This window comes from Sus scrofa, chromosome 8 (assembly GCF_000003025.6).
Source record: "Sus scrofa isolate TJ Tabasco breed Duroc chromosome 8, Sscrofa11.1, whole genome shotgun sequence".
Classification (NCBI taxonomy): domain Eukaryota; kingdom Metazoa; phylum Chordata; class Mammalia; order Artiodactyla; family Suidae; genus Sus; species Sus scrofa.
The window spans coordinates 121,656,760-121,858,939 of record NC_010450.4 but is presented as its reverse complement, the minus strand read 5'-3'; the positions used below and the strand labels follow the sequence as shown (position 1 = coordinate 121,858,939).

The 202,180-nt window shown below is 45.8% G+C and overlaps 1 protein-coding gene and 1 long non-coding RNA gene across 6 annotated transcripts; both read right to left on the bottom strand.

Annotated features, from left to right (window-relative positions):
* TSPAN5 (tetraspanin 5) lies at positions 15,644 to 201,620 on the bottom strand. 5 transcript variants are annotated; one of them, XM_003357070.4, is made up of 8 exons: positions 201,127 to 201,620; positions 47,309 to 47,359; positions 27,783 to 27,929; positions 24,877 to 25,047; positions 21,446 to 21,571; positions 19,048 to 19,095; positions 18,834 to 18,950; positions 15,644 to 16,051 (listed from the first exon to the last, which is right to left on the bottom strand). In XM_003357070.4, exons 1-8 carry the CDS (start codon positions 201,205 to 201,207, stop codon positions 15,986 to 15,988), a joined length of 807 nt encoding a protein of 268 aa, XP_003357118.1. In that variant the 5' UTR covers positions 201,208 to 201,620; the 3' UTR covers positions 15,644 to 15,985. The 5 variants fall into 5 exon arrangements, with proteins under 5 accessions (XP_003357118.1, XP_020957397.1, XP_020957396.1 ...); XM_021101738.1 differs by lacking the exon at positions 201,127 to 201,620 and adding an exon at positions 154,467 to 159,267 and having other exon boundaries at positions 21,446 to 21,507; XM_021101737.1 differs by lacking the exon at positions 201,127 to 201,620 and adding an exon at positions 154,467 to 159,263.
* On the bottom strand, positions 180,733 to 187,672 carry LOC110262186. The gene is made up of 2 exons (XR_002346862.1): positions 183,396 to 187,672; positions 180,733 to 182,812 (listed from the first exon to the last, which is right to left on the bottom strand). It is a non-coding gene; the product is annotated as an uncharacterized LOC110262186 (long non-coding RNA).

Genomic DNA, 202,180 nt, shown 5'->3' with positions numbered 1-202,180 from the left:
GATTCAGGAGCCCTTCTGGAACAGGGGACCCTGCTAACCCCGGCAGTTATGCTCTGCTTTCTGAGAACACCTGCCAAACTCCCAGGATAATCTCATCCACCACCACTTCCTCTGTAGCCATGCTTTCGGAAATGAGTCTCCAAATTTTATTTTTTATTTTCTGTCTTTTTAGGGCCATACCCGCAGCATGTGGACGTTTCTAGGCTAGGGAACAAATCAGAGCTGTAGCTGCCAGCCTGCTCCATAGCCACAGCAACATGGGATCAGAGCCACATCTGTGATCTCTACACCTCAGCTCACAGCACCACCGGATCTTTAAACCCCTGAGTGAGGCCAGGGATTGAACCTGCATCCTTATGGATATTAGTCGGGTTACCACGAAGCCACAAGGGGACCTCCGATGTCTCCTCATTTTAAAAGGTTCATACCATTGGAAGTTTCAATCCACGCTCAGCTGAGACGCCTCTGAAGAGAAACAGCCTGCTTCTAAGTGTTTCACTGACATCATGTATCAAAGGAGAGCATGTGCCCCCTAAGCCCCAGCGTCAGCTAGGTCTCCACACCTCACCCATCAGGGATGGCGTGGACCAGGAGCTAAAGCATGGCAATAGTGCAGGAACAGGTGCCCAACCGTCTTTTCTCTAGAGGCAACTAACCCGGGATCAAAAGATGCAGGAGCTCCCCACATCCCTGCCACAGGTGAAAAGGAAGGTGATGTCAATAGGAGACCCAGACAAACAAACAAAAATGCCTTCAGTTTCTGAGAAGATGAGGCAGATCATGGAAAAAGAAGAGGACGGAGAAATCAGGTGGGACTTGCGACACGAATGTCCACAAAGTCAGCAAACACCGTAACAGGGGGCCTGGGCAAAGCTCCCATGGGGAGGACCAATGAATAAAGAATAGGAGTTCCCACTGTGGCTCAGCAGATTCTTAGTGTCTGTGAGGATGCAGGTTGGATCCCTGGCCTCTCTCAGTGGGTTAAGGATCCGGTGTTGCCATGAGCTGTGGTGTAGGTCGCAGACACGGCTCGGATCCTGCATTGCTGTGGCTGTGGCGTAGGCCAGCAGTTGCAGCTCTGCTCTGGCCCCTGGCCTGGAAACTTCCATATGCTGCTGGTGCAGCTGTAACAAGAAAAAATAATAATAAAACAAAGACAAAAAAAAAAAAAAAAAGGACATTGGGTCTTTGGGGCAGATATTGCAAGGTGTTGACCTAATATCCAGCTACCTTTTCTGCCTTATTTTCAGAGCCCCAATTTTGTTCAGAGGGACAATATACCAAGGTTAAAACACTCCAGTTCCCTGACTTTCCAAGTTATCATTCTGTACAAGTTCACGGGAAGGGCATCCCTTAGTGAACAAAGAGGCAAACACCTGCTCGGTGGCCTTTGGCCCATCACCTTTTTCTTTTCTTCCTTTTCCCTGCCTCGGAAGTACAGCAGCCTTGGGTCCCTAAAGTGCAGCACCCCTCTTGCATCCGTAAGATACAAACCTGAGGATGAAAGCCTCCACGTTAAGGATGGTTGAGCAGAAAGTTGAAAAGAGCCTGGATCCCCAGTAGCATCAATGACCCAAAGGACCAATCCCGTCCCATGAGGAGGAGCCTCAGACAATGCAGGAGACACACACCTCCCTGTTTAAACCCCTAGAGCAAGCTTTTCTGTTGTTTGGAGGGAAATGAAATCCTGGTTCATGGGGCTAGTCACTAAAGCATCAAGACCTGCCCCTAAGACAACTTGTGTTTATAGGCGATGCCCACACAGCTCAAGAAAACAAAGCCCAGAGAATACCAGCTTTAACCCTTGAAGTTCAGAAAAAACCCAAACTTGCTGCCCTAGCCGTCTTCCACACCACACAAAGATTTACTGAGCACGTACTGTGGACATCAGGCATCATGTGTGACTACAGACAGAACAAGGAGAAAGAGATATCCATTTCAGAAGATGAGAACCAGGTTTATCCGACTGTTAAGAGTAAAACAAACAAGGATATTCACTGTCGTATAAACAGAGTCACAGGGGTTCCGTAGAGAGGTGACCCTGAGCTCTGGACATCCTGGTGCAGAAGGCCCCTGTGAAAACCGAGCAGAAGCAAAAGATGAAGCAGGAAAAATGGAGCACGCCAGACAGGAAGGGGGCCTTAGACATCTTGCTATTACGTGGTGGAAAAACCAAAGTTTAAACAAGATTGGCATATTTGCTTTTTTTGGCTGTGCCCATGGCATGTGGAAGTTCCTGGGCCAGGGGTCAAACCCACACCACAGCAGTGACCCCAGCCACTGCAGTGACAAGGCCAGGTCCTGAACCCAGGGCACCACAAGGGAACTCCTGCTTTATGTTTTGATTTAGAAGCAGAACTATTGCTAATGGGAGAGAGAAAGACTAGTAGCAAAGGAGATTCACAGGGAACCGTGATGAGTTCCTAGTGTTGGGACACAACTCTCCATGGGGACCTGGGGTTTCTACGCTTCTGTGAAGACACTTTCACATAGTCTCAAACTCTCTCCTGGAGGATGAGTCTATTTATGAAATAGACTTTAAGACAGAGATAGGGTCACCCCGGGGGCCAGGGGCAGATTTTCATACTGCACGAGATAATAAAAAGAACGCTTCCCTCCAGGCAAAGGTTGGTCCAGATTGCTTGCAAACCCCTTACAAAGTTGGGGGATTCCTAAGCTCTGTGCCCTTTGAGCCACAACCCCACTGTGCAAGCAGTTCCCACCTGGGGCACTGTCCCTGGGGAAGGAGGGGCTGGAGGAACTGTCATAGACATGAAACTCACACCACCTGCAGGGGCCTCGGACCCAAGAGTCCCAGGCCTCCTGCGGGCCTTGGTGACGCTGAGACGAGCTACCTAGTTAGCCTGTGAGAAGGGTAAAGCCTCTGAGCTTTCACGGTTCTTGGCACTTAGATCAGGACTTGAAAGGCAGAAAAGGGCTAAGATATGGGGGGGGGGAGAGATTGGAATCAAAGATGATTCCTGAATGTCTGCGTTGGGTGACAGGGCAGAAGACAGGGGTGACACAAACTGAGAGGAGGAACAAAGGAGGAGAAACAGGCTCTGGTAGAGGAACAATGAGTGGCCTTGAGGCGCTCGGGGATCTTGAGGGGGAGCCATCCAGGGTGCAGGTCCTCATTCCAGCTGAGGTTTCCCTGCAGGGGCTGCTCCACAAATTGAGCCCCCCAACCCCCCCACAGCGCCCCCTTCCGTCCTTCCTAACTCATACATCATTGTGTCGCATCGGAGTCCCCAGGAGAGCCAACAGCCCCCTTTAAAAAAGAAAAAGGTGTGATGTACCCAAAACTCAGGGAATCACATCTCTGGAGCTGGAGCCTGGGTGTCTGAAGTTTTTGGCGCTCCGAAGGTGATTTCTGATCTGCAACCAGAATGGAAATACAGTGTCCCATTAGAGCCAAGGGCAATCAAACTTTCAGTCCTTGGAGAGAGGCTGACCTAAGGGCCATCACCCTCTTTGGTCAAGCAGGTGGCCATTGGCTGCATCAAGAACCCAGGATTACTTCTCAATGTCCCTCCTTTTGGGGGATGCTGCGTTCTGACCCAGGGCCCCATTATCACTTGCCCAGGAAACTGCTGGCTCTTCAAGCAAGGCAGCTTCCTGGGCTGCTCAGCTCCACACGTGGTCCAAGATAGACATCTCCCGGAATGGTCCAGACCTTTCCGCCATCCTCAACTGCCTGGAATAGAGTCTGTCTGACACACATCCTCTGGCGAAATCAGCTGGATAACCCTCACGCCTGCTGAGTCTTTCTGGGCACGGCCCAGAAACAAGCATCTCTCCCACATCCCATTGTCCATCACCTTGATGGAAGTTCCAGGCGTTAGGAGCCTCTTGCTGATAGCCTGGGGCCCTGAGCATCTACAGAAGGCCATGGGAATGGCTGTGCTCCTGGGGGGCCCAGAGCCGCCTTCTTTAGCTTTCCATATGCCCACGTGGGCCCGACAGCCTGACAAGCAGAGATGACTAGTGGCTTCCTCCTGTCCTAGAAAGGTTGGTCTCTCTTTCCCCTGCAGGACATGGAAGGGGGCCATCTAGTCCAGCACAGCTTACTACTACTTACTATTGCTTCTTGGTGTTTTGTTTTTGTTTTTTTTTGTTTTTTTTCATTTTTTAAAGGTTTTATGGAAGTATAGCTGATTCATAATGTTGTGATAATACTACCGTTTGAACCTAGAAGCATGATATCTGCGAGGGTCCCCATTCACTCTGGCAATTCTGCAAGAGTTCTTCTCAACTTCACAGCTATTTCCAAAAATGCTTGGTTCGGAAATCCTGCAAGCCTGGGACCTCAGAATTCTTTAGCAAAATAACTTCTTCCCAGGTTGAATCCTCTCCCACCTTTGCCTTTCCTGTTGGATGCTTCAATAGGATTGGCGGGCAGGGGAGGTGCCCTAGAAGGGTTAGGCACCTGCTGTGCTCAGGACACAGGCCTGAGCCCGTCCAGGATTGGCTGACCGATGCCAGGCTCAGTTCCTCTTTGAAAAAGGCATATTACAGGAAAGTAGAAATACTTTTATTTTTCAGGATAGAAGTCCATCCATTAGGTGAGCATAGACCCAAAGACATGTTCATCTTTTTTTTTTTTTTTTTTTTGCTTTTTAGGGCCGCACCTGCAGCATGTGAAGGTTCCCAGGCTAGGGGTCCAACCAGAACTGTAGCCACCAGCCTATGCCACAGCAGCGCCAGATCCCAGCCATGTCTGTGACCTACACCACAGCTCACGGCAATGCCGGATCCCTAACCCACTGAGGGAGGCCAGGGATCGAACCTGCATCCTCATGGAAGCCAGTCAGATTCATTTCTGCCGAGCCACAATGGGAACTCCAAGTTCATCCTTTTTGCCATGATCAAAGCAGCAGATGAGGCTGAGTGCTAGAGACAAAGAGGCTCCCAAGTCCATGGAAAAGAGATGCTATCAAGTAGTTCAAGGGGGATGAGCTCTTCCAGAGAGGACACTGCAGGGGTGCATCTTGGGTCCCGAGAAAGCTGTTGTAGGTGAGCGCTGAAGCCTGAATGGGGTTTCGGGAAGAAGAGCAGTGCGACTGTTTTCACCTTTGCAGCATCCCCGTGGTGTGGGTATGGCCCTCCCCCTCTCATGAGGGAGGCGCTGAGCATGGGAGAGAGGAAGTCACGTGGCCAGGGTCACACCCACACTGTACACAGCCAAGCCCCCAGGGGCACTGAGTCCAAGCTCAGAAAGTGACATGCACAATCTATGACTTTCTTATTAGACCCCACATGCATTTCCTATATTAAAGCAACGTGAGGGGCATGCGCACTGCGTACGGATTGCGCCACATCCTTCAGCCTTAGCGAGGGACCAGCCTCCCAGCAGCTCCATAGCGATGGGGTCATTAAGGCCAAAGTCCAGTTTGTCTCCTGTTCTTTCCAGGACAGAGTCAATGACGGAATCAACATCCCAGCCAGGCTTTGCTCTGCCCCGCGGTCTCACTCATCATACTTGTCTTATTTTTTTATTTTTTTTTTTCATAGAAAAAAATTTTATTAACTACAGAAAGTTTATCATGTTTTTTCATTTGATTTTGCCTCTTTTTAAAACAAACAAGAAAGAGTCAAGTATTCATAGAGAAAACATGACTCGGTCTCAGGCAGAGGTGTTTCCTAGACATTTTTGATCGGTTTCCCTTTCTCGGAACCAGACTATTGGTACCATTTACACACAGCATGATGATAGCAGAGGAGGCAGTTTCTAAAGAATATAGCCCAATGATTTCACTCCCTAACATCTCAAAAAGTGCAAAAAGACTCATCCTGTGAACCATCTAACACATGTTTGCACGGAAAATAGTTCAGCTTGGGAGGCGTAACATTCACTGGCTATTTTTTTTTTTCTTTCTTTTTTTTTTTTTTTTTTCTTTTTTGCTATTTCTTTGGGCCGCTCCTGCGGCATATGGAGGTTCCCAGGCTAGGGGTCTAATCGGAGCTGTAGCCACTGGCCTACGCCAGGGCCACAGCAACGTGGGATCCGAGCCGCGTCTGCAACCTACACCACAGCTCACGGCAACGCCGGATCGTTAACCCACTGAGCAGGGGCAGGGACCGAACCCGCAACCTCATGGTTCCTAGTCAGATTCGTTAACCACTGCGCCACGACGGGAACTCCTCACTGGCTATTTTTTTCAAATAGTTTCTAAGTGGAGACTATTACTGTCTTCATTTTTTTTTTTCATACTTGTTTTAATACCTCTCTCTCTTCCCTCTATTTCTAGAACTTAGTAGAATGTTAGAGATACATGAAGCTCAGACAAATGTGTGCTAAGCTTGAGAAACAGCAGATACAGGAAGGGCTCTGTGATGCCCCCTTTCTACCTAAAATCAGGACATGCATGTTCCCCTGAGAAAGGTGCCCTCCCTGGACCAGAAAGAGAATGTTCGTATCACCAGGGACTGGGAGTCAAGGCCAAAACGGACCAGTACAAACACACCTACCACAAGGGTCTCCCATCAGTTTCCCCCCATTTCCTTGCTAATCGCTGTGTCACAATACACTGCCCCCAGCCCAAGCCCCTCTGTCTTGTCACATTCCCACACCTTAGTATCCTTTGTGTAAAAAGGTATTTAAGCTTTGGGGCCTAATGATTTCTGGTCTTCATTTTCCTTTTGAAGACTCCCACGTACATGTCAAAAAGTTAATTTGTATGCTTAAAAAAAAAGTATGGAGTTCCCGTTGTAGTGCAGTAGAAATGAATCCAACTAGTGTCTATGAGGATGCAGGTTCAATCCCTGGCCTCGCTCAGTGGGTTAAGGATCCGGTGTTGCCATGATCTGTGGTGTTGCTCATAGACACGGCTCAGATCCTGTGTGGCTGTGGCTGTGGTGTAAACTGGAGGCTACAGCTCTGATTCGACCCCTGGCCTGGGTACCTCCATATGCCACAGGTGTGGCCCTGAAAAAAAAAAAATAGTATGCTCAGAGTCCTCGTGACCAGTTGTTCTAGGAATTAGCCTAACGAAAACATGGGGAGAAATTAAATTACAACGTGAATCCAGAGTCCTGAAATGATTGATCTTTTTTTTTTCTTTTGGTCTTTTGTCTTTTTAGGGCCACACACACAGCATATGGAGGTTCCCAGGCTAGGGGTCTAATCAGAGCTGAAGCTGCGGCCACAGCCCCAGCCTCAGCCACCCCAGATCCGAGCCGCATCTGCAACATACACCACAGCTCACAGCAATGCCAGATCCTTCACCCACGGAGCAAGGCCAGAGATCCAACCCAAAGCTTCATTGTTCCTAGTCGGATTCGTTTCCACTGCGCCCCTCTGAAATGATCTTTCTTACAGGAGCCTGATAGGCCTGTGAGAGCGAGCCGTTTTCTCATTCAAGCTCTCTTGAAGGAAGTGCCAGGGAGGGCGCAGCTCTGCACTCCCATCCCTCTCGAAAGATCTGGGTTCGTGCTGTAACTGGCATTCTATTTAGTTAGGGAAACAAAATGGCTAATCTGCAGATCAAAGACATTAATTTTTCTTCTTTTGAGGTGAATGGACACACACCTCCATGGAGAACAATTTTCACTTTTCGTTTTAAATGTCTGCAGGAAGGTATTTACTAGGTACCACAAACTGGATGTTTTTATTTTTTATTTTTTGTCTTTTTGCTATTTCTTTGGGCCGCTCTCGCGGCATATGGAGGTTCCCAGGCTAGGGGTTGAATCGGAGCTGGAGCCACCGGCCTACGCCAGGGCCACAGCAACATGGAATCCGAGCCGCGTCTGCAACCTACACCACAGCTCACGGCAACGCCGGATCGTTAACCCACTGAGCAAGGGCAGGGACCGAACCCGCAACCTCATGGTTCCTAGTCGGATTCGTTAACCACTGCGCCACGACGGGAACTCCTGGATGTTTTTAAACCTTTGATCCAGTCATTCCACTCCTAGGGTTCTAGTTATATGCAAAGTAAAAGAAATGCATAAGAAAGTTCACGGCCACGGTATTTACGTGGGAACAGCCTCAATTCCTAACAGTGATGGGTGGGTTAAATAAATTACAGTTTATCGACACCAGGAGTTCCTAAACTTTGGGGGCTCAGGACCACTTTGCACTTTTAAAGATGGCTGAAGCCCCTGAAGAGCTTTGTGTGGGTGGGTTATGGCTGTGAACATTTACTACATGAGAAGTTAAAAGGGAGAATATTTGCCCCCCTTTTCAGGCACCCCTTCCTGCCACCACCCCCCTCGTGGCATATGGAAGTTCCCAGGCCAGGGATCAAATCCAAGCTGGAGCTGTGACCTACATCACAGTTGCAGCAATGCAGGATCCTTAACCCACTTTGGTGGGCTGGGGATCGAACCCTCACCTCCATAGAGACAAGCTGGATCCTTAACCCACTGTGCCACAGCAGGAACTCCAAAAGAGAGGATTATGTAAACACAGAAATGCACACATTCCATTAGCTGTCGGAATGATGGCATCACATAACCACAGAGCCTCTGAAAAACGCCACTGTACATTCAGAATGATGACAACAGGAACTGGAGAGAGGAAAAAGGTAGGCTCTAGAACAAGAATAAAACATGACATTTCCTAAGGTCCCACAGAGCTCTAAGGCCCTTTGATGTGCAGGTTTGTAAAATTATGGTGACTTCTTGGGAATGCATAGGGGTTGCAGCTCTCACTTTATTTGCCCCCCACAAAATGCTTTGAGAGGCAATTCTGGCAAACTTTTTGGACTAATTTTTAAAAATATTCCCAATCAAATGGCAGGGGTTTTGAACCTCCAGACATGGTCCAGCTTAACCAAAAATCCTACTGTAGTCACTGCTTCATTCATATCCTTCACCTCAACGACCAACCCCTGGTGGTCATTCGGCAAGTTTTCATTTGTTTGTTTTTACTGGTTTGTTTTTGCTTTTTAGCACTGCAGATGCGGCGTATGGACGTTCCCAGACTAGGGGTCCAATCGGAGCTGCAGCTGCCAGCCTACACCACAGGCACAGCAAGGCGGTGTCTGAGCCACATCTGCAACTACATCACAGCTCACAGCAACGCCGGATCCCCAACCCACTGAGCGAGGCCAGGGATCGAGCCTGCATCCTCATGGATCCTAGTCAGATTGGTTTCCACTGCACCACACCAGGAACTCCCTCATTCCGCAATTTCTGAGTGCCCGGTATAGGCCAGGGACTGGTCACAATTCCAGAACTATCTGTACCTGACCTTCTCGTGGCTCATCCACACTTCTCCCTGCTCCTCTGATCTAGAAGCTCTGGGCCTCCCCCTCCCCCAGCAGCACTCACCTCCTCATTCCTGCCCAGAGTGGCTTCCTCTGCTCTCCCTTGGGGCCCAGGTCAGGGTCTCTCGCCTTCTTCCAGGCCTTCTTCCACTAGCCCGCGTTCCTCCCATTTCAGCCAGCACCACCTTGCGGGAGGTCAGGTGAGCTCTTGGCGAGGTCTCTATTTTCCAGGAGGGTGTTTTTGTTTTGTTTTGTTTTTTTGTTTTCTCTCCTTCAGCTTACATTTCCTCAAAAAAGTATTGAGAGTGCTTATGGCACAGTGCCTGGAACATAATAAAACGTTTAGTAAATGTGACCTGTGATTTTGGGAGATGGATGATGCCCTCACCCCTGAGAGCTGGCTGGCAGCAGGGGCTGGTAAACTACTGAGCTGACTCAGTCAGAAAGTGACAAGACTAAAGAACACAGAGTTAGAGCTCCCCTTGTGGCTCAGTGGGTTAAGAACCTGACATAGTATCTGTGAGCATGCAGGTTCCATCCCTGGCCTTGTTCAGTGGGTTAAGGATCTGGTGTTGCCATGAGCTTTAGTGTAGGTCCCAGAGGCCATTCAAATCCCGTGTTGCTGTGGCTGTGGTGTAGGCTGGCAGCTGCTGCTCCCATCGGACCCCTAGCCTGGGAACGTCCATACCACTGCAGGTGCAGCCCTAAAAAGAGAAAAAAGAAAAACGAAAAACAAAAAGAATGCCCAGTCATGGAAATCAGCTATTTTATTTATGACTTTAATCACTCGAACCAGTTGCATTTAAGATGGTTTACTTGAAAGAAATACAGATTGCAGCGTGACCATCTTTAATCGAAATGTAATAAAGCATTCCTTATGTTTTAAGTGCTCCACAAAATTTATCAAGGCTGTTTTCAAAGAGGGTAAAGCAGATACAGAGAGCAAACCCCCTGCCACATTCAAGTGCATCCGCTCGAATAATAAAGGCCAATAATAAAGGCATTTTATGACCTGTGCAAACAGTGATCACTCGACCCACCAAAAGGAGCACATGGTCCTGGCATTTCCAGCCTTGAAACCAGCAAGAGGCACTCAAACTCAGTGCGTTTCCAGGGCTGCTGTAACAACACGCCACAGAGTGGGTGGCTGGAACCATAGAAATCTGTTCTCTGGCATTTCTGGAGGCTAAATGTCCAAAATCAAGGTGTTGGCAGGGTTGGTTCCTTTTGGAGCCTCTGGAGGCGAGTTGGTTTTGTGCCTCCCTCGGAGCTTTTGGTGACTTGCTGACAGACCCTGGCCTTCCTTGGCTTACAGATGCGTCACCCGACCTCCGCCTTCGTGTCCACAGGGCATCCTCGCTGCGTGACTCACTGCGGCCACCTTTCTCCTTTTGGTAAGGACATCAGTCTCCTGGACTAGGAACCCGCCCGGTACCACCTCTTCTCAATCACATCTGCAAAGACCGTGCTTCCACATGAGGTTGAATTCTGAGGTCCGAGAGGTCAGGATTTCACACACATATGGGGGAGACGCAGTTCAGTCGACAACAACCCCCTAACACACAAGTTATTGTCGGGAACACTCTAGGAGTCCCCAGAGCCTTTAAAACCAAAGTTGCAGATTCTCAGATCAAGGCAAACGCCGCCTGGTGATCCACTCGGGGGCTTTTAGAGGAAATACAGGCAGTGTCTAATCGTTTCAGGAGAGCTGCTAGCTTTAAAGTGGAATTGAGGACGTAAATCAGGACTCTGGGGCCTTGGGTCACACAAGCGTCTGGAGTTCCCTTGGAGAGTGGGGATGAGCAGGGGGGGAATGTGTAAAAGGTCAGTGCCGCCCCCACCGTCCACAATGCGGTCTGGGCCTAGAGGAGGCTGGGCCCAGCTTCAAACTGCACGCCCCACCTCATCCGCTGGAAAGGACCCAACAGCAAGATCGGGTCTTAGACAGCAAAGGGCGCTTAACGTCAGCTCCCTAACTTCCCAAAAGAAGCTCTATCATTTTCGGGAGCGTCCAAGGAATAAAAGCACCTACCCACCCAAAGCAAGCCACATCCAGCTTTACACGCTCCAGTTTCTCCAAAGCCACAGGGACCCAGGCAGTCACTCTTCCAGCTCCAGGCCGGAGCGGTTCCACACGATCGCCGCTAGAGGGCAGGCCATTAAAACGTTCCTTTCAAACCAGTCGTTCTGCAAAAGCCAAAGCTATTCCATGCGGACAAGCTCCAGATTAAAGGGTGGCTTTCTAGTCCGCTCCTCCCACAATGTCACAGACCGTGTCGCAGACCACAGTGTCACAACCACACAGCCCATGAAAGCAAGAGCACGAGAAGTGCCACCTTCTTTGCATGCTACCATTTTCTTTTCAGAGTAAATTTACACGGTGGAGAAAGCCCAAGAATGAACCTGCTCCTCCAGGAGCGGGAGTTTCTAGAAGAGAAGGAATGAATAAATGCACTGGCCAGTGCGGGTCCTGAGGAGTTTGGTTTGGGTTAAAGGATAGGAGGACGACCTCGTTCAGCCAGCCATCCTCTCACTGGTGCCAAGTTTATGAAAGAAGTACTCAGCACAAGCACCCCAAAGGGAAGCTGTATTTAATCCCTCAAATAGCCTTAAAAACTGTCATTTCCTCAACTCTCCCTTTGTCACAAACCCTTCCCCCCAAAAAGAGAGAAAGGCTTGAGTCTACAGTTGGCTCTAGTTCCCGTTCAGAGACTGGCTTCGCTCCTCTGGCCCCCATTCCCCACCCAGATCCATCTGCCTTGCTGTTGTCACATGGAGATTTTATCATGTCAACATGCTCAGGCCAAAGCTAGAGTATTTCCAGGCAAACCTCGCATTTTCCTTCTCATTTAAAGACCAGGCTCCCCACGCCCAGGAGGGCAGCCCTTAGTATCAGCTCTCTTGCCTCCCTGGAGAGTGTTGGCCACGAACCCCACTGGCCAGGGTTTATGGAGAGGTTCCCAGTTCTTCCTTGGAGGTCTCCACAGGATTTCCCGCGAGAAGGAGGGCTTCATGGAATAAATGACAAAGAGCCCGAGAGGGCTTGCCAGGTCACTGGGCTCGGGTTCCTCATTGTCCAGCCCACCAGCTTCCCAGGGCTCCCGTCCAAGCCCGCTGCAAACTGGCACTGAGAGGAGCCCCATGAAACTGCAGAATGAGCGCATCCCTCCCTGCACCCCCCCCAACACACACAGGGCACGGGGAGGACACTTTCTGCACAATAAGAAAAAGCCCCCAGAGACTCTTTTCAGCAACAACCCCCTGGGGAAAAGGATGACAGGGACGGAGCAGGAAAAAAGCTGCAAGAGACGCAGACGTTTGTTCTTTGGGAGAAGGAAGAGGAGGAAGAACAAGGCAAGGCACTTCTTTTTCAAGTGCCTTGTGACGCGAAATTCAACGTCTGAATTGCTGCGTCCATTTTTCGAAACCGTATTAGATAACTTTTAAATCATGGAAGCAAATGTTGTTTGTGGGAACCGGTCAAACAAGAGAGATAAAGAGAAATTTAATAATCATGCTCCAAAGTCTACCTTCCCAGCAAGGAGGAAACTTCCTGTAAGTTCTGAGTGTTGCAGACAAAGCATCTTTTTACTTCTGAGCTGCAACATTTGTCCTTGGTCGCCCAGTTGCTCTGAACTGGGGGTGGGGGGCGGGGGGACGGGACGACTGATTAACTCATGTGCACAGATAATCTCTACTGCACAGCTAGAAAATTCAAGAAAGCAGCACTGGTTCTCTCCAGGGACCCCTGCCAAATTTATCATCAAAATAACACTTTTGTCTCAAATGTCCAGGCAAGTGAGGCAAACTATTTTCTAAGTACATAATATCAGGGTCTGAGAATACTGCGTGAACCTTTCACCTTTTTTCTTTTGCTCCTTGAAAAAACTCTTTGTGTGAAAGACAAGAAGCCTTCTGCCATGATAATTCACAACGAAGGGACATTTGTGTTGGTATTTTATTTGTGTGTATGTGTTGGTATTTTAATCTTAAAAACTCAGGCGGATTTTTAAGATTCCTGCTCTAAGAGGCTGCTAGAAATCATTTTCTCATAAAAAGCTTCCAAATATTATTGACGTACATAGCTCCATGGGTCCTAAGTCTTGCTGTGCATTAAATTTTCACAGAGCTTCTTAAAAATCCAGGTCCTGGCTCTTGCCCTCTAGCATCGCTAGGGGCAAGGCCTGATGTGTCCTCTCCATGGCTCCCAGTTGATCGTGACCAGCAGTCCGTGATTTCAGGGACAGAGATTTCCTACCACCCCAGCACTGACCCTGTCTCTCATTAGTCTGCGTCCAGCAACACAAAGGGACCTTGCCATCCCCGGCCCCAAAATATTCCCTCTCCCTTTCCCCTGGGAGAGAACCTGGGGCCTCTCCCAGGGTCCTTCCCTGACAAGCAGAAACAGCATCATCCAGGAACTTGTCAGAAATGCATATTCTCCAGCTCCACCCAAAACCTCCTGCATGAGAAATTCTGTGCGGGGGAGGGGTGGGGGGTGCAAACCCAGTTAGCTGTGTTTTAATACACTTTCCAGGTGATTCCAACGCGTGCTCAACGTTGATTACCACGGGCTTAGACAATTTCACATTTTCCAGAGAGAAGTAACGAAGCCAGAGGGAATGCCATGAAGGTAGAGCCAAGTTTATTCATGCCAGCCTTTATTACAGGTGCTCTCAGGTGTAAAAAATAAAGGGTGATGAATTAAAATTTAGAACTCACTTGGACTGGCTGTTTGCCCTTCCCCTCGGTGTGCCACAGGCTGGGAGTCTGGCCTGATTCTGAATCAACTGGTCAGGGGGCGTTCACTGGAGGACGAGGTGATGAACAAGACAAAAGTGCCCACCGGAGAACCCGAGAACACGCATCTTCTCCGTGTTGGGATGACATTGCAGGATGACAGTGGAGACGGAGGGTCGGGGGAGATGAAATAAAATAACCTTACAAGCCAGGATGTGGAATGAACACCTTGAACGACACAGAGACACAAAAGCACACGCAGGTGGAGTCAAAGACACCCTAACCCAAGAATTATGGCCTTTTTCTGAGCAGACTGACCCCTTGGTCAGCCATCGCCCTGCAACATGGGGCTGAAACAGAAAACCTGATGAAGTTTCTGCACACGCTGCTGGCTGGCTGCCCACGCAGGCGTGGGGCAAATGTGTCATTGCCGCGAAAGATGCCTGTGCTTTTCCCAGCATCCCACAGACGAATGTCTGCTCCCCAGGAAAGCGACATCCTGGGAGGCACCTATTAGATAAACATCTGGGGGCAAAACGCGTCCCTCCCACCTTGAGCGGGGACAAGGGCAGGCGGCAGTACCTGAGAGGGTCATGGAACATGCCCTCTTGCAGGCTGCCCCCTCTGAAGCATCTGAGCTCTGTTACCAGCCTGATGGTGCATCTAGCGTGAAGAGACCAGTAAGAGCTCTGGCCATGCACTCCAGCTCTTGGTTTTGTCTTCTAAATACACACAAACTAAAACCAGAAGGAGAAACAAAACCATCAGAAGCTTGGTGATTGTGTCAACACCACTTTGGAACCGGGTTTAATGCCGGCGGGGGGGGGGAGGGGGGGATGCTGCGGAAGAAGCCGAGATTATCCCTCAACACGGCTCAGAGATTGTTGCATCCACAGGAGTATTTGCGATGGCCCAGCTGGTCCCTTCCCAGGGAGGCCACACCTCTCCAGGCTGCGAACCCACAAATAAACGCTGACCACATACCACTGATACAAGATTGCAGGAAAGACCATGAGGAGAGGAGGCGGTGGATTTAGAGTCATAGGTCATGCAGGGAGATTATACACAAAATTAATGTTCAAGCTGAGTAAGAAAAAAATGTGAAAAGAAACTGGATCATAGCTTTCACTTTTGGAAGACACACAGGCACACACACACACAAACCCACAACCAAACCAAACCCCAGAGTGTTCCAGAGATTCCAAAGAATCCACCAACGAACTCAAGGGGCTACAGTATTTAATACCTCTTCGTGAACCTCATTTGCTCCCAGGAGTTCATGGATAAATAAAGCTCAGGCCTACTTAGAAAAAAAAGATCTGTCCTGCTAAAATTCAGCATTGTGAAGTGTTCCAGACACAAGGAAAACACAACTTGTCTTAAAAGAAGACAGTCCAGGAGAGACCAGAGGTGCCCACCCAAGCGCCATGTTGAATGTGGTCACCAGCTCTGACCCCAAAGGCAAGCTGGTTTCTTCTTGGGATGAACAGGTCCTTGAAATGCACAGTGAAGAGATGCCACAAAACCCTGGCCCTCTCAGGGAAGGGTGTGACTTTTAGGAAAGATGCACTTCCTCGGGCCCTTGGACAGAAGGCGGTCCTTGCAGGGCGTGATGAGGAGCAAGCCTGCCTCTCCCAGCCCTTCAGTCACCAAAGCCGAGAACAAGACTTTTCCACAGATTTCATTCCATCTGGGTCCCCCGGGGTCCCCAGCCTCCCTTCTTTTCTTTTTTTTTTTTTTTTGGTAAGTATGCAACCATCCAGAAATTCATGGCTACGAGTAGAGATTCACGGCGCAAGGACTTTCATACGGGTTATTTTGTTGATCTGTTTAATTCTGTCAGTGAGCAGCATTTCCCAGCTTCCCCCGCCCCCCAAACCTCCCCCCCGCCCCAGTTCTTGGCAGCTCCATCAGGTGGGATTGAAGGATGCCTGTGTGATTAGGCTCTGTGCAGCATGGGTATCAGTTGGGCACACTGGAGGGTCAGGAAGGCTGGGTCTGTCCAGTGTCTTGAAGCAGCTGTTGCAGGCGCTCTACCAGCTAGCCCTGACAGCTTCAATATCACTCACCAGATTCTGGGCCAGGCATATCCCAAAAATCTGAGAAAGGAAGGAAAAGGCCGTCAAATCGTGGAACATTTAACCTGACATCCGTCTCTTCCTTGGCTACCAAATCCCATTGTTAAAACAATCTTTGGGAGTTCCCATTGTGGCTCAGTGGGTTAAGACCCGATGTTGTCTCTGTGAAGATGTGGGTTCAATCCCTGGCCTCGCTCAGGGGGTTGAGGATCCAGCAGTGCTGGAAGCTGCTGGCGTTAGTTGCAGATGTAGCTCAGATCTGGTGGGGCTGTGGTGTAGGCCTGCAGCTGTAGCTCTGATTCCACCCCTGGCTTGGGAACTTCCATATGCCACAGGTGTGGCTGTAAAAACAGAAAATAAATAAGTAATTCTTGATTTTAAAAATTGAAATACAATGCAGATTTAGTAAGATTCATCCTTTCAGAGTATATAATTTAGCAATTTTCAGTATATTCACAAGGATGTACAACTCTTGCCACTATCTAATTCCGGAACATTTTCATTACTGCAAAAGAAACTCTTTGCTCATGAGCAATCACCCCCATCCCTGCTTTCCTACAGTCCTGGCAACCATAAATCTACTCTCTCTATGGATCTGCCTATTCTGGACATTTAATCTAAAGAGAATCATGTAATATACAGCCTTTGTGTTGTTCAAATGTTTTCAAGGTTCATCCACATTGCAGCATGTACCGATAGTTCAGTCCTTTTCATGGCCAAGTAATATTCCAGTGTATGCATACACCACATTTTGTTTATCTACCCATCGGATGATGGACATCTGGATGGTTTCCACATTTTAGCTATGGTGAATAATGCTGCTATGAACATCTGTGTACCAGTTTTGGGGTGAACATGTTTTTAGGACTTTGGGGCACATACCTAGGACCAGAACTGCTGTGTCATATGGTTAATTTTCTCAAGAACTGCCAAATTGTATTCAGAGATGTTGCATCATTTTCATTTCCTTTAGCAAGAAGGATCCAATTTCTCTGCATCCTAACGAGCTTGTTACTGTCTTTTTTTTAATGATAACCATCCTAGTATGTATGCAGTGCTATCTCCTTGTGGTTTTGGTTTTGACTTCCTAACAATTAATAGCTATGAATAGCTAATGTGTATCTTCTTTGGAGAAGTGTCTATTCCAATCCTTTGCCTACCTTTAAACTGGGTTTGCCTTTTTTTTACTGTTGAGTTGTTCTCTGCATCGTCTATACACAAGATCCTCATCAGATGTAATGATTTGCAAATATTTTCTCCCATTTCGTGGGCTGTCTTTTCCCTTTCTTGATTGTATCAATTTTGGCACAGAAGGTTTTGATTTTGATGAAACCCCATTCATCCACTTTCTTTGGTTGCATGTGCTTTTGGTTATCATATCGGAGAAAACACTGCCTAATTCAAGGTCACAAAGATTTACATCTATACTTTTTCCTAAAACTTTTACAGCTTTACCTTTTCCATTTAGGTCTTCAATCTATTTTGAGTTACTTTTTACATGTGCTGTGAGTGAGAGGTCCAAATACAAGTCTCTCACACATAGATATCTAGTTGGTCCAGCACCATTTGTTGAAAAGACTATTTTTTCCCTATTGAATGGTCTTGGTTCCTTCATCAAAAAAACATCAACTGACCATAGATATAGAGGTTTTCTCCGAATGTTCGTTTCTAGTCCTCTAATCTGTATGTCCAACCTCACGCCAGTACAAACTATCTTGATTACTCTCACTTTGTAGCAAGTTTTGAATCGGGAAGTGTAAATTCTCCAACTTTGTGCTTTTTTTGAGTTTATTTTGCCACTTTGGGTCCCCTGAATGTCCGTATGAACTTTAGGATCAGCTTGTCTATTTCTGCAAAAACAAGCGGGGGTGGGGGGGGGTGGGATTTTGAGAGTGGATGCGCTGAATCTGTAGACTGACTTAGGGAGCAGTGTCGTCTTCACAACAATAAGTTGTCTAATCTGGGGACACATACGGCTTCCCATTGATTTCGGTCTTCTTCAATTTCTTTCAACTCGTTTGTGAGCCTCTAAGTGAAAAGTATCACATGTCCACAGGATGAAACGCCCAGCTCTCGGGACCTCTTTTCAGGAGGATAAGCGGATGCTCCCTTCCCTTCCTTCCACCTTGGCAGGGTGGCCCGGAGAGAGAGGAGGGCACGGCATGTCTGTGTAACTCCAAAAAGCCTTAGCCTCGTCATTGGGCAAGGCGCTCCATCTGATCATTCCTGTCGACCCAGCTGTCACAACACCGCACCCCTGAGCCCTTGGAACTGCTGGAATGCCAGCAGACAAACACTGACCCAAGCAAGTTCCCCACCTTGAAAAGCGAAAGAAGGGTTCCTAAAGTATTTCGGGATACTGGCATCTCATATCGGCGTTTAAGGACTGCCCATCGTGGCACAGCGGAAACGAATCTGAGCAGGAGCCATGAGGTTGCGGGTTCGATCCCTGGCCTCATTCAGTGGGTTAAGGATCTGGCGTTGCTGTGAGCTGTGGTGTAGACTGCAGACGTGGCTCGGATCCTGCATTGCTGTGGCTGTGGAATAGGCCAGCAGCTATAGCTCCGATTTGACTCCTGGCCTGGAAACCTCCATATGCCGTGCTGGTGCAGCCCTAAAAAAAAAAAAAGCAAATCAGCGCTTTAATAAAAGCCAAACCAAATATAGTTGAGGTCAGCTTCGTAGCCCTCCAACATGTCTTAAAAAAACTGTGACAGGAAGGTGACTAAACAGAGCTCCTGTCCCAGTGAGGGCCTTCCCAGAGCATCATGGCTTGCAACATCCATCACGGAGCCCGTCTTACCTGTAGCAGGGCAATGCCTATGAAAATACCAGCCACGATGGTTAAGTTGTCCTGCAACCACTTCTCAAACTGGGGCACACAGCCTTTCGTGTAGATGACAATCTGCTGGTCAACTTCCTTCACAAGGGAAGAGGAGAGCACAGCGTCACAAAGGCAAGTTCAAGAGCTCCTCCTACACCCTTGGTGCTAAGCCACGAGACGAGATGCCACTTACTGGTTTTTGCCTGGCATCATAGCCACACTGAGTGTTGATGACATCTTCCTGGTGGAGAAAGGAGACAGAAACGTGAACTTCACCCTTGTCAGACAGAAAGCCACCTAGGGATGAGCAGATGGCCCCTGTGAAGTGTTGGTCATAAAATGCGTATGTGGGCACACAGACGTCCCAGGCCCCATGTTAAAGACATTGAGATGTAATCCCATGAAATTATTATAACAACCCTCAGGAGGAGGTATTTGATAGGCCTTCCTTTCCAAATGAGGCAAACTGAGGCTTAGGAGATACTCAAAAGACTAGCAGTTCCATTATGTGGAAGGCTCCAGATTCAAAGCTGACAGCCTTCTGGAGCTTATGGGCTAAGGGAACTGGAGACAGATTTAAAACTACACTTAAAGGTTTTCTAATAATAATTTTTATGATGACTGTCTTTGCTTATGCTCTTTGGGGGGGGGGTGGAACTATACTTTTGAATCTACATACTTGTGCATTATTGAAATGGTTTTTCAGTAAGAATGAAGCACTTCAATCGTGAAAAACAGAATGACACCCTGACCACACAAGCATGTGGGCAAGTGCCCTGACATCGCACGGGCCTGATCAGAAAGACGCGCTCCGCTGGTGCAGGTGGAAGTTTCCCCTCTGCAGGGTACGGGGTGGTTGTTAGCAGCTGAGGGTTTGTGAAATGAGATCTCTCTAGACATTCGGAGATCTGTCCATGCAAGATCTACATACACCAGGGGGTCTGTCGGAAGGGGGCATGCTATCTTCCGAGACGCTTCCGAATTCTGATGGGACGTAACTCAGGGCAGGACCTAGCGATGCAGAGCGCACAGCTTGTATTGGCTGCTCTGTGCCCGGCCCCCTCCTGCCTTCCGGCCTCCTCAGGGGAACGGGAGACGCGAGCTGGGAGGAAAGGTTGACTCGCCGAGTCTCAGACTCCTTCAGACTTAGGGGAACAGCTGGGCTGACCTCTGCTGGGCAGCCTGTAGGAAGTTCTGCTTTTCCACCTGAGACCACAGCCCCCTTTTCTCTCTCTCCACTCCCCCTACCCCTTTTCTTTTCATTTTTAAAACTGCAGTATAATTTGCAATATCACATTAGTTTTGGGGAACGGCATCATGACTCAGTATTTTTACAGATTAACCACGGCCTCCCCTTTTAAAAAGTATTTTATGTATTTATTTATCTTTTTTTTTGTTTGTTTGTTTTCAGGGCCACACCCAGGGCATTTCCCAGGCTAGGGGTCTAATCAGAGCTACAGCTGCCAGTCTATGCCACAGCCACAGCAACACAGGATCCCAGCTGCATCTGCCACCTACACCACAGCACACGGCAATGCTAGATCCTTAACCCACCAAGTGAGGCCAGGGATCGAACCTGCATCCTCATGGTTCCTAGTCAGGTTCTTAACCCCATGAGCCACAACAGGAACTCCACCCACAGCCCCTTTTAAAGAGCTCAGCACCCATATTGTGCAGGGGAAAACCGGCCGCTGAACTTATCAGCGTCCACTCAGCTCTGCTCCGTGTGGGGAGGGTGGGGCTGGGGGCATCTGGGGACTAATGGCCAGAGCGAGGCTGAAGCATGTGCAAGGGCCAAGGGCAGGGGCACCTTCTCTCTCACACTTACTGTTCTACCCCCTCAGTCCTGGCTTTACAGCATGGGTGCTGCATGTTAAGCCGTTCTAGATACCAGGCTTATGATTTAACTTGAAATACAGTCAACTCATGGCAAAGAGAGTGGCTTATGAACAGGTTTTATATTGTGTCTTTTTTTTTTTTTTTAATTCAACTGCAAACTGCAATTACTGCAGTCATTCTGCCCGAGAGTCTGGGCAGCTGCCGTCTTCCTGCAAGTGGCCCAGCCCTAGCTTGTCTCAACCCTTTCTCCTGTCCCTCATGTTCCGCCAGGACGAAGTCAGCAAGCAAAGGGTTACTAGCCCCAAACAGTGCCGAGAGCTTCCATCTAAGCCCATCCTTCTCGCAAGGAAGGAGTGACAGGCAGGATGGGGAGGCTGCCTGTGTCTGAAGCTCAGCTCCATCGCCTGCGAGCCATGTGAGCTTGGGAAAGGTCCTTAAAACTCCACGGGCCTTGATTTCGCCTGAAAAGGGAAGATAACGGGGGATATCTGCCAGTAGGAAGGTTCTGACCTCAAATGAGCCAACGCACAGAAAGGCCTGGAAGAGGAAGCAGCACATGCTGCTACATTCATGTCAGTGCTTATTAGTCGTCCCGGGAAGATGTGAACAGTAAACCCCCTCCAGGGGCTACAATGAGGGAAAAGTGGGTAACAAGAGATTTCTGGAAAAAAAAAAAAAAGGGCTCTGCCCGAACCCCACGCACTCTCGGAGGGATGTGTGGAGGGGCCAGCGGGGCTCTGGCAGTCACTTACTGCGGGGTCTTTAGTACAGCAGGAGAAGGGCACGCCGCATCGCTCTCGGCTTGCATTGGAATCTGTGCAATTGAAGTAAATATTTAGGTTCCAATCATCAGCTCCAAAAGCCCCACAGCACTGCCACTAGAGCAAACAGGAGAGAGTTAGAACATCTCGACTTGGCGGCGCCCAGGTGCCTGCGCTCATGCCCGCTAGCACGACCCCCACGCCCAGTTTCTGCCAGTCTTAACGCTCTCGCAGCCTCGGGATCTATTGTTCAACCCAAAGGACCCTGAAAGCTTTCAAGCCAAGGCTGAAGGTTGGGAAGGACGTTCTGGCCCCTGGCAGGCCACTGCCGAGACCTGTGGTCTTAGGTGGAGAATGGGCAGAGCAGGAGCTGTACAGCAGGGGTCAGCATGAGACACATGCAAGAACATTCCAGAAGGACAAACAAGACGGCGAACAGGGGTCGTGGCTGAAGAGGCAACTGGGGTTGTGGGTGGCAGATCGAAAGGCTTGCTTTTTAAAACTGTCGATCTCTCCACCCGCATAGCTTTTTAAAAATCCACTTTATTAAGGTATAATGGACGCACAATGAACTGCATACATTTAAAGTGTACAATTTCATGATTTTGGATATATTCACACGCGGTAAAACCATCACCGCAAGCGAGACAGTGAACATACCCCTTAACCCCCTCAGTCTGAGAGGCTCCCTTTTCATTCTATCTGTTTCTATGCCGAATTTTTAAAAACAACAGTGCGCATGTAGATTTTTGACCTAAAAATTCCAATTGTCTCATGAAAATGATTAGAAATTGGGAAAAAAAAAAAAAGTGGATCCTAAAAGAAGCTGTTCAAGTCAACAAGTCTTAAACGAGGCTGATTCAAGGACGGCTCCATCGTGAGCCCCCCGACACTCCCCCCGCTGGGCTGGCTCTGCTTCTCGGAGCTAGAGACACCTTACACTCTGACCATCCTAAGGGGCTCAGGACCAAGCGCTACTTCAGCCTATTAAAGGTCATGACAGAAAAGTGAAATCACGTGAAACAACAGAACGTCCACATAAAGCAGACAGCATCGCAAGAGAACGTGCGTCGTTGGCATGTTCTTCCGACTCATCAGGTCCTCCGAGGGCTCGCGTCGTGTGTCTCCAGTTTGCCCACAAAGCCCCATCAGACCTGTCAGGCAAACTGGTCAGCAATAATGCTTGGCAAGGTGTGAGCGTGCACCCATTATGACCTAACAGAACGGTGAAGTTGACTAAGGAGATGAATCAGGCTTTAATTTCACACCCGAGGGACAGCAGGCCCCAGGACAGTCGTTGGGGTCACTGAACAAAACCAACATGAGACAGCCGACTTCTGAGTGCCTGAACGGGGGTGGGGGGGCCTCATGGCGAGAGCTGACACAGCCCTCTCCTCCCTTTAGCAAAGGGACCTGAGCTCACTCTAGAAAACGGTCCCATCAAGAGACAGCCGTTCCATCTACTGAGTTCTGTCTGCCCCATTCATCGATGTCAGAGACTCCGCTGTCCAGAACTGCTCATCTCATCCAGTTTCTCAGTACCTGCAACTCAAGGCCTGTGAATCTGGAGAATACCACCTACTATATAACCACGTACATCTTATTAGAATGTCATAATGTTCCCATGAGTTCAACAGTGGCTACTGTTACTTCCGTTTTACTCTTGGAGAAAGAGCGCAGGGTCCTATGAGCCCAAGGTCAACTGAGCTAGTCAGATTTTGGCACGAGCTCTGTGGTCCCTGGATGCCTTGTTTATACCACTTTGCATCTTGACTAGAATAGGGCACCTGCTACTCTGTTGGCATCCCGGAGGCCATCACATGGTAATGGGCAGACACCTGGGTGGGGTCCGGCTCTACTCCACAGATTCTTCCCTTGTGATGTAACAGGGGTAGGGTGGGTGCATAGCCATCAGCGTGCTGTTAGCTCAGGACCATTAGCTTGGGAGCATCAGCAGGTGGCCATTAGTGGGTGACCATTAGCACAGGACCATTAGAGGTCCCGGTTCAGCAACAAGGAGTTTCATCGGAGTGGTCCTTGGGGTGGTGAGAAGCAGATCGTGGCCTTCTTCCTGGGGCTCTCCGCCCTCAGGGGGCAGGTCCACTGGGGACTTGGGACAGGCTGAGGGCTGTGTCCTGCAGAGCCCCAGAGCCCAGGCCCCAGGGCCAAGACGTAAAGGCGCAGGGAGTCTCCCTGGGGTGCAGTCAGGCCTCAGGACCAGCCATGTGCAAGGCCCGTGGAGCTGAGGGCTAACTGGGTCCTGGGCGCCTTGCTCTCTCAAGTGACAGCAGCTGGGCGGGGTCTGGGGCTCTGGCCTGAGGGTGCTGTCAGCTGCCATCTGCCTCATCAGCCAGGCATGGACATGTGATGCAGAACCCAGACTGGGTGCAGGACACATGCTCCCGGGAAGGGTAAACGGCCTGCAAAGGGACCCCCCGCTCCTCTTAGCCGGGCCTAGGACCTCAGAGGGCTTTTAAAAAGCCATCCTTGGAAACCTGATCAAGTAAAATGAGGGGTGATGATGCCGCTTTGTTTATGGGATTTGTTCCGTGTTCAGAACAGAGGATGACGTCAGTGTCGATGGAGTTTTACGGGGACACTGTGATGGGACTGTGACTTGGCCCATGTGGACAGCGGCGAGAGCAAAGGATGTGACAAGTGTGCCACGACTAACCATGCCCTCCTCTCACCTTTTCTCTAAAGGGCTTTGCTGAAACCCTTCAAGGAGTTCTGGCGTTTTAAGGCAAGAGCCACCTGTCTCGTTGCCTGGCCCGGCAATAAACCTCTCTCTGCTTCAAACACTGATGTTTCGGTCTTGTTCGGCCTCCCTGTGCATCAGGCACATCACCCTGTATTCAGTAACAGTGAGAAACTCCCAAGGTTTCGAACTTTCTCGATTTTCCATTTTAACTTCTGGTGCTATATACTAATATTTGGATAAGCATCATTTCAGGAACTTTGTGGATAAATATTCTATCGAGAAGTACATTACTATGAGCCATGAAGTATGGAGGATGACCAAAAGGGGGCAGAGAACAGGAAAAAATCCGCATACATTTAACTTCAAATAAAATGGGAAACCTATAGCAAAACAATAGTCTTCGAATGGTGATAGGAATGGGTGGATTTCATGGTGACCTTCTCGCCTAAGAGTGGTCTTCTTTGTTCTTCGTGGTAGAAATTGAGATAAGTGAAAAGAGGACATTTCCAATGAGGGTACACACTGTGTAAATCACAGAGCAAGGCAGAAGAGAATACATATGCAAGCAAGCAAAAAACAAAACAAAACAAAACAAAACAAAAAAACCATGCAGAAAAGTCAGAGGTAGTTTCCAGCAGATGCAGAAGCCAGGAGGAGTGTTCATTGGGGTCATCTTTCCAAGAAGGCTTTCAACTTGAACATAAACCAAATTTAAACTTACATATTCCTGGGTGAAGTCTATGAGGTTTTGCAAATCAATGTCATCCCTGTATGCTCTGATGTTGTTGTTTATAAAGAAATACAGCTGGTCTTTGATCCAGTCTTTGAAAACAAATGCCAGAACCCCAGCAGTGAGCTCCAGGAAGAAAATAATTCCCAGGAACACAGAAAACTAAGACAAAAGACACACACACAGAGAACAGTTATAAGGGCTATTTTGATCATATATCGTTAAGTGGTTCCTTCTAAAAAGGTTGTAATTACACTGGGTTGTTACACACGTCCAGAGTCGATAACCTTCAGTTTTTTAAGATTCATTAATAGCACATTTCACTCCAAGCAAGAATTTTAAAAAAAATCACTTCATAACCACATTTTAGGGGCTCTGGTGTTCCATTTGGTAATTAACCAACAAAGCCCATAAGCAAACACGGGTAATAGGAATTTCTCATTAGACCCCCATTAAGACTTAATGAATTTCCGCTGATTAATGCACTTGTCAGATGCTTGAACAACGACCTGCCCCTACCTCTGGAAAGCTTTCGTAACACTGAAAGATTCATTATCCCAATATGTTAAGATCGTAGCATTGGTGGTATAGCGGTGAGCATAGCTGCCTTTCAATATTTTAAGATCACCTGTCGTTTGTGACCGTGGCCTTGATTCTGTTTGCAATATATTCCTTTTCTGGGCTGAGCCCCTGTTTTCATTCCCCTTTGCACCTGCTACGCAGAGTAAAACAGCAGATGTGTTCATTTAGGTGAAGGGGTCAAAGAAGAAGGGGGCGGGTAGCTGTGGCATGAAAATAATTTCCCATCATGAAAACAAAATGAAACCACTGGGCTGAGGGCTTTCTCAGAAACGGGAGCTGTGCCACCCTTCCTCTGTGAAGCGCCAGGCTCGGAATATCTTAACTAACATGGACATGCAGCCAGAGGAAGACTTCTGGCTGACGTAGACAATAAGAATTTAAAAGCAAGGCTCGAGAGAGCATGGGTTACGTGGTAATTGCCCATAAATCTGGAGAAATTTCCCTTTTGTCTGGAAGACCCAGAAGTGCCTCATCTGAGTCATATCAACATCCTGCTCACGCCCATGGTTCTTTCCACTTCCTCCCACCCCCTACATTCTCGCCCTTTTCAAACTTTTCTGCACACACAGATTATGAGAAATGAGGCTGCGAAGGACCAGAGGTGAGGCGCAGGCAAACTTCTGGCAGCAAGGAAAGAATGGGTGACAATGGGGCCACCTGCTCCGCCGAGCTCCTGAAGGCTGCCACACAGCGAGCCGCTGAGGAGGCAGAGGGGCCAGAGCTGTCTGCTGTTTTTACATTCAGCGAGCAGACAGCAAGCAGCCAACCGAGAGAAAAATATGTTGGCAAGAGGCGCACAGGAAACTATAGTCACTCATGAAAATTAAAAAAGGCAAGGAAGGTCTATTCATTCAGCAAACATCTACGGAACGGCTCACAAAAGATGAGGCTGCCCACTGGCTACACCTGCCAAACTGATTTCAGACACACACCCCCCCCAAGCGCAGGCTATTTTGATCTCCTTTGGAAGGAACCTCCAAAAAAAAGGGCTTTTACTTTTCATTCTCAACTTTTACTCCAAAAATGTTTTATTATAGTTGATTTACAATGTGCTGTCAATTTCTGCTGTACAACAAAGGGGCCAAGGGACACATTTATACACATTCTTTTTTTTTTTTTTCACATTATCCCCCATCATGTCCATCACAAGTGATCAGATATAGTTCCTTGGGCTATACAGCAGGATCTCACTGCTTATCCACTCCAAATGCAAGAGTTTGCATCTACTAACCCCAGCCTCTCAGTCCCTCCCACTCCTGCCCCCTCCCTTTTGGCAACCACAAGTCTGTTCTCCACATCCATGAGTTTGTTTCTTTTCTGTAGGTAGGTTCATTGGTGCCATATATTAGATTTCAGATATAAGTGACATCATACTAAATAGAGAACTACTAAATATAGAAAACTAAATATAGAACTACCATATGATCCAGCAATCCCACTCCTGGGGAAACATCTGGACACAACTTTCACTGAAAAAGATAGACACACCCCCTATGTTCACTGCAGCACTATTCATGATAGCCAAGACATGGAAACAACCTAAATGTCCAACGGACAGATGAATGGATGAAGAAGATGGGGGAATATCACTCGGCCATAAAAAAGAACTAAAATAATGCCATTTGCAGCAACATGGATGCAACTAGAGATTCTCATGCTCAGGGAAGTAAGTCAGAAGGAGAAAGACAAACACCATATGAAAGTGACTTTTAATACTTAACTACCCCCTAGTCAAACTCCTTCTCCAAAAATATTCATGCTACAGTGATCACACCTAAACGTTATGCTGGTCACACAAAGGAGCCCTTAGCAAGGGCAGCAAACACAGCAGAGGGCACTTACTCTTTCGCTCTATTCGCCAAACCAACCGCTTAACAGATTTAATCTGGACAGGCCACAGCCACAAGCGCTTATGTTTGGGGTTTCCTGAAACCAGCTCCCTGAACAGCTTTCTACTGACTCTGTGCCTAAAACAGGGGGCAACAATCACTCACTCAAAAGAAGACAACTAGATACATAGAGAGACTTACCTTCGTCCTAAAGCTATTCTGGGGATTGGAATGCAAACTCACAGTACACCTGCACATACCCTCCACGGATGGCGAGGGGTGGGTGGTACCTACATTGCCAAGGAGGTGTGGGCAGAGGAGGATGGCGGGTGGGTTTCTAGTGAGCTCTCCTGGAAGAAAAGCAGTCCCCAGGCCACATGCTTGCCAGTGCCTTCGCTATGGCTCACTCTTGCCTGAAGATGGGGTGTCCTCCCGACGTGAGATGAGAGTCGGGCTCTCAGCCTGAGCGCGGAGTGTGGTACTTACAAACTTGAGAAGGAAGGTGTTCTCCCGCAGAGCTCCGATGCACCCTGCGAATCCCAGAATGAACATCACTCCTCCCACCACGAGGAAGAGCCAAACCGGGTCAAAGCCGCCGAGGTCAGTGATGGACGAGATGTTGGACAGGACTCCCTGGGAGCAGAAGAGAACACACAACAGGGTGCCAGGAGGCAGGGTCAGTTTCCCAGCACGAAAGGGTGACTGCCCGTGTCTTTCCCCGCCCCACCCCCAAGGAGAACGTCAGAGGTCATCCGATTACGATGTGTGATTAATACTCAAGAAACACTGCAAAAGAAAGAAAGAAAGGAAAGGAAAGGAAAGGAAACTACTTTCTTCCCAAAGTCAAGATGGGTTCATATTTCTGGTAAAACTTTAACACAAAGCAAAGAAATGACTCCACAAAATCATCATCAGACCCTGTATGGAGAAGACGTGGACATTAACTTTGCCTTCTATGTCTCCAAATGTAAGTGGGGCTTGAGCGGAGAACAGATGCATTAAAAACAAACAAACAAACAAACAAAAAAACCCACCCAAGAGAGGTCATCCTTCTATCACCAGGGCAGGCAGATGTCAGACAGCTTCCAGCCCTTGGTATCTCCCAGGAGACAGAAGGAGAGCTGGAATTTTTAAAGCTAGCATGGCAGGAGTTCCCTCTGTGGCACAGCAGAAACGAACTCCACTAGTATCCATGAAGATGTAGGTTTGATTCCTGGCCTCGCTCAGTGGGTTGAGGATCCAGGGATGCCACGAGCTGTGGTGTAGGTTGCAGACATGGCTGGGATCCCGAGTTGCTGTGGCTGTGGGTGGTAGCTGTAGCTCCGATATGATCCCCTAGCCTGGGAACTTCCATTTGCTGCATGTGCAGCCCTAAAAAGCCAAAAACAAAAACAAAAACAAAAAACGACAGCTAACAGAGCAGCCAGTCCTAACCACAAGTGCCTAAAAGTCTTCCAGGGAAAAACTTACCTTGGAGTCTGCAGGGAAGCTCCAGGGTGGACCTGTCAGGCTCAGGTCCCCAAGTGGGCTTGTACTGATGGCTCTCCCACATTGAGTTATTGTCTTACCATTTTTTTAAAACAAATTAGACTTTAAATGACTTACAAATCCAAGGGAGCCCTGGCTTACAACCTGTTTATTTTCTTGCTAAAGAATCCATAGCAATTTCTTTTCCACAAACAATTCCTCTTTTTTGTTTGTTTTGTTTTTTTTCTTTTTAGGGCCATACCCATAGCATATGGGAGTTCCCAGGCCAGGGGTCAAATTGGAGCTGCAGCTGCCGGTCTACACTACAGCCACAGCAACACGGGATCCAAGCCATGTCTGTAACCTATGCCGCAGCTTGTGGCAATGTTGGATCCTTAACCCACTGAGCGAGGCCAAGGATCAAACCGGCATCCTCAAGGATACTAGTCAGGTTCTTAGCCCACTGAGCTACAACGGAACTCCAAAAATGCCTCTTCTTGACTGAAATCTTCTCTCCCACTAGTGTGATACCACATCAAATACCACCTAGAACCTATGTTAGAAATTATGAGACATTTTTCTCTAGAATGGAAGGTATATATTTACTATTCATTCTTACAGAGGCCAGCTACAGTCACTGTGAAACCATGGATGTGTATGAGTCTTAATACCCACTATCAGCGATATTTCATTATCTTAATAAATTTGTTTTGAGGAGTTCCCATTGTGGCTCAGTGGTTCACGAATCCGACTAGGAACCATGAGGTTGCAGGTTCAATCCCTGGCCTTGCTCAGTGGGTTATGGATCCGGTGTTGCCGTGAGCTGTGGTGTAGGTTGCAGACGCAGCTCGGATCCCGCGTTGCTGTGGCCCTGGTGTAGGCCAGTGGCTACAGCTCCGATTCGACCCCTAGCCTGGGAACCTCCATATGCCGTGGGTGCAGTCCTGGAAAAGACAAAAGACAAAAAAAAAAAAAAATGTGGTTTGAACTCTCAAAATGCCCCCCGAGTTTGCTGTAAAGACTTAATATTAAACAATTTATTTTCAAAGCATTCCCATCAACCTGTAAGCATAGGAAGCAGAACGTCTGATTTTATACTTGAGGAAAATGAAACCCAGAAAGTTTTGGTGACTTGCTGGCGGTCACACAGCTATTGATTTTTGGGAACCAATACAGAATGTCTACTTCTCTACCAAGGACAAGCTATGTTCTTGCTTCTCAATGCTCCCCCATCTGCACTAACCAACACCGGAACTTAGGGTTTTATGTTTTAACCTATTGTGAGGTTGTAGGAACACAGCAGAGAGTAATTTGTAAGGTTTCTGTTTCCTGGGGGGAAGGGAGGGGACCACCTTAAGAACAGTAATAGGGAGTTCCTACTTTGGTGCAGTGGGTTAAGAATGCAACTGAAGCAGCTCGCGTCACTGCAGAGGTGCAGGTTCCATCCCCAGCCCCGCGCAGTGAGATAAAGGATCTGGCTTTAGCACAGCTGTGATGTAGGTCACAACTGTGGCTTGGATTCAAGCCCTGGCCCAGGAACGTCCACATGCAGCAGGTGTGGCCGTTAAAAAAAGAAAGAAAAGAACAGTAATAGGACATTAATAACAGACCACATACGAGGAATAAAGGACTCTTAAAATGTACAACTGAAACCTTATGAAAAAGGCCCAGGTTGAAATAAAGTCACCGATGAAGGGGGTGAGAAATTAGCAAATACTTCGGAATGCAGGGTGTATTCACGAATGTCTGGCTGACATCATCCAGGCAACCACACCCTCCAGAGACCAACCTTGTGTCTCTTAGATTTCCAAGCTCTGGACCGTGACTCCTCCAGGAGGAGAAAGGAAAACAGAGAAAACAGAACCAGCTCTCCACTTACACTAATGACACTGAGAAAAAAAAAAAAAAAATTGCCAGAGAAATCAGACAAAATCTGTGACAGTGGTGAGGGTCCCACGTTGGAAGGGGCTCGCCCCTCGGAATGCCTTTGAACTCAGGTCTTAATATATAAAATCTTGATGTTCTGGCCCCACGCAGCCAGGGGAGGAGAGGACGTTGGGGGAATGCGAAAACAGCTAACAGACGGCAGCTTAATTATGGGTCAACTTAATTATGGGAGGAGTCGATTCAATTTCCTTGGCCCCAGAAAGAGTCAGCAGGGCCGGAAGTGATGGGAAGAGATGTCCGTTTCAGCATAAACAGGCCCTTCTTTTTGTTGGAGGTGAGAACCCATAGCAATGGAAGTTCCCTGGCCGGGGATCGAACCTGAGCCACAGCAGCGACAACCCAGATCCTTAACCCGCTGAGCCTCCAGGGACTCTTACAGAGGCCTTTCTAATACCTGCAGGTCTCCAGTGACGCGCAGAGAAGGCTGCCAGAGAAACACGCCACCCCTCCCATGGGGTTAGGGGAGGGCAGACCTCTGTCAGCAGTGCTCCAGGAGGGATCCCAGAGGGACAGGAATTGGGACGGAATGACCTTTAAGTTCCTTCCAACTTTAAGACCATTCCATGATTTCATCCATTTTTAATGGGCTTGTTATTTGCGATGCACACTAAAGTCTGAGCAAAGATCAGACTGTTCGCGAACACGCTTCTGTGATCTGTGGCTATACACAAAGAGCTCCATGGCTAACACGGACCATTATCTGGGGAATTCAGGCAAAATAAGCAAACCAACCAGCACACACACCTGTGCCTGAAATACCACGCTACTCTCTCCCCAAAAGGCCAAAAAAAAAAAAAAAAAGCATGATCTCGAGTGTCAGTAGATTCCTGGATCATTGCCCTCTCTGGGTTTAATTTGGAGGAGGAGAATCTGGCTTCTCAGACAAACTCATTTTCATACTTTCAGCCTCCCCAGCCTGCAGGGGCAGTTTTAATTGAGAGGCCTTCCACTGTTGCCATGGAAACACCCATCATTTGGGGGCCTGAGCAGGATGGCAGAGTCTACTCATTTGATCCTAAGTTCTGGCAAAAGATAGGAAAGGACTGGAGACAGAGACTGAGGGCTTGGAGGAAATAATATTCCGCAAAGCATGGAAAAGACTACCAAGAACTTGATTTTTAATGGATTCCACACCTACCCAGGTCGTTATCAGTTGGAAACTGACTTGAATCTTAAGGCACAAAGCGTGACGGTCAGTGCCCCCCCCCTTTTTTTCCCCTTAGGATTAGGGATAACTTACCCGGATGGAGACGGAAAAAAAGACTTACTCTTTCACCTAGAAGAGGAAGAATATTCCTCCAAATATTCACTGCAGAGCAGTCTTACTAACTACCCAGAAAACTAAAGAGGAACGGAACAGCATGATCCTAATAAAGGTTTGGGATTGCACAACTGATGGGGAGTGCAGTTTAGCCTTCTGCTGGCTCAAAGATGGGGTCCTTTACTTTGGTTAAGCTCCATTTGACAAATGAGTAAGAAGTGCTAGAACAGGCCAGCTGATGAATAATTATAATTAAAGCTTGTAGTTGACACGAAGCCAGAAGAAAAGCAAAATCTAAGATTACAGTTAAGTCTGCCAAGTGATTGAAAATAGACATTCAAGGAGTTCCCGTTGTGCCTCAGCGGTAACGAACCCGACTAGCATCCACGAGGATGCAGGCTCACTCTCTGGCCTCGCTCTGTGGGTTAAGGACCCGGCATGGCTGTGAGCGGTGGTGTAGGTCACAGACGCAGCTTGGATCTGGGGTGGCTGTGGCTGTGGTGCAGGCTGGTGGCAATAGCTCTGATTGGACCCCTGGCCTGGGAACCTCCACATGCCACAGGTGCAGCTCTGAAAAGACAAATAGAATAGTCATTCAGATTCATGGTAAATCCTCAGGAATGGGCAAGAACACCAGCAGCAGACACCCCGTCTTTGGGGAACCTGTGGGCACCCCCTTCTTCTTCAGGGAACAGCATCTCCCCCTTCTCGTAAGGATTCTTTCTCCCCAAATCTGCTGCACAAGCTCTCGCGGGACCCCATCACCCCAGTGAGAGTCGGGTAGCCTGAAACTCCCTTCCTGGACACCAGGTTCAGATTAAGCATCTCTTTCTAGTGGCGGGACCTGTAAAAGGCCCAACTCTAGAGCCACATGTGTTTTTCACCTCGTGGAGGAAGTTGGTCTGCAGCAAGGGGACAGCCACTACTTCGGCAGAGACAGAGGATAAGGGCAGGGAGAGAAAATCCTGATGGCACAATCCCTGGCCTGACCATGAGTTCTGTGAGTCACTCCAGAGCCTTAGACCCTTGACGGCATGAACTGGTTCTATCTGGATCTGCATTTGGACCCGAGGCATCACATACCACACAACAATGGCTTTGACGGGTTCCCTGTTGGCTCAGAGCATTAAGGATCTGGCAATGTTACTGCTGCGGTGCAAACTGGATCCCTGGCCTGGGACGTTCAGCATGCCTTGGATGTGGCAGGAAAAAAAAAGGCTTTGAATAAATCGTGCTTTAGTGCTGCAGTGTTTGGTGGGAGCAGCAGCGAGCATGCACCTGTGCCCGCACGCATACACATACACCCCCGAGCATGTGACCAAACCATAGTTCACGATGTACGCTGGGAAAAAATGTCAGGGATGGGGTAGGAAGCAGACCTCATGGGGTCGAGGGAAGTGTTGGATGTAAAGTGATACCTTTACTCAGCTGGCTGATTATTTCCAGTCAACACGGCAGCTGAGCCAGTGTCAATAATTTCCTTCACGTGACTCGCTATCAGTTCAGCATCATTAATGAATCAGTTCTGGATGGAACATTTAGGTTTGTCTTATGTCACCGACAGTACATACATTATTTCAGCTCTAGTTCTCCACGCCAACTTGAATGTTCAGTCCTTGGGTTTGAATAACTTTTTATAACTCAAACTTATTGAAAAAAATAAAACAAAATGTGATTTGGCTACTATCCTTTTATTATTATTATATTTAAATTCTGTGGCCACATCTGTGGCATACGGAAGGTTCCCGGGCCAGGGACTGAATCCGAGCTGCAGCTGTGGCAACGCTGGACCCTTAACCCACTGAACCAGCCTAGGGATTGAACCCGAACTCTGCAGTGTCCCAAGCCACAGCAGTCAGATCTTTTTTCTTTCACTTTTCCTTTTTTTTTTCTCTTCCTTTTCTCTTTTTTTTCTTTTTACAGCTGTACCTCCAGCAGATGGAACCGAAGCTGCAGCTGCTGGCTTACACCACAGTCACAGCAACACTGAATCTGAGCCGCATCTGTGGACTTACATGGCAGCTTGCCACAATGCCAGATTCTTAACCCACTGAGCAAGACCAGGGAGTGAACCTGCATCCTCACAGAGACAACATCAAGTCCTTAACCCGCCAAGCTACAATGGGAGCTCACCGCAGTGAATTCTTAAACCACTGCGCCTCAGCGGGAACTCCTGGCTAGTCTTCTATTTGCTGCTGCTGTGAGAGGTGCAGTAGGCTGTCCTCCTCTTCCTGCCTGGATCCCACAGCCAAGACCTGGGAGCTAAAGACATCGAGGGTACTGAACCTGTGCTTAAGATCAGAAAATATCCTATGAAGCCAGATCCAATGGGAACAAGGACAAGTGGGTGAGAAGCAGAACACCGTCACATGTCTTTCTTCCTTGAGCCATTTGTTCTGGTCGACATGAAGGAAGGATTCTGAAGAAGAGCAGCAGAGACAGAAAGGGAAAGAGTCAGAGATCAAGACGGCAGGTCCCAAGAAGAACATCGTCAAACACTACAAACTCAAGAATACAGGAGGATTTCCTATACACATGTTCTTTATTAATACATTAAGATGACATTAAAGAAAACCCATACAAGTGAACATTCGTAAGAACTCTTCATACTCATACTACATATTCCTCTATGTTCTTGTGACCCTCAGTTATCACTAAGTCTCCAGCTGCTACCGCTGCAGCAGGCAGCCGAGGCAAAAACAAATTGACCATGACAAAGTGCTGCTAGAAAGACAAAGTGGAGAGACAAAATGAAGAGCAGTCAATTTAAAAAGTCTGAAAGGAATATTTGCAGCAAATTAGCCATTCCACAAATTGGCTATTAGACAACTAGCTCTTGGCTAGGTGGAACCTTTAAGAGATGATCTGCCAGTGAAAATAGGAGATATACATTATCCCCTAGGTCCTAAGATGGTATCTCTCAGAACTTAGCAAGGAGAACAATACATGTCTAAGAAATAAGACACAACAGAACATGTCTGAGGCAACATCACTGTAAGAGAAGTTGTAACAGAGCCAACAAACCAAAAAATCTATCAATGTGTCGGGAGACTGATATTCCGGCCCGTCAAACAAGTCTGCTCTAGGGTGTGGCTGAGAGCATTCTAGAGTCAGCCTCCTCCTCCTGCACAAACCATCCTGTACCCAAGTGAACTGGCTCACCTGCCATTTCTAATGGAATCTAGGAAAATGGTAGCCTGGACAAAGGCTAGATGTGGGGCAGACAGACAGACAGGACACTGCATTACAGACTTGAACCTCAGTTCCACTACTTACTACCTATATGATCTGGGGCAAGTGACCAAACCTGCCTAAGCCTCCATCTGCACATCTGTGAAATGGTACCGTATAGCATAAGGTTATCAGGGTGTCGGAAACAATCCAGGTAAATCCAAACACTATGCTGAGTCTTGGGCACATAACAAGAAGTCAAAGTTTGACAGCATTGTCATGATCATCACTGCTATACTGGACCAAGAGGAAGACATCAGATCCTATCAAAGCACACTGGAAGGCTTCGAACCCCAGAGCGTTGGAGAGGAATCTATTTTCCTCTGGCTCTTGCCATGCCTGACCTCCTTCTGAGAAAGCCGTGACCACATCCGATGATCAGGTCTAGAGGAGGTGGCAGTAATCGATTTGCCAATGAATCTGCTTTCCAGGGAACCTGGAAGTCGTGTAAATGCACTCAGAGTAAAGGCAGGAGAGGCCATGAGCAGGTCAAAGCCAGGAGCAGGCAGAAGCCATGGTGAGTGGACGCAAAGAGCACACAGAGGTGCGGAGGAAAAAAGAGCCATGAGGGGTCGGTCGGGAGCGGGGAGTGCCCGGCAGCGGGCACCGCCTGGCCAGGATGGCGCAGCCCGAACCAGCCAGCGAGACACCGCTGCTGCGGAGAAGCTGACCGGGCACTCGGGTCAGTGAAGACTCATGGCTCCCGAGGCCTTCCAGTCACTAAACCACACCCAATTCCCGCGAGAGCTCGTCCTTGCTAAACCACACCCAATTCCCGCGAGAGATCGCGCCCTTCAAGGGTCTGAGGAACATTGTATGTTTCAGCAAGCACGTGAAAGCCCAGCCCACCTCCCCTCCCTCCTCCATCGCCTCATCAGCACCTCGTTCATTCAGCCGTCTCTGGAATACAAGCAGCTTCTCCCCATGCTCCTGCAATAAAGGACTCCGTTCTGAGGGTAACTATTTCTGCTTGGAAGAGGTTCCTAGACACGTGCAGAAACGAAAAGGCAAACAAAGCTCCACAAGGGTTTCAAACCAATAAACCTCAGGAGTGTCTGTGGGTTTTTTTTTTTTTTTTCCCCACCAGCACAGAGCGGCCTCTGTGTGCCACCTGGCAAGCTTCAGTCTCTTCTCCTCTCAGCTCGCACAGTAAAGAAATGCAAAAATAGCATTAATAAGCCCCCGAGGTCTGGGACTCTTCTGCTTTGGCACAGACAAGCACATTCCTTCCAGCCGCTGGATGAGAAACAGAGAGACAGGCATATGGAATGTGTGCCCAAAGCCAGGCCAGATGGACCCCTTTGAGATTTATGAGCCTGGGTCCTGATTCACCCACCCTCCCTAAACTAGACCCGATTGGGTGAAACTGGCAACAGTTTTCCTAAAGTAAGAGGGACAGACGCCCTTCTTTACTGGAGAAAGAAGGACAAGATAGAACGTTTTAAGGCATATGAGCTATGCAGAGGGGGTGGTCCTATAGAGTGGTGATGTCATTTTTAAGCAATGCCTGCAGGAAGACCAAGCTGGGACACGGGGACATAGGGACACCTGCCCCTTAACAGTTCATCGGAGATGCTCAAAGAATGTCACAGGGCCAAGCCACTCTGCAGACCTCAAAACACCCCTCTCTCTTAAGGAATGGCTGCAGAATCCAGAGAGGCTCTGGAGAAATGGGAGCTCGCTGGGACCTGGGCAGTTCAGGGAGGCATGAGGACACGTTAACTCACGGCCTGGCAGAGACGCAAGGTTAAAGGAAGACCAGATGCCTTCAAGGTATGTGGTTTCCCATGTTTTTTCCTTGTCAAAAAAGATCCCTGGTGAGATTCAAGTCATCCTTCCTCACAGATAAAAAATGGCCACAATCTGCTCTTGTGGTGAGGAAGAGGAGGAAGCACAGTCATCTTTCAAGGCTCTGTAAAATACTGCAAACAAGCACCAAGTCCCCTAGCTGGTACTCTCAGGTCCAGAATCCGCCATCACCATCCTTGTAGGAGTGGCAGGACCGGGCCCACCATGGAGGGATCTATGTGACAAGGGGTGAGAGGAAGCGGAGAGGCTGGAGGGGCTGCGTGTGAATCTGAAGGCGTTTGGAGCAGGGGAAGGTCCCTTGTGCATTTAGAAAATTCAGTCCTTGAGCAGCAGGCAGGCATCAAGGGAACCACCAGGAAGCTCCGTGGTGATGCAGGTGGGTGATGCTGAATGCCGGAATGAAAGCCACGGAGGAGCCACATTGCTGAGCACTGACTCTGCCAGGCACAGGGCTGCCTGGGTTATTTCCCCCTCACGTCAGACCTTCCAGGCAGGACTGTTATCCATAGCAGGACACAGACCCGGGGAGGGAGGAACTTGCCAGGTGACCCAGGAGAGAAAGTGGCAGGGCAGAGATTTGAGCCCAGCTGCCGGACCCCAGAGCAATGTTTTATGTTTTATTTTTCTTTAGGGCTGCACCTGAGGCATGTGGAGGTTCCCAGGCTAAGGGTCAAATAGGATCTATAGCCTACACCACAGCCACAGCCACGCCAGATCCAAGCGTCATTTGTGTCTCACACCACAGCTCATGGCAACGTCGGATCCTTAACCCACTGAGCAAGGCCAGGGATCAAACCTGCGTCCTCATGGATACTAGTCGGGTTCATTACCACTGAGCCACGATGGGAACTCCCCAGAGCGCAGAGCAATGTTTTAAGCACCAAGCTCCGCCGTGGGGAGGGGATTCTTGTTCCCAGCCTAACATTGTATACCTGTTTCTAAAATGTTAAGAAAACCATGAAATGTGATGATAGAATGAAAGTCTCATCTCAGACTTCACTGATCACGATCTGAAAACCAAAGTGAGCAGGACACAAGACCTCTCCCTACACACACACACACACACACACACACACACACACAGCTTTCTCCTCTTGCACACCTCATTGAAATCAGGTGGATAAAAAGTGGGTGAGGGAACTGAGATTTCTCTGGACAAAGCAGTTGCTGGGCTGTGTGACTCCACTTCCTAGGCAGAGAAGCAGATTTCTTTTTATCCAAAACCCCATGAGAAAATGTCAAGGGGGCCGCTGAGGAAGCTCTAGACATCACGATGGGGGCCCTGGGTCTGCCCAGGAAGGAGCCAGTGGGCTGGAGTCTGCCCCCTGCCCGGGAAATCTCGGGGGTCAGGAGGGCTCTGGGGCAGAGGAGGGCTGTTCTGCTGGGGGTGGCTCAACCCCCGGAGGAACATTCCCAGGAGACAACGTGAGGGCAGCACAGGAGAGGCAGCTGGGGGTGAGACAAGACCTGAGAAGGCAGCAGGTCGGGGCAGGGGTACCAGGCGGCCCCCTGAAACAGGGATGCCCAGCAAGCTGAAGGAAACTGCAAGGCAGAGGACTCACGGGGAAGCTTCACAAGGACCCCGGCATCCTCCCTTTTACCATCTGCCAGGCCCAGAGGGCAAAGCCCCACCTCCACTCCTGCCCCCCCTCCCCCCTGCAGGAAGTGGGCAGAGGAACCCCTGGGGCCTTGGGGAGGGGTGACAGAAGGAAGCAGCCGCCAAGGCCTCACTCGTTCCTCTCTTCAGGGGCCCAAGGCTGATGGAGCACAAGGGAGAACATTTCGATGCAAATTTAAGTTTGGGGTTTGGATAATTATCCAGCCTGGACTTGCAGCTCAAAATGGGAGCAGCACAGTGCTATCTCAGGGTGAATGACAAAGCCACTCAATTTTTGACCCCTCTGAATGCTCAGTCCTGAGAAGTCCCTTTGCAAAAGGTTTACAGGCACGTGCAAAAAGAGAAAAAATAAGGTTTGCTTTTTTTTTTTTCCCCTCTACATATTTCATGTGTCTGCTGGACACACTGGTTACAGCACCTCTGAGCACATGCAGACTTTTCAGGTACTGCACCAGAAGCTGTTTGATCCTCAGCTGCTCAGCTGCAACAGAGAACTTAAGGGGATTACCAGGACAGTTGAGTAAGAGAAATGCAAACTCGCTACATTTTGGTCAATAAAATGAAATCTTCAGAAGTATTTCACCATCTCAGAAATGTTTTCTGAAAGCAGTTCCTCAGACGAGGCGTGCGTTTTTCCACTGCAATTCTTGGGGAACCACTCCCACCTCCCACCACCTCCCTCCGGCTGCAGAAACTTGACGGCTTCTGCCAGGAATCGCCTGAATCACCGAATCTCACCTTCCCCCCCACCCCTGGAAAAATAGGGGAGGCTTTTCCAAGGTGAGTCTACGGTGTGATCACGACAGGAAGCGAGTGGAGGGCTCTGAAAAGTGAGACCAACAATTACAGACCGTGGTCAGGGGGACAAGAGTCCAGGAAAACGGCTCATCCTTGTCCCCCAAGACAGCCAGGGAGGAAAGAGGGGCTAAAGTGCTTCACCTTCCCAACCCGCCTGCTGGGCTCAGGGCTGCACACCAGCTCTCTACTTCCAGCCGCTCCTACAGAGCCCTGTGGGTCAGGGCGGTGGAGGACAACGGCGAACCAGAGAGGGGACTCCAGGAGGGAGGCCCCCCTCCCCAACCTGGGATTTTTCATAATGTACAGAGCTCTCCTGCATATTCTCATCCATTTAAAAAAAAATTTTTTTTTAAATTATAGTTGATTTACACTGTCCTGTCAATTTCTGCTGTACAGCAAAGTGACCCAGTCACACATAGATATATACATTCTTGTTCTCACATTATCCTCCATCATGTTCCATCACAAGCGATTGGGGACAGTTCCCGGTGCTGTACAGTAGGATCTCATTGCTCAGTCTAAGGCGCTGGATTCTCATTCATTTAGTCACAGGCACCAGGGTGTCCGAGATGCAGGAGGCACGGTGCTAGAACTGAGCATCAAGGGGTGAGGTAGATAAGTTTCCTGCCCTCCAGGAGTTTCCGGGTCAGACAAGCGGGGCCAGGTACCCCCTACCGCCCAGGGGGCTGGTGCCCTGGGAGCAGGTGGCAGGAGGCGAGGTGGGAACCAGGGACCCACACTGGGAACCAGGGAAGGGCCCTTCCCCCTCAGAAAAGCCGAGTCTCTCCTCTGCCCTGGACAGCTCTGCAGGCAGCGCCTCACTTGTGATGGTTAGTCATCTATTCTTCCGCCTCTGACCTCCAGCTACGAATTAAGTAAAAAGCATAAACCCTGGGCAAAAGGGAAAAGGACAGATACCCCTAATTTTTCCATGAATCAAGATAATCCCATATAGATTCTCACTTTCCCCCCCATACCCAGAATTAATGGGCAGTAGAAATGTGCTGTTTCTAACACTGCATTCCTATCGTATCACACATTAGAAACCACATTTTACTTCCTTTTAGGCTGTAGGAAGTCATAAAATGCTTATTAGAGACCTCAGGTGACAACTGACTTCTCTACACAATGCTCTCCTCTTTCTTTTGCTCATCCTCTCTTACACGGGCAATATTCCTTGAACATCGACTAGGTGCTAGATAATGTTCTAAGTACATAGTGTAGTAAATAAAGGTCCTTATTTAGAGGGAAAAAAAAAAGTCTTGTTAGCACAGAAGTGACAAATCCTATGACAACACAAAGGGGAAGGGAAAAAAGGGCTGGGAGTGGAGTGACAGTGGCACCTTCGAACAGGCCAGGAAGGCCTACAAAGGTGACATTTGAACAGAGACAAGGAAATAAAGGACAGCACCCCCCGTGGACCTCTGAGGGGAGGGTACCAGCCAGGGGAAGAGCCGTGCAAAGGCCCTGGGGCAGTGAGTGCACCTGAGGTGTCGTGGGAAGAGCAGGCAGCAAGTGGTAGCTTAGACCAAGGCACAGCAGTGGAGGTGATGTGGAGAAACCAGATCACAATGCAGTTTCACGGTAGAACCGATGGCATTTGCTGAGAGACTGAATGTGGTATGAGAAGAAGAGAGAAGGGTGCCAGCCACACCCAAGCGAGTCAAGGGAGGGAGTTGCCTTTTCCGGCAATTGGGAAAAGCAGGTTTGAAGGGAGAATTCAGGAGTGTTGTTTGGGATTCTTAAGCTCCAGCAGCCCAGTGGGCATTTAAGCAGAGACGCCAGGTAGGCCTCTGGCTATGATGAGTCCAAGTTCAGAAGAGGTCAGGACCAAAGGCCTGAACTTGGAAGTCATCAGTGACAGATGGTGCTTAAAGCCCAAGTCTGGATGACAGCTCCTGGAGCTTGAGTGAAGAGAGAGGGGGGTGGGGGGAGGCAGGTGTCTCAGGACCAAGCCAGGGGCACTCCAAAATCCAAAGGTCCAAGAGGCACGCTGGACCCTGCAAAGGGGCATAAGAAGGCAGCGCTCATGAGGTAGGAAACCCAGGAGGATGTGTTATCTTAGAAGCCCACTGAGGAAAGTGCTCCTAGAAGACAGGAATGATAAACCACACCTTAAAGGAACCACACAGTCAAGTCCATGCTTTACTGATAAAGGTTACTGGGTAAACTGGCTAAGAAAATGATGCGCTCCAGGACCCAGCATGGGTTCAATAGGAGTGAACAGGAATAGTGCCAGGTTCAGGTGAGGCCTAGACTGGTTTATCCAGAGACAAAGATGAGATGCGGAGAGAGAGTCCAATGTAATGACAAGTAGATGGATTAGAAATTCTGTGACTGACGACACCCAAGGGCACACATAAGTGAATGAGTGTCCACCCCAAAGGAAATTTCTAGCGACGTGTCATTGGGCTCTGTCCTTGGCCTGCTCACCATGTCAGTGGCTTCGATCAGTGGTACCTACACCTGACTGCAATCAAAACAATGTAAGAAGCTTGCTAAAATCGAGCCTCCCAGGGTCCACCCCAGACCTACCGAATCAGAGCTTCCCTGGTGGCAGGGGGGCAAGAGCTAAAGGAAGGTCCGAGCTAGAGTAGGAACTGAGAAAAGAGGCTGATCAAAAGTACAGTTAAAATCCAGCTGAGTGGAATGGGGAGTGGGCTGGCTAACAGCTGCGGGCTCCAAAGCAATGTCAGCAGGTGGAGAGGCAGGTGGAATAGACCTGGGTCCATGCGGACTCTTGCACTTGACTCTGAAAATCAGCCAGATGTGAGGTGGAGGAAGTGAACTGTGCTGGATCTGAGACCAATTTGGGACTCTCGGCAATTAACTGTGTCATCTCAAGCTGCAGGATCAGCAGGCAGGAGAGAAGGGAAATGGTCCAGCCATACCCTCTACGGCCCCTAAAGCACCCTCTCCCTGGTACAGCAGACACACTAGAAGGAGGGGAGAGGAGCAAGACTAAGGCAGAGAAGGGACCCAGGGAGGATCCAATGTTTAGCCTGGAAACTCAGAAGGAATCAAACCCTGGATACCCCCAGGACTATTATGGAGAAGGGCTTGCTGTGATATCCAACAGGGTAGACCCACCATCAGTGAATGAAATTAAGTAGGACATGATTCTAATTTGATAGTGCAACATCTTTCTAACAGTAAGAGAGACTCAGAGACAGCCAAGTGGTGAGTACATTGCCAAAGGAATTGTTTTTTAAAAAAACCTTACATATGCTCCAAATTAGCATATTACAATGTATTATGTGTATATACATGTATATTTTATGTATATAGGCACACCTTTCCTGGAATATAAATTCCCTGAAGAATTACATGCCCAGAGTCCCACGTTATGTGCCCAATACAAGTTCTTTGAATGAATGAGTTGATTATGGCTAGACATTGCCCAGCCTGCAGGAGAGGGGATTCATGCTGACTGTCAATGTTCCTTTTGAAACAGCAGATCCTATGATTTCTGGAAACCCGCACACAAACCAGTTTCCCCCGGAGACACTCATCATTTGTATCTTGACAGTTGGTTTGGAATTTAGAGAAAATAAGTTATTTAATTATTATGTCAAATATTCAACTGTCAAATCAGTCTAGGTTTAAAGCTCAACCTGCGTGAAATAAGTATGAGGGTAATAATTTCTGCCTCCAGTGTTTCTGGGCTCACACATAAAAACGTGTAAAGTCCCCATCTATTAAGGAAATCAGATCCTTTCAGCTGTGACCCAGTTTGGGGATTTACCCTCCAGGCTTCTTTTCAAGGAAATGTCACATCTCTGTTGGGGGGATTTACTGATCCGTGGTGGGCTGATGGTAAGGCCCCAGCAGGTGCGTGTGACCCATCACCCTTGTCTGGCTATGGTTCACCTCAGAACGTCAGCCTGGTCCAGACGAGAAGTTAACCCAGAGGGCTTCAACAGAGCAGCCTATGCAGTTACCAGGTCAATCAACAACACATCACAGCCTCCTTAAGAGACGCCTAGAGTTCCCGTTGTGGTGCAGCAGAAACAAATCCAACTGGTATCCGTGAGGATGCAGGTTTGATCCCCGGCCTTACTCAGTAGACTAAGGATCCGGTGTCCGCCATGAGCTGTGGTGTAGGTCACAGACTCAGCTCGGATCCCGAGTTGCTGTGGCTGTGGCGCAGGCTAGCAGCTATAGCTCCGACTCAATCCTTGTCCTGGGAATTTTCACATGCCGCAGGTGCAATCCTAAAAAGCAAAAACAAACAAACAAAACAAAACAAAACAAAAAACCCAACAAACAAACAAACAACAAATAATGAAGCCAATTCTTGGGTCCATGGATCAGAGCCTGGAACTCTCCTGAAATTTGAGGCAGCTTTCGAAGCCACCATTCCGCTCTCATCCCCAGACTACAGTAGTGCAGCATGTACCTTACACCAGGCCCTGCGCTGGAAGCCCTCTCATTTCATCCACGCAGCAAGCCCATGAGATGGCATTTGTGTGCCCAATGCATCAACGAAGAAAGGGTATCTCAGAGAAGGTAACGGGGCTGCACAAAGTCACACTGATCATAAATGGAGGAGTCAGTGTTTGAACTCAGATCTTTTCAGCCCCAGAGCTGTGAGGGTTTTTTTGTTGTTTGTTTTTTTTTTTTCCCCACACAGCAACCAGAGTGATTTTTTTAAAAAAAATGCCAGATCAGGAGGCTCCCGTTCAAAATGCCCTGGTGACCTCCTCCTACCCAACTTCTGCAGGACCCTGCCTGCCTCTCTTGCCACAGTCCCTACTTCCTGCTCTGGTATCCATCCCTCCAGTCCTACAGGCTTTCTTCCTGTTCCTCGCAATTGCTTGGTCCCGGACTGAGGGCCATCGTGCTCACTGTTCCCTCTGCCTGGAACGCCACTCCCCGGCTGCTCTGCAGAACCCTCCCACTTTATCCAGGTCTCTGGCCCAGGGCCCCTCCTCAGGGAGGCTGTCCTCAACTACTCAATCTACAAGAGACCTTTCCTGGGGGGTTCCCGTCCTGGCGCAGTGGTTCACGAATCCAACTAGGAACAATGAGGTTGAGGGTTCGATCCCTGGCCTCGCTCAGTGGGTTAAGGATCCGGCGTTGCCGTGAGCTGGGGTATAGGTTACAGACGCAGCTCGGATCCCGCATTGCTGTGGCATAGACTGGCAGCTACAGCTCCGATGAGACCCCTCGCCTGGGAACCTCCTTATGCCGCAGGAGCGGCCCTAGAAATGGCAAAAAGACACACACGCAAAAATGAAAAATAAAAGAAACCTTTCCCCCCCTTCCTAGCCCTTACCCTACACTCTCCCAGCAGCACCCACCCACACTTGCATATGTAGTCCTGGCTAGTGCATTGCTTACTGCCAAAGTCCTCATGAGAACGCAGGCCCGGGGGGCAGGGTCTCTGCAGCATCCACTGCTACCTCCTCATCCCCAGGCCCAGGGCCCAGACACACAGCTGGGTGCACCACACTGGGTGGCTGTGTATCCTTTACCCCTACTTCCTCTGCTGGGTCCCAGCTCGCAGAGCTGTGCTGCACAGTAGCTGGGTAACCTTAGCCAAGTGACTTCAGCTCTCCGGAGAAAACTTTCCATTTGCTGATCCTGGCCCTGACAAAGGAGGGAAGTCCCTCTCTTTTTTTTTTTTTTTTTTTTTCCTTTTAATCTGTCCCTAAAGACCGCATCAACCCCTCGCTCTGATACTTGGATGACACTGCTGGGTTTAGAATTTGGTGATTTTTATCAGAGAAGAGACATCTGGGGCAACTGATGAAACAAAAGGATAATTATACTTTGCAGAGGGGAAAAAAAAAAAAAAAACCTTCCAAACAATGAATTGTCTATTTATTGCTAGAACAGACAATTAGTTCATATAATGCCTTCCAGCATCTGCTTTCAAAGCAGAGAGAAACGGACTGATTAAAAGAGGGTTATAAAAAGCTGTATAATCTGGCACTGAGCCAAACAGAAGGCTTCGGAAAGCGGAATTTCTGAGATTTCACCAATACAAATCTCCAGGCTTACAAGGGGACTGAGGCAGAAGCTAAGCATCACCCCAAAGAAGACCAGCAGATTCAACAGAAAAATGCCCAGAGATAAAATTGTCTCTGTTTGGGGAACTTCGTTGTCCCCCTTTATGTATAATCACTGCCCGTCCTCATAAGGTTGCTGGAAGATGGTTTATTTTCTGCAAAACATTTCACATTCTGTAGAAGCATTCTGTGAAGAAACAGAGGGGGGTTCGATTTCAAAACTCTGGATTTACTTTAAGTTTTATTTGAGGCAGTCTAGCTAAACATTGTTTTATCTGTGGCAATTTGTTCCTGCGTCTGAGGGGCTTTTGCTTGCTGGACTTTCTTAGTTTCTCTCTCCTTTCCTAATGCACCTAACAGTTCAGGCCCTGGTCAAGCTCAGAGGGTAAAATATCAACACTGAGAAGAGAACAGTCTTCTGGGAGAACTTCAGCTAAGCTTAGATGACAACTTTTAAGCAATCCATCCATCCCCTCGCTGTCACAGGTGGGAGGTAATAAAGCTTTAGTGGGTAGCCAAATGCCAGAACAGATGAAATGCTGCCAATAATTTCACTTCCAAAGAAGAGAAAGGGAGTTCATGTTTATTTCTGAATTCCAGTGCTTGGCCTCAGTAGAAGTTGCAGAGAAAAAATTGAAAGCATGGCGGGGGGAGTTCCTGTCATAGCTCAGCAGAAACAAATCTGACTAGTATCCATGAGGATGCAGGTTCGATACCTGGCCTTGCTCAGTGGGTTAAGGATCCAGTATTGCCATGAGCTGTGGTGTAGATCAAAGACACAACTTGGATCCCGTGTTGTTCTGGCTGTGGGGTGGGCCAGCAGCTATGGCTCCGATTTGACCCCTAGCCTAGGAACTTCCATGTGCCTCGGGTGCAGCCCTAAAACCACCAAAAAACAACAACAACAAAAAGCATGGAGGCAAAGACACAGGGTGATGCTGTCCTCAGTATGTTACTCACAGAATAAACTACCCGGAACACTCCCTCTTCACTGTAGCCTTCTCCATAATTCCAGATTTTTCCTTGTACAATGATCTATTTGCTTTTTGTTTTTGTCTTTTTAGGGCTGCACCCGCGGCATATGGAGGTTCCCAGGCTAGGGGTCTAATTGAAGCTGCACCTGCCGGCCTACGCCACAGCAACACCAGATCCGAGACGCATCTGCAACCTACACCACAGCTCACGGCAACACTGGATCCTTAACCCACTGAGTGAGGCCAGGGATCGAACCTGCAACCTCATGGTTCCCAGTCAGATTCGTTTCCACTGCACCACGAAGGGAACTCCCAATGATGTATTTAATAACAAATTCTGATTATTCCTTCACACTTTCGACTGGCAGACCAGTGTGCACCTTCTTGGGCATTCATGAGGAGTTTATCTAATGTTTGAACATGAATCATAACTAGCTTCTTTCATACATACCACATGCTAACCATTTAGCACACAATGCTCACATGAAAATAGCATTTCTAATGGCCTGAGTAATCGTCTAAAGGACTATTTTTAAAAAGTAAAAGAGAAAAAAGGCTACAGGTACTTTAGTGTTATTTATAAATTACTAAAATTCTTGTGCCCGAGTGAGGAAATGTCTATGGGAACATGTCTTTCCAGCCAACTGATAAAATTCCAACCCACAGTCTCTCGTTATACACACGTTTTGTTCTTTCCGTAATTATTTTGGTGCAGTGGCCAATTTAGGCTCCATTCCTCAAGAATCCTTCAACGGTGACACGCTCTTCCAAGAATATGTTTTCATTCAAGCGCCATGCTTTCATACACTCGGCAGTTGTCAATGGGAAAAAGAGACAGTGGATAATGTGGGCAACCAACTGAAATGTGTGCATTTTAATGATGTTGAACTTACTTTTTCATTCCACGCCCACAGTCCGATTCCAAGAAATGCTATTCCCAAAAACTGCAAGAAAGGGAGAAAGCAGTGTAAGTATGAGGGTAAATGCCATGTTTTCGCTGGTCCAAAAAAAAAAAAAACAAAACTCTCCATCAATGCCCTCATTGCTTTACCTGATGAGAAACAGTTTTCTCTCAAATCTGACTCGCGGTCCTTAACAGGCAAAGAAATACCATCGCCCCTTGATGAAAGTCATTGCAGCATTAAGAAGCGTTGGGGACACCTGCTTAGAAGTCATCCAGCTTATGAAGCATAATAATTACGGAGAATCTCGAGTGAAATTAAAGTCATCAATAATGTTTAATGCTGTCTTTTCGGATAGGAGAGGAAACAGTAAGTGTCCCCATAAATCTGAGCATGGCGTTCATTAGAAAATGGATAACTCGGGGCATCAATTTAGAAGAGCTGGTGACAGTCCCCTCACCATCATGCCATCAGGAATGGGCTGGGGCAGGGAGGGCGTGCAGAAGCCCCTGAAGCCTCAGCAAGCTCTTTATCACACCTTCAAAAGGGAACATGAATCTTATCAAGTTCAAGGTCATCCTAAGATGAAAATGTCTAAATTCTTCTGTTTGCCAGAAACTTCCATGTCTTAAGATTATAGTTGGGAGGGCTCCACAACTTGGCCTGGTCTCAACTCAGCACCGTCACTTCATGCATCCCTCAGAGAGCACACAGCTGACACCCGCGATGGGGTGGAAGCACACACAGACCCCCTCAGTCATCCGTCAGCTGCATTGAGTGGGGGTGGGGGGGAGCAGTCGGTAACCAGGTGGACGGTCCACTTTGATGAGATCTCACTGTATTCCATGTGTGTTAGGATACACATTTCCCACCATATTTTAACATTTCTGAAATTGGGATGGGTCTTAAAAGTGATGGCATCTCATCGTTCAATTGCTTTTTTTCCTGGATTGTACCTACAAAAGCGTGTTGTATAACCAGAGTATCCCGGGTCTTGTGACCCATTGCACAGGGCTGTCCACTCATTAAGAGTTCAGGGATCAGGACTGGGTGTAACTGGCCGTGAGGAAAGACACACCTTAGTTAAGAGCAACCCTGAGTTTCCCCTCCAAACGCCAAAGTGAAGAGAGCCCGGGCGGGTGGCAGCACGTTCCCTCCGGGGGCAGCGGCGCACGCTGTTTATTTGACTAACATCTTGATTAAGTTAAATGTCAGGGAAGCTGGCTGCTGAGAAGCGGGGCACCGAGCAAACAAGGGTGAGGGTGGTTATTCTCTCCAGTTTCAGGGACATCTGAGAAGGGTCCACCTGGCGAGGTCTCTGCCATCCTCGGCAGGGAGTTACGGACGCTTGTAGGCAACTGCTAATAAATCTGAAATGGGCTGGGAAACAGCAGGAGCAGAGGGGAACGAAGGAACTGAAAAACACACAAAGGGCTGATGGCCCTGAGAAGCTGGTGGTGTTTTTTGAGAGCACAACTTCCCAAATCCTCCGATGATTTTCTGATGCTGGGGAGAGACTGCACGCAATGCATTCTGAGCCCCTACACGGAAAAGGTTCCGTGCGTCCTTGATGTAATGAAAACCGAGAACTCCTTTCTTCTTACCCTTGCTCGGAGGTCTGGAAAGTGCTTCGAGAAATTTGTTTTCAACATCCCAACGCAAACCCACCACGGTCAGTCCCTCCACTGCCCTGGCCAGAATGCTATCTCGCTCTCCAATTCTGATGCAAAACCAATGCACAAATGCACCAGTCCCCCAAAGGAGTCAAAAGGTTTGGGGGACTGTGTAATCCAAAAATAAGGCTATCCGGCCTGTCACCCTCATACACATAGGTCCCAGGCACGGTAGGGTGACAGGGGACACACACACACACAGGAGCCCATCAGACCTAGAACTCACAGAATGCCTGACGTCATCCACACGGACATCAAACTCGGCCCCGTGAAATGCATGGTTTTCTGAGGCTAAAGCTCTTTGTGGACATGTGTCTGGTCATGTCCCCAAAGCAGTATTTAATCACGGGGTCACCCCAAGCAAAGCGTAAGATGTGGTGACACATTGTGGTCCCCGTCCCTCTTGCTGCTGAAGAGGGGGCACAGGTGACTGCCTCGTCATTAACATTTATGGCTCTTCACTGCCGGCCAGGCACCAGGCTCAGTGCTTTGTATGCAGTGTCTCTCTTAAGCGTTCTGAAAATTTCACTCTGAAAGAGACACTATTATTAACTCCAGTTTAAGAATGAGCAAAAATGAGGCTGAGAGAGTTTGACTTGCTCAGAGGCACACCGTGTCCAAATGGAGAGGCAGAGAAGTGAGGCAAGATGCATCTAACATCAACATGCATGTTTTTTTTTTCTTTTGAGGGCCACACCCGCAGCATATGGAGGCTCCCAGGCCAGGGGCTGAGTCAGAGCTACAGCTGCCGGCCTTCGCCAGAGCCACAGCAACGCCGGATCTGAGCCGTGTCTGCGACCCACACCACAGCTCCGGGCAGGGCCAGATCTTTAACCCACCGAGCGAGGCCAGGGATCAAACCTGCGTCCTCATGGATACTAGCTGGGTTTGTTAATCCCTGTGCCATGAAGGGAACAGCGTACGGTTCTTACCAGTCTGATGAAGCCCTCTTTCTGCCGTGGGACAGAAAAGTTGAGGCACCCAGGTTGCGATGATATGGCATCTGACAAAGACATCCTACACTCCCGCCCCGGGAAGCAAAGGCAAGATGAGGAGGTAAAAAAGCCATGAAAACCTTGCCTGCATATTAAGAACTGGCAGTAAGGCAGACATGTTCCGTGCTGGGGTGGGTCAGCAATGGATTAAAGTAGAAAACAGAGAAATTCAGTGGTGGGTCAGCTTTCTAGGGAGAAAGTTCTCCTCACTCTTCCTGGCACTTTGAAAAAGCGTTTTCTTTCCTGAGTCATATAAACTGACTGGAGACCAAGGAGAGAGAGAGAGGAAAAAAAAAAATCAGGACCCGAAGACAACTCCAGATTCCCTTTATAATCTTGCTCCAATATTTTCTGCCTTAACTGTGACTTTCCAAACAAAAGTTTGGGAGTTTGGAGGAAGCATGCTGAATGCCAAGTCAAGGAAAGCAATCGATCACCAAGCTAGGGGTGCGGGGCCGGGGGCCCCCGCTTGCACATGCCTTTGGCACTCCATCACCAGCAAACGTCCTCCCCATTACTCGCAGCCCATATGTTTTGTTTTAAAATCAAGTTGTTCCAGCTCCAGATAATTAAACAGAGAAAAGCCAAGAAACAGAGACAGGCACGCAGCACTTGAAGCACGCTGAGTTTCCCCTCTCCCACCTCCCTAAGAGGAGGCCATTATAAACCTCCTCAACTAAACTTATTTTGAAACCCAGAGGCCACCTTACAGGGAACCACCAAGCCCATTCAAGTCAGTTCCCTACTCCTTTGAAACAGAAATGAAACCAGATCTGAGGCATCTTCCCATGTGGCGATATATGCCAACAGGCAGACAAATGTTTGTCCACCCGCTTTTTGATGTTTTAAAATGAATGGTAATTTTGCCAACATTTATCGAATGCTATCTATGAACCAAGTACCGTGCTAGGTACTGTGTTTTGTGTGAATGAGCTAAAACGGCACTGCCTAATATAGTAGCCCCGAACTATTAGGCACTTGAAACGTGGTTAGTTCCAATGGAGACGTGCTAGTAGGTGTAAAATACACAGTGGATTTTAAAGACTTAATATAAAGAAAGTAAAAGATCTCCTTCAGAGTTGTTGATTTTTTAACAGGTGCTTATTTTTAATTGAAGTATAATTGACAATGTTGTGTAGCAAAGTGATTTAGTTATACACACACACACACGAATACATATTCTTTTCCATTATAGGTTATTGCAAGATACTGGGTATAGTGCCCTTTGCTATACAGTAGGTGCCTGTGGCTTATCTATTTTGTATACAGTGATATGCATCTGTTAATCCCAAAGTCCTAATTTATCCCTCTCACCCCCCCTTTCCCCTTGGGTAACCCTAAGTTTGTTTTCTATGTCTGAGAGTCTATTTCTGTTTCATAAACAAGTTCACTTGTCATTTTTTTTAGATTCTACATATGAGTGATATCGTATATTTATCTTTCTCTGACTTATTTCACTCAGATGATAATCTCTAGGTCCATTCATGTTGCTGCAAATAGCATTACTTCATTCTTTTTTTATGGCTGAGTAATATCTGTTTCACAGTTGTTTTGTTTTTTATTTTTGGCTTTTTAGGGCCGCACCTGCGGCCCAAGGAGGTTCCCAGGCTAGGGGTCCAATGGGAGCTGCAGCTGCCAGTTTACAAGCACAGCCACTGCAATGCAGGATTCAAGCTGTGTCTGTGACCTACACCACAGCTCATGGCAACGCTGGATCCTAACCCACTTACCAAGGCCAGGGATTGAACCCGATTCCTCATGGATACTAGTCGGGTTTGTTACCGCTGATTCACAACGGGAATTCCTAGTTGCTTTATTTTTGATCACATGTTGAAATAATATTTTGGCTACACTGGGTTAAATACATTAAAATTAATTCACTTACTTCACATATTTATAGAATTATAGTTGGTTTACAATATTAGTTTCAAGTGTACAATATAATGATTCAATTTTTTTTATAGATTATACTCCATCTAAAGCTACAAAATAATGGCTATATGTCCCTGTGTTGAAGGCATTAGGCATTTTATGCATATTTTAAGATATACAGGTCCTGGGGAGTTCCTGTCGTGGCTCAGTGGAAACAAATCTGACTAGTATCCATGAGGACAGGGGTACGATCCCTGACCTCACTCAGTGGGTTAAGACTCGAGCGCTGCTGTGAGCTGCGGTGTAGATCAGACACAGCTCAGATCTGGCATTGCTGTGGCTGTGGTGTAGGCCGGCAGCTGCAGCTCAAATTCAACCCCTAGCCTGGGAACCTCCATATGCCTTGGGTGTGGCCCTAAAAAAAAAGACAAAAAATATATATGTATATAAATAAATACACACACACACACAGGTCCTGGAACATTTAAATGATATAAGTGGACAGCACTATATCATTATTGGACACTGTTGGTCTAAGTCTCCCATAGCAATCCCTTGCAGTAGCAGTATTATCCCCATTCCATTGATAAGGAAACTGAGACTTAGAATTAAGTCTCCCAAGATTCTGTAGGTGTCTGGGCTGCTCAGGAAACCTGACGCCTCAGTCCAAGGTCAAAACTATTATAGCACTTGGCTAATGCGTATAAATTGTTTGTCCAGCCAAATAAGATATGGAGATTCATACTGAAACTTATATCCTAAGACTAAACCTTGCTCCTTTCATTTCTAGGCATTCAAGGTCAAGGTACGTTTTCCTGACTGAGAGAGAGAATGGCCTTAGGGAGTGAGTGGTGAGATTATGGAAGCCTGCCACGCATGGCAGGACAAGAGCCATCAGAGCTGAGCCTGAGGTAAAGCTAGAGAGGAAAATGGCCCTAGGATGTGACCAAGCCAGGAGACACACATCTGCCCCCTTTCCTTGGAGACCCACGAGTAGAAAATCTCTTCCTCCCTCTGTTGTTTTTGTCCTAGCTGCGTCTCCAACACATTAGAAATGGACCAGTGCTCCATTCTAACTGGTGCAAAAACGGATGCTTCAAGAAGCCATTCATCCATCTACCCACCACCTTCAATAAATACTCTTGAGTTCCTACTTCGCGCCAGGCACTGTTTTTGTCTTGGGATAAACGGAGGTAAGAAAACAGATACAGTTTCTGTGCTCAGTGAAAAGTCCAGGGAGGCTCTCCCTGCGCTGAGAGAAGCACAGCAAGTAAAAGGAATCGCTGGTGCACAGACAATGGGGCAGGTTTGCAGTGAGAGGTGCAAGCAGGAACGGCCCTGCAAGAGCCTCGTAAGCCTCATCAAGGAATTCAGTCATCACCCCAAGAGAGGCCCTACGCCACTTCAAGGGCGTCTGTAGGTAGTAGGCTGGGGCGGGGTGAGAAGGCAGGTCTTTTTCATTCTTGGGCTTTGGAAAAACGATCTGTGTGGCAGAAAAGACTCCAGAGAGGTCAGAGTAGATCCACAGCAGCTCAGAGGAAGGAGCTTTGGTCATGCGGACAAGATCTGTGTCTCAAACTGAAACATCGCCTAGAAGCAGATGGACTTGAGAGTATTTAGAAGTAAAACTGACATTTTCCGTGATGCCTGGATATGGTGAAGGGGTGGAGGCAGGGGTGAAGGAGAGGGAGGTGTTAAGGATAATGCCTGTGTTTCTGGCATCTTCTACATGGAGACTATGGCTCTTCAAAATCCATCTTCCATCCCCTCGGACAGAAATAATTCTCAGTGTCAATTTCATAACTAGCTTGAGATCTAGCAGCATTTCTGAAGGACCGTTTTCTTTCATAGGTATTTTGGCCGTTACCAGACTTCTCTCTGCAGCAAATTTCAGCTTGCATATACATGAAAACGTTAATGATTGAAAACCTATACACATGTCCACCACCTCCTACCACTCTTACTCATAAAAGGAAGGGGTAAGGTGTAGATGTATATTACAGTCCACAGGCAACTCTCACATGCGTATTTTCAACCCTCTTTGCTGAAAAAATAACAAGGACATCAATGGCATCTGCCCAGCATCCTGTGAACAGACTCAAGATAACAAGGCAGCCAAGTAAACACGACAGAGGAGAATGAACATCAGGTCCATCTCACCTCAAGGGGTGCCTCGAAAATAGTATTGTCATTTAATAACAATGGAAAGAACTGTTCTTCCTTCATTGTCCTGATGAAGTTGTTATTAAAATGTGTAAGCTCTGCCTGAATAAACAGGATAGATTCACTTGAAACATTTGGCACAGAAAAGAGGAAAGAGAAGGCAGGCCATCACGGAAGATGTACTTCCCTGCAACCGCCGTGTGTACCTTTTATCGGCTGGTTTCTGACGCGTGAGCGTGATCCACACCCCAGGTCAGGCAGGGGTGGGTGAGGTCCAAGAGGCCACACAAGTGTGCTGCACACTTACGTGAACAAAATCCGTGTTGTCTTCAAAACGCGGGGGCTGAACACAGGAATAAAAACGCCTGTGGGCGTGATTCTCGCTGTGTCAGAGGACTAAACACGGGCCGGTGGAAAATTCAATACACAGAAAGGCCATCCCAATTTTGCCACGGGGTCCCCACGTCCCAGTTTGTTTATTCAGACGGTCTGGAGTCCTCACGACGCGATGGCATGGCAGATAAAGCCCACACTGGCACCCAGGACACTCCCCAACTGAGCCAGGTCAACCTCTCTCACTTCATTTCGCCCGGACGGCCTCTGCCCCGAGGCCGGAATGCAGTTCTGTGATTTCAGCAAAGGCCCTTCACTCATTCCCCTCGTGTTCCCTGTGCATCTATTATGAGCCTTCCGGGGTTCCTGGATAAATCAGGATGCAAAACAGACAAATGTGCCTGCTCTTGGGGCTGCCGTTCCAGCTGGGGTGTGTGGGGAGGGAAAGACGATAAAAAGCAGCATCAGTGAGTTAGGTAACATACAATTGTAGACGATGAGAAGCACTGTGGGAAAACGGAACAACGAGAACAGCAGAAGGGAAATCAGTGTGGCCCAGGGCCAAAGGAGGTGCTGGGACACGGAGGGGACAAAGCAAGTCTCCACTAAGAAAGCCGCCTAAGTGAAAACATGAAGGACAGGAGGAGCTGACTGGCAGATGCTGGGGAGCTGGGTTCCAGGCACACCGGGGGCCTGGCCAAGGCCCTAAGGCCAAGGTGTCCACGCTCGCTGGAGGGACGGCGGAGCGCAAAGGACAGTGGCTAACAGGAGCCATGCTGGTAGGGCTTTGAAGGCTGTGATGGCGACTGTGGTTTCTGCTGGGGAGACAAAGAACTAACGGAGGGTTTCCTGATTTCCTAGAGCCCCTCGGTCCTCATCTGTCTAAGGGAGCTACTATGGGCCCCCAAGGAAATGCACACAACAACTGTAGGAGGAGTCCCCATCATGGCACAGTGGAAACGAAACTGACTAGGATCCACAAGGATGCAGGTTCGATCCCTGGCCTCACTCAGTGGGTTAAGGATCCGGCGTTGCTATGAGGTGTGCTGAGGGTCCCAGATGCAGCTCGGATCTGGCACTGCTGTGACGATAGCATAGGCCGGCAGCTGCAGCTCCAATTAGACCCCTAGCCTGGGAGCCTCCATATGCTGTGGGTGTGGCCCTAAAAAGACCGGGGGGAAAAAAAAAAAAAAAAGCCAAAACCAAAAACATCCACAACTGTAGGGGTCAAAGTGACTATGTGAGGACCTGGTAGCAATATGAATGGCTCTAGAGAGCATCACACGGTGTGAAATAAGTCAGACAGAGAAAGACACCGTATGCTACCATTTATTTGCGGAATCTAATTAGAAAAATGATACAAATGAACTTACTTTAAAAAAAAAAAAAAGACAATCTTATGGTTACCCTGTTGAGGGGAAGGGAAGAATTGGGAGAGTGGGAATAATATACACGCTACTACATAAAACAGAATTAATGAGAACCTACCATCTAACACAGGAAAATCTACTCAGTTTGTAATAACTTATATGGGGAAAAAAAGGTATGTTTATATGTATGACTGATCCACGCTGCTGTACACCTAAACCTAACACAACACTGTCAATCAACTCTACGCCAATAAAAGTCCATTTAAAAAGTGCTGAGTCGTCGGTACTTCCTACACAGTAGGTCCCACCCCGTCCTCAGGCCTTTCTCAGCCTCCTCCTGCCCTCAGACCCGCCGTGGTCGGGGTGGAAATCCTGCTCCCAGCCCCACCTCCCTGAAGATGAGAAGGCAGCCACGTTCACCAGTGACCGGAGGCCCCTCTCAACTCCTGCACCTCTTGCCGCATGTACCCTTAACTGACGTGTATACACACAGGACTGGAAAGCAGTGACAGGTCTGTGTTGAGCCAAGAGCGTGTGCCTATTTAAGGGGCAGCAGCACCTGCCCTGCGATGAATCACCTGCCTCTCCCGACGCAGGCTGGAGGCTCCATCCAGGAACAGTGTATACAAGAGTCCCTGAGCCCTTCGAAGACACAAACTCTCGTCTGACTACCGAGATCACATTTAACTTCAAATTATTTCTTAGCAGTCTGGCCCTGGATTCTGGGTGCAACCAGCCCTGCAATTTAAAAACCTCCTGATCCTGTAATCTCCCATTATAGGAAGTCTGTCTCCAGCAGGGCTTCTTGATGCATCATCCATCTCCCTAACCCTCCCGAACATCCTTTCTCGTTTTTATATTTTATCCTCTGTGATGTGTTTTGGCTTCATTATATCTATTTTTAAAAAACACAGCCATTCTGGAAGAACGTGGGGTATAAATTATAAGTACTACTGATTGGGGCAATTTCTCAATTTACATCCCCTTTTTGAAAATTGGCCCCCACCCCCAAAGGTGGGCCCTTGCAGTCACATATGCCAAGGAGGACCCTCTCAATCCCTTCCAGACTGAGGGGGATCAAGGTGGGGGCTGAGACTCAGGAAGAGCCGTTTATCAAATACAAGGCTGAGCCTGAGTCTCTCTTCCCCAGACATCAGGTATGGACACGGTGATTTTTGTCAGCGTCGGTCTCCCTCCTGCTGGAACAGACTGGGGTGCTGGAGAGAGCCTGCAGATGGAGAAGCAGACAGAGACCAAGGTGGACTTCTATTCCTGAGCACGCTCTGCTCCTCACCCCCCACGACCCCTGGCCACACTGGGCCCCTGGGTCCCCCCTCCCGTCTTAGCTCAAGCTACTTAGGGGGCTTTCTGTCATGTGCACCCAAGAGGGTCCTAAGACAGAAATAAGAGACCACGAAGACTTTGCAAAACTTACGGTTACCAAAGAAGACAGGTTCAGGGGGCGCAGGGATGGGCTGGGGGTTTGGGATGGAAATGCTCTAAAACTGGGTTGGGATGATGGTTGGCCAACGACAACTATCATACAATTCATTGAGTTAAAAAAAGAACTATACCTAGGAACAACGAAAAAGAAATGAGACCAGATTAATTTCCTTCAGCCTTAGTCCTGTAACAAGCTCCCTGTAAACAATTAAATACGCAGAACAGCCGTGAGCATCATGGGGGTCTCGAGACGAAGAGCAATCTGGTGTAGGATGCTGCACCTTCCAGAGAGCTGAATAGAGGCTTGGTGGTTCCAAATGACCCAGTAAGCTGCTGGGACTTGGGGTGAGAAGTTACACATAATTCAGCCACACTCTGACCTGACTTAGGACTGTCTTCTGCTTGCTGGCTGAACTGCGGAAGCAGCACGATACAGCGAGAACTCAAGAAACGCTTCCCAAAGCAGAGCGGTGTCCTCTCAAGCACTGTGGGCCCATGATCTCCCTCCTGTTCTCCCAGAGAGGATGGAAGGGCCTCTGCCTTTGAGCCCGAGCTGCCCCAGAAGAAGCCGGAACACCCCTCAAAGAAATGCCTAAGATCCAGGGACCATCTTGTTCAGAGATCTCTTTGTTAGAGTTTGGAGTTTAACATTCTGGCAAGAAGGAGTAATCTGAGATGGGAAGGGAGAGAAAAGGGGAGGGCTGGGCAGGCAGTAAAAACTATATTCCTCTTGGAAATCATTCTGCCAGCGCAGGCACATGAAAGGCACGTGGGGGATTGTGCAATCGGGAGGCTGCAAGTTCACAGCCCACTGATTTTCGTCTCCGTAAAAGCCAGGCTTACACAGCCTGGGCTAGTCCATCTGTCATTCTCTGATTAGATAAAACCAAGGCTAAGAACAGACCAGAGAGAGGTTCTGAAGGCTGAGGAGGACAGAGGGATAACTCAAGTCTTTCAAAACATGGGTACGAAAAGTGAGTTACTGTAGACAAACAGCCTCAGTGGGATTAAGCTCCTGCTGTTTGCATTAAACAGCCAAGCAGTGCCGCTCCAGCTAAGGGCAGCTTGGAAAATTTAATACTCTCAGATGTATGCTGTTTGGGGATCGAAACAGCTGAAAGTTCTAAAGAAACATCTTAGGCAAGACTTCAAGGTGAATGCAAAAATTAAAATAGGATTACTCTTTTTTAAAGCACAAGTAGGATTATACATTTCAATTCGTTTCATAAGTACATACCTTCAATATATACTGGGCACTATGCTAGGTGCCAGGGACAGAAAGGTGAAAAATCTCTTTTCCTTTCTTTTTTAGGGCCTCGTCTGTGGCATATATGGAAACTTCCAGGCTAGGGGTCGCATTGGAGCTGAAGCTCCCAGCCTACACCTACATCCGACCACAGTAACACCAGAGCAGGGTCCCTTCTGTGACCTATACCACAGCTCCCAGCAACACCAGATCCTCAACCCACTGAGCAAGGCTAGGGATCAAACCCACAACCTCATGGATACTAGTTGGGTTCTTTTTTTTTTGTCTTTTTGTCTTTTTGCAATTCCTTGGGCCGCTCCCTCTGCCTATGGAGGTTCCCAGGCGAGGGGTCGAATCGGAGCTGTAGCCACCAGCCTACACCAGAGCCACAGCAACGCGGGATCCAAGCCGTGTCTGCGACCTACACCACAGCTCACAGCAACACTGGATCCCTAACCCACTGAGCAAGGGCAGGGATCGAACCCGCAACCTCATGGTTCCTAGTCAGATTCGTTAACCACTGAGCCATGACGGGAACTCCATGGATACTAGTTGGGTTCTTAACCCATTGAGCCACAACGGGAACTCTTTTCTTAAAGATCTAACCATGGAGGGAGGGGCAGTGGGTGGAAAAAGAGAATCAGACCGAGACTCCAGCACAGGGAAAGGAATGGCACCATGCCAGAGACACGTTGCCATAGAAACACAGAGGCAGGGCTCTGGGATCCCCACAGGGGTCAGAGGAAGCTTCCCAGGAAGTGACACTTGAACTGCTGCAAAGAGGAGAGGGAAGACCTTTTCCTGCAGAGGAAGCAGCCCGTGCAAAAGGTGCAAAGCCTGAAGTAGCATGTCCCTTGGAAATCCAAGCATGTTCCCAGGCCTGGAACAGCACCGTCTGGCCAGGCTCAGGGCTCACGATGCTTCTCACAGTGTGGGTCCCACTCCAGCTGTGGCTCCCAGGCCCTTGTTAGAAATGCATGTTCTCAGGCGGGCCCCAGACCCGCCTCCTCAGTAACTCTGGGGATGGGGCCCAGCAAGCTGGGTCTCACCAAGCCCTCCAGCTGACTGGGCTAGACAGTGAGGTCTGAGAATCTCTGGGCTGGAGACTGCTTAGCAGGGACCTTAGCAAGGCAGGCTGTGTGTGCCCTGGGGACCACCAAGCTACTGGAAGCCAACCAAGGATTTTTCACATGACGCTCACCGGATCCGACTGCCGTTTAGAAAAGTCATTCTGGTACAGTGCAGAGAATGAACTGAAGAGAGACGAGATTACAGGCCATGCGATGAGTTGGGGAGCTCCTGCAGTAACCCTGGTGACAGTGACACCAGCCCAGAAAAGCAGAGGCAGTAGGAGTGGGATGGAGACTCCGGACCACAGAGGGGACTGTCGGGAACTTGGTGACAGGAAGCACAGAGTACAAGGTTAAGACCATGGTTTTCTGGAACCAGGATGCCTAGTTCCTGAATATGTGGCTTTGGGCCAGTCGCTCAATCTCCCTATTCCTCAGTTTCCAAATCTGTAAAATGGGAATATCAATGTTCAGGAAAACAAGCTCCATGGAAGCAGGGATTCTTGCCTGTCAAGTTCATTCCGTATCCCTCAAACTTAGTACGATATGCACTTCACAGTAGGCCTTAAACAATTATCTGCTGAACGAATGAGTGAATCTGTTGTAGGAGATGAGCAAGAAAGAGGAATCTAAGAGGATTCCCAGGCTTTTAGCTGAAGCAACTTGAGAGGCTGCAGCATCATTTCTGAAGTTAGGAATGTGGATCTGGGAGCATATTTTAGGAGACAGATCAATTTTCGGGTGCAGTTTTAGACATGTCACCACTTGGATGAACATTGGGCCTGCAAGGGGACAATCGCATGAAGGCCAGGAGGCCGGACAGCCAGGTGTCTCCAGAGCCACACCTGGGTTAGAAACCCAGCTCCACCACTTATGAGCTGTGTGACCTCAGGCCAATCGTTTACCCTCTCAGTTCTCTATTTCTTTCTCTGTAAACCGTGGAGATGGCAAAGTCCATTTCGTAGGGTCCCTGGGAAGATAGAGCACATAATGTGCTTTGCCAAGCGCTGGGCACACGGGACACGCTCAGTGAATAATCATTTCTGTGGTTATCCTTCAGGCCACATAAAGAGTTCTTAGAGGACCAAGGCATTGCCCCGGGAGAAAAGTTAAGATTCCTGGTGAAACACGCTGAGGAACTTGAGGGGAGACTCCAAAGAAGTAGACAGAGGAGCAGCAGGAAACCAGGACAGGCAGGGCCCCCCTGCCACAGAGGAGAATCTGCCCCCTTAAGTATACATAAATCCAGGAGAGACAGGGGCTCTCCTACCAAGGGGCTGAAACAGTGGAAACAGCTTGTGTTCAATGAAACTGACAATAACGTAAAGCAACAAGAAAAATTAGACAGTCGTTACCCCTCTTTCAAACTAGTCTCTGACTCCGGATACCACTGGCACCACCACCAGACAACCCCCCAGGAGGACTGGGCAGGAACCAACACTAGTTGAGAGAGATGGCAACTACCAAACAGCAACTTGGGACTGGCCTGGGGTCACCTCTAGAGTGGCTGGTAATGATTTCCTCTGCCTTGTGGGGGAGTCAAAAGGGAAACAGAGTTAGGCCACGTGTTTTAAAGACTCACGGACCAGGCGTCAAGAAATCCCAGGTGTAGTGCCAACCAGAACTTTAACTAGCATGTGAATTTGGTCAAGTCACTGAACAACAGTCTCCTCCAGTGTAAACGGAGAATAACAACCGCCAGTGAAGAGAAAGCGTTTTGAAAAGGATGCATGATAGAGCTCCTGCATGTATTTAATATCACATTTTATCCATCTGATCCAAGAACGGTGAGATACATCTTGTCGCTCCTGGCTATGTCATCTGAACACACGGAGCCCTTAAAAATCAGTGCACAGTAATTGTTCATGGAATCTCTACATATTTGGGGTCTGTTTCCAGGGTATTCTATACTGAGAGAGAATGTTCTTGAGTTTTTGCACTCTTATGAATTGGCTGGCGCTACATGTGAGTCATTTGTGACAGCCTATCTTTAAAAAAAAGAAAAAAAGCGTATTGCAGGCAGCCTTGGAAGATAGAAATAGTGCTTGCTGGGACCCTGCAAAAGATCCATCAGGCTTGCTGCCCATTATAAACGTTTGGGGTTCCCTAAAAGCAGGGTTGCCCTCCTACAGCACAACTCACTAAGTGCACAGGCCCTCTCTGCATCACCCCATGGAAACTGAGGCTCAGGGTAAAGATGTGAAAAATATTGATACACTGGCTACCAGAATTGCTGTGATAAATAAAGTCCCACATCTCTGACCCTGGAGCCTGGCATCCCTGCCAGCATCCATGACACTGTGGCAGCGTAATTTGTTAGTTGGCAGGTAGGGTAAAATCTCAGATCCTTCACAGCTTTTGACATTTAGTGTTACTGTTTTACAGGAGAAGGGTTGGTATTTCCTTCTCACCCCATACATTGTTCTCTGGCACCCACGCTTGCTCTGGTCCGCCGGGTGGGACGTCAGCTTAGAGCTGAGAAGGCAGAGGAGCTGTTAAGTCTAAGAGCTATTTCTGGTCCTTTTTTTTTTTTTTTTTTTTTTTTTAATCCTAATGCAAATACTCTCTATGCCTGCGTATCTGGGTGTGTTAAATTTTTGTGATTTTTTTAAAAAAGTGTGCTTAGCCGATAAAAATCTACTTTCTTTTTTCTAAGAAACACAGCGACATTTACATTTCTGGGGCAAAAAGGGCCTCTGTTACTCAACTGACCGCTTTGCTATAGTCAGATACGATATATATATATACGCAATTCTTTCATTTACAAATGTTCTCATTTGACTCGTAAAAACACTGCTAAGAAATAACTGCATATTCCTAGTGACTTCAGTCAACATTGTGCCTAAGCTAGGAATGACTGTCAAAGAATGGTTACAGAACGCCAGGTGGATGTAACTTCGATTTTTGCAACACTTCAAATGAGCTCCACCCCCACCAGCCACTCATCACTCACCTGCACCCCCTCCTCCCACCCCATGCAGGCAAAGCGACTACAGGAAACTGTATTCAGAGCACACTGCCTTCTTGCTAGCATTCGGCATGTTTAAAATGAAACCTTATTGATAACATGAGTAACAAAAGCATCCAGGAAATCATCTTTGAGAACCACAAGTTCATATTAAAACAGGAACTGAATTTTCTCCCACTGGGCCTTTTGAAATGCTAAGTTCGAAGAGACACATGCTTTACCCCAGAAATGCCACGTAGCCTTCTTAATAGCTATCACAGACATTCTAATTCGGATCAAATTAAATAAGTGGAGTGGGATGGACTGGGAGTCTGGGGTTCACAGATGCAAACTATGGCATTTGGCGTGGATAAGCACTGAGATCCTGCTGTACAGCACAGGGAAGTGTGTCTAGTCACTCGTGATGGAGAATAATGTGAGGAAAACACATTATGTACACACATATATTTATGTGACTGGGTCACTTTGCTGCACCGCAGAAAATTGACAGAACACTGTAAACCAGCTACTATGGAAAAAATAAAAATCATTATTACAAAAAGCACAAAAAGAATAATAGTAGGTACCTTCACTTCAAGCTCTTTTTTTTTTTTTTTTTTTTTTTTTAACATTTCCACCCTTGTGTTCTCTTTAGTGGATTGACGTCATCTTTCTGAAGCTTTCTATTTCATCACAACCTAAAACATCTCGAGAGAGGAAAGCAGGATACATGGAGCACACCCAGGAGATCCAAGTCCATTGATTATCATGTGAAAGGAGGCCCAGGGGCAATTATTCCCTTTCTGTGGCTGACAAATAAACTTCTACATCGAATGTTCTCTACACCGAGGCGTCTTTGATCCGTCTTACTGGCTCAGTGACTCACAAAGGATGAGGAGGGGGAACGTCTGACAACAAAAGGGCAGACTGCCGGCACCATTTAGTTATTTATTCTGTATGTTCAGCTCAGTTTTTCTTCTTTCCAACTTTTCATGACACCATAAAAAGAAAAGGAATGGATTCTTTTCAACCAAGAACATGAGCACTGCATACTAAGGAGGCAAGCGCTGGCTTAACACAGAACCCATATAAGCCACAAATATCACCCTGCTCTCTCGAGTTAGGTACTTTTAACAGGGGTAATGGGTTTGGACAAATCACTCTTTTGCACATTCCTTTATATAAGAGTTTATTACCCAGACTCTTGGAAATTAATTTACTTACTGGACAAGCTGCAGCCAAAGCCTTCACAGCTTCAGGATGGAAGGCTCTGCTTTGCAAACTATCCATGTACGTACACTCTGGAATTTTCCTTTTCTATTGCAATTGTTTGGAAGCATCTCAAGACGAACAACAGCCTGAGTGATGTGTGAATAAGCGGCACCTATTTCCTCTAGTTTCAAGATGCCCACTTTTTGTTCTCTGAACAAAAGGCTGCATGACATTCAAATGATTTGACATCATCAAATGATATGCTAGAGACCAATGTGCTTCTAAAATGATGAAGCCAGATGAATGTTAAAAGCGAACATGGAAATGGGAATTTTTTTGTGTCTTTTTTTTTTTTTTTAAGGGCTGCCCTTGCAGCATATGGAGGTTCCCAGGCTAGGGGTCCAATCAGCGCCTACACTACAGCCACAGCAATGCCAGATCCAAGCCGCATCTGTGACCTACTCCACAGCTCACGGTCAATGCCGGATCCTTAATCCACTGAGCAAGGCCAGGGATCGAACCTGTGTCCTCATGGATACTAGTCAGACTCGTTTACGATGAGCCACAACAAGAACTCTGGGAATATTTTTAAAGACAAAGACCATTCAGATTGTCCTCATTTAAAAGGGACAATATCAAGGGATAGGGTGAGTCATGAACAGTAACACAATCAAAGGAGCCTGGCCTTTGGTGACAAACCATGGTTCAAATCTGGGCCCCAGCATTTACTACATGTGACTGCAGGCAAGGTGGCAGTCTCCCAATTTTCTCACCTGTAAATAGAGGCAGTAATAGCATCCTCACTGGACTGAGTTAAGGTATGAGTTTTGTGTGTAGTATGCATTCAGTAAACACTATCATCACAATTAAAAACATCATGAAAAAAATCTCTTCCTTTAGCATCATCTAGGCTCACTTTTCAGATGACAAAAGGCAGTATCATGTCATCTGTGCATTATTCAATTGATCTAGCAGATCTTTTAAAAACTGAGACCTAAATATCATATTGTGGGAAAAAACATTATGAAGATTTTAAATCTTTTTTTTTTTTTCTTTTGCAAGGAACTTCCTTTCATTCTCAATATAAGATTTCATTTAAAGCTGTTTAACCAGAGAGGGTCGCCATGGCAAAGTAAACCGCTGACAGTATACAGCAGGTTCATGTTAATTTTTATAGCGGTAGCATAATGTTTATGAAAAATAAGCTGGCCAAGAGCCCATGCTTTGCCCTTGAGCCTCAGCCAGCGGGGAAGGTTCATGCAATGTGATTAGTTAATGAAGAGACCCTGGCTGATTAATTCGTGCTCCGTGTCAATCCCATCAGACGGGCTTTCAGCCACTAATGTAAAATAAGCCACCTGATTTTAACTTCGTCTTCCCCAAACTGACTTCCAAGTGAACAGGGCTTTGTCAAATACTTTCGATATTGAAGGAAGATTTTCTCCAAATCTCTTTTAAGACAAATCCTTTGCTCCCTTTGACACACATTTTAGCTCTGGCGACCGGCAGACTGGATGGAGAAGAATCAACATAAGGAAGCAGATGTTGTGAGCGCCAAGTTGAACTCAACTCACTTCCTAAGTCTCTAGCAAGGTCTGAGGCTCCAAAGAGAAAAAAACGTGCCTATGGAGGAACAGAGTTACTATAAAGACCTGAGGGTCCATCAGCCTCTTAAAAAAGAAAGTCATTATAAAAAACTGCATCAGTAACTCCTCTTAGATTTTACTGTGCAGTGATGAGCGTGTTATCTTCTCACTGTTTGCTGCAATAGAGCAGTTTGCTTTCAATCCACAGTTCCCTAGACAGTTCTGCTATGTATTTTACCCACGTATGTCACTGTGGAAAGATGTCGTGATTTTGAGATCGGCGGGTTTGTACTGCTCCACGGACAGCTCTCAGCTATCTGTTACCATTTCAAGTCAAGTTTCTGCTATTAGATTTAAGAGAGAAAGTAATCACTCTCCTAAATTAAATCAGTCCCTTTAAATGAGGTCAACCTTTAGGTAGATAATTTGCGTAAACATAAAATGCGTCCTGCGCTTCTCTAAATATCCTTGGTCTGGAGCCCCAAACTGGCCTCCAAACATGCCATAGGGTGGGGAGTAAAGCTATAAATATCCTCTTCTGGCTTATATAATATTTTTCCATTTTAAATGAAAGCCTCCACAAGAATAACACCGTGTATAAACACCCTCGCATATAGGCGCTACAGAACAGTGTACACACACATAGCTAAAAACATCTTGTGCTGTAAAATGCAGGTGTCCTAGGCTAAGATCATTATCGGTTCCATGCTGCAAAGGCCTGAGGTTTAAAGATATCAGGCTGTGCTTAATCACAGAGGAGGCTGTTCCTAACTTTTGCTCCTACGCTGCTGGAGCTGAAAGGAGCCTCAGATCCAACAGAGGTGTGTCACAACACAGGAAACTGAGAATCCTCATTTAGAAGTTGGACTCCCAGTACCAACCTAGTATCATTCTTTTTTTTTTTTTTTTCTTTTTAGGGCCACACCTGTGGGCGTATAGAAAAGTTCCCAGGCTAGGGGTCCAATCAGAGCTGCAGCTGCCGGTCAATGCTACAGCCACAGCAATGCCAGATCCAAGATGCATCTGCGATCTGAGGCCAGCAATTGAACCCCTATCCTCATGGACACTAGGTTGGGTTCTTAACCCACTGAGCCACAACGGGAACTCCTCATTCTTTTCCAGATACACAGGAATCCAAGGCAGCCCAACGGATGAAGGCCTCTGCTCTAGACAGCAGTCATGGCAAGACGCTCCCACTCCCAAGAGTCCGCACATAAACATAAATCTTATGGCTTTCAAATGCAGCACAAAGGCAGCGAAGCATCTAAGACACCAAGCAGTTTCCTAACAAACACCTTGGAGTCTGGACCTCAGAGCAATGGGCAGGACTCCCTGCCAGAGGCACAGACTGACAGATGACCACAGGGACCGGGTCCTGACAGCACCTGCCATCTCATCACAGAGATGTTATAAATCATTAATTAACATAGGAGTTCCTGTTGTGGCTCAGTAGGTTATGACCCGACTGGTATCCAAGAGGACGTGAGTTCAAACTATGGCCTTGCTCAGTGGGTTAAGGATCTGGTGTTGCCACAAGCTGTGGCATAGGCTGCAAATGCAGCTTGGATCCTGCCTTGCTGCAGCTGTGGTGTAGGCCAGCAGCTGCAGCTCCGACTGGACCCCTAGCCTGGGAACCTCCATATGCCAAAGTTTCGGCCCTAAAAAGAAACAAAAATTAACATAAAAGACAATTTGCAGTAAATGCCATAAATAAGACTGAGAAAAGGTAAGTTCAGAGGTGGCCACCAGATGCCAAAGTGAGGGAAGATTCCATGGGGGTGTCTTGAGGGAGCGTGAGAACTGCAAGAAACAGAGTCTTGTAGGTCAGTGGGTTTTCAGCTGGCAGGTTTGAAAACCTGCTGATTTCAGTTTAATGGGTTAGACCAGTATTTTCCCCACGGAAGAGAATGTATTACCATGTGACAAGATGAAGTACTGCTTCATGAAGCTTGTTTCATTAAGTAAAATTATTTTCTTTTTTTTTTTTTTTTTTGGTCTTTTTGTTTTTTCTATGGCTGCACACACAGCACATGGAGATTCCCAGGCTAGGAGTCCAATTGGAGCCGCAGCTGCTGACCTACACCAGAGCCACAGCAACATGGGATCCGAGCCACGTCTGCGACCTACACCAAAGCCCACGGCAACGCCGGATCCTCAACCCACGGAGCAAGGCCAGGGATCGAACCCACAACCTCATGCTTCCTTAGTGGGATTCATTAATCACTGAGCCACGACGGGAACGCAGGTAAAATATATTTCTTATTGAAGGTCTTGTCCAAAAAGCTTGAAGTTTTATGGAAAATGAAGAGTGAGGTTGTTGTCTGGCTGAAAAGTAACAACTTGCTCATGAGGTCACTCTAGGCCAGACGCTGGAGGGTCTAGAATATGGCAGCAAAGAATATGCATTTTATATTGTTTCTGTTGTTGTTGTTTTTGCTTGTTAGGGCCTCACCCTCGGCATATGGAGGTTCCCAGGCTAGGGGCTGAATCAGAACCACGTCTGCAACCTACACCACGGCTCACGGCAACGCTGGATCCTTAACCCACCGAACAAGGCCAGGGGTTGAACCCGCAACCTCATGGTTCCTAGTCGGATTCGTTAACCACTGAGCCATGACGGGAACTCCACCTTTTTTAAGTTTTACTGACACCTACTGTGCTCCATATCTCACACACATGATGTCATTTAATTGTAACAGCCAACCCTTTGAAGTGGGTATTAGCATCTCCATTTTAGAGGAGGAAAGTGAGAATCAGACAGATTATATAACCGGCCCATAAAATGAAGCCAGGTCTTTCGACTTCAAAGCTCATAATGCTTAAAAAGAAACAAAACAAAATTATGAAATGATCAGAGCTAGGCTTTAGGCATATTAATCTTGCACCTTCAAACAGCTAAAATGAATAGACTTTAGACAACTATATTATTAGAGGGGTTTCTTTTGATCATTCAGTTTCGGAATTTAAGATCAATTTAAATACACGCCAAGTCTCGGAGGGAAAAAAACATCACACCAAAATCAACAGTTAAAACACCTCTTTCTTAATGACCCTAAAAAGATCTGAGTGAAGGTTCTTACTTCTCAGCAGCTACACTGGTATCCCTTTTATTTCCTTCTGCAGCAACGAAGTTAATGACTGTTGCCACTTGAAAAAATCTTTCGAAAAAATGTGAAAATAGGTGCAAAAGCAGAAGTCTCCCTAAAGCAGACATGCTAACATAAAAGAAAAGGAACCCACTGCCTTCCTCAGGCTGGCTCACTCCGGCCCTCTGTTCTCACACCCGGTTGCTCAATCTGGTCCCACCCACCTCCGGGGACAACCATGAGGACCAGTGGCATCACCTGGGCTGCGTACAGAGCTCCCAGGGCAAGAAAGACGGCAGCAAGCTCCGATGTGATCAGTGGGGGCTCTGAGAACCGGGCCCCAGATAACTTCCCAATGTAAAAACACGAACCGTAACAGGAGGCAGAATAACCGTGTGTCTGATTAATGGGGGAAAAAGTAAGAATTGCAAAATGATGACTATCTGATGAACAGAACAGGGAAGGCAGGAGGATGGATAGAAAAAAGAGAGAAGACAATGCTTTCCCCCTTTCTGCTACATACATGCAACAGCAAGAATCAAAGAAGTTCGCCGCGTAGCCAGAACGCCTGGTTGCCTAACGCTCAGAAAAGCAAGGACAGTGCATGTGTCCCTCTGGTGAATGTGTGAGGTGGCCGAGAAATGGGTACGGAGTGGTCAGCCAATCCGAAAGGCAGCTGAGCACAGCACTCTGCCCTGTACACTCTGACCTAAGTTGATGACTCTTAACCATGGACCCTCTTTGGCAAACAAAAACAGAACCAAAACTGGCTCCCACTGTTGACTTAACTTGCCTGTGTTAAAGTGCAGAAACAGAAATTTGGTATAAAATCCCCCGTACATTTATGAGCCAACTCCAAACTATCACAACCAGCAGAACTCAAACTGGCCACAAAAAAAAAAAAAAAACAACAAAAAACAGATGACAGGTTTTTTTGTTTTATTTTGTTTTGAGGGGGTGGGGGTGGCTGCCACTAAAATACTGATGTAGCATCCAGGCTGGTTCTATCTTTAATATGTTTGGGTAATTTGATTTTCATATACGTTTCCCTAGAGAATACCTGTTTACCTAGGTGTGTTAAACAAAACAGCAAAAACCTAGAGGCCAGACTGGATTAAGCATGAGGTCTGATCATCCCAAAGAGGGGTCACTGATAACGTGCAAAGCTCTCTTATTATTCACTTCAGCGGGAGCACTGCAGCATCACTGAAATTTGCATTTTTTCCAGCTTTACTGATGTATATTGCACACATTAGAGAGAATTTTTATCCGTGTGATGTTTTGATGTGCATTGTGAAATGATGACCACAAACAAGCTAATTAACACAGCCATCACCTCAAAGGGTTGCCTCTGTGTATGTGTGTTGAAAATACAAATAATCTGGAGTTCCCATCATGGCTCGGTGGTTAACGAATCCGACTGGGAACCATGAGGTTGCGGGTTTGATCCCTGGCCTTGCTCAGTGGGTTAAGGATCTGACATTGCCGTGCGCGCTGTGGTGTAGATCGCAGATGAGGCTCGGATCCTGCTTTGCTGTGGCTCTGGCGCAGGCCAGCGTCTACAGCTCTGATGAGACCCCTAGCCTGGGAACTTCCATGTGCTGCGGGAGCAGCCCTAGAAAAGGCAAAAAGACACACACAAAAATAAAAAAAATACAAACAATCTACTTTCTTAGCAACCCTCATACACACTATAGTCGCATTAACCACAGTCGCACTGCTGTACATTCGATCTGCAAGACTCCACTCATCCTGCATAATGACAACTTTGTACTCCTTATACGCGTCTCTCCATTTCCTCTACTCCTTGAGCCCCTGGCAACCACCATTCCACTCCCTGCTTTTAGGAGTCTGTGCTGTTCAGATTCCGTATCGAAGTGAGCTCGTTCATTACATGGGTATCTAGTCCAGTCACTGCTCAAGGGAGAAACTGACATTTTTTTTTCAAGGGGTACCTATCAGCTATGCTCACGTCCAATGAACTACACTGCAAGGTGCATATACTCGGATTGCGGGGCAGGAGGGACATGCTGCTGACTGCTCCCAGCGCAGGATGACTGTAGTGCAAATAGCTTCTCATTGACCTTATTCAGTCTCTGCAATTACCCTGGGGGGTAATGTACTTTATCCACACGTAACAGATGAGGAAACAGTTGAACTAAGTGACTCACCCACAGTCACGCTGATAGTGGTGAAGCCAGGAAGCCAAACCAGGAAGCTTTACTCCAGACCCCAAGCTCTAAACCACAAACGCTGCCTGACCACGGCAATCGCCACGTGGCCCAGAGCCAGACCCTGAGAACACACACACCCAGCGGCAGGCCCTGCCCTTACATCCATTATCTTCTAATGTGGTTGAGCACATGCTCCGGAAGATGCTCGTATCTTTAACCACTCATTGCCCTCTCCATATGGTTGTTCCGCATTCAACCTGGACAGGGGCCCTCAAAGATCAGAGACTCGCCCTGCAAACCGGTAGGGTCTCTTTGAGGATTACGAGCATAATTCCTTCAAAAGCGTGACAAACGGCCAGATGCAGGCAGGAGGTTTAAAAATGACATGCCCGCCATAAATAAAAACAAGAGCTGACATTTATTGGAGTCCTTGAAATGGACCTGGTGCGGTAAAGCACATTACCCGTATCATCCCACTGATGCTTCCCAACAACCTTCTGGGGTGAACACTATGACCAGCTTCATCCTGCAAGCGTGGCCACTGAGCTTAACAGACCCAAGTGACCTGGCCTCGAGCGGGCAGCCAGGCATCCGGCTCCTGAACCTGAACCCCATCTGTATCACAGCTGGAGAACTTGGAACTGGTGCAACCAGCTTCATCTGAAACCGCCTGTCCTAACTGGTTGGTCAAGAGAGATTATTCTGCCTGAATAACACAAATCTGTGATAATACAGAACCTTTTGGCTTTGAGACCAAAAACCAGTGTGACCTTAAGAAGACCTGCTACCGAAGAGGAAGAATTTGAGAATGTGTAAGCCAAGAGAGCCGCGCTCTCCTGAGAACACACAGCTTTGGTCAGAAAGCTGGACTCCTGTTAGTTCCTCCACGTAGGTACTACTTTGCACATGTACCATCCAGCAAGAAAAGGACGGCTGAAGACTCCTGCAGGCCTTGGGCACAGCCACTCTGCTCTGGGCCACCAGTGCCTCCTTGCTCTTTAGGCAGACAGGATGGATGTGTGCTGCTAGAGCTCAGGAGGCCGCTGGGACCACAGCAGAAGACAAGCCAAGGCAGGCAGGGCTCATGAACGATCCTGTGCAACAGCCCGAGATGCCCAGGGATTAAAGTCCCCTCGACATCGCAACACAGTGATAACAGCTAACGGGTGTTGGTCACCAGCCTGTGCCAGGAACTGCCCGTCAGGCAGACAGTGCTCTGCCCATCAGACAGATGAGGCGGCGGAGGCTCAGAAGCAGAGCAGCTCCTGGAAGCAGCTTGAGGCCAGAGCGCCCCAAACCCGCAGGTCTTTCCCTTCCCAGCCGCGTGTGCCTCTCCACCCGCGTTCCTGCTCCAGGAGCAGGAGCAAGGAGACAGGGTGGAGGTGGACTCGGGAAGAAAGAAACGGGGGCTCATCTCAGGAAGAGATATTTGGAACCAGCAAAGATTCTAGTCTTTTTGTTGATGGATTAAACTAGAGAGGTTATTAGATTCACACAGGATTACACAGCTTTTATATTTTTAACTAGGATTACTGAATCTGTACTACACACTGGAAGCGATCCTAGTACCTTTAAAAACATTATCTAATTTAATCCTCACCATGACCCCATTAGGCAGGTGCCCCATTTTGCAGAGGGGGAAGCTCAAGTGTAAAGGAGGTTATGTAATCGATTTTATATATGTGTGTGTGTGTGTGTGTACATATATATAAATATACATATATATATACACACACACACACACACGTATCTTTTTTTATGGCCACACCTGTGGCATATGGAAGTTCCCAAGCTAGGGGTCAAATCAGAGCTGCCACTGCTGGCCTACACCACAGCCCCAGCAACACCAGATCCAAGCTGCATCTGTTACCTACATGGCAGCTCACAGCAATGCCAGGTCCTTAACCCACTGAGTGAGGCCAGGGATGGAACCCACATCCTCATGAACACTAATCAGGTTCTTAACCCTCTGAGTCACAACGGGAACTCCCCGTGATGATTTTAGATCTTCCTGCTGCCAAGCCCTGTACTCCCCACCCTCCTGGTGCTCTAATGGATGAGCCATTGTTCAGGTCTCCAAGGCCGTCTCTTCCAGTGGGGAGGCGGTAAGGACCCCATGGGTGACCAGCCTAGCTACAGTGTCTGTCCACCGCCACATCCCTCTGCATCCTGCCACCTGGCTCTTGCTCCATTTTCTCAGTGGCCCTTTTATTTAGGCACAGCACTGCTCCCCAGAGAGAGATGCCGGGAGGTACCTTCTCCCAGGCTCTGGAGCCGGGTTAGCTGGGTTCCAGCTGACTGCAGGACAAAGCAGGCTGCATGGCCACCAATCATGGGCTCAGCTCAATGCCTGGCATAGATTTTTCTAAAGCATGAGCAGCAACAGGGGGAAAAGCACATTCACGGGAAGGCTCAGGTTCCTCACACTCTCACAGGGGACCCCATCTGGATCCAGCAGAGGACACAGATGGTCTCAAGGCCACAGAGCGCCAGGTCTGAAAGGGAGGCTGCAGAGCCAGCTGCGGGTTATGCGGTTGCTGCATTTTCAACACAATGACCCTGAGCACTTCATCTCTCAGGGTCCAGCCGAAGAGCAGGAGCAGATACTTTGTGGCTGTCCTGCCTGCTGTCACCTGTGGCCACCAATAGGTCTGGCTTGGGATGGACGAATCCCTGGGTCGCCTCTGGCTGAGGGAGGCAGAGCGGGGCGGACACTCCAGTGTGTGGGGTTAGCTCCTGAGTCTGCCAGAGGGTCCCCACATGGGTGGGGAGGGGGCCCAAGGACCACTCTGCTGACCACAGCCAGGTCAGGGCTTTCCCCAACATCAAGCATTCATAGCCGGCTGATTACGGCAACCTGCAGCTCAAAAGCAGCAGCCCCCCAAGGTTCAAACCACCCTGAGAAAACGGATTCCGCTCCCACCACCCCTCCCATCCCGCTGCTTCATACACACACACTACCGTTCAGTGAAATATTAGCGTCTATTGAACATACAACACAGGAATTCCTTCCAAGTTAATATTTGCTATACTTTGTACCAGTTTATGTTGAAATATTTATCAACATGTCCTGTGACTGCCTATGCAGAAATTTATTCAGATTTATTCCACTGTGCTGTTGGTTTTGTGCTGACTTTTACTGATAAATTTCCTCTGACGATAAACGAATTCATTCAAAGTTATTTGGTATTACCGTTTGCTTTTGCATTCTCATTATTCACCAAAATACTATACAGGTTTGGGCTTTTATTTAAAGCTCTGCATGTGTGATCTTGAAATGTCACATATCTATAAATGTGTATTACCTAATGTATAACCCATGAGTGTCCTATATTAGCTGTATGACTTCAGAGCTAGTGGGAAGGGTTCTAGAATATTATTGTTTCTCCAGATGTTAAGATTTCCTATTAGCTCTCAGTACACCGTCTTTGCATAAACAAAATTCCCCTCCCCCCGACTCCGCAAACCACTTCAATACGTTTATGATTCAAGTTCTTACACGGTTTTCTTCGGATAATTATTTGTAAAAATCAGAATATCTCTCATGGGATTTCCCATTGTGGCATAGCAGAAACAAATCTGACTAGTAACCACAAGGGTGCAGGTTCGATCCCTGGCCTCGCTCAGTGGGTTAAGGATCTGGCGTTGCTGTGAGCTGTGGTATAGATCACAGAGGCAGCTCAGATCTGGCGTTGCTGTGGCTGTGGCGAAGGCCGGCAGCTATAGCTCTGATTAGACCCCTAGCCTGGGAACCTCCATACGCTGCAGGTGTGGCCTTTAAAAAAAAAAAAAAAAGCAGACTATCTCTGACAAATCTTTGCTTCTCATATTGCATCCAAAACAGCACAGTGAGGGGGTCCAGGGGCCAAGAGTCTCCCCAGGTTGCAGCCTCAACAGATAAGGTCCTCATCCCATCTCAGAGGCAGCAGGACACGAGGGTCCCCCAAACACAAACGTCCTTGGGATCGAGGCACATCCAGACCCTGCCATTTGTGCTACTGCCATCACTCTCCTCCTCCCCAAACCACACACACCTCAACACAGCAGACCTGGAATAAAACCAGTAAGTTCCGGAGTTCCCATCGTGGCACAGTGGTTAACAAATCCAACTGGAACCATGAGGTTGCGGGTTCCATCCCTGGCCTTGCTCAGTGGATTGAGGATCTGGCGTTGCCATGAGCTGTGGTGTGAGTCACAGACGCGGCTCAGATCCTGCGTTGCTGTGGCTCTGGCGTAGGCCGGTGGCTGTGGCTCCGATTGGACCCTCTGGCCTGGGAATCTCCATGTGCCGGAGCCGCCCTAGAAAAAGGCAAAAAAAAAAAAAAAAAAAAAAAAAAAAAAAAAAAAAAAAAAAAAAAAATCACCAGCAAGTTCCTCTAGGAGGGGAGAGAGCAATGAACGGTTTACTGGGGCATCCATCCCGCAGTGTCGTGTTCCCTTTGCATTTCTTTTTCCTGATGATCTTTTGTATTTTCTAACACTCGCCGGGGGGAAAGAACAGTGTGTAAAAACGGACATGATGCACTCTAAGAAAATGCTACCTGCCAGGCTAGGATAGGCAGCCCCACCAAGGCCTCCAAAGATCCCCACCTCCCTGTATTCTCGACCTTGACATCTACCTGGACTGGTAATGATGTGGACCGAGAGGAGTCAGCAGAGGTGATGGGAGGTCATGTCCGAGATGAGCTTATAAAGGGTTCTGGCCTCTACCTCAGTCATCCTCTGGTGCCAGCTGTCTCTCTGAGATCAACACGGTGGGCAGGGAAGTGGCACGGGGACCAGACCTCTGGAGAGGCCAGGATGCAGGAACCGAGGCCTCCTGCCAACACACATGTGACTTAGTTTGAAAGCAAAGCCTCCAGCCCCGGTCAAAGCTCCAGATGACGACGGCCTCAGCTCCCAGCTTGGCTGCACCTCCATGAGAGAGAGAGCACTAAGCCACTACACCAGCTAAGCCACTCCCAGACTCCTGACGCACCAATCACACGAAATAATAAAAGTGTGTCACTTTAAGCTGCCGAGTTTGGGGGTAATGTGTTATATAGCCATAGATAAGGAACACACATCGGGTTTCATGTTCTTCCTCAAGCTTTTTTCAGTTACCCAAGTTTCCAGGATAAACGGGAATCACTTTTGTAAACCGAAGAGACGGCTAAAGTGATGTTTTGCAAAGCTTCATCATCTAAAAGCCTATAAGGAGTGTAACTTCCTGGCTGAAGATGGAATCGGCTGTCTAAGGCGGCGAGTTCCCTCTGTCTTAGGTCTCTCAATTCTGGCTGAAAACCATCCAGCACAGGCTTGATGGAAACGCTACACAGCAGATGTCCATCACATGGGTGATTTCAAACAGTCCTTCTACCTTAAGATTCTAACACCCAGACACTCCCAGTCGGCCTTCTTCCCCCCCCCCCCATCAGGCTGGCTCAAAAATATCCACCCAAGATGCAATTTCATTCACCAAATATAACCAAAATCACAATAAGATACCACCTCACACCCACTGGAATGGCTACTATCAAAAAAAAACAACACCTAACAGGTGCTGGAAAGGATGTGGAGAAAAGGGAACCCTCCTACAATGTTGGGAGGATATAAACTGGTGCCGTCACTATGGAAAACAGTAGGGAGCATCCTCGGAAAACTAAAAATAGAAACATCATATGATCCAGCAATTCCACGTCTGGGTATTTTTCTGAAGAAGAGAAAAGCATTAATTCAAAAAGATATATGCACCCCAATAGCTACGATATGGAGGCAACATAAGTGCCATCCGTAGGTGAAGTTAAAGAGCGTATGTGTGTGTGTGTGTCTACTGGAATATGACTCAGCCATAGAAAGAAAGGCATCTTGCCATTTGCAACAATAGGGATGGACTGCAAGGCTATTATGCTAAATGAAATAAGTCAGAGAAAGACAAATAGCTTGTGATCTCACTTACGTGTGGGATCTAAAAACAAAAACACATGAACAGATTAGCAAAACTGCAACAGCGTCACAGATACGGAGGACAACCAGGTGGTGGCCACTGGGGAGGAAGGGGAGGGGACGGGTGAAACGGGTGAGCCTATGAGGTGCAAATGTCCAGGGACAGAGCAAATGAGTCAGGGGGACACAATGCAGAGCATGGGGCCCAAGTCCGTAACACGGCAATAACTTCGTGTGCTGACGGATAACGAGATTAGATCGTGGTGATGGTTTTGTAACGTACAGAAATATCACATCATTATCACGTACGCCAGGACCGGACCTAGTGCCTCAGGTCAATTACACTTCAATTTCCGAAAGTATAGTAATAGGAAAATAAACTTTTAAAAACATTTCACAATGCACGCATATATCAGAGCATCACATGGCACACCTTAAATATACACTACGGCTATTTGTCAATTATACCCCCCCCAAAATATAAAGAGTACTACCCCAAAAAGTATGACCAACTGCTTTCACTGTTGACTGAGGACCTCAGAAGGGTATCGATTGAAGTGGAAGAGATACCTAGCTAGGACCAGCTCTTGCAAGAATTTCTTGCCCAGAAAACCTGCTGGTGCACAACTGTACAGGAGGAGCAAGTACCCCGGCTCAGGACAGCAAAAGACCAGCAGCCTCAGCTTCAGCAACAGGAGCTTCACACCCAGCTTCCATTCCCTCCTGGCTATGTGATTTTTGTCTTTTTTTTTTTTTTTTTTTTTTTTTTTTTAGCGCTGCACTCCATCATATGGAGGTTCCCAGACTAGGGGTCAAAATGAAGCTACAGCTGCGGGCCTACACTGCAGCCACAGCAATGTGGGATCCGAGCTGCATCTGTGATCCACACCACAGCGCAAGGCAACGCCGGGTCCTTAACCCACTGCGCGAGGCCAGGGGTTGAACCTGCGTCCTCATGGATGCTCGTCAGTTTCCGCTGGGCCAGGTTGGGAACTCCCTGGCGATGTGATTTTGGAGAATCACTGTGACTCTCTCAAATTCAACTTCCTCACCTGTAAAATGATAGCATCGCCTGTCTTGGAGGTGTTCAGCGGGCCCTGTTCCTTCCTTTTCTAGACAGGAGGGATGAAATCACATCACGACACCCTTTCCAGCCCCAAACAGCTCTGTACAAGCTTCGCACTAGCCTGGATCAGATAGATGTGGATTCCATTAACACCAAGCTGTTCATATCTACCGAGCGTCCTCTCTCTCGGCAGATTCTGACTCATTTCCTGAATGGTTCCTTCAGGAAGTCACACGTCCCTTCCTCCTGGAAGGAAGTGTGGAGTAAGCCAGGAAGCTAAAGCTCACAAAGAACATGCCGCTGACATGTTGGGTCCCTGCAAAGCAAGGGACCTCATCCCTTTGGCCTCAGGTATCCCGTGTGGATGTGTGGGGGATGGGATTCATGATGATGCAGGTCATTCTGCCCTCTGCCCTCTCGATTCTATTTTTTTATTTATTTTTTATTTTTAAATTTTTTGTCTTTTCGCCATTTCTTGGACCACTCCCTCTGCATATGGAGGTTCCCAGGCTAGGGGTCGAATCGGAGCTGCAGCCACCGGCCTATGCCAGAGCCACAGCAACACGGGATCCAAGCCACGTCTGCGACTTATGCCACAGCTCATGGCAATGCTGGATCCTTAACCCACTGAGCAAGGCCAGGGATCGAACCCACAACCTCATGGTTCCTAGTCGGATTCGTTAACCATTGAGCCACAACGGGAACTCCTCTCTATTCTAATTTGAGGGAACTGAGGAGACGATGTCAGAAGGCCTTCTGTGTTAGGACAGGGGTTCTGTCTGAAGGATACATACGTCTACAGTTTCGCTCTCACTTACGCCCCTGATCTCAAGTTACCTCCATGTAAAATGCTCTCAGCCCCCTTTTGTTTTTTGCAAAACCAAGTAACTAGGGCGGGCTGAATGCTGGCAGCTAGCAGGCTACTCTCAGGCCAATCTCTGAACCTCTCTGAGAACCATCTCCCTCATCTGGGAAGAAGAGCAAACAGGGCCTTACCTGCTAGGGCTCCTGCGAAGGTTAAATGAGTCGACCTATGGTGAAGAGCTTAGAACACAGGGGCTCCCGTGTGACTGTCCCACATGGGGTCAGGCACCAACACACCTGCTCACACCTGCTCCCACAAGGGAGCTGCGTGCTAACGGCAGGGGCGCGGTGTTTCCATTCTGTGCCAGTGGCATTTGCTTTGCGTTCATACTCCAGAGCACCATGTAAAAGCCATTAACTAGGAGTGGCAGAAAGGGGCCAATCCTCAATGCGTTGTAAAGGCTCAGTGAACGCCAATCCTGGCAAAAGTCACCTGGGGATTTAGGTGTGCGAGAGACAACTCTGAAAGACGGGAAAACTTCTGGAAGGATCCTGAATGCAGACTGCCTCTGTGAGGACTGCTAAATGCTAAGACTACCTTCAAGAAACAGAGAGGGGAGTTGGAGGCAATAAATGACGGCTGAGTTTACAGAAGAGAGATACTTAATCAGAGGACCCTTCCTCAAAGCAAAGGCCTTGGGCCAACATCAGGACATTTTTGGTCCTCAAAATTTTACAGCAAGCAACAGACCACTGGGAGAAAAAGATCAGGATTCCCATGTATACACTACTAGCTGGAGAAAATCAAAATGCTCACCCACATGCTGCTTAGAAATTATAGTGGGGGAGTTTCCGTCGAGGCTCAGTGGTTAACGAATCCGACTAGGAACCATGAGGCTGCGAGTTCGATCACTGGCCTCACGCAGTGGGTTAAGGATCTGGCGTTGCTATGGGCTGTGGTGTGGGCTGCAGATGCAGCTCGGATCCCGTGTTGCTGTGACTAGCCTGGGAACCTCCATATGCCATGGGTGTGGCTCTAAAAGGACAAAAGACCCAAAAAAAAAAAAAAAAAAAAAGGAAAAAAGAAATTATAGTGGGGTTTTTTTGGCTGCATCTGTGGTATATGGAAGTTCCCAAGCCAGGGACTGCATCTGAGCCACAGCTTCGACCTACACCACAACTGCTGCAATCTTGGATCCTTTAACCCACTAAGACTGGCCAGGGATCAAATCCACACCTCCACAGCAACCCAAGTCACTGCAATCGGGTTTTTAACCCACTGTGCCAGAGCAGGAATTCCAGAAATTATGTTTTCACTTAAAATGTTTCGGGAGTTCCCACTATGGCTCATCGGGGTAAGGACCCAACACACTGTCTCAGTGAGGATGAGGGCTTGATCCCTGGTCTTGTTCAGTGGGTTAAGAACCCATTGTTGCTGCAAGCCGCAATGTAGGTCACAGACATGGCTCAGATCCTGGGTTGCCGTGTCTATGGTGTAGGCCTCAGCAGCAGCTCTGATTCAACCCCTAGAGCAGAAATTTCCATATGCTACAGGTACAGCTGAAAAACGAAAAGCAGAATGTTTAAAGCATGTGTCAATTTTCAGCTAACCTTATCATCCTAAGTGATTCTTCAGGTTAACAGGTGACAATAGGGCTGCAACTCTGGGTATGCATGTGTTTTTCCACACACTTGATGGAGTTACAAAGCTCCCAGTAGATCATCTATGCAAATCACATCTGTTTCTTGCCTGTATTTAATATACTTACATTTTATACAAACACACGTATAATTTTACATATAAAAACTTTGTGACTTTAGAGTTTTTCAATGTCTTTAGGGACTTTTGGGAGTTCTCACTGTGGTTCAACGGTAACAAACCTGACTAGTATCCATGAGGATGTGGGTTCAATCCCTGGCCCCACTCAGTGGTTTAAGGATCCAGCATTACCATGAGCTGTGGTATAGGTTGCAAGTGCAGCTTGGATCTGGCATTGCTGTGGCTGTGGGATAGGCCGACAGCTGCAGCTCCAATTTGACACCTAGCCTGGGAACTTCCATATGTCACAAGTGTGGCCCTAAAAAGACAAAAAAAAAAGTCTTTAGGGACTTTTCTAATTTCCCCCCCAAAACAATACTTGGGGAATAATGCACTTTGTACCTTTGTGTATACATGGACTTTACAACATTTGGTTTATCTATCCTATATCATCATAAAAGATTAGAGCACAATATTGGGCTTTAAAAATAAAGGAGTACAAATAATTGCAAAAGGACCTGAAAGAAGAAAAGGACCTCTTCAAAGAAGATATACAAATAGCTAATAAGCACATGGAATGGAAAGAAGCTCACATCACTAATTTTTAGGGAAATGTAAATCAAAACTACAATGAGATTCTAACTCACACCCAGTAGGATGGCTACTATCAAAAAAACCAGACAACAACAAGTGTTGGCAAGGATGTGGCGAAATTGGAACCCTTTTACATTCTTGGTGGAAATGTCAAATGGTAAAGTTTCTGTGAAAAACAGGATGGAGGGTCCGCAAAAAAACTAAAAATAGAATTGCCATATGGTCCAGGAATTGCATTTCTGGGTATATACCCAAAAGGACTGAAAGCAGGGTCTTGAAGAGCTATTTGTACCGTCATATTCACTGCAACATTATTCACAGTAATGAATATATAGAAGCAACCCAGGTATCAATGGATGAATGGATAAGCAAAATATAGTACATGCATATGATAGCATATTTTATAACCTTTTAAGAGGAAGACATTCTGTAATATGCCACAACATGGATGAATCTTGAGGACATGACACTAAGTGAAGCAAGCCAGTCAGACAAAGAGAAATACTGTATGGCTCCATTTATATCCGGTGCTTAGAATAATCACAGTCATTGAAGACAAAGTACCATGGTGGTTGTTGGGAGCTGAAGGGAGGGGGGAATGGGGAGTTACTGTTTAACAGGCACAACATTTCAGCTGCACAAGATGCAAAGGGTGAAGGGGATGGATGGTGGTGATGGTTACACAACAATGTAAATATATTTAGTACCACCAAACTGTACACTTCAAAACTGGTTACGATGGTAAATGCCATGTGCATTATAACATAATAAAATAAAAATCAAGGAGTGCTTACCTTATTTCTAATTTAATTAGTGGGATAAATAGATCTTGCTCATGGCAGATGAAAGGCTCTGGCCTGTGTCCTCAACTTTGCTGGCTCCAGACCCACACTTCGGTTAAACAACCTGGCAGACACAAGTCACCACCTAGAGCCCCCAGCGAAACCACAGTGCCCACTGTCTCTGGCCCCATCTGTGTCTGTGTGCATGAAGGCAGGTGTGTTGAGTGTGCATGCACAGGGAAAGTCAGGGGCTGTCCAACAACTCAGAGACCCAACCTCATGGGGTCTGGCCAACAGGTGATGCTCGCTCACAGCCAAGGATGAAAAAGGGGCTGCAAACACAGTCTGACTCTCACGCTGGCCAGGCGGTCCCAAATGGAAGGGAGCAACCAGGGAGGAGGTAGGGTGTCACATCTCTGTATTTTGTTGTTGGTACTGAGAGCAACAAGTGCTAATGGCTTGGGAAAGCACATTAGAGAGGGAGGTATACAGTAAGACAGGAGAAAATGATACATTTTAAGCAGTCACAAAAAGATGCGGTAGCCGCAAAAGAACTCTTTCTTTCTTCGCGGTGATCAGAAAAGAAGGGATGGCACATCTTTGAACACAGCTGCACTACAAGAATGGAAGTAAGAAGTACCTAAGTGTGAACACCACACGCGGACACTCGGTTGGATTGTTCAAAGATAACACCTCATGCAGAAAGTCCCACATCGCAAGAAGGAACGGTGGAGGGTCGGAGCAGACACCTGCCGTGATTTCCCTCCACAGCAGCCCTGCCCTTTTCTTCCCGTGTGGTTTGGGTGGGACAGGTAGGTAAGGGGCCCTGGGTAGGTACCACTGCATCTCCTGACTCAGGTGGCAGAAGCCAGGAGGGATGGCTTGAGTCCATCTGAATCAATGCCCATCAGACGTAGGACTAAGGAGAAACCCTCAAAAAAGAGGCTTTCTCTTTCGGCTGGTGGGATATAAAACGAGAGCAGCTGGTGGCTGTTTCTGCCACTGCTGGGGGGCCAGCTTGCCCAACAATGAAGCCTACAGGGAAAGGCAGAGCAAGAGAGGAAGAGAAAAACATCACTGATATCATCAGAGCAGCTGAGTATGGCAAAGGCCGAAAGCAATACTTCTCGACTTTTCTGTTTCCTGAATCGATAGCTTCCTGTTTTCACTTAAGCCAGTTTGACTGAGGTTTCTGTTACTTGTAATTGAAATTAGTCCTGACTAATTCAAGGTGTAAATGGCCGCAATATATTGTTTCCATTTAGCCACACCGCTTCCAGTCTGGGCTTTGGAACACAGGGTTTATTCCTACACGTAAGCCACAGACTCTTAATGGGCTCAATGTACATTATTAGAAAGGGCAGAAGGAAAATGCAATCCAACTGGGGACCCATGTCAACACGAAGATATGATATTGACAACATTAATGGCACACATCTGTTAAAGGTTACTTTGTGCTTATACTGTTTCTTCAACTCAACTCGCATGATGTTTTACTCTTTAGACCAAGTATTATCTCTATTTTAAATATGCAGAAACTAACTCAGGTTAAGAAACTTGCCCAGCACCAGAGATGATGTCAGAGAGCTAAGAATGATGGGAGCACACTAATTAGAACCTTCCTGCTAAACAGCCATGCCTACTGCCTTCAGAAGGTCACAAGTGCTGCCGACAACATACAACTCGGGTCTGCTCTGCACAGAATGAGACTCAGATACTCTGTGGTGCCCCGAGCCATCCTCGCCACAGTGACACAAAAGTCAATATGCCTTAGAATCTTCCTAGGAGAGGTGGCTTTCCAGGGGCAAACCATTAGCGGGTCATGAAACTGATTTAAGGAGTGGAGACTGGGAGTATTTCCCCCCATGGAATAAAAAATATAGTATCACAACACACTGTATAAGAGTAAATACTGCTTTGTGAAACTTTTTTAGTTATAGCCACATATACATTTATAGATGTACATACTGGGTCATGATGCAACATACAGCTTACTATAGATCATTGTCAAAGGAGTTTTAAGTCATTAATAAGCAAAAGGCTCTGTTCATTCTGGCTGTGAAATCATCTAAACCAGGACCCATAAGGTCAAGGATGGGGAGAGAAGCAGACATTAAAACCAAATGGCCTAGGTGTTCCTGCTGTGGCACAGTGGGTTGGGAGTCTCACTGCAGCGGCTCAACTCACTGTGGAGGTGTGGGTTTGATTCCTGGCCCAGCGCAGTGGGTCGAGGGATCTGGTGTTGCTGCAGTTGTGGCTGGCATTTGGTCCCTGGCCCAGGAACTTCCATGTGCCGCAAGTGTGGCCACGGGAAAAAAAACAAAAACGAAAAAGTCCTAAAGAGTTGAGGCGGATTAAAACTGACCCATACAGCAATACATTTCCAGGAGGAAATCCTTTAAATGAATCTGTTGGACTCTGGGGAAAACTTTTTTCCTTCATTAAATATGAGATTGTAAATCCTTAATACCTGATATTGACGAAGTAATTACAAACTGAAAACAGTGATTTCAATACAGAACACCCCCCTCCTCCGTGAGTAAACTAGTGAGGCTCACACTGCAGGCAGCACTGCAGGCGTGAGGCTGAAGCTTAGCCTCTCGGGGACAACTTGAGTTTGGGGGTAAAAAATCAAAAGGGACAAGCACACCAGCAGCCCCGACTGGGTGAAGGGAAATATCAGGCTCAAGGGCCTGGCCTCTTCCCTCGTGTGGTTCCACCAAGAGACGCCAAGGGGCTTCGTGCCTGACGCTAAACTCCCACCCAGGCTTCCCGGCTCCCCTCCTCACCCCGCAGAGAGGATGCTTTTGAAACTTTTATTAAACTCTTGTCATAAATTGCTTATGAAGCAAAGTCATGTATTTTATCACTTTCCCTTTGCTTTCAAATAGCGAGAGGTGGGCCTGTGCCCACTTCAGAGCCCTGAGCCAAAATATGCTGGCAGCACATTTCCAGTCATTAACCATCAAACTGGCAGTGCTGAGAAAGCCCATTTGATTACAGCCTCATCCATAATATATTCTGTCTGAACCTGGTACAGACTGAATTTGTTAACATAAGTTAACAGCTCACCCTAAAGCCTAAATTTCTTTGTGTGTGCCCACGTGGCATTACTCCTTTAACTTCTGCCCCACACAATCGTCTAACCTTGTAAAGTCAGGAACACTTACTCAGAGTGTAAGAAACTTTCATTCAAATTCGCTAGGATTTTAGGGGGTTCACAGACACCCGGAAAGCCCTCCATAGTCTCTTAGAAAGCACATGAAAGCCCAGGTTAATATTCTTGGTTCTAATCTGTCACTTTTTACATATTAAATATATCTGTAGCAGAAAATCTTCCCACATCCTTGTAGCAAAAACATCCACCCACTTACGGAGTTAAGTGATTTCTCTCAAACACATATCAAAAACAAAACAAACACAACCATGATATTAACATTTCCTACTTAACTCTTTTGTACTTCATAAATTGATAATCAGTTAAGTATTTAGGACCATGCTTGGTGCCGACAGAGAAATTTTAAACAGTAGAAGGTTCAGTCCTTTGTCTTAACAAACCCAATGAGATGAAGCAATAGTGGAAAAAGAAGTCCACACACAGTTTTATGCTAAAATCATATGGTACCAGCTGAAGGTTTAATGGGAATTAAGACTTTACTCCTCCCTGATCTTCATAGCAGACAGCCAGGGCTTTTCTGCCTGCTTCGAGAATCTGTTTTCCTTCTGGTTACATCATCTTGAGAGCTTTGTTGGGTCAACACACTGGTGCCCTAGGGCAAGATGGGAGGGGTATGACCCAACCCTGGTAATCCTAGCATTCCACCTACCTTGTGATGGGTTTGAAAATAGCAAGTGCTCAAAGCCAGTCCAGGGAAACTTGATACTGGAACTTCTACTCAAGCCTTTGGCAAGAGAAAGGCTCATTTGCTAGGATTATTAAATGTAGGAAAGATGCCAGGAGCTGCTGATAGCCATCGTGAAATCATAAGGGGATACCCTGACCAAGAATGAAGTCAACCCAAGAGAAAGCAGAGCCAAGAAATGTAAAGATCCCTCATGACATCATTTGATCTTCGGATACAGCTGTGTACGAAGCTCTTTTCAAGGGTAGGAACTAACTCTCACCTCATGGAGAAAACTGATCACCACAGTAAGTTCAAGTTCTATACTTCTCCATCCCTTCCCTATGATAGTCTACTCTCGAGGACTACCTAGAATATACTAAGTTGTCACATAACATGAAAGATTTAAAATGACCAATGACCCTTTTATTGTTACTTGACTTGATGCCACTACTATGCTAGCCAGCAAAACAAAGGTCTTTATTTAATTGCAGGTATGTATTTTCAACATTTTATCGAATATGTGTTTATGTTAAACACTTTTATGAGCTAACATCTTAAAATGCAGCAGTAAGCAAAAACATATTGCTGGATCAAATTATCTAATTTGTTCTCATAAAGTAATAGAGTAAATTAAGTAAAAGCTGAAACAAATGATAGTATTTTAGGACCAACGGAAATCTCCAAGAGGAAAAAGAAAATTGAAGCTCAAGGCCAAAACACTAAAATGCATCATAAAGGAAGTGAAAACAATACACCAAATACTAGACAGTTTGAAAACTCTTAGCCCTAGGTGGCGGTATTACAAAAAAGGAGACCAAAAAGAATCTAGTGTCTTTTCCCAACCTATCTATCCAGACCATATTGTCTTGACAGAGCAAAAATGATGCTACAGACTGTAAATAGTAACATGCTTCTCCTTCAAAATGGCTTATGAATAGATTCACATCTTTAAAAAAAAAAAAAAAAGTCTTCATATGTTTTCACGGAAAGAATCTTTAAATGGTGGAAACGGGCATTTGAGTGTTTTCAGGTATGTCCCAGAAAGCTTCTTGGGATCCCCGGATCAGGGGGTCAAAATGATTAACCACCAGTTTGGACAAGACCACACCAACCCAAGTGTTGGATCTCAGCTAGCTCTTCTCCAAAAGTCTCCCAAAGGAAATGTCAAGAGCATTTACGGTGACTTGTTAAATGCTAAGAGGGTCTTGGACTCAACAAGTTTTTCTCAACGTGAACTTCAATTCCACTTTATACTTGATTCCCTCAAAAGCAAAATTTTCTTTGCAATATATAAAAAAAAAAAACCACCATCTTGTCCTACCCAACAGCCCCAAAGGATATAAAACATCTGGTTATGTAACTGTCTTTTCACTTTTTAGCTGTGTTTTTAAAATTTTGAAACTCATCTCAGTTTGAAACATGAGCCTACTGATTCCAAAAGCCCTGCTATGATTTCGTGAAGTTCAATGTCTCATACTTGGTCTGTTCACAGCATGAACCATTACAGAGAAAGCTTATTAAAAGTTCTCATTCCGCATTACAAATCCATAATCTAACTTACTAATTATATTCGTATGGTGGCTGAACATCCATAAATGCCATTGTACACAATAATCATTAAAAGCCACTGTGAAATCATCATTTCAAAATCTTTATTTGAACACTAAACTATTTGAAATTACTATATTACCCTTAATTTGTTTCTAGCTTAAATTTGGTTAGACGTCCCTACAGACTTTTTTATATAATATAAGCATAGGAGTTCCCTGGTAGGCTAGCATGTTAAGGATGTGGCATTGTTGCTGCTGTGATACACATTCAATCTCTGGACCTGGAACTTCCACATGCCAGGGGCATGGCCAAAAGTATTCCATTATCCCAAAAATATAAACTGCTACCACGCATAAATTCCAAATGAAAACAAAAGTTTCAACCTGGACCTAAAGGACAGATCCACAAATACTATGAGAAAGGAGCCTCTGAAAGAATAATTCTTGCTTTCTACAGAAAAGGCTTTTGGGAAACATGTGTATCCTAGTTGCCGAATAATTCCACATCCATGTTTATGGTGAAGGCTGGGGGGAAGACACAGTGTTATGGTGAAATCTGCTAGAAATATGTGTGTTGCTAGGAGCATTCGGGCGCTGGATGGTTATGAAAGAAACAGCCTGAGAAAACTGTCCTCAAACCAAGCCCCTGACCCCTGATTGGACGATACAAATGAGAAAGGAACAACAGGGGTGAGGTATAGCCTAAAACAATGCTTCCCAGTGGCCCTAGAGATGGTGGGAAGTCCCATACACTAGCTGGTTACACAGTTACATTCAATCTGTGAAAACCCATCAATTGGAGCCCTCTTCTGTAGACAGCTAATCCTTCATTCATGACACATGAGGGTCTCTCTACCTTCCTTCCTACCACCTCTCCCAGTTCACTTCTCACCATCCCATCCAGGAATACAGGTCTCCTTCCAACTCCTTGACCACACCATGCAACTTCCCATCTCAACCCTCATACTGATTAAAATCTCTTCCTTCTCCTTTCATAAAGACGTGTTTCTCCATCACCCAGGGACTTGTTTTGGATGACATGTCTTCAGAGAAGTCTTTTCTGCCCACGCTTGCTAGTCTTGACTGCATCGCCTGTTTATTTCCCTTTCACTTCACTTACCAGACACTGAAATTCTCTCTTTTAATTGTACTTGTTGTTTTGCAGCTGTTTCCCCTCCTAGAACATATGCAGCATGAGAATGGAGACCGTATCTATCTTTTCCGCTTGTTTCTCCCACACAATACCTTGCACGTAGGTGTTCAAAAACAGGATGGCTGAAGGAACAAATGGCACCTCACATGAAACTTATTTCCAGGTATTACGCTAAAAGGTAGATGTAACAAAAATAAATCAGTGGTCAAAAATTAAGAATTAGTTTGGGAGGAGATAGTATAAAAACTACATTTGAAGACTGCTTTCACACACCTTGCTTCACTCACCATCATCAGCATCATCACCATGCTGACCACAAAACAATAAACTAACAGATTCGCAGGAATTTAACCTTTTTTTTTTTTTTTTTTTTTTTTTTTTTAGGGCTGCACCTACAGCACCTCCTAAAACATGGAGTTTCCCAGGCTAGGGGTCCAATCAGAGCCACGGCTGCCAGCCACAGCCACAGCCACGCCAGACCCAAGCCGCATCTGCAACCCACACCACAGCTCCAGATCCTTAACCTGCCGAGCGAAGCCAGGGATCGAACCCTCAACCTCATGGTTCCTAGTCAGATTCGTTTTCGCCGCACCACAGCAGGAATTCCTAACCTACCCTTTTAAAGTAAGATCGACTACACTTAGCATGTTGTTAGGGAAAAAAAAAAAAAAAAAAAGGAATCCTATAAAATGTTTTTTCCTTTCTTTAAAGAGACTGGAAAAACACTTCAGGCAACTGCATGCACTCCCGCCTGCGTGCGCGCGCGCGCACACACACACACACACACACACACATACACACACACACACAGACCCCTGTCAGGAATGGCTCTCCAGCACTAACTGGTATCTCCACCTACAATCCACCCCACTGGGGACTTTATAATCCTCACACACGGCCTTGGCCTGAGATACAGAAACTTTATGCCAAATCTGTGGGTGGGAAAGCCAATTCCCTCCTTCCTGCAGAAGGATATACAGACAATTATTACACAGCTTTAGGATGACCCATGCCTTCCTGCCTCAGGAAGCTCCCAGCGGCTCCCTAATTGCCTCTCATTCATCAGCACTATAGGTTTCCAACTTTCTCAGATGATGGAACACCTGGCAGTCATGCTGCCCATTGAGGGAAACACGAAATACTGAAATGCTTTGTTTCTTGTTACGAACCAGGAACAATTTTTCTGGCAGAAGAGGAAGAGTATGAATGCCTTGTAAAAACCACAGCCTAAACCCCTGTGTTCTCAGCAAGATGATAGACAGTTATTGAACTCATTGGCTGGCTGAGTTTTCCTGTTAATATTCTTTTGCAACATATTCATTCATGTCTTCTAATAGTCAATAGATAGGTGGTAGCTGCTGGCAAAGGTTTAAAATGGCTTGCCCGGTGGAGCATCTATGACTCATTGCCTTATGGGAAGTCTTCTTTTAAAGTCCAACTATTATCATTCTTTGCTAAAGATAAGGAAATATAATATTCATCTTTATATAGAGATGCATATATTCATCTTAATAGAAATATTTTTAAATCTTTTAAAGGTTTAGTATCTGTAGAGAGAGAATGAAATATACATGTAAAAATACGTATAATACCTTCTATATTGGGAAGTAATTTCCAATTCACACCAGGTTTATACTTAGCAAAAAGTGAAGTGGCTAGTCTAAAATAAATTTGCTAAAAACTATACCAATATTTTGCAAGAACCAAGAAGCAAAACAATCCCTAAAACTACTTTGTATTAAAATGTGCACACATGGACTGGGAGCAAGACGGTGGAGACGTAAGAAGTGGTGCTCACCTTCTCCCACAAACACATCCAAAAAACTCATCTACATGTAGAACAATTAGCACAGAACATCTATTGAATACTGTTAGATGACCTTAAACCTCCAAAAAGGTCAAGAAACCCTCCATCTAATTGGATAAAAGGAAAAAAAAAAAAAAAAGAAGAAGAAAAAGGAATGAGGACCAACCAGCACTGCTGGGAGGAAGCTGTTTAAGAGGAAAGGAATCCGTACCTTGGGAAGCCACCAAACTGACAAGGAAATCATCAGCCAAGATGCAGGGAAAACCTCAAAGCCTCAGAGAAAAATGCAGCAGTTGGACTGAAGAGGGCAAAGCAGAGAGACAGCTGCATAGACCATTGCTACTACTGCCCCAGACACCACCCTGAGACACTCGGGTGGGAGCTGGGCTCTGAGACTCAGACTTTGCAGAATGAGAAAAAATCAGCAAAATGAAGAAGCTCAGAACTATTCCTAATTTAAAAAATGGAAGAATTCCCCTGAAGGAGCAAACAATGAAACAGACCTCTGCAGTCTAACAGACACCAAGTTCAAAAAGGAGATAGTAAAAATTCTGAAGGAATTAACAAGGGGTATGAAGGAATTAAGAGCAGATCTGAACAGCCATGCAGACTACTTTAGAAAAGAACTAGAAAATATAAGGAAGAGCCAAAAAAAAAAAAAAAAAAAACTAGAAAATCCATTTGCAGAGACACCACCTGAGTTAAAGAGAGCATTGAAGAGTAGAATGAATAATGCAGAGGAATGAATAAATGACTTGGAAGAAAGAATAATGGAAATCACTCAATCAGCACAGCAGAAAGAAAACCAAATGAAAAAATATGAATGCAACATAAGAGATTCATGGGATAATATAAAGTGGGCTGATCTATGCAAAATAGGGATTCCAGAAGGAGAAGAAAAAGGGGGGGATTAAAAATATATTTGAAGAAATTAATGGCTGGAAACTTTCCAAATCTAAAAGAAGCAGGTAACAAGATACAGAAAGCACAGAGAGCCCCAAACAAGTTGAACCCAAAAAGACCCACACCAAGACATATTACAATAAAAATGGCAAAAGTTAGACGAAAGAGAAAAACACAAAGTGTTTTATAAGGGAACCTCCATAAGGCTATCAGCTGATTTCTCTACAGAAACACTACAGGCCAGAAGAAAGTAGCAAGATATATTCAAACTTCTAAAAGGGAAAAATTTCAGCCTAGAATACTCTGCCCAGCAAGGTATCATTTAAAATAGAGGGACAAACAAACAAAGGTAAACAAAACAAACAAACAAACAAACAAAAACTAAAAGAATACAGCAATACTAAACCCATTCTAAAAGAAATACTGAAAGGTCTCCTCTAAATAGGAAAGAAGTGAGAAGATATAGGAGGAGGAAATCACACTTGGAAAATAGTCACTTAAATAAGCCAGTATATAGACCTAAAAGGAAAGAAGAAAAAAAAAAACCAAAAAAAAAAAAAAAAAAAACCAAAACCCTATTTGCAAAAGTGATGATAAACACAAGGAACAGCAAAAGGATAAACATTAAGATATTAAAAAGGACATCAAAATCATAACATGTGGGGAGGTAAAGAAAGAAAATCTAGATTCTTTTTTTTAGAATGTGTTTGAGCCTATATGACTATGAGGTTAAAACAAGCAGATGTAAGAAGGGGTTAACATACTTGAAAAACAGGGCAACCACAAATCAAAGCCAAACAATACATTAACAAAAAGTCAAAAGAAAAGGACACAAGCACAAAATAAAAGGAAATCATCCAACCAAAAAAAGAAAAGAACAAAGGAGAAACATAGAATCAACTGGAAAATAAGGTTTAAAATGGCAATAAATACATATTTATCAATAATTACCTTAAATGTCAATGGATTGAATACTCCAATCAAGAGACATAGAGTGGCAAACAGGATAAAAAAATAAGAGCCTACAAAATGCTGCCTATGAGAGACTCACCTTAGAGCAAAGGACACATAAACTGAAAGTGAAGAGATGGAAAAAGATATTTCATGGCAATGGACATGACAGGGAAGCAGGAGTTGCAATACTCCTATCAGACAAAACAGACTTTAAAACAAAGGCCATAAAGACAAAGAAGGACACTATTTAATGATGAAAGGATCCATTCAAGAAGAGGATATTACACCTATCAATATACATGCCCCTAATAGGAGTACCCAAATACATACAACAAATACTAATAGACATAAAAAGAGAAATTGATAGAAATGCAGTAACAGTGGGAGATTTCAAACCCCACTCACATCAATGTACAGATCCTCTAGACAGAAAATCAATAGGGCAATAGAGATCCTAAATGACACAATAGAACAGTTAGATTTAATTGACATTTTTAGGATATCCAAAAAAATCAGAATATACATTTTTTTCAAGGGCACATGGAACAGTCTCAAGGATTGACCACATACTGGGGCACAAAACTAACCTCAACAAACTTAAGAGTATAGAAATTATTTAAAAAATCTTCTCTGACCATAATGGCATCAAACTAGAAATCAACCACAGGAAAAGACATGAGAAACAACTGATTACATGGAGACTAAACAACATGTTACTAAAAAACCAATGGGTCAATGAGGAAATCAAAAGGGAAATTTAAAAATACCTCAAGACAAATAATAATTAAAATACAACCATTCAAAATTCATGGGATGCTGCAAAGCAGTTCTTAGAGAGAAGTCCATAGCAATACAGGCCTTTCTCAGAAAGGAAGAAAAACCTCATCAACAACTTAACCTACTACCTAAAATAATTAGAAAAAAGAAGAACAAACAAAACTTAAAGTCAGCAGAAGGTAGGAGATCATAAAGATCAGAGAGGAAATCAATAAAATAAAAATTCAAAAAAACAACAGGGGAAAAAACTCAGTAAAACCAAGAGCTGGTTCTCTGAAAGGGTAAACAAAATAGAAAAATCTCTGGCTAGACTCACCAAAAAGAAGAGAGAAAGAATCCAAACAAAATAAGAAAGGAAAAAGGAGAAATTTCAACTGATACTGCAGAATTACCAAAACCCATTAGAGAATACTATGAACAATTACATGCCAACAAATTTGACGACCTAGAAGAAACGGACAACTTCCTAGACATACAGGCTGCCAAAACTGAATCAAGAAGCAATAGATCATTTTAACAGACCCATCACTAGAAATGAAATTGAATACGTAATAAAAACACTTCCTACAAATGAAAAGTCCAGGAACAGATGGCTTCACAGGCAAATTTTACCAAACATACAAAAGCACTTACACCCATCTTTCTTAAACTTTTCCAAAAGGTTGAAGAAGTAACACTTCCAAAGACCTTTGATAAAGCCTACCATCACCCTAATACCAAAACCAAAGATACTACCAAAAAACTGAGTAAAGAGGGAACATATCTTAACATAATAAAAGCCATTTATGACAAACCCACAGCCAATATAATACTCAACAGAGAAAAGCTGAAAGCCCTCCCACTAAAATCTGGAATAAGACAAGGATGCCCACTCTCACCACATTTATTCAACATAGTATTAGAAGTCCTAGTCACAGCAATCAGACAAGGAAAAGAAATAAACAATCCAAAATTGTTACTATATGCAAATTACATGATACTATATATAGAAAACCCTAAGGACGCCACATAACAAATACTCCAACTGATCAACAAATTCAGCAAAGTAGCAGGATACAAGATTAACATTTAGAAATCAGTTGCATTTCTGTACACTAACAATAAAATATTGGAAAAGAAATATAAAACTACAATACCTTTTAAAATTGCACCCCAAAATAAAAATACCTAGGAATAAACTTGACCAAGGAGGCGAAAGACTTATATGCTGAGAACTATAAAACATTAACCAAGGAAATTAAAGAGGACTCAAAGAAATGGAAAGATAGCCCATGCTCCTGGACTAGAAGAATTAACATCATTAAAATGGCCATACTACCCAAATCAATCTACAGATTTAAGGCAATCCCTATCAAATTACCCATGACATTTTTCACAGAACTAGAACAAACAATCCAAAAATTTATATGGAAACATAAAGGACCCAGAATTGCCAAAGCAATCCTGAGGAACAAAAACCAAGCAGGAAGCATAACTCTCCCAGACTTCAGACAGTATTACAAAGCTACAGTAATCAAGACAGTGTGGTACTGGCACCAAAATAGACATATGGACCAATGCAAAAGAATAGAGAACCCAGAAATAAACCCAGACACCTTTGGTCAATTAATCTTCGACAAAGGAGGCAAGAACGTAAAATGGGGAAAAGACAGTCTCTTCAGCACGTGATGCTTGGAAAAGTGCATGTAAATCAATGAAACTAGAACACGCCTTCAAACCATGCACGAAAAGAAACTCAAAATATCTTAAAGACTTAAACATAAGACAAGACACTATAAAACTCCTAGAAGAGACCATAGGCAAAACATTCTCTGACATTGGAGTTCCCATTGTGGCACAGTGGTTAACGAATCTGACTGGGAACTATGAGGTTGAGGGTTCAATCCCTGCCCTTGCTCAGTGGGTTAAGGATCTGGCATTGCCGTGAGCTGAGGTGTGGATTGCAGACACGGCTCGGATCCCATGTTGCTGTGGCTCTGGCGTAGGCCAGTGTCTACAGCTCCAATTCAACCCCTAGCCTGGGAACCTCCATATGCCGAGGAAGCGGCCCTAGAAAAGACAAAAAAAGACAAAACAAACAAACAAAAAAAACCATTCTCTGACATCAACTATATAAATGTTTTCTTAGGTCAGTTACCCAAGGCAAGAGAAATAAAAGCAAAAATAAATCAATGGAACTTAATCAAATTTACAAGCTTTTGCACAACAAAGGAAACCATTTTTAAAGAGAAAAGACAAAGTGCAGAATGGGAGAAAATAGTTGCAAATGATGCAACCAACAAGGGCTTAATCTCCAAAATACACCAGTAACTCATACAACTAACTCAACAACAACAACAAAAACAAACAACCCAATCCAAAAATGGGCAGAAGAGCTAAACTGACACTCCTCCAAAGAAAATATATGGATGACCAACAGGCATATGAAAAAAATGCTTAATATCACTAATTATTAGAGAAATGCAGATTAAAAGTATAAAGAGGTACAACTTCAAATCAGTCAGAATGGACATCATTAGTTAAGTCTACAAATAACAAATGCTGTAAAGGGTGTGGAGAAAAGGAAACCCTCCTACACTGTTGGTGGGAATGTGAATTGGTCCAGCCACTATGGAAAAGAGTATGGAGGTACCTCAGAAAACTAAATAAAGAACTACCATATGATCCAGCAATCCCACTCCTGGGCATCTCTCTGGACAAAACTTTCATTCAAAAAGATACATGCACCCCTGTGTTCATAGTAGCACCCTTCACAACAGCCAAGACATGGAAAACAACCTAAATGTCTATCAACAGATGAATGGATTAAGAAGATACAGTACATATACACAATGGAATACTACTCAGCCATAAAAAGAACAAAATAATGCCATTAGTAGCAACATGGATGGAGCTGGAGATTCTCATACTAAATGAAGTTAAGTCAGACAGACAAATATCGTATGATTATCACTTACATGTGGAATCTAAAACATGACACAAATGAACCTATCTACAGAACAGAAACAAACTCATGAAAATAGAGAACAGACTTGTGGTTGCCAAGGGGGAGGGGGTGGGAGTGGGATGGACTGAGAGTTTGGGGTTAGTAGATGCAAACTATTACATCTAGAATGGAGAAGCAATGCGGTCCTGCTATATAGCACAAGTAACTATATCCAATCACTTGTGATAGAACACGATGGAAGATAATATGACAAAAAGACTGTATATGTATGTATAACTGGGTCATTTTGCTGTACAGTAGAAATTGACAGAACATTATAAATCAACTATAATTTAAAAATTAAAAAAAATAAAGAGCACATCAGGCTTTTTCTAAGTACTTAGTCTCCTAGCAGCATTCCCAATCCTGGCTTAATATGGATTGCAAAAATATAAAAATTCTCCTTCACAGACTATTAAATCTTTGAAAGCACAGACAATTATTAAAGTTTTCAATAAAAGAGTAAAAAAATAAAATGTGCACACATGTTGAATATGAAGTAATCTGAAAGTTGATTACACAGAAAAATCTTTTATACTCTTACTGGGGGTAAATAAAGTCAAAGCAATTGATAGACATGAAAGGATGGATTTGATGGGACTGCCCCTAAAATACATAAAGATGTTAACATAGTAAGTTCTGTCCTAATAGCACGTTTCTAAACAGCATCCACCGGCCAGAGCCACATACAGCACAAACAGGCCCATGGTCTCCAAAAATGACACCAACACAACTGAAGCGGAAGAAAATGTACCAACAGGATTAAATCTTGACACAGGAAAAAAAAGAGAGGTCAGCATGTGGAATGTCTGGCATGCCACTAAGAACAAACACTGGCAATGATACAAGCGCTACCATCGCTCATCAAGGCTGTACCATATCAGCACCTAAGGCTGGGTGGCTTCAATCTGGGAAGCCTATTTTTCCTCGTAGTTAGAATAACGTGTTTACGAGAACACGTTTGTAGCTTAACTGCAATGACTTCAACAGTAACCATTTTACCATCCAAGTTTTTAAAGTCACTTCGAAATATTATTTAAGAATTCCATGTAATGTACGTAGGTACTCTGTCCACAATGGGAGAGGAACCATAACTCCCTCTTCCTTAAATGTGGGCTCTGTACACTCTGTACACTTCCTCGCCTTCCAGTGAGTGTTGGGGAGTGGGTGAGGGTGAACTTACAGTAGAGAAACATGGCAGACCCTCCACCAGCCAGGTGCCACGGCCAACAGCCACAGTGTTACATCTCACTGATACTGGCAGGTATCCCACTTTACCTCTGCCGTCTTCCCCCCAAAACCACAACCCTCATCGAATCACGAGAAAACAACATCAGACAAATTCTACAAAATACCCGAACTTTCTGAGAAGTGCCTCAAAACCATCAAGGTCGTCAAAAACAAAGCAAGTCTAAGACACTGTCACAGACAAGGGGAGCCCAGGAAATCATGATGATGAAATGCAATGTGGTATCCCGATGAAATCCTGGCCCAGAAAGGCTAAGAGGTGAACTCCAAGGAAATCGCAATAGACTTCAGTTAATGATACTCTACCCTTATCAGTTCATTAATTGTGACCAATGGACCACATTAGCACATGAGATGTTTATAACGAGAAGCTGGGTGTAAGGAAAAAGGGAACTCTATGCTATCTCGGCAATTTTTTTTCTCTTTTTTTATATTTTTATGTTTTTGTTTAATTACCCAATGAATTTTATGACATTTATAATTGTACCATGATCATCACAACTAAATTTTATAGCATTTCCATCCCAACCCCCCAGCACAACCCCCTGCCCCTCAACCTGTCTCATTTGGAAACCGTAAGTTTTTCAAAGTCTGTGTGTATCTGTTCTGCAAAGAAGATTATTGGGTCCTTTTTTTAGATCCCACATGTAAGTGACAGCATTTGATGTTGGTGTCTCACCATCTGACCAATTTCACTTAGCATGACAATTTCTAGGTCCTTCCATGTTGCTAAAAACGCCGGTATTTCTTTCATTTTAATGGCTGAGTAATAGTCCATTGTGTATATGTACCACATCTTCTTTGTCCACTCCTCTGTCGATAGACATTTAGATGGTTTCCATGTCTTGACTACTGCATATAGTGCTGCAGTGAACACTGGAGTACCTGTGTCTTTGCGAGTCATATATGCCCAGGTTTTCTCTGGATAGATGCCCAGGAGTGGGATGGCTGGATCAAATGATAGTTCTATTTTTCATTTTCTGAGGAATCTCCATACTGTTTTCCACAATGTAAATTGCACCAATTTACATTCCCACCAACAGTGTAACAGGGTTCCCTTTTCTCCACACCCACTCCAGCCATTTATTCTTTGTGGACTTTCTAATGATGGCCATTCTGGCTGGTATAAGGTGGTACCTCAGAGTGGTTTTGATTTGCATTTCTCTAATAATGAGTGATGTTGAATATCCTTTCATGTGTTTTTTGGCCATCTGTATGTCTTCTTTGGAGAACTGTCTGTTTAGATCTTCTGCATATTTTTTGATGGGTTGTTTGTTTTTTTTGTATGGAGATGCAGAAGGTGTTTATAATTTTTGGAGATTAATCCCTTGTCAGTCACTTCATTTGCAAATATTTTCTCCCATTCTGTGGATTGTCTTTTCATTTTGTTTAGGGTTTCCTTCGCTGTGCAGAAACTTTTCAGTTAAATTAAGTCCCATTTGTTTATTTTTGTTTTTATTTATTTATTTACTTTTTGTCTTTTTGCCGTTTCTAGGGCCGCTCTTGCGGCATGTGGAGGTTCCCAGGCTAGGGGTCTAATTGGAGCTGTAGCTGCTGGCCTACACCAGAGCCACAGCAACGCAGGATCCGAGCCGCGTCTGCAGCCTACACCACAGCTCACAGCAACACCGGATCCTTAACCCAGAGCAAGGCCAGGGATCGAACCCGCAACCTCATGGTTCCTAGTCGGATTCGTTAACCACTGCGCCACAACGGGAACTCCTATTTTTGTTTTTATTATCATTATTCTAGGAGGTGGATCTGAAAAGATGTTGTTGTAGCTTATGTCAGAGAGTATTTGGCCTATGCTTTCCTCTAAGAGGCAGCTTTTTAACTCTCCTTAAAAGTAAAGTATTTTCAAAAATATAGGGAGTTTCCTGGTAGCTTAGAGGGTTAAGGATCTGGCACTCTCACTGCTGTGGCTCAGGACAAATTATGACTCAGTTTGATGATTCTGTTTACTTATACCCACAGACAAGACAGAAATAAGTTGATGAAAGTTCTGTCCACTTTTAAAATTTGCTTCCATTGTTGTTCAGAAGATGGTTGTTCTAGGTGGAATGAAAACAAAAGAGATGCTAACAAAATCATCTAAACAAACGAAGACTAAGATGAGCACATTCCTATCTACTCCCCTTTTAGGGAGCAGTGGAACCTCTTACACTATTAAGTTGGTCTTTTTTTTTTCTTTTTTTTTTTTTTATGGCCGCACCTCTAGTGGATGGAAGTTCCTAGACTAGGGGTTGAATTGGAGCTGTGGCTGAAGCCACAGCAGCACTGGATCTAAGCTATATCTGCCACCTACATCACAACCTGAGGCAATGCCAGATCCTTAACCCACTGAGCAAGGCCAGGGATCAAACCCGCATCCTCAGGGAGACTACGTCAGGTCCTCAACCCACTGAGCCACAACAGAAACTCCTATTCTATTAAGTTTGACGGCCATCTCCCTACTTCCTGTACAAAGCAGGTGCAGGGCTGCCAGGCCCACGGGGCCATTGCAGAGAAGAATCAAGAGTGTAGGTATGTTTTGCACAAGTTCTCTGCCACCATCTCTTGGCAAGCTTAGTAACGTCAAGGTAAGACAGGTTCCTTTATGGGTAAACATCTTAGGTCCTCTGGTTCAAATGAGCACAGAGAAGGCAATGATATTTTGCATCATTTTCCAAACTTTTTTTTTTTTTTTGGCTGCCCCATGGCATATGGAATTCCTGGGCCAGGGATCAGATCTGAGCCACAGTTGAGACCTATTCTGCAGCTGCAGGAATGCTGGATCCTTTAACCCACTGCACCAGGGTAGGGATCAAACCTGCTTCCCAGAGCTTCAGCGATGCCTAGCACCCAGCTTCGCCACAGCGGGAACTCTCATTTTTCAATCGTCTTCAGCCAGAAAGCTTTTATGGGTGGTGGAGGGATCCTCAGAGACTAGGATGCCATGGTACAATTTGGGGAAACATAGGTCTCAGTATTTTATTTACAGGTCCTGTCAAACCTTCTCTGGCAAGCCCCACCCCCACCCCCACAGCACCCAGGACTCATCAGAATATTAGCTTCCAAACTCTGAGTCTCTCCATCCCACCATGTTCACCACTAGGTATCATATTTAGTTACCGAAGCCGATGGATGGATTTTTATCTCACTTTCACTTTTCTATCTAAGCTCACAATTAAAAAGGTGGGGGTGGGGGATGTATCTGGGAGGAAGAGAAGCTTGCAAAGAGTCTATTTTCTCGCTGCTATGCACCCCACAGGTACGATCACTAACTCGAATTTGGAACGAAGAGCTATTGTACTTGGGGATAGTTCTTCAGCAATTGTGGATCAGTCACTGCAGGCGAGAACAGAACCTAGGATTTGAAATTAAAATATACACACTACTGTATATAAAGCAGATAACCAACAAGGACCTACTGTATCGTACAGGGAACCCTACTCAATATCTTGTAATGACCTGTAATGGAAAAGAATGTAAAAAAACATACGAATGGAATATATTATATAGAATATATACATAATGGAATCACTTTGCTGTACACCTGAAAGTAACATTGTAAATCAACTATATTCCATTAAAATTAAAAAACAAACAAAAAAAAACCAGAACCTTTCTTAGCTCTAAGCTAAGTTCCCTCTAAGTGGATCCCTCTAAGGACTTAATAAGAACATCTGAAGAGATGTGACCAGCAGTGCATGGTGAAAACCAACATTTTTTTTACTCACATTTATTCATTCTTCTTTTAATTTCTTTACCCAAGAGAATGACCTGATTTTTAAAAACGCCAATAAGCAAATAGACATAAGGGTTGCACGGCACTCCAAAATATTAGATTTAATAAATGTTCAATGGAATCACCTCCCTTCCTAGCGGTTCTAACCACAGTAGTAACAGTAGTTACATTATAATATGCTCTCATTGAACGTGGCTGATAAAAAGTTTTATTTACCCAAACTTTTCAGCCTGCTAAGTCCCTGAATAGGACACAGGAACCTGCTTTAGAATCCTCTTGGGGGTTGGGCTATTTTACTGATCATTGAAATATCAGTTTTGTTTTGTTTTGTTTTTTTGTCTTTTTGCCTTTTCTAGGGCCACATCCACAGCATATGGAGGTTCCCAGGCTGGGGGTCTAATTGGAGCTGTAGCTGCCAAGCCTACACCACAGCCACAGCAACGCAGGATCCGAGCTGCGTCTGCAACCTACACCACAGCTCACGGCAACGCTGAATGCCCAACCCACTGAGCAAGGCAGGGATCGAACCCGCAACTTCATGGTTCCTAGTCGGATTCATTAACCACTGAGCCATGACAGGAACTCCTGAAATATCAGTTTTAAAACACAGCAGTTTGAAAAAAGAACAAAGGTATATTCTTCTCAGAGAACTGAGCATAATAAAAAAAAATAAGAGTTTTCTTGGAAATTTCATACTAATAGAGGAGTACTATACCATTTAAAAAGCCACTGAAACATTGAAAGCATTTCAAATTTTACTGGAATGTAAGTTTAGTTTTCTAAAGCTAAAAAGGACTCAAAGGGAAAAAAAAAAAAAAAAGGCCTTGAAAAAGTCAGTTTTAATGAAAGCAGCAATTAAATTCCATGTTTTGCAATGCCCTGGGATCTCTCAATCTCCTGACTGACACAGCCCAGACTGAACATAGAACTGAGATTATTAAGCAGAAAGTTTTAAAAGTTGCAGGGAAATGAGGGCCTGTGCCCCGCTGCCAGCTAACATTAACATGCTCAGTCCCCTGCTGGGCATTTTGTTGTTGTTGTTGCTTTTTAAGGCCTCACTTGCTGCATATGGAAGTTCCCGGGCTAGGTGTTGAATCGAAGCTAGAGTGGCCGGCCACGGCCACAGCCATAGCCACACAGGATCCCAGCCTCGTCTGCAAACCACACCCACCACAGCTCAGGGCAACCCCGGATCCTTAACCCACTGAGGGAGGCCAGGGATTGAACCTGCATCCTCACAATGTTAGTTGGGTTCGTTACTTGCTGAGCCACAACGGGAATTCCCTGCCAGACAAGGCTTTGAGGCTCTAGATTAACACATGCAGAGCATTTCAATGTGCCTTTACTTTAACCCCTCGCCTCCCCCCATTATTTGAACCCTCCAGAAGGCAGTTTTTGAACTCTGATTTTTAGTTTCAGCTTTTCCTAGCTTCTACTTTAACCTCCCATATTTATATCACCTGTCCACACCCCCAAGCCACGTGGGCACGATGGTCTGATTGGAACAGACCAGAGTCTAACTGAAAGACCGAGAGCTGTGCAGTCATTTTGACAACATATTGGAAACGTTGCTTCCTTTTCTTTAGCAGCACATAGGCAGAGACCAGAGTTCCTACCTACCCTCTGCTGGGCCTCTAAGTTTTCTTGGTCCATCCCCCAGGACCCTAGAGCCCCACTTTAGTCATGTGTGGGGACATGGCTCGGGTCATCAGTGTCGGAACGTGAGACACACGAACACGGGGAGATCTCGACAAGGCTCCCAAAAAGCACGCGCAGAAGCAAAGTCCCTCCCTATGGATCCCTAAGGCAGGTGATGGACCTGTCCCCTTCCCATGGGTCAGGTCAGGGTGTGCATTCTTCTGGGTTGGCTAATTTGAAACAAATGGTTACTGGGAGATGAGGGAAAGAGGTGGGGGTGGGGAGTGGGGGGGTGCAGGCAGGTGTTTCAGCCGAAACTGGAGCAAAATGGAGTCACCAAGATTCCCTTCATAGAAAAGACATTATGTTACTTTCCACAGGAGCAAGGACACAGAATCAAGGACGAGAGGTAACTCCCTCCAGGAATGGCCAATCCATGTCTCTTTGCCCCAAACCTATATTCTTTCTGGTTTCCATCCTCCCTCCCTGAACACAATCCAGAAGCACGTGGATGGAAACAGCCCTTCAGGATTTCCACCACCACCAGCAAAACCAGTAAGACAGTGTCTCTCCTGGGCTCCCGACAGCAAAAGGGCACTGCTGTTTTGGTAAAATATCTAACAGCCTACGATCTCCCTTCCAAGTCTTCCAAATTGAGAATCATCAAGAAGGGGGCAGGGGGAGTTCCCGTCGTGGCGCAGTGGTTAATGAATCGACTAGGAACCATGAGGTTGCAGGTTCGATCCCTGCCCTTGCTCAGTGGGTTGACAATCGGGTGTTGTCGTGAGCTGTGCTGTAGGTCACAGACGAGGCTCGGATCCTGCGTTGCTGTGGCTCTGGCATAGGCCGGCGGCTACAGCTCCGATTGGACCCCTAGCCTGGGAACATCCCATATGCCGTGGGAGTGGCCCAAGAAATGGCAAAAAGACAAAAAAAAATTAAATTAAATTAAAAAAAAAAAGAAGGAGGCAGGTATGGGGGATAAATCAGGAGTTTGGGATTAGCATATACACACAACTATATTCCAAACATAACCAACAAGAACCTCCTGTGTAGCGCAGGAACCTATATCCCTATCTTATAATAACTCATACTGGAAAAAATATAGATATCTATAATTGAATCACTTTGCTATCTGTAATACCTGAAACCAACATTGTAAATCAACTATCATTTTTAAGATTCAAAAAGAAAATCCCTATTATTTTAAGAAATAATTTTAAATGTAATACAAATGGCTAAACATGATCAGATATTCAAAATATATAGGTGGCACTAACAGTCTAGTGAAGGTGGTGGGGGGATTTATAATTTACATCTTTTTTTTTTTTTTTTTTGGTCTTTTTAGGGCCGCACCCGAGGCATATGGAGGTTCCCAGACTGGGGGTCGAATCAGAGCTGTAGCTGCCAGCCTACACCACAGCCACAGCAATGTGGGATCTGAGTCACATCTGCGACCTACCCCACAGCTCACGGCAACGCCAGTTCCTTAACCCACTGAGGGAGGCCAGGGATCAAACCCAAAACCTCATGGTTCCTAGTCGGATTTATTTCTGCTGTGCCACGATGGGAACTCCTATATCTATCTTAGTTTATGCTTGTCCTTATCCATCCGGAAAGAAAGGAGAATTGATAGACAGGAATTAAAATGGGATAATATAGAAATTGATGGATAGGAGTTTATAAGACAGTTGAAGGCTTTATATATGCTCAATTATTATATACACATTATTTTCTTGAATACTATTTAAAACTGTTTTTTGCCATCATGAGATACAGATTTTGCCTGAATTACTTTAATAACCGCTAGTCAGAAATACTTCCAAACATGCGAGTAGGCTCCAAGATTTCTTCAGCAGTTGCTGACATTTAACCACAGACAAGCCAGAGCTATATTCCTCACTTCGCTCCTATATCTTCCTACAAAACCTGGACGTTCAGGCCATCTTCGAGTTTAGACTAAATTTTCACAACTGGAAGGAAGTAAAAATTTGAGTCAACCAACTGTTACAGCTTACAGAAAACCAACGAGCCGTTTCGGTTATTTTTCTCTTCAAAGTTAAAATGAATTGACTGCATTGAGCTGTTTTTGTGCTTCCTCCTCCGGAGATGTCACTTTCCTCAAGAAGTTCCGCCGACATACAACCACCCTTTCAAAGACAGGCATTCCCTTAAAAACGAATTTTCGCCTTTTTATACTCCAAAACACTGGAGGTGGAAAAAAAGCAATTTTTCTAAGCAGAAACATATTTTTCCATTTGTCCCCAAGTAGATTCTAAATTCTAATCAGATTTAGTCCAAATGCCACTTACTGACTACGTGTTCCCACCCAGATAACAAGACATGCTGCTAGCTTACCATTTGGTGACAAATGCCTCTTTATTCCAGTGTCCCACCCACCCCACCCCCTTCACTGGTGGTATTATTAGCAATGAAGAGAGTGACTTTGAGGCAGGCTTTTTCAACAGCGAGAGCAGAGCTAATTTTCACCCAAGTTTCTTCTCATGAGCTGCAAAGTACTTCACTCAGATTTTTGTGATTTCCTAAAACTAAATAATATATTTCGTATAGGGAGATTTTTTTTTTTCCCCAAGCATGCTCTTAATGAATTTTTTCCCCCTCCACAGACACTATTAAAACACTTCCCAATGCCAAGCACAAGAGAACATTAAAGAAAATACTCAACCGACTAGATGTGCCAGGAGGGCAGGGGCTTAAATACCTTTGTTCAACGTGCGTCTCCAAGGCCTGCCCAGCACAAAGCAGTGTCACCAAAGAGTTGCTGAAACATGAATGTTTTCAAGGAGTTCATCATCCTTGAAGTGCCAGGCACTGTTCTGGGCTCTGCAGATAAGGTGGCGACACAAACCTTGTGCCCTTAAGGCCCTTGTATTTTAGGGGGGGGGGGGCGAAAAGTGAGATGGGAGAGATGACATATTAAAACCATATATAAGTTATAATAAATTATAGTAAAACTATATTCTGTTTGTATCACTTAGTATGAGTGACAGGGGCGCTAAAAAAAAAAAAAAAAAAAAAAAAAAAGGCAGAGTAAGAGCCTGGGAGACTTTTCTAGATTGGGTGGCTTTCCACTTGGAAGAGCTTTCAGATGAGACTGAGATTTAAATGAAGTGAGGGAGCAAGTTTTGCACATTTTGGGGGTTCCAGTGTTCTAGACAGAGACAACGAACTAACATGCTGACAACCCATGATAACACAACTTGCAGCCCCGTTCATGAGGGGCCTTGCTAGCTGTCCACCAAACACCACTTCTTCTCCCAAGGCGCCCAGTGAGACCACAGGTCTCCACCACCCTTGTTGTTTTTCGGGTGGCCTTGTGACTTGTCTCTGCCAGTGGAATGTGAGAGCAGCAGTGTGCATGGCTTCAGAGGCAAGCCTTGCAGAGGCGGGGATGTCTCCTCCACGCGCTCTCTCTGCCCTTCCACAACCTGGAGCACAGTGAGGTCCGAAGCCTCAAGGAAGGGCTTGGGCCCCTGCCTCACCGCCTGAGGACAGCCCCCCTCTGACAGAGCCCACAGCCAGGCACGAGCTCAACTCCACCTCCTAATGCACCGTGGCTTCCTTGAGCTCCAGGGAGTAGGTCTTTCTCATCCTCAGAGCCCTAAAGCCGGGCCCAGCTCCTAGTACGAGGCAATTTCTCAGTTTTAATTGGATAAATGCCACTGAAATAGGGAACCAAGCAATTCGTTCTGGGAGTTCCCTTTGTGGCTCAGTGGTTAACGAACCCAACAAGGATCCATGAGGATGCAGGTTCGATCCCTGGCCTCCCTCAGTGGGTTAAGGATCTGGCATTACCATGAGCTGTGGTGTAGGTTGAAGATGCGGCTCAGACCCCTTGTTGCTGTGGCTGTGGTGAAGGCTGGCAGCTACAGCTCTGATTCAACCCCTAGCCTGGGAACCTTCATATGCTACAGGTGTGGCCCTGGAAAAAAAAAAAAAAGGAACGAGAACGCAAATCACTTTGGGAGCATTTCCAAATAGCTTTTTCCAAACCAGAAGTAAACATAATTTATTGAAAACCTGTCGTGGCACCAAGTGTTGTGATGCACTGAGTCAAACCAGTGGTTCAGAAATGGGGCGATTTTGTTTCTCCCTGAAGGACATTTAACCATGTCAGGACATCTTTGCTTGTCACAACAGGGAAATGAGGTCCAGGGAGTTCTGTGGCACTGGGTGGGTGGAGGCCAGGGATGCTGCCAAGCATCCTACAACGCATAGGACGCTCCACCACACAGAACCAGCCGACCCAAAATGTCAGTGGTGTCCAAGTTGAGAAAAACTCTATTAAACTATCAGCATCTTGAGGCCTAGGACCAGTAAGTACTTCTGAAGCCCCAGAATGTTTGATGAGACAAAACTGAATGGAGGGTAATTATTACACAGTATTGAAGACATGGGCAACAATTTCACTTATACTTTTAATTAAAAAAAAAAAAATGTTTATGGCCACACTCACAGCATATGGAAGGTCCCGGGCCAGGTACTAAATCCAAGCCATAGCTGCAACCTATGCCACAAATGTAGCAATGCTGGATCCTTTGACCCACTGTGCCAGGCCGGGTATTGAACCTGCACCTCCACAGCAACCTGAACTGCTGCAGTTGGATTCTTAACCCATTGCACCACAGCAGGAACTCCTCACTTATTTTTTTTCTCCCACTACCACTGCGATCCTTTTAGGCTCCCATTTCATGTTACCAAAAAAACAAAAAAAAACAAAAAAAAAAAACTCGATGTTTCCGTTGGGGCGCAGAGGAACCAAATCCACCTAGTATCCATGAAGATGCAGGTTTAATCCTTGGCCTTGCTCATGGGTTGGGGATCCAGCATTACTGTGAGTTGTGGTGTAGGTCACAGACGAGGCTGGGATCCCATGTTGCTGTGGCTGTAGTGTAGACCAGCAGCTGTAGCTCCGATTCAACCCCTAGCCTGGTTACTTGCATATGCCGCAGATGCAGCCCTAAAAAGCCAAAAAAAAAAAAAAAAAGAGCGAGAGAAAGAGAAAGAAAATTTTAAAAATCCCAGTGACATACACAGTCTAAGTGCTTTTGGATAAAACAAATTCTATAATTTCTGTCAAATTCTTAGAGAATATATTGGAAATCCCTGGTGACCTACTGATTAAGGATTCAGCATTGTCACTGCTATGGCTCAGGTTCGATCCCTGGCCTGTAAACTTCTGAATGCTATAGGCACAGCCATAAATAAATAAATAAATAAATAAATAAATAAATAAATAAATAAATAAAAAATTCTGCCCGAAACCAAGTCATTAAGAGTAAATACATCTTCATATTCAAAATTCCATTATCATTTTCAGTTCATAAATAATAAAAATAATAGCAGTCTACACAAAATACAAACAAACACTTCTTGATCACTGTTCTACATACTGAGAAATGCAATTCTGGAAGTTAATTTAGATTCATTAAAAAACCAAACAGAGTGAAATAAACGCAGAAGCTAAATATAGGTGAGCTCAGTTAATCTCACTCAGAGTTCTTTTATCCTCTTACTAATTACTGCTTCCCACGCCTAATCTCAATAGCCATTCATTTGTTTTCCCAAAATTTAAATGAAAGTAAATAACACTCACACATGTGGTAATGAGGCATCTGATTTAACTTCCATCATTTGCTTAGGTCCTGACACTAAAATTGACTGTGTTCCCAATTTTTCAAGGTTCTATTTGAATTGCCACTGTAACTAAACGAGAAAGAACAAGAGCTTTTTCTTTTAAAAACCCTAGCCGATCATGCTCCTGCCCTTTTACTGAAAGGGTGACAGGATATGGCACCCAAACCAGCACCCTTCTGTAACTGAGGCCTATTTGTCCCTCCAGGGTTAAGACAATGGCTCCCTTAAGCATCAGATGCCCTGGGAGTGTTACAAAGCCTCAATGGATTTTCATGGAACATAAATCACTTTCTCACTACCTGCCACTTAAAAACCTGCTTCTCATGAACCCTGGACTCTTCATGTCCTTTGTGACAGCTAGAAACAAGGCAACCATCTGCATGAAAACATAAGGGGCATTTTTTTTTTCCCTTTGGGGACTTGTGGTGCCCCCCCACCACCACAGTCATTTTTTAATTAAAATCACGGGACCATCCAATACCCCCATACCAATTACATTTTAACATACCTAAATACCTGATGTTTCATATAGCAGTTGAGCATTTTAATAGGATTTCAGAAACACATTTATTTGATCATTTTCTAATATCTCTCCATGTGGACCAGATCTCCTGTTGTTATGACTTTATGTGGAAACTTTTAAGCAACTTTTCATCCTATGGGGGGGGGGTCGTCTTAAAGGGTTGAGGAGGATACAGATACAGAGTAGACCCCACTTGTTTACCAGTTAAGAAATATTTTCCCATATGGGTTTCTGAAATTCACTTAATCCTCCTGAAACACCATTGTTGAAAACAATAAGGAGTTAATGATACCATGGTTGACAGGACATCATTCATATACGTCTAATTCCACTGCTCCGCGTTAAATGCAGCCTGCTTTAAAGGAGCCAAGTTATCGTCTTCCCAGAGGCCTGAAGTTGCCTACTTTTTGGGAGCCTTTATCGCAAGCAGCTGAGGACTCCAGGAACTATCTGAAAGTCACAGAAGCGACATCTCTGCTGAGTAAATCACAGCTGGCAACGGTCAGCCTGTGTGCCTGTGTTCTCTCCTTTTCCACCAGCCCAGGGCGCACACCTCACTTGCATGCCTGACTTAAGACATCAGCAAAGGCCACCGTCGTGAAGTGGTCCAAAAACACAAAAACAAAACAAAAAATACAAACAAACACACACCACCGCCAACCCACTTCTCTGAGTCAGGTTATGCCAAAGGCTCTCCAGGCATGCAATCATGAAGCAGTTTAACACAAGCTTGGATAAAAAGCCACGTGAGCAATTGAGAAGGGAAAGGAAACATGGGGGAACGGTCTTTGGCTTTGGTGAGAAGCGAAGGGACCCGGCAGAGAGCATCTTATACACATTTGGCCGGGAAACGAGAGGAGAGGTGGCACAGCAGGTGTTAGTTAGGTCTGTTTGGGGGAAATGGTGAAAACCAGTTTCCCTTATTCCAGCTCCTGAGATTATGAGTGCTTGGGCTGCGACACATGTAATTCTAAACTCTTTCTAGGGTCAGGAGCAAGGGCCGTTTAATGGAACCGAAGCACAAGAGTTGTGTGTGCTGATTGGGCTAAAGGCAACGTGAGGCCCCAGCATGTTTCTGGCGGCAGGAAATCAGTCTCTGACTTAGCAGACCTGGGTGGGGAGGAAGCACCAGCCTCAACACGTCTCATTAAGAGAAAACGTCTATTCATGAAAAGACCTTTGCATCAGAGAAAGATGGCAGGAGGGATGTATGCTGACAACTTTGAGAAGAATACCGACGGCTGGAGCCAAAACATGTGATTCCAGGGTCCGGCCAGAGCCCAGCTGGAGCAGCCGTGGGAAAGAAAGATTCCATACAGAGGAGAAGCCGGGGGCCAGCGCCGAGTGAAGTGGGTGACAAATTGGTGCTATGGCACCACAAGCGGCAGGCTTGTTTTCTCCGGCCCGAGGACGTAAAAGCTGTGAGAGGCTTTCACCCTGGAAGCCTGGATGCCGGGGAGGCCGGCAGGCGGCACAGGCACAGCTGAGCTTCCGAAGCTGCGGGAGGCTGTCCCCGCCAGCACGGTAGGGAAGGGGCGACACGGAGATGCCGGCCTCTGAGACAGGTGGACGTGCGGCCCTGGGCAGAGGCAGAGCCGACAGGGCAGGAGATCCAAAATCCAACACAGCACATCCCCCTGGGGCCAACAAACGTGCCTTGGCCGGGGGAGGAGGAATCAAACACTAGAGTCAATTGTCACACAAACAGCTGTGCAGCAGCCTCTGCAGCCAAGTGCGGGGACACCGGCACGCAGTCTTCAAGCGGGTGCAGGCTCCTGAGTGGAGCAGAAACAAAGCGGCCCCCTGGGGTCTGGCTGGCTGATTCGTGCAAAGGGGCACTCCATAAAGGATGGCATAATTGGCTCAAGTGTCCTCTTCCCACTATCTCCCCAACCCCCCAATGAAAACCCACCACCCAGAACCGGCCAAGGTTCTCATACCTGGCTGGGCCTGCAAGGATGCAGATGGAGCATCCTGTACACATTTGGATGGGAAATGAGAGGACAGGTGCCCTGAAAGGGCTTATTGCCCTCTGGGCCAGAGGTTTTCTTTCCAAACTATAGGTAGCCTTCCATAGGGAGTAGTCAAGATAATTAAATGGGCCCAAATCAGCACTGTTTTTCTCTCTCACACACACACACAAGTGCACACACAGACGAATAAAAGAGAAAATTCTTGCGGAACTTTTGATTCAAGCATGTGTATTCAACACCACCAAGTCATGGTATTAAAATATACTCCCTACTATGGGTCAAAGTAAAAATACGCGTGAAAGTTGCTGACCTATTGAGGAATGCGGAACATCCAGCCATAGACAAAGATCTTTCGCACACGCTATGTATGGTGTCATCCAGAAACCCCAAGAAGGAACTGCCCATTTTTTCTGTGACTCAGAGAGGTTAAGCAATTTGTTCAAAGCAGCACAGCAGAGCCTGGATGGAATCCCAGATGGGTCTGACTTCACTACATTCTCAAGAACCACAGGAGTTCAGGGACAATGGGGAGGAAAAGAGGGCTGCAGAGGAAAAGAAAAGAGAGAGGTATGACGTGAAAGAGCTTTGGAACGGCTGGGATGGAGGGGGCAGAGATGCAGAAAGAGGCTGGGCTGGTTTCAGGGTGAGTGGAGAGTCCAGCCTGATGGAGCAGAGGACGCCTGGGCTCAGAGCAGATTAAAGGAACTGGACACCCTCAAGCAACCCCTATCGGTTCTGAGACTTGGAGCTTTACTTTCCTCGCCTGTAAAATGGGGATAATAATAGCACCTACTAAGTGAAACTGTGCAGACAATGTGCGTGTGCTCAACCTATGACAGCTTAAAAAAAGAAGCCGCCTCACCCATGCAGAATCCTGCACCGACACATCAAAGATCATACATTACTGCATTTGGCCCTGAAAACAACTCTGTGAAACAGACAAGCTCCAGTTTTAGAGCTTAAGAAACTCCAGCAGAGGCACAGAATGACTCGTGTGGGGACTTACATTCAACAGGGAGAAGAGCAGAGAATGAAGCTGGCTGGTGTCACAGAGGCAGATGGGACTTTGAAGGCTAAGCAGAGAAATTTGACTCCCACCAATGAGACAGGGAGCTTACAAGGTTTTTTGAGGAAAAGAACCTTCGGGGCTGGGGCGGGGGGCAGGGGGAGGCAGTGTGAGGTAATCCTGAGGCTCTGAAATGAGGGAAACACTACTGCTCTCAGAGCTAAACTTTAAACAGTCAAGATCTGCAAAGACATCCTGGAGAAAAAGCTCCAGAGCCTTTAAAATTGACCGTGGTCGATCAGGGCAAGAACGGCCATCAGATGGGGCCTGGTCAGACCTGAGAGTGAGGAAAAGTGGAGATTTAAAGAAAGTTACAAGGGCCTGGCAAAGGCCAGGCAGAGAGCGCCGCAGCCACACCTTAGTCCTTGGAGGGTTCAGGACCTACTGGCCAAGCAGCCCCACTCACTGCGAAGCAGGACACAGGCTGCTGAAGCCGACTCCCTCTTGGGTCTTCCCACCAGCGAGCCTCCTGACCATGAAGTGCATGCCTCAGACTTAATCTGATGCCTTCTGCCACCTACCTTCTCTTTGTTTTTATTCCATACTGGCCAGCTATGCCTCTGATTATCATTTGGCTTCCCACGCAGGCCTGGCCCCAGGAAGAGAATGCGTACCCAGTGTTCCCCCACCGAGATCCCAGGCCATGAAATGGAACCAGAAGCACATTCTCTTTTCAGTTTAGGTCAGGAAAGCTGACAGTCTGGTCTTACGTATCCACTTGCTGAGCCGGGTTAACACCATGGAGAGATGGACTCTTGTTAGGCTTCTTAGTCGCATCTGTTTCTGAGCCCACAGAGCAGAGGGTCCTCAAGGGAACAGAGACATCTATTGGGAAAATGTCGCTTTGCAAAACCTCCTGGGAAAACCTGCTTTGACCATCTCTAGGCAAAACTTCACGGGCGGATATGGAGGCAGCCAGGCAGCTGTGACGGGGCCAGCCAGGGGGATCGTGTCAGCAAAGCTAGTGTGCGCACCACAGATGTCAGGTGCCCCAACGTGTAAAGGAGAGGAGAGGCAACGGGAATGGAGGGGGAACCTACAGAAGACAATTAAGGGGACAAAGGAAATGCAAAGACGGGAGTTCCCACTGTGGCGCAGTGGGCTAAGAATCCAAGTGTTGTAGCTCAGGTTGCTGCAGAGGCACAGGTTCCATCCCCAACCCAGGAACTTCCATATGCCGCTAGTGTGGCCATTAACATAAATTAAAAAAAACAAAGAAATGCAACGATGACCCTAGGATTTTCAACTATGAAGACCCAGAGTAGGGCTCCTGCCTCTCAATCACAGGGAGACGGTTTACGGAACTCGATTTGGCTTGAGATGTTCATTTGAGAGGGCACTATAGTAGCTCGGTCCAATCCAGAGACTGGTTGGGATCATAAAGCTATTTATTGTGTTGCTGGTCATTCTGCCAGCTGTCCACAGCATGTCAGACACTACTCCACTAGTCACCAGGGATCCCCGCCTTCAAAGCGTTTCCAGTCTAGTGGTATTGACAGGTTAATTTACCATTTGAACAAATATAGATGCTATGATGGGAATGTGCCTAGAGTATAACAGAAACGTCTAAAATAATGATACCATGAGGGAGAGATGCCGAACTTTTGCAGACAAAAGAGATAAATCACGTTTTCAAAGGGAAGAATCACTGTTGTTTGTTCGCCTTCTTGAATTTCTTTCTTTTCTTTTTTTGCTTTTTAGGGCCACACCAGTGGCGTCTGGAAGCTCCCAGGCTAGGGGTCAAGTTAGAGCTGCAGCTGCCAGCCTACACCACAGCCACAGCCACACAGATCAGAGCCGAGCTGGCAACCGACTCCACATCTCACAGCAATGCCAGATCCTTAACCCACTGAGTAAGGCCAGGGATGGAACCAGCATCCTCCTGGATACTAAGTCAGGTTCTTAACCCAATAAGCCACAATGAGAACTCTCACCCTTCTTGCATTTCTGAATCCACTGAAATGTTGATTTTAATTCAGTCATCAAACCTTATCTAATTTTACTTCATTTCACCCTGTAAGTGGTAAAAAGGAAATTACCAAGAGAACTGAAAAATATGACCTTAGCTGAGAGACTGCAGCAATAGGTACAGAAAACGCCCAGTGATAAAATGAAGGTTGATGCCAGATCCAGGACAGTCCATGAAAAGGCAAACATCCAATATTCAGGCCAAAACCCAAACCCTTAAGGCACTGCCTACGAAAAGACCACACACTACTCTAGTTTCATCATCTGGTACAGAATTCCTCAACTGCAGTGCATATTAACAATGTCATTTTCCATTCACAGATAATTTAAGAGATCACAAAATCTCAGGGTTAGTAAGAAATACAATATTAGGAAGCAAGACAATTCCTGGATATTTCTATCTTGCAACCCAGTGTATATACCCAGGAAAATATTCTAGGGCCACCAAAAATTGGAAATTTGCGAAAAACATAGGATCTTCCTCAATCACCACGACAGAGGTAGACAGGAAAGTACATAGCTAAGAGCACGGAAAGACAGACAGTAAAAATGCAGACAGATATCAAAAAGCCGCGACAAAGACAAGCTCAGCCAAAGCTCATACCTCCTGCTGACACTGTTTCTCCTCCATCCCCACACTCCACCCAGTCTGAGTATAATGCACTAGCTGTGTCTGAAGAAAAGGGAGACCGAAAAATCTGCAAACAAATATTTCCATTATGCATTCTATTGCATATACCTTCAAAACTGCTGGGCCTCTGGTAGCCTGCTCTGAGATACCTTTTTAAAATGTCCTAATGACCAACATTGAGGATTATTCTAGGAAGCTGCCCTAAAAATTCCTTATTGTGTTTACTGTAGAGATTTTGCTAAAGCTGTTTTCCACTTTATCACATAGCATCCATTCTACCAGGTCCTGTGACTTCCCTAAGCAGTATCATGTATTTTGTAACATGTGGCTGCCATGTTTCCCTTTTTGCACTGGCTAATAGGAAGCTCAGAAAACATCTGCAGCACACTTTCAGCATGTTCACCACCCACTAGTGTAAATGAATTACTTTTATCTCTGGTTTTCCCTTCACACATTCCCCTAATTGAAAACAATAAACAAAACCAAAAAAGTATATCCATATGCCACAGGTGCAGCTCTAAAAAGACAAAGTAATAGTAATACTAATAATAAATTTAATAGCAAATACTTATGGAGTGCTTATTATTAGACATTCTAATATCATAGCCTATCTGCACATCCCTTATGCTATGATTCCTTAAGCCATATATTTTAATTTATACGAAATTGCATATATTTAAATACATTAAATGTTGGTTTTGGAAAAGGTAGGGTAGGAAGGGGCGGGCAGATAGATGAGTGAACTGATAGGTGGAAAAATGGATCAGTATCTCGTATTTCTGCGGTGGCTTTTTGTTTGTTTGTTTGTTTGTTTTTGGCTTTTTAGGGCTTTATCCAAGGCATACAGAGGTTCCCAGGCTAGAGGGCATATCAGAGCCACAGCCTTTGGCCATAGCCACAGCCACAGCAGATCAAGCCTCCATCTGTAACCTACACCACAGCTCAGGGCAACACCGGATCCTTAACTCCCTGAACGAGGCCGGGGATCGAACCTGCATCCTCAGGGATGCTAGTCAGATTTGTTTCCACTGAGCCACGACAGGAGTTCCCTGTGGCAGGTCTGCAGCCAAACCATGAAGAAAGGGCGCTTACAATGGCACATGGCCAGAGATACACTAGGTGGGACGTGGTCCGTTCCTGAGCTGCAGACCAGAAGCTCCCACACTAACAGCAGTTTGGGCTACGATCTGTGAGGAGGAAGAAGACAGCAAAACCCAAACCACCGCTCCCCTGCAACTGAAAGGCTACAATCCACTGCAGCATCTTCGGCGTCCCCCCCATCAGCCTTACTTACAGGGCATATATAAACCCTGACTGCAAATGGCAGCCCTCTGCAGGATGAGAGGAAAAAGAGCATGTGTGTATGTGAAAAGCCACAGCCCAGTGTCGGAGCTGCTCAGAGCCAGGGTAGCTAGCAGAGGGAAGGGGGCTGAGACAGCACAGACTAGAAGCTGACTTGCTCCTGCGTCATCTTTGCTCATCCTGCCACTCATTCCTTCCCGTCTGCTCTTTCTACCCCATCCCCTTAGGTCCACAGCCCACTGCCCAGAGAAACCAAGTATAACTGGCTGGTGCCCAGTGAGTGCCCAGGCAGCCCCTGGCAGCAGAGACCCTGAGAGGCCCAAGAATCAGGCCTCTCAGGGCTGTAGCCAGACGTGCCGTTAGGAATTCCATGTCATACAGGTTCCGACAGCTCAGTCAGAGCCTGCCTGTCTGTTTTCCTCCTTCTAACAAGTTCCAGCAGGCTGGATTGCCTGCCTTTCAAACCAGAGGCTTATTCTAGAGCCGCAAATTGGAAGTGAGACAAGGGCCGGCCATGAGCTGTACTGACCAAAAAACCGACAGTCAAGGAGACACCACATCCTGCAGGGTGGCGCAAAGGACTACGTCAACCCAGAAGTGTGTGGCCACTCTTGGAGCGGAGGACACTCGGGGGTGCGGGGGTAGGGATGCAGAGGTGGCTGAGGGGAGGGCCAAGGGCTGCCAGGGGGACACAGAGTTACTGTGAGAGGCTGGGAGCACCAAACATCATCACAGACAAAGAGGCCTTCCAAGTAGCGGCCAACGATTTTTCAAATGTATTATGTTAGTATAATGAAGGAAATTATTAACTAAAAGCACTAGTAATCTTACAGCATCTCTCTTTTTCAGTCGGCTAAGTAAAGAATCTATCTGCTGTAACGATGTATCATAGCATGTATGATGCATCCTAATAATGTCATCTGACATTTGTCCAAACCCATAGAATGTCCGACCCCGAGAGTAAACTGCGGACTTTGGGTGATACGTCAACCTGGGTTCATCCTTGGTTAAAAAGGTATCACTCTGGGAGCTCCCGATGTGGCTCAGCGGGTTAAGACCCAAACACACTATCTGTGAAGATGGAGGTTTAATCTCCGGCCTTACTCAGTGGTTTAAGGATCTGGCATTACCATGAGCTGCAGCGTAGGCCACAGTCACGGCTCCGATCCTTCATTGCTGTGGCTGAGGGGGAGCCTGGCAGCTGCAGCTCCAACTGGACCCCCAGCCTGGGAACTTCCATATACAGCAGGTGCAGCCCTAAGACGACAGAAAAAAAAAAAAATGTCCCCCTCTAGTGAGCCATGATAACAGAGGAGGTTATCAAAAGGCATGGGGGCAGCGGGGGATACATGGGCCATCTCTGTCCCAGCCTTTCAATTTTACCACAAGCCGAAAACTTCCCTAAAAAATATTTTTCAATATTGGAGTTCCCATTGTGGCGCAGTGGTTTACGAATCCGACTAGGAACCACAAGGTTGTGGGTTCGATCCCTGGCCTTGCTCAGTGGGTTAAGGATCCGGCATTGCTGTGAGCTGTGGTGTAGGTCGCAGATGCGGCTCGGATCCCGCGTTGCTGTGGCTCTGGTGTAGGCCTGAGGCTACAGCTCCGATTCAACCCCTGGCCTGGGAACCTTCATATGCCAAGGGAGCAGCCCTAGAAAAGGCAAAAAGACAAAAAAAAAAAAATTCAATACTAATAAATAAATAAAAACAAAGCACATCTGCCATGATGTGTGAGGTTTGGGAAATCTGGGCATTTGTGTTTGAAAAAACTGGGAATTTACTGACAGATTTGAAGAGGGGCCTTGAAGTCAGACAAATCTGGATTCAAATCATGGCTGCTTCTCTCAGTGACACACCTGTCAAATGGGCACAAAAGCACCTACCTCATAGGGTTGGGGAAGGACAAGAGCCCAGGGCAGCAATGATTTCCCTTGATGAGTTAGTGTATTCGCACAGTCAAAATGAAAAAGTACAAGCATCACTGGGCATTGTGAACATAATGCTCAACCTCTACCATTTCCATGGTCAAGGATGAGAGAGTCCAGTGCAGGAGCCAGACCAGAAAAAGCATGAACAACACAGGGAGCTGAACACGGCAACCGTAAACACGGGAGCAAATGCATGACGGGGACGTGGGACCAGCGCGCAGACAAGACACAACAAGGCCTGCGCTGCAGCGCCCCGGTGAAGCTTCGAGGGGTTTTAGTCCATCGGTCAATGCTATCAGCGACTGTTTAAAAGCTTCGGCATGGGAGCATCGTCCCAGGGGCCAAGGTCACAGCAGAGACCACGCCAAGATTTCTGCCCTCCTGAAGTGTCTTACCTGTGGGGCAAAGAGCTGAAAAACGAATCAACGTTTAAGTAAAAAAATTGTCATCTGTCAGAGGATGGGAAAGGGGGGCGAAGGAAACTAAGGTCGGGACGAGCAAGAGCCCCCGGAAGGGGCACAGTCAGAGCTGCGATGAACCCTGAGCCTGGGGAGCAGGGCGGGCTCACCTAGGGGCTTACTTCGGCTCCCCTCCCCAGGTCTGCTTCCCGGGCACCACATCCTCACAAAGGATTCCATCCAAAGGGAAGAAAAGACAAAGGCTGATGTCAAGTGGGGGCAACCCTCAGCTCCCCAGAAAGCGAGCTGTTTGAAATAGTGCCATCCTAGCATAAGCCGAGGTGTTACCGTAATTGCCTCTCTTAATTCCTTTTCTTCCTTTTTCCCCTTAGCTATTACGACAGAGAAGGAGATGATAAGAAGTTACAAACATTCTTCCCTCTTGGGGCACCTTTCCCCCATTCGCCTGGCACATGTTTACCAAGTGCAATAATAAACAGTCCAGATAGACTAACTCCTGGGAAAGTGCCACATCACAACCACAATGATTTGTTTAAAGAATCTTGCCCACTGCGGATTCCCAACGTGGCGCAGCAGAAACAAATCTGATTAGGTACCATGAGGTTGCGGGTTCGATCCTGCCTTGCTCAGTGGGTTGGGGTTCCCCTGAGTTGCTGTGAGCTGTGGTGTAGGTCTCAGATGCGGCTGGAATCTGGCGTTGCTGTGGCTGTGGTGTTGGCCGGCAGCTACAGCTCCGATTGGACCCCTAGCCTGGGAACCTCCATATGCCACGGCTGTGGCCCTAAAAAGCAAAAAAAAGAAGCTTCTTGCCCACTGCATCATTAGCCCATAGGTCACCATCTGCCTCTAAGTCCCCATAAAACCAACCCTATGTGGTTTTCATCAGCCGTTGAACTGGAGTAACATACACCCCTCCCCCCCAAAAAGGCTACAAACCCCTTTTTCCTCTGGTGCAGGGGCTGTGAGAGGCGGGAGTACACATTTCTCCTTTACCACATTTTTTTAATTTAAAATAAAATTTATTTTGTTCTGTTTGTGCTTTGTCCATGGCTATTAACCCAAACCACCCCAAGAAATTTCTGTAATGGCTCCTCCAGGAGACACTGGGCGAACAGGCTTGGAGACCCAGAGTCTTAGTTCTCTTCTACAGTTTGACCTGGTGATGTGAAGAGAAACACACACAAGCAAATGTGTCCTACAAATGATTTTTTTTTTTTTCCTTTGGTCCTTTTTTTAAATGGCCGCCCCATGGCATATGGAAGTCCTCAGGCCAGGGTTCAAATCCGAACCACAGCTGCAGCAATGCCAGATCCTTTAACCCACTGCGCTGGGCCGGGGATGGAAACCACACTTCTACAGCAGCCAAGCTGCTGCAATGGGGTTCTAAACCCACTGTGCCACAGCAGGAACTCCACAAACAATTCTTCCTATCTGCTGTCTATTGCCTTTTAGAACTCCATGTCACCAAATACCAACTTGTCCATCAGAGTAACTCCACTCTAGAGGAGGGAACAACTGCAAATGATTAGAAACCATCATTTGAAACAGTACAAAAACTGCCATCCAATGTTCTTTCGATTTATGGGAAAATTCTCAAACTGGTGAGTACTGTTCTTTTCACCTCATCCACCAATGACTAAACAATCTTAATAAGAAGCAGCCGTACCAAATGTTCTGGATTTTAGTTTGGTTTATTTTTTAAGCAAAATATGAATAAAATTATCCCAAAAATGTGCCTATGATTTAAAACTATAAGGCAAAGAATACTAAAGCAATTAGATAACTGAAGAATGTTAGAATCTCATGGTAGAAATGGGTCATTAACACGGCGGCTGAGATCCAGGGAAACCTGTTATCCATCAACCAGCTCCCCTTCAGGGCATCACAAAATGTATCTGACCCATGGTCTACAGAGTTGAGGATAAATTATAAATTACATTTACAAAACTGGCCACAATTTCAATATTTTTTTTTTTTTTAAAAAGGCCAAGAGTTTCCTACAAGGCTAATGATTCCATTTGGCCTGGGGAAGTATTTGTTGAACTGACCCGAATAGTGCAAAGAAGAGAAAGCTTAACTCTGTGGATCTCTTGACTCATTAATCGTTAAGTTAACCCTTGTCACCAAAACAATCCACCTCTCAAGGCTCTACAGGTTCAGCACATCGTATCTCACCCCCTTACTGAACTTGAGCTGCATTTCTTTATTCTACACTTACCAGCTGTTAAGGACGGGCAGGGTTCCTCCGCAGGGATGCGAGATTTTGTTGAAGGTGATTTTCCCTCTTGGGCCAAGTTCATTCACGTTACTCACGCACACGTAGCATAAGATGAATTATTCGGAGCTACATAACCGTTATCCCTCAGACATCTTGAACTTTCTCCCAGAGACCTCCCTGACTTAAGGTATTTCAGGATCAGGACTTGCTTAACAAATACCATTTCCAGTCCAGTGGGGCCTGGTCAAAGGTTAGCAAGGCTGTGGTGGTTCATCAAGGGCCCCATCAACATTTCCCCTGCTGGGCCCAGGGCAATGTCCCAGGGAGTCCCAATTAAAAGAAAGAATAGGATCTAAGGACCAAGAGACAGAGGTGGCTTCCAGGCCTGGCTCCACCGCATACCTTACTTTCAGCCCTGGTTTCATCTTTTCTGAAATGAAAAAGCCACCTCCCAGCTAGGGGTAACTATGATTGTGATATGAAAGCATGAAGGGTGCTTTGCTAAGGGGCTAGACACCCCCCCCACCAAGGAACACACAATACATGAGAACATTACTGAAGAGGTTAGAGATGGTTCTGCCCAAAGAAGCCTACTTTTTGTAATCCAGTGAAAATGGTCTTTGCCCACTTTCCAATGCATTAAATTCATCTTTAAAAAAAAAAAAGTACCATGAAGATTAAAAGCACAGTGAATGCAGGAGCGGAGAGCAGAGCAGACGCTGGAGCACTGAGTGCCAAGTGGAGAGAGACACATCAGGGCTCCCCAAACCCACACAACTGCGGAGCTCACAAACCCCCTTTTCAAAGACTATCTAACACAGGGGGAAAGCTCACTATGTCCTGGTAAAGTGAAAAAAATAAAGCCAAATGAAACATAAAAGGGTGTGGATATATGTCTACAAATATTTGGATAACAAGAACTATGGAAAAGTGTTGAAAAATATAAATCAGGAGGGAGAACTACCACATACACATACCCACACACTCCCACTAGCTCACTCGCTCACATTTATACACAAGTTTTCCAAGTTTCTGGGAACGATCTGAACACAGAGTCTATCTATTTATGGGGGTGAGTTTGTTTTTAAAGAGAGAGCCCCTACTGTCATTCCCCCTTCCCAATGAGAGGAGAGAAGCTAATCTTTCAGACCTAAATTCTTCAATACACCTGTGACCTAAGGCCTGTGAGCCCCCGGGCATGCTGTTCCCTAGCTCCTTCTACTTACTTCTTCTCTTCCTACTGATGAGGCATCTGTGATTCTTTACTAAGTGATTTTGCCAAAGCCACTGGGGTTTATACATGGGTTTCTTCAGACTGAAGGGGAGGGTCTGAAATCATTTCCAAACTCTTTTATGTATCCTGACTAAAGAGCGAAATTTCCTTAGACTTCAAACAAATTTTTTTTTAAAATAATCAGCACCTTACACAATAGTCACAATGTTCTGGGAACTTTTTCTCTTTCACTGGAAATGAAAATATCCTGAATATCATATATCCAATGTCATCCTCTTGGCAGAAAGAAAAAAAGGTGATTTTCTTTCCAAAGGCCAAATGTATCTTCTCCCCTTCTGGATACTCACGTTAGTTACAGGAGGATCTTTCTAACAACCCAACAGTATTATTTTTTTCCTTTTTCTCGCAATACATGTGCACACCTCCACTTTCCCAGTGTTATTAAAACTTTAAGACATTCAATTAAGTCAAAATCAACATGTAATGCTACAAAGTTATTTCAAGTTGTATTGCCAAGTCTACAATATGCACAAAATCTGCTTTTTAAAAAAAAAGAAAAGAAAAAAAAAAACAATTGTACATCAAATTCGATTATCTGAACACACTAATTATCTTTGAGGATACAGACATTTGATCCAAAAACTCTCATGACTAATGCTTTTTTTGCCTAGCATAAACTTAGTTACTGCTTTTTATTAAGCCATCTATCCTGGTACTCCATTGTTTTATATTCTGCTTTATCAAAATCTAAAACTCAATTTTTCAAAAAAATTCTTCATCTTCTTTTTCATATTTCTTTTTTTTCTTTCATTTTTCTTTTTAGGGCTGCACCCACGGCATATGGAAGTTCCCGGGCTAGGGGTCGAATCGGTGCTGCAGCTGCTGGCCTATGCCAGATTCGGGCCACATCTCTTCCCTATGCCACAGCCTGCAGCAACGCCAGAGCCTTAACCTACTGAGCAAGACCAGGGATCAAACCCGCACCCTCATGGACACTATGTCAGGTTCTCAACTCACTGAGCCGCAAGAGGAACGCCCAAATTTCTGTTAATACACAAAAGAGAACTGGTGTCATCCCCACTTGTCAACCTCAATGCTCAAGCATCCCATTAAGTGCAGTGAAGTCCCTGGAATGCCTCGGCCAAAAGTTACTGAATATAAAATGTGACTGCCCTTAAATTTTCCAAGAGACTTGCCCAACAGAATGCTTAATCTTGTCACCTCTGAAACCCCACGTCCCCTCATGACACAGCTTCTCCCAGCCCAAGGGTCTTCCCTCGTGGAAATTACACATCTTGCCCTGGTAGGTCTTACTGCTCCAAAACTGGCCTCCAGGGCACTAGGTGATCGTGACTAATTTTGCACGACGTGATGGGACTTTGCCAAAATCGAATGTGTCTTATGGCCTCAGGATCTGTCTTTTTTTTTTTTTTTTTTTTTTAGGGCCACACCCGCAGCATATGGAGGATCCCAGACTAGAGGGTTAAATCAGAGCTATAGCTGCCGGTCTACACCACAGCCACAGCAACGTGGGATCTGAGCCAAGTCTGTGACCTACACCACAGCTCACGGCAATGTCGGATCCTTAGCCCACCAAGCGAGGTGACAGATCGAACGTGCCACAGCCGAAGCATATGGAGGATCCCAGACTAGAGGGTTAAATCAGAGCTATAGCTGCCGGTCTACACCACAGCCACAGCAACGTGGATCTGAGCCAAGTCTGTGACCTACACCACAGCTCACGGCAATGTCGGATCCTTAGCCCACCAAGCGAGGTGACAGATCGAACGTGCCACAGCCGAAGCATATGGAGGATCCCAGACTAGAGGGTTAAATCAGAGCTATAGCTGCCGGTCTACACCACAGCCACAGCAACGCGGGATCTGAGCCAAGTCTGTGACCTACACCACAGCTCACGGCAACGTCGGGTCCTTAACCCACCAAGCGAGGTGACGGATCGAACGTGCATCCTCATGGATGCTAGTCAGATTTGTTTCTGCTGAGCCATGACGAGAACTCCAGGGGTCTGTCTATTTGAGACCTGTTCTCCACTCCCCCAAATGCTCTTTATCACCTTTGGCGAGAGCATCAGGATGACAGACAGATGATCTGAGGAAGCACTAAGGCAAGAGGAACGCCCAGGACAAAGAAGCTATGTGCCCTGGCCTTTAAGAGCCCAGCTGTTTCAATTCAAACCCAGTTCTTCGATTTACTGGCTGTGTCAACGCGGATCTGAGACTCTGTTCCCACAGCTAGAAATGGAGGTTTTCACGATGCTCATTCTTAAAGCATTTGTGATCATCTTTAAAAAGACAATCTGAGGAAGTAATTGGGTGAAGAGCTCAGGACAATGCCTGGCCCAGGGTAAACAATAAATATTAGCTGCTTCAGAGACCTGTTTACCAACTCAGGAACTAAGAATGCCCTGAGATCCCAGACACGGGAGCTCTACTTGTGGCACAGTAGGTTAAGGATCCAGAGTGGTCACGGCAGCAGCTTGGGTTGCGGCCGTGGCATGGGTTCGATCCCTGGTCCAGGACCTCCCACCTGAGGGGCCAACAAAAAGGAAAAAAGGAGATTCCAGATCATTCATTACACTTTTTCCAGGAGCTGGGCACATCACATCAGCTCACAAGATTCAACACACATTCTGATGTTGGGGAACTTATTAATTCTGGAGAGTTCATTACAAAATGAAATTTATTTTAGGAAAGAAATGCAAACAACTATGCTGAGTTAATCAATTATGCAAAGCTATGTGGTCAGGAGGCAGCCCCAAGTCTCCATGAGCCTCCCCCGAGACAGGAACTTGGAACACGAGCTAAAAACCCCATCCCCCTTATTCCTGAAGAGCCGACCCACCTGCAAAGGAAGTTCATCCACGGTTCCCGCAAATGCTTCAAGAGAAAAAAATAATCCTGAACTTACATGTAGCTCATCTACTCAGAACTGAATAACCCCTGGACTTTCTGCCTTCTTTCCACCAGCACTTATCAGCATTCCTTATACGCCAAACCCTATGAGGATAGGACACAAACAAAACAGCCACAGTCCCTTTTGTTTTTTGAAAGCTGACAAGAATTTCCCCTTTATTTAGAAAAGCCATACCCACTGGATTTGAGTTTTTAAAAATGCACTTCAGGAGTTCCCATCATGGCTCAGTGGTTAATGCATCTGACAAGCATCCCTGAGGACGCAGGTTCGATCCCTGGCCTTGCTCAATGGGTTAAGGATCCAGCGATGCCATGAGCTGTGGTGTAGGTGGCAGACTCAGTTCAGATCTTGCTCCTGCATTGCTGTGGCTGTGGCGTAGGCCGGCAGCTAGAGCTCCGATTCGACCCCTAGCCTGGGAACCTACATATGCTGCAGGTGTGGCAAAAAAACAAAAACAAAAACAAAAATTTCTCTTCAGAGTAACATGAAGGTACATGGAGTAGACCAGATTGCCAAGCTACAGGATCAACAAGCATTAAGCAAAGGGATCTCTCGGCCTACTGCACCCAACAGAGAAGACAAAACTATACATCCACATGTTCCAGACATTCTTCCTAAGTCTTCCCTGAGTTAGGGGATGTTCGCTTTGTTAGGTACCCGTCCGACTAGGGAAGAAAGGTGTTTCTGGTACCATTTTCTCAGGTGGCCAGGGCCACCTCTTTCTTTGCAGATCTGGTGCCAGTTCTCACTGCCTCCCCATCCTCCTCAGGAATTCCTTCCTCTCATCCAAACATACCACTTCCTTAAGGCACGCCTCCCCACCCCACATCACCGGGAGCTTCTAAGGGGTAAGGATGCTGTGTCTTTCACCTGTCTATGCCCCACGACACGGACCACATGGCCCTGTGTTCTTTCCTGCATCAATATCCACCCCTGATGTGGTTATGAAGAGCAAGAAAATCAGGAGACTTGCTGGGGGGCGGGCAGCTTTCCTCCACGTAAAGCAGCTGAAGCAGAAGAGCTGCCCCCCCCCCCCGCCGCCCCGGGTGCCCAGAAAGGGTGCCATCAACTGCCACAGAACATCTCCAATGGCACTGCTTTCCCAGGGAGCCAAAGCTGGCTCTGGTTCCTCTGCACTGCTGGCTTCATCTTGGCATTCTCCAGCACCCGCACACACGTTCCTCTTCCTTGTCAGAACCACTATCAACCCCATCGGAGGAAAAAAGTTCATTCTCACACCATACAAACCCATCCCAAGAGCAGCGTTTCACACGTGGACCAGGAGCAAGTTAAATATCTGGAGCCTTGAACCAAGGGGTGACCCGAGAAAGAGTTAACACCAATCCATGCAACCGTGCAAAAAAGAACTCATGGTTCTGTTTAAAAACAGGCAGAGAGAGCGGAGTAAATGAATGTTTAACCAAAGGCCAGTGCTTCATTTTCTGTTAAATTTGATTATTTTTTAACCACGTCTCTGAAACAACATTGTTATTAGTTTTCCCACTAAAATTGGAAGATAACAAGGAGGACAAGAAAATTGCATTGACACGAATGTGCTTCAACATTAAGGCTTTCACACACAGCTATCACTCCCCGTTACCAGTCTTGCTTTTCAAGAGTTCTTCTCATCGGAGCTATTTTATGCAGCTTCGGGATGACATTTAGGCTTATCTATAGACAGCAAAAGCTCCCCAGGTTATGTTTATTCAGGCCGGATCTTCATAAACAATGTGAAAGACAGACATTTTTAAAAAAGCAAGTAATTTGGCTGCAACTATTATGTGAAATTTCGTGTGAGAATTTATGCAAAAGCATTCAAACATTTGCATTTAGGTGCCAGGTAAACACTTTTTCTCAAAAGCTATAAAACCAAAAGGATGTTTAAAGATTTAAAAGAATGTATACGTATATACGACAACTGGCTAGAGTATCTGTGTTGGGACATTTTAACAGCCCACAATAGCCTTTTTTTTTTTTTTCCCATTAGTGGTTCCTTCCAGGGTTTTGTCTAGGATAAAAAAATTCCTATTTAGTGGCCCAGAGAAAATAGAAATGCTAGTGGAAACAAATTTTCCATTCCCCTTTTTAAGAAAAATAAGCTCTTGCCCATTGCAGTTATGATGGAGGTGTTGCATGCAGAAGTCTCTGAGAAATATTACAGGTAGTGACCAGCCACTATGACCAGGCCGAGGATGCCAGCTCGGCAGACCAGCCTATCTGACCCAAAGAAACAGCCCACAGCCACAGCACCTGGCCCAGATGGCTCGGGTCCAGTGAGACCTGGAGCAGGCTGCCTGGAGCCAAGTAGAGAAGGCGAGCGGACACCTGAACACCAGGACGATGGCCAAAAAGGACAACAAATGGAGGACCAACAATTAAAACTAAAACTAATGTCTAATTCATCTGTGAACAAATGATTGGATCTTAAAGCCAAACCACAGAATTTTTAATAATTCAATACAAAAGCCTATCTACCGTGTCAGCCAGGTGGAGAAAGGCATAGAAGAATTGCTCTGCTGCCTGGGCGGGGGCAGTGAGGAAGGCCAAGGGCAAGGCTCTCCCAGGCTGGTTCCCAGAGTTTTTTCCAACTGTCATTAGCTCTGTGGAAAACACGAAATTGCAGCTCCGCTTCCACTTTCTCCTCTCTGCTGCCTCTTCTCCCATCACTTGCGTTTGGGGCAAAGTGAATGCGTTCAATCTGGAAGCACAGGCGGCCCATTAGACACTGCAAGAGCCAAGAGACGGGGCAAGAACACCGAACACGCGGGAACAATCTGGTGGCCCTGAGAGGCCCAGCGTGCTCCGAGAGAAAAGCAAGGATGCGTTTGGGGGAAATGCCTGATTTTCTAAGGTTGGAGGAGGTGAAGTCACGGCCAAAAAGGTACGGAATGACAAAATAACAAAAGCATGTCAATTACAGAGATGAGCACACAGCAAAGCACCGGGTTCGGGCCTGTGGCCTGGCTGGAACCTCATTCTTGCTGACCCACCCCAGGACTCCAGGATTTCCATCATGCTTTCCCTGTCTGACCCAGCTGATTATCACTGGCAGATGTGAAAATGTATATAATTAGAGTCGAGAAAGCCAAAAATCACCCTCAAGAAGTGCCACACCTCAGCATTTTCCACACTCCCCTGGCTTCCAGACAGCTCAGTCCTTTTTTTCCCCCCTTGTTCTTTTATCTCAATCTTTACTGCTAATCCCTCTGTAGGGTATTAATTACTCTGTCACAATTACATTACTCCACAAACAAGGACCACACAACCCCGTCCAAAATGGATTAACTTTGGATTGATTGAATTAACTTAATATACTGGAATGGTATCACTCGCGCATATTTTGCTGCACATCATAAAGAAAAATATCATTCTTTCCCTTTGCCTTCGGCTCCACTGACTTTGATTTTTTTTTTTCAAAGCACTAAAAATATTTCAAAGTAACCTGCACAGCCAGTAAACTTGCCTAGAAATGTGATTTTTGCCAAAAAGAGACCTGCTGCATGAAACCGAATTATACTCGTTTTCACAAGACTGACTAGAAGTTGAGGTCACTTAGGGGTCTGGTTGGGGAAAAACTCAAAACACTGACCAGGATGACTAACTAAGGTGCCTTAAGTGATGACCTCTAAAATCCGGTTCAAAGGGTCACGCTACCTAGGACCAAATTCATGCAAAGCTGCAAGGAAAATAAATGCACACAACGGAGGCACGAACAAGGAAAATGAGATGGAAAGGGTACCGAACAGACTTGCTTGCAGTTTGGATATCAAGCACAGGAAGGCCTCTACCACACAGATCTGAATAGAAGCGTCACTGATCAGAATCTCACCGTAATCAACATTAAACCACGACTTAAAAATCACAAGTCTTATGGCAAAGCATTCTGAGAACCGTTTTTTTAGGAGCTCCTCAAGCTCCTTGTAAAATGATGTCCAAAATATCTTTCTACTCGCTTGTTTTTCCCCACCGCTAAAATTTAAATAGGAATTCACGCTATGCTTACTGGAGCCTACTCCCACCCACCGACCTCACTATATTATAATGACACCTTCCCCTGCAAACTCTCTGAGGGCAGGGATTATGTTCACTTTACTGTGGCAGAGCATGAGTCCCCAGGAGTTCCCTGGTGGCCTGGTGGGTAAAGGACCCAGTGTTGTCACGGCTATGGTACAGGCTCAACCCCTGGCCCGGAAACTTCCACATGCCACAGCAGGAGTCTCTAAAAATGAAGACAAGTGTGCACAGTAGCATGGTACCCACAAAAGAGGCAAAATAACTACCATTAATTATGAATTCGCTGTGTGGGACGAAAGCAAAGCATACTCCTTGGTACTGGACAAGAGGAGGCAGCAGCCCTACTTCCACCTAGAACACGGAAGGTTGTATTTCTCCAGAATGCACCAGCTCCGCCTCCCCCCATGTCCCCCCCCAATCCTAATTGAGTGGTCAGCCGAAATCGTCTAATTAAGGTAAAGTGGGCTGGAAGTCAAAGCTATTTATGCGATTCCTTTAATTTCCACTTCATTTTACCCGCTGGGTCCTAGAGTCTCACTTTTATTCTCAATGCTCCAGTATAATTTTCCTTCCCACAGAGATCCCATTTTCATGTTTAAAAGGAGGAAACAAATGAGCCCGTGATCCTGACCAATTTCCAACTTGTTAAAAGAAGGTGAAGTGCTGCGCGAAGGCGAGAGCCGGTGGGCTCAGACTGCGGACAGCCCCCAGATTAAACACCTGCTCCACGATGTAGCCATAGCACCTTGTCCGTGTTGCTGACCCTCACAGCATCCCTGTCCCCAGCAGTGAGGCAGGGATACGCAACTAGACCGTCCTCACGGGGTGAAGAGAAATAAATGAGAACATACATAGGAATCGCTTAGTTAAGGAGCCTGGATCATGGCAGGGGTTGGAGTAAATTATACTTAATATTGCTGTTATTCATTGCTTCCCCACCCCTTTCTCTCATCCACTGCACTGTCCATAGATCCTTCTGGTATTTACACATACAGAGACTCGGGAACTCTGCCATTCTTGGCCCCGGCTCCCTCCCCACCCCCAGCTTTCAGTCTCAAATAACTCTCTGAGCCAAAGGCGGGGACCCCCTACACTCTCTGGCACCAGAGCTTGTTTTGGAGGAAATGAGAGGGGAGACCTTCTGAAGACCTTCTGAATTATTCTTAGTATAATAAGGATGCTTGAACTACTGCTATCTTACAAAAAGGGTTATTCAATGCTTCACATTAAATGCAAGCAGCCCAAGTGTTCATCTCTGTCTAAAACGCCGAAGTTACCAAACAGGCATATGTCTAAACATTACTGAAGCCAGTGATCGTGTGTCATACTCAACTCTGCCTCCCCAGCACCTGCATGGTGGGTAGCCCTTAAGACCAGATTGGTAACTGTTGAATGAATCAGCAACAGGTAAGAAAACATTTGTAAACCAGGAACAAATACCGAGAGGGTATGACACCCGTTTCCTACGTTTCCCTGCAGACTTTCCAGTTAAAGTCCATGACCAGAATTCTGGGTCCTCTGAAAAAACTATCCTGGCTGAAAGCCGCTTTTCAAGACTCTGTGATTGCCTCAGGCTACCATGTCCAAATTCCAAGTGTTCAAGAGAAAAGGCCTAAAGGCCATGTTGTCTCCTCAAACTGGGGGTCGGGGCTGGGGGCGGGGGGAGAGTTCCTATGGCCACAACAAAACATGGTCAATGGGACTTCAGAAAAGATGGAGTTACCAAGAGCACCTGTGGTTCCAGACTCGCCCTAATGTTTTGTATGAACAACCAATACTAGTAAGAGGAGATGAAAGATTTGATGACACCAGGTTGACTGGTGGCTGGCTTCATTCAAGAGAAAATAGCCTTCTCACGCTTCCTTCCCGCACCTTCAGTTCGGACAGAACTTGGAGCAGGTGATCTAAGAGGTCAGGACTGATGCTGAAAGAGCTCTAACAGGTGGAGTCAAGAAATCTGATGTTTAGCCCAGAGGCACGCCTTGGGCGATCTCCTCACCCAGGTGGTGAGACTGTAGAAGATCCAGAAGGTTCTCCACTGCCCCAGGACATGCAGAGCCTACAAATTCAGCTGGGACGATGGGCCAATTTTGCTCTCTGGCAGCCGACTGAATCCTATTTTTAATTCATGTTTCTCAGTCTCCTGAAAAAGTTGGCCTGAGAATGCAAGACGCCAGGAAACGTTCTGGAAGAACAGTGCTATTAACCAAAGCAGTGAGAGGCGAGACTCCCTAATGGTAGGTTTGAAATCCAGTGTCAATTGTTAGCGGATCTTCCTTTGCTAGTGCTGCCAAAGACACCTGGGGAGTCTCACGAGATCAGAGGCCACAGACTTCTGTTCTTGTGAAATCTGGGCAAAACCGCTTGCAGTTTATTTACAAGTAGTATCCTGGAAATATTACCCGAATAAACCTCTCTCGCTTTTTCCTCCTTCCTCTCTCTTCACTACTACCTGCTGAAGACATTTTGGAAAAATCCAACCTTTCCCCATTAACTGCCTTCTCAGCGTGCAGAAGCCACAGGGAAGGTTTGCAGCAGGCCTCAGGCAGTTCCTGAGCCAGGGCATCGTTTCCAAGGTAACGAGTAAGGGGAAAAAAAGCGGAGACAGGTCTCGCACATTTCACATGCAGATGAACTAGGTCACTCAGTAGTATTTCACTAATAGGCAAGAAGATAGATTAAAGCCTTCTATTCTGTCTTCTCCATTTATACGAGGAGGAATTTATTTGAGGCTTTTCCAACAGGCATTATGATTCTCCTTTGGCAACGTGGTTTCCAAAACGCAAAACTCCAAAGAGGGTTTGTTACAGTTAATCAAGCGAAAAGTGGCTTCTGTTGAGGAAGTCTACATGGAAAAAGGAAACGGGGTCCTAGAGCAATGGATCTAATTCCAGACACTTGTTTGTGCAGTTTGCTTACAGATAACCAACAACACCACAGCACATGCACCCTCGCCAACTCTCCGGACAACGGGCGGTCAGAGTCCCCGCCCGTCCTGATCTTCCCAACAAGCCAGGGGCACGCACAAGAAACGCACAGTGCCCGCCCGAGCTGGAGGAGTGACTTTGGCTTCCAAATGCGAAAGCGGAGCCAAGGAGGTGGTGCTGCTGTGTCCTGCGCCTGGACAAAGGCAGGGAATTGAATGCGCTGGCGGTGGGGAGGCAGAGGGGGGAGAAAGCCAAGAGTGAGGGGCTGAGGGGGGGCAGCCTGTCCTCTCCGGGACCCCTCGCCCCCAGCCCCAAAGTCGAGCATGCAGCACTGCCACCACACATGCCAATGGCCGCTTCCCAGCCTTTCTGCAAGAAGGATGAGAGAAGCCAAAAAAAAGGGTGGAAGGGGGATGGGTCAATTCCAAATACTGCAGCACCCCAAACAGACAGACTCTCTAGAGGGACCCGGGCAGAGATGGCAGAGAAACACTGGTGTGTACCAGCGGTCCACTTAGGCAGCCTTGCTTGGCACAAGCAGGGCCAGGCTCTCCCACAGCCAGCAGGACCCCAAAGCCCTGTGACACCATGATTTCTGGTGCTCGGAGTGGCAAACAAAGCCCCATTATGTTCTCCCAGGGCAGCCATGCTGCCAATTTGTCTCTCACCTTCCAAAGAGGCCTAATTATTAGTCCCTTCCTCCCTCCGCCTTCTGTCTTTTTCTCAGCTCCAGGAAGAATAAACATATTTGACCAAAACTCCAAAGGCGGTGGGCAGGGTGGGGGGAGACACAAGCAAGTCAGGAAGAGGAATGTTCCTTGGGTCCAGACCTCCGTGAGGCAAGGCACTCAGACCGTCTCCACAAAGACCGGGGCGCCTGGACCCAGGTCCCAGAGGCTCGACCATGTCCAAGTTTTCGAATCCTCTAACCAGCCCCTTTGGCATTGCCCCCAGGGCGTTCCCCACACGTCCCACCCTGCCCTTGAACTTGGCGTTCTTCAGCGACACCCGCAGCCCGCCATCCTCCGGCTGAGCACAGGCCTGCACTGGTCCCTTTTGGAAACTGGATATTCTGGGTCCTGCTTTTGAGAGTCCTTTTATTACCCTGCGTCATAAACGTGGTTATGTCTCAGAGAGCTGAAAAGGAATGAGCTTCATCACATCCTGCAGGATGAAAAAAATAACACAGAGAGTCACTAGGCTTCTAAAACATCACAGAGCCTTCTAAATGAGCCAACTGTGCCAACGTCACATGAATGCCGTGACCACTACCGGAGACTACAGAGGATCACAAAAATCTGTTTCTACCATATGTCTCGCTAAGCCAAGAAAGGGCAGTGCCGGGTGTTGACTTCAATTTTTTTTTTTTTTTTTTTTTTTTTAAGTTAACGCTGTTCCCGAGTCTGTCATTTCTGAAAAGATGAAAAAAACAAAAAAAAAAAAAAGAGATTTTTAAATTACCATTGCCTGTTTTTCAAGAATCTCTTTTCTCTTTCCGGAGGTCTTTCAACTTATTTTCACTCACTATCTGTAAAATTCCTCCAGTCTTCCCATTACTCCCCATGCTTGAAAAGAAAGGACAAAGAGAATAGAGTTAAACAACGGGAAAACAAAGCCAAAGAAAAGTCCAGTTATGATAGTCGTAGAGACGAGTCTGCCCTGAGGCACAGTGATCTGTCCTAAAGGAACCTCACCAAAGGGAGATTTAAGCTTTACAGTCATTTGTGTGCACTCAGAAGACTTCAAATGTTGTTTCTCCGATGTCAGCACTGAAATAATGCCACTGAATTTCTATTTAAAAACATCTTCAAAAAGATAAAAAAATAAAAAAATTGGAGTTCCCGTCATGGCGCAGTGGTTAACGAATCCGACTGGGAACCATGAGGTTGCGGGTTCGGTCCCTGCCCTTGCTCAGTGGGTTAACGATCCGGCGTTGCTGTGAGCTGTGGTGTAGGTTGCAGACGTGGCTCGGATCTTGCGTTGCTGTGGCTCTGGTGTAGGCTGGCAGCTACAGCTCTGATTAGACCCCTAGCCTGGGAACCTCCATATGCCGTGGGAGCGGCCCAAGAATGGCAAAAATACAAAAATAAAAATAAAAAATAAAAAACATCTTACGTTGGGAATTGTCTTGTGGCGCAGCAGGTTAAGGATCCAGCATTGTCACTGCAGCAGCTCGGTCCACTGCTGTGGCATGGGTTCCATCCCTGGCCCGGGGACTTCCACAGACTGTGGGCACAGTCAAAAAAATTTTTAAATAAAAACATCTTACACTTGTAGAGTGCTTGGTTTGTTAAGGTCTCTTCACTTAAAATGCATCATAAATGTTACATGTATGTTTTGATTAAAAAGCCTAGAAGGCTGGCCAGAAAGCAAGCTACTATCATATTCCACAGAGGAGAAAAGTAAGACGCAGAATAGGCAAGAGGCCTGGGAAATGATATGCAGCTGGAAGGTGACGAGACTCCACACCCTGGACCCCTAATCCAGCACTGGTTCTGCAACACCTGCCCCTCAGTGCTTTCTAGGTGGGCAGAAAGTCCCCCTGGACTGGTCCATGCTGGAAACAGGACTTATCTTACTTTTAATACGGGTCAATTGTAGGCCACCACAGAGTGAATCCCTGCAGAGCAAATGCTGGTTGGCACATTGGAATGGGCATACGTTTGCACCATAACAGTTTTTTAAATTTTTTTATTACAGTTGATTTACACTGTCCTGTCAATTTCTGCTGTGTAGCAAGGTGACCCAATCATACATACCTATACATTCTTTTTCTCATATTATCTTCTATCATGTTCTATCACAAGTGATTGGCAGTAGTTCCCTGTGCTATACAGCAGGAAGCATTATAATATTTCTTAAGGGTCAACGAATGCCCTGCAACTAAAACCAACCTGTCCTAGAAGCACCAGTGAAGCCAGCCACCCCCACTCCAGTGGGTGTATGACAGCTGGATCCATGGCCTGACTTGGAGAAGAGGCCGGAAGTACTCCCAGGGCTCTCACTTGAGGCCTCTGATGATGGCGCTGACAGACAGAGGAAAAGAGCAGACAATTATCAAAGAATTTAATTCCCTATAAACACCCATTTGGAGTAATTGACGAGAGGGTGAGGGGCGCCTTTCTTTCCTCCTTCACAGGATTTCTTTACATTAGCTGGATAATTGCTTCCGTTCTTCAATTGCCGAGACCCACAACTGGGGCCCAGCACACCACCCGCACACAGGCTACCAGAACTGGACTCAGAACGGAAGCACCGATGATGGATTCCATAATTAGGCTTTTTACAACTACTTTACCCTGGCACAAAAATTTTCATTACCTTGTGTTCAGTGTGTTTTCCCAAGGTGTAAAATGTTGGTGCAAAATACACTGAATCTCTGTCTGGTGTTGCAGAATCAGGAGATGCCCATCAAGAAAATGTTACCCCTGGAATTCCCGTCATGGTGCAGTGGTTAATGAATCCGACTAGGAACCATGAGGTCGCGGGTTCGGTCCCTGCCCTTGCTCAGTGGGTTAAGGATCTGGCGTTGCCGTGAGCTATGATGTAGGTTGCAGACGCAGCTCGGATCCCATGTTGCTGTGGCTCTGGTGTAGGCCAGTGGCTACAGCTCCGATTAGACCCCCAGCCTGGGAATCTCCATATGCTGAGGGAGCAGCCCTAGAAAAGGCAAAAAAGAAAAATAAGAAAATGTTGCCCCAGAAGGTGGGGTTTTTCTTCCCTTTCTTTTTTTCTTTTAAGAATCTGCTGAGTTATTTCGGTAGCACATCAAGCTCCATTTACACAGTCACACCTCCCCTCTGGCGCAATCACAGGTAACGAGCCTCCCATGATCAGATTTATTTTCAGCATCCCAGCCTGCTGTCTGCAATTCCAGTCCCATCACTGCATATTGAGAAGGCAAGGGACACAAGACAGGCCAGGAAATGAAGGTGCACCAGCTCCATTTCCAAAGCTACTATGTATTAACAAACCTTTGGCATGTGGTCTCAAACTCCTCCTACCTCATTCTCATCATTCAAGCATTTTACATAATGAATATGGTGCAACTGGACCTAAATAGTTGTCTGCATGTGATAGGGACCAGAGCAGGAAGCTCCCCAACAAAGAAAGGAAACAAATTCACGTTTACCAACTGCCTACTGTGTGCCAAGCACAACGCCAAGAGTTGTCCTTTCTTTCACCTCGATTTTCAGAAACTTCCATGACATGGCTATCCCGATTTTACAGACGTGGAAACTGAGGCTCCAAAGATGAATTAACTCGCCCCAGGTCAGAGTACTGGCCAGTGTCATGGTTTGAACATGGGTCAATCTCCAAGTCCAGGGCAATTTCTGCTCATGACCAGGGTGAAGTGGTTTGACCTAGTGACCAGTATTAAGAAAGACTGGCATTGACCTCGAAGAAGCTTGGAACTGTCTGGGATCTAAGCTGCTTCTAGGACGACAGGAAAACGCTAGGCCATAAAGAGTCTGGCAACACAGTCAGACTTGGTCTTGGACCACAGCATATTATCTAAAGGAACAGACCGCACCCCTTGAAAATTCAACAACCCCTCCTAAGCCACTTCAACTTATGGTTTACGTGCCAGATGTACAAGATACTGATTTCTTCAGATACTTCCCTCTAATTTGGGCTTCATCAAATTTAGGTTTACCTTGACAAGATAATAGCTATGACATTTTGAGATCTTACAAGAGTTCTCCAAATAACTGACTCTCCAAATAACCAGTCATCAATGCAGGAAACAGAGAAGGCAAGAAGCAACATACACTTTGGGTAGTTCAGTAAACCTCAAAGATCTGCCTGTGCATCAAACAGGAAATTAACTTTCCTCAGGCTTCTGCCTTCAGTGACAGCCCCAGAGAAACCGGCACCTTTACCTGGCCGGGTTTCTCCTATATTTTGTGTTTTCTCTTAATTCCAGGTATAGATAGATGGCCTGGTTTTCTAAGTTCAAAGGCAGAAGCAACAGGAACTGAATAATTACTTAACCTAAAAGAATCAGGACCGTGTGCCAGAAAATAATTCTCTCTTGTTATTTATATTCCTTACACAATACAAGTGTAAAGTTTGCCCAAGATCGACAGGAAAATCCTGTTAAAACACACACTTTAAAAAAATCTCCAAAAGCCTTCTGAAAATAGCATATAATCCAGAAGTCTATTTAGAAAGAGTCAAAACGGACCAGTAATGTGAACGTGCAGATACTCTCCGTCACGCAGGTTATAAGCTAAAAAGTCATTTTTAAATTGGTTTTATAAACTTGGAAAGTAATTATGTGTGTATGTGTGTAGACACAAAGTAAGTAGTATCGATATTTATTAAAAAAAAAAAAAAAAAAAAAAAAGGAGTTCCCGTCGTGGCGCAGTGGTTAACGCATCCAACTAGGAACCATGAGGTTGCGGGTTCGGTCCCTGGCCTTGCTCCCTGGCCCACCCCAGTGGGTTAACGATCCGGCATTGCCGTGAGCTGTGGTGTAGGTTGCAGACGCGGCTCGCATCCTGCGTTGCTGTGCCTCTGGCGTAGGCCGGAGGCTGCAGCTCCGATTTGACCCCTAGCCTGGGAACCTCCATATGCCGCAGGAGCGGCCCAAGAAATAGCTAAAAAGACAAAAAAAAAACAAAAACAAAACCACACACACACACAAATGTCTTTGCTTTTTAACAGAAACTTTTAAAAAAGCAACCTGAGATATAATGTACTCAAAATACACTGAATGCGCAGTTAAAAGGGTTTTGACAATTATATCCACCATGTAATCACTCTACATCAAGATATTGAGCATTTCAGAGTTCCCTTGTGGTGCAGGGGGTTAAGGATCCTTCATCGTCACTGCCGTAGCTAAGGTTGATGCTGTGGTGCAGGTTCAAGCCCTGGCCTGGACCTTCCACGACTTGGTCAAAAAAAAAAAAAGATATAGAACATTTCCACCACCGGTCTGCACATACAGACTACTTTTGCGTGTTCCAGAACCATATAAATGGCTACATGTAGTATGTATTTCTTTGTGTCTCACTACTTTGACCAGACACAATGTTTCTGAGATTCGGGCATGCCATTATGCACATCATGATTCAGTCCTTTTTTTCCTGCTGAGCAGGATTCTGTTGTATGCATAAACCACCATTTGTTTCACTGGGTGATGATACTTAGGTTGTTTCCAGTTTGGGACTATTGTGAGTATTCATTCACCTACAAGTCTTTGGTGGACACGCCTTTTAATTATATTGGGAAAATAAATGGTTTTCCAACATGATGGTACCATGTTACATTGCGATTAATGCTAAGGGTTAAAAGCTGACCCGCAAATGTCTTTGCAGTCTGCCATGTGCCTGGTACTATTACTACTGAGCTGGGTTTTTTTTTAAAAAAAAAAAAAAAGGGCGGTATCAGAAGGGGGTAGAAGAAGCTTGCTAAAAAGAATTTCCTCCTTATTTTTCTATTGGCAAAACTAGACACATTTTGCCTATTTCAAAGTTTTTTTGGACACGTACCCGTTTATGCACTTCGCCCTCACTCTCCCATCTCCATAGATGCCTCGGTGCTCACAGCCCTCATCCTAACCTTACTCTAAATCCCTGATGAAGCTACAGAACTGGTCCACCTCTCTGCCCAAGTGTTCCACTTTCAAAAGCGGCATCCTTCCCCTTTCCTTCCTCTCTGACTACAAATCAAAAGTTCTGTCCCTGTTTAACTAACTGCTCATGTTCAGAATTAGGAAGGCAATCTGATTAAATGGATAGTCTCATGAAGGTCAGGTTACCCCTTAAACGAAGGTGTTCAGAAAGAGGTTAAAGAGCTAGTGTCTCTATGATTCTACAGTCTTGCTCTTATTCCAAATGCGTCCCTAACCTGTATGACAAGCAGCAGTGCAATAACGGACTGTGCAATCATGAAAGCTGGGTGGATCAGGTAAGGCAGGAGAAGCTTTATCATCTTAGAGAAAATTCACTGCGTTTACAGACGAGAGCTGCCTAGTGATCTTCTCTGTTTTTCACTGTTTCTTTCCTTCTTCTGTACCTCCAAGCTCACAAATTCTCAAAAAGTCTCAGGTTCTTTTGACATGGGGACCCATAGGAATGGCAACACGGCAGTGCCAAGGGGCTATTGTTTATAAGCTGGATGTTGCCATCTACACAAGAATAAAATCCTAAACAATCATTTTACCTACTAGTTCCTTTAGATGTCACCCTACTGGCCACTTAAACCCATACCTTGCTCAAGAATCCCCTGGCCACATTATTAATTGTGGTATGTTTTCGTGATGTTTCAAAAGGACATTGGCCATGACAGGATCAGGTTTCAGAAACTCAAGCCTAAAAGCATTTTTCCTATCAAAACAAGTCCATTGCCAATAGATGGCAAGCCTAAAACCATTGTTAGTTTGGCAGCCTGCACAAGGGCAGGGAAGAAAAACAAAACCAGTGCCTTTGGTATATCCATGCCAGCTCCTGAGGGTTTTGTCTTCTACTATCTCAACTCTCGTGAATAGAGTTGCCCAGAGAGCAGCCAGGAAGTGGGTAAACCACTTCTGACTTACGCAACCATCTCAGAGTTCCAGTGAAACACAACCTTTCAAGTGGATCAGAACTCCGTCAACTCAACAACGTCAAGTTAAGGTAGCACACACGCGTCCAATTTACTGTGGTGGGTTGATCCCGTGGGAGGTGACAGACACTGCTCTCCTTGGAGACAACAAAGAGAATCGGTGCCACACTGGCTCTTGGGCACTTCTTAATCTCCCTCCCCAGCTACTTACTCTGGAGTCGGAAACCAGCTCCAGCCATGAGAGACTAGAAAAGCCACAAAACCTCTCTCATCACTGCCGAGCTGTGCAGACTGTAAGGCAGCCCAATCCTAATGGGCACTTGAGAAACAATTACTTTCTTGCATTTCGGGAACTATTTCGTCATTTTCAACTGCTGTTCAGCTCACCTGGCATTTCCTTCCCCCTGTCTGATGTGTGCTTAGCCTATGGACCTGTATGAAAACAGCACGAGCCTGAATGAAGCGGGGGATGGGGATACTAGCCCTTTCAATCACGGAGCACTGCAGCCAGCCCTGGGTGCTCTGGGATTCGGCCGTGCTGCAGCACCAGGTCAGCTTATGATCACCACTCTTGGAAACGGGGCCAAGACTCAGTTCATTTCAGGCTCTCCCCATCACCTGTCATCTGAACTTCAAGTATGTTCTATTCTTGCTACTCAACAAAAAAAGATATTTTAGTCAATTCCTGGGCTTCGTGAAGCTTTCTTTCCACAAAAACGAATGTTCTGTAATGCTAAGCAGATTGTCACACTGAAAATCATTCTAACCACTCATCATCAAAATGACAGAGTCCCTGCCTCCTTGACACCACGCCGTCAACATGACAGAGTCCCTGCCTCCTTGACACCACACTGTCCTGGAAGAGGAGAGGTGAGATGTTTCAGCGATGAATCAACTTACACAACAGCTAACATGACATGAGATGTATCAATAGGCAGAAGGCATGTGAGGACTACCAAGTCAGCTCCGCACCACACTCGAGGCAGCAGCGGGATGCATTCCTGAATAGCAGGTGTCCGTCATCCGAGGTTCCAAATGTCGGCCAAAGTTCCCACTTTCAAGATATGTGAGCAAACCGATACAAGCCCAGAAGGCTTACATTTAGAGAAAGGCGTAGGCCCAAACATGTAAGAAAGTTTCGCAATGATCCCCGAAACCCAAAGAGAAGGGAAATGGAAAAGAATATTTCTTAAGCACATACTAGATTCTCTTTGTATGTCTCTTTTATGACTCTCCCTCCATTTGATCTCAGTTTTAAAAAGCAAGTTTCATACCTTTTGTACCGACTATGGAAACCAGGGCTCAAAGGGGCAAAGCAGCCTGACCAGGGCCACCCCAGCGGGGACTTCTCAGCCTTCCCCAGACTCTGACTCTCCTACAACCTCCGTCCACTACAGCGCTGCAAATGCAGCAGATTCAAGACTGGATTCACGTCCCACTCACTCCACGGTTCAACTATTACATAACATGGTACATATATTAAATAAACATTCCCATGAAAGAAGACAGTTCATGATGGCCTAACCATCAATAATAGCACATTATTACTTATGCTTCTTCATGCTCCTTTCCTCTGGGAATTTTTTGGGTGATTTTCTTTTGGGGGGAGGGGTGAAAATAAAGGATTATTTCACCAAGTCTGGTCGTCTACTGACATCTTCATAAAGTCTCAGGCTTGAAAGAGTCAAACAGTTTAAAGTAACCTTGAAGCAGTAACTGGATGAGGAGCACGTCAAGGAAAAAATATTCCAATAATCAAGCAACGACTTGGAGCGAGCTCAACTGTGGGGGCGCCAATTAATTCACCAAAACCAAAGTTGCATCGCCCTTCCAAAGCTGGTACCAGGACAGAGGTGTGGACAAGGCCCCTGACACACAACTAGAGGCAGTGAGAAGAGCAGAAAGGTACCTTGGCCCTCCCACCTCTGCCCACAACAGCTGCACTCACCATGCTCTCCTGCATGAGTCTCTTGAGCCTTTAACCCAAAGGATGCCCAGAAGGCAAGAGGACATTTTTTTTTTTTTTTTTTTTTGTCTTTTGTCTTGTTGTTGCTGCTATTTCTTGGGCCTCTCCCGCGGCATATGGAGGTTCCCAGGCTAGGGGTTGAATCGGAGCTGTAGCCACCGGCCTACGCCAGAGCCACAGCAACGTGGGATCTGAGCCGCATCTGCAACCTACACCACAGCTCACAGCAACGCTGGATTGTTAACCCACTGAGCAAGGCCAGGGACCGAACCCGCAACCTCATGGTTCCCAGTCGGATTCGTTAACCACTGCGCCATGACGGGAACTCCAAGAGGACATTTTTTTTTTTTTTTTTTTTTTTGTCTTTTGTCTATTGTCTTTTTTTGTTGTTGTTGTTGTTGTTGTTATTGTTGCTATTTCTTGGGCCGCTCCCGCGGCATATGGAGGTTCCCAGGCTAGGGGTTGAATCGGAGCTGTAGCCACCGGCCTACGCCAGGGCCACAGCAACACGGGATCCGAGCCGCGTCTGCAACCTACACCACAGCTCACGGCAACGCCGGATCGTTAACCCACTGAGCAAGGGCAGGGATCGAACCCGCCACCTCATGGTTCCTAGTCGGATTCGTTAACCACTGCGCCACGACGGGAACTCCCAAGAGGACATTTTTAAGCCAAAAATCTACAACATCCTGCAGTTCATTTATAAGTCGTATTTAAAAATACCTTCTGGGAGTTCCCATTGCGGCTTAGTGGGTTAAGGACCTGACAGTGTCTGTGAGGATGTGGGTTTGATCCCTGGCCTCGCTCAGTGGGTTAAGGATCCGGTGTTGCCACAGCTGTGGCACAGGTCACAGATGCAGCTTGGACCCAGCGTTGCCGTGGCTGTGGCACAGGCTGACAGCTGCAGCTCTGATTCAACCCTCAGCCTGGGAACCTTCATATGCCATGGGTGCAGCCCTAGAAAGACAAAAAAAAAAAAAAAAAAGGAAAAAGCCCAATTGCACCTCTTGCCCCTGGAGTGCGGAGTGTGCCCTGGTTACCTGATGTGGGGCTCGCCTTGAAACCACTGTGGGTTGTTTCTATCTATGGCATTTTTACACCCGTGGTACACTTCTCTCAGCTGCTGTGGACAATCAGAACCATCTAAAATCATGCATCAGGATAGCCACCTTTTTAACATCAGAACACCCTAAACATACTTCTCCAAGTGAAAATCAGCTGAACCATTTTCGTGCCACAACAGACCAAAAGACGTCTGCTGGTATTTCTGCAGATGACCTGCACGCTTAAAACAGTCTTTGCTACACAAAAGCAATGCATCATCGCGCCCCATTCCAGCTCCATCCTCTTTCTGAAAGGTTTCTGCTCGGATGTGTACTTTTCAAAAGAAAACTAGACAAACACAAACCAGAGAACAAAACCTTTCAAAGCAATATTAGGTCCTCTTCACAAGCTACTCCAGGAGGATAAGAAAACAACTGTCTGTTTATTACATACTATTCCTGGATGAAGTCATACTAGAGACAGATAACTCTTAAAACCATCTAAGTTATGTAAATATTTTCCACTCCCTACCTCATTCTCTACCCCTCAGCCCAGACCAAACACTATTTTTCAAGGAAATATATTTTGAAGTATTTATGGATGAGGAAACTTTGTGTCCTTAGTTTTCCAAAACAGCATAAAAGCTATTATTAGCTTAAGTGAGAATGTTTACACAACTACTGAACACATACGGAAGGAAATGAGGACCTGAATGAAAAGTCTTTTCTATTCCTGAATTTTTATGACTTTTTTTTAAGAAGGAAAGAAGTAGAAAAAGAAAGCCTTGAAGTTTGGTAAAGAAATATACTCTGATTCTACAGAGGCTTTGCTATAAGATTCACGTTCCAAATTAAATAATACATTTCTGGAGTTCCCTGTGTGGCTCAGCAGTCAATGAACCTGACTCGGATCCATGAGGATGCAGGTTCGATCCCTGGCCTGGCTCAGTGGGTTAAGGATCCAGTGCTGCTGTGAGCTGTGGTATGGGTCACAGACGCAGCTCAGATCCCGTGTGGCTGTGGTGTAGGCCAGCAGCTATAGCACCAATTAGACCCGTAGGCCTGGGAACATCCATATGTCGTGGGTATGGCTCTAAAAAGCAAAAAAAAAAAAAAAAAAAAAGGTAAAAGAAACCATTCTTCGTGAGGGACAAGGGGCAGGTTGACCATAGCAAAAGGCCTTCCCACAGCTCAGTGCCCCTATATTCTGGTGAGGACGCTCAATACCCATAGCAGAAAATCATCAATGACGACACAAGGTCCTAAAGGAAAGCTACCATCACCCTTCCTGTTATCCATGCTCTGGGCAATTCCATAGCATCATCTCAGATTGTCACTGTCCGCTCTTAACAATTGCTGGCAGCCAAGACAACTGGCTTCTCCGAAAGAACTGGCTTCTCAGAAAGATCGGAGAGAAAACTCCAAGAGCCACGCTCTGGGATTCCATTAGCTAAGTAACCCACACAATTGCTTTCCCTGTCAAACAACTGTCAAAGTGGAAAGAAAAGCATGTGCCTATGTTGGGTAATGGCACAGAGGCTGGCGCATACATGGAGACATGCTTTAAAATCTTAGACGTGAACCACAGCCCACCTACTGAAATAGTCTGCCTTCTTTAATTAAGAATTCTAATCCCCACCCTCTTTCTCTTTTTACCGTGGTTTCCAGGAAGTTTAGATTTAAATATAAAGCTTCCCCTTTGCAGTAACCTCACTAGCCTAAGTTATTTGGTACAATTATTTTCCCCTTCCGCTATGTGGCTTTTACCATATATTTGTATTTTATCAGTCCTACTGTCTCGATTTGGTTACAACCTTCCTTAAATACCTTTTGCCTATAGTTAGAGCACAGTTGAAAACACATTTTTGTAAGGCCCGAAATACAATGTATATACCCTGTAGCTACTAATAAAATGGCATTTTATCTCTTGAGAAATCGTCAGACTTAAAACTTGGGAACCTTATCCATTACAGAGTAAAATGTGAGGCATAAGCTGCTAGAGTATGAATGACAAAAAATAAACAAACAAACAAACAAAAAACCCATTTGAATACACAGGATTCTCCAATATATTGCACAGACATCCTCTCCCCCCATCAGTAACACACACACCTTATTAGAGCCAGTCGAATCCCTTTAGGATTCTGATTTTTTTTTTTTTTTTGTCTTTTCTGGGGCCATACCCTCGGCATATGGAGGGTCCCAGGCTAGGGGTCTAATCTGTTGCTGCCGGCCTACACCACAGCCACAGCAACGCGGGATCCGAGCTGCGTCTGTGACCTACACCACAGCTCACGGCAACGCCGGATCCTTAACCCACTGAGCAAGGCCAGGGATCGAACCTGCAACCTCATGGTTCCTAGTCAGATTCCTTAACCACTGAGCCACAGCAGGAACTCTAGGATTCTGATTTTTAAAAGCCATAGGAACTTCTCCCCCCAGAAAAACACGTGCCCTTGACCGCACACGCACAAGGTTTTAACACATAATTTAAGGTGTTCACAGCCCCCAGCCCGCATCCGGGTTCCTTCTTGTCCCCGAAATGGTGGAAGATGGTCAGTTTCTACTGCAAGACGCCAATACACCCAGCAGTGCACGTGGAACTACAGGTGCCCAACCTCCCTGTCCCCGAGTCTCAGAGAATCGCCGCCAGGACGACCCGTTCTCCTATGAGAGGCCAGAGTCCCAACACTGGCGAGTGACCATGGGAGAATGAAGCCCTCCTCTCCTGCCCCCACTGGGAACTGTAATAATTTTCAGCATCCCTCCTATTAAGGGATAGAGATTTGCTTTTCCTGAAGAGATGCATTCTAACACTTTACCACTGTGATGGAGGAAACCGATTATGTAAATGCAGTGTCTTATTTTTAACCACCAAAAAATTCACACAGTGCTTCCTTCTGTCTCTCCCCTGAGTAGTTCTCCCTGATTTGAATCCTTTCCCAGGTCTGAGAAAATAATGGACCTACATCACTGCATATGTTTAAGGCCTACAGTAGAATGGTCTGATTTACATAGGTCAATGATTACCACAACTAACATCTATTTTCTCGTACATAGAAACAATAAGAAGAAGAAAAAAAAAAAAAGGAAAAAAATTGCTCCTGTGCTGAGAGCTCCCTCAATGGCTTTCCTCTATGTCCCACAGCAGGGTTCACTCTGGCTGTCATGTTGGATTTTACCTCCCTAGTCCTTGTTTATCTTAGAACTGCAAGTTTGTATCTTTTAACCACCTTCCTGCAATTCCCCTTCTGCTCTGACCCTCTGCCTCTGGTAATCACAACTCTTGACCCTTTTGCTTAGTAAATTGGAGGTTTTTAAAGATTCCACATATAAGTGAGATCATACAATATTCGTCTCTTTCACTTAGTGTAATGCCTTCACAGTCCACCCATGTTGCTGCACTTGGAAAGGCTTCCTCATTTTTTATGGCTGAATAATATTCCATTGTATATTTTGTGTATAAATATCACATTTTCCCTTTTATTGAGGTATAGTTGATGTACTCTATGTCAGAGATGCAAAAGGTAGTGATGCACAATCTTAAGATTATACTCTATTGAGTTATCAAATATTGGCTTATTCTCTGTATTGCACAACATATCCTTGCAGTTTATACCTCTTAATCCCCTACCCTTATACTGCCCCATCCCGCCCTTGCCTCTCCCTACTGGTAACCACTAGTTTATTCTCTTTGTCTGATACCACAACATCTTTATCCCTTCCATCGATGGACAATGGATTGCTTAGGCTATTTCCATGTCTTCATTACTGTAAATAACGCTGTAAACATGGGGTGCAGGTGTGTTTTCAGGTTAGTGTTTTCATTTCCCTCAGATATAGTCCCAGAAGTGGACTTGCTTAATCATATGGTAGTTCCATTTTTTAATTTTTTGAGAATCCTTCCTATTGTTTTCCATAGAAGCTGTACTAATTTTCAATCCCTGTACCAAGAGTGTACTGGGTTCCTTTTTCACCATATCCACACCAGCATTCGTTATCTCCTGTCTTACTGATGATGACCATTCTAACAGGCATGAGACGTAGCTTACTGTAGTCATAATTTGCATTTCCCTAGTAACTAGTGATGATACTCACTTGAGAATCTTTTCATGTACCTGTTGCCCTTTTGTGTATCTTTTTTGGTGAAATGTCTATTTTGGTCTTTTGCCCATTTTTTAATTTAGTTATTTGGCTTTTTGATATTTAATTGTGTTAAGTTCTTTACATATTTTGAATATAATCCCTTACCAGCTCTATGGTTTGCAAATATTTTTCCCATTCTGTGAGATGTCTTTTCCCTTTTGGTGGTTTCTTTTTGCTGTGAAGAAGTTTTTAATTTGATGTCATTTCACTTGTTCAGTTTTTTATTTTGTTGCTTGTACTTTAGATGTCATATCCAAAAAACCATTATCAAGACACACGTCCAAAAGATTTTTTTTTTCGTAGATCTTCCTCCAGGAGTTTCAGGGTTTCAGGTCTGATGTTTAAGTCTTTAATTAATTTCAAGTTAATTTTTAATGTGGTATAAAATATGGGTCCAGTTTCATTCTTTTACATGTGAATATCCAATTATCCCAGCACTATTTATCGAAAAGACTCTTTTCCACTGAGTATTCTTGGCTTCCTTGTCAAATATCAACTGTATATGCTTGGGTTTATTTTTAGGCTCTTTATTCTGTTTTATTGGTCTACTCGTCTATTTTTATGCCAGTATTATATTGTTTTGATGATGACAGCTTTATAATATAGCTAGAAATCAAGAAATGTGATAGCTCCTGCTTTTTTGTTTTTCTCAGGATTTGGCTTTTGGGGGCTTTTTTGTGGTTCTTTATCAATTTTAGGAATTCTTTTCTACTTCTATAAAAAAACTTCATTGGAATCTTGATAGGAATTATATTGACGCTACAGAAGGCTTTTGGTAGTACTAACATTTTAACAATGTTAATTCTTCCAATTCACAAACCCAGGATATTTTTCCGTTTATTTTGTCTTCCTAAATTTTCTTTCATCAGTGTCTCATAGTTTTCAGAGTACAGATCTTTCACCTCCTTCAATTTATTCCTAAGGATTATTTTTGATGCTGTTGTAAATGGAATCAACTTTGTCAGAAAATCTGTTGTTAGTGCATAGAAATGCAAATTTTTATACATTAGTTTTATATCCTATAAATTTACTGAATTGATTAGTCCTACCAGTTTTTTGTTTGAGTTTTTTAGGATTTATATAAAATTATGTCATCTACAAACAGAGAAAATTTTACTTCTTCCTTTCCAACTCTGATACCTTTTTTTTTATTTTTCTTGCCTAGTTGCTCTAGCTAGCACTTCCAGTACCATGTTGAACAGAAGTGGTAGGAGTGGACACCCTTGTCTCATTTCTAATCTTAGAGAAAAAGCTTCCAACCTTTTACTACTGAGTATGACACTGGCTGTGGGACTGTCATATACAGCCATTATTATGTTGAGATATTTTCTGTCTATGCCTAATTTGTTAAGAGCGTTTATCATGAATGGATATTGAATTTTCTCAAATGCTTTTTCTGTGTCTATTGAGATGATCATGACTCCTTGACATAATGTATCACACTGATTGATCTGTGTGTGTTGAACCATCTTTGCATTGCCAGGATAAATCCCACTTGATTATGGTGAATAATCCTTTCAATGTGCTCAATAATCCTTTAAATTCAATTTTCTAGTATTTTACTGAGAATTTTTACATCTATAGTCATCAAAAATATCGGCCTATAGTTTTCTGGTAGTGTTCTTTTCTGGTTTTGGTATCAGGGTAACACTGGCCTCATAGAATGAACATGGAGTTTTTTGGAAGAATTTGACAAGGATTAGTGTTAATGCTTCTAAACATGTTTAAGTGTTTAAAAAATGCACATATTAATGGATTTTTTTCCCATTAAGTCCAAAACCTTAGTACTCACCCTCAAAAACAGATGTTTGTTTCTTCTTTTCCCCGCCACTGCCTTAAAATCTTTTGTTTGCTCCCCTAGATAAAATTGCAGTTATCAAACTAAATGGTACTTTTTTTATTTTTACTGAGCAAGGTATCTCTTATCCTAAGAAAAGACTCACATCATTCCCTTGTGTAAGACAAATTCAAAGGGTTTTATGGAGCATGTTAGGGTAGCCTGGGAACTCACAATTGTCTTGAGGGTGCTGCAAGAAATGGAGAAGGAGGGAAAAAACCCACCAACACTAAATAGTCCACCTAGAACAGGATTTTCCATCCCAGTTGTAACCTTAAATTCAACTAAAAAGAACTTTAAAAAAGATGTACTTATCATCAAAGTTGAAGCCTCTTCTATAACTGAACTTCTGGGCGTAGGAACTGGACACTGGATATTTTAAAGCTCCCATTTTACTCCATTACGGGGACCAGAGTAGAGAAATATCCAACCCAACCCTTTTGCTGAGCAAAGTGGTGGTCAGGAGTAAAGGTCAGGGCAAAAGCAGAGGTGGTGACTGGAGTGCTAGAGGGAAAAATCAGATGTGTCCCCGTGTGTCCCTTCCTGCTAATCCTCCCAGCAACAATCACCAAGTAGACACAAAGTCAGGTGTTTGCAGGGCATCTGTTTTCTGAGCAAGAGTGGGGACAGACAGCAAACTATGTGGCACAGGGGACAAGAACATGGTCCCCAACCCAGTCTCCATCCTCTCAGGGTCTGAGTGCAGATGTCCTCTTTGACTCGTGGGTGGGTTAAAGGCCAACACTTCCAGCAGCTGCTCACCATCACCACTGCCACCTCTCACTTCAGAGGATCTAATGCCCCCAACTCCCCGCAAGGGTCAAGGCAGAATGTGTCCCCTACCTTAACGAGGCAGAAGAGCCACCCCCCCAAAAAAACACAGGCATGGGACAGACCATGGAAGACAGAGCTGAGCCTGAGGGAAAGTGGGCATGACAACTGGCTCCAACTGAAGGGTTCTGAGCAGAAGGAGAGCACAAGCTAAGCCAGAGGCTCACGAATTGACTTGGGTGGTGTGTGAGCACTTCGCCTTCATGGAAGAAGCAGGCAGGCCCCTCATTCACCACAAACAGGCTAATAGAATTTGCAGAGTCATGAGCCCAGCCGTGTACAGGAAATGCCCTAGGTCAACCCAGCCCGCCCTCCTTCTTGAGAGCCACTTAGTTGCTACCAGGAGCAAAAATCTTTCTTCTAAAATCTGACCACAGATAAGACAACCTCCTTCTTGTCCAGGGTTCAAAATTAGCTGCAAAAGCAGGACCTCCCTCAGGAGTCATGAGCAGGGCTGGCCCCAGCAGTCTTACAGGTGCCATCAACCACTAGACTCTTCAGGCAGTCAGCATCCAATATGTATTTGTTGAGTGAATGAACTGGATCTCAAGAAGCACATCCAAGTATAAAAAGCAGTCCGATAATTTTACAGCTACAGCAGAACCATCATAAAATGTTCTGTGGAAGCCTTTCATCATACATCTTTGTTAGCTAACCACTCACCCCGTGTCCCCTACTCATCCTCATGCTGCATCGAGAACGACAACAGATGAGGACTTGAATAGACATTTTCCCAGAGAGGACCTACGGCTGACTCGCGTGCACATGGAGAGATGCCTGATGTTGCTAATTCTTAGATAAACGTAAATCAAAACCAAAACCGCACGTGTCAGAATGGCCAGCATCAAAAAGTCTACAAAGAAATCTCAGAGAGGGTATGGAGAAAAGGAACCCCCACACACACCCCCCGAGCACAGATGGTGCAGCCACTGTGGAATATTCCTTTAAAAACTCTCAATAGAACTACCGTATGATAGAGCAATCCCACTCCTGGGTATAGAGCTGAAAAAAAGGAAACACACACTCACACGGAGGAAGGAAGAGCCACCCTCTAGCCCTCGCTACTCACCTCTAGACTCTGCTCTGAGGACCACTGTGTACTCGGAGGTATTGTCGTCACACAAAGAGCTGAATCCACTCTCTAATTCCAGAAGGAAACAAAGAACGCACCTTTTAGCCTCAACTCCAACCTTTCATTTGTTTGGGGGCAAGTCACTTACCCTCCCCGCTTCCACAGTTTCCTCCTGGATAGACTGGGGATAAAAGTACCTGCTCCATCTCATTACTAAGAAGACTTAAAGGCAACACTCAAGTCCAAATGCTTTGGAAAGTTGTGTGAGGCAGCCTTGGTGCATGAATGCAATGTAACTATAAGCTGGGCACCACACACCTGTGGAAAGCACTGTCCCAGAAGGACACTGGGTTGGACTTAGACCAGACTACTATTATTTTGGACAAGTTGAAATACGAGTTCAGCATGGTGATGAAAATATTTTAAAGTATATGAAACACTTATGAATATGATTTGCATGCACTGGCTGTACAATTACATCTATTAAAACTAGTGACACACCAGGACAGAAAAATGGGGCCACCCTGCGTGGGGTATGAAGGGCTCAGCAGGGTTCTAGTCACAACTGATGGGGTCAGGGCAGGCAGGCAGGGCCACTGCTAGCCCTCATGGCACCTCTGGGGCATTTTAGAAAGAGGCTTAGATTGGTACTTTGCTTTCATGAGAAACAGAGAAAGGCAACCCCTTCTTCTAGACTGACCTACCTCCATGGCCTAGGAGGTTGGAGAGTGGGCTTCAGTGGACTCAGCCCTTGGTCAGGGGCCTTTTTCCGAAAAAGACCTTAAAACTATATACAGGGCCCTGTCCCAAATTTAGAGTGTATATGAAAAAGAAAAAGAAAAAAAAAAGGAAGTTCCCATTGTGGCTCAGCAGTAACAAATGCGACTAGTATCCAGGAGGTTCGATTCCTGGCCCCGTTCCGTGGGTTAAGGATCCAGCATAGCCATGAGCTATACAGGTCACAGACACAGCTCAGATCCCACGTTGCTGTGGCTGTGGCGTAAGCCTGCAGCTGCGGCTCAGATGAGACCCGTAGCCTGGGAACCTCCATAGGCCGTGGGTGCAGCCCTAAGAAGCAAAAAATAAAAAGGGCCTATGGCACCATTATCAATAATGTATTTACACCTAATGTTTCCTGGGGAGCCCAGTTCCAGAGCAAACCCGCTCCCTGTCCCTGAATCCACCAGAATTCCTTCCCTGGAACTGGGGTCCATTTCATTTCAAGGAAGAACGGAGAAGTGAACTCTCTTCCCCACCTCCCTTCTGTGCACTGAGGAAAGAAAAAAAGGAAAGCTGCAAGCGTTCCAGAAAGACAAGCTGGAGGTAAAGGCTGACAGCAAGACTCCAGGCAGATGACAGTGCACCCTGCATGAAAGGGCTAGAAAACAATGGCCAAGCACCAAAGGATCAGCAAGAACAATGACGTGTCCTTCAATTATATTCTTTGGCTTAAACTCATCGTTCAATTTCTGCATCGTTCTCAAGTGAAATCCATTTACAACTCCCCAAACAAAGCCAACAGACACGGAGAGTGTTGCTTCCCAGACCTACACAGGGACACGCCGCTGTCACCGGCAAGGACCCCTTTGCCCTGAAAGGGAGGGACCTTGAAGCAAGTCATCTTGTAACCACAAGACGGAGGAAATGTAGCAGAGCAACCTCAGCCATCTCTCACTCCCCACTCCCCCCACCGCAAGGCCTCCACCTCAGCTCTCCCAACCCCCTGCCCTGCCCCCACTTCAGGCCTCCCACCCCCACCCCACCCCGCCCCTCCCCTCCAAGGGCTGCTCCTCTCCCCGCCTACTCAGGTCAGCTGCTGGGCAGAGGTCTTGCCTCCCACCTGAAGCGCCCCCTGCCCTCTCTCTCCTTCATGGCCCCCTGTGTTTTGCCTCTCTCTCCACAGCAATTTACAAATTTGTTTCTTGCACTATTTATGTATTTAGTCCCTGCTCCCTTAGAGCCGTAAACACCAAGAAGTCAAGAATCCTTCCGGTTTGGGTCACCACTTTACACCCAGCTCAGTGACAGGTGCCAGGCTCAGTCTGGAGTTGCTGAAGGAACAGCAGGTAGAAGCGACATTAGGATCCAAAGGACAATGATGGGCCCAGCACTAGAGATTAAGTCAAACAGCTCTGGGCTGAAACGAAGACCTGTATTTTCCTTTAAAAAAGTTATTTGTCAATCCCGAGTCTTTTATTTTTTTTTATTTATTTATTTAATTATTTTTATTTATTTAATTATTTTATTTTATTTATTTTTTATTTATTTTTTTTTTTTTGCTTTTTCCCAGGTTAGGGTTTGAATCTGAGCTAGCTCTTCAGTCCTACGCTGTGTCTTCAACCTACACCACTGCTCACAGCAACGTCGAATCCTTAACCCACTGAGCCAGGCCAGGGATCGAACCCACACCCTCACGGATACTAGCTGGGTGGTTCATAACCCTCTGAGCCACAATGGCAATGCCCTCTTTTTTTTTTTTTTTTTTTTTTTGGCTGTGCCAGCAGCATGTGGAAGTTCCCCAGGCCAGACCAAACCCACACCACAACACCAACCATTGCCACTGCAGTGACAACTCCAGATCCTTACCCTGCTGCCCTTCCCTTTTGGTTCCACAGGTGATTAGCTGCACGATGCCCTGCTGAGAGGAGTACCAACCTGACATTTTCCTGGCAAAATAATATACAGAAACACCAAGTCAATCGTTCTACATGAAAGGAGTCTGAAGAAAAACGTAGAGTAACGCAACAATTTCTGATAAGCACAATCTGTCCAGAAAGCAGCAGGCTTACGAGTGGTGTTTATGCTCTACTCTCTTACACGGTTTCCAGGTAAGCTGACGGCACCACCAATGATTGTAATAAAACCTACCCAGGATATTATAGTTTCAGCAAGCACACAGAAAAGCTATTTTGTGAAGGAACCAGAATCCACACACACTGGCTAGTTTACTAGTTACGAACCATTTTTCTCATAAATAATCCTGGGCTCTCTGATCATGCAAATGTGCCTCTGCCAAATACCAAGGTCCAAAATCCCTTCCCTCATAATGCAACCAGGTCCCAGATTGCTTGCCTCAGTGTCTGTTAACATGCCAATCATTCCCCCATAAAATGTTCTAGTCCCTACTGCAGATACCAAAGCTTTGGTGTAACAACAACAAAAATGGTGACTGTTGCAACCCAGCCCTGCCCCTAAGGTATCTCGTGGTGATAGTTCCAGCATAAATCATTACAGGACGATAAAGAGAAATGGGGGCTTGGGGGTGGGGGTATGGTAGACGTATGAATTTAAAATGCATGGTCAACTATGACTACTAAAAACAAGTTTTTCATTTCAGAGTCTCCCCCACCCCCGCAAACAATGACTCGAGCTGCATTTGTACACTGCTTTCCAATGTTATCTCTCCCTAAGCACAACCAATTATCACTTCCAGCCTTTATCTAGCCAGTTAAATGGCCCCTTGCATCTCTTTATCCTTTTCTTATTTCTGAAACTGTTTTTCTCATAGAGCCTGTTCACTCTGAAATTTTACCCAAATAGCTGCCAACTGTCTGAACCATTACTTTGTTTTCAGCAAAGTATTTTAGCAGTGGCTTGATATCTCAAAGCACAAATGAGTTTTACAGTCTTCAAAAGTCATTTGATGTCATCCCTCTGTAGTTTACAAGAGGAGATGCAGAGAAATGAGCTGAGCTGCCTGAAACTTGAGGAATCTCATGCCTAGTCCTGCTGAGGACTTTATTCTTCAGTCTCCCAACTCAGACTCCCAGATTCCTCATCTTCAGTTCAGTCCTGGGACCTGCCACACCCATTAGCACTTTGAGAGAGAAAAGGTCCCAGGCTGGTCCAGGTGCCCAGGAGGCGGCCGGGTATCTGATGCCAGCCCCACTCCAGCTGATGGGACCAGAAGTGAGCACATGACTTAGGACCCCCCAATGCGAAGATGGTTTAGCAGGTCCTTTCCGAGTCGGAGGATAGAGCCACTCTCATCTGTTAACGCTCCCAGTTACGATAAAAGTAAAGAAATGAGAAGACGTCAATGCCTACATTGAATGAATTAACATTTCTAACACCCAAACACTCATGATTAATTATGCTCTTCATAAGACAGCTACGGGAGTTCTAAAACATATTCATTCATAGGGCACTACCGGCAGAATGTCTGTTAATGAGAAACAAATTTAAATTTGGGTGGCGACTGCCATCTTCTTTCAATCTTGCCAGTTTGTGTCTGTGACTGAATGTATACGTTTCCGAGGAGATGGCAGTAAAGGAATAAATCTGAGGCCTTGTGAAGCCCAAGCTCATTGTGACCTTGCAACCAACGCCCCCCCACCACCACCCTCCTTGACCACGCATATAGATTCGCAGACACACACACTCTGATGCCCACTGGCCAGCAACAGAGGATGACATATGTAAGTAAAAGCGCTACTTACACAGAGATGCTGTGTTGGTAACTGGAGCAGGTTTCAAGGAGAAGATGGTAGTACAAACTCCGGCTGATGACATCCCCAGTGTTGCTTGGGGTCTATCACAACCTGTCAATGCAGTTGGGGTTACCCATCCCTGGTGAGGCCTGGGACATCGTTTGTACCCCGACAGAGTCCTGAGAGTCCCATCTCCCCTGCCACATGTAACCTGTATGACAACCCCTGAGCCTTGGGACTAAGCAAGCCAAATGGTACTTTTCCAAACATCCTTGAAAGGCTGCCCCTGGACAAAGCTGACACAAGCAGGAACCTCAGGGGGCAAAGAGAGCGCAGTGCTCTTCCACCTCGCTTGGCAGATCACCCCTCCATCTTGAAGGTTTCATGTCCTTTCGTCCTCATCATTTTTGCTCTCAATCCCTCAGTTACTCTCTTCACTAAGAAAGTCCAGTGTTTGACGCCTGTTCTTTCTGGATTCGCGGATGCAGAGATTTCCAAAAGGTGCTTTTAAGGGAAAGAAAAATGCCGGATTAAATATACACATTGGCTCTCAGACTCTTCAAAATTTCAGATGTGTTTTTCAAAGTTACTCTCTTAGAATGAAGAAAGTAATCTAAGCGTGTCTATTTCAATGAGGGAGAAGCAGTGGAGTTTAAGCAGGAATCGGCCAATTCCGGCCAGCAGTAGAGCCCTAGGAAAGGTCATACAGGGCATCTGACAGCTACAGCAATGTAACAGGTGAAACAGTGAGAATCAAGAGGAAGCAAGACAAAGGTGCTGGCACTCACTTCAGACAACGCACATGCAGTCTCTAGAGTCGACTTCCAATTTCCCAGAGCTCTGCGCAAGACCCTGATCCAAACACCGGGTAGATTTTCTAGGACTTTCGGGTAGATCTTTTCCCTCACAGTAGTGTCTCGGTTCCTTATTAACCTGACCCACTTGGCTCTCGCTTCTCTTGCCTTCGACAGACTCTGCATCGCTCCTCAGAATTGCACCTATGCTTCCCTCCTACAAATTAAAAGTCCAGCAAAAAACTAAGTGTTGAGGAGGAGTGAGAAGTGACGTCTCCTGGAGAGCACTTCCGGGGCGGGAGCCCAGCTCCTGAGAAGCAACCCATGTTTACAAAGACCAGATGGAAGAGGAGACCCAAGGCTCCTGGAAGTGGCTTTATCTTGAAATAATTCTTGAGGAGTTCCCGCTGTGGCACAGCAGAAATGAACCTGACTAGGAACCATGAGGTTGTGGGTTTGATCCCTGGCCTTGCTCAGCGGGTTTAGGATCCGGCATTGCCCTGAGCTGTGATGTAGGTCGCAGATGCGGCTCGATCTGACGTTGCTATAGCTCTGGTGTAGGCTGACAGCTGTAGCTTCAATTAGACACCTAGCCTGGGAACCTCCATATGCCAAGGGTGTGATCCTAGAATGCAACAACAACAACAACAACAACAACAAAAAAAAAAAAGGAAGAAGAAGAAGAAAAAAAAGCAACAATTCTTTGGAACATAGGCGATTTGACATTTCAGAACCTAATGGCTCAGAGGAGAATTTATGTAAAGCATCTTTACCTAAGGGCACTCACTCTGACAAGCACGGGTAGAGAAATCAGCTGGATGTGATGCCCAAGAGGACCTGCGATGTCAAAATGAACAAAGTACAGCCTCCGTTCTCATGGGGTCCAGCTGCCAGTCTCAGACTGGTGGTGAAAACTGTCTTGGTGTCACTCTTCTCTCAACACGATGGGGTTGACCAGATGGCCTCTACTGCCATTGCCATAACACGCTTCTGTAATTCAACACTGTACTTTCTAAGCTTCACCTCCTCAGTGTCAATTATGACTAGTATTGTCCCAAAAACAAATGGCAAGAGATCACTGACAGGCTGAAGAGATAAATCTGGGTCCCCCTTTCCATAAGATAAGGATCCAGACTCTAATTTCCCAACTCTCGCATGCCAGATATGGCAAAGCCCCTCTTGAATCTTTAAGGAAGAAATTAACAGTAGGAGAAACGGTGGGTGTTTCACTTTGTACAAAAGTCAATTTGTGGAGCCCACTTTTTGAAGAAGCAAATACCTAAATATGAGGATACATCGCATGATTTACTCAGAGTTGGACATTAAAGGTCATGTCACAACCTATGACTTCATCTAGTCTGGCCTCTTCATTCGATGAAGAAAGTTAGGCTCAGAAAGATTGAGTAATTTGCCCACGGACACCCAGCTAGTGGTAGGCAGGCCCAATACTAGAACCCAGCCAAAAATGATTTAATCATTCCAAGAAAGTATCAGCGGATGCTTGCAGAGTTTGGGATAAGCTCCTAGTCTCTGGAGGCTAAATGTCAACGAGGACAGCCAAGCCCTCCCACAGAGCACCGCTTACTGTTCCACACAGGCCGGAACCCTGGGCTGACCGGCGCAGGACGCATGTATCTTTGGCTCCTGCACTCACGCGTTTCCATCTGTGCCAAAGGTGGCACGAGTCCCACAAGGCCCAGTAGCCGACACTTCTTATGAAACAGGCCAGCAGCCCCAAGGCGGTTATGACCTTCTCAGATTCCAAGCTGGGTTTCTCACCTCGTTGCTGTTACTGTACCACACACGACGACTTCACCAGACCTCAGGAAGCCAAGGGCGGCTGTGCCACCCCACCAGCTGAGCAGCAGCAGCTGCCCCAAAGACATCACCCTGGGACCTCGCTTCCTGCTCTGGCAGTCGGGACTACATCTGTGCCTGTTCGGGGTCCAGCCCATCATTTTCAAAGCTCGGGGCTGGACAGGCCCCAAATATCCAAGAAACCATCTGTCACCAAACCCTCCCTCCTGCCACTTCACTTCAAAAACATTACCACGGCATCTGACACCGTTCCCGGCTACACACGTGGGAACAAGTGAGAGCCTTTCTGAGCCGAGGACAACCTTGGAGAGAATGTTACTCATACTGACCTTGTCCAGAAACAAGGGGAGCCCCTCCTTTTAAATCAGACCCCCTAAAACCAACATCCCCCTGTATTCTATCCGGCGGCACTGACGACAGCAGATGCTAGAAAAATATACTCCACTTTCTCAAGTCCTAGAATGTTGAACCCTTTGGCCATTTCACTTTACATTTATTCCTTAACAGATACTTTTCAAAGCAAAAGTCACAAGCAGCAAAGACGATGTAGGAACAATTGCATTGATAATATTCTCACAGCCCAAAAACAGCAGAAACTCACTTGCCAATTAAAAGCCAGTCTAGAATAAGATGGAGCCTACTTTGAAAGCCATTCCAATGTTATGACATTTAAATTCCAAGTTAACCCTAAGCAGTTACATTGTATCATAGTCACAGCAACGAACACTGACTGAGTATTCATTCGCCAGGCCAGACTGCACTAGGATCCTTCCATGTATGATCTCGCTGAATTCTTCTAACAGCTCTATTATCCGCTCTCCTTTTTTTTTTTAGGTGAAGGTGGCATATGGAGGATAACTAACTTGCCTAAGGTCACATCAGTAAAGAGCAGCAAGGTCAAGGTTCTAACCTGGGTCCCTTTGACTCCAAAGCCCATGTTTTTAACATTACTCCACTCTGGCTCGGGGTCTTTGGTGTGTAGACGCCGAAACTACAACTGCATTTCAATTTACGGCGCTGCATCCCTCTGCATTTTAAGAGGCTCCGTGTAAGTGACTGCCCTGAACATTTTACAGGCAGGGGAGGGAACCTGGCACTCATCGACCATGTCTGCGGCACAGATGTCAAGCAGCTGTGCAGAGGCTGGGGGGGGTGGGGAGCGACGAGTGAACCGTGTGCCTGGCAAAGTTAGATGTGCATCTGTCTCAGGCTTGCAAATTTTAAAAGAAAGGAGATGCCAAGGAGATGGGTGAGTCCCATTCTAAATTCTGCAGACAATGTTAAATAAACACGGTCAGCCCCACACAGCTCTGACAGTGGGTTAAAAATAAAAAGAAACTGTATCCTTCCTACCTTCCCTTCTTCCCCTAATAAGTACAGAAATCCATGAACACACACACACAATCCTATTAGCGTTGGCCTATTTAAACCTTCAATTTTTAATTCTGTTTATTCTCTTTAGGGGGGATTCATTCAGCAAACATTTGGCTTCACTTACACTTCTGTTGCAATGTTTGATTGCAAGCGTCAATGTGACTTTCTCTTGGGCAGCAGTTCTCAAACATCTCACCCACTATCAGTGGTCGAGAGGCAGCCACACAGATTTACTACTGAACAACTACGATCAGGAGGAGGGAACAATAAAGCCACAGGCCACTGGGCATACTCATTGGGGATCCTGCTTGGATCAGCGGCACAGGCTTGTGACGTGAGAATTCAAACGCACGCCTTTCTTTGCTCTCCAGCTTTTCAAATTCTTCCCAGCCAACTCTCATCTCATAGTCTTACCAAGCACCTATTATGTGCCATTCGCTGTGTTAGACGCTGAGAATCTTAGAGTGATCAAAATAAGCTTGGTGCCTGGTTGGAACGGCGAAAATGAGTCACACGAGGACACGGAGGAGTAATTTACAAAGGAACACAGATTGGGGAGCGCAGTGGCAGTCAGTATACACAGCTGTAGAGTCTCAGACTCGTTGCATTGAGAGGCAGGTATGTGTCCCCGCCTTGTGAACCTGGGTGGGCTCTCATAGCTTCCACCCCCAGTGCAGGGTGGAAATGATGCTAGCAACTTCCAGAGCGAGGTCACAAAAGCCAGGGTGCTTCTTGTCCCTTTGTGTTTGCTGGAATCGTCAGTCTTGAAGCCTTGAACTGGTGTGAAGGGTCTGGCTATCCCGAGGACAGCCTGCTGTGAGGACATCTAAGCCCCAAGAAGGGACCAGGGGGAGGAGTTCTGGTCCACAGTCCCTGTCCAGCCTTTGGGTCCCCCTGGTAGCCCCCACACACCTGAGTGGAGACGCCCCCAGAGGCTTCCAGCCCCCGGCTGTTCAAATCTTCCCAGCTGAGGCTCCAGACACCACAGAGGAGAGACAGGCCATCTTTCGAGTTTCAAGACCCACAGAATCCAAGAGCTTAGCAGAGAGGTTGTTTCATACCAGGCAAGTCCTGGAGTGCTACCCAGGAGTGGACAATCCAGTCAAAGGTGGTATAGCTTATCAAAGAGCCTGGCTGACAGTGGGAAGGCTTCCAGGCACTCTCTGTGACAGTAACACTGGAGCTCTGAGCTCAAGGACGAAAAGGCTTCCAACAAACTGAAAGACGGGGGAGCAAAAGGAATAAAAGCAGGTTGTAGGCAGAGGCCCTATGGTCAGAGGGAACATGGCTGGTTCAGGAGAAAAGCCAGCTGGCCCGAGCATAGAGGGAGAGGACAGCAAAAGGCAGAGGAGGATGGCCGGGGCCAGACCTTCTCGAGGGCTCTGGTCTCTCACTTGTCAGCAATTCGAAGTTCCTAGAAGGTTGGTTTTTGGTTTCTGGTGTTTCGCGATTGAGGCAAAATTCACATGCCATAAAAGCACTTTCAGGGAATTTCCAGTGATGCTCAGCAGTAATGAAATGAACTAGCATGAGGACACAGGTTCATCTCTGGCTTCGCTCAGTGGGTTAAGGATCTGGAGTTGCCATGAGCTGCAGTCGTAGGCTTGGCTGGGATCCTGTGTTGCTGTGGCTATGGCACAGGCCTGAAGCTGCAGCTCCGATTCGACCCCTGGCCTAGGAACTTCCATATGCTCAGGTATGGCCCTAAAAGGACCAAAAAAAAAAAAGAAAAAGAAAGAAAGCAAGCACTTTGATAGTTGAACTATGTCTCCCCCAAATTCAGACAAAGTCAAAACCCATACCTCAAAATACAACCTTATTTGAAACAGGGTCACAGGAGTCAAAAGTCATGAAGATGAGGTAATTAAGCCAAGTACTAATCCAACAGGCCTGTGTCCCTATAAAAAGGGAGTATTTGGACACAGACAAGCACATAAGGGAGAAGGTCACATGGCGATGAAGGCAGAGACTGGAGTGATGGGTCTACAGGCCAAGGGAAGCCAAGATTGCCAGGGAACACCCGGAGCCAGGGGAGAGGCATGGAACAGCCTCACAGCCTTCTGCCAAAACCTTGACCTCACTCTTGGGGCCTGCAAAACTGTCACACAATCAATGCCTGCTCTTTCCATCCCCCGGGTTGTGGTATGGTGTTACAGCAGCCCTGGGAACTGATAGAGTCACCATTTTAAACCACTTTAAGTGGTGCAACTCGGCAATGTTTACTGTCTTCAAAATACAGTGCAATGAGCACGGCTATCTAATTCTGGCACATTGCCACATCCCAAAAGGAAATCCTGTTTGCGTCTCCCCCCCAGCCCCGGCAACCATCGATCTTCTTTCTGTCACCACAGATTTGCCTATTCAGGACATCTTATACAAGCAGAGTCATGCAATATGCGGCCTTTTGTGTCTTGCCTCTTTCACGGTGCATAACGTTTTCAGAGTTCACCCGGGTTGTAGCACATGTCAGTACTCCATTCCTCTACATAGCTGAATACTACTCTATCATGTGTTTTATTGATCCATTCACCAGTTAATGCAGATGTAAATTATTTCTATTTGGGGGGTTATTATGTATAATGCTGCTGAAGAACATTCCTCGACACATTTTATAGAAACACCAGTTTTCCATTCTCTTGGGGCAGGTAGCTAGGAGTAGGACTGCTGAGTCCTATGGCTGAATCTATGTTTAGATTTTTTAAGGACCACCAAAGTGGTTTCCATAGTGACTGTACCATTTTCATTCCCACCAGCAATGTCTTAAGGGTTAGTTCCCCGGAAAGTTTTAAGCAAATGAGGTAAACATTGGAAAAACATCTTTGGGGAAAAAAAAAAAAGTTGAATAGATGCGGACTCTTGCCTTTGGAATGGATTAGCAATGAGATCCTGCTGTGTAGCACTGGAACTATGCCTGGTCACCTATGATGGAGCAGGATAATGTGAGAAACAAGAATATATACATATATGTGTAACTGGGTCATCTTGCTGTACAGTAAAAAATTGAAGAACACTGTAAGCCAGCTATAATGGAAAAAATAAAAATCATTACATTAAAAAAATGGTTTTAAAAAAAAAAAAAAAGGGAATCCACATTGGTGAAAGAATGTGAGTCCATTTGGGACTGATGGGTCTGACATGCCTTTTAAAACATTCAAGTAGAAAAGCTAGGTAGGAGAGGCCTGGACAAGAGGTCAGTCAGTTCTGAGGTAAATGTTTTTGGATCCACCTCCTAGAGTAATGGAAATCACAACAAACAAGTGGGATCTAATTAAACTGAAAAGCCTTGCACTACAAAGGAAACCATAAATACAACAAAAAGACAAACTACAATGGGAGAAAATATTTGTAGTGATGCAACCAACTAGGGATTCATCTCCAAAATATACAAACAGCTCATATAGCTCACTCTCAAAAAAATAAACAACCCAATCAAAAAATAGGCAGAAGCTCTCAACAGACGTTAGATCCAAAGAAAACATACAGATGGCCAAAAGGCACATGAGAAGATGCTCAATCTCACTCATTATTAGAGAAATACAGATCAAAACCACAATGAGGTATCACCTCACTATAGTCAGAATGGCCATCATCAAAATGTCTACAAATAATAAATGCTGGAGGGGGGTGGAGAAAAGGGAACCCTCCTACACTCTTGGTAGGAATCTAAATTGGTACAGCCATTACAGATTAGTAGAGCAGTTCCTTAAAAACCTTAATATAGAACTACCATATGATGCAGCATCCCACTTCTGGGCATCTATCTGGAGAAAACCGTAACTCAAAAAGATACATGCACCCAGAGTTCCCACTGTGGCTCAATGGAAACAAACCCAACTAGCATCCATGAGGATGCAGGTTCAATCCCTGGCCTTGCTCAGTGGTTAAGGATCCACCATGGCTGCGAGCTTTAGGTGGACGTGGCTTGGATCTGGTGTTGCTGTGGCTGTGGCACAGGCCAACAGCTGTAGCTTCAATTCAACCCTTAGGCTGGGAACTTCCATGTGATGCAAGTATGGCCCTTAAAAAAAAAAAAAAAAAAAAGACACATGCCCCCCAGTGTTCACTGCAGCACTATTTGCAATAGCCAAGACATGGAAACAACCTAAACATCCATCAACAAATGCACTGGTAAAGAAGATGTGGTACATACATATACAATGGAATATTACTCAGGCAAAAAAAAAAAAAAAAAGAATGAAATAATGCCTTTGCAGAAACATGGATGGACCTAGAGATACTAAGTGAAGGAAGCCAAAGAAAGGCAAATTATCACAGGATGTCACGTATCTTTTTAAATTCTACACGTATGGGTATATATTGTGTATTTGTATATAAATAAGTTCATACATATATATACACATACATACATACATACACACCAATATAAAGGACCTTATTTCCAAAACAAAAAGATACTCACAGACAGAAACCATAGTTACCCAAGGGGAAAAGGGGCAGGGGAGGGATAAATGAAGAGGTTGGGATTAATATCTACACGCTACTATATATAAAACAGATCATCAACCAGGACCTCCTATATGGCACAGGGAACTATACTCACTATTTTATAATAACCTGTAAGGGAAAAGCTTCTGACAAAGAATATATGTGTATGTATAATTGAATCACTGTGCTGTATGCCTGAAACTAATACAGTATTACAAACCGACTATACTTCAATTAAAAATTTTTAAATTAAAAAAAATTTTTGAGGAGTTCCCATCAGGGGTCAGTGGTTAACAAATCCGACTAGGAATCATGAGGTTGTGGGGTCGATCTCTGGCCTCGCTCAGTGGGTTAAGGATCCGGTGTTGCCGTGAGCTGTGGTCTAAGTCGCAGATGTAGGCCGGCAGCAACAGCTCTGATCAGACCCTAGCCTGGGACCCTCCATATGCCATGAGTGTGGCCCTAAAAAGGCAAAAAAAAAAAAAAAAAAATTTTTTTTGAAGACTCAGCAGCCTAGAGCATAGATGAGATTCCTTAAGAGGAGGCACAGAAGGTACAAAAAGAGAAGCTTGGTCTGACCTTTTAGGAGCTCCCAAAAAGTAGCAGGATAGAGGAAAAACGAGCCTGCAAAAATGAACCTGATAAATAGGATGCAGCAAAACTGTGACACTGGGACATACACAGGGAGAAGACCAAAGACAAAACAAACCCACAAAAGAGACAAAACTGTAATAAGAAACAGAAGATTCCTAAATTCTGATACGTGAACCAAGAATCAGATAAGCCCCATTTTACTTCTTCCTACATTTTTCCTTTTTTTTTTTTTTTTTTTCTTCCTTGTCTTTTGGAAGGGGGAGAGCGGTGGTGGAGAAAGAGGCTTCTCATTCCCTGTCCGAATGCTGTGAGAGGTTCAGCGCCTTGACCTCTTATCAGAACTGGTGAATAAACGCTTTTCAGTCTGGACATCAAACCTAATTTAAAACAGACCTCCCTGGAAGGGAGCTGCAGAGAAAGGACCTGGTCATGTACTCACCAAGTTCCTACTGTTTCCTCCAAGTGCCCGCAAGCCAGCCCAGACAGTGCACAGCACTTCAAAGTGAGAAATCCAAGGAGGTTAAGGTGGGAGGCAAATCCTGCCCCTACACCCGCTCCCTGCCCAGGAGTAGCTATTTCATGACAGAGGCAAATCGGAAGGGGAGAATCCTAAGAATAAACCTATATCAGCATCCTCTGTCCCATCTCAGAATTCGAGTTTATGGGATTTGGGTCCTCACATGCCATATCCAGAGATTATCAAGCTCTCTGGACCTATCAGTCAAGGGTGTAGCTAATCCTTTCCGGGCTACACTACAGGAAAGTGCATTTTAACTGTAACTCTGTGAACAAAAGACGCTTGGGTTAAATAAATGGAGCTTTGTGAGGAGCACAGGAACCCACCAGACTTGCTCAGGCCACTGTCCTCTTAGGGGGAGCCCACTCTTTAGGTGACTCCCGACTCCAATACAAAATTGGGAAGTCTAACAGTGCATTACACTGAATGACTATACTTTAATAAAACACGCAATTCCCACATTCGCCCTATAGTCGCATCCTTGGAAAGATGTAATATTAATCGATTGATGGAAGAGGAGTCTTCCCAGAGCAGGTCTGGGAAATTAGCTATTGAAGGTAACTTCCATGTCGGGCAGAAATCCAATTGACCTAAGGACCTAAAAGGTATCCTTTGCTTTATATGAAAATGATGAAAGTGGTTCCAGCTACATTAGAAAATTGAATCTCAATAAGAAAAGTAATAACATCATTGCGAGTATTAGCCATAGTCAGCCACGCATGCTGGTATGTGGGCCGGGTACTTGGCATACGTTATTCCCAAAGGTATTACTGTCCCTGTTTTACAGACAAGAGGTCTGGAAGTGTGGAAGTTCCGCACCTTGCCTCTGGTGACACAGGACTGAAATACAAACCCCTTAAAAAAAAAAAAAAGAAAAGAAAAGAAACCCACAATACTACACACATAATGTGTCTCTACCACACTGTGCCTTAAGAGCCCTATTACGGGAATTTTCGGAATGTTGCTGCTTAAGTACAGAAATAAGTGGGGCGTAATGATGAGAAAATAAAGAATGAAGGACGATGATTTTGCAAAGGAAAAAATAACTACTTACTACTTATTTAGTAAGTTACCTTTTATTACTAAGTGTTTCACGAGAAGTTGTATGACTGAGTTCTGTGTTGGGGGGGTATAAAAGTTTAGGGATGGGGAGTCATTTTTATGTTGTTTTAGATATGGAAAGTAATCAAACAGCCAAGGGGTTATAAAGCATCATTTCCCACAGTCCGGGAGAAAAAGTCCTCTCAATGCCCCTGGTTCAGAGCATCAGTTTGATAATGGTACTTAGAGAGCCTATAAGAGCAGTAACTAATGCTAATTAGTCCTTAATGGGGTAGAGCCACAAATATTAACTTATTCATTAATTCTCACCGCATGTCCCTGAAGCCAAGTATAAGCAGCTCTCTTTTAGAGAGGGAAAAAGACCAGTGATACGAAAGCGATGATAACCACTTCCAGCAAAGTGCTGGTGTAAACACGACACTTGAGCCATAAATTAATTCCCCGTGTACACAGAGCCATGAATGAGCATATTTTTACACACAATAACCATACGCATCCCCAAATAACCATCACTGAAAAGTCACAGGATTCCAAAAGGCAAAATATGATTTGAAAGCACTGAAATATAATTAATAATAACAGCAGGAGGGACGGAGGAGAAGTGCTAATAATTGTGGAATGCATTCGATGTGCCAGACCTCCTTCTCCGTACCTTGCGGGTATTAGCTGTCAGTCCTCACCATGAGCTGGGGAGGCAGGTACTGCTACTTCCCTTCTAGGAGGAAACTGAAGCCTGGGAGCTGCCCAGAGTCACACTGAGAGTTCAGAGCAGGCTTCGGACCTGGTCCGGCTCCATGGTCCACGCTCTTGACCATGACATCATACAGTTCAACAAGGCACAACTTGTTTTCACATTCAGTCCAGGATTACCCAGGCAAGACTGAGGTTACTTCGCCAAGGAGAGGCAACAAAAATCCCTCAATGGCTTGCACTTAACCCTGTTTCCGAGGCTGCCTGACACGGGTCCTGCGGATCTCTGGTACAATAAAATGTCAAGCCAGATCTGGTCCACTCCCGGCTCTAAAACACGCATTTGTATCTAAAATACTCATTCATATCTTTAAAGGCTTCATCCAACCTACTCCCCCCTGAATCCAATTTCCTCTTGAATACATCTAATAGCTTCTCTGTGAATGAATCCTATTAGCACAATTTACTCATTCCTTCTGAAACCCTGTGTTTGGAGGCAGGAAAATAGCCTGTCAGCGTATTATGTTTATTTGATACAACACACATCTTCTCTTAAGAAAAAGCGCTTTGCCTAGTTAGATCTTTACATACTAGGCAAGTCCTAAGAGAAAATTCCTGCTACCACATATTATTTTTTGAGAAGTATGTTTATAAGAAATAAATCACTAAGTGGAAACACTTCATCCCTAAGTATCTCTAAAGCATTTTCCATAAACCAATTTTTCACTCATTCCAAACTCACTTGTTATTCTACTTATCAACCTGGGGTTCAAGAACCATCCGCATAAGAATCACCTGTGAAGCCTCACGGATTCTATTCCCAGGGAAGAATTCTACAGCGCTCACAAATAGCGCCTGCAAGTCTTCTGTATCCTAAAGCTTGAGAACCACTGTCCTACCCCATGGGAGGGAGTCCAATGACTGTACCAAGTGTGTACCTCAGCCCTGTAATTGGTCTCCCCGGTTCTACCCTTCTCGCCATCCCCACACACCAGCTCTTCTCTATACAACAGAGGTCTTTTTAAAAGCCTAAGTCAGATCATGTCACTTCCCTGCTCAAAACTCTCCAAGAGCTTCTCATCCCCTTCATGGTCACAGCCCTGCATGGTCTCCTACTTTGTTTTATTTTTTTTGTTTGGTTGGTTTTGTTTTGTTTTTGTTTTTTTGTCTTTTTGCCTTTTCTAGGGCCACACCCGCAGCATATGGAGGTTCCCAGGCTAGGAGTCCAATCTGAGCTGTAGCCACCGGCCTACGCCAGAGCTACAGCAACTAGGGATCCAAGCCGCATCTGTGACCTACACCACAGCTCAAGGCAATGCCGGATCCCTGACCCACTGGGCAAGGCCAGGAATCGAACCCAAAACCTCATGGTTCCCAGTCAGATTTGTCAACCACTGAGCCAGGAGGGGAACTCCCTCCTACTTTGTCTGATTCCTTTCTTTCCCACCATATTCCCCTCCCCTTGGGTCCAGTCACCAAGCTCCCTCCTCCCACCCCTGGTGCACCTAAGGCCTAGCCTTTGCACCCTGCAGGGTCCCTGTGCCAGGACTGCTCTCCTGCAGATCTGGGCACAGCCTGTCACCTCACTTCCTTGGGAGTCTTGCTCCAGAATCACCTGGCCACCCAAACAAAAGCCATTCCCTGCCCCCCCTCGACAAACACACACACACACATGCAGCCTGATTTTATCTTCTTTAGCACTTATCAATAGCTAAAACACTTACCAGTTTATGAATGTATCTTGTTAGTTGTCTGTTAGCCTCACTACAATGGAAACTTTAGAAGAAGCAGGGATTTTTGTTGCCATCTCTTTGGTTCTTAAGTGTTTCCCACATGGCACACAGAAGTCAAAAAGTACTTGTTGGATGGATGAATGAATCTCATGAATGCTCAAATGTATCAATGGAGTGCTGTGGGAACCTAGAGGAGAGATGCCCCATTCCCCCCGGGAACAGCCCCCACCTCCCCTCACAGAAAGCAACACAAGCTGGGTTTTGAAGGAAGAGTGGAGAACACCCTCTAAGCAAAGGAAGGATATTCCACGTGGCAACTGTGCTGCCATCTTCAAAAACGTCAATGTCATGAAAGACACACAAAGAACGAGGAACTCTTCCAGACTGAAGGAGACTAGAAAGATGTGACAGCTGGATGTGGTGTGCAATTCTGAACCAGAACCTTCTGCTCTAAGGACATTATTGGAAAAACTGGAGAAACCTGGAGTCCGTCAGTAAAATATAGCCATTCCTTTTTAGTACTTTTTCTATTTTTTTTAGTATTTTTCCCATTACAGTTGATTCACAGTTCTGTCAACTTCTACTGTACAGCAAAGTGACCCAGTCATACACAGATATACATCCTTTTTCTCACATTATCCTCCATCATGCTCCATCACAAGCGACCAGATATAGTTCCATCTGCTATACAGCAGGATCTCCTTGCTTATCCACTCCAAATGCAGTAGTTGCATCTATTAACCCCTAACTCCCATTCCATCCCACTCCCTTCCCTCCCCCTCCCCCTTGGCAACCACAAGTCTGTTCTCCAAGTCCATGAGTTTCTTTTCTGTGGAAAGGTTCATTTGTGCGGTATATTAGATTCCACATATGTGATATCACACGGTACTTCTTTCTCTTTCTGACTTACTTCACTTAGTATGAGAGTCTCCAGTTCCATCCATGTTGCTGCAAATAGCATTATTTTGTTCTTTTTTATGGCTGAGTAGTATTCCATTTTGTGTGTGTGTGTGTGTGTGTGTGTGTGTGTGTGTGTATCACATCTTCTTCATCCATTCATCTGTCCATGGACATTTAGGTTGTTTCCATGTCTTGGCTATTGTGAATAGTGCTGCAATGAACATGTGGGTGCATGTGTCTTTTTCTTTTTTTTTTTTTTTTTTTTTTTTTTTTGTCTTTTTGCCATTTCTTGGGCCACTCCTGCCAGGCTAGGGGTCTAATCTGAACTGTAGTCACTGGCCTACGCCAGAGCCACAGCAACACGGGATCTGAGCCGCGTCTACAAACTATACTACAACTCATGGCAACGCCAGATCCTTAACCCACTGATCAAGGGCAGGGATCGAACCCGCAACCTCATGGTTCTTAGTCGGATCTGTTAACCACTGTGCCACGATGGGAACTCCGCATGTGTCTTTTTCAAGGCAAGTTCTTCTGTCTGGATATATGCCCAAGAGTGGGATTGCTGGGTCATATGGTAGTTCTATGTATAGTTTCCTGAGGTACCTCCATACTGTTCCATAGTGGTTGTACCAATTTACATTCCCACCAACAGTATAGGAGGGTTCCCTTTTCTCCACACCCCCTCCAGCATTTGTTATTTGTTGACTTGTTAATGATGGCCATTCTGACCAGTGTGAGGTGGTACCTCGTAGTAGTTTTGATTTGCACTTCTCTAATCATTAGTGATGTTGAGCATTTTTTTCATCTGTCTGTTGGCCATATGTATATCTCCTTTGGAGAAATGGCTATTCAGATCTTCTGCCCATTTTTTTCAATTGGGTTGTTGGTTTTTTTACTGTTGAGTTGTATAAGCTATTTGCATATTTTAGAGACTTAAGCTCTTGTCAGTTGCATCATTTGAAACTATCTTCCCCCATTCCATAAAGCTTGTCAGTCTGATCAGGTCCCATTGGTTTATTTTTGCTTTTAGTGCCTTGGGAGACTGACCTAAGAAAACATTTGTAAGGTTGATATCAGAGACTGTTTTGCCTATGTTCCCTTCTAGGAGTTTGATGGTGTCTTGTCTTACATTTAAGACTTTAAGCCATTTTGAATTTATTTTTGTGCATTGTGTGAGGGTGTGTTCCAGTTTCACTGATTTACATGCCACTGTCCAGTTTCCCAAAGTCAGTATTTTTCCTTTTTAGGGTAGCACCCGAGGTGTACGGAAGTTTCTAGGCTAGGGTTCAAATCGGAGCTCTAGGATGCCGGCCTATGCTACAGCCACAGCAATGTAGGATCTGAGCCGTGTCTGCAACCTACATCACAGCTCATGGCAACGGTGGGTGGATCCTTAACCCACTGAGTGAGGGCAGGGATTGAACCTGCATCCTCATGGCTACTCATCCAGGTCCTTAACCCCCAAGCCACAATGGGAACTCCCCGTTTTAATATTCTTGCTCAATTTTCCTCTAAGTTTGAAAATTGTTTCAAAAGAATAAGAAAAGAGGAGGAGGGCTAGGAAAATACAATAGGAACTAGAATTCTATGAGTAAATGTAATGCACTCCATAATCTGAGAATTAAATGCCCAATACAGAAAAGAGGAGGAAAAAGGACTATACTCCCCTTGCTCCCCCCATTCCTCCAAGAAAAACATTGGGCCTATACCATCATGGCTTAGAGTCAGGCCAAATATGGTCATTTTTCTTTAAGTGTAACACAAATAAACCCCCTGGATTACCGTGGAAACCCAGCATGCAGCAGGACGTTGGTCTGTATAAACTCTGTAGTAAATGACATTTCTCTTCTCCCTACAGAGTAGAGGCTTGATCCCCATGAATTGTTGTAACTCAAAACATACTTTTTACATAAACATAACGATGGGGTTGGAAATAGAAAAAGTAAATCCTTGAACTGGATTGCTGTTGTGAGCCAAAAAGAATGATTAAATATAAAATAAGAAGGGGGGGGGAGAAACAGCACTGGGATATAAAGAAACAGACTGACATAGATTTTTTTGAAACTGAAAGTTACAGATAACATGCCTAGAATTTAGATACCACTATTAAGGACCAAACACTCTTCCAAGCATCTACAGCTCCCTGGACAGGTCAAATATCATTAGAACACACACCATAGCCCTAAGAATCTCTGAGTAACCCAAAGGGTGCCTAACTAATGTCCTCTGTAACTCAAGCAGCATAAATAGCTCACAATGTTCCCCATTTTAAACCCATCATCATAAACATACAAAAGAAATACAATGACGCTACAAAGGACGCATCAGAAGTGCCCTGATCGTCCATAACAAGGGACAAGGCTATTTTAAATACACAGAAAAGAAACAAAATTAGCCTACAGACGAATTCTCAGAGATACAGCTATGTTCTGTACACCCAAAACGTCAGCAGGCAAAGCAAAGCAGGTCAGTGCACAGCAGAGACCCAGCGAGAGATACAGCACACCTTCCAACTCCCCCACTCTTCTCTGTGCGTGGGGACCACCAGGCTCTCTGGGATTCGTTTGTTTTCACTTAAATGTTCTTTCAAAGCAGTGACTTTGAGAAATTGCTTACTAAAAAAAAAAAAAAAAAAAAAAGGAGTTCCCATCGTGGCACAGTGGTTAACGAATCCGACTAGGAACCATGAGATTACAGGTTCAATCCCAATTTGCAAGGATACCCAAACTGAACTGTATCCTATACATTCTGCTCTAGTAAGAATGCCGAGGGACAGCATGCATAATTACTTGGTAAGTTAAATTCACGTTCTTCCCAAGGCTTTCTGACAGGCATCACTGGCAGAGGCAAAATTTATCATTTGAAACCACTCTGCTGTGGAAGCAGGAATGCTTTGAAAGTCTCTTTTAACTTATCAGAACGTGAAGTTATTTGTTTTAGAAGCCCACTATGTGAGTTCAAAACTAACCATCAGTCATATATATTTTACTGCGATTTGGAGAATAAAGAGAAAAGAAAAAAATAACCACATAAACACATACTTCGTGTAATGGAAACAATTTAACAAACATAATTGCCTTAACCTGTCCAAAGAATGACTATTTTAACTTCTTTCTGAATTACTTCCCAATTTTCCAGTTCCACACTAGATTATATGTAATCAAAACATCTTTAGTCCCAGAGGGATTGTTTGCAGGCACACGCCCACGTCCATGGCCAAGTCACACACTTTCTGTGCCCACGACGGGAAGAATAGTGCAGATACCTCCTGGGGTCACTGGGAAGATTAAATGCGTTAATATACACGCAGCACTTACAACAGTGCCTACCACGTCATAAGCGCCATGCAGCAATTTCTTTTTAATCATTATTGCCCAGCCGTGTATTACTTGATACATTGACCTAAACTACTGATAAGTTAACATTTCTCAGAAACCGCCTCATCTCTGCCTTGGTTTGCAGACTGAAACAGTATCCTCCAGTTTTCCACCCAAAGCACATTCTATTATCAATTGAAGTCACTGTCAAATCTCAAAGGTCATTCACAAAAGTTAGTGATTTCTCAAATGGTTTATGGTCAATCACTCTAAGAAGTACTTAATAGAAAAGAATTAGCTCTCATCCAGTATCCAAGAGATAGAGATTTCTCAAAACAGTTATCAAGTCTGAAGAATAAAATCCCCAGGGCTGTAAAAAAGCAGCACTCAAAACAAACAAACAAACACACACCTCAATGCAGGAACAGACAAGTATTATTTGCAAAGGTAGAGCCTGTAAGTGAAGGAAGGAGTTAAAGAATGAATGAATGAACCTCAGACGGGTGATATGCTGCTGATCAAAAACTGATGCTTTCCTAAAGAATAACGATGATGATACGCAGACGCTGCTTATACTTCAGAGTCAAGGCCAGGTTGGTCATACTTATAGTGTCAGATAATAATGATGCATGAAAATACTCCAGCATCTCCTCAGCACTTTCTGTAGGCACAGATGCATCTGTGCGCAATGCTGACAGAGTGGTCCTCGCCCTCAGTGAGTCCAAAATCTAGCTGCAGAACAAAACTAACAGAGATAAACCAAGTAGTAACCGCTGAGCCTCCGCTGGAAGAGTTTAGCGCGAGGTGCCCCCAGAGTAGGCTGCACCCGCCCTCCTGGGAAAGGGATCAGGATCCAGACAAAGGAGGAGGACCCCAGAGAAACAGCACTGCAGCTGTCACCATCCACCAGGCTGCACACAGCCAAGTGCGTAACACGCATGACACACGCTGCAACCTAGCAAGCTGCGTGGGGGAAAAAAAACATAGCACGCGTTGTGCTCAGCAAACCCCTCACCCTCCTCAAAATGCAGAGCGACGCTGCCTGCTGGGACGCGCTGCCGGATCACCCCTTCCTTGGGTTTTCACACCGCTTCCCTTGGTGTGTGTATTTCTCTAGAGGTCTTTGCTCCACTGGACTGAGAGCTCCCCAAGGGCAAGAATGATCTGAAACCCTCTTACACTGTAGCCCCAGGCCTGCAGGCTCGGGGAGCATCCCTGGAGGGAGAGAGTGACAGAGGGGATCCCATGTCCAGGGGAAGGATCCTCGGGATCCTCGCATAGGGAGGTGCTGAGGTGGTGCCCAGGACGCCAGCGCCAAGCTCCCCTGCATGCCACTGCTGCCCAGCAGAGGGACAGACTCTGTCCTCAAGGAACTCAGGGTCCACTCAGACCACAGAAAGCTGTCAGAGAGCCTCCAAAGCGCTCCATGCAGTCAGTCATTTCCGGGAACGCCAAGACATCCCTCCACTAAAGTGAGGGGTAGCGGAAGCCCCTGCAGGGCTGAGGACTTCAGGATGAGGTCCAAAGGGCGAGCAAGAGTGCACTGGGTCATAGCGAAGAAGGGAAATTAACTCCCTCGTCAATCGCAAATGCTCCACTCCCTCTTCTGCTTACGGGCTGAGAAAGTGCCATCTGGAAGGCTTAGCACATGAAAGGCATTATCACGGTTCTGCTGGAATAATTTCTGGTAGGCAGAGAACACAAGATGCCAGAACTTTAAAAAAAAAAAAGTAATTCCGATTACCTCATTTCACCTTTCTTTTCAGCCAATCCCGATTCGGCCTGTTGTAGATATGTGACTCTTAGAGAAACCTTGCAAGCGCTTTGCAAAATCTCCTTGAGCCCCCCCCCTCCCCCCGCCCTGGGGCCTTGGCATGCAATTCCCATCCCTGGCTCTGGCTGGGCCCTATATACACCCGCAAAATGACCCCACCTGCACGGTGGTGGGGGGGAGGTGCATGGCACTCCCCCCTCAGTGGTTCTGTTGTTTGTCCTATTCTCTGGCACCTCTCTCTGCCTGCCTGGGCCTCCACGAATCTCCTGTAGCTGCCCAGCCCCGCAGGGCCAGGATGGAGGAAGCCACCTCTTCGAGGTTCAGCCCCGCTGCTGTGTAGAAGCCAGGCCTGAGAGGGGCTCCTAGCTGTTGTCGGTTGGAGACCTCGGGCTATGGCATCTGAGAAAAATGATCTTCACCCTAGCAGCACAAAAAAAAGCCCTTTTCCCCTCCAGGGACTGAGCAATCTGAAAGCATCTTGCAAAGCATGTTCCTGCGCTAGTCTTCAGAGCCTTCCCCGAGGCAGGTGCACGGCCCCAAGTCAGAGAGAAGGAACCTGAGTCTCTGGGGCCTGGGCTGCGACAGACCTTGCAAACCAGGGCCTCCCTCAGGCTACCTTTTACCTTTTTTTTTTTTTTTTTTTTTTTTTTAAATGCCTTTTCTGTGTTTATTGAGATGATCATGTATGGGTCTTTGCTTTTTAGGGCCGAACCTGCGGCATACAGAAGTTCCCAGGCTAGGGGTCAAATTGGAGCTGTAGTCACTAGTCTACACCAGAGCCACAGCAACATGGGATCTGAGCCACATCTGCTACCTACACCACAAATCACAGCCACGCCGGATCTTTAACCTATTGAGCAAAGCCAGGGATCGAACCAGCATTTTCATGGATACTAGTCTGGTTCTTAACCCACTGAGCCACAATGGGAACTCCAACCACTTTTTTTTTTTTTTTTTTTTTTAATTCAACCAAGTCTCTGAGTCCACAGATGGGCAGGGAAACTAGAGCAGAGATAATCCCTGTACCCTCCCACCGGACAGACTGCCCACCAGAGACTGGCTCCCCGTAGACCAGGGTGGCAAGGACTGTGTTTGCAGACCAGACAAAATGCAATAGCACCCTCAACCCCTTCCGCTCAAAAATCCGTCAGCCTCTGATTGGAGGAAGCACCACCTACCTGTCACTACCCTGTGTGTATTTTCCATTTAACAGTCTTGATGCCTCCACTATCATATTCTAAAAGCCCAGGTGTGCAAGGAATGATCTCACCTCTTCAAAATGTTTAAAAAAAAAAAAAATGCACGTCTGTCTATGCTGCCAGAGTTTCAAGAACATAAATTACCTTCAGCCAGACTCAGACTTGGCAACAGCCCCTCCTGCCTCCACCCAGCACTGGGGTCTCCTGCTCTAGGATCCTGATAGGCAACTTTTTTTTTTTTTTTTCAGTTGTACAACGACCATCACAACCAAATGGTATAGCATTTCCATCCCAAACCCTCAGGGCTGACAGGGCAGCTCTTTACCTGAATGATTTTAACATCCCTGGGCTTTAAGTAGGATCACCACGTATGCTGCCGTCTAAGATGAGTAATTTTCAAAGCGATAGGGGACACTATTAACCATGACTTGAAGACTGCAGGTATAAACCAAAGCTGCCGCAGGAAACTGAGACCCATGGAGCACTTTAAAGATGCAACCCTAGGTGCTGAGTTTATCAAAGTCACATTAAATGCGCAGCCCCTACCCTCTCAAAGGTGACCGACCAGTGCAGAATATAATCAATCACCCAAATAAGTAATAATGATCTAACCTGCTTAAGATGGGTGCTTGGAAGGAAAAGTCCTGGGAGTTATGACTTGGACTTCACTGGATCTGGAGGGCAGATCCCATGTGCTCTGGAAAGAACACATGCAAAGGCTCTGAAGTAGGAAGGAATTCCAGGCAGAAAGCCAAGTCGAGAGGGCTGGAGCAGGAGAGGAGGAAGAGAGGAAGAAAGTGACAAAGCCACAAGGTGGGCACTGGAGAAGGAAAAGAACATGGGGAGGATTTTAGGTGAGACCAAGGGCGGGGGGGAAGCCAGGGAGACCAAAGCATGGGAGTGTCACCATCAGATCTGGGACTGGAGCCCTTGGCTCAGCGCTAAGAGTGGACCGACCACAGGCAGGAAAGAGACAGCAGGAGGCCAGCGCAGTCAGGAGGAGGGAGGCTCAGAGCAGGGCAGGGGTTAAAGAAATTGAGATGTTAACATCCGATGATGCTGGTGATGGGGACGAGGCTGCCAAGGTTCAGGCTTAGCCGGAAGAAAAGCGCCAGGATGGCAGACAGAAAAGCCAGTTCCTTACACAAGCCTAAATTGCCTAGGATTGCTTTGTAATCTTGCTCGCACAGCCTCAAAACACATACACATTAAAATGAAATGGAAATGCTCAAGCCACCCTCCCCCAGTTTTCCCTCTCCCACAAATCAATGAATCTTTCAGCAATCTAAACAAGACAGATTTGCCTAAACAACTCAGCATTCCCAGTGTTTGTCATGACCTCTTCAGTTATGTCAGCCAGTAACACAACTGAAAATGAAGTTATACTGGAGGCATCATGGCTCAGTGGAAACATATTTGACTAGTATCCACGAGCATGAAGGTTCCATCCATAGCCTCGCTCAGAGGATTAAGGATTCTGCATTGTGGTGAGCTGTGGTGTATGTCGCAGATGCGGCTTGGATCTCGCATTGCTGTGGCTCTAGCGTAGGTCAGTGGCTACAGCTCCAATTAGACCCCTCTCCTGGGAACCTCCATATGCCACGGGTGCAGCCCTAGAAAAAAGAAGAAACAAAGAAAGAAAGAAAATGAAGTTATTAAGAGTTCTGAGTGATACAGGAAGTTCCTTTCATCTTTAGAAATGATATTCAAATTGCAAATCCTTTCTAGGATTGAAAACCTATAAAATCACATCTGGTGGCATTTCAGCACCTCGATGGACAGAATTTAAAATGAATGGTCATCATCCTTTGAGAGGATCTGATAAATAAAGAGAAAGGTATCATTTTAGTCCCAATAGCTATATCACTGTTATACTTTTATTATACTCAATAGTTATACCATAGTTATATCTGTACCACTAAACCTAAAAATTAGATTTTCAGAGTTCCCATCATGGCTCAGCATCCATGAGGACGCAGGTTTGATCCCTGGCCTTGCTCAGTGGGTTAAGGATCCGGTGTTGCTGTGAGCTGAGTTACAGGTCGCAGATGCTGCTCAGATCCCATGTTGCTATGGCTGTGGCGTAGGCCGGCGGCCACAGTTCCAATTCGACCCCTAGCCTGGGAACCTCCACCTCCATATGCCGCCAGTGCAGCCCTAAAAAGGCAGAAAAAAAAAAAAAAAGATTCGAATTTCATGAATAATACATCATAAATAGAAAATAGAATAGTGTCCACCCCCTCCTATATTCCCATGCACCTAAGTAAAAAGGATCAATCACATTAAAAATTACCTATGACTTATACTCCTATCACATCCTCTAGTTGGTAAAGCGCTGACTTTTTTCAGTGACCCTGAAATCACAAGCAGCCAAGTATGCCCTTGACTGTCAAGAGCTGTCACAAGGATCCTACATAAGCCAACAGAAGAACACAGTCTGGGACCAAAGTCTGGATTATGATATATCAAGTTTCCCTCAGAGTGCGGTGACCCAGATTTCAAATATCCAAATACTAGCAACAGACACACACACAGGTGAGCACACTTTTTTTTTTTTCCTTTTTGAGTAACTGTCTTCTTTGCAATAAAATCCATTCATTAAATGTGGTTTAATTTGCATGCTCTTATAAAGTTCATTATAAAAGCAGTCCACAAATGGGGGTGGGGGGGGGAATCTGTGGTGGATGCTTTGTCCCAATTTGAATTTTTTTAATACATGGAGTCATTACTCTCTTCTCTTCCCAGATAGACCCCCCAACTCACTCAGAAACAAAAAGGGCCCCGAAAGGATCCAGCAAACACAAAGGAGGAATCTGTGGTTCTGGGAGGAAAGATACTCTCCTGGACCCGCACAACTATATCAGAGAGAAGTCTCTACAGGTGATGATTAGAACAGAGGTGCCAAGAATTAAGGATTAAGGGATGACAAACCCCACTGGAGAGGGTGGGACAAGAGACAAAGATGCCCAGTTTTTACCGAGGCCTTCTTCCCCAGCCAGGCCTGCTGAGGTTTAGGGAGAGTGGTCAGAGGACAGGAACACAAGCAGAGAGAACGCCAAGGAAAACAGTATGGCTCATCACCCTCAGTCTCCACTGCCAGCCCCCGACTCCTGCACCAGCACATCTTCCCACAGCAGAGAAGGGGGAGCAAAGTCATTGACATTGGACTAATGGTTCGCAGTGGCCTGAGCACTTGCACATTTTTTTACTTATCCGTGCCTTCCAAACAATTTCTGGAATGCCTTCCAGGAGCCAGGCCCTGTCAAGACCTGGCATGAAACTCCACCCAGGTCCCGTCCCACAAGGACCTCAAGGACCAACTGAATGGGCACCAAAGCCTGCCCACTGTGGCAAGTGCCCCCAAGAAGAGGCAATTCCGCCCACATAATCCCCACACAAGGGAGGGACTGACTGCCTGACGTCTTCATCTTTTCACCACCATTGTTTAAAATGGTTCCGAGGGTGAACTTCGCCAGACAGAAGACAATCCATATGATGTGACAGCTTGTAAAACTCACAATAGCCAGCTTGTATTTTAACCATGTAAACGCACCTTTGATTTCTCCTTTAAAAAACAAACAATTTGCTGTGAATCAAAGACCGTGAGGTGAAAAACAGGGTGTTAAAAGAAAAAAAAAAAAAATAAGACTACAAAACAAAACAGATTGCCCAGAACCACTCCAACTGAGAAAGGCAGAGTGCCAGGCTGGCACTCTAGCTACGAGCATCCCACAGCCCTCCTCGATATCTGCCATCCAACTGGCCAGAAGCAAAATACGTAAGCTCCTTCTTTTTAGCACTTTAGTAGATATCACTGTATTTTGAAGGGTTTTTAAAATATTTCTGAAAAGGAGCTATGAGGAATACATGCCAAAGGACAGAATGGCTAAATGATGGGGTGAGGTGGGAGAAGACCAAGTTTAGCCATGAGTTCCCAAAGGTTATCCTTCTAGAACCAGCTCTTGCAAGAATGATTGCAGCAGCATGAGCTGTGGCTACCCAGGCTCTGGGAGACGTGCTTTGCCCTCTTGGCCTCATTGGTCCTCTCCAACTTTTTATGGTAGACACCAAACCTTTGGTAGAAGGTAGACAGAAATGGCAGACACATCCCCGAACGCAGAGGTTAAGTGCAAAGGTGCAGTCACCTAACATAAGAACATTCACACCCTGGAACCAGTTCCCGAGCCCCTATTCCCACAGGGTGATGGGGAGAGAACCTGGTGACACCTGCACACACAGCAGAACTGCACGACTGCTGAGGTCCCCTGAACTTCGGGAACCTGAATACTTCCTAACGGACGTCATATATGCCCATCCCTTTGCTCTATCGCCATACGGCTGGGAAACGGAATGTGGATGAGAGGTGAGAGATAAGCCAGAACCCTATAATGGAGTTTGGCTTTAATCCTGTCTACATTAGGAGCTATTTAAGCACCTAGACACGATCCAATTTACCACTGATTCCCGTTCGCTGCAGTAGAGCTGGAGAATGGGCTGTTGGGGAAGGAAGGGAGTATTACAGTCCTGCAAGTAAGAAATGCTAATGACCTGAACCAAGTTAGGGACAGATGGTGCAGAGAGGCAGAGAGCACACTGATCAAGTTAAGACTGAGCAGGTAGCACTGCTGACAGCACTGTGCACTCAACCGACTGGTAAGCTAACACGTCAGCCTACCACGGTTTCACAAGATGCTGGCAGGACACGTGCAATTCCTGGGTCAGAGACAAATGCCCATGGACTACTCACCCCAATACAGTGGCCACAGAGAATCAGCATCTGCATCCGTTCCCTGGGCAACAATTCCCACAGGACACTGCAAAGAGAGTGTGCACCGTGAACTGCACTACAAGAGACGACCCTTGACCTTGGGGAGCCCAAATACTTTTGTTCCGGGCACCTCTCTTCCAAGGCTCTTCACTCTTACAAACATCCTGGCAGAGATGGTCCAGAACAAAGGCAGTCGGTACCGCAGCTTGCAAGACATACCGAAACATGAGATTTATGGAGAACTATTTTCCAGCATTCTCACTTTCCCGATGAGGAAACTAAGATACAAAACGCTTATGGGTCAGAGAACATAGCTGGAAGCTAACAGAAATCAGATTGAAACCCAGATCTTATGACACCAAGTCCCACTGTCCTCCAATATTCAAAATTTTATTATATAAAACAGGGGGATGCTTGCGGGGAAGGGGAACGGAGGGATAATTAAGTCACCCAGGCTTTCCTGGAGGTTGTCAGCTCACCTGGGAAGGGAACAGGAACAGTCTAGGGACTGCCTAGCTATCAGAAGAGAGAGTCTCATTGGGTCCTATGTCTTACAACTCCAATGATAGAACAGACTAGGCTGCTATGGAAGGTAACGTGGGGTATCTCTACTTGGTGGGAGACAAGTTCTACTCCCCAAGTCTTTTATTTAGCCCCTGCCTAAATCCAGCCTGCAAAATTTTAAGTTTTACTTGAGAATGCATTCAGAACGGTGAAAATGTTTGCACGTTAATACGCTTTATTTCTTAAAATTATTTGCAGAGGTATGCTATGAAATATCTTGCCATGTAAAAATGATCTCTCTTGGAGTTCCCGTCGTGGTGCAGTGGTTAATGAATCCAACTAAGAACCACAAGGTTTTGGGTTTGATCCCTGGCCTTGCTCAGTGGGTTAAAGATCCAGCGTTGCCGTGAGCTGTGGTGTAGGTCGCAGACACAGCTCGGATCCTGCGTCACTGTGGCTCTGGTGTAGACTGGCAGCTACAGCTCTGATTAGACCCCTAGCCTGGGAACCTCCATATGCTGAGGGAGCGGCCCTAGAAATGGCAAAAAGACAAAAAAAAAAAAAAAAATCTCTCTTCATCTGTACATTTAAACCAGCTAATACTTTGCATGTGTAATTAAAACAAAGCAAAGTAACTCCATTAAGAAACTGAAAAGAATTTGGTGGGCGGCCTCCTCATTTTAATAACAAATATACTGGATTCAAGAATTAAAGGGAACGGCAGACAGTGACTTGATAAATGGGGTTAATTATTTTGAACATGAGTAATGGAGCTTATTCATTTACTAACACAAGTGAACACTGGCTTGCTTGGCTTCAAGGGGACAATAACAGAGGGCCAGCATCTTCAGGTCTCTTGCTGGACAGCAGACTCTGGCCTGAGGCTTCTTAGCTCCATCTGCAAGGTCCCGAGGCACCTGAGCAGACCTTGTCAACCTGGGGAACCCTCTCGCTGGGTAGACAGCCCCCAGCTCCCCATGAGACACGCCCACCCCAGGTTCCCTTCAAGGGGCAAAAGGCACGGGTGGTACTTATCACACTAGCAGAAATGTTTGAATCTATTCACCTTAAAAGGATCATCCTGTTTATATGCCACTTATTTAAACCTTTGGATGACTGCCCAATACGTGCGAGCTGCCACACGGCACAACTCCACAGAACAAGCACCATGCATGACCCAGGGGTTGTGCAGTTCACAACCTGTGTAGCTACGCGTGGTGACCTTTGGGAAGAGAGGGTCACTCCCACAGATACCTCCTTATTGAAACCCACTTCCTGACCCATGATTTTTTTTTAACCTAATTCATGAATCCCCAGATTCCAGCAGTCATTACAGATCTCAATTGATGGCTGCAGGAAGTTAATAATTTTCACCTATCATTGTGTGAATGAAAAATATTATTTAGAATTTGGTTGTGACTAACTGCCCATAAGAGTCATGCTGGAGAAACAATGGGAGTGGCATTTCAACATCTTTTCTATTTGAGCCCTGAGCATCCAGCATCTTAATGTCAGGCTTCATTCGTCTTTGGACATGAGGAGAAGCAAATATCGCGGATAATTGGTAAACACACTTTTACAGCTTTATTTTAAAACACACATACACAAATTACTGCTCTGAACAAATGTTCATACTTGGCTTTCATCAGCGGCACAACTGTTAATTATAAACGCTTCTCTCACTTGCCTAAACCAGCCTGGAGGTGCTGACAGGGTCATTCTCCAAGAGGCTGGTTAACTGACTGCTTGTCAACAATTCATTCCCCGAGTATTGAAAAGCCAACGACCAGTCTCTTCCGCAGTCCAACTCAGCAGAGCCAGGCTGCTGGGATGGTCAGTTCCTGCTCCTTCTCAGCTCTGGTCCACTGCCTTGGCCTGGACTTCCCATCTCTCTCCTTGCAGAGCCAGACATCTGACAGTCGCTGTGCCCTGCCCAGTGTGTGCGTTTTGGGGCTGCCCAGGCAGCTCCCACTACTCTGTGCTCGCTTCCTCTGCCACCAATAATCCTGAATCCTCTTGCTCAGGGCTCTCAAAATCAGCCAGTCATAGGTGTCCGTTCTCCATCTTACCTAAACTCAGGACATAACCATTCTTGGTAAACTGCTTTGGTCTCCCTTGGTTCCCTGGAGTCACACGGACCAGCAGCACAGCCATAAAGAGCCCGGGAAGCCTCAGTGGGTCTTCAAAATCTGAGAAAATCCAAGGAGTCGCCCACTCCCACCTTCCTAACCACATTCTTTGTAGGTGAAGCCCAGGCAATTATGTTCTGAACAGGACACACCTGAACACATTTAGCGGCTATGGCTTCGGCTTAGACAGGGTACACCTGCGTCTTGCTGGATTTGCTATTCCCCTACTTGCCCAGCAGAAGACATGACACTCCTGGGTCAGAGACCAAGGACTGAATTATCTGCCGAACAGCAGGCAGCACTAGCATAATATTTGTCAGTTCTCCTCACCCCAGAGTCCAATGGCAGTGGCACCGAGGGGCCCAGATATTATCATGTTATATATTATTATATTTACGGCCCAGCTATGCAACCTGTGCTTCGGGACACTGTGGGTTTCTAACAAGCAGGAGGCGAGGCTCTTCCCTGTCCCAGAGAGACAGGGCCTCCTCCTTCAACCAACACAACCCTAAGAAACGGCCCAGGTGAAAAGCATGTTGGGTACGGCCAGCAAGACATGGAGAAGCCCAAGAGAGCCTTGGAGGAGTGTCTCCAAGCAACCTATGCATGTTCTTCAATTTACATGACTGTCCTCGTGGGGTTTATGGTCCCACCAACTCTTCCATGAGCCCCCTATGCTCTTCGCATCATGGTTACAAGAGCAGCAGCATTAAGCGGCTGTAAGCTGAGGTGTAGGTCACAGATGCAGCTCGGATCTGGTGTGGCGGTGCCTCTGGGATAGACTGGCAGCTACAGCTCTGATTCAACACCCCTAGCCCAGGAACCTCCATAGGCCTCAGGTGCGGCCCTAAAAAGACAAAAGAAAAACAAAATGGTTGTAAGAAAGAAAATTACTGTAGATTCAACGAATTTACTTCCATTAATCATTATTGGGTATCTGCCATATTTTAGGCATTTTTCTCGGCATTATTTCTATATACTATTTTATTGGAACTGTAGTATACTCTCACTAAATTAAAAAAAAAAAAAATCCAGGTAGGTCTTTGGCCTCAAAATGACCCTCTAGGCAAGACATGAGGAATGCTGGCATTTGTGATAAAGCAAGAGAGGGCTGATCAGGTCATGCCAGGAACAGACACGGTGAACAGCTGCAGCTAAACGTGAGAGGAAATCAAGAGATGTGGAATGGAGCGGCTGCCCCAGCTCGCAAACTAACCTCTCCATAAACCCAGCTGCCAAAGGAAACGTAGAGATACCATCTCCTCCCGTAGGTGCGGGACAAGAGGAAACAAAGCCGGGCGAAAGGGCAAAGTACCATCCTACAGAGCGCACTTCCCTAACAAGCAAAAGTCAATGTCCTCCGACACCTCTCCCGGGTGATCATGAATCCAAAGGCTGCACCTGTTCCAAGGAGTCATCACTTCCACATTCGATGCCCAGGTCAGCATTCACGGAGCACTCACACCCTCAGGCTTTCCAGAGGCATCATCTGACTCAATCTTTACAATTATCCTAGAGGGAGAGATACTGTTACCCACTTTCTGCCCCAAAGAAACAATTCAGAGTGATGACGCAACTGTTGATAGTCACACCGCTTGGAAGTGCCAAGGCCAGTATTTGAACCCAAGTATTTTCACCCTTAACCCCTATCTTGAGGCAATACTCTCTGCCTAGCTGGGGCGGGGGTGGGGTGTTGGAAATAATATGTAAAGGTACCTTTCAAAAATATGTATATATTACCTTGTACTATCTGGAGCCCATCAGTGCAAAACAAAAATCTGCGCTCAGTCAATAAAAAACCCAAACAGGAAATATGTGGATTTGAAGATGAAGTTCATCACCACAGACTCTTCACACACCTAATAGCTTGTTTAATGGAATATGAACAATATCAGAGATGACCAAGAATTTCAAATAATACCTATGCCATCAAGCTTAAGCTATTCAAGATGCAACTTTATGTGTATTTAATTGGAAGCCTTTGCCACTCCGTTCACTTAAAAGCCACATATGGAATCCATATGAAGCAAGAGTTTTTCAGTCTGCTCATTCCAAAGCGCACGAGTAATGCATAATAAATAACCTGAATACTTACTTAACATAAGCAAGGCTGATGTTAAAGTGACTGCGCCCAAACTGTTTTTGTAGAACCAAACGGGGTCAAAGCGCTGGAGCTTGGAAACTTGAGCATTTCAGCCCCCACACAGCCGACAGACCGCACTGCCGACTGCATCCTCCTTCGATGCATAAATGGTAAACAGACTACCTTCTCTATCGTCCTCAGCACGACATAAAATCCGCAAGACTCCCGCCCTCCCTCTGCACGTCCGTCCGCCCAGCGCAGCGAGGTGGAGCCGGCTACGCCCACGGAGACACAGGGCGCCCCCAACACCAGCTGTTCCCGCTTTATACATTGGGGGCTTTGCCGGAAGTTTGGATGGGAAAGGAAAAAAAAAAAAAGGATTCCACTATTCAAAGAGGGGAAAAGGGAAAAAAGTAAAAACTAGAAGCCTAACCGATTTTTAATATCCATTTCAACATATAAATCTTGAGATCAGCTAATCAAGACTGCAAAAGACCAATTAAAGGGTGGTTCCAATACTTGAGCCCTAAAAAGACTTGCCGAAGAACACTCAATTAAATATTTGCACAGCCAATTCCTGTTCAAAATAATTCCAACCTTCTGTGCTTTCATCAGCAGGTTAAACTTTTTAAAGCATAAGAAAGAGATTTAGTTACCCCCCACCCCCCAAAGCAAAAAGCCCTGTCTTCTCAACTCCGGAATTAAATTCACAAATGAAGGAAGGAAAAAAAAAGGCAGGAGGGGAGTATGGTATTCAAGAGAAAAGATGCTTAAAATTTAAAAACTGCATTTAAAAGCTTCTTTCCAGTAATTAATGATCCGTTGGTGCCTCCAGCTAGTCTGGAGTAATTTCATAGTTCAAAGAGTTTATTTTCTAGTCTTCATCTAAAAACCCAAAAAACAAGAATAGTGTTTTCCCCAGCTTTTGTCGTAGGAACTGAGCTCTGATTTTTATTTTTAACTTTAAAAATAAAAGTTGCACTTAGTTTGCATATTTATAGATACTATAATAAGGAAATTTTAATCTTTTACTACAAATAAAATGGGAGGTCATATGGTCATGTAGGTAGTTTCTCTTTATTCAAAGAAAGCACAAATCTATTTACAAAAAAAAGTCCAAGGATATAAAGCAATATTTAATATGCATGAAGTATAGACACTGAAAACATACATATATTTTTAGAAGTCCAAGGATTTTATATATCAATTTTAAATGGAATATGTATTTCACAAACTGAAAGATTTTAATCCTCTTTTTAGGGACACCAATCCTTTCATCTCCAAAATATTGATTCTACTGCTTAAAAAAAGATGAGTAAAACATTACTTTCAAACTTTTATGCAGTTGTTTCAGACTGTCACTGGAAAGCAACTTTAAAACTCTCAAAGCATAGAGTAAGAATATTTGGGATCATTAAATCTTTCAGACTCAAGAAAAATAAATAAAATGCCAGATATAATGATATCTAGCCACCTCTTCATTCAATTTATTCTTCAAAAACTATAGACAAGGGTAAAAAAGAAATGGTACCAAAAAGTACCACTTTCCCTAGGACTCCAATTATGAGATTTTAAAAAAAATACTAAGTAGCATTTCTCACATGAATTGTCATGTGGGCAGTTGCTGTCCATCCTTGAATGAGTAGCACCAACAATGAGACAGGTATTCAGAAAGTTCCCAATTATATTTTTCTAAGTAAAGGTCATGTTGGAAAACATTGAAAGCTAAGAGCCTGGGTTTGAGGGGGTCGGGTTTTCAGTGACTTAACACTCTAACTCCTTCCTTTAAAAGTACAGGGTTTTCCAAATGCCTAAAGCAGATTTATTGATTTTTTTTTTTTTTTTGGTTGTGTGAAATTGATGTTTATTCACAAGGTATTTGTTCTGTATGTTGAAATACTTATTCTAAATGTTATCCCGGGATGGGGAGAATACTGGTAAAGTCAGAAGCAATGCTTCAAAGCTAGTGATAGACAAGCACCTGTTTCCTTTACAAAGTTAAGTGACACATTTGGCTAAATTCAAATCCTTGTAAGTGATTACCACTGAAACTCTAAAATGAGGAGTTCTCTTGTGGCTCAGTGGGTTAAGGACCTGGCTGTGACACGGATTCAATCCTTGGCCCGGGAACTTCTGCATGCCATGGGTGCAGTCAAGAAAGAAAAAAAGTAAAAAATAAAATAGGCTTGTTGTTTGTTTGAGGCTGTTTGTTCACTGGTCTCAGGGCATTTGACTAAGAGTCTCCACTTTTAACATTATTTCACTGAACGTTATTGGACTTGAAGTCAATTTCTTTTCCTTAAAAACAAAAGGTCTATTAATGTTACCTTATTGTTTTTACAATAGAAAAGGATAACGGAAGTACCCCATTCTAAAAAATGCATCAAATAAATGGACTCATTCCAAATGGAACATAATCAATAGTAACTTGAAGGAAGAGGAGATGGAGGAGCAGAGGAAGAAATCTACTTTGATAGGTTTCCTAAGTATTGAAGGTTGATTTTCTGTTCGCCTGAAATCCAGTTTCCCAAAAAGTGCTTTCCCTGTTACACCTAAGATGTCGCTACTCACTGGGTCCCTGGTTAGCAGCATTTCAGAAATGGGGGTTACCCTTTTTCCCCCAATAGGAAAGAGAACCCAGAGTAAGCAAAAATGGCAACACATCCCTCTAATCATTTTAACTCTAGAGAGTCATCCATCTCACTAATAGGTTTCAGCTGATACATGCATGTCTTCCTGCAAATTACTTAAAAGCAGTGTTCCCCAAAGTGAGATTCCCTGGTGACCTGGGGTGTCAGAGGAGACAGTTTTGGAATACAGCGTTAAATAAGCTTGCAGAGGAAAGCCATCTCCTTTTCAACTCTCTTTTAATCCTCTGGCCTAGTCAAGGAGAAAGTCTCCCTTTGATGCCAGGATGCTGAACAGTCTCTATACTTATTAACCTCCACCGTAACAAAGGAAATTAAGGCTCAACTTGGGCCTGCCAGCAGGTGCCCACAGCTCCTGAGAAGTTAACAAGCCATACTCTGCATTTGCACTGTCTGCATTTGAATAGTGATCATTTTCAAGGTCCTTAAAGGTACTGCAGGTTTAAAAAACGGAGGACTGAAGAGCAAAGCGTTAAGCTGGAAATGGTCCGAGATCCTGGCAACTCAGAATGAGATCAGCGGGCCAGCAGCACCAGCCTCACCGGGGAGCACGTTCATGAACCAGATCTTGGGTTCCTCTCACACCTACTGAATCAGAATCTGCATTTTAAACAAGATCCCTCCCCACCTGACTTAAAATCTTGAGAAACTCTAGAAGGTACCAGCATTTGTCCAAAACCATGCAGGCAGTTTGCAAATGACTGAGCTTTGGGATTCCAGCTTAGGATCATGGGCTGGTCATCCTCCAGACACTCAGGGAAACGGGGGAGCAGAGGGTGGGAGGACAAGGCAGGAACCCCAGTGCTTGCCCCATGGGGACTCACAAACCATCAACTGTGAGCTCAGGGAGCGAATCCAAACCAGTGCTGGTGGGGGGTTGCAGGTAAGCCAAAATGATTTTAAATATGCTCCTATGATATCCTGTCATGCCACAATGTTCATCTTTTTTTACAAACAAATACTACAGTAAAAAGTCTCCTGTACCCTCCCTTTCATTCCTCCACCTCCCCCTTCAAGGGCTGGGGCTTTCTGCACACCTGCAGCATGGGAATGGGTGCCAAGGCTCCTGGCACCTACTAGATTACCCTTTACCTGGTCTTCTCTCCCAGAGCCAAGCCCAGTTAGAGCATTATGCTTGGAAATAGGGCAGCCTGGGTCTTCAGTGTCAGGTGACAGGATGAGAAGCAAAAGGGCACAGCTCTCAGGCATCCCAGTAACATTCCAAAGGAGAAGCTGGGCAGTCACTCATTGATCAAGGTGGGTGACCCATTTAGTCCATGATCCAGGTAATTCAGGCTGAAATCCTGCGTCTTCGTTAGTTGGAAAGACATCCAAGGGGAGCGACTGAATTCTCTGTATCACTGACTCAGTGTTCACCTTCACAGCCTAAAGAATATGTCAGGAGTGCAGAGTAAAACCACCACCAAAACATGCAGGACTTATGACACCATAGAAGCTAAAAATATATACTTACAGCCATCTAGATATTTCCAGAATATCCAGATTTAACAGATTTTAACAAGAATGTTTCTGGAGTTCCCGTCGTGGCGCAGTGGAAACAAATCCGACTAGGAATGATGAGGTTGCGGGTTCAATCCCTGGCCTCACTCAGTGGGTTGAGGATCCTGTGTTGCCGTGAGCTGTGGGGTAGGTCCCAGATGCAGCTCAGATCTGGCATTGCTGAGGCTGCGATGCAGGCCAGTAGCTGTAGCTCCGATTAGACCCCTAACCTGGGAACCTCCATATGCCAGGGGTGTGGCCCTAAAAAGACAAAAGACAAAAAAAAGAATGTTTCTGTTTCTCCCAAGTGTTAGGTTTCACCCCAGAGTTCAACATCAGAAACTCAACTTCCTACCAAAAACACTAATATGAAACAGTTTGGTCTTGCAAAGAAAATGAAGGGGGAATTTAATGGGTAAATAAAAATGGGAAAATTAACAACAAACAATAGACACGAATTCATGGTCTGGTATCCATGATAAGAATTACATGCCTTTCATTACAATGAAAAGAACATTGTGAACATTTGTTAGATCTTTTTTTCTTTAGTTATTTTGAGAATGTACTGATGTAGGCAGAACATTACAGAGAACAAAAAATACATGCTACCATGTAAGATTATTTTAATGGTTCTGAAAGAAGTCAAGAAAAATGAAATCATGGGTGTTGAGCAAAAGGGAGTAATAATCGCTAATACCTATTGATTATTCCAGGCAGTTTATACATTTTAATTCCTTTCATCCTCATGACTCAAGATAGATGTTGCATCTTAATGTTACTATTAGCGACACTGATACTACTGCTAAGAATGCCATTTTGCTGATGAGACTTAACCCTAGGTGAGTAAGGAGCCTCTCTAAGGTCAAAAGCCTGGGAATGGAGCTAGTAAAAATCTATACATACTCCAAGTCCAAACTCCTTAACCCAGACTTTTCTGCCTGCCTCCCACCAGGGCACTAGAATGCCCAACTCAGGATGAACCTTTTAGCACACTCTAATGCTAGACCCCATAAAGAATTTTTCTAAAAGGTCAAGGACTGTGGAATCTTCGCAAGTTAAGAGGCTAAGCCGTACTGCTACTTCAAACAGGAAAACTAAGTTTGGGCCTCATATGCTTCAACAGTGATTAGAGGAGTTCCAATCATGGCTCCGCGGAAGTGAATCTGACTAGCATCCATGAGGATACAGGTTCGATCCCTGGCCTTGCTCAGTGGGTTAAGGATCCAGCGTTGCCATGAGCTGTGGTGTAGGTTGTAGACACAGCTCAGATCCCACGTTGCTGTGGCTGTGGTGTAGGCCAGGGACTACAGCTCCAATTCAACCCCCAGCCTGGGAACCTCCATATGCCACAGGTGCAGCCCTAAAAAGACCAAAAAAAAAAAAATATATATATATATATAGTGATTAGAACTACCCACTTGGCAGAATTAAGTTTTAAGGCTGCTTTGGGGGAAATATTAACAGTTGGGGGAAATTTTTGTTGGAAGCAAAATATTATACTTTGAGAAATGCTTGAGTCAAGTACTCCTCTTTTTATTAGGACTACTTAATTAAGTACAAAGCGTTAAAATAGCTGGCCTGAATATTTATTAGAGCACCAGCTGTTCCCTCCAGATTTTCAGAAATTTGAGACCGAGTGCCAAGTATAATTTAGAAAAAATTTTCAACAAGTAAAAAGAGCCCTATGTCTTGCGATACTTATCCAAATAGTAAATAGTAGCTGGAAGAGGTATAGAACCTCACTAGGCCTTTTCAATGAGAAGAGCCCAAATGTTTTGCCAACCACTTCCAAATACTATTTCATTATTGAGGTTGGTGATCACATTACTTAAAAATTATACCTTACATTTCAAAATTAATGATCCTTTATGGACCTACAGATAATATCACAGTATTAACCACAGGGTGTATATGCCATTCTGGCTATGTTTGTTTAGCAGTGCTGATAACACAGCTCATAGAAATAATTTAGATTTTTATTCAAAAGTTTATTTCTTTCAAAAGATTTCCACTTTGGGAACCTAGGCATAATTGAATATAATTGAATATCTAGGTTTTTGTTTTGTTTTGTTTCTAAAGGAGGTGGGGAAGAGAAAGAAGTCAGGAAGAAAAGGTAAAAATTCATTATGTACACTATGAATATTCTACACTGAAGCTTTCCTTGCTCAAGAAAAGTGATAAATATCAGGTGGAGGGTGCCTCCGGTGTTTACTTTACTGTCAGCACTTGGAGACACTGCTGCCAACTTGGATATGAGAGAAGAAATATCCCTGCCAGTTTCCTGGTGGCCTAGGGGTTAGGGACCCAGCATTGTCACCACTGTGGCTTGGGTTACTGCTGTGGGAGAGGTTCGATCCTTGGCCCAGGAGCTTCCACTTGCCCTGGATGCAGCCAATTAAAAAAAAAAAAATCCCGGTCCGGGCATGACAGCAGAGGGAAGTCAATGAAGCCACCACAGAGGTACAGAAAGCAACTCCTCTTCTTTCCACCCCCAGACCAGGATACTCAGGGCTGGGGGCTCGGGAGGAGGCTCCGGGAAACAGAGCCTGAAAGGAAGGGCACCTTGGACGGGGTGCCAGGGCTTTGGAGGGGAGGATAGTTGGCTGTCTGGCATCAGCTGTTAGACCCAGTCCGCGGCACTGAAGTGTGCAGGACAGCAAGGGCAAAAGAACAAAACGTCTGTTTCTCCATTGTTTCTGTCAAATAAAGAAGCAGCCTCTATCCCTATAGGATGCTAATTTTTAGCATACTGATGGCACTACGAGAGGTTCTCTTTAGCAGAGACTGTCTCATTTTGTTTGCAGGGCTCTCAGGTTTAAAAATAAACTGGTATTTTGGGATTAATAAAAAATTCCATGAGAGATAAAACAGGCCACATTATTTTTTTTCTCTCCTAAGCAAAGGACACTCGCTTCATGTGTGATGCCATCACTCATCCTTTGGCCCTAGCCCTATACCAGCCACTGCCAGCTCCCCCAGGGTCCCCTCCAGAGAGTAATGACACAGCGATGCCAACATCTCGCCAAAAAAAAAAAAAGAAAAAGCTAGAACTTCTCCACCTCCGCTGGGCCTCAAGATCACCTGCAGGGATTGAAAACAAAACAAACAAAACAAAACAAAACAAAATTCCCACCAATAGCAGGGGCCCCATCCTAAACCTACAGAATCAGACTCCCTGGTGGGGGAAGAATGAAATTTCTCAACAAGTTACTGATAATGCTGCTGCGTCCGTAAAAGGGTGAAATAGCAGCGAATCCTACAGACAGCATCCCAATCAGGGAGAGGAGCTTCCTATGCATGAAGAGAAACCCACTACAAGAACATGACTTGACCTTCAAGATTTAAAATTAGCTGAAGGCTGGAGTTCCTGCTGTGGGTCAGTGGTTAACGAATCCAACTAGGAACCATGAGGTTGCGGGTTCGATCCCTGCCCTTGCTCAGTGGGTTAAGGATCCGGTGTTGCCGTGAGCTGTGGTGTAGGTTGCAGACGCGGCTCAGATTCCGTGTTGCTGTGGCTCTGGCGTACGCTGGCAGCTACAGCTGCTATTGGACCCCTCGCCTGGGAACCTCCATATGCCGAGGGAGCGGCCCAAGAAAATGGCAAAAAGACCAAAAAAAATTAAAAAAATAAAAATTAGCTGAAGGCTATCATGGTGGTTTTCAACTGTTTGTTTAAGCAGTGGACCCCTTTTTTCCAAGCAAAATCCTTCATAATATCCCAAAATATCAAACTCAAGGGCTGAGCTTCTCCAGGGGAAAGAGAGGGTAGAAACCCTCCCATCCAGGCCCCAGCACACCTCAAGGAAGCCCACAGCGGCTGGCGGCACAGTTTGAAAACCACTGGGCCAGAATAAGCCATTTAAATGGGATAAATACAGAGTGCTAAATCTAAATGCAAATAATTAACTGGAGAGTTAGGGCTTCTGATTAGCACTTAGCCTAGAGAGACAGGTTTAACAGAAGTTCACTTGAAAAAGCGATGAAGGTTTCAAGGAATTCAACTGGAGCCAACCATGTTCCCTGGCTGCCAGGAAGAGCATGTGCAGTTTAGCCCGGGTTAATAACTACTATTTGTACGGAGAAATTTGTCTTTTAGAAAGCACTTTCAGAGTTCCGTTGTGGCGCAGTGGTTAACGGATCTGACTAGGAACCATGAGGTTGTGGGTTTGATCCCTGGCCTTGCTCAGTAGGTTAAGGATCCGGCATTGCCATGAGCTGTGGTGTGGGTCTCAGACACGGCTTAGATCCCACGTTGCTGTGGCTCTGGCATAGGATTGGCAGCTGCAGCTCCGATTAGACCCCCCTAGCCTGGGAACTTCCATATGCAGTGGGTGCAGCTCAAGAAAAGGCAAAAAAGACAAAAAAAAAAAAAGAAAGAAAGCACTTTCACAGGCATGATCTCATTTAATGCTGGATGACAATTCTGCAAACTATTGGAATTACTGTCACCATATTAGGGGTGAGCCACTGAGGAAATAATGTGTGGGAGTAACTTCCTCAAAGGTGAATCCAGGCTTCTGCCTCCAGGTCCAGCAATGGCTTAGAGACTTAAGGGGGAGCTCAAGAATAACAGTCCATGGCTTTCTGGATGGTAAGAATGGCCTGTGAAAAATGTGTTCCATTCTGGTTGCTACATTCATGGAGGTGTGTCCAAAGGGGACCACAGGCAGAGTGCCAGAAGCAGGGCAAAGAATACTCTGAAAATAGTATATGAATTACATATGGAAGATCTGAGACCATTTAAAGATGGAAAGCAGAGCATTTAAGAATGACAGAATGGGAACCTCCATATGCCGTGGGCGCGGCCCTAAAAAAGACAAAAAAAAAAAAAAAAGAATGACAGAATGGCGGGGGTTTCTCTGTTTTTTGCTTTTTAGGGCTGTACCCATAACATGTGGAAGTTCCCAGGCTAGGGGTCGAATCAGAGCTACAGCTGCTGGCCTACACCACAGCCACAGCCATAACTACACGGGATCTGAGCCATGTCTGAAACCTACACCACAGCTCACGGCAACACCAGATCCTTAACCCATTGAGCGAGGCCAGGGATCAAACCCGCATCCTCATGGATGCTAGTCAGGTTCGTTATCTGCTGAGCCATGAAAGGAACTCTCCAGATGGCTATTTTTAAATAATGAAGGGCTATGCAGAAAGGAGATAAGTCTTAAATTGTATCACACAAGAATAACTTAGTACCTTCCACTTCTCCTTCCTAAAAAATACAGCCCTAAAGTCATGAGTGGGGACAAAGGAAGGTAGGCCTTTGTGCAGGAACAGGTATGGGGAGGGACGTGGAAGCCCAGAACAGGATTTCAGGGCCTGATTAGAGTGAGACAGGTGCTCACAGTGGGACATGGGGTTGTGGCCTATCATGTTGGCGCACCGGCAGGAAATGAAGGCAGCTATGTGAAGAGCAGGAGCAGCAGCAGAAAACAGCCTACATAAGGGGAGATGCAACCAAATAAGAATATCATTAAGAATAACAGGAGCTAGGAGTCTGTCAAAGAAGGGAATTATAATATGAAAAAGGAAAAAACAAAAATACACCCTGTGGTATCAGACAGGGGTTTGAGGAGCCAGTGCAAACTCACAGTTTTCAAAACATATAGCCAGGTATAGAAATGCGGATGTAAACATGTACATGTGTTTTGTACATGTGCGTTGTACATGTGTTTGAGGAACCAGTGCAAACTCAGTGTTTTCAAAACATATAGCCAGGTATAGAAATGTGGATGTAGGGAGTTCCCGTCGTGGCGCAGTGGTTAACGCATCTGACTAGGAACCATGAGGTTGCAGGTTCAGTCCCTGGCCTTGCTCAGTGGGTTAACGATCCGGCGTTGCTGTGAGCTGTGGTGTAGGTCGCAGACGCGGCTCAGATCCCGAGTTGCTGTAGCTCTGGCGTAGGCTGGTGGCTACAGCTCCGATTAGACCCCTCGCCTGGGAACCTCCATGTGCCGCGGGAGCGGCCCAAGAAATAGCAAAAAAAGACAAAAAAAAAAGTAAAATAAAATAAATAAATAAATAAATAAATAAATAAATAAATAAATAAATAAAAGAAATGCGGATGTAAACATGAACATGTGTGTTTATACATACACATATTCCACAGTCCTGTCCACTGAGAGGTGCTGGGAGGTGAAAGCCTCAAAGCAATGAGCACACTTAGCAACTAGATCTTGGCTTCTAAATACCATCCTCCACTCAAAGGAACCAGGGCTCCTTGGAGACACGGCTGACACAAAAGATGACACCAGTAAATTACAAGATGAGCTTGGAACATCTTGTTCTGCCAGAAGGCAATGATGATCTCAAAGAATGATGGGAGCTGAAGGGCAGAGGAAGCAACATGAGAAGACCACCACTGATAGCCAAGCCTGGAACCGACTGGAACATCCAAGTAAGTAATGAGAGTGATGGTTTAATTAAAACATACTAAAAAAAAAAAAAAAGAGAGAGAGAAAGACCATAAGTTCTGACTGGTATAAATAAATTAACTAGTAGACTGAGGAATGGGCTATTTACATAGTTTCACAGTAACCTGCCACACAATATATACAAATTACAAAAGGGAAAAGTATCACTTTATGGTGGAGAAACTTGGCAGACAACCCTTTAATCAAGTGACCATTGATTAAACATTAAACACAAACAGAAATCAGTGCCACCTGATGGATGCCATGAGAGGAACACAGCACTGTTTCTGTAATTCTCCTGCCAAAGAGGCACAGCCTGAATCTAAGAATGAAAACATAGCAGAAAAACACAAATTGAGGGACATTCCACAAAATAACTAGTTTAAACTCTTCAAATGTGTCAAGAACCTCACAGTGAAAGACTGAAAGAGACTAAAAAGACCCAACTAAATACAATGTGTTTTCTGAATGGAATTCCTTTGCTTTGGCAGATAAGATTGAAATAACCGGACAACCGGGAAACTTGAATGTGGTCTAAGATTTAGGTGGTAGAACTTTATCTGCGGTAATTTCCTGGCTTTGATGGCTGTACAGTGCTGAACGAGGAGAATATCCTAGTTTACAGAAAATAGACACTGGTAGCAACCTTTCCTCAAATGATTCAGGATAAAAACAAACGGTACCACTTGCAATTTCACTGCAGGTCTGAGAGTGTTTCAAATTAAAAATCAAAAGAGTAAATTAGGAAAATGGAAGGTCCAAGGGCAAAGACTGTATCTGGTTTGAGGAAGAGCTGAAACTCCCAAATGATTAAAGTGGTCCCAAAACAGACCCATCCTTGGGAGCTTTGGCAAAATGTCACAGAGAAAACGCTTCACTAAATAGGAAGTTGGAGGAGATGATGCCTATGCACTTTGCAAAGATTCCGCCATTTGTTACATGCAACAAATGTTTATTAATCAGCTACTGTGTTTCAGACAATCCGCTAGACATTGAGCTTCTGAAAGTGACTGAGAGACAGTCCCTGCACTTGAAGCCCTTATATTCCAGTGAAAGATGATTCAGAAGTCTAAAGTTAGAATCCAAGGACAGTCATCAGTGTTACATACAGAAAGAAGCATGTGACTCAAGAAGACTGTCATTATTTTTTTATTAAAGTGTAGTTGATTTACAATGTTGTGTCGATTCCTGCTATACAGCAAAGCGACCCGGTCATACATATAAATATATTCCTTTTCTCATATTATCTCCCATTACATTCTATCCTAAGCGATTGGATGTAGTTCCCTGTGCTATATACAGCAGGACCTCATTGCGTTTCCATTCTAAATGTAATAGTTTGCATCTACTAGTCCCAAACTCCCCGTCCATCCCACTCCCACCTTGTGGTTCCCCCTTGGCAACCTCACGTCTGCTCTCCATGTCTGTGAGTCTCTTTCTGCTCTGTAGATGGAGTTCATTTGTGCCCTATTTTAGATTCCGCATATAAGGGATCTGGTACTTGAAGTAGCCTGTCATTAATTTTTCATTTATGAATTTTCAATAGACTACACAATAGTTTATTACTCTATCATATTCCCTAACATTCTCATCCCAACATTTTTGTGCTTGTGGGTGGTGTTAATTGAGGCATATGCAAAAACTTTATCACTTTTCAATTATGAACAGATGTAAATGACTTACTTGATGTTTTATTTTAGAATAACAAGCATCTTCTAAAAGAGGTTTCAAACAAGAAGCTAGGTCTGGAGTTACAGCAAGAAACAACATTCTAAAAGGGAACCCTGCTATGTTCTTCAGCACCTCAAAAATCACTCCACGTCTTCATGCTCCAATTTCCTCATCTGTCACAAAGATGTCTTTATATGCTTGTGAGATGCTTTAAAATATTTGGAAGAAAGACAAAATAATTATAAAGCTCTGCTAAAATACAGGTTGCTTTCACCTTTTGCCAGGGACCAACTATCACTGTGGACATACTAAGACAGAGTGATCCATCTAAATGAGCTCACCTTGGCAGTTTTATGGTGGGTGGAATATTGTTTGGTTTTCCAACTTTTCCCCTGACTTCATTTCAATCTTCCAGGCATATCATCAAGAGAGAATGCTTCGGTGTCTTCTCACTGACCCAAGAGTGAGAGGCCAGACCAAGCAAGTCAGTATTTAATTACTTTCCCCACTGAGGTCTGTGCACCCTTCTTACGCTTTTCCCATTTGACACTTTCACATCCATATTTAGCTTTCTTCCTACCATCTCCCTGTAATTCAAAAGGCAATTTAGACTCCCATATGGTTGCCATCAAAGCTAACAGATGCCTAGCAAATTAAAACAAAAATTATGACTTATAAACTGCCGATGTATCATCATTCCAGAACATCTTACAATTTATAGTGAATCATAAGATAAAGCTTCCTACTTGATGCCCCCCATAAGGTTCCCTAAATCCTTCTCCTCTCTGAACTTAAGCCCTGTGGAAACAAATTAGATGCAGCACTCTTGCCATCAAACCTGGAAAAACCTCCACTTAAAGACACAATGTAATATTTGAAAGAACCTCAAAGAGAAATTTGGCCTCAAGTATCCAAAGCTTTCTAATCTTTGAACAGCAAAAGAACAGAGAAAAGTAACTTGATTTTCCTAAGTCATTCAGGCTTCCACTGATCCACCGTTCTTTTTTCAAAACAAGTGATAATCAAATCTATTGAACCCATTTGCTTCATCTCCTTGGCACATATTAAGAGGAGCATCATTACCTGGTAGTAACGATGCCGAAGTACCAGACTAAGATATTCTAGAAACTCCATGGCCAGGATGTAACTAGCACAAGATCTGGAGACAATGACACACACCATATTCACCATTTGAGCTCACTGTGCTGGGTAATAGCATCCTTGAATCCACAACTGTATTGGATAATGTTATCTTTCTTTTATAAGCAAAATTAAGGCTCACTGAAGCAGAGTATATTTTCCAAAAATGTTCGCAACCCACACGACCTTGACACTTGTCCAACACAAGAGGGAATTTCTTTCTTCACCCCCTTGAAATTGAGCAGGCTCCATGCATGTTTTCACCAGTGGAATAGATGAAAGTGACAGTGGGCCACTTCCAGGAGTAGCCCTAACTGGCTAAATGTTTCTTCTTCCAGTCTCAGAGACAGGAAGGAGCCACATTTGGGGGTTCTAGACAACACCTCTGGCTGAGCTCTCAGCAAACATCAACTGCCAGCCATGTGTGTGTACCATCTCGGGCATCCCACTCCAACAAGCCTTCAGATGACTCCAGCCCAGCCACGTCTCCCTGCAACTGCATGAGAGAGTCCAAGTACAGATGAGCCTGCTCCAATCACGGAACTGTCAGATATTATAAAGTTTTACTTTAAACCACTACCTTTGGGGGGTTGTTATGTAGCAATAGATAATCAGAATACTGAGGTCAATTTACTTGCTAGGAACAGTTGACTATTTTAGAGTCAGAACCTAAAAAGGTCCAGAGCCAAACATCTGTTAATTGTGGGTGATGGGAAGTAGAGGTGCGGTACCCAAAAGAGACAACTTTAAAACAAAACTCCCTTTCTCTTCCCTCCCTCACCCCAGAGCAGGGTTTTCCAAAAAATGTCCTAGTGTGGTGACACCCTCGATAAAATCAATTCCCTTCTGGCTTGTGTTCCTCCAATATAAAACAGGGAAAATAAGATTTTCCTCCACCCCCCTGTGATAGCTAATGAGAAAGGAATCTGGACAAGATGTTGACTTTGTTACTCAGAATATCATTACAACCATTATATAAAAGGATTTAGATTTTACACATGAAACTAACTCTAATAATAAAAATATATTTAATGACTCACAGGACTACATTTGAGAGTCACAGTGGGGACAGGAAAGAATGCATCTTTTACCAATAAGTGAATAAGCCAAGAAGAAATTAGGGAAAGATTTTTTTTTTTTAATGAACGGATCTTTGAGGAAAAAAATAAAGTATAAAAAGTGACCTTCAAACAAGTCTCAGTAAGAAAAAAAGTCTATAATTTAACAAATGCCCCCAATACATGCTACTTTCATTATATGTCAGGGCCCACTTCTTGTGTTCTTCTCCCCTAGCTCAAAGGACTCACACTTTTTCAGAACTAAAAGAACCTTACAACTTCTCTAACTTCCTTTTTTTTTTTTTTTTTTTTTTTGGTCTTTTTAGGGCCACACCCCAGCCATCTGGAAGTTCCCAGGCTAGGGATCAAATCTGAGCTGTAGCTGCTGGTCTACACCAGAGCCACAGCCACTCAGGATCCAAGCAGCATCTGCAACCTACACCACAGCTCATGGCAACGCCGCTGGATCCTTAACCCACTGAGCGAGGCCAGGGACCAAATCTGCATCCTCATAGATGCCAGTCAGATTCATGACGGGAACTCCTCTAACCTCATTTTAACAGCTGAAGAACTAAGGCCCAGGGCAGTTAACTGAGTAGCAAGAATTAAAACTACTCATTAGTAAGTGAATCAAACGCTTAAACGCAGAGGCTACCATGGTCTCAATTTTTATTTTCCCAGAACTTGTCCTCAAAATGTCTTCAATGGTCCTAATTTTTTTTTTTCTAGAATTTCACAATGTAGAAACAAAAGATTAGGAAATCACACTCTGTTATCAGTGTCTGCTTCACAACTGTGTCCAGCAGTCACAGACAGGACGGTGACTCTGTAGAGAGCAGAGGTGCCACTTTACAGAAGAAGCAGGCTGCCAGTTCCTCACCCTGGTTCTGCAGTCACTAACATCCTAGTCTGAATTACTGTGATCAAATATCATGGCTACCTTCCTATGGATCATTGCTTCAGAGATCAGGGTACTGACAAACTGGGAGATTCATACATGGGCTGATTCCGAAGCAGACGGCAGCACAGGAAAGGGATGAAGGGGTGTATGAGTGGAAGGTTTTAGCACAGAAAGGAGGATCCAGTGTCAAAAGCAGAGTAAGAGAAGGGTCCTTATAACAAAGGCGTCTACAGAACAGTTCTGTCTGGTGCAGCTGGTTTGGTTCCATCGTCCACACCTCCTTTCAGGCTTCCCACAGAACTCCTCCCAGAAATGAATACCTTCAAAATCAGACAAGATGTGACTCTCTTCTGGAACTCTGTATGCAAGCACTCCGCAATTCCAGAGGTTCTTTGACGCCCTCCACAATTCCAGAGGTTCTGCTCCAACCCGACCCACAGAAAATACTAAATGTGCCTCTGCACACTCTGCGAAATTACACCAAACTGTCAGGGAAAAGGCTCAAATCCCTTTATTTCTTTACCACCTCCTGATATGAAACTTCAGAGAAAGCTCCTGGGTGCTTTTTGTTGCCTGGCAGCTGAAATGTGCAACTTTTGGAAGTGTTCAAGTAGAGTCAAGAGGCTTGAACTCACGACCCCCGACCAGATCCAGTCCCAATTCGATAGTCCCTGACTCTCAAAGTCATGAAAGTTTCAAGTTCAGATAAAATCAAAAGGCCTCGCTCAGAAATGTGACTGCCCACCACTTTTCAGCATTTCCAACAGGGGTTGAAAAGAAGGAAGCCAAGAAAGAAAATAATTTCTTCTTCCTGTATGTGTAGCAGCGTCTGACTGTAGGGAGGTGGCGGTTAACAGAAATCACGTCCAATCCCTGGCCAAAAAATATTCCCTGTGAATGACTGGATCTACTATTTATTCATATGTCCCCCCTCTTTATTTTTAATTAGTCCTGAGGCCAGATGACAGCTGACACAGAAAGTCATCTCCCATTCCTTTCATTTCCTTTTGCCAAACATGCATGAGCAATGCAAGACACTCCTATAGAAAATAGGAAATAAAATAGCCTGGTAAATGTGTGACAGAAAATAGAAAAGAATACGAAGAGCTGTATTGACAACTATTCTCATAGATGTATTCGCTGGCAGCAAATGGCCAAAATTCCAAAATTAAAGGAGAATCAAAATAAATACCCTGTGTTCAGACTGCTGTGGATTATTATTGATCCCACCACTGGATTACTGTTTATCTCACACTGACCCCACGCTGAACAGCAACTTGAGAACAACCCCCCCTTCCTTCCCCCCCCCCCACCAAGGCCACCATCTTTACTTTCCATGGGGGGAAGGGAGGGGTACCCAGTAAGGAAGAGGATGGGATGGAAGATGAGAAATAATACGGTCTTTGAACCAAGATTTTCCCCTTGTCCTAGTGAACTCTTTGTCTGGTTGCTTAACATGTTTGTGAGATCAAGGAAAAGCATCCAAACAAAACAAAAGAGTGGGCGCCCCAGCCTAATTACAATAGTGCCCAGCACACTGTAGTGCCTACAGAGCATGGTTTGAATCTTTCATTCAAGCATTTGCTCTCTCGGTACCCCCACGGAACGTGTCTTGTAACACCTTCTCCTTTGCATTTCTCCAAGGTTTCCCCAAAACAGCCCGCTCTACGTCGCTCCTCAGAAAAGGAGGACGTGAGACACGAACACACTGAGACATATGTTGATGGTGACTTGTTATTATCCTGACAATAATACAGAGAAAGAAAATCCCTCCACCCCACGCGCCCCTCGTCAGTCCATGATGCCAAAGAGCTCTTTCCAGATGAAGGGGAAAAACGTGCAGGAAGCGTTATTTACGTGCACATTACAGAACCATATACCACCGCATCTGCATCCTACACAAAGCCGGAGATGGTGCAAGAAGATACACGCTGAGCATGGCACAGACCAGCCGCGGCAACACGGAGCCAAGCCCTCGTCCAATCAGATCCGTGTTAGAAGGTGGACCTCAGGGTCGGCTCTGCCCGATTAGCCTTCCCTGTTATGACACCACGCTCTGCCCAACATCCATATCCCGCCGGGAGGAAATTTCATTCGAGTGGTTGCTCATTTCTCAAACTGCCGAGTCCTTTCTTTCATATGCATCCATGCTATTCGTCCCTCAAACAGCCACCCCAAGGCCTGGGTGCCCCCTTTCCAGCTCGGGTTCTCTTTTTACCTCTTCCCATTCCTAGAAAGGATTAAATGTTTATCTCTCCGACGCGCAGGCTGAAAGGCGGAAGGCAAAAGCCTCTCCGTGCTCCAGCAAGCGCCCAAGGGGCTGCGAAAAGTAAAGGCAGAGAGCAACGTGGGGGAAACCGTCGCGAATCGATCGGCCACAATAGTTGAAATCCCAGAAGCGCTCTAACTTACCCAAAATATGACATTGAAGCCAAATATGAAATATTTGATGCAACAACTGACTTCAGGACCCTTGTAATGCTTCCCGGACATCCTCTGGGTTCATGAAGACACTTGCCCCGGCAGCCCGAGTTTGGAGCCCCGGAGCACCGTTGCTCAGAGCGGGCCGGAGGGGAGCGGGGGGCTCAGAGAGGCCGCTCGCTGCCGCGGCGCGGCGGCCCGGGCTGAGCAGCGCAGGGACCCACCGGCGGAGAGCGGCTCCCGCACCTCCAGTCCCTCGCGCGCCGAGGCCGCCGGAGCCGGAGTGGCTGCGAGCGGGCGGGGAAGCGCGCGCTGCAAACCCCTAGCTTCGCTGAAGGTGGCCCCGAGCACAAGGAGAGCGCCCAAGCCCGTCCGCCAAACGATCTGTCCGTCGGTCCGTCTCCGGGCTTCGGGCAAATGCGGCCGCGGCAGATGCTGGTGGAGACGCTACTAGCCCGCCTGTCCGCTCGCGCGCTCCCTCCCACCCCTCGCTCCGCCCGCCGTTCGCTCCGCCCGCTCAGCCGGCGGCTCCACCGCCCGCGCCGCCCGCAGCTCCGCCCGCCGCCTGCCGCCCGAGCATCAGCGAGGTGCGCGCGCGCAAGGGCTCGGGCGCTCTCGGGCGGCGCGGCACCACGTAGCCTCGCCGCCCCCTCTTTCCAGTCCTCTCTGCTCCGCCTGCTCCGTTACTCCCCGCCCCTTCTCCCTCCAGGCCGGAGCGCAGCCGACCCCAGAGCACCGCGGCCGAGTAGGTGGGTAGGATGGCAGGCGGAAGGGAGAAGGAGGGGTGCCCGGCAAGCACGCCCATTGAGAGCAGCCTGGAGGAGGGACTGGGATTGATGGGCAGCGGGCCCCCCCTCTGTCACCGGCAGCCGCACTCAGCTTCTGGAGGGACGTCGGGGAGAGGGTCGTCTCGGGGCGAGAGGGCCCGGTGAGGAGGCATCCAGAGTGACAATCCACCCACCACCCCCGCCGCCGCCCGGACGAACCTTCTTCTGGCTGTAGCCACACTCACACCCCCTGCTTTAACCCGGGTTTGTTACAGAAG

What these genes read in the sequence shown, in the direction of transcription:
- TSPAN5 (XM_021101737.1), bottom strand. Translation starts at nt 154,658, where the DNA reads ATGCAGAGTCTGTCGAAGGCAAGAGAAGCGAGAGCCAAGTGGGTCAGG. An exon ending in TGTGGGCGTGGAATGAAAAA is followed by an intron (nt 27,930 to 47,308) that starts GTAAGTTCAACA and finishes TTCTGCTCCCAG; the next exon opens with GGAGTCCTGTCCAACATCTC. An exon ending in TAGGCATTGCCCTGCTACAG is followed by an intron (nt 16,052 to 18,833) that starts GTAAGACGGGCT and finishes TTCCTTTCTCAG; the next exon opens with ATTTTTGGGATATGCCTGGC.